The sequence below is a fragment of the Cydia strobilella genome, chromosome 8 (genome assembly GCF_947568885.1).
Source record: "Cydia strobilella chromosome 8, ilCydStro3.1, whole genome shotgun sequence".
Taxonomy (NCBI): domain Eukaryota; kingdom Metazoa; phylum Arthropoda; class Insecta; order Lepidoptera; family Tortricidae; genus Cydia; species Cydia strobilella.
In genome coordinates, this window is record NC_086048.1 from 11,615,463 (window position 1) to 11,843,836 (window position 228,374).

General features: G+C 36.8%; 7 protein-coding genes across 9 annotated transcripts; all 7 read left to right on the plus strand.

Annotated features, from left to right (window-relative positions):
- Positions 1-283: 283 nt before the first annotated feature.
- On the plus strand, positions 284-20,212 carry LOC134743666 (uncharacterized). Its single transcript, XM_063677258.1, has 9 exons — positions 284-439; positions 5,127-5,314; positions 7,495-7,658; positions 10,570-10,823; positions 11,192-11,288; positions 12,571-12,670; positions 13,395-13,502; positions 19,349-19,513; positions 20,095-20,212. The coding sequence occupies exons 1-9, from the start codon at positions 322-324 to the stop codon at positions 20,149-20,151; spliced, it is 1,251 nt and encodes a 416-aa protein (XP_063533328.1). The 5' UTR covers positions 284-321; the 3' UTR covers positions 20,152-20,212.
- A 51-nt stretch (positions 20,213-20,263) lies between these two features.
- On the plus strand, positions 20,264-22,100 carry LOC134743669 (uncharacterized). Its single transcript, XM_063677261.1, has 2 exons — positions 20,264-20,578; positions 21,664-22,100. The coding sequence occupies exons 1-2, from the start codon at positions 20,537-20,539 to the stop codon at positions 22,075-22,077; spliced, it is 456 nt and encodes a 151-aa protein (XP_063533331.1). The 5' UTR covers positions 20,264-20,536; the 3' UTR covers positions 22,078-22,100.
- A 4,625-nt stretch (positions 22,101-26,725) lies between these two features.
- LOC134743674 (odorant receptor 94a-like) lies at positions 26,726-46,343 on the plus strand. The gene is made up of 9 exons (XM_063677266.1): positions 26,726-27,054; positions 28,874-29,061; positions 34,502-34,665; positions 35,363-35,616; positions 36,837-36,933; positions 38,379-38,478; positions 40,078-40,185; positions 44,336-44,500; positions 46,225-46,343. Exons 1-9 carry the CDS (start codon positions 26,937-26,939, stop codon positions 46,279-46,281), a joined length of 1,251 nt encoding a protein of 416 aa, XP_063533336.1. The 5' UTR covers positions 26,726-26,936; the 3' UTR covers positions 46,282-46,343.
- A 305-nt stretch (positions 46,344-46,648) lies between these two features.
- LOC134743668 (uncharacterized) lies at positions 46,649-48,030 on the plus strand. Its single transcript, XM_063677260.1, has 2 exons — positions 46,649-46,873; positions 47,555-48,030. Exons 1-2 carry the CDS (start codon positions 46,754-46,756, stop codon positions 47,966-47,968), a joined length of 534 nt encoding a protein of 177 aa, XP_063533330.1. The 5' UTR covers positions 46,649-46,753; the 3' UTR covers positions 47,969-48,030.
- Positions 48,031-49,235: 1,205 nt separating this feature from the next.
- Positions 49,236-124,361, plus strand: LOC134743659 (A disintegrin and metalloproteinase with thrombospondin motifs 1-like). Of its 2 annotated transcripts, XM_063677243.1 has the most exons (17): positions 49,236-49,916; positions 49,990-50,102; positions 50,333-50,495; positions 54,636-54,801; positions 75,697-75,837; positions 90,228-90,347; positions 100,035-100,167; positions 106,353-106,525; positions 108,215-108,360; positions 110,213-110,331; positions 110,948-111,056; positions 114,744-115,105; positions 116,277-116,383; positions 118,965-119,087; positions 121,531-121,635; positions 123,376-123,508; positions 124,076-124,361. In XM_063677243.1, exons 1-17 carry the CDS (start codon positions 49,367-49,369, stop codon positions 124,352-124,354), a joined length of 3,042 nt encoding a protein of 1,013 aa, XP_063533313.1. In that variant the 5' UTR covers positions 49,236-49,366; the 3' UTR covers positions 124,355-124,361. The 2 variants fall into 2 exon arrangements, with proteins under 2 accessions (XP_063533313.1, XP_063533315.1); XM_063677245.1 differs by lacking the exon at positions 118,965-119,087.
- A 29,197-nt stretch (positions 124,362-153,558) lies between these two features.
- On the plus strand, positions 153,559-190,901 carry LOC134743635 (uncharacterized). Of its 2 annotated transcripts, XM_063677214.1 has the most exons (6): positions 153,559-153,591; positions 156,529-156,640; positions 182,258-182,487; positions 188,267-188,370; positions 188,717-188,829; positions 189,321-190,901. In XM_063677214.1, the coding sequence occupies exons 3-6, from the start codon at positions 182,260-182,262 to the stop codon at positions 190,202-190,204; spliced, it is 1,329 nt and encodes a 442-aa protein (XP_063533284.1). In that variant the 5' UTR covers positions 153,559-153,591; positions 156,529-156,640; positions 182,258-182,259; the 3' UTR covers positions 190,205-190,901. The 2 variants fall into 2 exon arrangements, with proteins under 2 accessions (XP_063533284.1, XP_063533285.1); XM_063677215.1 differs by lacking the exon at positions 153,559-153,591 and having other exon boundaries at positions 156,398-156,640; positions 189,330-190,882.
- Positions 190,902-216,528: 25,627 nt separating this feature from the next.
- Positions 216,529-220,261, plus strand: LOC134743341 (uncharacterized). Its single transcript, XM_063676734.1, has 3 exons — positions 216,529-216,721; positions 217,387-217,565; positions 219,149-220,261. Exons 1-3 carry the CDS (start codon positions 216,589-216,591, stop codon positions 219,407-219,409), a joined length of 573 nt encoding a protein of 190 aa, XP_063532804.1. The 5' UTR covers positions 216,529-216,588; the 3' UTR covers positions 219,410-220,261.
- Positions 220,262-228,374: the final 8,113 nt, after the last annotated feature.

The following is a 228,374-nucleotide window of genomic DNA, read 5'->3' on the forward strand; positions in this document are numbered from 1 at the left end:
ATAAGCGGACTGGGTTGCCGCAGGGCGTCTCGGGCCCGACCCTAAAATGGAAACGCGCCCGTAGGTTGATCTAGGTACAGTCGCCATCAGATATATCGGAGCGGCAAAGGCGCTCACAAATATCTGAACACGCCTCTATTGTCAGAGTAATAGAATGCGTGTTCAGATATTGTGAACACCTTGGCCGCTCCGATATATCTGATGGCGACTGTACATTTAATTAGGTACTAACAAACACGTATAATTTGACTACTTTGTTTGTTTGTTGTTTCTACTTTGTTGTTTCTACTCAGCACAGTATAGCTGGAGCCGGGTAACACAATGGTTCTCCTAACGTCTCTCTGGCGGGCAATAACCCATACTAAAGCCTTGGAGGACTCCAGTGGCGAAATAGAAACTACATTTTTTGAGACCGTATATCGCATCACTTATATAGCAGGTAGGTACAGTATAGCGGAAAATAATCTATTATATTTTTCAGATACATTTGCATATTTTTTGTTTTGGTGATTTCTCAAAAACGGCTGTAGCGATTTCGATGAAATTTACAATATAGGGAAGTATGAAAAGGACAATTCTATCTAACTAGGATAGATTTTACGGTACCGTAGTCAACTAGGAACCCTTATAGTTTTGCCATGTTCGTCTGTCCGTCCGTCCGCGGCTTTGCTGCGTCACAGTTAGTGCTAGAAAGCTGCATTTTGGTATCGATACATAAATCAAGCATGGAAACAGAACAGTAAAATAAAAAAAATGTTTAGGGTACCTCCCATACAAAATGTATTTTTTTTTTCGCTTTAACCCAATCGTGTGGGGTATCGTTGGGTAGGAGTTTTAAAACGAATAAGGGTCTACAACTTTTTTTTGATAAAGTAAATATTTTCGGAAATAATCGCTCCTAACAGAAAAAAACAATGTGTGTGTGAACCATGGGCCTCCAGTGCCCCAAGCTGAATTCGAACCAGCGTCCTCTGCTATCGCGGCAGGTGCCTGTGCCATTCGGCCACCGGGCCACGGCGGCATAGGTCGATTTTTTCCAAGTATATGCACTTCTTACTGAAGGCTTATGGCGCCCCCTAGCCATCCCTAAGGTAGAACAGTAGGTTCGACCGTCTAACTGAATCATACATGTGAGGCTCGGTGGCCGAATGGCACAGGCACCTGCCGCGATAGCCGAGGACGCTGGTTCGAGTCCAGCCTGGAGCTCTGGAGGCCTTCGTCACTTTTTCTTAGTGTACATTTATTTCAGATTATAAGTTATAAAATGTTAGAATGTTAATAAAAATATTTAATGCCCCCTGACAGAATGGTAACTACGGAACCCTACACTGGGCATGGCCCGACATGCTCTTGGCCGGTTTTTTAAATAATTATTTTGCCCGAGTTTTCGCGGTAGCCCGGTGGGTATTAAATTGTGAAGTAATGATACTAATGATTAGATTTATTTTCAAACCAGAGGCTAACGATAACGAGGGTGAAAAATGAATCCAACTAGGTTTTATTGTTGGTATTCGCTTTTGAGTGTTTTCAAATGAGAATAATGAGTCAACCCCTGTATTTATTAAATGAGAAATTGAATATTTACAACATACATTAATTGGTGTGTGTGAAGTCCCCAATCCGCATTGTGCTAACGTGGCTGCCTATGTTGCCACGTCCAGTAAGACGTAAGTACCTATATATTTATTTATGATCGTGATGATGATACAATCATTGTTTACATGATAGGTATAAAGTCTTATTACACTAATTTTCGAATGAATGCCTGCAAGAAAATAGGAATTATGATAGATTTTTTGCCGCTACTGTACCTACAATATTGCAGTTTGCAGCAGAAATACGAGTAGGTAGGTAAGCGGGTGAGGCTAAGGTGTTCAATATCACATGCTTTTTTGCTAGTACTCACAGCAACATAGTTATACGTTGTGTATAACTCATACTTTAGCTACTTCTGCTGCTGAATGTACTAATTAGAACACGCACACGCAACTTGTTCTAAAGAAGACTTAATCACATTATAATAAGGCTTACTAAGTTTACTCACGATATAACGGTTTTCTCGATGGTCCAATGAAAAATTCCCATAGCTTTATTTAAATGAAATTCCATTATGAATTTCCAGTATCGCATATTATAATAAAGGACTTTTTCCTATCTGTCGCATAGCTAGGAGGAAAATCTGTTTGTTCTTGAACAAGCTCAGCAAAGAACGAATTGTTGAGTCCGAGTCAATTATGTCGGCATCCTTTTGCAAACGGTTTCAATGGAATCCAATTACTAAGTATTCGTTTCGTTGGAATAAAAGGCTCGGACTCTAGGTACCTACTGGTTTCATTGCAAATAAGTATATATCATTTGTAGGTTTAGCAGCAAAAAGTGCAGTTGGAGCTACATAGTTCATCAGATTAAAGTAAGAACCTAATTGAACAAAAGTTCTGTTTTTAAATAGTTTGTCAAAGGACTGTCTCATTTCAAACAGAGACAGAGAGAATCATACTATCTTTGTAGTAAGAAGTATATAGGAGCAAATACTTAGGGTATCCATGCACACTAAAGGAGGCAACTAGCAACCTGAAGACTTTGCTAGGCTTCGTGAAAGAGATGGGGTGGTTAGAGTAGCGCTACCTCGTTTTACGCAAAATAGGCACATTGGATGTCGATTTGCGGAAAATGCCCAGCATAACTAACTAACTAACTATCTTTTTCTTACACTAGTACTAGCACCTAAAAGAAAAGGATGAGTATAGTTTTTTTTGTTCTTATTTATTGACAATTTGGTTTGACCAACTATAGAAAAATGTAAGGTAAGCAATTGACCGCAATCTTAAGTGTCTTAAGTGTCGATGCAGTCTAGGGTGGAACATGCTTACCTAAATCATCCATTAATTACATCACACGTTTAGGGGGGAGGGGGTCAAGAAAATGTGACATATTGTGACAAGGGGGAGGGGGGTACAGCTAAATAGCAAGTTTTTGGAACGATAAACTGTTTAATCTGTTTGTCTTATCTTATCTTATCTTATCTTTAATCCGTTCTTATTCGATGTTTATGACATTATTTTAATTTTCTTTCCTAATCTGTTTTGGGTTATAAAATTACTAATATTTCTTTTGTCAAAAATACCTGCGTAGACACACTGGCACCGTCCCACCTCCAACGAACTAATGTAAATGCGGGCGGAGCGGCGGAAAGCGCCGAGATTTTAAAACGTAATAAATATAAGAGCCTCGGTAGAGAGTACCATTTCGTTCCTTTTGGAGTTGAAACTCTAGGTCCATGGGGTCCCAGCGCGCACAAGTTGTTTGCAGAAATCGCGAAGCGTCTGGTTGACGTAACTGGACGGTGACCGAAGAGCTGGCGGCTTCCTCGCAAAAAAAAATACAAACAAAAATACAAAAAAATTATTTCGTTACCAGGCATAGATGAAATATGGGATAAAACAATTAGTTTCACTTACAAATATGACAATTTGGTTAGCAGTAGCCCTCACACTAGGTCAAGCCTGTGTCGTGAGGACTAGGAAATTTAGTAGATTTATCAATAAGATGATGCGAAAAAAATACAGATAAAATACGAGTTGCAAATATAAATCTAAATTAAACTACTTGTAAAAACTAATAAACAATACAATCTATATCTTATTATTTTAAACTTATGATAAGTATAAACTGTGCGAGCGTATGCGTGCGTGCGTGCGTGCGTGCGTGCGTGCGTGCGTGCGTGCGTGCGTGTGTGTGTGTGTGTGTGTGTGTGTGTGTGTGTGTGTGAAAGAGAGATGTGGTGTTTACTGCAAAGGTTTCAATACATCTTCTGTTGCCTGGTACGAGAGAGAGGTTAAACATCTACGAACAGTGGCCTGAAATTCTTTGACTGTCATATCTTGCATATTGAAAAGTTTTGATATGTGGTTATAAGTAAACGGATGAAGGAATTGTGGGAAGCGTCTTGCATATGGCGTTCTCGTCTTATTTTGAGGGACGCGGAAGATCCTTTTACTACGGAACGATGCGAATCCGGGAGAATTTATTGTGTTGCGATGCATTATCGTGGCTACCTTGAGAATAAATAATTGGCGGATTGAGAGAGTGTTAGTTTCGGACAGCAGTTGTCTTGTTGGGAATTGGAATGGCTTCTTGTACATTACTTTTAGTACTGACCTTTGTGCCCTTTCTACGTCAAGCATCGTTGTAATACCTGCCCCACCCCAGACCGATATACAGTATCCTAGGATAGACTGACACAGAGTCACATATACTAGTGTTAGGACCCGCTGATCAGCAGAGTTTCGGAGCAGGCGCATTACATACGTGAGCTTCCTTACACGATTAGAGAGAGTTGCTATATGGTGTTTGAAGGAGAAATGCTGATCAATATCCAGATATGCTGCTGATACAACGTATCAGCATTGCGATACAGCGAGGAAATGCGGCCAGCACCCTTTTAATTTCGTTTACGTAGTACCACTGTATATATCTTGTATGTAAATAAAGCGTATTAATTTAAAAAAAAAAGATTAAATATTAATAATACTCAATTCGATTTGCCGATTTCATTGAAAAAATGTGACGTCACACCAGGGGGGGAGGGGTTTGCCAAATGTGACCAAGTGTGACAAGGAGGGGGGGAGGGGTCCAAAAACCTCGAAATTCGTGTGACGTAATTAATGGATGAACCCAAAGATGATTATTCACTCTCTTTTTTAAATTTTAATGTGAATATTTAGTTACTGACGACATGATAATAAATTGAGATATAATGCTTATCACTTTTAAGAGACAAAAAATGTATATAATATATTTTTATTAAAACGTTCCAGAGATAAAAAATAATTGCGAATATTGAAAAGAGCGTGCTGGGGATACGAGATATAAATACAAAATGTAGAATAAAATAAACCTATTCTTATACAGTCAAGTGTAATTAAGCTTTTGATGATTCTGTGGATTGACCAATTTAGTGCATAAACTTTAAGAACCGGCGTCTTTAGCAATTCGGGCTAACCCCTTGAAGGACAGGAAGGGGTTTTCCTATCCTTCTTTCCCTTAACTATTATCCTGCGCAACTTTCTGCATTGTATTAGATTTGTATGTATTATAAGTATATAAGTGCCTGCCTACTTCATTAGGGTTGTCGAACTCGGACCATAGCTTCTTCTACAAGCTCTACAGCAACACCTTAAAGCTAATGATAGCAACGTTCATGATGGGAGAGGTGTGGTACATGCTCACATACGTGTCCTCGCTGGACATCGTCATCGAGCAGATGAATGTCATCATCATACAAGGGATGTCTGTGTTTCGGTATATGTACATGGTAAGTGTAGATAAATGCAGAGAACTTATAAGTTCAGTTATTCTAGTATTTTTTTAACATCGATTGGGCCATTCCATCTGATTTCAAATAATTTTTAAGAAAAAAAAACCGACTTCAATGGGGGATGCCGTTGAAAGGTTATTTATTGTTGATGGTGCACTCCAGACAATGAAATGAAAAAGACAGATCTTTTGCCTAACTAAAATGAGGTAAAACCACCCACGTTTCTAGTAGCATTTCATTTCTGTAAGGGTCATAGTTCTAACCTAACCTAACCTAACCCAATGTTCTGATAGCATTTCGTTTCTGTAAGGGTCACAGTTCTAACCTAACCTAACCCACTTTTCTGATAGCAGTTCGGTTCTGTGAGGATCGCAGTTCAAAAAAAAGTCCAGGTCCAAGTTTGGGTCTGGGTCCATAACGAAGAGAATAAATCGCCAAACGTGAACTATGTGTCGTTAAAGAGTTCCATTCTGATCATCATCAGCAGTTCCACTTCATCAAATGTCACTTTTTTTATGTAAAAGCTGGATTTGTTGATGAAAATACAAAAATCACTAAATGTATGCCTTTCTCATTTGAGGAGTTCCCTCGATTCCTCATGGATCCCATCATCAGAACTTGAGCTTGACAAAAATGTGTCTTGAAAACCTAACTTGCTTACCAATCATAACGAAGAGGACAAATCGCCAAACGTGAACTATGCGTCGTTAAAGAGTTCCATTCTGATATTTCTGATCATCATCGGCAGCTGCACTTCATCAAATGTCACTTTTTTAAATGGAAATGCTGGATTTGTTGATGAAAATACAAAAATCACTATATGTATGCCTTTCACATTTGAGGAGTTCCCTCGATTCCTCATGGATCCCATCATCAGAACTCGAGCTTGACAAAAATGTGTCTTGAAAACCTAACTTGCTTACCAATCATAACGAAGAGGACAAATCGCCAAACGTAAACTATGCGTCATTGAAGAGTTCCGTTCTGATCATCATCAGCAGTTCCACTTCATCAAATGTCACTTTTTTAAATGTAAATGCTTGATTTGTTGATGAAAATACTAAAATCATTATATATATGCCTTTAACATTTGAGGAGTTCCCTCGATTCCTCATGGATCCCATCATCAGACCAATCTGTATGTATATACTTACAATCAAAAAAAGAATCGGTCCAGAAATGACGGAGTTATGGAGTAACAAACATTAAAAAAAAAAAAAAAAAAAAAAAACAACAAAAAACACATACAACCGAATTGATAACCTCCTCCTTTTGAAATCTTGAAGTCGGTTAAAAAATGAGGTGCGCCGTGTGATTTGATTTGAAAACCATCACCATTTTTTTAATTTGTCAATAGTTAGTTTTGATGTACAAAATAAAATGCACATTTATTGCCCTATCAAACGAAACAGTTTCCATTTAAATACTTACTTACTTACTGCTGTGGCGCGACGACCCGAAGCCTTCGACACCAAAGACCGCCATGCCATACCCATTACATACCATACGCCATTTAAATACCTTTCCTAAATAAAAAGTTTTAGCCTATTAAGTGCAAGCATGAATTTGAAAAAAATCTTAAATTTGGATGGAATTTCGATGTTATAAGGTAAAAAAATATCGATGTGGCTTAGCACTTCTGGTGCACTTTTTAGGGTTCCGTACCCAAAGGGTAAAAACGGGACCCTATTACTAAAACTCCGCTGTCCGTCTGTCTGTCACCATGAACCGTGATAGCTAGACAGTTGAAATTTTCACAGATGATGTATTTATGTTGCCGCTACAACAACAAATACTAAAAAGTACGGAACCCTCGGTGGGCGAGTCCGACTCGCACTTGTCCGGTTTTTTTTAATTAAAATCGAAGCACACTTTTTAATTCCGATTTGTTGATTTCATATGGAATGGTCCGATTGTTAAAAGCTGGCGCGAGATTTGTATTACACTGGGAACAAAGACATTCGATGCCAACTTCATATAATTCCTTCTAGTATTCTGGTATACCACAACAATTAAATAGAAATGATTTATAATTAGCTTCCAACAATGCTTTTAATTAATAGTTGCAATGAGAATGATTATTAATTGCACAATTTATTCTGTTTTTTTTTTATAAAAGCAAATCTCACAGAGAATCAGTCGGTCAACTGCTATTTTCAAAATCTTTATTCATTCAGCAAATGCACGAACCCGTCTATAAGAAATTGGCAACATCCATGCAGATCTCAAACTTGGACATGTCGACACCCGCGAGGAAGGCGCTGGCGGAGTACTGGATAGAGAGGAGCGAAACATACTTGAAGTTTATGTTGGGATTGGGCGGCCTGACACTAGCTGCATGGTACGAGGAACACACAACAATAAATAATTGAACTGACGAATTGAAAACCTCTTCCTTTTCGAATTCGCAATGAAAATATACCCCCTATCTGTTCGTCTACTTTCCATGCAGTTACAGTTTTTTTTTCATTCAATTTCAATAGCATTAACAGGAATGAGTGTAGGTATGTTGTGTTGACGTACCTACCTTCCAGTAAGCATGGAAAAAGACAAAATGTGAAAAGGACCGATTCTAGTCAGTGTATTAGTAGGAGCCGTGAAATAAAGCTTAACACAGATTTTACAATACAAGAAAACTAGACTTATATTGACCGGGATATAGACCGTGATCTATCTTCAGTCACCTGTGAACATGATGCATGTAACTGCGTCGAAATATCGGGAGCTCACAAATAATACAAAAGGTAATCACGGTCTATATCCCGGTCAATATAAGTCTAGTGAAACTAACCGTGAATCATTCAAAACTCTAATACAAGAAAATTTCCTCCACGGCTATTTCTCAGACCTGTTTGGAAAGAATAGTTTACTCGACAAACTGAAAACGGTGACCTACCCCATTGGATTCGGAAAGATGTACGGAAAAATATTTTCGAAGCGTTTATTAGCACATAATAAAATTTCAAAAGTTATAAGTAAACAAAAAAGGCGGAAAAAAGAAGATATTTATTTTTTCTGCAATATCTCTAAAAGTATTATTTTTTAAGAAATCTAAATAAAATATTATTAAAGAACAGGAAATTTACAGTAAAAAAGAGCTACTTAGTAGGGTAAGTAAGTGAGTGAGTTGAGTATGCACATTTGTCTCAGGCGATGCCGCTTGGCACGATTATTCCTGAGGTCAAACAAAGCTGATTTGGCCCGGTAGCCACGAGAGCGTACCGTGTATACCCCCCAAAAAGGGGTTGTGAAAGGGTCGAGACGAGTCCCCACCAGGTCCAATCTATGCTATATTTCTTCCTGTTCTTAGCCACTAGGGCAATTTATATATCATTTTCGTATAAGTTAGGGAAGACGAATTCATTTTTGAAATACTTATTATACTTACTTTTCCATCTTCTTCTTCTTCCTACCCTTATCCCACGTTATGTGGGGTCGGCACAACATGTTTTTCTCTTCCATTCTCCTCTATCTTTCGTCACCTCAGCACTCACTCCTTTCTTATACTTACTTTACCTATATTATACTTACTTTTCCATACCAAAAAAAAAGATTTTTATACAAAAAATTAAAATGTTATGTAATTATTGCGACAATTTTGGCTGTTACAATCGCAGTGCAGCGATGTGCACTAAATAAAAAGTTGGACAATATAGCCCATTTATTCTTCATTCTGGAAAATATCACTTTTTAAGTAGGCATTCATACATTACTTCGTAAAAAAAAATATAATGGCGTGGCGTCGCGTGGCGATGACGATTTCCGTATAAATGGAACGCCAAAGGCCAAAGTAAAAAAATAAAAATGTTTACAAAACACTGAATTTGGCATTTTAAAAGTATAAATTTATATTTATATGCGTTTTTGCCCTTTTAAGGTACCAATTTGTCGTTTTGATTCTATTCATACAAACTTTCATCTCCCCATTTCACCCAATTAAGGGTTGATATTTTCAAATTTAATTTAACATTTTTAGTAGTTTAGGATGTGTTTGAGTTAGACATTTTATTTCATAATATCCCATATATTTTACAAAACTCTACCTTACTTCCGGACATCATACAATCTAAACCACTGAAGATTGAAGACTTTTTCAACATAAATTAAATAAGACAGGTTTAAGTTTATGATAAAATAACATACATACATATAATTACACCTCCTTACATTTCACCGATCTGATCAGAGAAAGTCCGCCGAGGTCTACCCCTTCCAACTCCCGCTTCTATTTCCCCTTATACACTCTCTTTGTTAGCCTGCTTTCACTCATTCTCTCCACGTGTCCCACACTCACAAACCATCTCAACATACCTTTCTCAATTTTTGTCACTACATATCTTCGTTCAGTCCACACTTTTCCCTTATCACACTGTTCCTAATTCTATCTTGCAATCTCACACCACACACACTTCTCAACGCTCTCATTTCCACTGCATTCACTTAGCTCTGATGCCTCTTCTGCCATACCCAACTTTCGCTACCATGCATAAGTATAGGCACCAACACCCCTTTATGCACAACCAACCGTGCTTTTTGCGACACCTTCTGGCTGCTCATAAAAGCGTTAAGTGTCCCATTCACGCGATTTCCAGCATTAACTCTCCTTTCAATGTTTTTATCATGCTTACCGTCCCTAGTGAACAAGGTAAAATAAAATTAAGGTAAAACCCTCAAGGGGGTGAAAGTTTGTATGAAAAAAGAAATCGTTACCGCCACGCTCTATAAATTATTTTTTTACTGGGAATTTCCTCTTCTTTATTAATATTTTATTTAGATTTCTTAAATATGAATACTTTTTGAGATATTGCCGAAAAAGAAATATCGTCTTTATTCCGCCTTTTTTTGTCTATAGCTTTTGATACTTTTTGTGTGCTAATAAACGCTTCAAATACGTTTTTCCATATATAATTCCAAATCCAGTGAGGTATCACATGTATTTTTAGGAGTATTTCATTGTTTTCAGTTTGTCAAGTAGGCTAGAAGGTGCCGGCGGTTATTTAAGTCCAGTCGCCAATTGTTTTGAAATGAATAATTTCTATTTGCATTGGAGTGTCGCCAAAGCAACGAAGGCCCTCGTTAATGAAGAATGATTAAAATGTTGTCACTTGCGTGGGTATTTGAAAGTAGGTACCTAATTTGAAATTACGATTTGTCATTGACCGAAGTTTTGCAAATTATTTAGCTTTAGTATAGTTTCTAAGACTCAACATTTTAAAATAACGCAGGTACCTAATTTTAGCCCTTCATGCCAGGTATGTTTACCCTTTGGTGGACGACATAGAATACAATCTAACCGTGGGACTGCAGTTAGGCGTGGACTTCAGCAGGCCCTCGCGGTACCCCATCGCGTACACCATCCACATCGTCGCCTTCCACTATATCAGCTTCTCCGTAATAGTCAACGACGTAATCATGCAAGCGCACCTCATACACCTCGTCTGCCAGTACACAGTTTTGGCTGACTGCTTCGAGAATATTCTGGTCGATTGCGAGAAGGACTTTAAAGGTAAATGAGCTGAGCTGTTTACAAAGGGTGAACGAGTAAACATGATGGGTTTGTACCATAGATACGATCCTGGAAGGTGTTTTAAGTGTCCGTGAATTACCATTGCTAATTGAGATTGGTCATCAACATGCTCTTGGATGGTGTAATTTCATTTGAAAAGCAAATATTTGTAAACTTAACAGTGTCTTAATAAGGAAGGGTGCCTATTAAAAGAATTAGCAACATGAGCTAATCGATTATGACTGTAATGTGAGTGAGTAACAGGTTGATCATCACGGACCTTTTTGATACACCAAATTGGAAGCTGTCACATGACTACTTTAATAAAGGAAAAAAGTATATTTGTGTATGCTAAATATATTTTTTAGGTTTAAGCAGAGACCAACTTGTTCGTGACAGCCGCTTCAGAGAAGTCTACATTTCCCAGCTGGGCCTCCTGGTTGAACAACATAAAAATATTTTGATGTAATTATTATACCTACTACTTCTAAGTGACGCGCCTACGGTTAGTTAATCGATTTATGTTTTATGTTTTCCTTATATTCGGAATTTAATGTTATCCATAGCAAACAGTAGATCCGCAACCGAAGCATTACTGCCGCAATTTCCATTGCAATACAGTCAGCAGTAATGTCGCGCTTCAAAACTGCAGCAGTAATGCTGCTGCAGTCTGAACCGTCACATTTATTAATATCGTGCCTTCTAAAGCAAAAGTTTAACGACTAGGGTACTTGATTGGCGATCGTAAGGATGACCGACAATGAGGTACCCTAGGTATTAAACTTTAAAGGTCTCTGCCCACTACACTGTATCGTACCATGGAACGTGTCAGGCAAAAAAATATTCTTTGTATTGAAAACTATGAGACTATGCCCACTAGCACGTTTCGTCACTGACCAACACCGTCGCGTGCCATGCACGCTATAACAACAAATACTAAAAAGTACGGAACCCTCGGTGGGCGTGTCCGACTGGCACTTATCCGGTTTTTATAGTAATAGTAGCAAACAATTGGACTCGTGTCGACGGGCTTCCGTCCGAAGCTCATTATCATCACTACTACGTACAGAGGAGACCTCCCACTAGGCTCCCAATACGACGCAACGATGCAGCATTTTTGACACGTAACCCGAAGGCCAAGTGAAATGAAAACGCTCCAGGCGAATCTGTTGGTCAACCGCCCGACGCAATGGGCAATAGTTATATGGCGGTTGACGCAGCTAGCGTAAGGGTAGAGCGGATTCTCTCCGAGTGTTTAATTTTTCGTAGTCTTCGTGTATTTAAATAGTCCCCGGGTGGATAAAACTTACATACCTCCATCCATAACACCCATTTTTATATGTACCTAATAGTCATTGTAGATATTTCGAATGCATATTTTTGTAATGCATATGCGTACACACACATATATACACATTCGTATGCACATTCGTATGCGTATGGCAGCTGCAGTTGCATTAGGTACCTACTGCTGCAGCATGGACGCGGGCGCTGTCACTGTCCACAGTGTCCACTTCGTTGATAAAATGGCAGCAATAGCATCCGCGTCCATGCCTATTACCTAATGTCGCAACAGTAAAGCAGCTGCAGTTGCCATCCCAACGTCGCCTTAAAAATATAATATATCTGTCTCGGTTCAGCAGCAATAACAGCATACTTACCCGATGATGAGAGCGAGCATCTTCAGCGCTTATATTTTATGGTTCAAAACGTTCCATACTAATTTAATATTCACTTATTACTTCAGGCACACTATGGAGCTCCGTAAGACCATAAGCCTGCCGATGTTGGGACAGATGGCGGCAAGCGGCATGCAAATTTGTTTCACGGGTTATCAAGTCGCGACGGTAAGAGTTTATAAATAAAGCTGTTCGTAAATTAAATGTCTGTGTTATTTTATAATATTTCACGTTACACCAAAGCTAAATCATGCTATGAACTTGTTTCCCTGAAACGTATGTAAAAATAGTATGTCGCAGTCTGCATCTTTGACGCGAGTTTTCGCATTTTCCGGTCAACGCTTGGATGCGACAAGGGCAACTGTAATGGGCCTGCCACAAAACAAAATAGTTATAACTAGTTAGTCGTTTTTAAACGGCTGGTGTAAGTTATGTAACAGATAGCATATATTAAAGAACAAGTGACGAGTTATTATTATTATTTATTTAGGTAAATACACACAATGTAAGGTTTGTCTGGGTACAGCATCCGCAGTAGATTTTATACAATAATAAAATATCTTTTAACAACAACATAAGAAAGTTTATAACATGCTCAATTTAATTAACTAATCTATTACTTAAATCCGACACCGTTGCACTGAGCGCAAATAACACTTAAATAATTATGGCAATGTATAATAGACGAAGTAGCAATTATACCTTATGACCATTATACCAAGAATAACATTGTTTATCCCGTTAATTAGGTATTACGGTAGTATGCCATTTATAACATTATTCAAGACAACGATATATCAATATACCTATATAATATATGAAAAGTAATTATAAAAAATGTAGTGCCCCCACATTATTATTATGATATTAGAAACTTAGATATTATTTTCAGACGTTGACCGTGAGTATGACCAAGTTCTTCATGAGTCTGCTGTTCCTCGGATACAACTTGTTCGAGCTGTTCGTCGTCTGTCGATGGTGCGATGAGATTAAATTTCAGGTTAGACACCTGTTATTAGTAGGTATATTTAGTTAACTAAATCGTAATGTTAATAATTGCAATAAGAGTACATTTATAAAATCATTAGTACCTCGTAGACCGAGCTTTGCTCGGAAAACATATAAAATCTCAAAAATGCGCGTTTTCCCAGAGATAAGACCTAGCTAGATCGATTTTCCGCCCCCGAATTTTTTTATATGGGGGTCCATATAGCAAATTTCATCGAAATCGTTAGAGCCGTTTCCGAGATCCCTGAAATATATATTATAAATATATATACAAGAATTGCTCGTTTAAAGGTATAAGATTATTCTACTATATTATTAAGAACATAAAAGTATGTATGCTGCCGTCGGATTTTAAAAGGCAGTCTTCTGTAAGCAAAATGTTCCAAGAAGACTGTCTTGCAGTATGCTTGAATATTTGATACCAAATTTCCAACGTAAAAATGACTAAACAGATTTAAGTTACATTTGGCGTACCTACAAATAGCAGATACGGGTTACGGGGCAAGCCTGAATAGGCCGAAGGCCGCAACCATCTTTAGCCATGAGTTCCGGTACTTACTCGTAGATAGTTTATTGGGATTTTCTTTATTAAATCATAAATAGGTATCAAACAAAACGCTATTTGTGCTAGTGGAAGACGGTTTTAAATATCCGACCTATGAAATACGATTGCAGCTTGCAGCTGACTATCTATACATATAATAAAGCGGAACAGGGTCGAAAGTCTGTACATGGAAGATATTCGAAAAAAAATTGTCTGGGGATACTTAGAATCGATAACAGAACACATTCCAACAGTTTTTAGAATTTTTGTCTGTTTATCTGTTTGTCTGTTTATCTGTTTGTCTGTTTATTTGACCGCGCTACAAATGAAAACGGCTGAACGGATTTTGATGCAAACTTTACTAATCTGTCGAAAAAATCCACGGCCAGGTTATAGGCTATAAAAATTTGAGAAATTTTACCCGTAAGGGGGTTAAAAAGGGGATGAAAGTTTGTATGGAGTTCAAGATTTATTTTAAGCTAGCAATTTGAAACTTCGTAAGAAGATATATTATTGAAATACAAGAAAACTAATTTCAGCGTTTTTGAAAATTCATCCCCTAAGGAGGTGAAATAGAGGTTGAAAGTTTGTATGGAGTTCAATTTTTTTTTAGTGCATTACTTGAAACTTTGTATAATGGGCATATTATTATAATACAGGAAAAGTAATTTTAGCGTTTTCAAGAATTCGTCCCCTAACAGGGTTAAAAGGGGGTTGAAAGTTTGAATCCATTACAAATGCTTTGAAACTTCTTAGAAAGGTATGATAGACGATTACAAAAAAACTAATTTTGGGGTTTTTGGAAATTTAACCCCTCAGGAGGTTGAAAAGGGGATGAAAGTTTGTCTTGGGGTGCAAATTTTATTTTAAGCCAGGAACTTAAAACTTTGCAAAACGTTAATTATATTAAAAAGCAAGAAAAAAATTTTCAGCGTTTTTAAAAATTCATCCCCTATGGTGGTGAAAAAGGGGTTAAAAACTTTATCTTGATAACTATATCATTTTAGCTACTAGGCCAAGTTAGGTATCGTTTTTGTATAAATCGGGTATGCCGAATTCATTTATGATATCAAAATGACACCATTCCCGAGTGAAAACACAAAAAATATGAAAAAAAAATTTTTTATTTCTCTTTACGCTTAAACCGCTAAACCGATTTAGATAAAATTTGGTATCTATACATATAATAAAGCGGAAGAGGGTCGAAAGTCTGTACATGGAAGATATTCGAAAAAAAATTGTCTGGGGATACTTAGAATCGATAACAGAACACATTCCAACAGTTTTTAGAATTTTTGTCTGTTTATCTGTTTGTCTGTTTATCTGTTTGTCTGTTTATTTGACCGCGCTACAAATGAAAACGGCTGAACGGATTTTGATGCAAACTTTACTAATCTGTCGAAAAAATCCACGGCCAGGTTATAGGCTATAAAAATTTGAGAAATTTTACCCGTAAGGGGGTTAAAAAGGGGATGAAAGTTTGTATGGAGTTCAAGATTTATTTTAAGCTAGCAATTTGAAACTTCGTAAGAAGATATATTATTGAAATACAAGAAAACTAATTTCAGCGTTTTTGAAAATTCATCCCCTAAGGAGGTGAAATAGAGGTTGAAAGTTTGTATGGAGTTCAATTTTTTTTAGTGCATTACTTGAAACTTTGTATAATGGGCATATTATTATAATACAGGAAAAGTAATTTTAGCGTTTTCAAGAATTCGTCCCCTAACAGGGTTAAAAGGGGGTTGAAAGTTTGAATCCATTACAAATGCTTTGAAACTTCTTAGAAAGGTATGATAGACGATTACAAAAAAACTAATTTTGGGGTTTTTGGAAATTTAACCCCTCAGGAGGTTGAAAAGGGGATGAAAGTTTGTCTTGGGGTGCAAATTTTATTTTAAGCCAGGAACTTAAAACTTTGCAAAACGTTAATTATATTAAAAAGCAAGAAAAAATTTTTCAGCGTTTTTAAAAATTCATCCCCTATGGTGGTGAAAAAGGGGTTAAAAACTTTATCTTGATAACTATATCATTTTAGCTACTAGGCCAAGTTAGGTATCGTTTTTGTATAAATCGGGTATGCCGAATTCATTTATGATATCAAAATGACACCATTCCCGAGTGAAAACACAAAAAATATGAAAAAAAAATTTTTTATTTCTCTTTACGCTTAAACCGCTAAACCGATTTAGATAAAATTTGGTATAGAGATAGTTTGAGTCCCGTGGAAGAACATAGGGTAGTTTTTATCCAAAAAATGGAGACTGCGTTTGCATGGAGAAGCGGCCGTGCCCTTTCTTCTTAATAATGGTCACGAAGGTGGGTACTTTTAAAAAAAACATTTTTCAGTAAATGTCAAACGATTTGGGACTTATACGCGTTACCATGCCTTCCCGAAAAAAATCTAATCTTTCGCGAAAGTCTCGCAATGCATTGCGGCCACAAGGGGCACGGTCTCAGGAGTCTGAGAAAAACCACGGTGAGAGACTCAGTGGCGCTCTAGCCAGGCAGGTCGCTTCGCTTTTGGCTGAAACGGCAAGCCAGCGCGAGTCTCGATTGTGATCCCAAATACATCGTACGCAATACATATGTAGGCGCAGATCCTGACGGAGTGTGGCGCCGGAGAAGCCGTGTTCATCCTGCGTATCCCCCTCATTCCGAGCAACTTCCCGTTCCGCTTCAAGCGCCTACAGGTCCCCGTGAGCGTCTGCTTCGCTATGACCATCAACAAGTCGTAGGGGCAGACGCTACGCAGTTGAATTTCCCACTCCGAAAACAAAAACAAAGGGGCAGACGCTGCCCGCCGCCGGCGTCATGCTTAGACTGATTTGACTGGAGGACCGATTTGGATGACATGATTTTGATGGGAACACCCAAATATTCCGAAATACGTTTTTCCGATTTTTATAACCACGACTTTCATAATCCCGATTTATAAGTCCGAAATATCAAAATTACGATTTTTAAAAACACGATGGAATAAAATCACGAATGTGCTATTTCCGAAAACTTTAAATCCGATTGTCACTTGACAGAAAGCTTAAAGTTCCGATTTTACACTTTTCCGAAAATATTTTTTTTCCGAATTCCTAAATTCCGAAAAATCATTGTCCGATCGGAAATAAAATAATTCGATATTCAGAAATTCGGTTTTTTACAAGATCGGAAAATGAAGTCCGTGATATTCAAATGAAGACTCACGTTTTAGTAATTATTACGGGTACCTGTTGTGCCGCGTCATGTTAAATTCGGCATAAAATATTTTTGGCATAAAAATTCGGCATAAATAAATAGACAGAACTGCGAACCCGAACTGTTGCTAGAAGTGGGTTAGGTTAGGTTAGAACTGCGACCCCCAAGAAAACGAACTGTTGCCAGAAGTGGGTTAGGTTAGGTTAGAATTGCGACCCCCAAGAAAACGAACTGTTGCCAGAAAAGTGGGTTAGGTTAGGTTAGAACTGCGACCCCCAAGAAAACGAACTGTTGCCAAAAAAGTGGAAATTTAAAAATTGGGATATTTAAAATAGGAATCACGTTAATTCGGAATAAGAGCAATTCCGAATTCGTGATTTTGAAAATCGTAAATGTTAAATTCGGTGTTTGCCACCATCGGAATTGTTATAGTCGGAATTATGTAGTTCGGAATTTACAAAATTCGGCTTTTTGGGTTTTCGGAAATATAAATCTTCGTGATTTTCATAATTCGTAATTATGACAGTCGGAATTTTGATTTGGGTCGAGCATTTAAAAATCGGAATGATAAAATTCGACATTCTAAAATTCAGAATAAAAATTTTCGGAAATATGTAGTGTACCCGATTTGGATAGGTACAGTAAAGGACTTAAAAATACAAAAATGGTACTGTATCGTTCGATATACACCTACTACTCTATGCCGTTTAAATCACGTCAAAAAATTGAATAAGAGCAAAAAAAAACATTTTGGAGTGTAATTTTATTTAGTGGTAGCAAAGAGGATATAATATTATAGAGCGGTACTGACATAGTAAATTTTTTAACCACAGTAAATTCACTGCCATCTATCGACACACTTTAAAACTAAAAATGAAGATTTATAAAAATACGATAAAATGTATTTAAATATGGATAAATGATTTTTTTTATTTGCATTAATTATTTTTATTATTTTGACCCATGTTCTTTCACTGATATGCGTTAAAATTGTTAAATAATAACAAACGAAACCGTTAACGCCCTCTATACGAGAGTAGGCAAAAGGTAGTAGCGACATCCGATCGAGAATCAAATTTTCGTGATTTTCGAGGCACGTTTTTTCCTTAGACTGTATCCATCTATTACGGAGTTATATCTATCTTTGGTGGTAGGTACATAATTGTAAAATATTTTATCTGGACTACACCTCTAGCGTATCCATCTGTCAACTTTACTTTAAGTTCCGTTTCCAGGGGACAGGGAGATAAATTAGGGGTGAATTAGCCGCTTACTGACACAGACCGAATTCCACGCAGGCGAAGCCGCGGGCACAGCTAGTATCTTAATATTTAAGGTGCGACAAACGCAGCATTGAACGCATGCGTCAATGGAATGGAATGTAGGAAAAATGACAATGCGCTTACCGCTTCGTTTAAACAATGTGCAAACAATGTAGTGTCATTAAATTATCTGATATAAAATGGGTGTGCGGCATTCGCATTTATTGCGTTTACCGTATAAACAACAACCGCGCGCTTAACCGACTCGATTACATTTTCATCACACTTGCTCGAAAAAGATCTTATTTTATGCAGTTGTACTGAAGGACAAAGGCCTATATTGTTCCCGCGGGAGTTATGGATTCTGAAAAAAGCTATAACTCACTCGTGAGTTATAACTTTTTTTAAATTATGTCACTAATTCATACCACCCAAGTAGATATAAATGAGTTTTACTTTATAAATACTGACGTTTATATTTTTTTTGTTTATCCTTTAAAATATTTAATTTAATTAATTTAATAGCCGTTTCAAATATTTTTACAGAATTTTCAATTGTGGCTGAATGCCGATGGGACTTCCGGTCTGTGTCCTCGATGCTTAAACTGCCAAAAAATTTCATAATGGCGGACGAATGTTTGAAATGTCACCGTATTTCAGAATGATTTAAAATTTAGTTTTTTCTTTGCAAGTGTGATGGAAAACATTGTGTGTAACTCCGGGGGTAAGAATATTGTTACTTGAGTCTTTAATTCACTCCAGCCTACGCATGTCGTGAATATATACTCTCGTACAATATGTCACTTATCCCACGTTGCACAATGTACTATTATTCTATGTCAGAGCGAGAACATCAGCAACGCGCTGTACTGCTCGGGCTGGGAGTGCGGCGTGGCCGCCATGGCAGGAGTGCGCGCGCGCCTCATGCTGGTGGTCACGCGGGCCTCTAAGCCGCTCGTGCTCACTGCGGGCGGCATCACAGACCTATCGCTCGAATCCTACTCTAACGTATGTGCCGCGTCAGTGTTTTATATATCAGAAACTCAGAACCAGAACCAACTCGCTCGGTCTGGAATGGATGGCCAGTAACTTACTCTATCGCTTGTGCCGCGTCAATCGGCATGCGCTATCTTTGTACGTCAATCGGGTCTCTCACTGCTCAGGATCGTGGTCTAGATGGAAACATAATAATAGGCTCCACCAATCGTATGTACCTAACCATTGCATCCTTGCTTTGGGTATGATAAGACTATTACTTATTCTGTACCTTGGGACACCTAGTCAAACCGAGGGCTGCGCGCTGTCTTAAAATCAGGAACAGAATTTTTTATGAACCGCTTATTTGTATACCTACTATACCTACTATTAGTATTCTTTAAAACCTAGTTTTATTCAATTCGGTAAATATGTTCAGCAAACGAGCCAGAATTTAAAAAAAAGTGTTGTTGGTAACATTTCGCAATTTGAATAAATTAAGACATTTGAATGTTTAAGTATCCCCATATAAGCCGGAAGCTTTATGTGATACAAATATAATTATGTAATATTGGAAAAAATTTAAAGTAACTTTGTTGTTTTAACATTTTCAGTTGGTGAAGACTTCATACAGTGCTCTTACAATTTTACTTCGCCTGCGTCACGATTAAACACCAGGACCAGATTTACAAAAATTTAAGCGTAGCTAAAGCTTGAACAGCGTTTAGCACACTCCCCTGTTCTAGATCATTCACAATTTACCCTTCATTCGCAAGAGACACCTACCTGCCATCAATTAATTCCACTCATTACATTATCTCAGAAAAGTGACATAAAGAACACAAAACTCGTAAAAATGGCACGAAACCTCCTATATTCTTATGTTAATTTGGACCAATTGTCAGACACTTATTTACATCTGCACAAAACAATTTGGAATAATGTTAGTGAACGTGGTCTCGTCCGAATACTAATTATAAATGCTGGAAGTGGACTCGGGCCTCAAAGTCGGAGGAACAGCTGAAGTGAACACATCGCGTCATTTTGTTCAACAAGATGAATGTCGTCGGATACTTAATTACGCTTGCTAATCTCCAGGTAAATATACAATGCATTAATTTTAGAGTGCCTAATAGGTACCTACGTAAATAAAATAAAATAAATGTTATCGAATTGCGTTGATGTTTTTATATAAATAATGAGCGTAGTTACTTGTAACTAGAGTTACTTATTTTTGAATTGCTTATGAAAAGGTTTTAGTGACATCAACTTAAACTTGAAAAAAAAAAAAAAAACAGCCAAGTGCGAGTCGGACTCACGCACGAAGGGTTCCGTACCATTACGGAAAAAAACAGCAAAAAAATCACGTTTGTTGTATGGGAGCCCCATTTAAATATTTATATTATTCTGTTTTTAGTATTTGTTGTTATAGTGGCAACAGAAATACATCATCTGTGAAAATTTCAACTGTCTAGCTATCACGGTGAGATACAGCCTGGTGACATCATACAGAGAGACAGAGACGGACAGACGGACGGATAGATGGTCAGCGGAGTCTTAGTAATAGGGTCCCGTTTTTACCCTTTGGGTACGAAACCCTAAAAAGGCCTGGATTGCATCGTGCTCTCACATCCAACCCAGATGTATAGTTACTGAGAGTAATGTCAAATCAAACCATGATCGGATTTTGAAGTTATGATGCTGCTGCTGCACGAACTAACTTCGAATTTCATTACAAGTAAAGAAGGCTCGAAAAGTATTTTCGTTTAAAAATAAAACAAGTAACTATTGTTTTACAAAGGGGCAAAGTTGTTATTTAAATCCTCGTGCTTATAGTGACACCCGAGCAAGTAAATTAAAAAGTAAAATCTTGAGCGTTGCGAGGTAAAGGGCACGATGGTTAAACAAACTTTGCTACCGAGTGAAACACAAAAAAATTCACACACCAACGCGAGGAAAATACAAACTGTTTAATACAAATTAAATCCAAATGAATGCTATTAAATCAGTCAAATTCATCCCTTAAAATTCAATGCCGCCAGCCAACATGGGGAAACAACTCAAATATTGCATCTAATTACCTTGCCACTCTTGTGGATAAAATACAAATTTCTCACCAGTTTTCGACGAATAAGGAGAGCCCTTACGAGCTGGTGTGGTGAAAATAATGTTTTGCTTTTCAGAGTTTCCAAGACTCTGGTGGGCCATTAAAGGACTTGTCCATACGAGTGAACGACGTGCAGACACTTGCAAACGAGCTGAGGAACCACCCCGAGTTCACCCTTGAGGGCTTCAGACAGACCGGCTACTGCCAAGTTGGCAACATCGGCAAGTACTTGTCTCAGAACCTGCGCAACTATCTCTTCCACGGCAACGCGAATCCTAAAGACGAGGGCGTCATTTTGACTCTTAACTATTCCAACCGAACTCCAGCGCCAAAAGGCTCCATCACTGACCAAGAAGACGGGACCTTGTCTTACTACGTACATAAAACTGGGGATCTTAGTAAAGACGAAAGGCAGAATCTCTACAGGTACTTGGACACTATCAAAGGATACAACCGCAACAAAAGAGCTGTGTCTGACATGGTGAATTGACACGTCACGTAGCGCTTGCATCTGTTTTAAGTTACTTCACACTTGTTTATAATAAGATCTTACAGAATTTATAAAGTAGATTAATAAAAGTAGTAAGCACAGTTACAGTTTTCTTCACTTGGACCATTATATTTTTTATTTTTTATTATAGGTTCAATGTACGTAGCTTTAGGTACCCCCAAATAACCGTAAATTTAAACGGCCGATGAAAATTTTAACAGCACCTTATGATTACTAACAAATTATACCTAACTAAAATTTGGCACAGTACAGCTATGCTATAGCTGTGCATTTCGTTACCAAATGATTGTCAATTTTAACATGATTAACTAATTTTGAGTACTATGAGAATAATTAATTTCACTAAGTATTGGATTCAAAATTTTCTCCATAAATTTTGCCGATTCACTGATGTAGATAATTAAGATAAAAATGAGAGCCCTAAATAAACCTTCAAGAGCAGATATCTCGAAAATTATACAAGGTTTCAAAAAACTTGACCAAATAAAACTTGTAACAAATTAAATCACTTTTCATTTTGTATAAGTACAAATTAAATCACTTTTCATTTTGTATAAGTACAAATTAAATCACTTTTCATTTTGTATAAGTGGTCATGTCGCTCAGACGCATAGTTTCCGAGATATAATCGAAAACCCGAAAAATTGAACCTTCAACCTCCCCCTTCAACCAGCACCAGGGTTACGGTCGGGGACTTTTGATATGTTCATCTCCTAACTAATCCAAACAAAGCTACGAAGTCAAAAATTGTGTTCCTAGCATTTCCCTCTATACCTTTTTATTGCTTGGCCTATCAGTTTTAACCTATAAAATTCACTCAGAATAAAAGTCCCTGCTATTCTTAGTTTGTTGCTGCTATTCTGTTACTTTAGCTCTTCCAGTATTCTCTATTTCGTTCACTCTCCGAGGATACGCATTATTACCTCCCTAACCAAATTATTATTAGTGAAACAAATTGTATTTGCAACTTCTGCCCCGCCCCTTTGTCTTTAATCTGAATGCCAGTCGCTTTCGTAAAAACTAGTGCCCACGCCAATTCCTGGGATTAGTTGCCAATTAAGCGGACCCCAGGCTCCCATGAGCCGTGGCAAAAATGCCGGGATAACGCGAGGAAGATGACGATGATTAAGTATCAATATTGCCCGTATGTAGGATGTAGGATGGATATGCATTAAAACCCGATAGTTATGCACCTTTGTGACGGACGACGGACGACAATGCATAATACATGTGACGCTTCAAACAGATTCCTTGCTACAGCGAAGCTCTGCAATTAGTATCCCGAATGCATCAACCAACGGGAAATGCAAGATAAACTGTACCCATTTTGCATTTCGTCATAAAGGTATTTGATTAAATACAGTGTTGCCAACCTAGAACTTTTTCATCTTCATATTCGAGATACTTCATCAGCACATGACATCATTAGAGTTCTACATAACAACACAATCCTTATATATAGCTTTACTTACCGTGTAACTAGTGAGGTTGATTAGTGTAAGTATTGCATTAAATAAAGAGAACTATAAAGCTCAATGCTAATTTCGACCATCTGGAACAAGCATTATAATTATTATAATATAGGCCAAATCTAGGATGTACATATAGGTATACCAAAAGTATCACTACTAAGTCAACTAACACGTCTGACACCACCAATTGTGGTTCTATTCTGTCGTAGGGAGGAATATCATGATTAGTCATAAGTCATAAAGCAATGACTAAAAAAATAGATTCAAATATTGTTAATTGTAAATTATGTGATAAGTTAAGGTTATAACCTTGCCTTATAAGGCAACACTGATAAAAGGTTCAATATTGTATGCAGAGCTCGGCTCTGACTCTACGTTATGATAACGTTATAATATAAGATAATATATTCCTTCCCACGCTTCTAAAAGCTTAATAAGAAAACAATATAATGTAATTATGGTTGACAAAATGGTTATTTAGGTACAGTCGCCATCAGATATATCGGAACGGCCGAGGTGCTCACAAATATCTGAACACGCCTCTATTGTCAGGGCGTTAGAATGCGTGTTCAGATATTTTTGAGCACCTCGGCCGCTCCGCTATATCTGATGGCGACTGTACCTACAGTGGTCACTGCCTGCACTTACTTATAAAATAATATGTAACAAAGATACCTACCTACATCGTGTTGATGCTGATCTGATGGTAGACTGAAAGTAGTCATAGAAACTGTAGAAGATCAACAACATCGGGTTTGGGGACATCTACGTACGAATTTCAGATGGCGAATCGAATATTTTTATTTGATAAATTTTAAATTTAGATGGCCCTTGCAGACTAACGGATGACTCACGTTAGACCGGCGCTTCGTTTTCTATGGAAAGCATCACGTGATCACCTGTCATGTCATAGAAAAGTAAGCGCCGGAAGCTCCGGCCCGGACACGGCCCGGTGCTTCCGGCGCCCTAAATACGAGTGCAAACAAGGTTCATAAGTATCATGAGAATAATATCAATTTATAAGATTATTAAGTAGTCGAATTTAAAATGTTCACCTTTCTGTACCAAACACTTAAGCACGTGCTTTCGTTGATGTTCCTTCATAATCTTGGTATGGAGCGAAACATGTCGAGCAAGTTTTGATTAAAAATACTTGAGTGACCCAATAAAATCCATACTTAATATTAGAAATGCGAAAGTGTGTTTGTCTGTCTGTCTGTTACCTCTTCACGCTTAAACCGCTGAACCGATTTAGTTGAAATTTGGTATAGAGATAGTTTGAGTCCCGGGGATGGACATAGGGTAGTTTTTATCCCAGAAGTCATCGTTTAAGGGGGTTGAAGTTTGTATGGGGAATCGATAAAAAGCAGATTGTATAAAAAATAAGCTACCCAAATTACTAACTCCACGCAGGCGAAGTCGCGGGCAAAAGCCAAAATGCGAAAGTTTGTCTGTCTGTCTGTCTGTTACCTCTTCACGCTTAAACCGCTAAACCGAATTAGTTGAACTTTGGTATAGAGATAGTTTAAGTCCCGGGGAAGGACATAGGGTAGTTTTTATCCCAGAAGTCATACTTTAAGGGGGTGAAAGGGGGGGGGGAGGTGGAAGTTTGTATGGGGAATCGATAAAAAGCAGATTGGATAAAAAATAAGCTACCCAAATTACTAATTCCACGCAGACGAAGTCGCGGGCAAAAGCTAGTAAAATATATTTCACAGACACATTTTAACTTTAACAACCATTCTGCCTACAAACGTCCTAATAAATTATGAAGCTAATACCATATTTATATGGTATTAGCTTCATAATTTATTTATACCTACATTTAAAACATACTCAATTTATAAATTTATAAATTTATTTATAAATTTGTGTAGTCAGAGTAATTTGTCTTCTATCGGGTAATTAACCGGTTTGTGGCCGCAGGGCAAAGTTCCCACATCAATTATAAGTTTCTGTTTGTCAAGTTTGATTTCATCAATTTCGCATTCAACTGTATAATTTCAATTTAAGTACAACGAATGAACACGTGATGAGTTAATCACATGCGAATGAATAGATTTTTATTGTTATCAAATTTTAAACCTACATGTTACATGTGATGTGAAGTAAGCAGAAAAATGCTTAAATATTTTTATTTTACTGTCAAAAAAGGGGAGTAAGTAATAAAAATTTCTTGGATCTATACACATAGAATGTGTGGGTGTGTGTTTGTATTTAATAATTTTAACGTCTCCGAAGATTTGTCTTAGATGCTCAAACGGGTTTTTAAATATGTTTTTTTTTTCTAGTTAAGTATACTTGAAAAGGAAACTTTTGCAACATTTAGTTCAGCTTTTATTCTGATGTACTTTAAATTGGTATCCTACCTACTATAGGATTTCGTTTTACTCAAACTTGGCACAGGGAAACGAATAAAACTTATCCGCTGTCTAGAATTATAGAGAAAACCAATGCCTCGCTTTAAATAACTTTTAACGAGGCAGGCGAATGCTGAAAAGTTTGTGGGTCGATGCATCGATGCAAGTACAGATACTTTCTGTTAAGGGCCCCACTGATTATCAGTCCGCCGGACGATATCAGCCTGTCAGTTAGAACAAAAAGTTAACAGTTCCGAGCAACTCACAGGCTAATATCTTTCGGCGGACTGATAATCAGAGAGCCCCTTTACATTCCTCCTGGAGCAGTAGGTACCCGTTCAGATTTTAAAACAGTCATACCAACATGATAGAATAAGTAGAACATGAAGGGCATCCCGCCATCAATAGGTACATTAGTGTGAGCGATAAATAAGATTGATTATCAGGTTTTTAGAATCAGAATATGGCTTTTATACCTACGGCTTCATACTTAGAGTACTTACATATTGAATCATTTAAGGCCAGGTTCTTGGAAATGTAAACATTTAGAAATACTTATAGTGACATCTGTTTGGTTAATCGTAGAACAGGGCTCGGCAAACTTTTGAGAAGAAGAGCCAATCGCAGTAGAAATCACCAGTATTTTGAATATCAAAGAGCCGCAAATGTTGTTTTCAGTGGTCTAAGAACTCAAAATGTGACTTTTTTGTCGCCTGAAGAGCCGCTAATAGCCTTAATCCAAATTCTGTGTAAAATAATAAATCAAGTAACGAGAGAGCATGTTACAAACGTTCGCAAAATGTTTTACGAAAATATAAACGGCAAAGAGTAAATAAGCGGACTGGGTTGCCGCAGGGCGTTGGGGGCAGACCGACCCTAAAATGGAAACGCGCCCGTATCTGATCTACATTTAATTACTAGCAAGCACGTGTAATTTGACTACATACAATTTTAAACGCAGCTGGTGTTCCTACTCAGCACAGTATAGCTGGAGCCGGGTAACACAATGGTTCTCCTAACGTCTCTCTGGCGGACAATAACCCATACTAAAGCCTTGGAGGACTCCAGTGGCGAAATAGAAACTACATTTTTTGAGTCCTTATATCGCATCACTTATATAGCAGGTACAGTAGCGGAAAATTATCTGTGATATTTTGCAGATACATTTCCATATTGTTTTTTGGTTAATTTCTCAAAAACAAAAACGGTTCTAGCTATTTCGATGAAATTTACGATATAGGGACGTATGAAAAGGACAATTCGATCAAACTAGGGTACATTTTTAGGGTACCGTAGTCAACTAGGAACCCTTATAGATTCGCCATGTCCGTCTGTCCGTACGTCCGCGGCTTTGCTCCGTGATCATTACTAGTTAGTGCTAGAAAACTGCAAAAAAACGGTAAAAGAAAAAGTAGAAAATTTTTTTTAGTCTCCCATACAAAATGATTTTATTTTTTATTTTATTTTTGTATCGGGGGTATCGTTGGATAGGTCTTTTAAAACGAATAGGGGCCTCCAAAAATGTGTCCCCCACCCCCTCTAACTTTTGAACCACGGGTCCAAAAAAATATGATTTTTTAAAAAACAAAAGCTTAACAAGTACTTTCAACCAAAACTACAGCGAAAATAATCGGTCCAGCCGTTTTTGAATAATTGCAAAAAGTCTTCTCTTCTTAGTAAAAAGACGTACATACGAGTTGGGCAAAAAATAACTTGAATTAGATGAATAATAGGTAACAGAAAGTTTATTCTTGTTCCCGTCAATTTAAATAATAATAATTCTTGCACAATAGGTTACAATCGGTTATAGCTTGTAAAATGAATTTCACGTAAAATTTTCTATGGTCGGATTGATTTTAAATTAGTTAAGTAAGCGTAAAAAGATTTTATGTTAAAAGATACGATTTTTTTTTGTGCTTTCGAATCGGTGATGATGATTTGATGATGAAGCTAGAAAGTAAACAGCGAAATTATTGTTGTAAATGTATTATCCTTTGCGTATTTAGTATTTTGTTTATTATTCCTATCAACCTTAAGCCTTGGTCTTACGTATGCTACAACAGGAAAAAAGAACCAGAGGGTCTACCGCGAACCACGTTCGACGTTCGTACGTAAGTGTGACAGTAGGGAGGCAACACTTCGAACGTGGTTCGCGACAGGCCCTCTGCGCTTATCGCTAGATTTGCAGAAAGTCGTAGCATGAATTGTATAGTATTATTTCGCGTGTCTCGACTTGTGACAGTCTTTTATTGGCAGTAACAATATGATCAAGTCGTGGGTGGCGAATTCTTTGTTTGCACTTGCTGAACACGTGCGGTAGGCGGTGTGTCAAACGATTTTAATATTGTTCCCACCAATGTTATATTTCCGTATATGCAAATGCAAATTTTAAATATCAAAATAATTTTTAAGAACACCATAAGTCTCGGTATTAGTAACTCGGACACTGAATCCACTAAAGATAATTATAAAACAGAAAAAAAAACGATATTCCTAGCTTCATACCGGGCGCATCGTAAGGTAGGCTGCGGGTGCCTACGGCGGGTGGCAGGGGTGGTTGCGTATTGAGTCGGTTTACGAACGTACTTTGTTTGATTTCGCGTTTGAGGCTTAGCCGGTGTGATGTGACGCTGACATACTCCACCGACTCGCTGCCGCTTAGGTTGAATCAACAGTGCTATTTTGTATTAACTTCGCCTCTCCCCTGTAGTCTCCCGTTCCTAGTCCTTGCTGCAGAATCTGCTGGCTGGAGTTCAGTATCAGTATTATTGTATCCAAAATATTGTTTATAAAGAAAAGTTTTAGGTGTACATGCCACTTTTATAGATAAATACTAAGTTCAATTCAAGTTCAATTACCCTTAACTATTATCCTGCGTAGGCTGCGCAACTTCCTGCATGGTATTAGATTTGTATATATATAATAAAGTGCCTACTTCATTAGGGTTGTCGAACTCGGACCATAGCTTCTTCTACAAGCTCTACAGCAACACCGTGAAGCTAATAATAGCAACGTTCATAATGGGGGAGGTGTTGTACATGATCACCATCGTGTCCTCGCTGGACATCGCCATCGAGCAGATGAATGCCATCCTCATACTGTTGATGGCTGTGTTTCGGTATAAGTACATGGTAAGTGTATATGAATTCAGAGAACTTACTACAGTTATTCTAGTATTTTAAAATATTTAATAAAGATCGATTGTTAAAAACTGGCGCGAGATTTGTACTGAACTAGGAATATTATCATAGACATTCGATGCCAACTTTAAGTATGTAAAAATCTTCTAATATTCTAGTATACAATCAAATTGTACGAATCGTCGACGATCCCAAACTCATAAGCGGTATTGAACCTTTAAGTCTAAGGAGAGACTTTGCCTCCTTGTGTGTGCTCTACCGCAACTTGTACAATGGGCTGTGCTCTGAAGAATTGTTTGACATGATGCCAACGGCCGCTTCCTATCACCGCACCGCTCGCTATCGGCAGGGTGTTCATCCTCACACCCTAGAACCTAAATGGTCGCGTACTGTGCGGTTTAAGAGGAATTTCCTCCCGCGTACGCTTCGGCTGTGGAATGAGCTCCCTGCCGAGGTTTTCCCGAGGGGCTATGGGGTTCTTCAAAAAAGGACTGTACAGGTTTCTAAAGGATCGGCAACGCGCATAATATCTCTGGTGTTGCAGGCGTCCATAGGCTACGGTGACTGCTTACCATCAAGCGGGCCGTATGCTTGTTTGCCACCGACGTGATATAAAAAAAATTGAAATGTTTTATAATTAGCTTCCAACAATGTAGTACAATCGGATTAAGTCTCACCTCGAAATCCTTCCAAAGTGATGAAATATGGTATGTATGTTAATTAAAGGTCTCTTTTTCATGTCCACTCTATTAGACATTTGGGGACCTCGAGGAATCGCAGCCATCTTGGAAAATGTGTACCATCCTGGAGAAATTTGCGTTTTACCCTAAATATACGTTCTCTATGAAAATATGGTGTAAGTATTAAATTCTACACAAAAAAGTCCTAGATAACTTTGCGGAAAAAATACATCTTGTTATAGAAAATAATAGCTGAATCCAGATTTAGCGCTTCTACCCTTTCAAGCGATATTCTCTTAATAGGAAACATGTAGGAATATGAATTCCACTTTTGTCTATACATTTGTACACGTTCTACTCCAATATCAACATTTTACTCGACTGCGACTTAAACAGAAAGTAGGGTTATGGGTTTAAATACTGAAAATCAGTACAACCTGTAGCTCAGGATACTGGACGGATTTTTTAAAACGACATATCGGTAGATTTCTCTTGCCCTTCACAACCTGTTAACACCTGTTTTATTAAAGAAATATCAATACAGCCGCCTTGAGAGGACGCCGAATAGTAAATCATATTTTTACTTCTAGCGCCTAAACTATTGAGTGGATTTCAATAAAATTGACATCAGTAGATCCGTAATTGGTACACGAGTGCTATGCAATACAAATTTACTATAATAAACGGAGGAAAAATGTGTAAAACTTAAAAATGGACTATAAAAACAAATTTTAGGTCTTAAATGGGGTTTAAACAATAGTGACAGTAATGAAACTTGACACCTACAATTTCATCATTTCATATCATAAAATTGGAGCTTTGGGGACCACGGGGATCAAACGACATCTTGAAAAGTATGTCTTTTTTGGTTTTTCTTTTTTTCTCGGAATATCTGGGTTTAATGTGAATACTGTGTATGGCGAAACGAAAGCTTATTAAATTCCACACTAAAAAGTTATACGACACCTCGTTGTTCGAAGCCTTTTTTTAGATGGCGTTTGATCCCCGTGGTCCCCGAAGCTCCAATTTTATGACACGCAAACAGGGATCCCTGAAATTGTAGGTGTCAAATTTCATTACTGTCACTATTGTTTAAACCCCATTTAAGACCTAAAATCTGTTTTTGCAAAGTCCTAAACATTTTTCCTCCATTTATTTTAGTAAATTTGTATTGCATAGTACTCGTGTACTAATTATGGATCTACTGATGTTTATTTTATTGAAATCCACTCAATAGTTAAGGCGCTAGAAGTAAAAATATGATTTACTATTCGGCGTCCTCTCAAGGCGGCTGTATTGATTTTTCTTTAATAAAACAGGTGTAAACAGGTTGTAAAGGTCAAGAGGAATCTACCGATATGTCATTTTTAAAAATCCGTCCTGTATACTGAGCTACAGAATGTTCTGATTGTCAGTATTTAAACCCATAACCCTACTTTCTGTTTAAGTCGTAGTCGAGTAAAATGTTGATATTGGTGTAGAACGTGTACAAATGTATAGACAAAAGTGAAATTCATATTCCTCCAAGTTTCATATTAAGAGAATATCCCCTGAAAGTGTATAAGCGCTAAATCTGGATTCAGCTATTATTTTCTATAACAAGATGTATTTTTTCCGCAAAGATATCTAGGACTTTTTCGTGTAGAATTTATTAAGCTTTAATGTTGCCTTACACCATATTTTCATAGAGAACGTATATTTAGAGTAAAACGCAAATTTCTCCAGGATGGTACACATTTTCCAAGATGGCTGCGATTCCTCGAGGTCCCCAAATGTCAAATAGTATGGACATGAAAAAGAGACCTTTAATTAACATACATACCAAATTTCATATCTTTAGAAGGATTTCGAGGTGAGACTTAATCCGGTTGTACTAATGCTGTTAAATTCAATTTGAGTACAATTAAGTAGTCAGCCTTGTTACGAAATTTCTAAGGGCACCAAATATAATGACCACCAAAAAATACTCTGGTACCCTAAATAAAGAAATCGCTTTCACCAAAAAAAAGTACTAAACACCAAAAAAATAAGGTCTAAAATTACAAAACTACCACCTGTTTAAATCACGACTGCACTTCAAATTGTATTCAAACACCAAAAATCATGAATGATCACCAAATATAATTAATGATCACCAAATCTTGAAGAGCAAATTAATGCGATATTTTCACTTAAATAAACCACTATGATTACCAAAAAATGTACACATATTACCAAATAAAGTAAAATGAAGCCAAAATTACTAGCCCCTCCCGCTCAATCCCCCGTACACGGTACACCGCACCGCACGCGCTGCGCTCGCCTGACCCAATCCTCAATTCAGTCACGCGCCACTCTTACAGAAAAGAAATGCTACTAGAGAAGTGGGTAAGGTTAGGTTAGAACTGCGATCGTCACAGAAACGAAATGCTACCAGATAAGTAGGTTAGGTTAGAACTGCGACCCTTACAGTAGCGAATTGCTACAAGAAAAGTGGGTTAGGTAAGGTTAGAACTGCGATCCTCACAGAACCGAACTGCTATCAGATAAGTGGGTTAGGTTAGGTTAGAACTGCGATCCTCACAGAATCGAACTGCTACCAGATAAGTGGGTTAGGTTAGAACTGCGACCGCACGCGCCGCGCTCGCCTGACCCAATCCTCAATTCAGTCACGCGCTACGCTTACATAAAAGAAATGCTACTAGAGAAGTGGATAAGGTTAGGTTAGAACTGCGATCGTCACAGAAACGAAATGCTACCAGATAAGTGGGTTAGGTTAGGTTAGAACTGCGACCCTTACAGAAACGAAATGCTACTATAAAAGTGGATTAGGTTAGGTTAGAACTGCGACCCTTACAGAAACGAAATGCTACAAAAAAGTGGGTTAGGTTAGGTTAGAACTGCGACCCTTACAGAAACGAAATGCTACTATAAAATTGAGTTATGTTAGAACTGCTTCCCTTACAGAAACGAAATGCTACAAAAAAGTGGGTTAGGTTAGAACTTAGAACTGCGACCCTTACAGAAACTAAGTGCAAAAAAAAAGTGGGTTAGGTTAGGTTAGAACTGCGACCCTTACAGAAACGAAATGCTACTAGAAAAAAGTGGATTAATTAATTTAATGGAATATCAAATATTTGCACATTTTTTAACCGACTTCAAGTAATTTGCTTTAATAGGATAGCAAAATTAAAAAATTTGGTTATAATTTCACATTAAAATGGAGGTTTAACTTTGGTAATCATTTACTATTTTTGGGTTTACAATGATTCGTGTGGAGTCATTTGCTTTAATAGGATAACAAGATTATAAAAAATGGTTATAATTTCACATTAAAATGGACTTCTAAGTTTGGTGATCGTTTACAATTTTTGGGTTAAAAATGATTATTTTGGTGTTATTTGTTTTAAAAGGATAAAAATATGGTACAAACTTGGGAATCATCTCTCATTAAATAGGAGTTCTTATTTTGGTGATCATTCATTATTTTTGGTGGTAAAAACGAATTTTTTGGTGTTAAATTTTACTAAATCTGGTGATCTGTTAAATACATGCCATTTCTAAGTTCAAGATCGTTTAATTTGCTTACTAACTGACCTATAAGAATTATTAAAGTTTTTAGTGTTCAAGAATTTTATATAGTTTAAGTTTTGTAAGGAATAAAACGTCTTTAAATGTTGCTTTTGGAAATATTTCATTAAATATAATGAAAGTACGTTTTTGCCAGTAATCAGCCCCCTGTGTACAGTCGCCATCAGATATATCGGAGCAGCCAAGGTGCTCACAAATATCTAAACACGCCTCTATTGTCAGTTGTTCAGATACCTCGGCCGCTCCGATATATCTAATGGCGACTGTACCAACAGACAGCCTTTAAGTACCCAGTGCACAGGCATCCCATTTTAATGGGTGATTAGTGGGTTCTGAGTTCCGCGATATCAATGTCCACTGGTCAGCCACAGGTTGACTACTGGATAGTCAATATACGCGATATAATCCGTTTTCATAGTTTTATTTCATGAGTAACTATCGCGGTAACCGAAGACAATATTATACTGGATAGTTACTTATTTCAATTAAATAAAGTCATAATAATGTAAATATTTAAAGAGGTGCTTGGCTTAACGACTCAGATTTAATTTAAAAAAAAAACTGATTCCTATGGTCAGCCTCCCCGGCTGACTTCTGGGTTTACGACCTTTTCAAAATTACTGCCATAAACCCAGTCGTCAGCCAAGGGAGGCTGACTATTGGATTTCGTACAAAAAAGTAGTTCCCAATAGTCAGCCGCCTTAAAAATGTTACTTTTATATACTTTTAGGATTTATTTTTTACTTTTTCAGATAGAATAAGTATTAATTATGTAATACAGTCCACATTATTTTAATAAGATATCATAATTCGGCTGTTAACGACTAATCAAAATACCATACGACACTTGAAAAAGAAATGGCGCGTATCACATGATCCTTCATGTCAGAAGAGAGCACTTCTTTGAAGTAGTGTTGTGGTTCATGCTAGACAATTTATTTTTAAAGTAAAATAATTTTCAATTTAATAGTTTATCACCTACTTTTAACATGAAAAGTAGAAAAGGTTTGATAATTACAGCCAAAAATACGCAAGAAAGGCTGACCACTGGTGCATGGCTGAGCACTGGTGCCTTTACCCTATTAATTGCACAATTAATTCTGTTTCTTTTAATATAAAAGCAAATCTCACAGTCGCAATCAGTTAGTCAACTGCTATTTTCAAAATCTTTATTCATTCAGCGAATGCACGAGCCCGTCTATAAGAAATTGGCAACATCCATGCAATTCTCAAACTTGGACACGTCGACACCCGCGAGGAAGGCGCTGGTGGAGTACTGGACGGAGAGGAGCGAAACATACTTGAAGCTTATGGTGGGATTGGGCAGTGTGACACTAGCAATATGGTACGAGGAACACACAACAATAAATAAATGAACTGACGAATTGAAAAGCTCTTCCTTTTGGGAGTCACAATGAAAATATACCCACCTATTGTCTGCCCGTCTACATCCATGCAGTTACATGTTGTGTTGACGCACCTACCTTCCAGTAAGAATAAAAAAAAGACAAATGTGAAAAAACCCGAAAAGGACCGATTCTAGTCAGTGTAGTCTTAGGAGCCGTGAAATATTAATAATATTTTACATATACTTTTAAGGGGAAAGACAAGAATATCTACTCCACGGCGGGCCCGTTTCTCATAAGCTTGTAACTTGCAATACAAGCGGATGTCACTTTTTGACAGCTTTTGTTAGAAAGGGACTTCCACTTGTATTACAAATTACAAGCTTTTGAGAAACGGGCCCATGTTTGGAAAGAATGTGCCAGTGGTATTTAATCCAGTCGCCAATTGTTTTGAAATGAATAATTTTCATTTGCATTGGAGTGTCGCCAAAGCTAAGAAGGCCTTGGTCAAATGAAGAATGATTAAAATATTGTCACTTGCGTGGGTATTTGAAAGTAGGTAATTTGAAATGACAATTTGTCATTGACCTCAGTTTTGCAAATTATTTAGCTACTATTTAGTTACTAAGAATCAACATTTAGTTACTAAGAATCAACATATTAAAATAACGCAGGTAATTTTACCTTTCATGCTAGGGATGTTTACCCTTTGGTGGACGACATAGATTACAATCTAAACGTGGGACTGTGGCTAGGCGTGGACTTCAGCAGGCCCTCGCGGTATCCCATCGCGTACACCTTGAACATCGTCGCCTTCCACTGTGCTGGCATGTTCATAATGGTCAACGATACCATCATGCAGACGCACCTCATACACCTCGTCTGCCAGTACACAGTTCTGGCTGACTGCTTCGAGAATATTATAGTCGATTGCGAGAAGGACTTTGAAGGTAAATGAGCTGTTTGTCAAGGAGGAATGAGTTACCATGACGGGTTTGTACAGTCGAGGTCAAAGATATAAGTTACAAAAATATATTTACATTTAAATAAATTTACACACAGCGTGACAAAACACGTTTACAATGCACATGACAGTTTTATCTTTTCACTTAATGCACCAAAGTTATGCTGGCAATCTTTCTTCCACAGAAAAATTAACATACATTGTGACAAATATATGTTTACATTGAACGTTACAGAAAATAATATTTCCAGTCAATGTGCCATAAATATGTTTACAATACTAGTGACACTTAAAACCTTATGTTCATGTGTACATTTTTTACTTACACCTATTGCTACATCAATATTTACCCGTCAATTCAAACCTATTCAAACTACCTTTCTTATTATAAATAATGAAATTAACGAAAAGAGTCAAATGCTCTATAGGTACGTCTCTTTCATTTTGGGCGTGACGTCAGTGATTGTCAATTGCTTGAATGTGATTATTACTTTCAATATTCTTGGATTTTACAAGGCCTGGCGTATTCCTGTGGAAAAAAGATTGCAAATATAACTTTGGTGCATTAATTGAAAAGACAAAACTGTCATGTGCGTGTGTGTGTAACACTTGTAAGTGTGTTTTGTTATGCTGTGTGTAAACTTACTTAAATGTAAAGATATTTTTGTAACACTCAATTGTAAAGATATCTTTGACCTCGACTGTACATACCTTAGATACGATCATGGAAGATGTTTTAAGTGTCTGTGAATTACCACTGCTAATTATTGAGATTGGTCATCAACATGATCGGATGGTGTAATTCATTTGAAAAGCAAATATTTGTAAATTTAACACTGTCTTAATAATGAAGGGTACCTATAAAAAGAATCAGCAGCATGAGTTTATCAAAATATTAACAGTGTATGACTGTAATGTGAGTGACGAGTAACAGTACCCGTACCATGAGTCACTGACAGTATCAAAACGTACGTAATTTACTTGCTATACCTACATTTCGCTCGCACCAATAAGCGAGTACGAGCGAGATGCATAGAAAGTACCTAAGTTACGTTCGCGCTATCGTTTATGTCAGTGGAAAACTGGTGGTAGCCACACAGGTTGATGATCACGCCCCTTTTTGATACGCCAAATTGAAAGCTGTAACATGACTACCTTTATAAAGGAAAAAATTTATATTTATGTATGCTAAATATATGTTTTTAGGTTTAAGCAGAGACCAACTTGTTCGTGACAGCCGCTTCAGAGAAGTCTACATTTTCCGTCTGGGCCTCCTGGTTGAACAACACAAAAATATTTTGATGTAACTATTATACCTACTACTTAATTAAGGTATACCCGGGTAAGATTGGATGGAGGGTAAGATCGTATGATCGCAATTGCTAGCAAAGTAGTAATTATTTTACATCACTAACTATACAATGTATGACGCCATTTCATGCCGCCTCTCTTGCCACATTGTAATAACAGCTCAGTCGTATCAGTCGTGTGCCACGGACGTTTGAAAAAAAAAGTGCGGAAAAGTTATTACTGAGAGCTCGTTCCCACTATGTCGGATGTCGGGACGACTTTTAATCGGGTGTCGGCGCCTCTGTTCACACTAGTCGGCTGTCGGGACGATTTTTAACCGGGTGTCGGTGCCTCTGTTCACACTAGTCGGCTGTCGGGACGATTTTTAATCGGGTGTCGGTGCCTCTGTTCACACTAGTCGGCTGCCGGCCACGACAGCAGCTGGTGCCATTTTAACGACAGTTCAAACGAGGCCCCACACGCGATGCGACGCGCGGGCGGCCGGTCCGACATCCGACATCATGTGAACAGCGCCGCCGACACGATTTTTTTCCGGACGGAGGGCTGACAAAACACACGATATTTTATGTCGGATCCGACACAAAATCGTTGTCGTTCGTGTGTGAATAGCTTCATATAAGAGCTCGTTCTCACTATGTCGGATGCCGGGACGATTTTTAATCGGGTGTCGGCGCCTCTGTTCACACTAGTCGGCTGTCGGGATGATTTTTAATCGAGTGTCGGTGGCTCTGTTCACACTAGTTGGCTGTCGGCCACGACCGCAGCTGGTGCCATTTTAACGAAAGTTCAAACGAGGCTTCTGTACACGATGGACGGGACGTCGACGAAGTTGTTGTGATGTATTATTATTTGCGGAGGAAAGGAAAGACAGCTAAAGATAGAAGATACTGGGTGCACTCATATATAGTCTTATCCCAAATAACACTCCTTGTACAGCCATTGTTACGAAGAAAACCACAACAACTCTGCTTACGCGCCAAAATGTGTATGCGGGAGTTATTTAAAAAAAACCGCGGGAGGCAAAGGGGGTGCGGTGCGGCGCGGGCGGGGTCGGTCCGACATCCGACATCATGTGAACAGCGCCGCCGACACGATTTTTTCCGGACGGAGGGCTGACAAAACACACGATATTTTACGTCGGATCCGACACAAAATCGTTGTCGTTCGTGTGTGAATAGCTTCATATAAAATGTTCTGCCGCTACGACACCCGATTAAAAATCGTCCCGACACCGACTAGTGGGAACGAGCTCTTAAATGTTCTGCCGCTACGACACCCGATTAAAAAACCTCCCGACATCCGACATAGTGGGAACGAGCTCTAACTTAACTTATTCTCCTTCCTTGAGTGCAAATTAGCAATTAGTAGAAAAAACAAATTTACAGTTCAAAACGTTCCATACTCGTATACTAATTTAATGTTCACTTATTACTTCAGGCACACTATGGAGCTCCGTAAGACCATAAGCCTGCCGATGTTGGGACAGATGGCAGCAAGCGCCATGCAAATTTGTTTCTCGGGTTATCAAGTCGCGACGGTAAGAGTTTATAAAGCTATTCGTAAATTAAATGCCTATGCCTAATAATACATCACGTTACACGTGATACTACGAGTATATTACACATTTAAGACCTGTTGTACGTACCTATGTTTAACAAATAAATAATTTGGAATTTGAATCATGCTATGAACTTGTTTCCCTAAAACATATGTAAAGAATAGTATGTCGCTGTCTCTGTTATGCAACTTTGAGACGAGTTTTCGCATTTTCCGGTCAACGCTTGGATGCGACACGGACAAATGTATGGACCTGTCACAAAACAAAATAGTTATAAGTAGTCGTTTTTAAAATGGCTGGTGTAAAATTATTTTGACTTTTCCTAACCTCTGAAATTGGATATCCAATAACAATAGAAGTCGTTTCGAATTCGGTTTCTCCAATTTTATTAGCCTTAAAAGCTCTTATATTCGGTCAATTCGGTGTCCGTATTCTTTGATATCGTCACAGCTGACCCAATATTTACGAAAAATACTCCTAGGCACGCATCAGCAGCCTTCCGGGGCAGTTTTCGCTACGCGGCCAGCCGCTGTTAGAACAATATCCCTCCTCCTATCAGGAACCTGCAAAGCGTTAACAGTTTTAAAATAACCTTAAAGAAGTTCATGCTCGAACACCAATTAAGTGAGGAATGCCTCAAACTAGAGACAAGCTGTATTTAAAATTGTATATACGAACTATAGTGTAGGAATAGAACTGGTGTAACTTTATTTGACGTTCAAAAGCGCATTTGTAAATTGTATATTGCATAAGTACTTACCATCTTTTTCTGTCCCTTCCGCAACCGCCATTCACACTCTTTTTATTGTTTTACGTAGTTCTTAATATAATTTTCAATATTTGATGTCGTAGCTTTAGTAATTGTAGATATTTTTGTATTATTTTCGCCTATAAAACGTTGCACCACGTGAATTACTTTCTATGTTTTGTTGTTTTTGCTTAGCGCGTTTTAATTGGTGCTGTGGTGTAACAGATGGCGTCAGCTGCTTGTCATTTATGTCAAAATTGGTCGCGTTCACGTTTTAGTTTGTACCGCCATCATTGTTTGTTTTCATTTTAAAAAAATTACTGCGATCTGTCATTTATTTCTTTGTAATCTGTTTGTTTTATTGCCATATTGTTTTAGTTTTTTATCGCTCTCTTATCTTTTTAGTTTTTATCCTATATACATAAAATGTAACTGTCATCTGTTATTTATTTCTTTCTAATTTGTTTGTTTTACTGCCATTGTTTATTATTCATTTATTCTTTTTTTTATGTTGTGGACTTTCCGTGCTTCACTCGTGGCCCCGACGGAAGACCAGCGTTGGCCTATCCAGGCTAACACCATGCTGAGTCGGGACCATTTCGTGGCTAATATCGGTCGTGTCATGTAATGTAATGTTATGTGTAAGTTTGCTTTTGGTTCTTCTTGTTCTGGTTCCACGAATAAACTATTTCTATTTCTAAAAAGGTGAGTTTCATAACAAATAACAATTTAATGTAGAACAACTACTTCAAATAACAAACCTTAAAGCTCTAACGACTGTGCTTATATACATATTATTATGATATTAAAAACTTAGATATCATTTTCAGACATTGACCGTTAGTCTCACCAAATTCTCCATGAGTCTGCTGTTCCTTGGATACAACTCGTTCGAACTGTTCGTCCTCTGTCGATGGTGCAATGAGATTAAAATTCAGGTCAGACACCTGTTATTAAGTTTAGTATACCTATTTATAAACTGAAATAGATGTCATATATTAAAGAAAAAGTGAGAGTGGTGAAGGCCGGATTCTATCCGGCGTCTTTAGCAATCCGGGCTAACGCCTTGAACCCCTAGGCCACCCCGTTAGCCCGGATTGCTAAAGACTCTTGAGGAAAGATACTCCCTGGCAGTGGTGAGTGTAGTATAACTCTTTTATTTACGTCTAAATTTAAAAGTGAAAATCTAAGCAGTATTTTAATGAATTCTAGCCACCTTCACCTATTAGTTATTCTGTGCCTTCACTATCGCCAAATATACGGACTTGACGATTTTAAACCTGTGATTGATATGATGCACTGATTGATACAATGTAAACGTACCGACCTATAAATTTCATCGAACGGTGAGTCACTTTTTGAATGAGTGTTATTTGAGACGGACATGATTGGCATATGGACTTGTAGCCAAGGATTGGCTCAAATTCCACGAATGCCTATTGATTAAAAGTCCCCGGCAAGCTCGGCCGAATTGCACCTTCCCATACAAACGTAGTTCGACTCTCATTTTAAAACTACGTATTGGATTGTGATTAAACTTTGCACATTAAACGACATAAGGTGTATCTAGGTCTGATTAATTTATATAGCTCCAGTTTATAAAACAAACGAAATAGAGCAAAAACAAGTTTTGTATGAAAGTCGTTTTAAAATGAGAGCGGAACTACGTTTGTATAGAGAACCGAGCTTGCCGGTGACCCTTAAGTGAGTCTTGTAATATTTATACATAATAATAACGTGATATTTGTAAAAACAAAAGATAGTAAGCGATGTTTGAGTCGGGCATGATGGGCGTATGAACTCGCCGCCCAGGAGTGGCTCAAACTGCACACATTTGTGACTTTAATATGACATTTATGACGAATAGAGAGGAATGATTGAGTAGGGTAGGATTGGCGTATGAACTCGTCGCCCAGGAGTGGCTCAATCATATCCATAATTGATTGTGTGGTTGTGAAGGAAGTAACTTCCACACTTAGGGAGGGTGTCTGGAATCGGGCATGATTGGTGTACAAACTCACCGCCCAGGAGTGGTTCCACACATCGCAGTCATTATAGTTAGGCAGTTGTGAGGAATAACTTTCTCACTTCATGGCTATAATTGGAATGATCTTTTGATTTAGGATTATGTGAACTTGTATACAACATTAAATTGAGACATGAATTACATTGTGATTTTTAGATAAATTACGAATTATCAAAATAAACTAATAATATTGTGATAAATCTAAAACGAAGAGACTCGTTCCTGAAGGATGGCCGACTATAACGTGACTATTAATATTGCACCGGTAACACTTTGCTAGCTAACGTCATAGTGAACAAATGGCTACGTCACAACCGGTCGGTCACGGTTGACAGTTGACGGAACGAGACGTCTTCGCATAAGGTTGGTGACGAGGATTGCTTGTCTTGTCTCCTTAAAAGAGCTCATAATATAACTAGTGGCTCTGTGAGCTGTAGACCTCGCGAGCATAGCTTAAGATGGATGTGTCTAGGATGGTTTTAATAAGAGGGTAGAATAGCTACAGACAATAGGTACTTTTTTTCATACAATTTCCATTTCGGGAGAAAACGGTTTCGACTAACTAAATCTTAACAAATCACTTTGATTTTGATGTTAATCGCTTCAGCATAATATTTTCTAGGTTTATAAATTTCGCTTTGAAAATTATTGTGGCTTTTTAGTAGGACCATTAATTGAACCCTATGAAACTATTGATACTGGATAGGAATGGAATCGATTGGCATAAAAAATAGCATGTGAAAAATAAGTTTTCTTTTCGTACAAATTGTTTGGAAAAAAAATTCTCGATTTGTGGCTTTCCTAGGCGGAAGCTTTTTATGGCCCCATACAAGCTTTTGATCGTGGAAAGGAATGGGATCGATTGGCATCAAAAAAACATGGGAAAATTCTGTATTAGGACTATTATTAGGGACACAGCCGCAGTGGTTGACCTGAAACGTGGCGTGGAAAAGTTATTGCGAAGACCGCATAGGGCATCTTAGGGACATCATAGCATTAAGCAGGCGCCCTGTATGTAAGACTTGAATGTTGGGCTTTGCCCTACCCTACAGTGAAAAGCTTGTAGGTAAGAGAAAAAGGGCGCCGCAGTCATTTGTCAAAAATGACCTTTTTCTTGCATCCTGTAGGTACCTATGTTTTTCCAAAATCTGTAAACCCCAATCTTCATTCATTTGAAATTGAGGGAAGGTTTTCTAAGACCGTTTTCACGTAGCAGCACGGGATCTGGTAGTTGCCCTCACTGACCCAAACCATCCTGTATGCCTGGCTGATTTTTGAATTTCTAAAAGTATTGAAATGCTTAGTAGTGGGGATATATTGAAGGTAGCCACACGAAATGAAGCGCTCGAAACTCTAAAAACCGCACAAATGCGGGTCGGACTCGCCCACTGAGGGTTCCGTACGTTTTAGTATTTGTTCCTATAGCGGCAACAGAAATACATCATTTGTGAAAACTTCAACTGTCTAGTTATCACGGTTCATTAGATACAGCCTGGTGACATGCAGACGGAGAGACGGACAGAGGAGTCTTAGTAAGTAATAGGGTCCTGTTTTTACCCTTTGGATAAGGAACCCTAAAAATCGGCCCGTTTCGACCTCACGATGTCACCACATATCGAGCAAATTAGGCACTACTTAGCCAGGTCACCTGTGCTAAAGTGACATCTTTGTTAGTTATTATTCTTGTTTAACATGGATGATCACTCACATGGACAGGCGTTGAGCAAAATATTCTCAATTTTTATTGAATTTTTCAATAGGTAATATTATTGAATAATTAATTGGCTCCATAAACCCAGTCAGACAAACGAATCTATACTACCTAAACCTCAAAGTTTATGGTGCAAAAAATTTACGTATTTTAAGAGAAAAACTGTAAATAAAATTATATGAAATTCGGAATAAGGAGAACCACTTAAATTTAAATAAATGTATGGCTCCGCGGTTAAGAACACTTTAGAAAATTAAAATAACCAAAAAGAACATATTTTTAGGTCTCGTTAAATAAAAGCTTGAAAAAATGAAACGAATACGCTTAGCCCGCGCTTGATCAATCAATAATACGATTATTTTAATTTTTTGAATATAGAAAAATATTAAATACATAAAAAAACAATACGAAATTTAAGTGAAAAAAAATAATACAAAAAGTTATGCAGCAGCATACAATTACCGGGGATCGAACCAGGGACCACCCGTTGCAAACAAAAAAAGCGACTGTTTGCAAAATGCGCCATACTAGTTCTTATCTAAGCTGACGAAATACGGCGGCTCATTCTCGAGTAAAAACTAAACATCTAAATACCGCCAAAACCAGCAATACAAAATTTCTGCATTTTTCGCCGTTTAATCTGTAAACATATCTTAAAAAGAAAATACTGTTATGATATCGATACGACTATTTGTTTGGGCGCGAGCTATCACGACTCCGCCATTTTGAAAAATTTCCAAAAACTGGGTTGACAAAAAAATTATATTTAATCATAGAATTTGGTCACAAAATTTCACGAGAATCGTTTGAGAATTGCGTCCTGTAGAGGAGAACATCCGGACATACAAAAGCAAAATGCCCGATTAAAACCGTAGACCTTCGCTACGCTTCGGTCAACTACCGAACAACGTTGCGCCTTATGAGCATTTGCACAAATCCTATTACCAAATCAAAATACGTCGTCGTTGGCAAAATCCTTCGTGAGCCTACAGAGGGGAAAGCCACATTTTAATTTAAAGAAAGCTTGGTGACATTTTGAATATTTATGTAAGTATTTGCTTTGAATAGTTGAATATTTTTGTTCAATAAACATTTAGATCCGTTACTTGTTTAAAACTATCTTTTACCTTTGAAATATCGTAACATTAGATAGTTTATGGGATTTTCCTTATTAAATGATAAATAAGTATTAAACAAAACACTATTTGTGCTAATGAAAGACGATTTTAAATGTCCGACCTATGAAATATTACTTCCGGCTGACTATATCTTAATAATATTAACCGATTAGATTATATAACCGCAGCCTACATTTTAAAATTTGAGTCTAATTTTTTTTATTCTTTGTCAGAGCGAGAACATCAGCTACGCGATGTACTGCTCGGGCTGGGAGTGCGGCGTGGCCACCATGGCAGGAGTGCGCGCGCGCCTCATGCTGGTGGTCACGCGGGCCTCCAAGCCGCTCGTGCTCACTGCGGGCGGCATCACAGACCTATCGCTCGAATCCTACTTTAACGTATGTGCCGCGTTAGTGTTTTTAAATTATTTTTTATCTAACAAAACGGCCAAGCCACATATTTTAACTAAGGTGTAGAGTTTGTGAACTTAGGGCCTTGTAGAGTTAGAAGCTTGCCTCTACAAAAGATCTGATAACTTTTTGACAGTGCGAGCCTTACGGTGTGACGGTCTTGGCAACATTTTACATGAAATGTTTTTGGTGGGTTTTCACTTCTTTTTGTAAGTTGCTTATGACAATCTTCCATCCCCTAATTTAAAGGGTTGGGGGTAATTTACTATTAAAATCCTGAAATTTCGTATCTGGGGGTAAACTTCAACTCCCTTTTCCCCCCCTAATGCCCTTTTACAGCCCCTTTTCACCCTTACAGTGAATTTACTTTTACCCTTACTTATCATTCCCCATAACAAAAATTCTCTACATACCAAATTTTAACTAAATCGGTACAGCGGTTATTGATTCTGGCGCCTTACTCGTATGCTTGTAATGCTTACTCGTACTCGTTTGTGTATTGCTCAAACTGCATGTGATTAAGGCTCGGCCAAACACAAGGCACGACGCAGCGCCGCGGTCGTGCGGCGCGACCGCTGCCCATGCTAACAGGTTAGCGACGTCAAACAGACTGCGTCCCGCCGGCATTGCGCCCCGCTTCTGTCGCGCCCCGTCGCGCGCGTCCACGCGACGCGGACGCGGCGGCCCGCAGCGGCACGCTGGGTCACATCAGTCGGACGTGAATGACTTCCGCGCGCGCATGCTGCTGTATCGGGCGCGAGTCACGCCCGCATCGCGCCGCGTCCGCGCCGCGTTCGCGCGCGCGATGAGGGCGTGTTGAGAGCGCGAGGCCGTTGAACTGTTTGAACAGGCATCACGCGGCGCTTTGGGGCTAACGCTATGATCAATTAGGATTATTTTTAATAATTGACGATGATCCTTATGTCATTATGCAGCCGTGCGATGGCCAAGTCATTATAGGTATTAAAAACCAGCCAAGTGCGAGTCGGACTCGCAGACGAAGGGTTCCGTACCATTACGCAAAAAAACCGGCCAAGTGCGAGCAATTTCAACTGAATTGGTCCAGTAGTTTCGGAGAAAATAGGCTGTGACAGACGGACAGACAGACGCACGAGTGATCCTATAAGAGTTCCGTTTTTTTCCTTTTGAGGTACGGAACCCTAAAAACGGCAAAAAATCACGTTTGTTGTATGGGAGGGAGGGGTTGTTATAGCGGCAACAGAAATACATCATCTGTGAAAATTTCAACTGTCTAGCTATCGCGGTTCATGAGATACAGCCTGGTGACAGACAGGCGGACAGCGGAGTCTTAGTAATAGGGTCCCGTTTTTACCCTTTGGGTAAGGAACCCGAAAAAATAAAGAAGAACACTCCCTGGCACTGACTAAAATTACCGACTTGGTTTCGCATTACATCTCAAAGTAGTAGAAGAATTGCGTATGCGTTGCAAGACTTGTATCTTTTTACATGTAATGTTTTTGATGGGATTCTTTATTCTAGAAAGTATCACATTAAAATAGGCAATCATACAGGTTTTTGCCATACCCCCCCCCCCCCACCCTTTTGTCCTAAGGAACAATTGTGCCAAGAAAAATGCATACTCTTTGCACTTACTTACCCCAGTACAAGCTGGAAGCTTTATATGATACAAATATAATTATGTAATATTGGAAAAATCTTAGTGCCTAACTGTATTATTTTTACATTTTCAGTTGGTGAAGACTTCATACAGTGCTCTTACAGTTTTACTTCGCCTGCGTCACGAGTAAACACCAGATTTACAAAAATTTAAGCGTAGCTAAAGCTTAAACAGCGTGTAGCACATTCCCCTGTTCTAGATAATGAGGGCTATCGTTTTTTTGCTCACTAGTTGGCGCCTCTGTTGATGGTGGTCCAAAAGACTAAAGAACAGCTGTCAGTCATTGAAGTGACAAGTGACATCTGACATTTCGAACTATGGAAAAGACCACCATCTACACTAGCGCCCCTAGCGGCGAATTCATACGCGTTAGCCCTCATTCACAATTTACTCTTCAGTCGAAAAAGACACCTACCTGCTATCAATTAATTCCACTCATTACAATATCTCAGAAAAATTGCAAAGAACAAAACTCGTTAAAACGGCACGAAACCTATATTATTATGTTAATTTGGATCAATTGTCAGACACTTATTTACATCTGCACAAAACAATTTGGAATAATGTTAGTGAACGTGGTCTCGTCCGAATACTAATTATAAATGATGGAAGTGGACTCGGGCCTCAAAGTCGGAGGGACAGCTCAAGTGAACACATCGCGCCATATTTGTTCAGACAAGATGAATGTCGTCGGATACTTGATTACGCTTGCTAATCTCCAGGTAAATATACATGCATTACTTTCAGAGTTCCTAATAGGTAGGTACCTATGTAAATAAAATAAATGTTATCGAATTGCGTTATATAATGAGCGTGGTTTAATGTTTGTAACTATAGTTACTTTTGCATTGCTTATGAAAAGGTTTTAGTTAACTTAAGCTTGAAATTAAAGAAAGGCCTTGATTCGACCCCTTCGAGGCCTTGACATCGTGCTCTCACATAACGTTTGTGCAACCCAGATGTACTGAGAGTAATGTCAAATCAAACCATGATCGGATTTTGAAGTTATGATGCCTGCTGCTACACGAATTAAACACACATTAGTATATGTTATTACTGTAAGTAAAGGGCACGATGGTTAAACAAACTTTGCTACCGAGTGAAACACAAAAATATTATTACACCAACGCGACCAAAAAAAAACAAAATGTAAAATATTAGAATATTACAAATCAAATCCAAATTAATGCTATTAAATTTTTATCAGTCAAAATTATCCCTTATTAAAATTCAATGCCACCAGCCAACATGAGGAAACCACTCAGCTAGATATTGCGTCTAATTACTTTGCCACTCTTGTGGATAAAATGCAACTCTCTCATCAGCTTTTGACGAATACTGATAAAGAGAGCCCTTACGAGCTGTCGTGGTACTTGTGGTGAAAATAATGTTTTCCTTTTCAGAGTTTCCAAGACTCTGGTGGGCCATTAAAGGACTTGTCCATACGAGTGAGCGAAGTGCAGACACTTGCAAACGAGCTGAGGAACTACCCCGAGTTCACCCTTGAGGGATTCAGAAAAACCGGCTACTGCCAAGTTGGCAACATCGGCAAGTACTTGTCTCAGAACCTGCGCAACTATCTCTTCCACGGCAACGCTAATCCTAAAGACGAGGGCGTCATTCTAACTCTTAACTATTCCAACCGAACTCCAGCGCCACAAGCCTCCATCACTGACAAAGAAGACGGGACCTTGTCTTACTACGTACATAAAACTGGGGATCTTAGTAAAGACGAAAGGCAGAATCTCTACAGGTACTTGGACACTATCAAAGGATACAACCGCAACAAAAGAGCTGTGTCTGACATGGTGAAATGAAACGTCACGTAGCACTTGCATCTGTTTTAAAACAATATTTACTTTACAATTGTTTGTACTAAGACCTTACAGTACTTTATAAAGTAGATGAATAAAAGTAGTAAGCACAGTTACAGTTTTCTTCACTTAGACCAATATAGGTTCAATGTACGTAGCTTTAAGTACCCCCCAAATAACCGTAAATTTTAAAACCCCGATGAAAATTTTAACAGCGCCTTATGATTACTAAATAATATTGATAATCATTGATATATCAGAATATCACAAATCCTTTAGAGATAACCGTATCCAAGTCGGTAGAAACTTTTGGAAACAAATGGGCTAAAATATAGTATAGTACATATATTGTATAAACATCACGCTAACCACAAAGCAAGCCTCACCCTCCTAATACTTGCGAGTGGTCTCTGTTCCATCTTCGGTAATGAAAATACATTATAATATTATTGTACATAGGTACTCTGATACGTATAGTGCTTCTAATTACTAAATATGCAACATACATGTACCTACTTACCTAAATAATTAGGTGCCTGTGCCTGATACTAGTAATCTTTTATCTGACATATTGTTTTCTAAATTAGGTATGCTTATTACATTTCAACCATATCAGTGAAACATTTGCATAGGTACCTGCTTTGTCAAGATCAATACATTCATCTACTACTTACCTACAACATATTATTTCATAATAAAATAACACGATTTTGTTGCTTCAAGAGAAAAGCAACATTGTCATTGTTGTTTTGGTTTTAATAAAATGTCGAGGTTCAGACAGAGGTAGGTACATTATACATATTTTAGGTATACGAATTTATGACTAAGTAAATACACGATGCAATATCCCGGGGAAATTTTGTTAGGCAGTAATAAATATAATAAAAAGAGCAATGAAGACAAGTTTGTAGCTATACAATTACTATTCAAAATATACTAAACTTCATTGTTCCCTTGCAAGCATAAAGTCCTACTTACATAATTATATTTGTTAGAGAACTTAAAATAATATCTGAATGCTAATAATAGGTAAGAATAAGAACGTGGAATATAAGTAAAAGTATAACTAGATAATAATATTACCTAGTTATACTTTTGTTGATACAACAATGCATATTATGCATTGTTGTATCAACGCCAGCCCTCATATTTCCGATACCATATGGCCACATTATGATAAAGGGCCGCAAGATAGCAGCGTACGCTAGGCAATTACAAAACAAAAACAGAAGCGCGCCCTTTGTTTACTATGACGCATACTGCGTGAACCCATGCAATCTATAAACCGCGGAGTCGTTTACCTTCCGCGCGCCGAGACGGCCGCCATGTGCGCGGACGCGTGAGTGCACAGCCCGAGTCGACGCGCGCGCAGATAGGCCGACCCCGCGGCGGCGCGCGGACATGGTGCGCTGGCTGAGGGCGGCGCTCGTGCTGCTCGTCGGCCTCTGCGATGGCGCCTGGCGCCCCCCGCCGCAACCTTTGCTCCTCACCACCCTTCACCGCACGCGACGAGAAACTCCCGACAACACGCGACACCTCCAGCTGCTCGGCTGGCATTTGGAGCTTCAGGAAAACACGGCGATACGATCTCCCTACTACAACGAGTGCCAGTTTTACACGGGACGAGTGCTGTACGAGGAAAAGTCATCAGCAACAGTGACTGAATGCGGGGATCAGCTTTACGGGCTGCTACAAGTAGATGGGGAGGAGTTTGTGCTGCAACCCACAGGAAAAGAGAACAGTGACGGTGCTCATGTGCTCAGGAGAAGAGACGTTTTACTCTCGGAGCAGCCGGCGGCGTATAACCTCACGGGCGATACTGTATCCGATCTTGAACTTGACCTATCTGATAAGGAGACGGCGACGCCAATGCCGCAAGTGCGTCTGCGGCACAACCATGATCGTGACGTCCAGGAATATCGCAATGTGATAGTATCCAGACCCGTGACAGGTGTGTGCTATGTTTACCGAGTACCTTAGCAAATTCCGTGGCGGCATTTTTGATGGTGTATTTATCTTTGCAGGCCCCCAGGAACTGTGGTTAGAAATGGCCATTGTGGCAGATCACACAATGATGAAGTTTCACGGTCAAGATGAAACACGAGTGAGGCACTATATTTTAGCATTAATGAATATTGTAAGTACCATCGCCCACACTGTTAACTGTCCGTCGGTGGACTTTATTACAAAAGGGATAAGGTCCACCGATGGACAGTTAAGTCAAAGTCAAACTCAATATATTCTTCATTCAAATAGGCCTAGCAACAAGCACTTTTAAAGAGTTGCTGTTTGTACTATCGTTCTATTAACGCCGGTATATTTAGTACATTAGTACATTAAATATTATTTATTAGTATAACGTTTTAGGTCAGTGCTATCTTCAACGATCCATCAGTGAGCTCGAACATGACACTGGTGATCAATCAGTTGTACTTGGAAAACGATCCTGTAGTGAAATACGGGAATGTTAAGAAGACGCTGGAAGCTGTAAACAAATGGAACTACAGACATTTAATGAAATTGCCACCAGGTGAGGCCGATAAATTAAAACAACAAACTTATAATTATAAATGAGAAAGTTTTTTTTTTTAATTTATCACAAAGTAACGCAAAATCATCTGAACAGTACTAGTAAAATACAGGCTATTTATAACAACGGATTTATATGTATGATATTTATTAATCCCACAACTGTTTAACGATAACAACGCGGACAAATTCATGGGTACATGCATAACCGTTCTAGTACCTAAGCATAGGTAACCATTATAACTACGACATCGAGACTATACTTCTTGTTGCAAAAAAAAGAAGTTTGTTATAAATTGTGTCTAGCGAGGTACTTTCTTAACCTCTTTATTTCTCTCAAAATCCTTCTTAGTTCAGCTTCACAAGAAATAATATAGGTATAAGTAACTACATATAAGCCGGCGAATAAATAAGGATATTTCTAATTGTCTAGGTACTCATTAGGGGCAATACGATGAAAATAGGTACACGGTCTAAAAATAAGATTTACCTACGTACGGTTCCTACTGTACTCTCATTAAAAATTATCTTAGGCTCTATTCTACACCTACTAGAATTGAACACAATTCAATTATTCCAAATTTGTACGCTTCTAGGTCTCTCAGTACCTAAGTCCCTTCAATTAAAATCAAGTCAATACGATCCTACCAAAAACATTTTCATGTAAAATGTTGCCAAGACAGAACCATAAGGCTCGCACTGTCAAAAAGTTATCAGATCTCTTGTAGAGCCAAGCTTCTAACTACAAGCCCTAACTTCACGAACTCTACGCCTTAGTCAAAATATGTGTCTTGGCCGTTTCGCTACCGTCACATGGCCGTAAGGTGAAAAATTTATTCACTATTCATTATTTTTTATTATACAATAGTTCTTGTAGTAACGAAGCGGCCAAGCCACACATTTTGACTAAGCTGTAGAGCTTGTGAAGTTAGGGGCTTGTAGAGTTAGCGCCACGTGCACCATCCCACTAACCCGCGGTTAACCGTGTAAACCGTAAACCTAGTGTCAAATTGTACTGGTAACCATGGTAACTCCAGAGTTAACCGGTTAACCCCGGGTTGGCTCTACAAGATATCTGATAACTTTTTGACAGTGCGAGCCTTATGGTTTCGTCTTGGCAACATTTTGCATGTTTTTTTTTGGTGGGATTTCACTTATTTTTGTAAGTTGCTTATGACAATCTTCCATCCCCTAATTCAAAGGGTGGATGATTTACTATTAAAAATCCTGAAATACCTATCTGGGGGCATCTTTTATACCTATACAATCTGCTTTTTACTGATTCCCCATACAAACTTCAACCCCCTATTCCCCCCTAACGCCCCTTTGCACCCCCTTTTCACACTTACGGGGTGAGTTTGGAGTTAAAAACTATTCTATATCCTTTCTTATAACAAAAACTATCTATATACCAAATTTCAACTAAATCGGTTCAGCGGTTATTGATTTCCCATACAAAATTCCACCCCCTTTCCACCCCCTTAGGGGCTAAAAATTTCAAGTTTTTGAATTTTTTGGTTGTTTGTGTAGGACTTAAGCATGTACCCTAAGAGTTTTGATGATCATCAGTGATCGAGTGAGTGAGTCAGTGACCTAATCGTTTTTTTTGATATAAATAAAATGTAAAGTATAAGAGCTATGGTAATGAAAAATTTATGCTTAATAAGTCCACTAGTGACATCATATCCCGAGAATTATAATCCAAACTCAAGTTATGAGGGTTCAAAAAAACGACGAAGCGCTCCGAGAAAAAGATAGGTAGTGCCCTTGCGCTTCGCTTTGCTAGTCTTGGCGGGGGCACTGCCGTGCCCCCAAATTTCTGTTGAATTTCTAATTACGCAAAAAGCATACTCGACTCACTGTAATGTTTATCAAATAAAATCCTCCTTAATGATAATAAGTAATATTTAATGCATTATTTATATTGAACGTTAATCTGAATATGCCACTAGGCCATCTCTCGCGATACAGATTGGACTCAACTAAGCCGAGAAAGAAACTGCAACGCTTGCCATGAAATATTTCATTAAAGCAAAACTAAGTAAATCAAGTAATACGAAAGTTGGACTTCGTCTCGGTTGAATATGCAACAGGCTGGTAGGTATTTATGAAGTCTAGACTCTATATAATAATAAGTTTATAATCACACAAAGATTTATAACTTGATCTGAGCTGAGTGAATAAATTGTGCCAGTGTAATGGTAGTCAAACCTTAGTTATATAGCATTAATAAAATTAATGATTACCTGTATTGATATTACATAAATATTGATAATTAAATTATTATCTGCTACTGATACAGGTTATTGCGCCCTCACTTATAAATCTGATCTTTTCAATTTCATTTATTATCATTGAAAACGCTTCCAACTAGCCAAAATACGATATAAGCTCTGCTTTCACGTTCCAAGCTATTACATATACATACATAATATCGATCGACATACACTGAGGCACTTTAAATTGATCTTTATTGCATAACGACACTAGGCGCTACAGCTGGCAGTAATATGAACAAAATTTTATACGAGTAGTAAAAATTCAGCGAATATTTTATTTTGTTTTCTGTACATATTCCGCCAGCTTGTTGTTCTGATATCATTACTACTGATCGGAATATGTTTTATAAGTTTATTATGCGTATCGGTACTACATTAAAAAAATCTCGTATCTTGCACACTGCTACTCAAAGTTGAAAGGCAGTAACTCTGTATGCATCCGATAAGTACATAAATACATATTTCTTTTGATTGAGAGAACAAGATACGAGTTTTTTCAAAGTAGTGCCGGTATGTAATAGAGTTAGACCAAGAAAAGTCTGCAAAAATTTTGATGGCACACGCAGTGCAAGTGTTATTTTAAACGTCAAACGTCTATGAAATTAGGACGTATAAATAACACTTGCACTGCGTGTGCTATCGAAATCGTTGCAGACTTATCTTGGTCTTACTCTATGTATTTTTTGTTGGATTTAGTTTTTGTTTACAATAATATTAAACATAGTTATTGTCAATTAGTGTTTGGGGTAATTCGGGAATAAAAAAAACACTTGAGAAGAAAAATCAGAATTTATAGCACAACTACTAGAAAGTCTATAAAGTTTCTAAGTAACCGTCAGCGTGAGACTTTCAAACCAGAGGTCGTGGGTTCAAATCCTGATTTGTAGATATATTATTAGTGTTTCTCGGTTTCCGGGCTTCGTAAAGGCTTTTAAGGTAGGTTTTTAGGCTAGTCAATCAGGTGAATGCATATACCCACTTGCCCTTAGGGTTGGCGAAGAGGTGCAACAAGAGGTAAGCTAACTCGAGAAATTGTGACGGATAACACCATGAGCCGGGTGACCTAGGGGTCAGCCGTGAATGCTAAAGAGTCTAAAGACGCAGGTTCGAATCGTTACTAAACTCGGGCACTGGAGACAGTGGAGACCTTAGACAGGTTTACTTTCGCGAATGACATTTACGTGTATTTTCGATTAAACTTTATTTACTTAGGTCAGGCAACGAATGCTTGGAAAACAATTTTTGACTTCGTAACTTTGTTTGAAATAGACTAGTTAGATGAACATATCAAAAGTCCCCGGCCGTAGCCCATGAGCCGGGGGTGGAGAGGAGGGTTTGAAGGTCCCATTTTTCGGTTTTTCTATTATATCTCGGAACCTATGCATCTTAGCGACATGGCCACTAATACAAAATGAACAAGTTTTTCGATATCTTTAATAGTTTTTGAGATATCCGCTCTTGAAAGTTTATATATGGCTCTCAATTTTATCTTGATATCTACATCAGTGAAGCTGTTAGGCCGTGTTTAGTATCGTTTTCGTATAAATCAAGGGTGCTGAATTCATTTATGGTATCACATTCACACCAAGCCAAGCAGCCTAACTGTGTTTTTACACAAATTCGGAGGATTAAATCTGATTAACGATTTATCAGGTTTCAGCGCACATTATTCCGCTTCCTCAGCCTCAAATCCACGATTTTCATGTACCTAGGTGCTTTAAAATGGTATATCGCGCTGTACAGCGCTACGTACGTACGCGTACATTTGCTTTCACAATTGCCGCAGCAATGTTTGGTATTATTTTGTGCATCTTAATATTCCTTTGTCTCTGCACCAGTACCGAATACTCACATGTTTTCAGACCGTGCGGGTTGGGATGCAGCGGCTTGGCTGACCCGTGCGCCACTCGGTGGGCCGTCGGGCTTCGCCCCCGTCTCCGGGGTCTGCTCGCGGGAGCGCTCCGCCGCCATTATCCGCGACGAGGGGCTCACGAGCGCCTTCGTCATCGCGCACGAGTTGGCTCATCTGTAAGTACCTCATACGTTTCACTAGCTCGTTGACAAACCATTTAGGGATTGGTTGACACTCGTTCCGCTCGGCGGGTAGTCGGGCTTTCCCTCCGTCTATGCGGTCTGTTCTGTCTGGCGACGGGGGCTAACGAGAAGAGGCTCGAACAGTGCCTTAATCTTCTCCTTTTTTCCGACGTTTCAACTAGGTTGCACTAGCTCTTCCGTGACCACAGCTAATGAAACCTAGTTGAAACGTCGGAAAAAAGGTAAAATAATGAAAATTATTATCTGTTAATTAGCTTATGTCAGTTTTTATTGTTTTGCTCATTTTGTTATTACTGTCCCTCTAAAAAACATAATATGTATTTTGCATTACTGTTAACGCTCAGTAGCCAACATAATTTTTGCATGTATTGACCTATCTCATTAAGTGAAATGTAATATTTCTTTTGAGACAAATAAAATATAATAGCGTTAGACCCGGTAATGACATTAAATTTGTGTACAAAACGCGAGAGTTTAAAGTGTTAAGATTGTTATTTTAGAATTGAGGTCAATATCATAATTGATGGATCGCTGCACACTGTAAGAAATGACATCATTTTCTTGACTTATTCTTGTTCTAATCATTGACCATGTAGTCCAGACACCAACCAAAAATAAACATTTGGAAAGATAATCTGTACCTATCAATAAATATAAATAGTTATAAAGACTACATGCCGATAGCGTGGCGTAGTGGCTCTGTGAGCTGTAGACCGCGAGTCCCCTCCGAGTGACTCCGCCATTTAAAAAAAAACGAAAACCTGAATCGCCCAAAAATTCTACATAGTTATCGAACCTACTCACAAAATTTCACGAGAATCGGTTGAGAAATGCGACCAGTAGACGAGAATAACAGAAACCTTTACTACGCTCAGTCAACAAGAGTTTAATGACATGCAACTATGAAATTATAACTTAAAAATTATGATCACCGGCTTTTGTCACCTGCCTACAGTACGAGGAGTAACATAACACCGGTCACTGTGAGGTATCCAAATTGTTTATATATTTTTCCAGTTGTAACTAAAAAAATTATAGGTACCAACATAACTAAGTGCCTCTTGTTATTTCTGATCATGTTTCCTGAATCACTCGATATATTAAGTAACATCTACATGATTCTTCATTATGAAAAATTCACTGAATCTTCAATGTAACAATATATCAAAACAACAACAACAACAACAACAACAACAACAACAACAACAAATTACTACCTATCTGAGTAAAAAATCTGCCCATTTGAATGGGCTCCCATCGTCCCTTTTAGGATGAGCCGCTGAATGCGACATCAGTGGCCAACTTTCTTGATATAAATTCAATTACAAAAGTAAGTCCTATTAAGAAGGCTTCATTGCTTTTTATTTCCATTATTAATCTCTTACAATGTAACTTTAGGCATAGTTAAAGATTTTGAATCAGAAAGGATTTGAGTTTGAAGAAATGTAAAAAATAGCAATGATTATACATTATCACACAGGCCTATTGTACTTACAATACTTAAAACTCTATCGTCATATATTTTTATTATAAATTGTCTCTAGTATCTTCCGGAAAGCGGGCCAACTATCAGCATCCTATTAAGAATTTACTAGGAGCCTACTCTTGGAGTAATATGATTATGAGCAACATTCATTTTATAAACATCTATTCTTGATTTGATATTGTATTACGCCCACGCAGCGCAGCGTGCATCAGACAAATGTGAACGCAACCATATTAAATGTATAAAACCGATATGCGTCACGACACAACAAAACACGTCAGACAAATGTGAACTGGGCTTTAATCGTCGGCTAAAAATTACCTCTTACCTCCTTTAAGGTTTGCAACTTTAGGTATTATCGGCAAAACTTTTATCTCCTATGTTTACCTTTCTGAGGGCCTACCGCGAACCACGTTCGGCGTGTTGCCTCTCTGTCGCTCTTGTAAATTCGTACGTAAGTGTGACAGGGAGGCATCACGTCGAACGTGATTCGCAGTAGGCCCTCTGAACTCCTAGTGTAAAACGAAACTTAACGCAAACGCGTACGTCACGTCACGCTATCGAATGAAATTTACACTAGTGGTACAGTGCATCTAGGTCAGCTAAATTGGTTTGAGTGCGATGTACAAAGAGTAATATAATGTCAATATCAAAACAAGGATTGATTTTTAAAATCTAAATGCCGCTCTATGTCACAACTACCTCTCATATTCCAAAGCAGCACGTGTGCTCTAAAATGAGACCACTACATGCCTTTGTAGGTGTATGTGACGCTTGAAATAACATTATAAGCTTATTCAATACTAAGTTCGGATACAATACAACATATCTTGCATTGGCATTTTATACTCGTAAGTGGCGTCTTGTATTATTAAAACTTAGGATGCCGTGCCGATAGACTTGAGTATTCACTTGTATCTAATGAATGTTCTCGCGAACAGAAGAATGTATTGGCGTTCGTCGAACAATTCGCCGAAACGGTACCCGCAGCTCCGCTTGCGTGGATTTTGACAATACCTTCCGTCGTCGTCTGTTCAGCCCCAACATCGTCCTAAATATGATTGCGGACAGGATTGACTGTCCGTACATTGTACACTGTTGCGGACTTCACGAGCCCAGTAACTGTGTACTATTGTAAATTTAGTTAAGATATTTATCGTCACTAACATAGTTTGTTAAGTTTTACTGTAAGTACTAACATTTTATGAGCCACGAGCTTGAAATAAACGTTAATTTAATTTAATACCTAATTCTCTTCCAAACTATACAGTAGCCTCTAGTCTTGTTTATTCCGTGGGTTCAAAGCTTAGCATAAATGTCAAAACATTTATTTGTATCATCGCAAAGGCCATGCCAGGATAAGCTAATCTGCACCCAGCGAGTTTTGCCCCAGGCTTGTAATTTTTTTTGATGATGTGGTTTTCTATTATTAACAATTATGAAAAATAGTTTTTTTTGTATAGCAATATATCCAATAATAAATGTAATATAATTGTCATTACTATACGCACAACATACGTGACGCACGTCAAAATCGGCTGGCTAGAAAAGAAATATCAAAGAAAGATCATATTTCGTTTTTTTTTACAAAAACCTATAAAGTTTTGGGGTCTGAAATTTTGCATACTTGTTACAAATAGAAAGCCACACCATCAAGAAAATACAAGCCAAAAGTCGCTGGGGGCAAATTCACTTAACTTATTCTTGCATGGCCTTTTATGATTAGTTGCACTAAGTACCATAAACGTATAGTATTTTAGGGTTCAGAGTGGTGTACCTAAACCAGGAAGTAAGAAGGGAATTAAAGATATAGCGCGAAACTTAAATACGACGGAAGATAAGGATATTGCAGGACTTTAAACGTTTTAACTGAATTACTCTGAAAATATACTTCTGATTAAAATTTTGCACGTGCAGTCGCTCGGCTTTTATCACTAACTATTTTATACCTTAATTTTACTGCCGTGTTATTAAAGGACATGGAACCCTCCATATCCTTTTATTGATACATACATACATGAAAATAAATTAAAAAGTGTTTTTTTAACCGAGTCAATTTTAACCTAGCAAGGTTTTGGCTGGAGTCTGCCTTGGCAAGTGTTCATGTCGGTGCGTACAATTTCGCGCTTGTCACGAACTTACTCGTTTCATAAACATGTTGTTTCAACATCTCATATAAACAGTTTAGTGACGTAGCAAAAGTTTAAAACAACCGCCTCGAAACAATAACAAAACGTTTCTTGGCAAATATTAGAGGAAGTGTAATTGCAGTGCAGGCCCTTTGTATCCTTAGTCGGTTGATATGTGAATTTAATTAGAATTCATTGTTTGGTTTCCATTAAGCTTTAAATGCGTCCCAGGGTCGTCTGTCGACGTCGGATGCTGCTGGCCCTTTATTGTCATCGCTCGCCGAGTATTTCCAGTCTAATTGTGATCTCGGACTATGCTATTAAATGCCCGCGATTCCGATTCATATCATTAGGAGTATTAGCGTAAATTTTGGAATTGGCCATATTAAGAACATAATGTACACTTTTTGGTAAAAGAAAACATCCTAATAAAAAAAATTGTACAGTCAAGTGTAAAAATATAGGTGCATACAACTTAACTAAACTAAACTAACTTAGCGGTTTCACTCACGTATTTTTAGTCACTTACGCGACATGTTTCGGAGAGCCTAATATGTCTCACGATAGTTTAAATTCGATTATTGTATACAACATACTCAAAAATATGTCCCATTGTTCTTAATTCGCCCACATAGGAACTATGGGACATAATATTTTTGAGTAAGATGTGTGCACCCATATTTTTACACGACTGTACTAACCCCTATGAGATCTGATGATGATGATGATATCCTTTCCCCTTCTGAGTTGGAAACTTGGAAGTCAGTCGTTTTCCTAAAAAATAGAGCCTGTGATGTTTTTTTTATTTACTTTGGGCTTCTTTGTGGTTGCATTTGATTTCGTGGTTTATAATCTATTTGCGCTAACAAAAGTGAAATAATAGAATGCAACCAGGAAAGCGATAAGATGAGGAGAAAATCCGGTAACATTATGATATTCCGCAACAAAGTAAAATTGTTTTATTGTATCTCAACGTCCTCCTTTTACTGGTTCACCTAAACACTGAGGACTCGTCAGTGCTGTTTAAGCAGTGACAATACGGTGCCAAGCCTTTGTGTGACCGCGGGCGTGACCACAATTCCGGGCCCGTTGGTTCCGTCTACTCGTCTGTCCTTGATCACGCTTAACGACCGTCTCTTGGCTTTGCGCTATGTAGAGGGGTAAGTAAGTGAAAAGCAAGTGACAAGAAAATAAATGAATGCCTATTTTAATGTGATGCTTTTCAGAATAAATGGGCTAAATTCTCAATTTTTTATAATGTTAAAATCGCCACACTGTGTTTGTAAAGGCCAAAATTGTCACAAAAAATACGTTAATATAATTTTTTGTGCGAAAACCAATTTTTTGTATGAAAAGGTAAAACGATTATTTCAAAAATGAATTTCTCGTCCCTAAATTATACTAAAATGATAGCTTAAGCTATAAAGTAGGTACATATATATACTGGGGTAAGTAAGTGCTGAAGCTTTAAGGTGGCCATATCAGTTAAAAATCAATACAAAAAACATTTAAATGTAAGCATAATATTGATGAAGATCATCGTCAATGTGTACAATTCATACCAATCAGGACAGGCGCGACCGCGGGAGGACTGAGGCGGCCTATTTGTTGTATACTTTTATAACTAAGGGAGTCGAATGCTTTGATGGTAACAGTTATAATGATAAGAAGTTATTTATATTGTAAAAAGTATTATTTATCTATTTATAGTGGTATAAAAGTGGACTAAAACAGTACACAAAACCGTCACATGGTCGCATCAGTTGGCAACGTTTACCTAAAAACTAGACATACATACGTAATTGAACATACATAGTTAACCCGAAGGAATTCTGGGTCACTGATTTAGAGTCTGTTCATCGATGTGAGCCAACAAAGAACCCTTTGCACTCTAATTAGCACTTGGCCAGTTCAGTCAGTAAACGGCGACGATCAGGCTCTGTACTCTCATAGCTCACAAAAAGCGAGTCGTGTTAATGAAAAAACCAGTGAAACGTGAACTGAAGATAATTTTTTTAGCCATTCCTGCACAGATTTACCCGTCACCATAATAAATGTTTGGTGACAAACGGGCAGTGGATTTGCCATATGTTGTCGCTCTTTAACAACTATGCTTAACTGGAAGGATATATTTTACTGGGTCGCCCTATATTAGACTCGCCTGAAACGAGTGGAATGATCAGTTTAGTTGAGAGTATAATAATTGGAAACAGGTATGAGTACTTATACTTACACCTACCTAAAGTTAGTCATTGTGACAAAGGTTTAATAAATTTCGTAAATTATTACCAAATTGCAAAAAGGACTAAAGACGTTGATAATACTTTCATTTGATAGCTTGAAAAAGAATATCGAGGAATCGTATAAAACTGGCCTTTTAATGGTTTTCTAATTTCAATGAATTGCGACATTGACATTTCGCCATTAACTTAGCGAGTTTAAAGCATAGTGTCACCAGTTATACGAACACACTGTGACACTGTCATAATAATAGTAGTTAATGCAAATTATGCATCCATGACAATGTATGATTAATACAAATAAATAATATATATATTGTAGTGTATATATTTAAAAGAATAAAAGAAAGAATATGAATATGCGGATATGATTTAACATACCGAACCTGCAATAATTTTCGTGCATATTTAAACATCATTTAACTTCAAATCTGTAAATACATCATAACAGTTAAGAAGTAGAATATATTATGCTTTAAATTTACACAAAGCCTTAAGTTTTTTAACATCCGGAGTACGAAACAAGTGTAAGTATGATTAATAAATATCATTAGGCAGTTGAATACTTCGAATAAAATCACACTACTGTGTTAAAACATCTAGTAATCATCAATAAGCATACTTTAACTTGTTTAGTGACAACATGTCGTACAAAAGTGTATTATATAATTTAAAATTTTGCCAACTAATGAAAATATTTATGAAGATTGCAAGAGCCAGGAATTTAAAGATAGGTAGGTGCAAAATAACGGTACAAATAAGTCTCGTTTACTTAGCTTAATTTTATGTTTAATGCTCTCGCGTAGTTACTTACGGTCAGCTTAAATATTATAGTAGCGGACGAAACAACGCGCCATAAATAAACATCTGCCATCCTGGAATATTTTTCGGTTTCAGTCTAATATTTCTATATTCTCTTTTTGTTAAGTTATTAGAGTAATGGTAGGCAGATTAAACCATATTTACATACAATATCGGGTAAATTACGCTAATATACATGCCACTACTTACCAGGTAATTTATGTTGCCATATTGGCAACCTATAAATTAATATCAACCTTGTAAGTGTTCTTTAGTACCGTTTAATTTAATAATAAATATGTGTTTACGACATTTATGTTAATTCCAGTTTATATTCGATATAAAACATTCGTATCTTACTAGAAAATATGAGTAGGAGCAAAAATATATCAAGAAAAAGTTATACTCGAATAGATGGCGCCACACCTTTGGCCTATTCTAGGGTAGATGGCGTTGGGTTGGCGAATCCGTTTGATGTTTAACAATTTTAACACATATATCAGTGAAAGAACATGGGTAAGTCATATGGCGTTCTAAAAAAATCATTTATGCATATTATATATATTTTTTATTTTATTTATCTACATTATCATTTTTAGTTTTAATCCTGTGTCGATAGATGGCAGTAAATTTACTGTGACTACAAAATTTACTATGACAATAACCCTCTGCTTTGCATACTACTTGCAAAAAGAAAAACAAGCAGCTCCGTCGGCAATGGCATCCCGTCCGTCCAGTTAGCTTATTTCTCAAAAAAGTGCTCACATAAACGAAAACGAACAGTCTTAACAAGCAGAGAAAGCTACTCTAAGAAAAATATGCCTATTATAAAAATATTCAATAGGTTGTCAGCACCTTTTTGGATAGGCAAAGCGAGCCTTTTCGGAAAAAGGAATAAGTATTCAGGTCCGTTGCTCAATGGATAGTTACCGCATCTCTTTGGTCTATTTTTGTACGATTAGTTCGGGCCGATTGATCTCGATATACAAGGTTACACGTATGTTATGTATCTACGTTTATATTCACCAATAGTGTATGTAATAGAATAGTACATTATTACAGAGGTCGTGAAGTAAGGGGTTGCCGGCCGAATACATTATAGACGTTATGAGGCCGACAATCCCTTTTCACGCCGATGTATGTAAGTCTCTTTTTCAAACATGCAAAAAATAAATAAATAAATTTCCACGAAGTCAAAATTTTATTTCTCGAGAAACTAAAAGTAAGCTAGACAAAAAATATAACTAACACCTATACTTATTTATATCACACGTATATTTTACGTACATACTTATGTACTATTTCAATTTATTACACGTACCTAATACCTCTAGGTATTTATGTATGTTTGATCTGACTGTCATTTTAGCCACATTACTAAGATTACATAGTTATTTATGTTGATATTATGCTCCATTTCATTTCATTTCACATACATCGTTGCCTTAAGCATGGAATATAATTCCCTCAGTGTTGACGATTTTATAGTTACATTCAGTTCTTTAAAATATGCTACAAAAACTTTCTGATAAACTGTGAGCATTTTTCTTAGTTTTCCAATTTACAAAATTGCCTTAAGCATATAATTCTCCTTTGGCGGCAGTAAATTATTTTACGTCCCCGGCAAGCTTAGTCGAATTTCATCTTCCCATACAAACGGAGTTTCATTCTCATTTTAAAACTACGTGTTGGATTGTAATGAAACTTTGTATGTCTAGGTCTGTAATTAGTTTATATAGCTCTAGTATATAAAACACACGAAATAGAGCAAAAACAAGTTTTGTATGAAAAATGTAAATTCGCTGTATTTTTATTATGGTGAAAGCTCAGCTACATAAACTAATTACAGTTTATTAATATACCACATTCTATTGTAAGTACAAAGTTTCAGAGCAATTTAGCTAGTCGTTTTAAAATGAGAGCATTACTACGTTTGTATGGAGAACCGAGCTTGCCGGGGACTCTTAAGTCAATTCTGCTTCCGCTCTCAATTTCGTGGGAGTACAAACTACAATTAATATTCAATTTTATATGTTCGTCGCAACTCATATAAAATAACACAATCAACAACGCACAATAAATCCAATAAAATAGAATTACAGAATGAAAAATGTTGAACTTTGCCTCCAAAACGATTAAAAAAATACTTACGCGTGTTTGAGTAGACATCTTTACCGCTAATATTTAAATGAAATATTTTAAATGTGTATTTTGTGTCGTTAAATTTGCAATTCACATTTATTAGAATTTGTTAATCACGTATTTATTATGTTCATGCCAATTTTATATAAATAAAACTGCAAAATATAGCAAACATCGTTTATTGATTTTTTTTAATAGGCGTAGTGGCAGAATGTCATAACGAACCAAAAAGCAATATTGCTTACAGTTATGAAATTTCATTAAATACCTCTCGTCTAGCTGCGCCCGAAGCGTGATACTTCCCAGCCTAATATGAAGAATATGATATCAATATTTCATTGCATGTTTGAGAAAATCAACTTTTAATATATTTATTGTACTATTCCATGGCTTTTAACCCTTAGTTTAAGATAAGATATTTCATTTCAGTTTGATACATAATAGGGAAGTTAGTAAGTTAAAGCTTCCTTATAGCGAGATATACTTAGTCGTATTACGAATAAGCACAAAAAGTGGGTTAAAGATTTTGGACGTTGACGATGTTTTTAAAGATAGTATCAACTAAAACACATATCTTATAAAACTATATTTTCTGCAGGCCTGTAATGTATTTAAAGCTAAGAACCCGTATTAATTAAAGTCTGCAAGTTAGAGGCATACTGTATACGTTTTATTTATACTATAAAACATGGATACTTACTTGAATGCAGTTACTAAGTAAGCCAAGTTTATTGAGCTGCATCTTATTTCTTATCTCGGCGTTCTAATTACCCGATGAACTTCTGTCGACCGACTACTTTGTTAAATAAGCCGGTGGCATTGGCACCATCACGTATTTATATGAAATCGGATATCAAACTACTAGTCTTTCGGGCGGTTTGCTGAAGCTCGGCAAGCATTGGAAATACTAGCCCGAGGCATTAGTGAATACAGAGACGAATAAATATAATAGACTCGATTTCTTCGGTAAGAAGTAGATAACTATTATGGTTGTTATTACGGTGCAGTAAAAGGTTTCGCTTATATCTATTTATTCAGTAACCGAGTAAAACGTTAATTAAGTAAAAAGTTATGTGAGTTAATTCGAACCTGTATGGTTGCAACCACTGAATTTACACTGTTAAGCTATTACGCTGTTAATGTTTTTTTTTAAGCTAAGATCTAAATTTCTATTCAAAATATATGGGTCTGAGATCTCGCTAAGTAGCGCATGTAAATGCCATGCACAACAGTCTTTATCTTTGCTCGTCTCAGTTGAAGCTTAGGGGTAAGTTGTGCGACGCATCTGTTTCACATCTGGGTTTAAAATAAGAAATGGACGGGTTGCTGACTTATGCACAGTTGCAGATGAGTGCGTATCAATGATACTTAATAATTTGAAATGGAAATGGAGAGGCAAATAGACGAACGAAGAACGAAATGGTCGCGTTTGAAATTGAAATTAAATTTGACAAAAGGGTCACGACATATATTCACTAATCCATTTATTTATTTATATAACAATAATAAATACATTGTGTTATCTATTGTTTTTCTTTTTTGCATTGTGTCTCTCACAATGCAAAAAAGGAGCGAAAATAACTCAGGCTTCACAAGGAATATTTACGTGCGAATACAGCAGTAGCCTACTAGTTAGCAACCTAGTGCAAGCATTTTCATAATTCAACACCATATTTTACTACAATGTTAGCTTAATTGTAAATTGTAACTACTTCGCTGTGATAATTGTGACTTTTTCTTAGTGACCCGGTTCTCAGCCCCGTTTAAGATTCCATTTCAAGAGGAAATCATCGTCACTATGTCCTTTATGTTACGTGTGTAACTACGACCCACACGTGATGGACACTGTGCTTGCTCCTCTTATTATACCTACAAAAGCCGGGCTGTATTCTTACTTAGCCTTATTATTGGATAATTCACCTATGTTAGCCACACTCAATTTATAGGGTTCCGTACCCAGAGGGACCCTACCCCTACCCTATTTTTTTTTTCATTTATTTATTAACACAAAGCATATACATTCTAAAAATTATGACAGCGAACAAAGCCCCCTAACTGCCGCTGTATTACTAAGACTCCTCTGTCCGTCTGTCCGTCTGTCTGTCCGTCTGTCTGTCTGTCACCAGGCTGTATTTCATGAACCGTGATAGGTAGACAGTTGAAATATTCACAGATGATGTATTTATGTTGCCACTATAACAACAAATACTAAAAAGTACAGAACTCGCACTTGTCCGTTTTATTTATTTATTGTCATAAGTATATGTTAAACAATATAATGCAGTTACGAATATATAAAGCCCAAACAAAAAATAAATATTTCCTAGTACGCCTAACCTGTTCTATAATAATTATAAGTACCTACCTAACGTATGTTGATAATTGTAAGATATTTAATCGAAGTTTAATTATATTCTTATAACAAACACGTTGTAAAACATACAACATCGAACATTTTAACAGACTTGTGTATACGTTAAGCACAATATTGTCTAAGGAATGCAAAAAGTTAGACATTAAATAGGTACTCGGCTTGGAGTATCATGTTAGTATCTGGGATTACATACATAGATTAGCGTAGGTGTTCATAATTAAACCTCTGATCTCCAAAGCAATCCTAGCTTAATTGCGAATATGATAACTTCACTGTGAGCCGGTTACTAAGCATCTCAGGGTGCGTAGACAAGATGCAAATCGTTCACGCTCCGTAGCGTAGAGTGGTTATCTCTCTCTATCACTCTTCCATATTAGTGCGACAGACAGTTGCGACAGAGGCAGTCGTTCGCTACCGAGCGTTAACGATTGGCATCTTCATCTTGTCTACGCATTCAGCCCTATAACAATTCCATGTAATGTGAAGATCTTAGATCATGAAATTACCCCATCACGACGCCTGAGCTTGTACTAAGAAAAATAGTAAATATTATTCTGTCGATTTTGGGATTTGAGGGATACTCATAACAGACATAACACATTATTATGTGTTGGATGATGTTGGTAGAGTATAATATGTTTTGAAAAGATGTGTCCCGCCGAGTTCTTTGCCGGTCCCTATTAGGATACCCTCCTACAATTTAGGAGGGAATTAAATCTTCTCGGGTCAGAGGTGTAGCCGTAGGTTCGGAGCCGGCGTACCTTTATCGTATCGTATGTATATACATCTTTACGTGAAAATTGTTGTATTGCATAACTTAGCCTTATGAACCGATTTTGCATGTACAACCAGTCTAAGTTTATAATTTATGATGGTTCATTATTTTTGTATGTGTGTATTTTTGCACATTGTAGTTTTTCTTCAGCCACCCGTTGACCACGAACGCTGTAAAGGATTCGAAACGTCGGTATGTATTATAAATTCAATATACGCGATATAATCCGTTGTCAAGTCAATTAAAGATAAGCAATCTCGGATATAAGTTCAGTAATAAGTAACTCATGTTACTTGCGGGCTTCAACTCCAACCAGATTCGCAAGTGTTTAGGCCGAGGTTCATACAGCATGAAGTCGCGCTTGACGATGAGTCGCGCACGAAAACACTAGTCATGCTAAGGAATCTGCAAATACTGACAAAAATACCGTATCATACCTATATTTCTAACGTTCTATCGAAATACCTCTGAACCTTTCTGGCCTACCGCCAACATAGAAAAATCTAAAATTGTTATCTTCGTATTCGAGCGATAGAAAGGCAGATAACGATTGTAGATTTTTCAATGTTCACGGTAGACCCCCTGATACATAATAAAAAATATCGCTATTGTACTGGTGATGTTATTTTTAAGAAAGAGGGAAAAAATGTTTAGGAAGTAGGGACACATTTAGGTATATGTATAGAAAAGAAAGTTTTTAACAAGTTTAAAAAAAAAACCAAAATAATGTCTACAATCAGAAAAAGCTAAGCCGAGTCCTAACGTTGAGTGCTAATCTAGAATATTGGATCACTATAGTGCAGGGACTTCGAGATTCGTACCAACTTAACAAACTAATCACTTATTAAATTATTTTAAAACGGGTCACTCATAATTTAATATGTTCGAGTCTCACGGGAGTTTTATAGTTAAAACTAATCACTTGCACTGTATACTGGTTCTTCGACACAATCGACCTCGCCCGTGTTCGGTAAGCAAGTAAAATGGCATCTTTGTGTTCAATACCGCGTTCAACTCGATATTTAAAAATAACATTACTTCCACACATGCCCGGACCTTTCGAGGTTCACATGGCGTGGCGTGTCCGCAAATGTATTTTTGTTGCGTTGCGGTCATCTGTCACTTTCGGCGGGGGATCCAATCAACCGTAGGTAATACACACGTCCGTTTTTTTCGGGCTCAATGTATCCTGTTTTTAGGTCCTATTCAGGAATTCCCACAAAAATATTCGACATTACGTAGTCGTATCTCGATCTCGATAGAAAGTGATAATTTGTCTGATGAGTTTCGGGCTCTGCCTGGATTTTCTCCACATGGATCTCAAATGAGTGTGCAAAATATATAATCCGTGGGCGGTTGATATTTTTTAGTTCACGTTATCTATTTGAATATATTTTAGTAGATACAGAAGATTTGAATGAACATCTACCCATCATTTTTACCTTGCTTACGAGGACGAGGAAGGAGGGATCCTAATATTTTAATATCTCAAGTCTTAAACGATGTCTCAAATAGAGAAATATTTTAACTTAAATGTGTGTTGTTTGATATTGTGTGCAATAGTGGTGGTTGCTAAATTGTGACTTAGGCTGCAGCGATTACTAATTACGACTATTACGAGTTACTATGCAGTGGATTTTATAAATGCTCTATCTTAATGTTTAACTTTAACTTTGGACCTACGTAATTACGTATGTACCCAGGAAATTGAGCAAACTCCCTATAAACAACGTACAATAGGCATCCGCTTGAGAAGTATTTAAAAGCTCTACAATCCAATTACCCTACTTTAAAATAACATTAAAGCTAGATTGGACTAGCTTTTTTATCGGTTCCAAAAAGAGGAGTGTCTGTGTGTGTATGTGGAGTATCTGTCTGTATATTATGTTGTTGGGATGTACCTACTTATTTTATTTTTTCTTTATTTATTAAGCTTGAGCGCGCGTCTACTGAGGATTCTTAATAAGATATACCTACATATAAATATGTATTTGTTTTTTAGTGATCCCCACTTGATAATATACTAAATATACCTATCTCACATAGGCAGACATTGGGCCATTTGCAAAGCAAGTGCCTACTTAATTTTGATTCAACATTTCTATGTTTATCGTATTATAATGACGATATTAGTATTATCTTTCGTATGTAACTCTCATAGGACTGGACCTAATATACTAAGATGTAATCACCGTTTTAATATTTAAGTAAGTAAGGTAGAGACACGACACATACGCTTATCTTCATTACCTAGCTGACAGTAGTGTCTGCAGCCACGCAGATTATCTCTGCGATATTTATACCTACATGCCATCTCCTAGCCGAGTGTACTCGCCCTACTTACAATGCAACGTTGTTACTCCTACGGCGGTGTGCAGGCGAGCTGTCGCCTAAGGTGGACCAGTGTACACTTTTACTTACACCGATCACACGATTATTATAATTAAGTAAAAAGACAAAGATAGATATAACTCCGTAATAGATGGATACAGTCTAAGGAAAAAACGTGCCTCGAAAATCAAGAAAATTTGATTTTCGATCAGATGGCGCCAATACCTTTGGCCTACTCTCGTATAGACGGCGTTGACGGTTTCGTTTGTCATTTAACAATTTTAACGGATATTAGTGAAAGAACATGGGTCAAAATAATATAAAAATAATATTGATTATTTTTATATTATTTTGACCCATGTTCTGCAAATATTGCAAATTAAAAAAAAAACATTTATCCATATATAAATACATTTTTTGGTATTTTTAGTTTTAATCGTGTGTCGATAGGTGGCAGTGAGTTTACTGTGGCTACAAAATATACTATGACAGTACCGCTCTATCCTATTATATCCTCTTTGCGTAAGAGCTCTCTTGCCATTTATATTTGGTTACGGGCGTTATTCAGATAAAAGTAGGTAGGTACTTATATCAATTTATATTAGTTTTTTTCGCAAAGTAGTTTTTTAAACTACGACATTGTTTTTTCTTTGGCCGTATATGATTGTAATTTAGTTTAAGGTACGATGGGACTGGTGTAATCCTTAGATTAATAGTCTCTAAATAAATATATGAATAAATAAATAAAGATATAGATTACGATGCTTTTATGTATGATTAAAAAAAAGTATCTTGTAAGCTAGTCGTAACCTACAAACGTTTTTCCCCCTATATTTACGAATTAACTGTAACAATAATCTCACCTATACCTGAGTATCTAAGGCTATAGCTAAGTATTTCAGGGTACTTGGACTCACTGGTTTTTGGGACGCATGCTGAATAACATCCTTACCTCTAACTCTATACGGCCATGCTAGCGCAGCCGGGAATGATTAAAATGATTTACTTCACGTATATGGTATGTTTACCTACCGCGGGACATAAAGGGTAAAACCTCTGCTAGTTTATAGGCGTTCTAAATTTAACAGCGTCGTTAAGTGATGAAGCGGGTCGGATGACTCAAAGAAAGATGTTTAACTGGACGATTTATTTTACAATTACCATATGTTGGTGTAGTGATGTGCCATTTGCGAGTAGCTCGTATACGGCGCGGAAATAGTTATTTGTTTTACAAACCATGTTTCAAAAGCCATTCGTTTTATATATAAAAAAAAACAAATCAAGTATAAAATGAATAATTTCAAGTATAAATATCCCGCTGGAAAATATTTCCGTAGCTAACTCAACTGTCACTGACTTTATTGTTGACAAGGTCCAGTTTTGCTTGGCAATAAGTTCGGTTCGGTAATTACTCATGTCAAACCCGGCCTCACGGCTCTCTTCACGAGTAATTAGCTTTAATTATGAGGACCGAGTAGTGATCCTAGGTAAACATGAAAGGATTTTTGTTTACTGATGCTTGATTTGAGTGATATAGTTTGTAATCCTGTTTCAAAGTACGAGTCTACGGGATGGAATCGCAGACATCAGAATTCGAACCCCCCCCCCCCCCCCATTTTGTTATTATGTAATAGATTACTATTTTAAAGCTTAAGAGCTTTCTTTTTTAATAATTATTAATTAAGGTGCATTGGGTTAACTTCTAAAAAGGGGTAATTTTGAAACTCCCATATCTTCATCTACTACACCAGAAGCTTTTCATACTCTGACAAAACATGCTACTGCAGCGCTTAACCACGCATCTGGCTTATCTACTGTTGCTATGATATGACAGTAGAATGCTTCTAGTTTAGTAGATATGTTAGAACTTATCCTATTTTCGAAGTTACCCCAATACCTACTCCTGAGCAACAATTAAATGGTTAAGCCATTATCACCACGCTTTTTGAAATGTCTATTTATTAAAAAAAAACTTCTGCTTGAGTACTTTGGGTTACGTAAATACTAACGTTGCTTTTATATTATATCCCTTTTATATTTATGTCCCTTTTGTCAATATTTAGTCATACATGCGAACATGTTTAATGCATGTTCTTTCGCAGAAGCACTTATAGTGGACTGCGTACGAGCCAAATTTCAAAGAAAAACCGCAAATCGATGTACAGTTTAGCCATTTGGCACACGCATACTAGAGCTCAAAACAAAATTTTTGATCCGCAGTTCTTAAAGAAAAATCCCTTAGGAGGGAAGTGCTGTCACATTTTTTTTGTATGGGACTTTTTTTTTCAGAAACCTATCGCGTGTGGTATAATATGAAAAGGCTTTTTATGCGATTTTAGAAATATACAACATCATTACATTTCAACCATTTTTTTTATTAAAACAAAAGTAATTTTAAAAACACCAAGTTTGGGTTCCTTCAGAATTCCAGATACGATATGGCTGAATTTTATTTTTTGTACAATATACCACAATTGATACGTAATATCTAACCCCAAGTAAAAAAAATGAAAATAATTTCATTTAGTATTTTTGTCTTTATTTACAATATTACAAAGTGGCACAGTTCTACTTCAGTACCTATTTTACGAGACTTATGGAACTGTACTATAGATACGGTACATATTAATCATAAAATGATACGTAATATCCATACTCTAACGGGGAATACCTCTTTAACCCTTTAACTGCGCCTTTCAGTTGGTATAGTTTGTATAGTTCCCTTAGGAGGGGAGCTCCTAAAGGATTTTTTAAGACCTGAGGGTCAAAAATTTTGTTTTGACCTCTAGTATGCGTGTGCCAAACGGCTAAACTGTTCATCGATTTGCTGTTTTGTTTTGCATACACCTTCCACTATTAATGTAAAGGTCGATATGCACACAGCATGCGTAATTAAGCACGGCTCCTGCTCGTTGCGTGGGTAACGAATGCGGACTCGTAACGAATGCGATCAATACGTACGTAATATGTATTACACAGAGAGGCAAAGACCTGGGGCCCGTTTATCAAAAGCTTGTAGCTTGTAATACAAGTGGAAGTCCCTTTCTAACAAAAGCTGTCAAAAAGAGACTTCCACTTGTATTACAAGCCTTTGATAAACGGGCCTCTGCATAGACAATCGCTGTGGTCTGGCCTGGCCTAAACACTATAGTTGCGAATGTTGCGATAGCACGTCATCAATTTGGATGCCAACCATTTAAATTGTGCTTTTGTGGTAAACGACTTAGTTGTTTCTATTTTAGATCGAAGTTCATAAACATATGCTAGCTAGGTTAAACGCCATGGACCCCCTGTGGAAGGTAGAGAATGCCAGGCTCAACGAGTGGCAATCCAATAAGGCGCCAACCGACTTCTTCGAACTAAGCCCCCGTACTAGACCTCCAGGTTTCACTATCCAACGACTTGTCTGGTGTCTGTTGAACCGCTTCAGATCTGACGTGGGTAACTCCGCATACCACAGGAATAAATGGGGATGGTGTGAATCGGCGGCATGCGGATGTGGAGAACCGGAACAAACTATCCGTCACATGGTACATGGTGCTAGAATGCCCCAACACCAAATTCGGTGGCAACATTGAAGAGCTCAAGACCTTGACTGGGAAAGCCGTGGATTATTTTAAGGATTCTAGTTTTAAATTTTAATTTTATAATGCAGTAACATGTAAAGATATGCCATACGATAAATAATAAATAAACATAGGTAGGTATGCTTTAATTTCAAGATTATTCTACTAAGTTACTAAGTGGACGAGTAGGTATGTACATATTATTATTTTATTTTGCCTTCACTGGTAGGCTGAATATAAAAAAAACTGATGATTATGAACGACACATGATAAAATAAACGTAGGTGGCCAATTTTATTTTTATTGTTGATAAATTATAAATCGTGTAATTGAAAGACAACTTGAAATCTTATTGTAAGCCCCTCAGAGGGTATCATGTGAGCTTTTTAACTTTAAGTATTAACATAATATTGTCTTCGGTTACCGCGATAGTTACTCATGATATAAAACTATGAAAACGGATTATACCTATCGCGTATATTAAATTTGTAATACATCCCGACGTTTCGAACCCACCAAAACATCCCGTTTGCCTTCCTATAGATTCGTCGCTACGGCTTCACAACAAACGCCAGGCCAGGGGGCTTACCACGACACGACAACCGAAATTCGTGTGTCTGGTAAATTGGTCCAATAATGCAAGAGCTATATAGGTATATAGTGGGATTAGACGACCATTCGAATTCCAATATTCGCCGTAGGCATTCAGAATGCAAGTTCAGTATTTTCTTATTCTAAGCCATGCGGAACGAGCAACTACCTAACTATTTATATAAGATGTTGTTTAGTGATGGTAACTTGATACTTTTGTCGCGTACTTCTGAATGGTCAGATGGTATTGAACCGCGCCGTTTCGTGTGGCCTGACCTGACCATAGACATTTATATTACTTCGTAAAGACCGGCCTTACGAGCACTACGAATGAGGACGATACATTGGAGTCAAAATCGCAGTTAGTTACACCAGCGCGCTCAGTCGTGTGGCTAATTGCGCAGTGGAAAGGCGTCACTTAATGCCATTCCCAATTTAAAAACATACCTGTGTCCTGTGTCGTGAAATTGTGTAAACACTATTACAGAAAAATCAAACACACTTATGAGATTTCATTTAGATTACGAGTACATTAATTTCTTGCTTAAAATAAATTGTAAGCGATCATTTTTGTTTCATTATGACTGTCGGTTGACCTTGCTCGGCGCACGTAAAAACAGACACACCTATTAAAGTAGACTGCACTCTCGCCTCCATTAAACGTGCCGAGCGAGATAGCTCGAGGGAGACCTCTGCTGTTACCATATTTATTAAAATAAATGTATTTTTTATTGGTTAGGTACGCTAGTTTATTAATTCACTTAAGAATAGTCCCTTTCTAAATGTTGACATTCAGTAATAATAAAGTTTCTTTGGTTATAAAGTATTTTGTATGTTATTAAAAAAGAATGTACCTATTTATCTAACACATTTTAATTTGTTTTAACTCCCAATTATTCCTACTTAATATTCTTAAGTGAAGTTAATAAACTAGCACGGCAAACTACTATTTTTATTAATATAATGACATTCATATTAATAAAAATAGTAGCATGGCTTGTTTAGCTATGACAATAATGACAACATTTATTCAATGATCACTTCATCGTCGCCCTGAAGAAAGAAAGGGACTAAGGTTTCCTTCGAGCAATTTTTCTAGACACGTTTTTAGGAGGGGAGAGTGCAGTCTCCTTTAATGTATGTCTGGCCAAGAGAATTGATTGTATCTTTGCTCTGACCATCGGCCACGTAGTTAACGCAGTTTACAACAGATGGCGCTGTGTTTTGCTTAACGAGAATATTCGGTCGGAATTGTATGCATAAGCTTATCCTTTGTTTAGATCAATGGTCCTGACTAATTGCGGACGCGATGAGAATTGATATCAGAGTACGAAGAGGCCGCCTTACCCGCAAACACGTACTAAATGGCGCACTAGGTACTAGCCTTTTATTGGGATGTTTTTAGAGAACACTCTCTTTTTCCTAATAGACAACCAAATTTAACAGCAAGTTTTCTATTAGAGAAGAAGTTGTGATTTTTTTCTCTTCTTTAGGACAGTTACGATTTATGAAAATGATAAAGAATTTTTTACACATATTTTATAACTTGTTAATATGTAAAAACACGTACCAAAATTTATTAGTAAACCTTCTTCCTTGAGGTAGCTATTGACGCTATTGTTATTGTTAAAATACTCCTAAAATAACTTATTTTAGATGCTCGAATCAACGTGCACTGGTTGTACACGTGAATATTCTAACATAAACAGCATGTGTTGATTTCCAAACTATGCGTCTATGCGTCGTTGCATTAACCACGACTCCATTAGGGAAACTACAAACTAATATTGGCTTTAGCAACACTAACAATAATATTTTAATTGCATTTTCTTAAGTCATGATTATGATCAAAATAGATAGAGATAGATACTATTTCAGTACGGTTCTTCAACAGTCGGATCGCTATCCTTTGGCAGTCATTTTCATTGTAATATGAACTGTACTTACCTACTTATCGCTCCAGCTCATTGCAGCATTTTTTTCTAGACAATGTCTAGGTGAATGCGAGGTTGGCTTTTTCTTAAGAATTTATTTTACCTAGACTTCTTTAGGTGGTTTTAATACCCTAAGGAGTCATGAAATAAAACTATGAAAACGGATTATATCGCGTATATTGAATTTATAATACCCGTGACCCGTTGACCACGAACGCTGTAAAGGGTTCGAAACGTCGGGATGTATTATAAATTCAATATACGCGATATAATCCGTTTTCATAGTTTTATTTCATGAGTAACTATCGCGGTAACCGAAGACAATATTACCCTAAGGAGTGTTTTTGGACACATCTTTCCGAGGAAAATGAGCGAAAGATCTCCAAATGGTCGAGGTGCCAAAAGAAATATGTAGACTCGATTAAATTATTATTTTTCATCTTCAGTATACAATTTTTCATGTACTTATCTAATTATTAATTTACGTATTTGTACCCAGGTTGGGTCTCACGCACGACGGCGAGAATCAGTGCGCAGCAGCGGCGCAGCGCGGCTCGGTGATGGCGCCTACCGTACTCGCGTCGCTTCACAACTTCTCCTGGTCTGCCTGCTCCAAGAAACAGCTACATGACAAGGCCAAGTCAGTACCTTCCTGAATTTCTATTCAAACCACAAGAACTAGTACCCGTGTACCACGAGTCACTCACAGTGTCAACACTGATTATAATTATACGCTAACGTCTACGTAATTTACTTTCTATACATCTCGCTCGCACTAATATGCCAGTACGAGCAAGATGCATAGCAAGTAAGTTACGTTCACGCTAGCGTTTATGTCAGTGCCAAACTGGTGGTAACTGTACAGTTCGTGGTGATACTCTGTGACTGAAACGGCGCCGACTACTCACGTCGCTTCACAACTTCTCCTGGTCCGCCTGATCCAAGAAACAACTACATGACAAGGCCCAGTCAGTACCTTCCTAAATTTCTATTAAAATACCAGAACCAGTTCGTGGTGACACTCCGTGTCTCAGTAAACTTTGTATAAAAAATCGCAGACTGTACTGTCTGTACTTTCGTCGCTTCACAGGTTCTCTAGCTTCTCCTGGTCTACTAGCTACAATGCAACATGACTCGGCCAAGTTAGCACTTTATGAATAGAACCACTTCTGGGGTGGCGCTCTATGGGTTGGTGAAGGTACTGACTATGCAAGCCACAGCTGTCTCTGAACAACTAAGAGAGTAAAGAGAGTTCGAATAAGATCGGACACCAGGTAAGATCGTATGATTCAAAATTTCGCCTGTTGCAGGACTTTTTTTAATGCTCGCAAGTTAATGTAATGCGCCATTTTGTCCCGCACCCCCCTTCAGTCCGCACTTGTTGCTCTGTCTGACAAGTCGCTTGATATGTGCCGTTAAGTGCAAACGTCTTAAAAATGTGATTTTATTTTTTGTCCGGAAATATCCCTAACTATTTTTTTAATAACTGATAATTTAAAGCGTTATTTGTTTCTTTTACGGATTGCATGTTATATTTATTAAATTTGTGACAAATCTGCTGTATATTTGGAATTTTGATACGATGCCTGTAAGCTAAGATTCGGTCTTACCCAAAGGGGTAAAAGATCGGATGCTAATCATGCGATCTTAAATTCTTAGGAATGCTCGCACTTTTTACTTGTCACCATGATTAATAATTTAGGTATTAAATGTGATTAATATTAGATATTAAATCACAATAAAATATTAATCACAATAAACCTCCCAAATCATCTTGTATTGATCGCTACACTTAACCAAGTAACGCTGTCACATAATTAGTCGATCTAAAAACAAATATGTTTCTATCTTTATCTATACATATAATAAAGCGGAAGAGGATCGAAAGTCTGTACATGGAAAATATTCGAAAAAAAAATTGGCTGGGGATACTTAGAATCGATAACAGAACACGTTCCAACAGTTTTTAGAATTTTTGTCTGTTTATCTGTTTATCTGTTTATCTGTTTGTCTGTTTATCTGTTTATTTGATCGCGCATCACGTGAAAACGGCTGAACGAATTTTGATGCAAACTTTACTAATCTGTCGAGAAAATCCACGGCCAGGTTATAGGCTATGAAAATTTGAGAAATTTCACCCCTAACGGGGTTAAAAAGGGGATGAAAGTTTGTATGGGGTTCAAGGCTTATTTTAAGCTAGCAATTTGAAACTTCGTAAAAAGATATATTATTAAAATACAAGAAAACTCGTTTCAGCGTTTTTGAAAATTCATCCCCTAAGGTGGTGTAAATAAGGTTGAAAGTTTGTATGGAGATCAATTTTTTTTACGAGTGCGTTACTTGAAACTTAGTATATGGGCATATTATTATAATACAGGAAAAGTGATTTCAGCGTTTTTAAAAGTTCATCCCCTAACGGGGTTAAAAGGGGGTTGGAATTTTGGATCCATTACAAATGCTTTGAAACTTCTTAGAAAGGCATAATAGACGATTACAAAAAAGTAACTTCAACGTTTTTGGAAATTTTACCCCTCAGGGGGTTGAAAAGGAGATGAAAGTTTGTCTTGGGGTGCAAATTTTATTTTAAGCTAGGAACTTGAAACTTTGCAAAAAGGTATTATATTAAAAAGCAAGAAAACTACTTTTAGCGCTTTTGAAAATTGATCCCTTAAGGTGGTAAAAAAGGTGTTGAAAGTTTGTATGGAGGTCAAACATTTTTTGAGTGCGGAACTTGAATCTTTATATTAAAGGCACAACGACGACTGGTCACCACAAAAGTACCCTACACTCGATTTAGTCGAAGGTGCAGGTCCTAAAATACAAAAGATTTCCTTTGGCAGGATTGGATGTAAGAAGTGGAGCCACCAACATTTGTGATGTAAATATGTAAAGGGGGAGTCTCAACTTTATCTTGATATCTATATCATTTAAGCTACTAGGCCAAGTTTGGTATCATTTTCGTATAAATCAGGGATGCCGAATTGCCGAATTCATTTATGATATCAAAATGACACCATTCCGAAGTAAAAACCCAAAAAATATGAAAAAAATACTTTTTTAAATTCCTATTTACGCTTAAACCGGTCAATCACGCTGAACCAATTTAATTTTGAATAAGGTCGAAAAAAACTGTTGATTTTGGAGTGTAGTTTTATTTAGCGGTAGCTAATTGTAAAATATTTTATCTGGACTACAGTCCTCTAGCGTATCCATCTGACAACAGAACAGAACTCATATAGTGTTAGTACAAAAGTTATAATATGCTACCTATATCTATGTATTAAATTTTTTATTTAGGTGAAGAATTCTCGAATTTAAAAGAGCTAATTAAATAAAAAAATTATTGTAGCAAAAATATTTTTAATATTTAGTTAGAAATGAAATGTTAATCGTTTTTAAATATATCTAGTTTTTTGAGAAAACAATTTAATTTTAAATTAATTTAATTAAAAATTTCATTAAAAAATTTTTTAAAGGGCCCCAGATATAGCTTTCCCCCGAATACACTAAGCTGCTTTGTACACTGTGTAGTAAAACAATAAATACCTAAAAAAAACTAATTAAAACTAATTATTTTAATGATGCGCTGGGCTCATGTAATTGGTTCCAACGCCTCATTAGGCCGGTCCGCACAGATCAAAATGTATGAGAAATCTACATTAATTCTCACATTAGAGATTTTTTGAGATGTGATTACCTATGTTACAAATAATATATTTTGAAAAAAATCTCCACAAAATATGTCAATTTGTTTTTATAAATCCAAATTATTACTAAAATAGAGAAATAAACCAAAACATCAATCCCCACACTAGAGATTTTCTAATATGCTGTTCTCAGGCATATACTCATTAAGTATTTATATTTTCTTCCAGCTTGGCACAGAAACCTGCCCCCAATAACTTTCTTTATTAAATTTTTTTTTTACATAAAAATAACAACTAATGTGTACATAAAAATTATATGTTAATTAAGCTCTTTATATTTACTATATTCTACAGAAAAATCTCTAACGTAAATGAATCCGTTTAATTACTATTAACCATTTTTGTTTCGATTTTTTTTTGTTGCTTATAGAAAATGGACACGACTTTTGTTTCACCTTCATAAATCTCTTACTCATATTAGTGTAATAACAAAAAAAATCTCACGTATATGTAATATTGTATGGAATACAACCATAATTATTACGACGTCCAAGCTATTTAAATTACCCACGCAGGCACTAACTGACGGGTACTGATTCACTGTAGAGAACGTTTGATCGACTTCCATATCTCCGTCTCACTTCAATGTTCGCGGTAGACGATCGGTCCGCTTGAACTGCCGAGAGTTCGCGATGCGGTCGACCGTTAATTCTCCCATGACTAACTTACCCAGTTTCATCGGTACGCGTAACGATTGTTTACGCATGTTTAATTTTGATTGCGCGCTTACTTAACACACCTCAGGCAAAGCTCCGATAAAACGCGCAATGCATACATTGCGGCATATATCTCACGTATGTCAGCTATGAGGCTATGACATAGCAATGACAGACAGTGGCAGTTAGTGCCAAATTAGAATACAGACTTTTTTACCAACCATAAAGTTTAGTGCAAAGAGAATTTTAAACTCCTTAGTGAAAACCTCACGGTTTGTGCGAAATTGAGCGTTAAGCTATGCTATGCTATGCTAATAAAGATGATGGTGTGATTTACGGAAATTAATAATATATATAATTTATTTTATTGTATAATACATTCCCGTTTCATTTACACCCAATATTATATCTTTTTCCGTAATCAAATGCGTTTATAATTACTGTAACCGTCTGTGTAGTGTACCATAATATACGCGATGGTTTGTCCTCCGGGCCCAAAATCGATGATCCCCTTTGATTATTTATTTTAAATGAACGTCAAAATCCAGACAGGAAATTTGATTTTGACATTTATGGCTACTGCCGTAGCAGTCGACAGCAATGTCGCGCTTCAATATTGCTGCAGTCGACTGCATTGCTGCAGAAATCGTGAAAAAGGTCATTCAATTCAATGGGTAGTAGGGTTATGAGATGAAATGACGCAATAATGAAACTTTAGTTAATTAACAATATTATATTAAATCATTATTACATACTATTTTACTCGCAAAAAGGTTTACTACCAACATACTTCTTGGTGCCCAAATGAAATAAATAGTACATTTCGATGCTAGTGCGGAAAGTATGTCATTACTTCACGAGTACCGAGATAGGTATCTTGGCAAGACTCGGGACGAGTGAAGAATGACATTTCCGCACGTGTATCGAACGACGTTTTTTAACACAGTTGCGAAAAAATAAAAAAAACAACAAGTGAGGAATAAAAACAACAAGTAAGGAATAAAAACTTGGAAACTTAAAACGCCGCTTAGTAAGAAAAAACGCCTCTTTTTTGACAGGCGTTTCGGCAGCTATTCCTTTAAAGTGATATTTTCCAGAATGAACAATAAATGGGCTACATTGTCCATTTTTTTATTTAGTGCAAATCGCCACACTGTAATTGTAACAGGGAAAATTGTCACAAAAAATTACATAACATTTAATTTTTTTGTAAACAACTCATTTTTTTTTGTATGGAAAGGTCTAATATTTTTTTCAAAAATGAATTCCTCGTTCCTAAATTATACGAAAATGATATATAAGTTGCCCTAGTTGCTAAGAACAGGAAGAAATATAGCATAGATTGGACTTGGGGAGCCGACCCTTTCACCCCCCTTTTGGGGGGCGTTACGATCTCGTGGCTACCGGGCTGAATCAGTTTTATTTGCCCTAAGGAACAATCAATCGTGCCAAGCGGCATCGCCTGAGACAAAAGTGCATACTCAATGCGCTTACTTACCACTATAATTTAATAATCAAATTAATGGGCCCTGGAGGAAAATTCTCTGAAAACCTTAAGTTAGCTCATTTTACTTAAAGGAGTCATTCTTTTATTTTTTTAAATAAACTAAATTGCATTCAAAGGTTTTTAATTTTTTTTCAGTTTTGCGTGTCTAAAAATATTCTTGAGTACTAAATATTCGATTTTATGGAAATATTGTACGACAGACGAGTGTAAGACCTAATGTTTCTTGAAGAAATGTTATCATTAACATTAACTGTATCGACTAGTAGAATAAAATAGGGAGTGTTTATTGTTTGGAATTTTTAGTCGGTTCGATTCCCAGGCGAGACAAGCGAATTTCAAAAAACCTTTGAATGCAGTTTTGTTTCTTTTTAAAAATAAAATGAGCTAACTTAAGGTTTTAAGGCACTTTCCCTTCAGGGCCCATAAAAAAATCCACACTGTATATTCAGAGCACGTCTTAATCTCAACTGTTAGACCTTAGACTAATATAACTTGATCCCAAGTTTCCTTACAATTATACGTAATCGAGGGCCAGGTTCATACTGGTTTCATGTCGCGATGCGCTCGCTGACAAATACCAAGCGGTAAGAATTGCTGACATTTGCGTCTTTTCACTCTCACAGCTCCCGCTACTAAAAGCATCGGATGACAGGATCGTTGAAAAGGGACAAACATATCGTTTGATGTTACGTTACTCTTCTCGTGAATTGTCAAAATTTAAAATTCGAAATTAGCATTATAATTTGTCCGGGCGGCTATTCGAAGTATAAGTGGACGGTCCTTACTAACCAGTAAGATTCAGATCAAGCATAATAGATAGTTGTAAGACTCCAAGGGTCTATTTATATCTGACACAGCATCCAGTATTCTAAACGTTTTGTGAATAGATATAAAAATTTGACAGCTATCGTTTTTCATATAAAGAGAGACACTTAATGCATTGAACTATTGAACCTTAACGCAATGCCATAAGCCATAAGGTATACTTTCCTAATATACCTTGAGGCTAATTCGAACTTTGTTATTAAAGATATCATTTTTTTAATTTGCGTGTGCGTTTCGCTCGTACTAGTTAAAATATGTTTTGGAGCGAGCGAGACGGTCGGGCGAATGATAACAAAATGATATATTATTGACATCTTAAATAAAGTTCGAATTGGCCTCTGTGAATGCCTGGAAATACCGCATACTTTTTAATTTTTTTATGCTGGAAATTGATTTAATTATCGAGAGAAAAATGAATACGTTATTCTTCCATAACTTGTGCAGTTACTGGCAAAAAACTAGAAATGTCCATTAATTGTGCAGAACATTATTTGCTGTTTGTTTCCAAAATCTTGCTGCTATTCTACAAATATAGTAGTGACTCGGGAGATTTTTAAACATGATCGATACAACTACTTCATAACCACCATAGTAAACTTTTCTCTCGGTGTGGGAGTTCCTCGGTCATGAAAAACTTACAAAATAATAATTTGTTTCAATAAATCTATAATTTACATTATTGTCGAGAGATATTCTGACCGTGTAGTCGTATAAGCTTCATAACCCATTCTACGAAAAATATCTTATGTGGGAATTATTGTTTAAGTAGTATAAAAGATTTAAAAAAAAGTTTTATTTCTCAAAAACGGGAACTGATATCAAGTTGTTACTTTACAGACGGGTATTCAATATGATATAGAATTCACCCATGTAGAAAAATTTGAGTGTGCATTTAATGTAACTTAAACTTTATATTGACTCCACTACATCAGTGGGGCCACTCTGACGACAAATGCGTTTAGGAGACCGTTGGTGCTACCCTGCAATCTATGCAATAGGGATGCCGCTCTTTTACGTATAATAGCGTATAGCGTATTTATGGTGTCAATGAATCCACTAGGGTTCATTGCCCCACATGAGTTCATTGACCCAACACCTAAAAGTTTGACAACCATAATTTCTTGAATGTTGAGTGCACGGTGTAAGATCGGACAGAAAAAAAATGCAAAAATAAAACAAAAATCATGTCGTATCTGATAGCCCGTACTACTAGGCTCATTCTTCTATCTATAAGTGTGTTAATCAGTGGGTAAGACCAGGTATTTTTCAAAAGTAAACTATAGTACCGGCAATAGGGCCGAGCTTATAGGCTCGACCGTTCTTACACCGTCAGGTAAAAAATACGCAAAAAAATAAGCCATTAAACGCTCACTATGACTGCATTTAAAACACGTCCGAAACCTATCCACAAGCTGAGAAAAAAAAATCCAACATCATCTATTCTCAACCCACCTAAAAACGCCCGAAACTTTTCCGAACTCACCTTACCTGCGGAACAAGACCGTCAGAAGTTTTGTCTTTTTTTATTAGCATATTCTGACTATCTGCTGCACGTTTCTTACGTGGACGTTCATCCAGCTCTTGCCTATATCGTCATCCGATACAGTGTAGGAGCTACCCACACTGCGTTTCGGCTGTTTTCATATGATGGAAACACCGCAAACAACAATTTATTGCCACGAAAAAAAAGGAGACTGGAAGGAAAGAAATACGAGGCCTGATAACAAACTGTAGGAGTTCGGGTGGCGCACTAAACTGGTAATCCTGAGGTCCCGTATTTCATTTTCGGACTAGGTCAATGCGTTTTTTTTAACCTTTTCGAGGCCGTGTCAAACTCAAAATAATAACTAAAGCATAGAAGCTGTGCAAAAATGCTTCGCAAATATGTATACCCGTCCTTTACTTCCTTACGAATTAGATAATGTGTCGAAAAGAGATGCATATATGCTTGTTATTCCTCATTTGTGTAGGGTGTCACAAGTTTGATAATTTGCTAGAGATGTAACTGTGTCGACTTTTTATATCGATAAATTATGCATAAGTTTATGTGCCGTGTAAAAAAAATATCACGAAATTGGCAAATTGATAATAGTCTGGCTAATGAAAGTTGAACCTGAAAAAACGCGGCAATTTCAAGAAATCTGTAGCAGGCGGCTCGTTGAATACAAGGATTGCATAACTTTTATACTTTTTATAATTTTCATATTCTAAAAATCATAAAAAGTATAAAAATTATGCCATTCTTGTAATCAAAGAGCCGCCTGATATGAGGATTAATGCATGTACCTAATATAGCTTGTATCTCATTTGCAGTCTACCACTCAGATCCGTCTAACTATACCGCTCGTTTTTTTTATCACTAGAAAAAAGGCGAGCTATCTTAACGTGTCGTTTTATCGAAAAATATTTTGAAAATAAGTCACAACAAATATAATATACGATCATTTGTTACATACTTTTGCTTTCATAAGTCAAATATTGCTATATTTATAAAAAAAACTTGTCAATAAAAAGACACGTGGAAATGGTTTACCTTTTCTTCCAATGCTAAAAGAGTAAGTACTTATAGTTTCTAGTCATGTACCAAATAGGAAATGAAAATAAACGTTCGTGTAATATATATATTTTTTTAATAATAGGGAATATTACGCGAAACTCGGCACTACCACAATCTAAGGGTCTATCGCGAAACTAGAAAATCGAACTTTCGTTATCTAACATCTCTGTCACTCTTGCGTATTCGAGCGATAAAGAGGCAGCTAGATAACGAAATTTCGGATTCGAGTTTTCCGGTAGGTCCCCTGAAAACTTGTCAAAAACCTGTTAAAGGTACAGTATGAATAAGTTACTCTACGGTGCACTAAAAAAGCTAGTGCTGCACTCTGGTGGCAGAACATTGCAGTAATATTCCCTATTCCTCGTCCTTTGGAAATCTGAAATAAAAAGTTGAGTTTTGTGAGATAGGTAAACCAACAATATTAATAAAAGGAACATTCATCAATGATCATTAATGTCTTTTTTATTAGGGATCCGTACCCAAAAGGATAAAAACGGGACCCTATTATTAATACTTCGCTGTCCGTCTGTCTGTCACCAGGCTGTATCTCATGAACCGTGATAGCTAGACAGTTGAAATTTTCACAGATGATGTATTTCTTTTGCCGCTATAACAACAAATACTAAAAAGTACGGAACCCTTGGTGCGCGCGACCGACCCGCACTTGACCGGTTTTTAGTTTTAGTTTTTAGTTTAGTTTTTAGTATTATACTATAGTCTGGCAATTAAGTAAGAACAAAGAAAACTATAGGTACAGTCGAAGGCAAAAATATCGATCCAGAGAAATGGCTCAAAAATATGTGAACGCAATTTTATTGTCTGAGCGTACACATAGTTTGGGACTTTGGGAATGTATATATATCTATGCCCTTGACTGTACTCATCAATTAAAATGAGACAGTCCTGGGCCAAAATATAAGAAAGCTGTAATGTAAATGTCGTTAGGTTATTGATCTGAGGTCGATACATCACTATGCCAAAAATATAACCTTTCATACTTAGCAAAGTTCGAAAATATATGCAAAAATCTATATAGACTTGAATGCAAGTAATAATTACATAAACAACATATCGATTTCAATGTTTAGGGTCAGGTCCTATAAATTAATTTCTTCAAAATTTAACAAAACTCACCGATTAAAGGTTATCGGCTCGTGCGTATTTTCTTTTCTTCCTGTATGCGATTTACAGCCCTCGATCACACAAGACATTATCACAAAGGGAACTTCAAACCATTACAAATAAAAACTCAGCACGTTTTCCAACAATCTTTCAGGAATAGCAACAATATAATTAAAATAAACCAAGATGTCCGCTGAAATTCCCGAAATATTTCAACTAAAATAATACGACTATGTCAAGTTGTTACAGTTGACACCTACCTGTGAAATAACGAACATATATTTTATTTGGCTGGATTATATTTGACATTTTCCTCAGTTCATCTTATGACAATACTGAAAAAAACGAAAGAACTTGCGGATTGTTGTCTCACTCACTCATAGACAATAAGTGATAGCGTGTTGTGAATATGATACCTTTTACCAAGCTTTTATTTTTGCCCGGCTTCTATGCTTTAGTTATTATTCTGAGGTGTCAAACACAAAAGCTGTCATCCAGACGCCACGTCACCGAAGTATCAAAATTGAAATTGAACTTTATGCATATGCATGTAGGTCTATGTTGATCTGTGGTCTATGACCGATTAATCGGTCTTTGGCGTTGAACATACGGTGCGTATATATCGGTCATTGTCGTGCAAAAAGTAAAACTTCATCTTTGTATTTGTTAACTGAAATAAATATCATATACGAAGGAAAAAATGACCAAAGCCTCCAGTGTCCAGAGCTGGAATCGAACCAGCGCAGCGTACCCCGTTTACCGGACAGGTGCCTGAACCGCTCGGCTATCCGGCCACGGTGGCATGGGTCGAAATTTCCAAGTATATGACAATTCCCGAAGGCTTGTATTTTTTGTATTTGTTTGTAAGCTCTTGGTAAAAAAAAATGTTTTCGTCAAAATTACCTTTGATTACCGCGATAGTTACTCATACTCGTAAAATAAAACTATTTTAACGGATTATACGCGATATACGTTAAAATAGTATTATTTCATGAGTATTGGTGCTGGGATATTGCGACTTTTATTCAATGTTCAAAATAGTTGTAGGTAGGAATCTAGGAATTTAAATTGTATATCACATAAAGTAAGCCAATCTTCGAAGTTCCTGCTCAGTTGCAATTCCAGCTGCTTTAAGTTAAAGCTTGATAAGTTTAGTTTTCGTTCTTAATTACTGTTTTTGTACTCGAGTACTTTCAATGCCTTGAAAGTTGTACCTATATTTATTTTATGGAGCTCCGAGGCTAACTCGTTGTTTATTCTTCCAAAAGTAATTAAATACCTAAGTTTCAATTTGAAACCCAGTAAAGTTTATAGGTACCACGTACCGACAAATAAAAAATCAGTAGTTTTCATTTATTTATGTTTTTAATTTCATTTCATTTATTTATTCTCTCATATAAGCTTACAGTAATACACCAAATCGCTTACACTGTAAACATTATGCATAATTAATTAACAAATATAAAATTCTGACACAAATAACACCATAGAATTACAAACTACATTTCTATGTAGTTGTAATTAGTGTTTTGTTGTTCTTCTGAGCAACAAAACACTAATTACCTATACAGTTAAACAAGCAAGTCAAACATAAAGAATAATATATATATATATATATATATATATACGGTCGAATTGTGATAACCTCCTCCTTTTGGGAAGTCGGTTAAAAATAATAAAACAGCGTAGTCAAAAAACAATAAAATTATTATTAATGTTTAAATTCAATAAAAAACCGCGTGGGTAGGTACAGTCGAAGGCAAAAATATCGACCCACACAAATGGCTCAAAAATATGTGAACACGACTTTATAAAGTTGTGTTCACATATTTTATATTGTCTAAGGTGTAAGAGCGTACACATATTTTTGAAACTTTGGGAATGTATATATATTTATGCCCTTGACTGTACCTAGTCTTCAAAAGAAAGAATTTTATATACCTGATACTATTTACAATACTTACTTAATGATAAAAACAAGCTCCGTACCGGCCGTATGCTATACTGGCACAGTGTCATGTGTAGGTAGGTACCTACTTGTAACTTTAAAGGTGTCACATGCGCATTGCCGAACCTTTATGAATATATATGAGGAATCGTTGTTATTGTTGCTTAAGGAACATGCTTCTTACTTCTATAATTTACATCAAATGTTTGTTTCCTACATATAACTATCACTACATATAACTACATATATCGCTGAAGGCGAACTTAAAAAAGCTATGGCTTTCAGACGGAACTTCGGAACTTCGGAACTAAAAGATGTGTGCGGTTAAGTAGTTGTTTATCATATGTATTATATCGTATAGAACGTATTATATGTATTATATATTATAACTATATATGACTGTTAATATATTTGTTTTATTTTACATAAATCCCATGCCCATGCTATATACTGTAGGTTATAGGTTTACCTGTCTTTTAGGAAACTAAATATTTTCTTTTATGCCGTTTAGTACAGCTTTGATGTCTACCGTTCTCCAACTCTCCCTCAATTGCTCAAAGGTTAACTGGAAGAGATCCCTTAAGGGATAAGTTCGCCTTTGTACATATGATGCGTTTTTCTCGTGTTTTATGTTTATTTTTGTACAATAAAGAGTTTTACTACTACTACTACTATAACTATTACTAAAATTACTACTATAATAATGCCAAGGAATTTGTAGCTTGTAGGAATGTAACGTGTCTATTTGAACAGAAAAACGTCCGTTGCATCACGTTGAATTTCTTTAATGAGCTTAACTGGAGTGAATGGGGCGTTGCGAGCACAACGAAGCCCATTTAAGTTAGTTGGCTTGCTACATTTATAAAGTTGTTCGTATGATCAATATTCTTGGTAATAGAATACAGCTCTCACTTTGTTAAGTATCGTTAAAGTACCTACCGCGTCTCTTGAGAATACACGAGCCGTAAGTTTTAACTGAGTAATTATGTGAAGTTTATATATGAAGGGTACACGAAAAGTACGAGTACATGTCTAGTCACTTTTTTCGGAAAATGAGATTTTTATCTCATAATGTAGAGCTCTTCATGAACTATTAGTTATATGTTTTGCTACTACTGTATGATATATGTAACACAACTTTATTTGTTAAAAAAAACCTTATGACGGAATTAACATACATTTTGACATTATTCCAAATTTTGAAATCGCGATTACTCAAAATGTTACTAAAGTGACTAGACATATTCTTTCTGTGTACCCTTCATATGTACTTAGATACATACATAGTAGATGTTTACCTATTATGCTCTAATGACAATAATAAGCAACAGGCGGTCTCTAGGCTAAAGAGTTATCTCTTTTAGATACCGTTAATTAATAATTAGAAATAAATAGATATTGCATCTAGTGCCGCTTTAAATGTTGTTTTTTTTCAGCATATCTACGTGAAAGTAACTTTGTTAATTAGTCCCCATCCATAACTTTGAGCTTCTTCTTCCTCGCGTTATCCCGGCATTTTGCCACGGCTCATGGGAGACTGGGGTCCGCTTGACAACTAATCCCAAAAATTGACTTAGGCTTTTTTACGAAAGCGACTGCCATCTAACCTTCCAACCCAGCGGGGAAACTAGGCCTTATTGGGATTAGTCCGGTTTTCTCACGATGTTTTCCTTTACCGAAAAGCTACTGGTAATACTGATATTTCGTAAATACCTAAGATCCGAAATACTCATTGGTACGAGCCGGGGTTTGAACCCGCGACCTCTAGCTCTGGATTGAAAGTCGCACGCTCTTAACGCTAGCGCTGGGCCATCAGCGCTTATTCATAACTTTGAGCTTGTTTATAAGTAAATAATAAATCCGTCAAGGGCCTCAAGGGCGTCAAGGGTCGAATAAGATAAAGGAACTATAAGTAACAATTTAAGTTAAATTGTTCCTCGGCAGTTATTTAGTTTCACAAATTCATTATTACGTCGCAGACGAAGGAGATAGTATCTACCGCAAGTAATGTAAGACTAAGTGTGTAAGTAGCATATCTCCCTTAAAGGGAATAAGAATTACGTAATATGTAACACGACGAAACGAGGAGTGGCGGAACAATTAGTGACAATTTGGAGTACCTACTACCTAGCTGCACTTTAATAAGGTCCTGACAAAGCGGACAACCTAACGCCGAGACGTACTGGAGACACGTCTATTTGACTAACAGTCAACTCTAATTTGAGAGGTTTTACGTATTAAGACGAAAGTGGAGGACACGCGCGAATGTATGGAGAGGCGGCCGTCCCTTTTCCTCTTAAGGAAGGTTCTAAAAGCCCTAACACAATTTTTTTGGTGGAACAAGTTCAGTGTAAAATATCACTCGTTGTGTCGTTTCTAAATTCATTTTTAATTCGAAATCAGAGAGAGTTAACAATTTTACATTTTATTTTAGATAAAAATAAATACCCTAGCTATTAATATAGCAAGTTTTCTTTATACATAAGTTACCTATAATTAATGTACCTATATACTAACTTGAGAATAATAAAAGCTTTCGTATCGCGATTTACAAATACCTAACAAAAATAAAAAAATATATAAAAATAAGTAAGGCAGTTCAAAATAACGATAAGGTGTATTCGGGTAATTTCGGAAATTGTTGTAAGGATTCACCGTGTGCATTCAGTTCTACGATTGCAGATTGTAAAAATACTTGAGTATTCCAGGAAATGGTGGTGCCTGCACACCCGCAGCCAGGACGACGGGGTGGAGCTGGGCGGCGCCCGGGAGCTACCCAAATACGCCTTCACAATGGACGAGCAGTGCCGAACCGAATTCGGTGACGGGTGAGTCTTAAGGCTCATTTAGACGGTGCGTTAACTCGCATGCGATTTTAGTTGGGTTAGGTTAACGCAATGTAATGAAACTCGCTTGCGAGTTGTCGCATCTAAATAAATGAGAGGACATTCAATTTGTCAGTGTTTATGAAAACATGTACCAAATACCGCAAAACTTGTGATAATATAATAATAAATCATTTATTTCGAGTAACTTTTACAGACTCATAGCTTGTGTTAGTAAGTACTTATAGCTCTGTTAATGCTTACATCTATCACTATATATACAGAATAATTATTATCATAAAATTAACATTACAACAAATAAATAAAAACAATATTGAAATAAACTTAGTTATGTTTCTAGAAGTACATACCCAAGTAGCTTATACATAATAAGTACTTCTAGAAACATGCATGTCCTCACAGTGCCTCATATATGGGCAGTCAAACCTCTCGGCTATCAACCGCAGGATGGGGTTGGGGCTGGCCCGCACCCGGCGCACCAGGGATGTGTGATACATGAACGCCGTTAAAAGAATATTAACATGTCTGAAACTGTTTTACGTTTACTTAGCTTCACACCGAATTATGTGTCGTACAAAATACCAATTTATGTGAATATTTATATTTTTTGAAAGCTGATTCTAAACCACTTCAGAGCTAACAAAAAACCACTGTCTGGATTAAAAGCATGTCTCAGATTTTTTTTAAACAGTAAGTTGTGAATAACAATAAAATAAGCCCTACCTATATAGAAAATATTCAAAGCTCAGGTACAAATACTTATTCATGCCCAACAAACAAATAAATTACCTTACCAGAATTTGAACTCAGGACATCCAACTTCGTTGAAAGGGGTCCCTAGCGACTAGGCGACGGATGCCGTTCGTGATAGACAGCCATGATTAACATTTTTGTCAATAATCGCCTAAGTTGTCGAGACAGTATCTATCGACTGTTTCACTGTAGATTCACTGTATCAAGGTTTAATTATGACTAATCCCCCAAATACAGTTTATTGTTATTCTAAGCAACTCAGTACTGACACAATAGTCCTATATCAATCTTTGGGTGGAACGAAAGAGAGTAATTAATAACCTATACAAGTTACAACCCGGCGCCCTCTGATTAATCAGGTCAGCGCACATACGTAAATTTGAGCAATTTAGGCGGCCAAAAGTCGAATTATTAAAAATCCACATGCTGTTACATAAGCCCTTAATTACATTATCTAGTAGACACAACCCCCACCCCTATTACCTCATTTCATAACTGTTCAGCGTTGGAGGTAATGGCGACCAAATGAAAGCAGGGAATACTGATATCTAGATTTAATGTTTACAGAAGGCTGGTTAGAAAAAGTGAGTTTATCTACATACATGTAGAAGCTTATATAGGTAAGTACAGCGCCACACTATGACACTACGGATTAGTTATGAACTAACATACATTGACATAGCTAACTAAGCTTATTGAGCACTTATACTAGTACACAATAGTTTCGGTAGATGTCACCTTTACATATTATTGGACTGTGGTGCCACCTACAGACGATTGAGAGACATAATCCATCTAGATTAGGTAAGTAGGTATTTAGGTATGCTAATACCTACTTATCTGTTACTTGTTAAGATAGGTCTTAACAATAACGTTAGTGCCGATCAACAGGTAATCGAAATTAGGTCTTCACTCAGCGTACGGATCAGTTCTCGGGGTTCAATTTACTTATGCTTAAACCGGGCAAAAAATCTGCATATTTTAGTGTAGTAAAAGTGATGGATTATGATAATTCAGGTAAGAATCTTTTAATCTAGTATATATTTAAGATAGTTTACGTTAGTAGTAGCACGACTTTAAAAAATATAAGACGCAAAAATGTTATTGGCCGCCTAGATGGCTCAAATCTACATATGTGCAGCCACGCTGACTCTTTAATGCCAGGGCATTATTTAAGAGCCAAAAGATGAATTAAAGCTCACAGAATGTGTGCTGTTATAGATACTGAGTTGTATACACTATTTGATTTAAAATTAATTGATTTCAATAGATTTTTTGGTAAATAAATAAGAGAACATTTATGTAATGATAATCGTGCAATAAATTTATTTGACGTAAATGTTTACATTCCGTTTAACCAGTTTTCAAATCAAATAAACATTACTTGTTCTCATATACATGTATGCTTTTGGAACCTAGTTGAACCATTAGCAACAGCTCCCGCTAGTCCGTAGATACAACATTGTGTATCTAAATTGTTGAACATTTATTTAAACACAATAAAACGAATTAAAAAACGGGCCAAGTGCGAGTCGGACTCGCGCACCGAGGGTTCCGTACTTTTTAGTTTTTTTTAATACTACGTCGGTGGCAAACAAGCATACGGCCCGCCTGATGTTAAGCAGTCTCCGTAGCCTATGTACGCCTGCAACTCCAGAGGAGTTACATGCGCGTTGCCGACCCTAACACTCCTCTCCCTCGAGCTCTGGCAACCTTACTCACCGGCAGGAACACAACACTATTAGTAGGGTCTAGTGTTATTTAGCTGCGGTTTTCTGTAAGGTGGAGGTACCTCCCCAGTTGGGCTCTGCTCTAGATCTGGAATGACATCCGCTATCCTGTGCCCTAACACACAAAGCGACAAAGGTTTTGTTGTTATAGCGGCAACAGAAATACATCATCTGTGAAAATTTCAACTGTCTAGCTATCACGGTTCATGAGATACAACCTGGTGACAGACAGACAGACGGACAGACGGACAGCGGAGTCTTAGTAATGGGGTTTTTACCCTTTGGATACGGAACCCTAACAATAGAACAACAAGTTACCTACCTATTAATTACCTATTCGTATTTTGTCTGGGATGAACGGTGAAGGATAGAAAATGAAAGCTATAATTATTCAACGGACAAGATCACACTGACAGTTAACGTTTACAATTAGCGAATTTTTCATATTTTAACAACGTAAAAATACTCAAGACTGCTGGGAAGATAATCCTCATAGAAAATTTACTGCGCTGCCAAACAACTGTGTAGCCAAATAAAACGAGGGCGAGCGTTACGCTCACAAAGGTTTTTTCACAATCCCCTTGTGAGGGGGGATTAGAACCTAAGTCGAGATCCATTTTGTCATTACAGTTGGACGCCCTCCACGTCTAGGATTTGAAACAGCGGGCGATTAATTGTCATTTAAATAATTAAGAATTTCTACTTTATATATGAACAGTGTTTGTTTATCCACATACCTAGAGAATCATTTCAGTAGTACTTAATCACCTTTAGTCTATCAGGAAGTATTATTATGATAATAAATATTATAAGGATATTTTATTAAGAAAGCTAAAATGATAAATTCAATATTTTTAATTTAAGAGCAGATTGGTTACTTTTTATCTACCAAAACCACTACTAGTGCTATATGTACTTAGTTACGCTTGTATATGTATATGCCAAATTAGGATTACAGTCGTAGGCGTAGAAGATTACGACTAGATACATTTATTTGTAAAGTGGAGTGCTGCTGTAAGCTTTTTACCCAAGAATCAGAGTAATTCTGAACGGATTTGCTAGGAATCAAGAGATTCGATAAAAAAGTTTAACTATTATATATTTTGCCAGTCTCTTTTTTAGTGAGGTAGGTATCTATAATGTATATGAAAAAAAAAACACAAAATGGTCAGAGCGGGCTAAAATTTGATATGTAGGCAGTAATGGGGCTCAAAATAGATCTAGCAATATTTTTTTTTAACAAAAATCCAAAACGGTGGGGATTGTGGACAAATCCAGTTTTTTAATAAATTTCTTCAGCCTCCTCGCTAAAATTACTTAGAAACTGGATTTTTTCATAACCTCTGCCATCTTGGATTTTTCTAAAAATATCGCTAGATCTTTTGGAGCCCCCTAAGTGCCTGCATGCCAAAGTTCAGCGCTCTCGAAACATTTTGAATGATTTTCCACAGATTTCCACTTGCTACGATCCTGGCATACCTCTTTCGCTTCCTTCACTTTCATAACATTCCTCATACACGCTCACCAGTTTAGGGTGCTCTTGACCTGGCCTTTCTTTAGGATTTCCCCGATCTGATCAGAGAAAGTCCGCCGAGGTCTACCCCTTCCAACTCCCACTTCTACTTCTTCCTTATACAATTTCTTTGTTAGCCTTATTTCCATACCAAAAACTTAAAAAATATATATATCGGCAAAAAATAATAGGTAAACTTTTTTACTTAATCTTTTGATAATGCAATAACTACAGAAGGGTGAGGCCAAATTCGGTCAAAATACTCGGGTTCCTGGGTTATTGCATTATTGAGTTAACGGCCCTAATAATATTTTAACTCAATCAGCTTGGACAATTACTTTAGTAAAACAATAATTAAACGACTCGTACTGACTATTATAAATGCTTCTGTATATATCAAAACATGTGTATCGTAAAGTTTAATTAAAATGTTGGTTTGGCAGAAGTATAGGTACTTAAAACAATTAGGCAGTTTGCAGCGGGGGCAGCATGGTTCCATTTTTATCGCCTGTCACTATGTCTGTCACTCGCACTTACGTATACTTGTTAGAACGTGATAGGCATGGTGACAGGTGATAAAAATTGGACCGTGCTACGGCCGCAGGATTATAGTCGTAGGCTTACGAGGTCATGACTCATGACTTCATATAATGTTTTAAACCAAGCTTGGACCGTCACTTAGCAATAAAGACAATTAAAGGCCCGTATAAAATACTCCTTCCTTTTATCACAGATAAAATGCGAGCGACAATTTATACAGCAGTTTAATTTTTATCGTGTGCATTTGACATAGTTTATATCCCTTTTTGTCTTCCTAATTTATGGCACAAGTTGCCCTGAAAAACACGCTCTCTTCACAATTTGCATTTTTGAGTCCAAATATTACGCTTAGGTACCTTTTTGGAAGGCTAATATCAAAGATAGATATAACTCCGTAATAGATGGATACAGTCTAAGGAAAAAACGTGCCTCGAAAAACAAGAAAATTTGATTCTCGTTCAGAGGGCGCTACTAGTTTTGGCCTACAGTCGTATAGATGGCGTTGACGGTTTCGTTTGTTATTTAAAAATTTTAACGCATATCAGTGAAAGAACATGGGTCAAAATCATAAAAATAATTAATGCAAATAAAAAAATTGAAATGAAAAAGTGGTTGTACAAAGGGGCAGAGCGAACTCTCACCCTTCCACAACGCTCGCTTTGTTACCGGGTCGTGAGCTCCTCATTCACTGTCCAAACCTTTAGCCCCGACTTGAAGAACGGTAGAATATAGGTAATTTTCAACTTTAACATTTGCTCCGTCGACATCCAGTTAAGATAATAAAAACAGTGCTACGCGTGCCAGAAATTATAAGCTTAAGCTTACATCAGTTATTTTTGACACAATTTCTATTTTAAAACCCGCGTAAAACTATAAAGAGAATTAGGTAATTTGATTGTGAAGTCACATGCTAGTGTTTCATATAAATTCCATAGTAGCAAAATCGTTTTGACAGTTCGAAAAAAGAAACTGATTTGACAAGTAGTCAAATACCCTATTGTTAAGAAGTTTTATGATATAAGTACAGTTTATTTTTTTGAATACTTAAGTCCCCGGCAAGCTCGGCCGAATTTCACATTCCCATGCAAACCGAGTTTCGTTCTCATTTTAAAACTACGTGTTGGATTGTAATGAAACTTTGCATACACAATGACATGAGGTATATCTATGCCTGTAATTAGTTTTAGCTCCAGCTTATAAAACAAACGAAATAGAGCAAAAACAAGTCAAAGTCAAAGTCAAAATATTCTTTATTCAAATAGGCCTAGCAACAAGCACCTTTAAATTGTCAAGTTTTACAAACAAGTTTTGTATGAAAAACAAATGCTGTATTTTTTAACTATAGTATCTGAAGCTACATACTTAAACTAATTACAGACCTAGATATACCTTATCCTATTGTAAGTACAATGTTGCAGAGCAATCTAGCTAGTCTTTTTAAAATGAGAGCGTAAACTACCTTTGTATGGAGGACCGAGCTTGCCGGGGACTCTTAATTACTTATTAATTAAATGAACTAGCTATGCTCATCTTTTTTTCAAGCGTTTCAAAATATTATTATTAGTTATATTTGAAAAGCAAAACATCGATCAATTTTTTCGAGTTTCGAGTGATTCAGTGGATTTAGGTCAAGTAGTAATTTGAGCCCCGTCGTAGCTATGGACAACTGAGACCAAAGAATGATTAAGGAACGGCGAGATTATTCAATCAAAATGGTTATATTATAATTCCTCCATGAGATCGGTACAAGATTTATTGCAGAAAATTTAACATTAACTTACAATAGGACTGAACCAATGAACAACTGCTAATAGATGCCTCAATCCAGTAATAAGGATAGTACGAGTATCCATACTTATATAATAAATACGAAAGTATGCCTGTCTGTCTGTCTATTTGTCTGTGTGTTACCTCTTCACGCTTAAACCTCTGCAACTTCTCCAACTTAGAGGTGGAAGTGAAATGAAGAAACATAAATCGGTCATAACTATACGGAACAACTATGGGGCCAACCCTGAAATCGTAAAAGAATTCTGCTATCTCATAAATTTAGAAATAGAGAGAGATAGAGATCTTTATTTGCATACCAGTATGTTTACATAATGGACCCTGGAATGGTATAGCAAAAACATGTTATTCACTATGATATATTATACTACTTATTTGTATTAAGTACTAATTTTCTAAATTACAATTCCAACCAAGTAACAAAAATTGTTTTAATGACAACATAGATAGACTCTTTTAATAACTATATCTATACACTTTTTTACCTATACTCTATTTGGACGAATCATATGTCAATGTTTTCTAGTTATGGAACAGCAGATCATTTGTGACGTATTCAACCAAAAGGTACCACATTGTCGGTTGTCAATAAGGTTGATTTCAAATTGAAGTTAAGAAGGTAATAGCGCCTAGTAGTAGTAGTAGTACCCTTTTGGTTAAAAATGGCACAATTTTTCTGGATTTTGGGGTTGGTCCCATAGTAAAAGTTGTTCAATATGATCTTATCATCCCCCAGAGCAAAGATATATGTAACTTGAATTTACTAAATTAATTTATGAGTAACTAATAGGTTACTAAACTACTGATACGCTAATATGTTAATTTTATTATGTTACCTTAATTATAATATGTAGACAAGAATTAATAGAATAGAACTGTACTATTGTGTGCCCTTACAGGGTGTCATGAACTGGCTATATGAAACGTAACACCTTATTATGTACATGACAATGCAATATTGAATAAATGACTAAATGACTAACTCCGTATAAGATAAGTCTGAAAAAAACGTACCTCGGAAAATCAAGAAAAATTAATGCTCGAATAGATGGCGCCATACCGTTGGCCTATAATCGTGTAGATGGCGACACTGTTTGATATTTAACAATTTTAACACATATCCGTGAAAGAACATGGGTCAAAGTCATATGGCGTTCTAAATGTAATAAAAATTAAAAATAATTTATCCATATAATAATATATGATAATTCAATGCTGTATTTTCAGATATAATCTTATAGTAATCTGTCATTATTTAGGTATATCTACTGAAACTTAAGAGTCACAAAAATCCACCGCCAAAAAAGCCGCCCCCATACAATAAATATAATTCTCTCTAAAGACAGGAATATTTCCAAGCATATGGAAATCCTCCTTAATAACACCCATACCCAAAACAACAGAGGGTAGGGCACATATTGACCAGTATAGACCCATCTCTAAACTGTGCGTACTAGGCAAGGTTTTTGAAAAAATCGTCACTACTGAATTATTTGCAGCATTGAAACACCACATATCTGAACATCAACACGGTTTCTTTAAATGTAGGAGTGTCGAATCCAACATGTTGACTTTTACAGACTTTATACTTCAAGCTATGGACAATAATCAACAAGTGGACGTCGTGTACACCGACTTTTCAAAAGCGTTCGATAAAATTAATCATGATTTGCTCATAAACAAGCTTTTGAACGCCGGTGTGCACGGCAGCCTTCTTAGATGGATCGATTCATATATACGTAACCGTAGTCAAGCTGTATGTGTTAAAGGGTACTGCTCTAATTATCTTAGCGTGCCTTCTGGTATTCCTCAGGGATCCCACTTGGGGCCCCTTTTATTCACAATATATATCAATGATATTGGTACAACACTTAATAACTCCAATCACTTGTTATATGCTGATGACACGAAACTTTTTAAAATAGTTACCTCAATCAAAGATTGTTGACTTGCAGGATGATCTTAGAACTTTGTCGTCATACTGTTTACAGAATCAATTATTTTTAAATGCTGATAAGTGCTCTGTCACCAGTTATACCCGTAAAATAAATCCAATAATATTCAACTATAACCTTTGTGATAATACACTTAAACGTGCTACTAATATTAGAGATCTAGGTATTATAATGGATGATAAGGTATCATTTAATGCACATATAGACAAAATAGTTCAAAGAGCATTTAGAAATTTAGGCCTCATCAATAGACTCAGTAAACCCTTTAAAACCAACAAAACAATTAAAATTCTCTACTTCTCGTTTGTAAGATCCATATTAGATTTCGGTAGTGTTGTATGGAGCCCTTACTTCCAGTGCCATAAATCTAGAATAGAGAAAGTCCAAAAAAAATTATTAAAATACTCAACTATCGCAATTTTCGTATTAACTCAAGTTACCAGGAATCTCTAAAGCACTACCGACTTCTATCTTTAGAGAACAGACGCAAATTGACTGATGCGACAATTTTATTTAAAATTATAAATAATCTCATCGACTCTCCTACTTTGTTATCTAAAATAAGGCTTTCGTGTAGTAATCGTCCAGCTCGCTCCTCACGTAAAAAATATCTATTTTCACCTCCCCACTTTAAGAAAAAATACACAAAAAATTGTTTTCTCTCCCGTGCGCCTGAAATGTATAATAATCAGTTTTTGCATATAAACCCTTTTAATGTATCCATTTTATCTTTTAAAAACGAAATATCTAATTGCTTATTAAAACATCCCCGTCAATAACTCTTAATAATTGGAACTTTGAATAATGTTAAACGTAAATGATATATGTATTATCGATTATAAGGATATAGATTTTAAGAACCTTCAGTTTGCTACTTTCCATTTAATAAGTATTTCCTATAAATTGTCATTTAATTAAACTGTTACTCGGATTCGTCGACAACTTAACTGACAGTGGAAGGTTTTCAAAATTCATTACATATACGTATGTATACAAAGTACTCAGTTATCAGTTTAAATGTTGTAAACCTGTCCGTTGGGTTGCACGATGAATCTCTCTACCACTCAGTATCAACTCTTATAATGTTTCTATAATATCACATGTAAAAAATTTCGGCACTGTTTGTCTTCTCTGTAGTCTATTTATTGTATCTTTCTATGTAATGACTGTTTGTTGCCATAATAAAATAAAATAAAAAAATAATAATAAGTAAGATACGCTCTCATTTTAAAACGATATACTGAAATAGCAAGAAACTTGACATGAACATTTAAGTAAAATACTTATATCTATGTCTGCTATTAAATGTATGTTATAAATTGTTATACAGTTAAAAATGAAGTTTTTTTATATAAAATGCATAAATAAAGTAACTGCAAATTGTCCGTAGGTTTTCGGTGTGCAAATCGGTGAAAGTGAGGTCTGCGTGTCGGCGGCTGTGGTGCGCGCACCGCGCTCAGCCCAACGTGTGTCGATCCAAGCGCGGCGCGCCTCTCGACGGCACGCCTTGCGGGCCCGGCCAGGTAACCAGCCATGTGTAACATAACATATCAGGGCCGTATCCATGCAAGATGACAATCATATATCGACAAACCCAAATCGAAAAGTAATAATATATTAGAATGCCATATGCAACGAAAAGCTAAGATTTCCATACATTACCTACCTACTTAAGTTCCGTTTGGGGTTATCTACAAACTATTGGTCACTTTGTTAGGCCCAATCCCATGATGTGTTCAAATGAGCATAAATGAACGTAAGGCGATTTGTTGATTGCTTTGCGGAGTCAAGTAATAATTAAGGATGGACAACACCCATTTCTGAAACTTGAAAGTCACAGTTCCATTGGGAAGCTCAAAGTTGCGCCCAACTTTTATTATTTTATATGAATGTATTAGGCTATTTAGGCTACACGTTTGTGCAACTAAAAAACATATTACGGTTCAGCAGCACTGCAATGCAACACGAAGCATACGATAGTTTAAAAAAAACTGTCAAATTGAACTAGCCAACTGATTGAACAAAGAGTGTATTGAATTATTAACTGGAGGCTGATATGCAAACTCGTCCGGTATAAAATGGCAATTGAAAAGCCCCGCATGCGTTTTATCGTGAAATATTTCAATTTAACTGTGCTAAAACCAATACAGCCTCGCTACAATGCCGGCTGTGAAACAAAAAGTTTTTTATAAGGTCAAGCAATAAGAAGGTATAGAGGGAAATGCTTGGAACACAATTTATGACTCCGTAACTTTGTTTGGACTAGTTAGGAGGTGAACATATTAAAAATCCCCGGCCGTAGCCTTTGAGCCGTAGGCGGAGAGGGGGGTAAGAAGGTCCCATTTTTTGGTTATTTACATATCTTGGAAACTGCGTCTTAGCGACATGACTACTTAGACAAACCGAAAGCTGATTAAATTTTCTACAAGTTGAACTTAGTCAAGTTTCTCGATATATTTATTGAATAGTTTTCGGGAAATCCTCTCTTGGAAGTTTATTTGCGGTTCTCAATTTTATCTTGAATTCTACTTCAGTGAAGCTACTAGGCCATGTTTGGTATCGTTTTCGTATAAATCGGGAGTGCCAAATTTATTTATGGTATCACATTGACACCATTCCGATGTAAAAACATATTAAACTTTAAACAAATACCTTTTCTTTTAAACTTCTTTGCACGCTACCGCTGAACTGATTTAATTGAAATTTGGTACATAGATATTTTGAGTCCCGAGACAGGACATATTAAGAGTTTTTACCTCAAAAATCATCCTTTAAAGCTGTGAAATGGGGTGCAGGGGGATTTCAGCTTCTTCGCCGAAACTGAATTCCTGAAATTAATACTGTTTAAGTTCAGGTTTGAAGTCATGATTGGTATCATTTTCAACTAAATCAATGATGAAGACTATCCCAAAATTCATCTAATTCGGTTCAGCGGTTATTGATTTTCCATACAAACTGCCACCGCACTTTTTACACCCTCAAAAGATAATTTTGGTTATTAAAACTATCCTATATCCAGTCCCGGGACTATTTCTATACCAAATTTCAATGAAATCGGTTCAGCGGTTTAAGCGTCAAGAGAGGTTAAAAAAAGTTTTTTTTTTATTATTTTGTTTTTACTTCGGAATGGTGTCAATGTGAAACCATAAATGAACTCAGCACCCCCGATTTATACGTAAACGATACCAAACACGGCCTAGCAGCTTCACTGGTGTAGATATCACGATAAAATTTAGAGCCCTAAATATACTTTCAAGAGTGGATATTTAAAAAACTATTCAAGATATCGAAAAACTTGACTAAATGAAACTTGTAACAAATTAAATTAACTTTAATTTTGTATAAGTGGCCATGGCGCTAAGATGCATAGTTTCCGAGATATAATCGAAAAACCAAATAATGGGACCTTTAAACCCCCTCTCCCCCCGGCTCAGGGGCTACGGCCGGGGACTTGATATATTCACTTCCAACTAGTCCAAACAAAGTTAGGGAGTCAAAAATTGTGTTTCACTTATTTCTCTGTACAACTTTTTTGAGCATTCATTTCCTGGCATATAATATCAATAACTGGCCAGAGGAGGCACTATATCGGGAGTCGTGGAAGACAAGGGGAGAGGCCTTTTCCCAGCAGACACCATTATAGGCTAGTAAAAAAATATATATATATACAGGATGGAACATTTCTAGCGACTGAGCTGAAAGGACAGTGTTATCTAAGCGATCTACAATCGAGTTATTACAATCGCAAAGCTGGATTAAAAAGTAAAACAAAATCATTAAAATTAAGCATGTTAATATTAGTGACAACCCTACGAAGTTATTTACATTTTTAATTGACACATGTCATGTCATTAATTTGAGTTTACATTTTACGTTCATGACGTCATCGGATCTACTTGCTAGGGTAGAAACAAACAGATTTTTGCACTAATGTTTAACAAACTGTATCTCACAAACGGTCAGAAATATTAACGTGATTAATAAGTTAAAAATAAAGTACGTAGCCTAAACAATTCCCCGTTTGCGTAAAGGTCGTTCGTTCTGTTCCACCCTGTATATTACGGATTATATATATAATCCGTAAATATTATTTATGTTTGACGGATCAACAACACATTTTAAACATGAGGCAATTTTGCTGCGTGCCATGCATTTTCCCTTAAAACACTTTGGAGTATTAGAAAACTTTATGAGCCCTTCTCTTTATGGCCAGCTCCTTTGTGCAGAGGGCGTACCAAGAAACGCTATTCTTGTTGTTTCAGCTTAGGGAGCATTCGACCTCTCTCCTTCGTTTAGTTTGAGCCAATAATGTTCCGAAGTTTAGAGTAACAACCGATGGATAAAAGGTTCACTTTCAACCCGTGAAGCAAACAACAACTTAGTTTGTATAAATTTTGAAACCGTGAAGTCCTCCAAGTTTGCCGTGGAGAGTAAATGTCCCCTCGTATTAAGTAATATCGAAAGTAACATGCGAGTGATTCAACCGTTGTTATAGTTAGATGTTTTGTTGTATCTTATTGCTATTTATAAATTTTTCATATCACTCTGACATCTTTAGTAACATTAAACTTTTAAAAGCGGTAATACAGTATGTTTTTAAAGTTAGATATATAAAATATTGTCTTCGGTTACCGCGATAGTTACTCATGTTTTTTGCACTTTGTAATTTTTCCTCAGTCACCCGTTGACCACGAACGCTGTAAAGAGTTCGAAACGTCGGGATGTATTATAAATTCAATATACGCGATATAATCCGTTTTCATAGTTTTATTTCATTAGATATATAAGTTAAAGTTACCCTCCGGTGCGAAAAGCTTCACGGAACTTGATTAGAAAATATTTCACAGTTTCGAGAAGACAATAGGTAATCCTGAATAAAGTAATATTTCCTTACATATCATAAAGCTTAAAAGAGGTGGAAAATAATAGGCGGTTTTATCCTATTGAGCGATGGCGGTAACGATCAGATTGAAAAAAAAAAACCGGCCAAGTGCGAGTCGGACTCGCGCACCCAGGGTTCCGTACTTTTTGGTACTTGTTGTTATAACGGCAACAGAAATACATCATCTGTGAAAATTTCAACTGTCTAGCTATCAAGGTTCATGAGATACAGCCTGGTGACAGACGGACAGCGGAGTCTTAGTAATAGGGTCCCGTTTTTACCCTTTGGGTACGGAACCCTAAAAAGGAAAAAGGTAGTTCTACAGTACAAGTATTTAATAAAAAACAGCTTGAAAAACGCCGACTTAGAGGATTAAATCTTCGACGTCAGTTGTTTAAAAAAACATCACGACCAAAATTATCTACAGCATTTTCGCTTATGTGTTAACATGTGTTATCAGCGACACCCAGTGCTAAAATTTGCATTCAGGTACGAGTAAAATATTCGTGAGCTTTTCACGTGTCAACGGTTTTATGCCGACACACGTGCGCTTGATACGATACGAGGAATGCTGGGCTGGGGCGCATACTCCGTGATCCGATCGCTGTTCGAGGGGCTAATACACGCTGAATAGCTACTGTAGCGTTAATTTTTGTACTTCCGTGGAAATAAGGTCGATGTATATTACACGTTTTATGAAGTTTTGTTTTGAAGAAAACAAGCGGGTAAAAATGCATTTTATCCACTAGTGGGGAAAGTAATTTGACCTTGGTGCGTGTTTAAGTAGCTTTTGACAGATAACAAAACGTAAAACACTCATAATAATGGTTCGTTCGATATTAATTATTATTAAATAAATGGTTTGGGAATTTAATAAAAAATACCAAATTTAGCTTTATTTAATGGTTTTAAGTCATAAACCTTAAAATTCATAAGAAACATTTGTTTTTTTTTTATAGTGGTGTTGAATATAATTCTGAACGCACAAGTTGAGTAGTACTCTTTCCTAAACATCCTGGAAGGCAAAATTTTATTTTATTTTTATTGATGATGATTATAATTAACCTGATGATGATTATAATGTGTACAAATAAAGATATATTTTTTATGAGCTGTTTTTTTGCATGTTGCACTTTCCTCGCTATAGGGAGGTGAAAAGTTTTGTATTTTGGGTGCAAATGTATTTTACTTCTCTTGTGTTGAAACACTCGCTACGCTCAGGATTCTCGCTTCGCTCGTGGTTCACTTATAGAATCCTTTCGCTTGCTCGTGTTTCAATTCCACACTCGCGGGTAAAATACAACTTTGCACCCTTGTATAACAAATAACTATTTCAATAGATTATTTTTCTAACAGGATTTTTAACAATTCGCACAATATATATATATTTCATGTTTACGATCACTTAAGTGACATTTGACAGAGCCTAATTAGGTGCGACGACGAGCGAAGCGAGGAGTGTGTTAGGTGAACTGCGACCAAAACAGTGCAACCAAACGAAAACCAACATATTTTATTGTACAATATTGATTTACATTACAGTACAATAAGAAGAATATAATAGCAAAATATGCAAATTGGTTAGATATGCTTTCGGGAAAGGAAGCTATTGAGAAAGAATAAAATGGTAAATTTTGCGAATCAAAAAATCGCTTCCAGTAAAATTCGATTTTCTGGAAATAATGGCCATTCTCATCGTATCGCTGTGACATCTTATAAGTATTGTTCAAATTGGGCCGTGTATCGCTGCAAAAAGTCGCAGTGTGTAAAAGGTCAAAAGTACGGCGCTGATTTAATTTGTTACATATCGCCGGGCGCACGCCTCGGGCGAATGTAGCGCCGTAAATATTGCCTATTTTCATGCAGATGCTCGGGAAAACTATTTTACCAGTGCAATTCGTTGATTGCAGTCAGAAACTGAGCGTCCTGCATAGAATATACTGCTGCGTAGAATATTTTGGCATTCTATTTTTGTTTAGTAACTTTAGTACATTGTATGACTTTTACTCGATTGTCAAATACCCTAGTAGATAACTATTACTTACCTCTACTCTTTTAAATGTCCAAGTCTATCTGTTATACATATGCACATTCATACATGTATGGATAAGTTTGATTCTTTGGGCCACTCTATAGACTTAAAATCTTGATAATTTTAAAATGTATTGTTGTCGTTAGATTTTTCAAATGTGTTAATAATTTAGGCGTAATATACTTGAGTGAATACATTCTGAAATACCTCCAGATATATTTGAGAGCAATAAAAATAGGTCAATTTGTCACCAATTTGTTGTGGTTTGTGTGTTGTTGTTTGCGACTTTTCATATTACTTTTGACTACCTTAATATGCTTAGCCGTCAGTTTATTCGATTAGTGGTAGGTACTTGTTCAATCTGTATTCATAAATTTGGTATGCTTAAAGTATTTCCTCACTAGCAAATTATTTTAAAAAAAAATTATTCGGCTGATAAAACATGAGCAAGCACTTTGCCGTCTGTTGGGAGCAGGACCTTCCGGTTGAAATTTACGACAAAGTTTTAGTGCGGGTGTAAATAAATGTCGTATTTATATACATGTCTTGCTCTAATGCGATAGCTTTTAGAAAAATAAAACCTGTAGTGATAAATAAACTTCACTTATCTATAGGACTGCAATTTATAGAGCTACCTACGCGGTCGATACATGTGATCAGGACCAGCATCAACACACGCTTATATTATAGATTTTTGGTGAACCCCCATTTACCTGTCACGAAATTACTACCTAACTACCTAATAAATATTATAGATTTTATAAGTCAAACATCAAAGAAATACATTTTTGCAGTGGTGCGTGAATCGAGTGTGTGAACCAATGCCTGGTCATGGGATCAGAAGTGAGGACAGAGTAGAAGAACCACCGGAACGGCCACACTGGGAGGAGTGGGGGGCATGGAATGCGTGCAACGCTGACTGCGGTTATGGACTGCGAACCAGGTCTCGGCGATGCTGGTACAAGGGGTAAGTCAGTATAAACCACATTTTAGACCGGTGAAGTCTTGAGGACAGAGTATCTACTCACCTGAGCCACCGGAGCGGCGGCATTCGGAAGAGTGGGGGCATGGAGCGCGTGCAACGCTAACTTCGGTTGTGGGCTGCGGCCCAGGTCGCGACGATGCTGATACAAGAGGTACGGTAATATTGAATACGTTAGTCTTGTTCAGCATTTTTTTACAATGTATAATAGAATGATATAAGGGGGTATTTATGATCTGTAGTGCAAAAATATAACATTGATAGCGCGCGCTGAAATGAGTGGGCCGAATGCCATTAGAGGAATTGCTTCTATGTTCTAACTACAACCTAAATATGTGCAACAAAATCAGTGCAGGGTAGTGCATAACTCTCTTTTTAAATTTTCGCAGGGATGCCTCGTAGTTTTTTTACTCTATTAGGAGAATCACAGATCTTCCATGCTTATGAAGCGACCTCCAAAACTTTTTAAACAAATTTATTTGTTTTGAATGTCAACATATTGAGGAGGTGACCGGTTTAAATTTTTAACTTCGACCAAATAAAGACTGCCCAAATAAGGAGGCAATCACTTAACCGTATTAAATAAAATAGGAGTTAATGGCGCCGTTAAAATAGTTCAATAAAACTTTTCTTTGTAAACTAGCAACTGTTTTGAGAATAAGTTGAAAAGCTACACTCAATGTGTTATGAGTTTTTCGATCTCAGTGAAAATTGTTTTATACCTAAGCCGTATTCAGGCGCGACAATTTAATGATAATATTTTATGAATTCAAGACGAATTTCAGGAACGTTATAAGTTCATACAAATTAAATTGAGTTATTGTGTCTTCCGCAAATGCTGTGGACCCTGGTTTAAATTCGACCTCGGTGATTGGATTACTATTTGTTTATTAGGTATATTGGATATCAACGTACCTATAGTATAAGGGACTGTATTTTCAAATGTGAATTTTACATTAAAAAGGTGTAGAAATACAACTCTAATTCCATTTTTTTTTATTTCGATGATCTTCGTGATTTCAGGGTGGTTGGTCCCTTACTCCCATAGAAAAATTGTTCCGTACCTATAACCTGTATGAACTTAAAAAAATATCCTATAAAAGTACAGTTCACGCGGAGACGTTTCGCTGACAAAAATCAATTTTCGATATGATCTATTATGAATAACGCATATCTAAGAATAAGACTGTTTTAGGTAGTCAGTAGAGACTCGGGCGAGACAACAAAGAGTATAGTTTAGTAACAGAAAATGCTTTCAAATAATGTTCAAATACTGTTGTTGTTAACTTTAAAAATGTGTATGCGAGTATATTTGTATTATCCAATTGTATATGCACAATGAATACCTTTGAGAAAATCGATTAGCAAATTACAAAATTGTTCGCTTTTAACGCAAAATTTTTCATGCATTAAATTCCGTAAAATTTTGAATCCATCTTTTTTATACCGTTTTTTTTATTTCTGATATTTACACGCACGGTTTACTTAATGGAATAGCAAAACCAGGCAGGAGAAAATTTATAGTGTGGTTAACTTTTCATAGCATTAATCGAAAATATCTTAAACGTCCTATATCCTCTTACCTATCCGCGTTTAAATTTAGTTTACATAGTTGTAAATATGTATTGGTGTTAAGAAACTGTGACAACACTGTGTAAACCAGCTCTGATTTAGGGAGGTGTCAGAGAGCGCGTGCGAGGGGGGCGCGTCTCAGGTGGCGACGTGCTGGGCCGGCAGCGTTTGCGCGGCTGTACGCGACGCGCGCTCCGACTGGTGCCGCCGCCGGCGCGGCTCGCTCATACCTCACATACACACCGACGGTATTACCTAATATGTTTAATTGTTTATTTCATTTATTTTTACTTCAATAAGCACTAACGGCTAAACCTTACGTGCTAATTGGCATTATAATTAATACGTAATGGCTAACATGCATTAATTGCTAAAAACAAAAAGATAGACATACAAATTCCAACTTAACTTAAGAAAATACGATTTCATTAATTTAAACCGGAACAAATGTCGTATACAAAACACACATTACATTTGCATTTGGCCTTTTAATCATTAATTACATTCTGAAGTTAATGATTAAAAGGCCAAAGGTTGGTAAGGCACAGCCGACTACGGACCTACTGACGCAAATAATTACCTAACTAGGTTGGCACATTTTGCAACCACATGTATTATAAATTATTCTTCAAAGAATATAGAAAATTCCTAAGTCCAGTGGACTTAATTATTCCATCAAAAACATTTTCATGTAAATGTCACCAAGACGAGACTATATGACGCACTCTGTCAAAAAATTATCAGATCTCATCTCTCTCTTGGCTCTACAGCCAAGCTTCTAACTACACGCCCTAACTTCACCAATTCTACACCTTAGTCAAAATAATTATGTGGTTTGGCTGGTCACTTCCGATCTAAGTGAGTCACTCCCAGCATAAAAAAGTCCACTGCCCTGTTATTTTGATTCAGAAACAACGAACAATATAGCTTTAATGAACATTTGAATATTGTGAAGCAAACAATGATAATGACGCTTAAAACACATTACTAGGCCCGATAACAACCAACCTTGCATGATTAATTGATTACCCCTTAATTAAATTGTAATTTTGTTAGGCGAAGGCTAAATATTCAGTAAACACTACTCATACATATCAAATATGCTGATCGTGTAGTTAAATGTATTCGCAAATATTAATATTAATACCGGACTTCTTGATTTTTCAGATAGATATATTAATTTTATGAGAGCTCGTGATTAATACTTATATCCATTAAGACACTAGATTCAATGAAAGTAAAATGTCATGTTTGATAAATTTTAGCATTTCATAGCGTTTAATGCCTTAATAAATATTAATGTCCTTTTCCTTTGAAGTCCAGAAATCTAGAATTGCATAGTACTATATATACTGACATATGGCAATACATTAATTAAACAATCACTAAAATACTTGATAAATACAATATTTCACATAGAAGTATAAAATAAATTACTAATTTTCTGAGTCTACGGTTAGGATACTCGTATTAACGCAACTTAATTATATTCGGGCTAAATTAACGTTTAACAAACCAAAGTAAATACTTCTAACTCGTGTTGTAACTACGCACACATGAACACGAGCCTTGGCAACTGTATGTGGGGTAAACGAGGGTACAAGGGTCTGTTTACACATTGGTCAGTGGTTAGTGTCTAGTGCGAGCTCATATAGGTATCTGCTACTTGCGATTAGTATTTACAAAATGTACGAACTCTCACTAAAAACTAATCATTCTGTAAGTAAACAAGCCCCAAAGTGAAGTCAACTGAACTCGTGTGACCAATTCTGCGTAGTTATTGGGAGATCCATTATTACGATCTTCTTGAAAAATTAAAATTAAAAAATTAAAAAAATCTTCTTTTAAGCAGCAGATAATATGCTTGTGACAGTAAACCCCGCTCTCCCAAAAACGCAAGGGTATAAACCAATATGTTTGTGTTTTTAAATCTAGTTCATCACACTTAAATCCATTAATTGTTTACTTTAGAGAATAATTTACATGAACATTTATGAATGAATGAATACGTTTATTACAGATACAACTGTCCATATACACAACACATACATATTAAATTTAAAAAATAAATAAAAACTTATGTCTTTTGTGTGTGCGTAGAGTCTCAACAATGTGAAATGTGGTGTGTGGACTACACGGGAGGAGAACCCTCCAGCTACGGCTCTCTGCCAGATGCCACACCTTGCAGCTACGACAGACCCTACGATCTTTGTTACCAGGTATATCATAATATACACTATGGCTAAAAAATAAGTGCCTTCCCGTTGTCAGGGCGCTTTTGGGATTATACTGAGCAACTTTTACTATGGAACCAACCCCGAAATCGCGAAAAAAATTTTGGCTGTTTCATACAATTTTGCTGGTCCATTTTTTTATGGGAGGGTAATTTTTTTTCGCGGTTTCGTGGTTGTACCCATAGTAAAAGTTGCTCAGTATAAACCCAAAATCTCCCTGGCAACGGGAATGCGTCAATAGAGTACTGTGAGGAAACTGAGAAGTACTAGAGAAAATTCTCTCTTGACACTCGAACATTGAAATCTTACGGAGATTGGTTTAAGTTTGCTAAAAGTATCAACGTCAAAAATGCTCTAAGTATGTCACCTAGGGTGATAATATAAAAGGACAGAGATCGCGTTTGACGTCGTACGAGTCGAAGCGAAGGCAAGACATGTAATCGATCTGAGGCTTCCTTTCCCATCTGAGCTGAGAGGTACTTATACATATTCTACCTGTCCAAGAAAGGTCATTGTCTGCCTTCATAATCGGCAGTTAATGCTATTTACTGGCTTGGGGTAATGTCTGAATACAAGCGATTTGACACGTTTTTTTTTTCAGGGGGCTTGTGTAAAAGGCCAGTGCAACCCGTCGGACTCGACTTGCAACTGGTGTCCTGATGGCTACTGTAGCAACAATACGCATCTTTACCACAAGCAATTGGGCAAAGGTAAATAAGTTATAATATTATTAATCTTAGTACCTACATTGTTAAGCAAAGGATGAACGTATGTGTATGCTTTCACCGGAGTTGAACACTAAGGAATCCGACGAAACAGAAATACGAACCAGGAACAATCCTTAATAATTTTTATTTCGAATACGAGGAAAGGTAACATAGTTTTTATTAAAAAAACTTTCTTGAACAATTAAGGTACTATAACACCTAGTTATTTATTGAATCGGGCGTTAACTATCAGAATGGTATTAATTAATACGACAAATCTATAATCTTATAAAAAAGAAGGATCAAACACTGATGGAAAGTAAATTACACTCCGAGGGTCGAAACGTATCATGTTCAACCAGCCTTTTGGAAAATAATGTGTCACTTTTAAAACATGAGAAATGAAAAATAAATTGTAATCCCATAGCGAGTTCCCTTCGGGGTTATTCCGAAAATAGAATTGGAAATTTAGAACCCAGAGCGCAAAAAATTTGCTTCGGCGATGTGAATTGGTATCACAACAATGGTTTCTATACAGACCCCTTATTTAGACAGTTAGAGATTTTATCATAGATATCCTCTTTTCTCATTTCCTCGGTTTAAATCAGTTTATATAATTTAATCCTAATTTAATCCAGTCGATAACGATTGGTTATTCGTCAACGGTACTAATTTATAAACGACTATATTAATATAACCTCTCGATTCACTATGTACAACAAGTGTAAGTACACGTTTAATTTGTTTATTTCCCTCAAATCACCTCACCTAAAAACTAACTGCTTCATTTGTCGAATTTAACAAATTTTGGCATGTAACATTAAACACGAAACTTTGTTTCCCTCCGAAGGGCCAATAATAGAGGTAATAAAAGGACTTCCACGATTTAATTTTCACAAAGACCGCTGATCTCGGCATACCTACCTTTACAGCCCAGAGTAATTACGTTCGGACTCGCGCCGTGTAGTCGGAGATCTGGAAAATGGCCAACGATTTCAAAAGCAACCAAACTAGGCAGTTTGCTTTATTATCCTTATTACTGGATCCAGGCATCTGGTAGCTGTTCATCGGAGGAGGTCAGAAAATGCAGGCCACTTGAAGAATGCAAGTTTTAGGTTCTTGGTCCGATATACTCGTAGTATTAATGGTAATGAACTAATTATTACTATGTATTAAAATCCAATACAACAGTGCGACGCGTTTCTGTTGGGAGAAAGGGCCAGATGACGTCTAGCTTTATTCATATTCGTCACCTGCTCCAACAATAATGTGCAATGTTGTTTATTCTATAGATAAAATATAGGACCATGCCCTGTATTAAATGAGAACATTTCGGCGACTTAGTGTACTTTTGCATTCCTTTTTCCCGACTGAAAAGTTTTGCTGGCCTGTCACTCTGATCTCCACTTATAAACATCTGCCAAACGCCCGGATCTAGTACAGCCAAGGGCATAAATTTATATACATTCCCAAAGTTTCAAAAATATGTGTACGCTCTTACACCTTAGACAATAAAGTCGTGTTTTTTGTATAGGGAAGGGACAATAGTCGCTGCCGCTTTATCATGTTTGTCGCGCAGTTAGGACAAGGCCTCATATCATCCGCGTGCCCATCTTGAGTTTACCGTAGCTATCCGCTTTTACACAAAATGTTCAAGGATTTATGTTCACCGAGCGCATCGCCCAATCAACCAGTTATCTTGACCTTTTATCTCGAATAGTTGTTACGGAGACTAAAGACATGTTATACTAGAAATTAGTAGAAAAGTCCAAATAGTCATTTCATGAATTAGGTAGCTGGGGCTATAGCGTTCGCTTTTATCTCGAGGCCACACCTATCCATCGTTCATAGTATTAAGTAGAAAAATTTAATTTCCTACCCGTTTTGTACTTTGTCACAGTTACAATAGTAAGACAATACACAATTTGAGGTATCGACTTTCATATTGATTGTCACTGTGACAAGGTACGTAATGAGTCGAAAATTAAATTATTTGACTGTACTTTTACTCACATGTAGCTTGCAGTGCACATTAATAAACTCGTATCTAGAATAATAAAGAATAAACTAAAGTTTGCGGCTATGAATTTCATAATTACAGCATTACTGCGATATGGTGTAATGATAAACTTTACATTTGTTTACGTGCCGTGTATTTGCCAAGCATGCGTAAATAAACACAACAAAGTCGGGTTAGTTACACCATTTACAGTAAATTTTTACATAATTAATAATAATAAGCCTAAATCAAACTTGAAAAATCTGTTTCATTTTTAACCGTACTCATCAGCATCATCATGATGTTGTTGTTTGACTCTTCTTATTTGTAGATTAAGAAAAGAAGTAAAAAAAATAAAAACAAACTATAGAATAATAAGTATACACGTACTTTATTTTCAAACCTAATATTTCTTAGCGCGTTTGTACCATAGTCCATAAGCCATTTGTAGCCCGTTGTCATGATATCGCTTCATAGACAAATGGTAAACATGGACGAACAATTATAGATATATCTATCCTGATAGATAGCTATAGGTAGTGTGGCTGCTCTATAAAATGAGGAATATCACATTGTATTGTAGCCTCTAGTGTTTTATTATAATTTTATCACTTCTCTCATCGTGCCCTAAAAGCGTTCATCCCTTTTGCACTTAAACCTACTTGAGAGAGAACGTAATATTCTATGTCAGCGATAAACATTAAGGTAATGGCCTGAACTAAAACCGTTTTTCCTCCGGCAATGTGGTTCTGTGCTGAATCGATTGCTCGTCTGCCGGGCCTTTACGGGGGCAATAGGGTCAAATTTTCCATAATTTATTTTGTTTTTCAATAAAGCATTGTTCAGGTAAGTATTTTTATAACATTTGCTCAGAAGTAGTTAAAAAATGCATCTGGGTCATTTCCCAACATTTCGTGCAAATATCTATTTGCTGTCTTAGGACTAACAATTTTTGAAGTTTTTTTATTAATCAGAATCGTTGGCTATTTTATAAAAAAAATTGAATCACGATGCGTTCTTTTTATTTCGAAATGTAAAAACAAAATTACCAGAAAAACAAAACGCATCCGACTTCGAGTTGCAACAGTATAAAAAATATTTAGCACTTGACTGACTATTTAGCTAAGTAGATCGTTATTATCACTGACAATCTGAGCACATTTAATCTATAACCGTGAACTTTGTTAACAGGAAAGGGCACGGCTGTTACTCCATACAAACGTAGTGCTCATTTTCTTCTCTGGATACTGACATTATCGAAAATATTTTTACGTAATTTGATGTATATTAACCAGAGCTATTAACGTTTGACTTTTTTTGATATTTTGATTATTGTAAAAATTAGGAGCGAAAAAAAAATTTCATACAATTTTTCTAATGCTCCTAAATTATAATAATTAAAATTTCGAAAAAAATCAAACGTAGGGATATAGGTGTGGTTCATATATCATATACAACAAATTGTGTCAAAATATTTTAAAATGAGGACTACGTTTGTAAGAAAAGGCGATTTCGCACGGGTCCTCCGTCACTTTCGTCTTAAATATATATATTTTTATATTAAGGAAATATTTCAATTTTTCCACTTTTCAAAAATTGTAGTACCGCTCGCAGACATTTGCTTGATAAAATTTAAATAGAAAATTGTCTGCTCGAGCCAAAATCGATATTTATGTCATTCTATTCAACAGGCTGGACACGGATAACCATGGTCCCGCACGAGGCGAACCAGCTCTCCATCCACATCGCGACACCGGTCCTTCTCTCCATAGCCATCAGAGAACGCAAGCGCGACAAACACATTCTAGAGCTGCGCAAGCATTCCAAGCGGGTCGAGCTCGAACAACAGCACAATTACCTCAAATACGATCCAAATGTGCCACAGAATTTGCAGATAATAGACCTGGATAGTAACGTGATAGATATAAAAGAGGAACGCTTCGTTTGGGAGGGACAGGTGGTCGCCGCGAGCAGTCTGTTGCGGTGGACGCAGACGGACGCTGATGTGCATATATCGGCTCAGTCGCCGCTGCAGACTGATCTCATGATTATGGTGAGTACCTAATATTATTTCCAACACCGTTTCTACACATTCTGAATTCTTAAAACGTTAGGAACAAGAAGTCGGGTCAAAAAGTAGTGTGAAAAATATACCCTAATTCCTGAAACTTTTAAAGGCTTTTCGATGTCAGTAGTCAGTACTTTCTACAGGACTGTGATCAAAATTGTGGCTTTTTGAGTTCAAGGCTTTTATTTGATAGCCCAGATACTATTACAAATATTTTATTTTGTGTAAAACCTTCTTACTAAATCACACCTTCAACAACAATACGAACCCCGACAGTTTTAGGTCTTTAATTCTTCCATCACTCACATATTCCATTTGTATATGAGTCCTTCAAGTAAACGGCAACAAAAGGGACTAAACTATGAAAAGTGTAACAAAGTGAAACATTTGATGATAAGGGACCAAGGCTTAATTATTCAGAAGCGGTTTCAACTCCGCTCCTGAGCTATTATTAGAATCACTTACCTCCGCTTATCGAACCCCAATAAACATAGTGACCTCGAGACCTATCACAACTGTGTGTTATCGCAGATCACACTTACCCTGGTTTTTCTCATAAAAGCACTGAAACTTCTTTATAAACGGGAATCCACGCTCTGGGGTTCATTGAGAACTCACTCCACGGACTTCATATTTCATTTACCTTTATCGTATATTATTCAAAAACGTTCAGTACCTATGTAAATATCAGTGGAATCCGTTCAATAAAGTGAACGGAGTAATTTGGTATTTCTGATTTGTGTTATTTTTAATTGGGGATTTTTGGTAACAGACCGATTTTCAGGATTTCGATGTGAAAAGAGTATCTATTTATTCAAAATAAAAGTGTATTTTAGGAAAATTGGACGACTCAAATAGCAGTAAAAATAGAGCTTAAATAAATGTAATGATCTCGTTTACCTCAGGAGAGGTTTATTTCGTATTAAATCAGAAATTTAGAGCGAGCACGACGGACTAATACTGATATCATAATAAAGATAGAAATCTTTAGATCAGTAGGTATTTGTAACTCAAATCTTTAAAAAATCTTTTAAATTTTTTATCGCTATTTAGTTGTGTCATAGTTATCATTTTGAGAGCTTGCATGAATCCTTCTAATCGTACTAAGAATATATATTTTTAATACTTAATATAAACTTCTTATTCTTCACCATAGGCAATACCCGAGCACGAATTAGAAACAGAAGAGCCAGTCAGCGTGGAGGTGTCTGTCAACTATAGCTCGCCCGCTGGCAATAGCAGGAGCCGACCCATGGAATACAGGTACAACCTCCAAGTCAATACTACATAAATTATATACAATTACACTTGAATAACGGACACAAAAAAATCATAACGAAATATTCACCCAATTATAGGCAAACACAACTTGCTAGCATTACGTGATTGTTCGTATGCTAAAATTTTAAGGGCCACCTGATGTACGTTCAAGGGTTAGCCAACAAATTGGGAGTTACCCTTTTATACAGGGTTAAAGTCTTAAACTGTACTGTATAAAACGTTAACTCCGAGTTAGTTGGCTAACTCTTGGACCCGCAAGTGGCCCTAAACTTTATTTTAAATATTTATGTCCTACTTATATTGAAACGGGTCCCTCATATATTTTTTCTACTCCAGCACTCTTATTTGTAGATTATATGACTGCCAGTGAGATCGAAATCAAATTCATAAGTGCGGCGCGGCGGGCCCCGGCGCAGTGTTCTTAGGATCCTAACAGCAGTGTTCTTAGGAATATTCATACAATATTATGCAACTGTTGTTTTTTTTTTCTTATTTTGACTTCTAGGCAAAGATCGACAAACAATTATTTACTTTGATTTTATTTATAATTTTAGGTGTATGCTGCTGTCTTAGAAAAATTTTTCTGTGCAACGGTACATAATTAGGTCCTAATTAGGTCTTAAAATTCTTGGGCCTGTCTTTACTAAGATATATAATGATAGAATGTAATTTCAAGATTATCATTCCTTTGGTGCCAGCGCATGTCCTAGTGACTAGTAAAGTAAAATGGGGTGAAAGAGATGACACGCAAATAGAAAAATATCGCAATTTTTGCGATAGGGAACTAAGTAAAATAGACTTTCCGTCAGATTGTAGTACTTGTGCCCATAGGTTGTGCTGTGATGTAGGTCACAAGTCGATTTTGAATAGCATATAATACGCCGACAAAGTGTGCATTTATAGAAACTTTAACTCTTAATCTATCTAAATAACTAAACTGTACAGGTAAACATTAAATAAGCATTTCATATGTTGCTCCAAACGTACACTGTTCTTATCTGAGATCTAATTTTTCCATACAAAACTTCAAAAACCAGAAACACGTAAACTTCAAACGCCAGTCACATTCAAACTGGTCGAAAATAAATGAATCATGGGTTGCCATTGCATAAGAAATAAAGTTGTTTATAAGAAAAAAAATACGACAAGTGGTAGAAATTGCTATATTTCTTAATTTAGACAAAAAACGTGAATTTGTTCATTCACTGGGGGGTGTTCATTCACTGGGGGGTGTTCATTCACTGGAGGGTTTACCCTACTATGACTTGACGAAAACTCAAAAAATAGACGTATTATTGCGTTGTTAGTCTTTCACTTTATTTACAAACCGTTTCGATGTTCTATAAAGACTAGCTGAATTTGACCTGGTAACAAATATAAACTTTACGTAATTGCATGAGATGGTTTATTACAGTTTCGTTGTCTAACAGAGACAAAACTAGTGAATTTACTGGCCTTGTTGGAAGTGTGTCGTTTCAGTTCGCAGAGACAATAACAAAGTGGGTGCTGAACAGCTATGTGAAAAGTGCCTCATGCATTTTAACCTAATTTTCATGACAACTTTATTTGCTTTATACGAACATGAATTACAAGTGAAGTGAGCTTTTAGTTTGTTGGAGAAATGAAATAGATCTTCATTATACACACATACGTGCATATGTCCATAGTACATTCATATTTTAACTTAAATCGAAAACAAGTACAATCATCAAGATACGAATGGAGAATATAACCTTGTTATTTAATTAGATCAAGTTAAAGTACGTATTTAGGTCCCATCGATTAACCACTTAACATTTAGCTTTAATGGCCAAGTAACATTCACAATTGTAAGTACAGAGCGTACAATCCTATCTAAACCAATATAGTTCTAACTTTCGAATACATATATTTGTTGCGGAGCTAGAGGTCTATTTATACTAGGAATAAATTGAAAGTAGCACTGTATTTGGATTTTGGAATGTTTTCCGAATAGAGGAGCCGCGCCTTACGGTTCCAGAGCGAGCTTAGGATAAAATTCATAAAGTTGGCCGAGCCGAGTCGAGCTCGGTCGTAAACCATCCTGCAAATTGAATGGCCATGTGATTTATTTGCTCGCTGTAAAACTTTGTAAAGGCCTAATGAATGATCAAAACCAACAACAAATAATTGTGGACTAAAGTAGATAACTGAAAGACTTATGAAGTATTGTACAAACCAATAATACGCATATAGAATTTAGCATTTCTTCTTAAGTAGTTGAAAATTATGATTGATTTAATAGACTTACAACTTACTTGCATTTTAAATAAATAAATATTAAGTATAGGACATTCTTATACAGACTGACTAAGTCCCACGGAAAGCCCAAGCAGGCTGTTAATTTAATGCTTCGCCCCATACTTAATGTACCTAATAGAGATGCCATCCATATCCATTAAATAATTATCTTAATAATATTAACTGGTGTTTATACCCAATCCTCTGAATAAGTCTAGGCCACAGGTCTCGAATGACGCTTACGCTTAAAGATAAGCTCAAGTCGGATAAATTTTGATGTAGGTACCTACATATTTCGTTGTAGCAAGTGGCCAGTGCGCGGCCCGTGCAGCGCGTCGTGCGGCGGCGGGCTACGCGTGGTGCGCCCACGATGCCTGCGCGGGCAACAGTGTGCCGCGCTACACTACGAGGCTTGCAATACTCACCGGTAAGTCTGGTCAGCCAGTTATAGTTGCAGGTAGCCAGTACGCAAGGGTATAGCGTGAGTAGCCGGGCTGGCCAACCGATTGTCGAACAGGAGTCGATTGAAAGACGCCAGACGAATGATCACGATCTTCTAAGAAACTCCGTTTCGTGTCCCTATTATGTAATAACAGCTCAACAAGGTACAAAACTTGGATACCGAGAATAGAAGATAAATTGTTAATCAGTGACCCTCAATATTGCTTTCGCCACTGTCGCTCGACTGGTGATTTTATTGTGTATGTATGTCAAACACCGGTGAACTACAGTCAGCCTGCGTTCCTTCTGTCTTTAACATTTACCTTTCCAGTCACAACCATGTCACAGTCATGGATGTTTGACGGTTGATGACGAAGTTGAGGGCAAAACTAGACAGTTTCATGCCACTAAAGATTTTATTTTCGAGACAGAGATAAGGACGTAATATTTAGTAAGTAAATTATTCAGCCTCTGTCTCATTCAAAATTGCCGAGTTAGCAAAACCGCTTTCAAACGCTTTGTGTGCACTGAAGCAGATTTAATAAAGTCAGTGAGGCAATTCTGACGTTAGCGCCTAGACGCTTGCTACGGTTCGTTAAAGTCCTGACCTGTTCTTATATTTACTTACCGAATCCCCGCCGCTCATAAACTACTATATAACCGTTCTATAAAAACTTCTTTATTATTATTTGTTCGGGCTACTACTTAGAATAAAGAGAAAACGGAAAAAAATGACAAAAACCGGGATCGAAAAGGTCGGAGTGCCTATGGTGTTTTTTGTAAACGGCCAGTAAAACTGATTTCGAAATACGTAACAACCATGCGTAACCAAAGATCACACTTATACTAGTTTGTCTGAGACAGCACTGAGTCAGGGTTAGTAACGACAGTCCTTTAACCCTCTCAAAGCTGGAGAGTCCGAGACGAGATGACATCGCTTTGTAGTTGTGCTATTTTAGCCCGGGGAGTTATTTACCTAGGTACCGGAATTAGATTACTGTTTGTTTAGGTTTGCACGGAACTTGCGTAAAACTTATCCGTATCGCGCCTATTCAACACTGATTTGCCTGTAAATTTTCTCAGTAATCCGTGTTTATAAAGGATAACAAAAGTACGCAAATCTCTTTTGTGCGCAGAGGTAAAAACCTTCCTTAGGGAAGTGGGGCGTCGCCTGCAAGAAAGGGGCCTTGACCCGCACTCCGGGTCTTTTCTGGTGCAAAGACTGTCCATCGCAATTCAACGCGGTAACGCAGCGAGTGTGATGGGCACAGTTGCGCCGGGGGTTGCGCGGGGAGGCCTCTTTCAGTAGTTTTAATATTGTGTGTTTAATTTTAGATTTATTTAGGGTTCTTAGATGTTATTTTATTTTATTCATAGATATACTCGTACATTTAAAATTCCGCGTTTTGAACACATATTAAATCACATTTAAAATCGGGTCTCTCGCGAATTTATTTTGTTACCTTTATTTATCGACGTTTCGACACAGGTTTCACTGGTCGTGGTTCCGGCTAACTGATGTCAGACAGTGGTGGCGGTCCGTTAGCCGCGACCACGACCAGTGAAACCTGTGTCGAAACGTCGGTAAAGAAAGGTAACAAATTAAACTCGCGATAGACCCGAATTTAAATGTGATATAAATAATATGTACTCGTATTTAGTTCATAAGTTATTTGTCTTTTTATGATTTTTCAACACACTTGCTCAAAACGTTTTTATTTCACCGATTTTTGGCTCATAATCCTAGACACGCGTGCTTTTTCATTATATTATCCCACTGAGTTAAGAAGGTAACTGATTGCTAATAATATGCATGGAAACCACAGAACTATATCAATGGAAACGGAGCCTTCTTTAATTAGTCGGACTGGCGGGCACCGGCGCCCCCCGACCGCCTGCAGCGGGCCGGCCCGCCCGCGGCCGGGGCGAGGGGCGGCCGGCAGTATGACAGATTTTAGGCTTTTACTGTTACAATTAAAATTAAATTAAGTAATATGAAAGTTTCTTTTTTTGTGTGTGTGTTGAAAAACGTCGTATGAAACGCGTGTGCATTGGTCATTATACACATCGGCTTTCTTATTGCACAATATCGCCTCGTGTGTAATAACCAACTTAGCACACTTGTATCACAATGTACTATTGTTACTCCTTATAAAAATAAATTTTGTCGAATTTAAGTACAATACAAATAAAATTTGCATAACGTACAGTAGGTATTCAAAATATAAGTTGTTTACTTACATAATACGAGTACTTCTTCCATAAAAGGCATATCAAAAATAACTGCGATGTCATTAGATACTAGTTTGGGTTCTAGTAGAAGCAAGTCAGTAAAAAAGTTTTTCATACGAATTGTTTTGTTTGACTTCGTTTACATACATGCTAATAATTAACCGTTAACCGTTAAAATAACCAATTTCATTTTGCAGATGCGAATTCCAGTGGAGGGCGGACGAGTGGGAGTCCTGCAGCGCCACTTGCGGAGACTCCGGACTGCAGGAGCGGCAGCTCTTCTGCGTGCCCGTTACTCTAAAGTACGTAAATTACCTACTTACATACTAACGCTAATAATAAGACTGGAGTATGGTGGTTCTGTCCTGCAGGCGCGGGAGCTTTTAAACTTACCATTTGCTCACAAATACTTAATAATATCTGACCGCTGTTTGGCACGATTACTGCAGCGCGACGAACGGTGACTCTTTTCGACGTTTGAACTGCAGGAGCGGCAGCTTTTCTACGTGCCTGTTACTCTCGAGGAATTAAGTGAGCATTATTGATTTTACGTGTAGATTATGTACCTACCGCTCTTCAATTACATGTCTTCTCACACGCATTAAATTTTTATAAATAGATTTTAAACTTTAAATCCCTCTCAGATCCTGGATTGTTAAATATTAGACAGACTATGGAATGACAGAAGTGTATAAAACCGACGCCTGCCTAAGTGCCTTCATTGCCATGCTACTAAACGGAATTTACTTACTCAAGTTTACTCGTCAGGCGTGACCAAGTCGCAACAGGCTGTGTTGAGAGCACGTTTTACTACCTTGGAAATACTACTCTTTTCCGTCGTCAAAATGAGTCATAAGGTCCAAAATTTATATGGACTCATTTTGAGTCGATATGTACGGACAATTTTACATTTTACATAGCCAACTGAATTCAAACAAACCAACTGAAAAACTACGAAACTCCGAAACCTATAGTGACTAGGTTTCCGTGTAAAAGCGTGGCGTGCATCTGAAGTAACTTATTTATAGTAAACACAGTAAAATAAGTATTCGACATCAGTTTTTAAACACTGGCAACATTTTACAATAGGTAAGCAAGAGTCATAGAACCATGGAGACTATATAAAGGAGCCAAATCTCTATGTATGAAAAGTGTTCATCAAAAAACAGTAATTAGGCGGCGCCACCATACACCGAAATACTACCAAAAACAACCTACGTAATTTGGTCGGGTTATTTGTTGCCTTATATGGTTCATGTTATACTCATGTCCCAGAGCCTAACTAGCGCCACCGGAGAGATTAGGAACTATTATTTAAAGCTGAAAGCGGTCACTTTTGCAACAATTCTGCCATAAGAGATTGGCATCCTTTCTATACCATCCATACATAGAACTGAATAAGTGTGACGTTTTATGAATTTTGGTCTGTTTTGAACATGGACATAGTACAAGTAGTTATAGATATGAAACCGAGCGACCACCTCTAAGAGAAAGACATATTCATGTATTGACAGTTTCATGTATTGGCAGCATAATCCTTTTTCTCTTTCACTCTTATAAATTTCGGTATTTCGCCATCGGCTACTTGCTATGATGCCATAACCCGACCATGAAAAAATGGCCGGTCGGTGATAAAGACAAAGCACGACACTATTTTCTCTTTCCTCTTATAGGAATCGCAATAATCTTTCTCTATCAAAGAGTGTCAGGCCCTTGGTTTTGAATCAAAGAAATGGCGCCATACATCATACTCCGCATACTCGTACTATCCATGACAGGACAAAAAAAAACATAGTTTTAATTAGTTAATTATATTGAAACCAATTGCAGTATCTTTCATTTATCAGGTCCAAAACATACATATAAGACGAATAGGACATTCACCTTTTAAGGCACTAACCGGTACAAATTTTACAACTATTAGTGAAATAAGTATCAAAAATGTCTCTAAATTTTCTCTGTAATGTCTCATATGATTCGTGGCGTTACCATATTGTGTTATTCGAAGGCAAAAGCACTAAAACTTGTCCACATTTTTGCAGCTCTACATACCAAAAAGATCTGATTAGAGCCATGGTGTCGCCGGCGCTGTGCTCAGAGCCCAGGCCGGAGCAGCAGCAACCTTGCAACCGCTTGCCTTGTCCCGTCTACTGGCAGGAGATGCCATGGACGCCGGTAATACTTTTTATTAACTTAGTTTCAAAGAATTACAGGCCAATCCGAGTTCTAGTTATTAGATCTCATTCCAATATGATACTCTGTCAGTGTCAAAAGTGACATTTATTCAACCAAAAAAAGTCACTTTTGACACTGACAGATCAATATCATATCCTATCAGTATCATGTTGGAACAGATCTAATAACTACAACTAGAATTGGCCTGTTAGAAATGCAATCGCTCAATTTAGGCGAAACACTAGAACTGGCTTCGAGGCGCAACAGGTAATTACTGTGTTATTTGTTTGTGTAGTTTATGATGTGTATTTGCCTGAACATGGGGTTTATGATAGAATAGTTATTGACAGGTGTGAATATCATTAATTAATCATACCAAATTGCATTGTCTTCGCAACGTCCGAATTATAGCAATGAGAGGTTTTTTCTGTCAGTCATTGATCGAAGAACTTGATTTCTAGGCCTACGGAGCTCAAGTCCTTTTAATAGTTAATTTCCTAGGTAAACTGGGCTTATTGCCTAGGTGGTTGTCATGGTCTACCAACATGAGAATACTTACTTCCCCAGTGTTCAACAACGTGCGGTCGCGGTATATCGCGGCGGCCGCTGGTGTGTCCCGCCGAGCACGAGTTCTTGTGCGGCGCACGGCCGCGCGAGCGCCGCCGCCGCTGCCGGCTGCGCCGCTGCCCCGTACCGCGCCCCGCGCCCTGCGCCGCCGACACCCTCAAGTACTGCGAGCTGTTCCCTACTGACCAGCTTCGTAGGAACTGCATTCTTCCTCAGTTCAGGAAGTATTGCTGCAACGCTTGCGCCGCTGCCGATCGCACAGTCCGGGACGTTGGTTAGGATAACTTTAATAATAGGTACATGGATTTTTAACTGCCTATAAATGTAACGATAAATACTGCGAAAATATCGACGCTGCTAGAGTCAGAACTATATTAACACTTTTTGCATTGGACAAAAATTGCATGTCCTTGCGAAAGGGTACCCAATACTCGTATGATATGAAAACCTATAGGTAATATTGATCTATCATATGTATAGGGACCCACAATACCTATAATAGAGCAGAAGCAGCTTAAACTGTTCACGAAGTATCAGTACAATTCAATCGATATTAAGATATTAACAGATTTGTTAACAATTATGTTTGCCTATCACCGAATGTAGACAACCGAAACTCATAGTGTTTAAGTTTTGATCGTCAGCAGGCTAGATTATTGTATTTTAATATTTTTTTACAGTAACACTAACAGTATTTGGTGTCACATACTTAAATAATTGGTTAATATTAATTAAGCAATTATATACCGAGGCGTAGATTCAGAAAAATATAATTTCTTCTATCAGAATCCACCACAATCAGGTTTAACAGGTATCTTTTCCCACTTGAAGACGAAACTCAAGTTTACCTTTATAATTATTGGATGGCATTTGTTGCACACAAATTTCATATCTATCTTAGATTATTATAAAATAACCTTGATTAAAAAAGCTGATATAAACTACTTATTTTCTGACTTTTGAACTTAGTCATGAAATTCATCTACATATTTCGAAAAGAAAATAAATTACTCGTACGTTTCTGGGAAACGATAACGGACGTTGTATCTATAAAATAATGTAGGATAGGTACTCAAACATGTTCACATATCTAGCAGTAGGTAAACATATTTATCTACTGCTTGAAATCACATGTACCTTCGTAAATAATGTATGTGTATTCAGTGTTGTATTGTGCTGTTTGTAAGTTCTTAAGAGTGTAAAATTTATTTTATACCTATAAGCGTAACGAAGTGCCATAACTTCCATAATAAACGTGCTATTTCTAATAATAGTTGGCTTTAATTATTTTTTTCTAACGCAGCTAGACAAAACCTATCCAACCTTTCTCCCATGACCTCCGTGAGATAATAAGCTGGAAATTCGTATAACCAAATTTCGTATATCGAGTATCACACAAACCTGTCCAAATTCTCTCACATAAAATTGAATTAAAATTGTGCCGAAAAATTATTTGTTCGTATTCACTTGCTCTGACGCGAAACCACAAATGTGTAAAAGCGCAGCGCACGGATAACGAAATAACATTGATAAATGATGCAGATTTAATACCTAGTACGTTTATTATTTACTATCTTTAAAGTATGTTTCAAGATTGGGTTGGAATTTTCTTAGTCTATTTATGCTAGTAGAAATAGATTGAAGGCTACATGCGCTAACTGCAGAAAATGTATTAATGCTACCCTTTTATCTTAAACAGCTACATCCTGTTGCAATCGGACCTCGAATTCACATCAGGTGTGGTATTCGAACTTATAAAAACATATATTGGTATTTGCTTGCTACAAGCTTTCTATTATCAAGTTCGTACACGCGAGATGCACGGCCAAGTAATGTCAAATAAAGATTAAATTGGTCCGTACCAAAAAGGTAAATGGATAGACTGTCCATCTGTCTGAATGTCACATCGATGACGACGATCGACGTGTTATCGATTTGATGAATTTGGAATATTTATAAAACAAGGCTATTATATGTATAGTAATTTTTATATCCCCTATGAAAAATGGTAATTACGAGGTCAAGTGGGATATCATATGAAAGAGCTCGAATTCTACATTCTAAAAAAATATGTTACTATTGTGGAAAAATAATTGTTTATGAAGAAATATAAAAAACAGTCCTCCGAAGTCTACCAAATAATAATTATGTTTTATTTTATTTTATTTAACATTGTCATAAACATTACAGAAAAAATATAATCACTAACTAGATATTTGAGTGTATTTATTATTCTTGAAATTTCTATTAGAGTGCTAAAACACACCTTCTTTCAAATAAAAAAAAATTTTGAACTCAATTCACATGATAAATAATTAACCCTGAAAACCCAACATACCTACATACATAGTTACCGTAAAACCCGTTTTTAGTGAAAACGCGTTTTTCCTACTTAAAACTAATTTTCCGTATAGCCTCAATCATAACACGGTTTCACTAGTTAAAACTAATTTTCCGTAAGGCCTCGGTGAAAACTGGTGGTTTTAACTGGGTTACATGTTTCTGACTAAACTAGTTACCGCAATCTGAATTGGTGAAAACTATATCGTTGATTTCCTTTTCTATCGTATATGCGTTACTCGAGCAAATCAGGCGGAAATAGGGTAACTTGGCATAATTTCGATGTGCTCAGCAGTAGTTCCCCTGAGAATGTGACGACATATTAGAAGGCGTCTCTCCACCGTCGACTGCTTAATGCTTAAAAATTACACAACCATGCAGATTAGTAAATAAATAAATAAATAAATATTATAAGACATTCTTACACAGATTGACTAAGTCCCACGATAACTGACGGTACGGACGGTAGTGTACAAAGGGTATAATTGAGAAACGTAAACAAACAAAAGTTTTGAAACAGATAAGGTGGCGGCAATCGAGCTCTACACATGGCACCAATATATTGAACTACTGAAGATGACGTGTATCGACTTCCACAGATCACGCCCTAATGCCGTGAACTGGTCACGGTGATGAGAATTGACGTTTACAGATTGAGCCCGAATGTCTAATTGACTATTGAGTAATGAAAAAGACGGTCATCCCTTAAATATATGTGTAACCGTAGAAACCCGATTTTAGTTAAAAAAGCTTTTTTCCCTAATTTTAAACTAGTTTTCGCAAGGTGTCTCGGTGAAAACTAGTTTTAACTGGGATTTTATTCAGTCAAAACTAGTTTTCACAAACTGAATTAGTGAAAAATATATCGTTGATTTCCTTACCTAGTGAAAACCAGTTTTAACTAATCGTTCAAAAAATTATTTCAGTGAAAACTAGTTTTGACTAATTGATACACATAACACAAAATAAGCTTTTTTCTAAATTATATAGAATAGAAGATATATAGGATAGAATAGGAATAAAAATAATGTGTTATAAAATACATAAAGTCGGTTATGGCGCACTCAGGTCGCTGCCGCGGCAAGCTCGCTTCACTCGTTCGGTTCGACGCGCTGTTTGGTCACGGTCTTTCGACTCTAGCAGAATACCGTGAAACTAGTTTTAACTTTAACACATTCAATGCCAGCGACCTGATTGGCACTTCTCTGTTCGTATGCGCATTTCTACTGGTTTTTCCGAGTTATCGACTACGCTCGTAGCGCGTCACTCGCGCTGGTACTGAATATGCTAGTTAAAAGTTAAAACGCGTTTCCCTATTCAACACTAGTTATTACCTTCTAAAATGTATTTGAACAAGGAGTTTCTGGAAGTTGTTTTTGACTAGTGAAAACGCGTTTTCACTTAAAACGGTAACATATGTAAGTAATAGTTTACAAACGCATAAAGAACATAATAACCATACTTTCATACATCACTTTACAACACCCATTCCTCATTGCACAATACAAATGGCAGACTTAATTTTCTATCAGTGGTTTGTTAGGTGAATGGTTATTGGGCAAACAAAAATAGATCTGGCTTTGTCTGGTCATATATATTGTTTTGCCCTCATCAGTCGCACGATATAATAATATATGTGTCAGAGAGGCTCCACGCGTAACGGATCAGCTTACTTAATTATCTACAGTGTGCCGGACAGCCTCGCCCACGCTCTCCCCTAATAAATCCTCAGACGCCGTCGCACGGACAAATATGTTTTTCCACAAAATCCATGGGTACCTAACGGGCGGGCAAGCAAAATCATGTATTATTAAAAATTCTTCGAAAATATTACCAGATTTTTACGAAATATTTTATTCAGGCCGCTGTATTTGAACTTTGGTTACGACCTTGGGAAAATCGATCCTGGGGTAGCACTCTCTTCATTAAATTTATATAGGGATTTGTATAACAAACCCATATATCTTAGCAATATGGTTATGTCGCATCCTAAAGAAGCTTTATTTCGGTCAGCTTCCTAATGCCAAAAAATGACAACACAAAAAAACAACTGAGCCATGTACGGATTAGCCGGAATTCTTTATGATGTTCGCTCAGCTAACCCGGCTCTATGAAGGTATATTTTTATAGGTCGTGCAAAGATTTAAAATAAAGCTATCACTCCTGTGTTGTTGTAATACCTAGCTTGTGTGTAGGTATTTACATGATTTTATTTGATGTACATTTACAAAGAAAACACTTAAACCTAATTGCCATGTATATATTCCCGTGTGATAGCAGTTGTGGTTATTGCTGAATCTTACTTTCCCATAAATAAACGCACTCACAGTTCGCCTGAGACAAAAGTGCATATTCACTGCACTCACATATATTATATAGCTTACGAATTCAAGTTAAAAAAATATATTTTAAAGGCTTTGTCTCGGAAACTATCAAATCTACAGAGACAATTCTAGTCTCGTATTGTAGCAAATATAGTCTTCTTCAAAAATGTCTTGAGAATGGACTATCAAAAAGTAGTCCTTTAGGGTTATAATTGCCGAAATCAAAAAAGGAACCGAAACTTTCGCGGTTTTTCCGATTTTTGACAAAGTTGCGTTCGGCGCTCGAGGTCTCAAACTGTCTCAAGTCTGCAAAAAATCAGAACTACCGGATTTGAAGCAGGGTACTACGTAGGCGAACAACACGCGAACGCGAATCAAAGCGATGCGGCGCGGGGTGAATCAATCCTTTGATACCTATAGAAGTGTCCTACGTGGGCGATCTCATTGCGAACGCGAACGCTGTGGGCTCGCCGCGCCGCGCCGCTTCACATCGCGTTTGCGAGTTGTTCGCTTACGTAAGACGCAGCGTGACTAAACGAACCCGATTATAAAAGGCGACAAAGTTACTGGATTAAATCTGGGACAAAAAAACATGTAATATTCCGTTGGGTTATTCGTAACTATACGTTTAATACCACACGCGAACGCGAAGCAAAGCGATGCGGCGCGGGGTGAATCAATCGTTTGATGGCTATAGAAGTGTCCTACATGGGCGATCTCATTGCGAACGCGAACGCCGTGGGCCCGCCGCGCCGCGCCGCTTCACTTCGCGTTTGCGAGTTGTTCGCGTAGCGTGACTAAACGAACCCGATTATTAAAGGCGACAAAGTTACTGGATTAAATCTGGGACAAAAAAAAACATGTAATTTTCCGTTGGGTTATTCGTAACTATACGTTTAATACCATACGTTTTCGTAACTCAGTAGAAGATTTTTCAGGACATACGGTGAAATTCGGCTTTTTATGTACACGACAGGTATCTATCCACTAAATTTTATCGAAATCTGATGAAAAAACTTAACCCTCGATTAGGGTTAAGCGAGGGCCTGACACTCTTTAATAGAGAAAGATAGTCTTATTGTGATTCCTATAAGAGGAAAGAGAAAATAGTGCCACGCTTTGTCCTTATCACCGACCGGGTGGCATCATAGGTAGGAGGCGAAGGCGAAATACCGAGATTTATAAGAGTGAAAGAGAAGAAATCCTATGCTGCCCAAATTTTATGTGAATATTCTTTCTCTTACCCCCGGTCGCTCGGTGGCGCGTCTATAACTACTTGTATAAACTATGTGTATGGGGTTAAGTTTTTTCGTTGACATGCTATGTTCAAAAGCTGAAAATCTATATACCTAACCCAAATATTATTTTACACGTTTATGTAAACGTTTCAAATGTTTGGAGAACGTTTATTCAGTGCGGCGGGTTGGTCGATTACTAAGGTCTGTTGCCATATATTATGTACGACGAGACTGGCTGCGATATACCAAATTACTCATGTACCAACTGATCGATTCGGCCCGCCCTGTAGGCCTTATTTTTAACATTAACGTCCTTAGTGCCCAACTACAAGTTGACCTATGGTAGTTAAGTACCTATATCGTTAACTACCCAAGACAAAATAAATCCCAGTTAATTCTACTCCATAATTTTTTTTTTTTTCAATTTGTTTATTCATAACAAGACATTTGTAGTAAACATATTGCCTAATTGACAACCGCTCATAGTTTCTCATGGATTTGAAAATCAATCTCCTATTTCGAAATCAGAAAAATAAAATGTATCTTATTGATGTAGAGAGCTCCAAAAGTCACTAAATAATTTTGAATGTAGAAATAACGTGGTTATTTATATGACGAAAGTTGACTTTATAATGTTATTCAATTATAATTAGTCAATGTAATTAATATAATATTAGAAGCAACTGTATCTCTAATTACTTCGGCATACCAAATTACGAGTACGATAATTATATCAAACATCAAACATTTATTCAGCAAATAGGCCACAGGGGCACTTTTACATATCAAATTTTTACAAGCAATAAAAATAATCAAAAATTACAAAATACAATGATGAATATGATTGAATAAGTAAGTAAGTAAAATTAATTAACATGTTACCAGGAAATGTAATTATGTATTTAAGGTCAATATTGAGAGTATTTTGACCTAGTTCCTTTGCTCCCCAATAAATAATCCAAAATCCGCAATTTTTTTTGGAGAAAATTGAAACGGAGTAAAAATTAAGTTTCGAAATCCTCAAAGTTGTGCCTAGATAGAAAGTCCATCTAAAGATTAAAGAAAGGCCGTCATGTGCCCCTCTTGTCTTAACTATTGTCAAATAGACAGATTTAAAACTTAATTGGGGCCTATCAAAAGCGACGTTTTTGGTTGAAGAAATGTCACTTTTGACACTGGCATAACAGATTTGAGCAATGAGCACCCCCTATGAAACCCTATGAATTTATAAGCATAGCGCTGTCGCTATGGGTAAAACATCCCTGTGGATAAAATCTAATCTAAGGCCGGACGTTAGCGGACGGCGGGGTGACGAGCGGTGCTCATTGGTCAAATCCGTTATACCAGTGTCAAAAGATACGACGAACAGATAAGATCCGTAACTAATCCAGATCTAATTCATAACCTCTTATTAAAATCAGAATATGCCTGTTAGTTTTATCCGCTGATGCAATACTAAAATAATCCTATCAGACCACAAATATTCTTGCTGCGTCAAACGCATGCATTAGGGCGTGCATTATTGCAAGGCATATAGCGTTTGTGGAAGATGCAAACTAAACATGAAAGGGCACTGTTGTAGATATACCTAGACACCTTTATTGACTGAACCACCGACCGTGCACAAGAGCCTGGAATAGTTGTTTGGCGTCCATTGTCTCTGCTCCGATACAGCTAGTTATCTCCTCGCATTGTGTATAAATCTCATTTTGTTTCCGTTCTTTCTAAGCCCAAGGGAAACTGGTATCTGGGATACGGGCTATCTTTTTATTAATAAAGCAGTAAATTTAAAATAAACTTTACTTATTTAATATAATTACCTATCTCAAAAGAAATAAACTGAGAATTTATTTAAAGAATAAAAAATGTAACTAATTATATTTAAAAAAAAACCGGCCAAGTGCGAGTCGGACTCACGCACCGAGGGTTCCGTACTTTTTAGTATTTGTTGTTATAGCGGCAACAGAAATACATCATCTGTAAAAGATTCAACTGTCTAGCTATCACGGTTCATGAGATACACCCTGGTGACAGACAGACGGCAAGACGGACAGACGAACAGCGGAGTCTTAGTAATAGGGTCCCGTTTTTACCCTTTGGGTACGGAACCCTAAAAATCAACGCATAGTCAGCACAGCGCGAGTTATGCGTTATGCGCCATTTTATTAGTGTATCCGCTTTGTAGCGAAAAGCGCCTAATACAAACAAAAAATGGCGTAGCAGTGCTACAAAGTAGTCGTAGCGCGTAGTCGCCCGCGCCGATACATCTACGGACAACTACGAGCGAAATGCACGATAACTGAATGCCATCAGTTAGATGTCATTCTGATGTCAGTGTACGTTCGAATTGGCCTGAGTTGGATTTGCATTTGACATCGCGATTTGTGACATTTTAGAGCCAATGTTCTATGGTTTTAAGTGAAGACAATAAAATTTTGCAGTAGATCTTTCACGCGTATTCGGATTTTGTTAATAGGTTATGAATTCGATCTGGATCAGTCATGGATCTGATCTGTCAGTGTCAAAAGTGACGTTTTTGGTTGAAGAAATGTCACTTTAGGCCTTTCGAATACGCCTGTTTGTTTCAATAACGCTATTACGCCATATTGGCAGTGTACGACGTCATAAAAATGTGTTACAATTTTTTCCTAACTTGATACTTGTAGAAAGGTAAACACCTCCATCTCCAATAATAGAGGTGTCTTAAGGTGTCAATTTGTGTCGCAGCTTCTCGGTGTACAGTCAGCATCAATAGTAGTGAATGAAACGCGCCAAAAGTATCTGACATCCCAGATAACTTTTCCAAAATATAGATAAATTTCTAAAATTCGCGTTCAAAAGTACCTATATATTTTACAGTCTCAATTGTTCTATATATAAAGACATAACTTTTTGTTAAGGGCCTCCGGCAAGCTCGGTTCTACATACAAACGTAGTTCCGCTCTCATTTTAAAACGATTATAGCTAGATTGCTCTGAAACTTTGTACATACAATAGGAAGTATATCTTGTCTGTTCTGTAGTTAGTTTATGTGGCTTCAGATACCATATATCGAGCAATATATAAAATGAACCATAGAGACTCACTTAGAGATAAATTAAAATTGACATAATGACAGTGCACTGTGAATATATTTATGAGAATATTCTGTATGTACCTATACATAAAAACATTGCCAGTTTTTAAGAAAAACTGTGACATACATAACATTAATACTAGAAATAAGCATAAGCCTGCAGTACCCTTCACTCGGCTCCATAAAATTAAAAAATTATTCATGGGTAACTGTAAGATTTTATAATAAACTTCCAAATATCATCACTGAATTATCTGTTAATAAATTTAAAAAATATCTATAAATATACTTATCTCTAAAGCCTATTATAGCACACAAGACTACATGAATGATGAAACACCGTGGGATTGCGATTGAAAATAATTAATTATTTATTATTGTGTTTTTTTTGTGTTAATAATGATGAAATTGATATTTCAATGAATACCTATATTAGGTAATCCGTATTTTTTGACATTTAGATTTTTATTCTAGAAAGTTTCTAGACTAGTATTTTTTATACAATTTTGGTGTTTGACGATCCTTTTGTGAATTATTATTATTAAGTTTGACATATCTATAATAGTTCAATGTTTTTAAGAATAATAATAACTGCATCAATAAATTGCTCTGATATTTAGATTAAGGTAATATTTAAAACTTGACAATTTAAAAATGCTTGTTGCTAGGCTATTTGAATAAAGAATATATTGACTATTGACTATTGACATAGTTAACAAAATACAGCAAATTTAAGTTTTTCATACAAAACTTGTTTTTGATCTATTTCCTTTGTTTTATAAACATATAAACTAATTACAGATCTAAATATACCTCATGTCATTGTATGTGCAAAGTTTCATTACAATCCAATACGTAGTTTTAAAATGAGAGCGGAACTACGTTTGTATGGGAAGGTGCGATTCGGCCGAGCTTGCCGGGGGCTCTTAAGCTGTTACAGTATGGTATGATCCGCTACTTTCGATGTTAACTGTACCTACCTACTGTCTGCCCGTGACGAGGGTCAGAGCTGTGTGAGCATTAGCTTTGCCAATCGATACAATGTATATATGTCATATTGGCGCTGGCTTCATCTTCACAACTTTAGCGATAACTTTAACTGCTTTGACGTAAGCGTTTACATATCGGAATCGTGAATGAATTCGGGAATATTGATGAGCTACGAAGAGGCATGTTAAATATATATGTTTTTACCGTATTTTTTCCTAAAATATAACATAAATTTCTAAATAAACTAATGTGCTAAGTAAACATCCAAAAAAATCTACAAATATTTTTTGTAGATTTTTTGGATGCTCCATACTTCATATAAAAACCGGCCAAGTGCGAGTCGGACTCGCGCACGAAGGGTTCCGTACCATTACGCAAAAAACGGCAAAAAGATCACGTTTGTTTTATGGGAGCTCCACTTAAATATTTATTTTATTCTGTTTTTAGTATTTGTTGTTATAGCGGCAACCGAAATACATCATCTGTAAAAATTTCAACTGTCTAGCTATCACGGTTCATGAGATACAGCCTGGTGACAGACGGACAGACAGACAGACGGTGGAGTCTAATAGGGTCCCGTTTTTACTCTTTGGGTACGGAACCCTAAAAATGAACTGTCATAGGGCATCAGTTCGAATCGAGAGGTATATATTTTTTTCATCACACCAGCTGGTAATAAAGGCCATCTTGATTGTTCAAAAACTAATGAGAAAGTTGCGTTTTATCCGCAAGAGTGGCAAAGTAAATGAATGCAAGTTTTGAGTGGCTATCATCATGGGTTATCATGTTATCAATATTAGCACGAACGGTGTAACAAGAAAGTAATCAGATGCAAATTTTGAGTTGTTTTCTTATGTTTGCCGGTAGAATTGACAAATGATGATTTTGAATGATAAATATTTAATCACATTCATTTTGAATCGATTTGCTTTGATTTTGTTTGATATTTTCAAAGAGAATATATAGCATAGAGGGTTACTATCATAGTAAATTTTGTAGTCACAGTAAATTTGCTGCAATGTATCGACACACGATTAAAACTAAAAATTAAAATGTATAAAAATACCAAAAATGTACATACATTTATGGATAAATGATTTTTTATCTGTATTTATTATTTTTATATAATTTTGACCCATGTTGTAAACTGGGGTAACTTAATTTGACTTGCGGAGAACATTCAACAAAACATTGACCATCGATTTTCAAACTATAAGGATTTTTTTTTATACTACGTCGGTGGCAAACAAGCATACGGCCCGCCTGATGTTAAGCAGTCTCCAAAGTCTGAGTCTGATGGTAAGCAGAGATTTGTTTTTTGATCGCTTTAATTATGTATTTTTGTTAAGGTTGCCATATCATAAAATTCTTAAGCTTGCTTAAGAAATGCTTAAGAAATAGGGAGTTGATTTTTGAACATCAACTCCCTATTTCTCAAAAATCGGTTATATCAAAGTTTCCCCTTTATTCAAAGTTTACGGCAATCCTGTTTAAATATACGAGTAGATATTGGATTGTGAGCTGTTTGACGCTAAACTTTTCTTTCAATTGGTTTAGATCATATTTAATTGTTTATTATAAAGAGAAAAATATAATCACATTTGGTGTCGCAAAAAGTCAAGTTACAATTTAGTTAAATACTAAACGCGACCCCCAGCAAGCTAGACTAGGATTGAATTCCAGTTCGTTGAATAACTGAATTTGCACCAACGATGAAGGCAATTCATTATGTCCGCTGACAGATGCACTGAACCTTCTCCTATAGGCCCTATCTATCTAACTGCAAAACCCGAGATACCGTGGGTAAAGAGAACAGATAACTACATATTATGTTCAGAGCCGTAACTTCATCCTCCAGTAGAGGATCTCTAATAGGTATTAGACGGGTCATATTCTAAACTGTGAACTTCTCAAATCTTATTAGTACGCCTACGCCTATAGTGTTTTTTTTTTTGTACTTTCATCAACAAATATTTTACATTAAAAAATGCTGACAAAGACCCAAACGGAATATCTCAACGACCGACGAAGAAATAATTTCAACGGCATTTAAAATTTCTGTTGTGTAAAGTTGTTTTTTAGGGTTCCGTACCCAAAGGGTAAAAACGGGACCATATTACTAAGACTCATCACACTCAGGTGATCCGTCTGCTCGTTTGCCTAATATTTCATTAAAAAAAGACTCCTCTGTCCATCTGTCTGTCACCAGGCTGTATCTCATTAACCGTGATAGCTAGACAGTTGAATTTTTCACAGATGATGTATTTCTGTTGCCGCTACAACAACAAATACTAAAAAGTACGGAACCCTCGGTGGGCGAGGCCGACTCGCACTTTTCCGGTTTTTTTTATATTAAAGATTATTTTTCTGCCGGGACGCGGCTTCCTTTTTGGTGGCTAGGGTTATTTTTACGTTACGCCTCATTGGCTCTTATGACCAGGAGTGATCGATCCGTGAATATTATGCTATAGCACAAAGTCAAATTTCTGAAATGCCACATATTCTCTGTGCTCCAAGAATAGAATGGTTTAGCCGTAGCTTTAGTCGGCGGAAACCATCCGGAAACCCTCAATAGATCAAGGATACGTCACCTGTCTCCGGTCATCTGTAGATTGCAAGTAAGTATTTGTAAAAAGTACAGTAGGCATACATTTTGAATTTTTGTTATTCTTCTAATTTTAATTCCTATAGGAACTTTGTTTATGAAAATAATTAAGTAGTTATCTATGGACAAAACATGGTAGGTAATAGTAATCGGTTCGGATCTTACTTTAATCGGTTCGATTGAATAAGTAAGAATAATTTAATGAGTCTTTTAAAAAAATCTTATTTCCAATTAAGTATTATGTAAAAAGTAAAGTAAAGTAAAGTAAATCTTTATTTCAGTACATATATGATGTTGATCAAACATTATAATCATAAAACATAAGCAGGTACTTGAATAGTGTAAATCAGGAGTAATTTATACATGGTTCCTACACTAGGCAGAGCCTGTCCTGTAGGGAGCCGGCACAGTTATGAGTATTCTAACGACATGTAGCGCGAAAGTTAACACAATCAGGCATATAAGTAGGTAGGTAGTAATTGTTAGAAAGAAAATTATTAAATTAATTTACAAATAAATTAATCTAACCTATCATGCTAAGCAGTTAAGTTAATATTTTATATACAGTTGTTTGAATTGAATTCACTAAAATGTGGCGAATGCAGGGAATGCAGGGGGTGTGGGAATGTGGGGAATGTTTACTTAATACGAAGGTTAAATTGAGAAAACTAACGTTGTTTAACTCTGTGTTTGTTTTTGTGGTTCTGAAATATCATCTCGCTGCAAAAAAAGGAACTCGGTCGTGAACATTTTTGTGCAGTGATTTTTTATGATTTTCGACGTGATTAAACCCAACAGCGGTGCGTCGATCAATTAACTTCAACTTTTGCCGATGCAGCCCCATCGTTAAACACTGTGTATCACTGGTTCAGTGAATTCGATCGTGGACGTAGCATGCTCACGGACGAGCTTAATAAAGAAGGTCGGCCGAAATGGTTGTATCCCGAAATACTTATCGATGTTGTGCGAAATGTAATCTAGGCATTAGTCTGACGAGCATCCATAAAATATTTCATGAACATTTAGGTGTAAAATAATTTGTTCGCGTTGGATCTCGCACAACCTAGCCTAACGAACAATAAAAAAGTACGCGTCGAGTGGTGCAAGAAAATATTTAAAAAATACAAATGTGGTGAGTCAAAAGCTGTTTATAATATCTACGAGTAAACAGGTGACGAATGTATTAAACAATAATCAACAGGTTTGGCTTATTTTAAAAATACTGTGGGTAATCTCAACCAAAGTAGCTCATGCAAAAAGCATGCATTTTGAGCACTTTGAAGCAAATAGTAGCCTGCTTTTTGATATAAATAGTATAGACAATCGTAAAACTGTTAATTCAGAGTGGTGCACGACCATTTGTTTGCCGGAAGTCTTTAAATATTACTGAAAAACAACCAGCAACGCAACATCATTCTTCACCATGACAATGCTGTCATATACTTTACGTGTTAACAAGTCGGTTTTCAGACACACAAAAATTGATTTAACGGGTTATCCACCGTACAGCCCTGATTTGGCCAACAATGATTTTTATTTATTTCCAATTGAATAATTATTTCCGATTGAATAAATGACATGGTCAACGATTTTCAACCCGAGAAGAAGCCGTCGCGTCCATGTGTTCAATCAGCTAGTTTTGGAGATATCTCTGTCAGAGTGGAAGAAGTACTATAAAAATTGGTTTCAAATGATGCAAATAAAAGTGTATCGCAAACAAAGACGAATATTTTGAGAAATAATAAAACCATAATTCTCTTATACCTAACTATTATTTGAAGAGTTTTGTCGATTATAACATCGCTGTTCTGCCAGGCATCTTAGAATCAGCTTCCAAATAAAAACAGAACCAAAGGAAGACAGTGTCTTAAAGCATCTATGATTGAGTAATCATGCATGCTCTATGAACCAACGAAAAGAAAATCAAGAACAAAATAAATCACCCGTAAATTCCTAGATAACAGGACAAGTCAAGCTTAAACAAACTTATAAAAGTTATAAACAACTGATCTTAACTCGGAAGCCGATAAATAATTTATTCCAAAGCAGCAACAATACAATGTATGGTTATTGGTTAAACGCTCGTTAAATAACGAATTTTAGGAGAAAACTCATCGCCAAGTTCGAAAGTCATTCCGAAAGAGCCTTTAACCACCTAAGTCCCAGAATTGTTAGTTTCGTTTATGAATTTGGAACCTTGACTTATTTAATCAAGCCTTTATAAGGGCCTATGGGGCTCAGAAGCGAACCGAAGAGTTGATTTTGATCGTGGCTTATTAGCCGTAACTTGGGACATCTATCACAATAATCAGCGGATTGGCAGGCGCCTCTTGGCAGGAATCGCAATTTAATTGACATTGTTATTTTATTGCGTCGCTCCGAGCGTACAGCGAGTTCGAGTTTGTACAGCGAATGCTCTGAATATTAAAATGTTGTCTACAGATATTGAACGTTGAACTTTGGCCGTTACTCTCAACTATTTTTGAGCCCTCAGCGTTTCGTAGGTACTTATATAACTATAAACCTTTAGGTACCTCTCTGTATTAAACACTGTTATCAAATGCGACATTATGTGATGTGTCTCAAAGAAAGTAAATTATACCAGAATGAACTATAATTCTATCTGTAGCTAGTTTTTTCATTTGAATTAGTGATTTTATCTTTTGAGCGTTCTAACTCATTAAGTACTAAAAAGTATATATATCTCTTAAAGAGTCAAGGAACATCTTATTACTACCTATAGCCCTCACCGAGCTCAGGTTACCTATGAAAGTATACACTGTTCATTACCATTCTATAGATTCTTCTTCTTCTTTTCCAGTTAATTATTTTACACTCACATTGTAAAAACAGTAAATATTACCGCAACAAATTCTTTAAAAACATCAAGGGAGTATCGTTTTGTATCCGAATAAAGGGCTACGGGGCAGAAAAGTAATAATTCAGTCGAACGGTTTTATCAAGTGCGCTGTATCTCGTGTGGGAAGAAGGTCAGCTGAAATGCCGCCGCTCAATCTCACACGGCGGCCGATTATATTTGACAATTTGATATAATTTTTGCATTTCGTAAGTGTCAGCGACAGCGACTGACGCTGATTGGTGCAGCGGCGCACGCATGGTCATATTAAAATAAGAATAAGAAACCATATCCTCATGGCACGGCATGGCCTCATGGCTACATACATTAGAGCATAAACCACGCATAAGCTCTTTCGAAGAGGCATTTTCCGTTGCGGGAGAGGAATCTGGCGTGAAATAATAGCCGACCGCCGAATAATAAATTGAACCTTAAAGTAGGACACGGATTAAGTAAGTATAGGTAATCTATTTACTTATTTAAATCTAATGTTACTATTCACAACATGACACAGCTCGTCATGACCATTTTACTATTTCTTTTAAATCTTAAATAACCTCCTTGAGGGTAAAACTATCCAACGTTGACTGTAGTACATACTAGAAAGTTTGATAATGTAACATCAACTTTTACACGTTTTGAAACATAAGTTTCTTCTTAATTTCGTAGTAAATACACACCGAAAACAAGTGTTTTACAATATAATTTAATTTCATTAATGCGCCAATACATCCGCGCCATTGCGCTGAAAGTTAGGAAAGTCAATAATTGCTCTGGTACGGTATTTGAAATTAAAAAACCAACTTGATTTGATATGGATTCGACATCTTGCACGACAAGTGCAACACACCAGCTTGTAAAAGATCACTTTATTCTTTCAAAACTAATGAGAGTTGCATTTTAGCCCCGAGAGTGGCAAAGTATTTTGATGTAAATTAGATTATTTCAAAAATGAATTCCTCGTCCCTAATTTGTACGAAAAGGATACCAAACTTGACCTAAAGGTTGCGCAAACTGGACCATAAAAAGCCATATAATTGTCAGTTATGGGCTAAATTTACCTCAATTTACGCTACCTACAAACGAGGTACCTAACTACTACCCGATTATTAATGTAACAACACGCCTATAAGGAATAAAGCCGCTTCACAATACCTACACTTCCTTTTCATTATTGTCGACATGTTAGCGTCGTTAGTATCGAAGCCAACTGAGATTGATAAACACATCGTTATTTTTATCTACATTGATGCAGGGTGACATTAATGTACCTATATTTTCTAAGTAACTAATAGATTATTTTCAAATTGATATACGCTATACAAAATCTGCGTTAGGTACCGCGATTATAACAACATTGCATAGGTTCCATGAATTATTCAAATGTTGCAAAATAATAATTAATTAATTATAATTCGTAGGATGCGCTTGGAGTAAATTAATTTTACATGTATTTAAAAATATGGTATAGTTAGTCATAAGACTCATATGAGTAAGTGTAGATATTTTATCATGAAGTCGCCCTGTATGCTTACAGCATAATTATATTACGTCACAAAAAATATCAGTTTATTGGGAAATGCAAAACAGGCCTAACGGTAGCAAATGCCATTCAGCCGTGCTAAGAATCTCGAATCTCGTCCTGTTTACACATTACCCCGATTTCGTCTACCCTAAGATATTGATTTCGATTTCAATTTACTGAAGCATTCCTATTTTTAGACGTTCCAATAACGTGGGCCGTGGAATTCGAGTTCCAACCATTCTGGGGCTCTTTTGACCACCTTTGTCGAGCACGATTTTCAATAAGCCAAGTTATTGGAGCTTAGACTGGAATTAATAGGTTAAGTGTCAATTTTTTGTGTGGGATCAATTGAATGCAATTTATAATGATAAAGCAGAAAAAAATGTAGTATCGCTCGCAGACATTTTTGCTTGATAAAATTAGTTTAGTACAGTCGAGTTCATAAATATGTATACATATCATCACCTTAATTCAATGCAATAAGGTGAAAAAATGTATACATATTTATGAACTCGACTGTACGTACGTATGTATGAGCTATATAACTACCTACATTGTTACTGGTGAATCCTCAATATAACTTGAGACTCCGGTGCCTGCTGAGGATAGAACATTCTTACGGATAGGATGTTGCTATGTGCCTCCCTAAGGTGTTTAAGCATAAAGGAATGGACAGATACGCACACTTCTATGCTTCAGGTAAGCCAGCGTAGCTCATTTGGCAGTAGCGGTTCGAGTATTGCAGGAGGTGGTGAATTTCTCCATTTTTCTTTTAATATAAAAAAATATTATATCATACGCAGACGTTTCTGCTTGATAAAATTAGTTTGAAAAAGCGTTTCCAAATAATTACCTCAGGGAGACCCGTTGTACAGACAGTAGGCGCGCGACATGTGGAAAGTGGTTTACACTAAAATGCAACGTTAATAGACCCTTCATAAGAGGGCTACCGGGTGCCGGCGCTCTAAATACAACACGAGCCCTCTGGGGTTAATTTTCGCAAGGTTTGTTATTACAATAAAACGAAATTAGTTACATTTATGTCATTCTCTAAAAAGGTTACTAGGACTTACGTTACGTAGCCTCGTTGTGTTGTATCCGAGCATCGTTAACAATGGCTTAAATGCCAATTGCTAAATAACATATAACATCGCATTTACTTATAGTAAAGAAGTCCGTAAGCGTATATAAATAGATGTAGTAAGTACTTATCATAAAGCCATAGCTTCTAGTTTTTTTTAAAGTACCTACTTTGATGTCTTTTGAAAATCGTATAGACTAATTTTTCCAATAACTAACTTTGTTCAGTTTGTTCTAGTTACCTTTATATCATAATAAATATCAATATTAAATTTCATTTTTATTTACTCAACACGTGCAGTCACGGCATTATTTCATGTCATGCTCTGATAACATCAGGCGCCTGTTGTCACCTTTGACACACATAAAAGCACTGTTGTTACCATCGCATGCCGACAAATTGCTTAAACCAAAGAGGATATAATAAAATAGAGCGGTACTGACATAGTAAAGTTTTGTAACCACAGTAAATTCACTGCCATCTATCGACATACTTTAAAACTAAAAATGAAGATTTATAAAAATACGTTAAAATGTATTTAAATATAAATAAATGATTTTTTTATTTGCATTAATTATTTTTCTATGATTTTGACCCATGTTCTTTCACTGATATGCGTTAAAATTATAAATAACAAACGAAACCGTCAACGCCTTCTATACGAGAGTAAGCCAAAACTAGTGGCGCCATCTGATCGAGAATCAAATTATTACGTATTTTCCTTAGACTGTATCCATCTATTACGGAGTTATATTGTTATATCTATCTTTGCTTAAACTAACTATTTTGCCTGTGATCCAAAAAAATCTTGGCCTCCGAAACGAGCGCACTACCTGCCACCTGCCTAAACTACCTAAAGCAAACCAAAAATGTTGCGTTCCCTGATTATGCCTGAATAAGCCAAGCAATCTTTATATTTATAAAATAAATCGGAAAATTATAATCGTATGCATTTAAATAATTAATAATTACAAGACCTCAATGTTTCAAATTTAACGTTTTGTACAAATCTCCGAAAACAAAAAACTGGTTTCGAATATCAAGTGCAGATGTCACTTTTTCTCAATTACATACCTTTTGAAGTTTAAGTTCAAGTTGAAATATACTTTATTCGTGTAGGCCTAGCAACAACAAGCACTTATGAATGGTAAGTATTGTATATTATATTATTTTAAGCTAATTATAAGAGCAGTTTATTAATGTTAATATTTTTCCATAATAATATTCAATTATTATACAGATCTAATTTAGATAATACTAAAAATTTCACAAAAAGATCGTCAAATATATATATTTTTAGTAAAAAATACTAGTCTAGAATGTTTCTAGAATAATATCTAAATGTCAAAAAATCACAACAAAAGAAGTACATACATTGGAATATCCATTTCCTCATCATGAATCAAATATACCTAATAAATAATTAAGTAGATAATATATATTATATTATCTTAAGCTAATTACAAGAGCAGTTTATTAATGTTAATATTTTTCCATAATAATATTCAATAAATAATTAATCATTTCAAATCACAATTAATCCCACGTTGTTTTATCATTCATGCAGTCTTGTATGGTGGAGCTTTAGAAATAAGTTTACGCTTGACATAATTCTTAAATTTATTAATTTATAATTCAGTAGTTCGTCCATTAATTTAATCGTTCATTTATTAATTGATGAATTCAGTAATATGGTTTGAAAGTTTATTATAAAATCTTACCCATGAACGATTTTTTAATTTTATAGAGCCGAGTGAAGGGAACTGCGAAGTGCGAGCTTATGTTTATTTCTAGTATTTGACAATATTTTTATGTACATATTTGATTGACAAATATTTGATTTTACTCCCAATGACAGGATCAATTGAGACCGTTAACAAACCATTTCACTTGACCGGGGTCTTACTTATATCGATTCCGTAGGTACCTAATGTTCGGAATATACTGCAAGGTCTGCGTGATCTGCGTCGTTCGCCGCGTGAAAGGTAGCTATGCCATTAATGTTTTATTCAAAGAACCAGGACACCGCCGCAATCTGTTTTACTTCTAAACGACTGCATACCGTTAGCGGGACACCGCGTAGTTTGAAAAGGCTCTTATTTGCTTCTACTGTCGAGCTACAAGTCACGAACATGAGGGTATTTGTGTACCAAGTACTTGCTATAGTAGAAATTCGACAAGCACTCATATGTGCCTTGTCAAAGATGCTATTTAAATATTGACCTTAAAGTTCAAATTTTGAATTTAAAGTTGACGCAAAAATAGATGCCCGATTCGGGTCTCCCACACAGATGAAAGGTTATGTGTATTTGGGAATATGGTCAAACAAATAAAATGACTAGCATTGTATTCTGGAAAGTTTGGGATTGGGTACCTACTCAAGGAGCATTCGATTAAAAGCGATACTCATAATTAATTTAATTGCATTTAGTTTTAGGTAGGAATGTATTTACATTTCGAAAGTACAAATATTCAACAATAACATTGACTGTTTTTTTTATTATCACAGCGACACGCTACACGCCATACGCGGCGTCATAATGCTTGTTTGCTTAGTATGGGAATATACTCAGACGCTGATGTAATAATCTATATAATTATATTATGCAGCTTCTACAGTTATTACACATTTTGTAAAATGACAGTGCTAAATTAACAAATTTCTAAAACAAAATGAATTACAGATGAAACAGTAAACTGACAAGCTTAGAAATTGGTGTCCATGAAACCCTATCCATGCAGGAAAAATAAGTGAATTACTTAATGAAATTTCCTGTTATGATTTTTTACAAAAAAATAAACAGTCACACCCTAAATGTTTATACTTCCTGTCTCCGTTCTGTCGGGGATGAAATAGATATGTAGAAACGTAACAAGATATAAACCCAATCATAGGTTAGTTGAGATTTATTAATGTGCCGGTGTGGATAAGGCGAGATTGATACTGATACATGCAACGAAGAAAAATATGTGAAGTATGTAATCAAAACTCCTGTTAAGGTTTTTTTAGGTACCTACAGCAGATTAAGCCTACGTTACGCTATCACTGGCCTTTGGATAGTTTTGACGCCCATCGGACCTCGCTTATTTGCGTAGGTAATGTTCACGCTGCGAGCTGCGTATAACATTTAGTCGGACACAGACGCCTATTTCTAGTTTCACATATTTAGCATTTCTGACTAAAACGTCAACGCTGCGTGCAATTCATTCACTTTAATTAAAAGCGAATTCATTCATTATTGATGGAATTCTGAAAACGAATATCTGATTTCCGTGAAATACTGGGCACAATTCGCAAATTGCTCACGCTAGTTCACTTTTCCGTGCTTCCACTAGGTAAGCTGGTTTGGAATATGCACATATTTTGCAAAAATATGTTTTACTTTGATTTGTGTAGTGTTCAAAACACATTTTAAACTGTACCTTTTCGTTATACACTATTTTGTAAAATTATATACGTTTGCTCTAATTTGTAATGCATATGTAGGCCTAAACCCTGACACGCAAATATGACACTAAAGAAGTATTTCCTTCTAAAACTAGCGACATTGCTATTAGGCTCACAATATTAAGCATATAACTAAGTAATAAACTTACAAATTTTTATTTCATTCAAACATTATCAAACACAAAGGTAATCCGCCACATGCTTCGTCAAAACACAAACGTAATCCGCACAAGCATCGTCATGACCTTATTCTACGCTTCTGCCCATCCCCACCCTGCACCAATTAAGCCTGGCCCAAAAGTTCCCATTATGCTTGCAGCATTCCCACGCTGTATGGCGATGGAAACGTGTTGGACGAGCCAAGATCCAGAGCGGGGATCATTACCCATCTCCCGTAAGCGGCTGCCCAACTCCCTAAAAAGCTCCAGAGCCACATTACCCCAGGGCCCAGCAGTCTCCACAGCGACTGGTACGAAATCGTACACCACCTCTAAGGTACTTGGCATGTTTGAGCCTTGCAGCCGTTCCGCCGCCGATCCTGCAGTGTTAAGAGTGTGCCTCAAATGAGTACACATGTTGCATCCCATAAGAGAAAACGCCCTGTCCGCCAGGGAACCAACGTTAACCCGTCCGGCCTCTTGCCATCCGTGCGTGATAAACCCGGTGGCTCCAGAACGCATGGAACATTAGCCGATACCATGGCCCGACGTATTATGTTATAAACTGTATAACGCTTGTTGCTTGAGGTGTGCTAAAAGAGTTAAATTGTGTTGTATGTCCCTTTGCCCATATGCACAATACATTTTTGAGGCAGAAAGCTGGTTATTTGTGTGAAATTGGATTGTTTTCGCAATTGACGTGCGTCGGCAGCCATTAGTAGCGCGCGGATTGAGCGCCCGGGCTGAATGGCAATTATTCAACAACGAATTTTAAAAACGTCACTTGTGTTCGGCAGTAAAATGACCGTTTTACCTCATCATCATCACTTAAGAGCTTTGCTCTTGTCGGTGGAGTAATTGCCAGTCCTTTCTTTCCTGAGCCAGTCTTTTGATTTGCTCGTACGATGCATTCTCTTTTACTTGGCTCAGGTATGTGATTCTAGGCTTTCCACTGCCTCTCGTCTTTTCAATTTTTCCTTCCAGGATGTTAAGGAAAAAGTTGTCGTTTCGTATTAGGTGTCCTAACATCTTGCCTCTATTCCTTATGGTATTTAATAAGCTTCGCCTTTCTCCTACCATATTCAAAACCTCTTCATTCGTCTTTCTTTCAGTCCAGCTAATCCTTTCCATCCTCCGCCAACACCACATTTCGAAAGCTTCCAACCTTTTTCTGTCTTTTTGTCTCAGTGTCCACGTCTCACTCGCATACAACGCAATGCTCCAGATAAACACTTTTATCAATCGTTTCTTGGCTTTTTTGGAAATGCGTGCCTTAAGTAGGTCTTTTTTGTTATTGAAGGCTCCTTTAGCCATAGCGATTCTCTACTTAATGTCTTCGGTGCATCTAGAGTCATTGGTTATCACGCTTCCTAAACGCGTTTTACCTCACGCTAGTCATAACTCTAAATTTAACGTTTATATACCTCGTCAAAATTATAATACATAATGACATGTAAAAATATTTTTTATCAATAAATGATCGTCTCGTATAATATCGTATAATAACAGATCCCATTCGTTAACAAAACTTATCTCAGAATTATTGCTAGTATATCATAAATCCTTTACATAAAATCTATATTATATATGATTTGGCAATATTTAAGAACACTTATTTGAGAACAAACAAAAATAAATAAAACATATACCGTCTCCGCTCTGTCGGGGGTGAATTAGGTAGGTATGTAGAACAGAGCATGAGCATATGTGTTGTATGCAGCAGACACATAACACTGAAGATGAACCCGTAAGTTTGTACGTTACTTAATTGCGATTTATTAATGTGCCGGTGTGGATAAGGAGAGATTGATACTGATACATTGCAACGAAGAAAAATCGCGCAAAGCGGTTCACAAAAGGAAGAAAGATGAGTCTGCGTTTTGGTCGCCATGCCGAATAAAGCCGTTTACGTATCGCCAACAATGAAGGCAAGACGATGTGGCGGTAAACCTACGTCTGCCCGACAGATTTTGTTAAATCTTCCTAACGAACGTTCTAACGTAAATATACCACATTGTAACGTTTTAAAAGCCTATCAACTTGCTCACTAGCGCCACTGGTAAATATTTGTGATTATTTAAAATTAACGATAGATATTCAAAAAAGGGGGTCGCTACGTATTGTATTTTGTATTTAGGTACCTTTTGAATACAATATAATAGTTTTTACGTTGCTGGATTCGTCAATCTATGCGTCCAAAGTTAAAACGGCCGTTTTTGTTTTGAGTTCATAGATCGACGAATCCAGCAACGTAAAGACTATTATAATGTATTCAAAGGGTACCTAATATAGTAGAGGTGAGGTAGAGCCAAGGCTGATTAGTATAGGCTGCATTGCGTAAAACTGCCAATTCTACTTTTCTATTTAATAGCTATCCAAAGGATATTTCATCCAAAAATAATAATTTCAATTACCATGATACGATCTCTGGGCAAAAATAAGCGGCGAGCATTATTTAAGTCAAGTTAAAGATTATAATCGGCATTCCGTGCCCCGAGCTATTTATCGAAACGCCCCAAGCAACAGGTTCCGTATTCACATCGTCTACTGAGATCTGACAAGCGTTCGCCTATGACAAACCAATATATGTAAGCGACGCTTAATAAGCGTATTCAGATTACAAAAAAATTAAACCTAATCATATCAGTTTTAGTATAAATACGTTAGCAAGTGCCTACAGCAGGGCCACATAACCTACTTTTTTAGCCGGAAGGGCTACTACCACCAACGTTTCGCAACCTAAGTGGGCCTAGAAGATTTGATGAAAAGAAACGCCAATATTCATCAATCAACCAAGTTACTTATCTTTTTTTAACGTAACTTTTGCATAAATAATATAATAATATGTTTAATTATACCTTATAACTATGAGTACACTACTACACTATAGGTATATATATATGTATATAATTGAATATATGAATAGGCAAGGATAAATACATATACATACAATTGCACGTGCGTTAAGGGTTACCTACCGACTAATTCCTACTATGCCTGTCTTAGCAGGTGGTTATAAAGCAAACGTTTGAAAGTTAACTTGCTTGGAGCCTGTCTGATCATCAGAGGGAGCGAATTCCAGAGACGGATTGCTTGTACGGTGAAGGAAGGAGAGAGAAAACCACTATGGTGAGGAAGAGCGGGAGGAACGTAGTTCACAACCCGGGCAAGGGGTTACAAAACTGAATCTACATTTTAGGTAGCTGGGAGCAGATGGAACAGTATTGAAAAAAGTAAACTAAGAATTCTGAGAGTCCTGTGCTGCCGAATAGGGAGCCATTTAAGCTGGCGACGTTAATGAGATATGTGCTCGTACTTGCGCAGACCGAAGATAAAAAGTATGCCATTGTTGAGCGATCGAGCCTATTAAGTGAACTCTGTGAAATGTTCGTTGTGCACACGTCAGCTTAATCAATGAGCGGTAGTATTAGTGCCTGCACAAGTAATTTTTTGGTGGATACTAGAAGAAAGTTTTTAAGGGATAGAGAGGGCGTAAAGTGCCAGTGACCTTTCGACTGACCTCCGAAAGTTGCCCGTCCCAAGATAGATGCCTGTCGATTATAAAACCGAGATCCTTAACCTGGCTCGAGACAGGTATGGTTGAACCATCAAACATTATCGGTGTTACAGAAGCGGTGTCCAGATTCAGAAGTTGACGCTGGCTCCCCACAATGATGGCCTGACACTTAAGATGGATTTACAGATAATGCCGAAGCGATTTGACCAATTAGCTATGAAGTTCAGGTCATTATTACAAATACAAATACAAATAGTTTATTATCATAAAAGTTGTTTACATGTATATCGATATATCCGTCAGACGTCAGATTATTGATGGCTGCTATGGCGCCTACAAGCGTCCAGCCCAGCTGATGTTGATTGTACAACGATGTTCTACTGGTTTGTCCTTTTTTAGTACAACAGCCGGGTTAGCACATGATTGGCGCGACAGTATCTCGCCGCGAGATAGACTACCCGTCCCTCTTTAATTATTGCAGTTAGAAAAAGACGGGCAGTCTATCTCGCGGCGAGATACTGTCGCGCCAATCATGTGCTTGGCCTACAGTTACAAAATCAACAGATAAAAAATTATGGACCAAAACACAGGGTTGAAATAAAAAAAAGACACCCAGACACTCAGAAAAAGACACAGCTAGGTAAAAAAAAAGGTACCAACAAAATATTAGGGACATAACGAACATATTTGGGTAAAAGTTACAAAAGATCGTATCTTTTTTGCCAGTTTGAATTGGCTTACAAATATTGTATCAAGTACCTATTCTCCTTTTTCTCAGCAGGGAACCCAGTTCGGTGTTAACTTTCCTTCCGCTTGGCAAAACATCACCGAAAGGATCATTATTCATTACCTTAGGATAACCGAGACTGCTGTCATATTAACAACGACAGTTTTCGCAAGTTATTTTGCCGGAAAATTCCTCTGCTCGGCTTGAAGTAGCCATGGAGCTCATACATTTTCGTCCGATTTGCGCGGCTTCAATGGTCGAAATTATTTCAAACAAGCAAATTTGCCAAATCTGTAATTATATTTTGAGTCTTCTGATCTAGACAACAGGGTCTGTACTTGCAGGGATTATGTTGAGAAAAAGGTTTATCTCAGATGATTTCAACGGAAAAGTCGGCCCACTTTCGGATCACGTCCCGAACTACACTATAAAGATGATATCACTCCCACGTTATTTTCTGCGCAACAGCCGCCTTCATTTTCTTTGCTCTCCTAATTATTCTTCCGCATTCCACACACGCGCTCAGTGCTTTATCATGGTTCGCTTATGAACGTCGCGCGTCCCTTGCGAATTAATAATGTAAAAAATACGTTTTTCAAAAATTTCTACCTAATTTTCATTTTAAAATAAGCATGAAGTACCTAGATGTGTGCCTCGTCTTCGGTCGAGTCGGACTCTTAAGCCGCTGTACACAGTGGCGATGCATCCATAAAACTCGCGTCGGACCGGCTTGCCTATTTGAAACAATACTTAATTCAACACCTTCTTGCTACCTTAATGCCATTAACCTAAAGTATAAAGATTTAGTATATTTTGTTACTCTCAGTCCATTAAGCACAACCGCTACGTACCGAATTCTTAAATCCCTTGAGGCAATAAACTCTTAGGTTTATGGCATTTGGTATTGACAGGGTGGATTTCAATGAGACAACCTTATTCTGCGATATTTGCCACGTACACTGGCAGCATCGAAATGTAGAAAATCTGACTAAACGAGAGTAGTAGATACCTATTTATTTTTGTTTCTTGTATTTCACTGAATAATTATACCGTGTGCGGCCCTACTAGGTGTTTATACGAGGTGTTATATGGGCAATTCGGAAATTTTCTCCGGATATTTTTGAAAAATTAAAAACTTACTTTTCTAACGTAAGCATATTTTAGTGCATATAGACTGGGGAATGCTCCCAGTACTGAGTTTGTATGGCGAGAACCGGGAATTCCCGGTTCCGGTACTGTATTTCTATAGAAAACCAATACCGGGAGCCTTCCCTAAATATAGACAAACTTACATTCAGTGTCAGCGCAAGCTATTACGCGCTACGAGCGTAGCCGATAACCGATAAACGTATAAAGCACCCACGGCCCACGAACAAAGAACCCTCCTAGCTGATTGCTGATCTCTCAGATTAAGCTAACTTAATATTTAATATCTAAGATACAATTTATACAGTCATCAATAATGTCACAGTTAGATCTATCTTAGCTCAGGCTAGGTTTCGCACTAATGCGCATTGCTACGAATAAAATATAATTACAATTTCCTCACCAACCACGTAAAGACATGAATTTAATCAAGAAATTTATTTATTTTCTTATTTGTCTATTTTTTGTAAAGCTGTAGCTATTAGTTACTTACCCCTCTCCGAAATAGCCCGGGTTAGGACTCGGGTGCTGCTCATTGAAGGATTAGATACCTACTTTATGAATTATTAATAACATACATTCTCTCTTTTCAACAAAACAATGGCTAAAAACTGCGAATAAATACAGACTGTGGTTCGCCTGTGGCAAGGAGTTTATTGATACAAGGACGTATATTTTCATTGCTCACCTTACCCAGGTGAGTCCACCACTCACACCGCCAGCGTAAAAAAGTGTAAACGTCTAGGACCGTAACAAACAACTAAACTTAATCGAAGGACACACTTATTCTGGTTAACAAGAACATTGAACACACAACACGCCCGCAGGAGGTAAGCGGTAGGAAAACCCGCGTTCAATTTCAATATTGGGCTTCTCGCAATTTTATTCCTCATTAAATTCTTCTATATATATGGTAGGTACACCAGGTACATTGAATATGAATTTCCACGTCCAACTAATAGATTATCTGTGACGTTCTCTGGCTAAACGACATTGTCGCTTATGGATTCCGAGATATCAATCACTAGATTCACTACATAGTATAAAACAAAGTCGCTTTCCGCTGTCTGTCTGTCCCTATGTATGCTTAGATCTTTAAAACTACGCAACCGATTTTGATGCGGTTTTCACCTATCAATAGAGTAATTCTTGAGGAAGGTTTTAGTGTATAATTTGTAAAGGTTTTGTGTAACCCGTGCGAAGCCCGGGGCGGGCTAGTGATTTTATAAACGAAGTCTAAATTGACGAAATTTTGTTTGGTTCAGAAACAGTCTCCAGATAAGTACTTAAAATAATCATGTGTATTGTACAAGTTACAAATTCCATCGGTAACTTGGAATAAAAACACGCTTAAAGTTTAATGACTAGGGTACCCCAGTCCCCAAGTAACACCCAAGCGCGATAAACTAAAACTTATATAGCGTTGATGTAAAATCTATAAATAAATAAATAAATCCATTTATTTAAAGTCAACATAGGAATAGCCTAATTCTGTATTACATTGTGTTTCGGCCTTTATAATACGCACGCTTAATAAAATCTGTATAGTATTGTTTTATTTTCTTAACGCTTAATAATAAATATAATTTCCTTTATTATACAGACGAGACGTTAATAGACTTCGACATTTCGGACAGCTTCAATATGATTAAAGGTAACTACGGCAGTATATTGCCATTTAGTTAAAAATGTATGAAGATTATTTGTACAAATTTCTAGAAATACTTGTTATTTCTACAGGAAATGGAAATGATTTGCGGTTCGATAATGAAGTGAATGATACTCGTAGAGTGGCCGCTATGCGAGTATGAATACTATTAATATTGTTGAATATGCCGTGTGCATGAATTCATCAAATTACCACTGCTAAATTGTACAGTCAAGTGTAAAAATATGGGTGCACAAATCATACTCAAAAATATGTCACATAGCTCTTATGGCAGCCAATTAAGAACTATGGAACATATTTTTGAGTAAGTTGTCTACACCCATATTTAAACACTTGATTGTACACGCCACTGCTGCATGGTGACGGGTCGACAGCGAAAGCTTATTTTCACTTGTTGGTCGTACGAGACAGAGCAAGTATTTTACAAGTTTTCTATACTTAATAGCTGCCAGATGAATGAACATTTTATTAGACTACAATCTTAAAAAGTCCTAAGAAAAAGAGAGGTTTAGGAAGCCAATAAAAATACAGCTCTTTAAGAGTTCACGGGTGGTTATGCGTGTCAAGAAATTGCGCGCAAATTAACGCGAAACCTCAGAATATCTTCAGGCACGCGTCTTTTGATGTGATCATTAACTCGAGTAACGTACCACAGGTAACTACTCGATGCCGTTTCGATCTCGAAAGGAATAGGGCGAGCGATTGGGCGGGCGGCCGGCGTCCGGGAGGCTGCGGCGCGGCCGCGACGCGCGCGGCGGCAGTAACTGCTCGCCCGCCGACCCGAGCGTACGTCGCGCGCTCCGCCCCGGTACGCGGTATTTCGCATGCAAACCTACCCCTCCGCCGTGACCCGCCCCGCCCTCGCCCCTCCCGGCCACAGCCTCCGCGACCTTCACGTGGATACATATTGCGCGGTGCATTACGTCCATCACCTACTAACCACTTGATAATCTAATAACAGTTCATTGGCAGGCGTAACTATATTCATGGACAAATTTAGAGGAACGCAAAAAAAGGTTTAATTACTGGATTACAGCACCTAAACTAATTTTAAAATTAGTACCTAATTAAACTTTTTTTTTCGTACTTCTAAATTTTTCCAAGAGTGTATATAGACTTTTTTAAGCTAGTACCTACGTCGTCGTAGGTTTAAGTAACTAAAGTTTCCAGAGCTCTGCTTCATTGTTTACCGGACACTTCTTGAAAGTCGGACGCGCTCTATTTCTAGATGGCTCATTTCTAGGAATACTTTGCGCAATATGTATCCCGTTCTGTTTTGAAATAAAGACTACTTTTCAATAAATGTTGCATGGTTGTACGTAGAACTTTGATCTGCTCCGTCGTTTCTCTTATTTTGATATCTACCTCTTTTACATAAGAATAATTAGTCTGTCCATCACTTAGGCACATTATCTCTTCGTAAGAAGTAGGTACTTAGCTGTTTTATAACTTCGCCGTTTAAATACTTCAAGTATTGGGATAACTATAATAGTATATTAGAGAATTAAAGAAATTCATTAGCTAATAGTCCAGACTTAGTTATTTACTAGCTGTTGCCCACGACTTCCTTCGCGTGGATTTATTTTCCGATAGGGGATGGGGATAATTAGAGGATGAATTTGCTAAAGCTCTAAAATTTTTTTTACTTTCTTATATTGTGTCTTCATGCCCACTTTTAACCCCCTTAGGGGAAGAATTTTTAAAAACTGAAGTTACTTTTCTTGCGTTGTAATACAGTGTCTTACTACGGAGTTTCAAGTCCGTACTCAGAAAAAAGTTCGTTCCCGGTACAAAATTGTAACCCTTTTTAACCACCTTAGGGGATGAATTTTCTAAAAGGCTGAAATCACATTTCTTTTATTTTAATAAAATATCTTTTTATGAAGTTTCAACTTCCTGGCTTAAAAACTTTCACCACTTACAAACTTTCATATTCACCCCCTTAGGATATGAATTTTTAAACAGGCTGAAACTAGGTTTCTTGTATTTTAATAAAATACATTTTTTCGAAGTTTAAAAATCCTACCTTAAAAAAACTTGAACCTTATACCACCTTTCATCCCCTTTTTAGCCCCCTTGGGGTGGAATTTCTCAAAATCGCTTCTTATCTCAGGTAACCATTATAAATGTAACCTGGTGTACAAATTTCCACTTTATAGCTTTTGTAGTTTCGGCTCTGCGTTGATAAAGAATCATTCAGTTAGTACACACGCATCTATTACTCTCCGCGGTACCACAGACCCCATTTTATAAAATTACAATTTTACAAGCTACACCGGCAACACTGTTCGAAAGGTATCTAGTAAATGGCCATGCGCGTGTCAATAACATATTTTTTAACCTACACCTGTAAACTTGTAGGTTTATAAAATAATAAGGTCAAGAGAACAGTAACAGTTTCATAAGAGTTGTAACTTGTTAATACAAGCGTAGGAATCGTTTTAACTTATACGTTACAAGCATTCATGAAACGGACAAGTGAACATTACATTCCAATCTAAACCTCCATCGATAGGTAGATTGGGAAGTAGGATTATTTAAATCAAAAGTAAACCACATTTATTTATCCATTTTTAATTAATATCTAACCAACCTGCTTTAAAAAGCTACAACTCGATCACAAAATAAATACTAATATTTCTAATTTTATTAAAGGGTTTTAAATAAGACATCCTCTTCATAATTTAATCAAAACCAAAAAGTTCATTGATTTCGAAGCGAATATTCTCCTTTCAATAAGTATTTGGTGGAAAATCAGAAGATATTTGCATTTTAAAATACTCTTTTCAGCGCCTCGCGTACAGCATCATAGATTTCAAAGCTTTCGGGAGGATAGGAATATAATTTTATTGACAATCTTTTTGTAATATTTCTTAAATGCTTAATTTGGATTTCTTTGAAATATATCACAGTCTTATACTTTTTTTCAATATCGTTAAGATTTTTTTGTTACTTCACGGAAAATTCTGTTAAAAGTTACAGTTCAAAAATAAAAGTTACCTTTGTTGTCGTACCGTTTTCTCACGACTTGCTTAATGCTCATTTTTTTGTAACAAGGTAACAATGTATTTAACAATTTTCTATCCAATTATGTTAATTTTATTATTTTATAAGTTTAAATGCTACCATGATTTAATTTAACTTAAAAAGTATCAGGTATGCATCATTAATACGTGCTACGCTACAATGGTCGCTGCTGCAAAGGCTGCGTTCAGCTTATGGTTGGGCCGTGTCGTACGGCTGCGATCGTGGCCCTAAATGGTCCCGCCGGAAGATCAGCGCTGACTTTCGGGTCAGCATTATGCTGAGGCGAGACCATTTTCGTGGTAAACTTTAACTCCTACCTATTTTATAAATTCCTATAGTTTTAGTTATACTTCTGTATGTAATTTTAGTTTTAAGTTTATCACGAATAAAACATTTGATTCTTGATTCTTGATTCTACGTATTTTGAGAGCAGAATTCAACCAGTCTTAAAATTCACATCGTATGTTGCTGTCTAGATATGCCTGCATTTGCAAGGAACCGAATTGTAGTTGTCATATTTATGTCATCCTCTTCCACTATGTAATTATAACTACGCTTGCCTGCTAATGAATCTAAATACTATTACGTGTTAGAGCACCCACTCCCATGCTCGTCGCATATGTTTATGACGTGTTTACTGAACCATAGTGGCCGTGGCGAGGCGAATCGCGATTACACACTAGTTTACAAACAGCTCTTCTGAATTAGCTCGTTTTTTCACGTAGAAAAGAAAAGACTGCGTAGAAGCAGTCCGGTGTGCCGTCCGTGTATAACGCGGACATGGATATTTAAAACAAGTGTGGAGACAATATTAAGCCTTTGGAATAAAAGAAACCAGTAAGTCTAATGTTATATATAAAAACTTCATCAGCTACTTTAAGTGTCTTTGTCGCCATGGTTGTACGCTAAATATGTAACTAATAAGCCATGCTTTAATGTACCGCTTCTAATTCGTAATTACACTAGATGTAGCGCGGGATACCTTGCAAGATTCCATTCATACCTCTGTATCTATATGTATTAGGTATTGGGTAGACAATAGACATACGACATACTCCAGCCGGGTACATATACGAATACATAATGTTCTAAAACAAACTGAACTTTATACTTGACTGCTTTTTAAAATAAATTATAATCCATTACGTACATTCAGAAACATATCGTGTCATTCAAATGCGGAAGATGTGATATATACTTAAAACCTTCAAGCAAAGAGCGTACTCCCATCTTAAACACCGGCAACGCACTTGTAACCCCTCTGGTGTTGCAGGTGTCCATGGTTAAAATTGCTTACCATCAGGCGATTCGTATACTCGCTTGCATCCTATATCATGAAAAAAAACTTCGTATCAACTGTAAACATGTTTCTGATCAGCACTGATTGAAACAATCAAGAAATCAATTGGCAGGAACGGCAGAAAACTTGAGGTTTTGACTTTGATCGTCGTATGTGTGCAAGCCAAAAATATTAATCACCAATTTCCCAGCAAACTAACATTACCTATACTTATATGGGCTTACCCACAAATCACGCGAGGTTCGATAGAGGGGAGGGGGTCTCGAAAAAATCACGACAGATCACGTTGGGGGGGGCGGGGTATAAATCCGGGGAGACCTCACGTGTATTTTTCTGAACGAAAGTAAGAAAAAATATTATATTTACCACCACATGAGAGATATATACGAAAATCAATATACGCGATATAATACGTTTTCATACTTTTATTTTTAATGAGTAACTATCGCGGTAACCGAAGACAATATTTCAATAGTTCAAAAAAAAAATACACGTGAGGTTATGTGGGGGAGGGGGGGTAGCCAAGAACCTCACCAAATATCACCAAGGGGGAGGGGGGGGGTCAAAAAGTAGCCGAAAAAACCTCGCGTGATTTGTGCACAAGTCCTGTATTGTGTTAAGGTACTTCTAAATATTACAGGTTTTTATAAAACGGTAGCAATAGCTTTTTGACAAGCACTATACTTACCAAATGCAAATAAAAAAACAAAACTATCACCTTCACTAATTTGTGTAGTTATGTTTTTGTGTAGTATATACATTATAATTGACAAATACATTAAAGTGGATTCCATTAAATTGGTATTGGTTAAATGGAGCGTCCGTATCATTTAAATTTATCGCTTAAGGTCAGTTTCCACATCAATCGCAATCACTGAAATCAATCCGCCGCGAGAGTAGGTACTGTAAACTTGCTCAAAATTGTCTGGTGATAGAGTCATATGTTTCGTCGTCTGCGTGGAGTGATGATGTTCATTGATAAAACAAAAACTATCCTATGGAGTTCCCCTGACCTCAAAGCCTCAAACTATCTCCACGCCAAATTTCATCTAAATCGGTTCAGCGGTTTAAGCGTGAAGAGGGACAGACATACAGACAGACAGAATTACTTTCGAATGCTATACTCGTACCTACTTTATTAAGAAAAATGTTCTTGATACATTTTTGGTCATGTGGTGGTAAGAGTACTTACTTATTACCTAATATTTTTAGACTAAATTTTTGTAACTTGGTAACTTTTGGTACGGATTTATGTAGTGCCTACTTAAATAAAGTTATTATTTATGATACTCAATCCTCACCGACTTGATGACTAATTAATTAATTAGCCTTTAAAAAAATGCCATCATTTGGTTGTCTTCATTAGCAGTTCCACTACACCATACGGTTGTGGATTGCCTTTCGATAGCAAATGTACGAATTAGTATAAAATTACCGAAATGAGGTAAGGGTGCGCCTGTATTACTTATTTAAGAAGATTCCTCGATTTTCCAGTATCATATCTAAACCCCGTTATCTAACGCTCAGTTTGGGGGCAAGCTAAAATAGTGATGTTGCTTCACATAATTAGTCGACTTATAAAGTTATTTGTCAAAATAAAATTCTTCTTTTGTGAATGCTCTAGAGATAACTCATTCGTTTCATCTATTTGATCGGATAGGAGGGCGACAATTATTCAATAGTACAGAGGCGACTTACTAGGTAGGCGCCTAATTTACTATAAGCAGTTTAACGTCGGGGGTAAATATTAATTATTTAGTACACGATTAAGTCCCGTTTTGGGCGTTTTGTTATTATTTATAATTTTGTGAAGAAATAAGTAGTATTTATTCTTTAAAATATAAACCCTTTCTTTAAAATCGATTCAGATTATCGAAACTGCCCCATCACTTGCCCCCTGCAAACGGGGTTTATCATATCATCATCAGAAGACACAAAAATCACAATTTTTTCATACAGGTCTTCGAGAAATCGCGAAACACGCATAAAAACCGGCCAAGTGCTAGTCGGACACGCGTTCCAAGGGTTCCGCGTACATTACACAATCTTTAACAATGTATTTTTTATGTGCCGTGCGCCGCGTCTGGCGTGTGAGAGAGACCACTATAGTGCATTTCCATAGTAAGCATCCGTACGTCGCGTACAGCGTCACACAGCATCATGCCGAACACGAACTACGGCGTTTGTGGCAGACCCGGGCCATATGTGTACCAAATTTCAACTTAATGGGTCCTGTAGTTTTGGAGAAAATGGGCTGTGACAGACGGACAGACAGACGCAGGAGTGATCCTATAAGGTTTCCGTTTTTTTCCTTTTGAGGTACGGAACCCTAAAAAAGATTCCAACGAATTGCGAACCCTATCCTTCGAATAAGGTTAAAAATTATTTGCTGTATCGGGCATGTAATAATTGTACTAATTGAAATAATAAACAAAAACAAACTACTACGCCAGCAAAGATACTTGTCGTACGAAATACGTTTCATAACACAACGTTGAAAAACGAAGTACCTAAGCTGGGCGCGTAGCCAACTTGCGAATCGTTAACGCTCCGTAGCATATCGTAGTCATGTCTCTCTATCACTCTTCCACACTAGTGCGACAGTGACAGTTGCGTATCGTTTGCTACAGAGCGTTAAGGATTGCACGTTTGCTACGCACCCTAATGTGACTTAGCTACCGAATCAAAAATATGCCTACAGCCGTGCAGACAAAGTTTGCACTATGTTATCCCACTAGCTATTCAATGCAGTGCAACTTGTTTGCGAGGCCTAGTGGGAGCCTTTCAGACTACTCGAGTGACACTGCAACGTTGTTGGGCATTGATCAAGTTTACTTGCTACTTATAGTCATATGTAGTACATCAGCTTCAAGAATGACACATCTTTAGGTAGGTAGTAGGTACACGTTTATGTGCGTTCTCCAGAATGTTGAGAATGAGATATTCAGACGTTTGCGTTTATATATTTAAAAATAGTTTCATGAAAATAAGTTAGTACATAAATATTCTTAATTGTGCACCATAAAGTTAAAAAAAATACACAGAAAGGGAAATACAAGAAATATGTATATTATTTATTATTTTCCTTAGATTTATAAATGAATAATCGATTATTGGTCGAACATTATTATAACGTTATATTTATCAATGTGACATTAAAATTTGCCTGTAACTTTTATTTTTATATGTTAACACCAATTATATGCTTTAATATAAAACCATTTATAAAATAAACTCCTATTATTTTGAATAGCTAGTAAAATTCTTTTTAAAATGTTATATTTCAATATTTTGTTTTCATTCATCACGCGCAAGTTGCTCTTAAGTATCTACTTTACTGGAATACAATAGAATGAAAAAGTAAATGGCCACAATATTCACAATATAATTTATCTTATGTACAAAGGAGCAAAAAAGATTTAAGTTATTAACTTAATTCAATCTATACTAATTATAAAGACCTACAACCATAGGTTTTACATGAATTCACTAAATGAACACTGAACTGCTGAAGCTCAGGTAGGTACAGTCAAGGGCATAATTAAATATAATATACATTCCCAAAGTTTCAATAATATGTGTACGCTCTTACACCTTAGATAATAAAGTCGTGTTCATATATTTTTGAGCCATTTATCTGGATCGATATTTTTGCCTTCGACTGTACTATCTGGAGTACGGGCTACGCAGCGTACTACGTAGGCGATGTATAATTTGTCATAGAGGAAGTGGCTGCTTGAATGCTGAGAAAGTTTGAAAAAAACACAAATAAAAATATACCTACATCATTTTCACCTTCCTAAAGGGGCCCACTGACTATCAGTCCGCCGGACGATATCGGCCTGTCCATTGTTTGAAACTGTCAAATTTTTGTTCTAACTGACAGGCCGATATCGTCCGGCGGACTGATAGTCAGTGGGCCCCTTAAGAACTTCCTGTTTTATAGTTAATTTTAAGTTTCATGTATGTATAGCAGAGCTAATAACATAGAATTCAACTTTATAAAAGGATACACAGACCCGTCAACCCGTCATCGATCAAAATTACATTTTAAGTAACATTACTGGATTAAATTAATGGAACATCAAATAGCATGCATTATTTCACACACAACAGAAGATGCTAAGGAACGCTTAGAAATTATTCATATTAAGCTACGTACCAAGAGTACCTAATCTACGAGTATATAACCGTGACTCGTGAATATGACGTGGCTAAATATACTCTACTTTACTGTAAGTTTGTTTAGCGTAAATAAACATTGGCGAAGATAGAGTGCTCATATTTTGTAAAGAAGCGGCTTAACTATTTCAGCTGCTGAGATAATCTCAATACCTAATGTTTGAGCGCGTCAAAAGAAGCCATATCTCAAGTCTGAAACTTCCGTTATTACACATTACACGACATAAACCGCTATCGCTAGAGGGAATGATTGCACGGAAATTGTTATCGGGTACACGGAACTCGAAATAAATTGTTATAATTTCCTGCTTAGGTACTTCGACTTGAGATATTTAACGGGCGACTTATTCTGATTAGCCGCGGTGCGGGAAGGCTTGGCGCTGTGGGACCTTTTAAACAATAGGTTGGTATATCTACAAGTTCGCTCAGTCGTTGTTAATAGGTGGATTAACTGATGACAGAATGATCTGTAGGCTAAGATTTGATTTATTAGCGCACCATCATTATCGTAGTAACTATAATAAAGATGAAACTTATCACAAAGATAAATATTTAAGTATGATATACACAACGTGAAGTTTTACGAGAATTCTAAATCTACATAAATATGACAAGTTCTTGAGATTTGACACGGTTCCTCCGGGTAACTATAGAAGTTCTCGACAGGACATTGACGGCCTTGGATTAAATAGAGGATCACGCCGATACATCATTCCTTGGATTCGATTTATATGTCTTGAAATGTACCTAGTTTGCACGTATACTGATACTTCAGTACCTACTTCAGTAAAATGCGTCCTGGTTAAAATTTGCAGTTTGAAATGGGTATGACTATTGATGCAATAAATATGAGAAAAATGCTACTCTATTCTTTGAATCGAAAAATGTATAGGTTCAATTACGAAATAGAAAGCTACCAAAACCATAGCAGAGGTTATAGAATGGAAGACGCCTTTTATTTGTATTTCTAGGAATGGTCCCCCAATTCGGAACGGCACTTCAATAGTCTATAGTCAGCACGCATTCTTCATTCTAGAAATCCTATTTTTCCGGCAAATGAAAATTAACGGGCAAATTAAAAGCGTCAGTGTTTTGTATATTGTGTATATGATTTAGGCAAAGTGTAAGTGCGTTGGTTATATTGAGTACTTAGGCATTAAACCTAAGGCACATACTGGAACCGAAGGAAGCAATAACACGGGGGATATTGCGAATATCACCGTAGAGTGCACGAACGGCGGCGGATTACCGCGGATCCCGCCGATGCATCATTTCTTTGGATTCGATTTGAAACGCGCCTCGTAGTCCTCAAGCGAAACTTTATACCGATTTTATTACCGTATTAACTTGATTGTAAAAGGCCTAGACTCATAAATGATACTTCACGTAAATACACTTTTGAATTCACCGAGAAACTAGCGGTAAATCTCATAATCATAATAATCATAATCATTTATTTGCACATAAAAAGGGTATCAAATGATATTCCTTACATAAGCTCCGAACTACTCATTGGTACGAGCCAGGATTTGAACCCGAGACCTTCAGATTCAAATCCGGACGTCACCACCACCGTAACCAAAGCCACGTACTCTACCTAAACTACCTTGCATGCGGTGTTTACCTGTAAGTAATTGTGACACCACTCCTTACATGTTTTAGCTTAGTACATTATTAATGTATCGATGTCAACAATTGTTGGTAAACCTTAAATAAATAAAAAATAAACGTTTAAAAAAACACCATAATTAAACTATCTCATACTGTCGCCTACAAGAAAACCGAAGTGGCCTTGAAACATATTGTATACTTAACCCACCAGTGCGATAATTTTACTTTGAAGCCGGATTCTTAACCATTTATCTTGATCATGAGTTAATCTTATCCAGAAGTAAACAGCGATCTTCCGAATGTCAACCCATCGAGCTGACGACCAACCACCGCTACTATTACCTTGTTTAGTCCGTTACCAGGTGGTGCAATACAAAGATGGACTGCTCTATATAAATCTACTAGAACACCAACAAGTGTTCTGGAAAGCTTTTCAGTGTCAGGTGTTCGACCATGCAGTAACTCAATTGGGCCACGGCGTAAATTTTTTCCGGGTTTCCATTCGCGTCGACGACTCCGCGTTACCGGATATTGTTGTCGCTGAAAGTATTTTGGTAAAAGCTTGTAATTAAAACATTTTCACCACTTTTAATCCAACTTTACTCGGTTATTTATTATGTGACACCTAGGAGGATATAACCAAACGGAGACGCCACGTCTGTAATTTTCTGTACAAAAAAGTCTGCCGATTTTTGCGGGAACCATGGGTCCAAAAAATTAGAAAAAAATCGTGAAAGTAAAGCTTATTAAAGACTTTCAAGGAAAACTATAGCAAACCTGATCGGTTAAGCCATTTTTGAGTTTTTGAAAAAAGTATATTTGGCCGGGCGGGTAACTACAGAAGTACGAAACCATACACTGAGCATGGCCCGACATGCTCTTGGCCGATATATTTTTATTTTTGATCAGCAGGTCTCAACTTGCGTATTCTATACTAAAAATTTCAGTTATGATGAACAACTACGAAAAAACGACTTTTCTTATATCGTCTATTTTTTATCTCTTTATTAACTTAAACACCCTGTAGCTCCTAAAGTATTGATCATAGAGTAAAAATAAATATAACCTAATTTGTAGAAAATTTTATGTAGAAACTTTGGTCAAAGTAAATTATAATAGCAAATAAGCAAAAATCTGAAAAAAGGTACCTTCAAACCCCTTCCCCCCCCCCTACACCCTCAGCGCAACCCCCACCCCCGAGGACTTTTAATATGTTCCTCTGGACACCACAAGGTATAACTATACCAATTTTCAAAACTACACGAATTATTTCCGCAAATTTGTTTAATTTTCTTGGCAGCGCTTTATTTCAGCTCAAATTATTAATTAAAGTTAGGGGGAAGGCCCGTAACCAAGGACGGCATATAGTGCCGGACACACGTACTATCTCGGCAACTAACAACGCGAGAAATTCAAGGATAAGTGACGCGCATTGCTTGTGACGCGCGCACGCGCGCAGCGACTGTGGGAGCGTTTTTTTTGTGTTTTTGTTGTAGGGAAGGCGCTGCGTCGCATAAGTTTCGGGTGAGTGTTTCGGCCTGTTTTTTGTATACAGCTGCATGTGTTTATTTTTAATAAACTCACTTATCATTTTAATTTCGTAGTCTATAAAAGTTTTTTGAAAAAAAATTGACAAAGTTGAGGTACACAATAAATAATTATAATGATTTCCTATCCCTCAGTACCGTCCGGTATAGTGTTAGTCCCATAATGCCGGACAGTGGATATGTTTTTTTTTTGTATTTTGTACCTACGATGTTTCAGATACATAGAAGAACAGGCAAGGAAAAATGGAAGAGAAGAAAAAATGTTCGGAAAAGGTGTAAAAGAAGTGAAGATTTGATAAATAAAGGAAAGCAAGCTAACAATTTCAAAATCTAAAAAACCAGGTGAAGAGCGAAGTTAGAAAAGGAGGAAAAACAGCAGCCATTTGTTGATGCATCCCGTAGTATGTTATAGACCATGACAAACTGAATACAGTGTTCCAGTTATGGGTGGGCGCAGGAAGCCTGTGCTTGACATTCCAGAATGTTCAGAAGATTATACATATTTGTGATCGGTGTCAAATGTTTTTAAGCCTTCCGGTTCTAGGGGTTCGAAATGTAGTCCGGCCGGTAGTAGGTACCTCTTGCAAACTATGAGTTTTTTTTACACTAGTTTACTTTTCGTTTTTGAATTAGTTTATGTAGAAGTTGCATTTGTGTTATTTTATTTTGATTATAAAGTTTGTTGACTAAAGTCATTCATAAATAAATATATGTAATATGTACTTTTTTTTTCTTCAAAAAGGCTTAGGTGTCCGCCACTCGGCGACTTCCCCCTAATAACCTTTAAATGAACTTTAATTGACCGTCTGCTTCAAAATTGTTACTTTCCTTTACTTTAACTCGACCAGGCTGCCATGAAATTAAAACGTTGTTACCGATCACTAGTAATTATAAAAGTTGGTCGTTGAGGTTTAGTGTCCAATTTTTCTTTTATGTTTCAAAGAAAATATATCAATTAATAATTTAATGATTACGATGTTCATTAAATAGTTTTTCCACAAACCCGAAATTTTTAAGTGTTACTTATCTGACTTCATAGCAATATTAAGATAATAAAGATGCACGCACGTTGAAAAGACGTTCGAATATAAAGGTCACTTGTATTTCATTTTGTCTCACTCAGTGAGCTCAGTGAGCAAAACGCGATTTTGCTCAATGTTTTTAAGCAGGAAAGTACCCTTGTTGGAGCTGCTGAGGTGAAAAAATAATTTACTCTTCATTTTTCAAAATGTATTTCTATAATTTCATTCGCATATTAACGTTTCTCAGTAACGTTACCCTTACCGGCTACAAACGGCCGTATTCCAATCTGTCAAAGTCAAAAGTGACATTACTTCAACCAAAAAACGTCACTTTTGACACTGACAGATATGTATCGAACCTCTGTGACTTCTTGTAAGCATTGTTCGAATCGGGCCGAAAGGCATTGACAACAAGTTTTATTGTCCGTTGGACAGTAAGCGCCAAGCTGCTACTTTACGTCGCCGGCACGAGCCCGGCCCGGCGCGGCTCGGCAACGGCTGCTAATGTCACAATTAAGAGCGCCCAAAGCTCACCCCATTAAATTGATATTTTATGTCCCCTGACACCATTTTTCTTTTCATTAATACAAAGCTCCTGTTTTGCCTCCCCGTGTTTTATTGCCTTTATCGCCACGGTTTTTATTCATTTTTCATACACTTTTTGCTGAGATTAATTTTTGTTGCTCAAATACTTGGGCTGAAGGCATTCCTGGGCGGATTAATCTTTGTTGTGCTCGTTCAGCTGTGTTGTTTACATTTACTTTTTTACTCAGGATTCTGAATTATTTGATTCTTCTAAAAAGTATAATAAAAGTAAATTGTAAAATCATAATTAACTTAGTAGTTGGATATACATAGTGGCATTTCGTTAGCTGTACTACTTTTATTCCTTTCGCTAAAGAAATATAGGATAAAGATTTTTTTGTATGTATTTATTTCTACAAACCTAGATATTTCTAGATATTTCTTCGGCACGGTATGCAACTAAACATATAAAAGGTACATGTTACAAGTATAATCAGTTGTTTCGCGTTTCTTCGCAATGATAATGATATTCATGCGATCTATGGATAGTACGTGTTTCTGAAACGCGACTCCTAAGCTGTTTGGCAGTGCAAATAAAATCACCCTCGTCTCGTATTTATACATATTTGTACCAAAACTGTGTGGTTTCATTCGACCAAAGATAGATATAACTCCGTAATAGATGGATACAGTCTAAGGAAAAAACGTGCCTCGAAAATCAAGAAAATTTGATTCTCGTTCAGAGGGCGCTACTAGTTTTGGCCTACAGTCGTATAGATGGCGTTGACGGTTTCGTTTGTTATTTAACGCATATCAGTGAAAGAACATGGGTCAAAAAGTCAAAATCATAAAAATAATTAATGCAAATAAAAAAAATCATTTATCTATATTTAAATACATTCTATCGTATTTTTATAAATCTTCATTTTTAGTTTTAAAGTGTGTCGACAGATGGCAGTGAATTTACTAGGGTTACAAAATTTACTATGACAGTACCGCTCTAGTATAAGTTACTCTATGATTCGACGAATGGTACAACATGTTCGTTACAGCATACGCGATTACCACACTAATGCGAACTAACACGTCTATGCGCGTTATATAGCGAATAGCGATGGCCGGGGTCTCGCACACCGGAGTGGCGTGCGAGTCTACCTGAGCGCAGCGTGGCGGCGGCGGCGCGGCGCGGCGAGTCGACCGCTCGGTTTTTAGGTTTTCGAAGATTATTATCTCCCTTTATATTCATTGGGAATCCCCAACATTACAGGTATTATTTTTGACGAACTTTCAAAATAATATAGGTAGACAGACAAAAAATTACATTGTATCGTACCAGTATCCTGGACTTCGAGAGTTTGCTGTTATTATTGATTGTAAAACAACGTTATTATTATAAAAACAGGCATCGCGTGAAATTATATTTTAATCATGGTATAATAATATTCGTTTGGTATATTATTATACCATGATTTTAATACTTATCTAAAAATTACAAATACAAACTAGACAGAATCTGAAAGACAGACGCCACGGCCACGAGCAAAATCGACTATAAACAAAGTTACGATAGGTACGTCTTTCTCTACAAAGGTAGCAAATCACTACAGCGAGACCTTTCGCTGAGATACTGCAATTTTCGTGCGTGAGAATCTGGTCACCGTAGCTGCGTAGAAGTAGAACACGCTCAGAGCATTTTTTTTTTCGAGGCAAGATTATAAACGTTCGACTCAGCTTCATTTTATTAGCAATAGGAACACATAGCTTGAATACACATGCGAGTTGTGAGTCTGCAATAAAGCTCAAGCTTCTCAGCGAAAGCTTTTATCGAAGTAAATCGATTTGCATGGGTAGATTCCAGCATGTACCGACATGGAATTGAAACTGGTTGGTTGATTTACTGTTAGTTATGTTATGGTACTAGTGTCTTGCTACTTATACACAAAACAAGTTGTATGCGTTAATATAGAAAGTATGCTACACTTTTAACGTGGCTACACACATATGTCCTTGTGTATATACTATATACCTGGTACCTACTTATATACAACACTTGGAACGTTCCTGAAATGTGGCTCTGCTTTTGCAAAGTCTATAAGTTCGAAAAAGCTTTCTCAAACTGAGTGCTACAAATGTTTAGGTTCTTTTTTGAGCAGGTACTAACCTACGTCAAAAAGGAGTAAGTAAATTACATTCGTCGTAGCTCTTTGATTGCCATAATTTAATTTGCCACAATTTGTAACGGTTACCCTTATCACATTATATTTCAAAGGCTGCGTACGACGCAAGATCAACATAATCCAAGAAATAAATGAGGGCCCACAGGTGAGACGGCTGAACCTTACCCCTCTGTCCCCCTTGTCTCCCCTGCTTTGAGTTACTCTGAAACTATATCCATATAGGTGACAGCTAGGGATGTGGCGTTCTTGGGTAACTCAAGGTAATTTAAATAAATAAATACATTATTATAGGCCAATTATACACAGTATACACAGATCGACCTAGGCCCACAATAAGCTCAGTAAAGCTTGTGTTGTGGGAACTAGACGACGATATATATAATAATATATAGTTAAATATAAATACTTATATACATAGAAAATATCCATAACTCACATACAAATATTTGTGATAAAGACACACTAATAGATATAATGCTAATAATCGAAACTAAAAATAATGATCAAACACAAATAACTATAAAAAAATAAAAACCAAAACTCCAATTTTGTTTCTATATGGGGCCAATTCCCGAAAATGCAACGACGGGGAATATTGTAGGGTAATAAATAAGAAACAATTCACTTCACTGAGCACAGAGACTGATAGGTAATGCGAGATTTTGCAGCGGATGTAGGGCAAGGCTGGTGATGGGGTATTTTGTTGCAAATGGGTGTATTATTGAAAGCGGGCGGAAAGTAGAGTGCTCATTTCGTAGAGGCGTATTTAGAAACGTAAAATGTGTAACTGATTTAATATAAATATATCATTGAGCTTGTTCGCTCATGAGGTAACGTATATTCAGATTTTAACATATTGCATACATTTCATTTGAATTTCAGTTGTCTCGCTTTAAGATGTAAAATTAAGTAGTAGCTTTCATATGCAACACTACGACCTTACTCTTTTCAACGTTGGATAGTCTATGGCACTTCCGACTCGAGCATAAGAATTTTATCGATACGGTTTAGTCAATTATAAAAAATTTGAAAATAGAACTTCATACATTTCGATAAAATATTTCTTGTTTAACGAGACTCGATTCAATGCAAATTAGCCTACTTAAACACGCTGCTGCGTCGCATCTGCTTTGTGATTGGTTGGCCAACAAAAACATTTTATTTTATGTTGTAGTAGAAACAATTGCTTCGTAAGTCAGAAACGCGCATGTGACACCCTTCATATAGCAACATCCATACCCTACAAAAACCGCTTAGCATTGCTTGTTAGTTTCCATATAGGCTACGGTAAAAATTATATCATTAAATAGGTACTATGCTATACTCATATTATATTATTGTCATTATGAAATTACACTAAATTATTATCATTATGTATGTCACATTAATAACTATTTTTTATAATAACAAATATTACAGTACAATAATTTAATTTTTATATTTATAAAATAAATATTTAAGTAGGACTCCCATACAACAAACGTGATTTTTTGCCGTTTTTTTTGTGTACTGGTACGGAACCCTTCGTTCGCGAGTCCGACTCGATCTTGTCCGGTTTTTTTTGTTCTAACTTCTAGGCAATGTTCTACAAACTAGTCGTTTATGTGACTGCTACGTAATGAAAGGCATCAAAATACGAGTGTGGGTTTAAGAAACGAAGTCAGTTTCTTAAAAGGACGACACGAGTGTTTTAAGAGGCCGGTGTCGATTTTAGTCGCAAAAATGTTAAATTGATAGATTTAGGCCGTAAATTTTACACCTTTTGTTACCTAATTGAAATAACAAGTACTGGTTTCTATTAGCACGTCTTCTTATCTTACCTTTTATCAGATCAATTTTTTGAAAACAGACTCACTAAATTAGTAATGTTTGCTTTTCTGATGGACGTTTAGGTAAACGCGCGTAAAGCACTGATTTTGTCGTTCTTATTTGTAAATTTCGTAAAGTTTGGACTGCTAAACATGATAATTTTGTATTACACATATCCTGTACCTGACGTTTATCAGACTACATTTTTATTATTATGACTTTGAAGTAGTGTAAATGAAAGTTAGACGAAATCTATTTTTTCCAGAAATTACTTCAAAACAAGCGACAATTTATCTGAAAATCGACTTGATTTCAGCGTAATTTTGATACTTAATAACTATAGCAAAAGTTTCGTGTAAAATGAGTTAATAATCTACAGCATTTGCTGAAACTATTCTTATACATCAATTTGTATAATTTACGACCATGATTTTTTTAAGATTTTTTAAAAACTGCCCCTTCTCTTTATGCATTACCGGTGACGCACGCTCGCGACCTCATTATTAAAAGGCAAGATGAGAAGACGTGCTAATAGAAATCAATACTTGTTATTTAGATATTACGTAACAAAACGTGTATAATTTCAACGACTAAATCTATCAATTTTACATTTTTGCTCCAAAATCGACTACGGCCTCTTACATACACTAGTTTATCCACGCACATATTATAAACCTTCTGATATATTCACTAACCTCATATTACATTGGGGCATCGTTGCTCTCTGGCGGAACGGAACTCGCGGATATGGAATGATGTATCCAAATTATCTATACTTATCGCTCATTTTACACGAAACTTTTGCTATAGTTATTTTAAAAATAACAAAACAAATTAATTTTATACTTAAATACAAACTAATTAAAAGATAAACTACGTCAAATGGCGGTAAATGAAACCTTATTTCACGCATGTCACGCAGCCGTAGTTTTTTTTTATTCAGAGACAAACTAGAGTCGGGGGCCGATTGCAATATCGTCGATACCAACTAATAAACTAGAGTTAGACCAAGAGGTCTGCAACGATTTTCATACCACACGCAGTGCAAGTGTCATTTACCTAATATACGTCATAACTTCATAGAAGTTTGACTTTTAAAATAACACTTGCACTGTGTGTGCTATTAAAATCGTTGCAGACTTCTCTTGGTTCAACTCTAACATGCGAGATTTGTCAAAATGGCATACAATACATTTCATTTCGAATAAAACGTCGTCTCGACTCTCTACTGATATTATAATCAAAGCAAATTGCTTTTTTTTAAAGATGTTAGAAATTTGAATGTCATTACCAATTCGATTTATTTAATTTATTTAATAATTCGATATAATAATGAAGCAATTACAACATTTTCACAGATAAGAAATTTGTTGTAACAAAACAGTTAATTTTAATATTGACCATTATTTACGTATTTCAAAGGCATCATAGAAGGTTTATGATATTATGTGTGTAGATAAAATACTCTGAAGCGAGGCGCGGCGGGCCCCGGCGCAGTGTTCTTAGAATCCTATAACAGAAGTTTTCTTGTTCAACTGTTGTTTTTTTATTCTGATTTCTAGGCAATTTTATTTATAATTTAAGGTGTTTGCTGCTGTCGTAGTAAAAATATTGTGTGCAACGGTATGTACCTGTTGTTCAAAATACTATTATATGACTGCCTCCATATAGGTAATGATTGCGCTCTACCTTCCTTATTTTAAAATAAAACAGATAAGGTGCACGTATCATTTAATACTAATTTGTTATCTATATTTGTACTAAATACAATATTTTGTTTAGTAGTAGTTTGTGATTTTAACACTGAATTAATATCATAACAAATTCCAAATGCATAAATACAATTTGGTTCTGCCCGCACACACATTTGCCTCGTTACGAACTGTATTCAATGTTTCTTCCCAAACAAAGAAAATTGTAGTTATAAAATGATAATCACTGGGGAAATAATTACAAATACCTATAAAATTCTGTAGATGTTAGGTGCTTAAAATGTGATAACTACATTACTTGCAGTGCACTTATAAAAATTATAAAGCACCTACTCCTACTGCTGTATGTACTTATGGTAAGCACCTATTTTCCAGTAATATAGGCATCCTCTGGGGATGCAACCTTGTGCCCACTGAAAACGAATCCATAAACGCTAAGAAACCATAACATGTAAGATATCGTTAAGAAATCGTTACCGCTAACGCTTCGTTAAAGTTAACGTTTGGATTTAAGTAAGCTTTCGTGTTGGTATTTTATGTGCAATACGTTGTAGCCAATGGGCTTTCAATACGCTTTCACGGCCCATAACGTCGGCTCAGGCGATATTATCCTCATATGAAGTACGGTAAGACCCCGGATCTTTTATCCACTAGACGAAGCATTTAAAACGACTGGCACTAAGCACGTAACGAATGGCACTTCCATACAAATACATTTAGTGTGCAACCATTTAGCAAAAGTACCAATAGCATATTATTTATTTTTCGCAGAATAGCTAGTTTTTCAGTTTAACTTTTCAACTGATAGTCTCTACAATTCTACAGAATCTTCGATCTGCGGGCTTCCCTATTATATATCCTAATTTTGTCCTTTTAATATCCTTAGTAAATTTTAACATGATGTACATCATGACTACATACATACATGCATCCTATAGGATACGTAAAATTATCTTCTCTTGATTTGTATTTCTCCTTTCTGTCGAACAGAATCCATCATCAGTTCTGCAGCTATATCACCCGTAAAAAATATACCTAACCAAAATTTTTATTTCAGTACAAATATAATAGTCAAACATTACCTACGTAATAGTGACAGTGCCCATCTCTTTCAATCGAGTGAAACAAAAGTCTTGTTTATTTCATCACGCGGTTGACAACATCCATCATACGCCTGTAGAAATATTTAAAAACGATGGCGTTTAGGGATAAAACAGTCAGGAATGTAATTGAATCGCGACGTATAAAAGGAAGTTCATAGATATTATACTTAATGATACAGAATCTATGGGAGGTCATCGCTGAACAAGACGAAAAGGGTTTTCTTTCAGACTTTTACAAACTAGCTTTAGCTTTCCGATTTCATTTTAGCCGACATTATATTTCCGAATATGGAGGATATACCTGGTAGTCAGGTTTTTGAGGCAACGAATTTTCTGAGTAAACGGGCAGCTTAATTCTAACATACGTCGGTTTTTTTCTTAAATTACAGTGCTTTTACGTAGTGCTTGCATTTTGCAATCAGGCTTCTCATTTGTTTTAACCAATTTTGAATATTTTAGACAGATAAGAGTACGCAATTGGAATAATGTTTGACATGACAAAAGCTTATGAAAAAGTCAAATTTAACATACTTCTAGACAAATTATTCGGTATCGGAGCGCGCGGTATAACCCACAAATGGTTCCAATCTTATTTAAATAATAGAAAGCAATGCGTTGATATTGAGTATACGAACGAAAGCTCGAGAGAAATTAACATCGTTAGATCTGATGTTCAACCCGTGTTAGACTCAATCCCTCAGGGAAGCGTTATTGGATGCGTGCTTTTTATTATTTATATAAATGACCTCCCAAGATCTTTCTCCGAAACTTGTGTCATGTTTGCAGACGATTTCTCCTTACTACTATCATGTAAAAATAATATAAACCTCAATGACAAATTACATCAAATTCTTACAAACATTGTGAGGTGGATAAACGACCACAATTTAGAAATAAATTTTACCAAGACAAAAATAATGCAATTTAGGCCCCGTCAAAAAATCGAATTAGACATGAATTTTTCCTTCGACGGCATGGAACTAGAATGCGTCCCCACGTTCCCACTTTTCGGCATCACTATCGACACCCATATAAATTGGAAAGATCACGTACAAAAAATAAAAACAAAATACAGCCAATTTAATTATGCACTAGGACAGTTAAAAAGGACCACCGACCTACAGACCACCTTATCGGTGTATTACGCTTTCGCGCACGCGTGGCTTAGCTATGCCGTGATCTTATGGGGCAACAGCACTGACGCACCAGATTTATTCATTTTACAAAAAAAACTATCCGTATACTTTGGAACACTAAACACCCAGAAAGCTGCAAACCATATTTTAAAAACCTTGGTATTCTAACCTTACCTTGTATCTATATTTTAGAATCATATAAATTTGTAAAAAATTACCCAGAAAAGTTTACTAAAATTGGAGATGTACCTCGTCGTTTTGAATCTCGTTCCAAAAGTAATTTAATACAAATATCATCTAATTTAGCGATACATAAAAATGGACCTTATCCCACGTCAATAAGGATTTAAAAAAAATTACCGAACCACATAAAAACTGAACCTATAACAAATTTATACGAATTTTGAAACAATTTCTTGTGGTAAAAGCCTACTATACCGTCGCGGAATATCTACAAAATGATGAGCCAAGATATTGAAACTGGTCATAGATGTTGTCAGATTGTCACCTCTCTTAATAACATTATATTCTTATATAAAATAATAATAAATCAATGGAAATTATATTTTAATGCCTAACAATTTCCTAAGAAATATTTAAATTAAATTAAATTGTATTGAATTAAATTATATTTTGTCATATTTTTAAATTAAGTTTAAAATGTATTTTCAAATGCCTAACTTATTACATTTGTACATTAAATGTTATTCTGTATAGGTACTAGTTCTTAGCTCTTAGCTCTTAAATGTATTGCAATACCCTCACAGGGTTGTGTTGAGACACGTAATGATTTATGCATAAAGGGGCCCACTGACTATCAGTCCGCCGGACGATACCGGCCTGTCAGTTGTTCGGAACTGACAAATTTTTATTCTAACTGACAGGCCGATATCGTCCGGCGGACTGATAGTCAGTGGACCCCTTAAGATCTTTTGTACACACACTAAGCAAGGAATAAGTGAAATGAAAATCAAATCCAAATAAACGTCATTAAATATTCATCATTTAAAACAACTCATAAGTTTCATCTGATTACTTTGCCCCACATGTGGATAAAATGCAACTTTCTCAGCAGATTTTGAACAATCAAGAGAGCCTTTACCAGCTGGTGTGGTGAAAAATTATAAATTGGGGATGAATAATTTTGCCTTTTGCCAATTGTAACCAAATAGAATTTCACAACTACCACGCGCCAACATTTTTTTTGTTTTTTTTTATTCTTCAGATATAAAACAGTGTCGGTATCTCCTTTGAATGTTCTGGGTTATTTGTAATTTTCTGTAAAATAAACGATGCCCTCAATATATGTCTCTGATAGGCTTTACCTATCCTATACGATTTCTTGAAACACCTATGGGTAGATATTTACTCCACGTTACTCAAAATTAAATAGTCCTGGCCTCGATTCCTTAATTGCGTTCCATTGTTAAATAAATAACCGTCATGGGTCGTATCCTACATCTACAAAAAAAACCGGCCAAGTGCGAGTCGGACTCGCGTTCCAAGGGTTCCGTACATTACACAATTTAAACAATGTATTATTTATGTGAATGTTTTTAAAAAACCCGTAGGAGTAGCATCAAAAAATAAGTAATTAAGTCCGACTCATGCTTGACTGCACATTTCTAATAGGTTTTCCGGTGATCTATAGGTAAAGATCTATTTTGTGTATTTTTTTCAAAATTTTTGACCCAGTAGTTTCGGAGATAAAGGGGGAATGGTCATTTTTGCCTATTTTCTTGAATAACTTCTAAACTGTTTATTTTAAAATTATAAAAAAAATATATTTGAGATTCTCACAATGAGCTCTTTCATTTGATATATATAACACGATATAGTTTGACAAACTTTATTTTTTAATTTTCTCATTTACCCCCCAAAAGTGGCCCCCCTGTTTAAAATTAATTTGTTTACATGTCCATCTTTGGGTCACAAACTTACATATGTGTACCAAATTTCACCTTAATTGGTCCAGTAGTTTCGCAGAAAATAGGCTGTGACAGACGGACAGACAGACAGACAGACAGACAGACGCACGAGTGATCCTATAAGGGTTCCGTTTTTTTCCTTTTGAGGTACGGAACCCTAAAAAAGAAGTGATTTGCACTTACAACAAAAGCGTGTCTGTAAACACACCAGCTACCTAATGGTTCGTATTTAATTGCGCCGATTAGATAAATAGGTCGTTGTAATACAACTCTAATCGACCGTGCCTACGAATATGAATTCAATGTGCCGCGTTTTGTTCAACCGTAGTTTACTTATACAAAACTAACAACCATGAAAGTTGGTGTCATTTCACATTGAAAAAGTTAAGTTTGTATATTTGGACGTTTGTTTCTCCTTCACGAAAACGGCTAAACGGATTTAAGTATTTGAAATTTGGCACACATATGCTTATATTCTAGAAAATACTTATACACACTTTAACGATATCTATGCGGACGAAGGAAAGGAGGAGGGGGTAGGAAATAAAAATATGCAGTTTTCTTTCTTTTTTCATCCCTCTGTAGGGCTCGAATAATAATCTTCCACTGACTCCGCTCCGCTCCTGGGCAGTCTGCGTAACCTCGTCCCACCCCATCACCAATACACCGAAACCACACCACCGACGACGCTGCTGTATGTGACCTGATTACACTACCTTACGAAGGTCGATGAGATCGTAAAGTTTGTACGAGTCAAGTCCGGGCTCGTCCCGAAGATTGCGAAGTTGGAATCTCGACACAATATTATGAATTTTAATTCTTTTGTGGTGAGCGTTCCAACTGAACATCTGGGGACCTTCACTAAGGAGGAGTTTTGGCCGAAGGGTGTCAAGTTCCGGCGGTTCCGCGGCCGGCTCCCTGACGCTGCGGGGTTGCGAACTGCGTCGCAGCCATAATTGTGAGTTTTTTTAGTTTTAGGATATATTTATAATAATATGTATGCTAGTTTTAAGGTCTAGCCATGGGCCAATAGTTGCCTAAAAATAAAGATTTTCATTTATTCAATACACCCAGCTCTTCCACGGAACGGCGCCAAGTAAATTTAGGACGACCATGTTTCTGTTTGCCGGGTATCTAACTGGTCTGGGCTACTTTGGATAGATGAGTGTCAGGTTTCCTGACTTCCTGAGGATATGCCCAATGATGGCCCAATCCAATGCCATTTCCGCGTCTGGATCCAGGGACCGGCCCGCTATCCCTTATCGGGGTTTTATAAGGGTATTGCATAAGGCTTAACTCACCATACCCTTTGCCAGACGAAACCCTTTGTTTTGGTTTTAAAAACCCTTATATAAAGCTACCACATTTGAGTAATCGGTAGCCCAAATACCCTTACAAAACCCTTATCATCCGCTCACCAACACCTTGCATATTGCTTATAAGGGTTAGCCTTATAAAGGGCTTCCCTTTTAGCATATAAGCGTGCTAATTTAAGTCGTCTACCTTGTTCATAAAGCACACATTACTTCGAATCCGAGCGATCGTCGGCGGCGACGGCGGCGTTCTTTGACTAGGCAAGTATTTTCTTTCCTTTTCATACACTACCGTAGATATATACTAATCCTGTTTCTTTCACGCAAAGGGAAACCTTTATAAAAAGCGCTTAAAGATAAGGGTAACCCTTATTAAGAGCTAGCCTTATTTATGGTTAGCTTTTCGGTAAGGGTTAGTCAAAGGTAAGGGTATGAATGGGCTTGCAGCTCAAAAGGGAACTATCGTGAGACATATTTCAATAATATGCATATAATATCGAATTTAGCTAAATTACTAGAAAGCACGCAATGAAATATATACATCGCTCTGAACCAAACATTAAAAAGAAGCCTATTTTTTATAAGATTTGTTTAGGTATAGCGGAAAGCCGCTCGACCCCAATTTTTTAAAGGAATACCGCAAATCGATGTACAGGTTAGCCGTTTGGCACACGCAAACTAGAGGTCAAAACAAAATTTTTGACCCGCAGTTCCTAAAAAAATTTCGCTGGGGGGGGTGGTATAATTTTTTTTTTTATAGAAATTTTTTTTTAATTTTTTTTAAACCTATCGAGTGTGGTATCATGCGAAAGGGCTTTTTGAGGCGATTCTAAAAATTGGGGTTCGATATCAAGATATTACGTATCATTTGTGGTATATTGCACAAAAAAAATCAGTAAAGTATATCGTAGCTGGAGGATACAACCTTGATATTTTGTGTCAATAACAAAACAAATTATACCAACTGATGAAAAGGCGCAGTTAAAGGATTAAAGAGGTATTTCCCGTTCGATAAATGGATATTACGTATCATTTTATGATTAATATGTACCGTATCTGCAGTATAGTTCCATAAGTCTCGTGAAATAGGTATTGAAGTAGAACTGTGTCACTTTGTAAAATTGAAAAATTAAAAAAAAATTGTTAATGATATTATTTTCAAAATTGCTTTCTTGGAGTTAGACATGAGGATATCACGTATCATTTGTGGTATATTGTACAAAAAAAAATCAGCCATATCGTGTCTGGAGGAGCCCAAACTTGGTATGTTTCGAAAATTCTTTTTGTTTTAATTTAAAAAAAATGCCCGAAATGTAATGATGTGATATATTTTTAGAATCGCCTTAAAAAGCCCTTTCGTATGATACCACATACAAAAAAATTAATGTTTTACCACTCCCCCCCCCCCCCCCTGCGAATTTTTTTAGGAACTGCGGGTAAAAAAAATTGTTTTGACCTCTAATATGTGTGTGCCAACGGCAAACCTGTACATCGATTTGAGGTATTTTTATACGAACGGGTTAGACTAGTAGGTACATATATGTACAATGAAACAAATGTCGGAGATGTTATAAATTTCTTAAATATGCTCAAGTAGATTCTTTCTCTAAACATCATTTCTCTAGGACATGCGGACTGCATTTGCGAGTCAAAGCGGCGTTGATTTAAAAGCTGCCTTTGTTGCGTTGCGAGATGAGTTTTGACAGTTAATGTGCGGCGCGGGTCGAGGGCGACACAAGCGGGTCAATGACGGGCCTTGGCCTACCTGTTGCTGGCTAATCCCGACCACATAATTTTAATTACTGGATTAAGATTTCTATTAACATTATGTAGGAAAAACTATAAGGTTACAGGCTAAAACTTGAATAACCTTTTCCAATTGTTCATGAAATGTATACTTATATAGTATAATGCACTCAATAAAAAGTAGTAGTAAATCACTTTAGGTTTCTGGTGTTTGGTCAACATAAAAACGAATTGAGTAAAATAAAGAAAAAATACAAGGAAACACGTTCCACGTGATTTTGTTTCCCTTGGGAGATATAAACAACCTCTCACAAAACCTCGTTTTATTTTCGAACAAATCTATTTTGTATCGGAAATTATACAAATAGTCAATACGAATTTAGAAAAAAAAACTTATTCTGCGTTCTTTTTTTTTGTATGCCCTAATGTTTTTAAAGAATTTCCTTTTTCCGAAGTTGTTTTTAGTAACTTCGACGGTACATGGAACATGCTTTAAATAAGAACCATAAAGGCTTGGCCAAACAGGTGATGCCTGTTCAAACAGGTCGCGCGCAGATCGCGCCGGCCTCGCGCTCTCAACACGCCCTCATCGCGCACGCGAACGCGGTGCGGACGCGGCGCGATACAGGCGTAACTAGCGCCCGTTACAGCATGCGCGCGCGGAGGGTTTCTCATTACTTCCTTCCGCCCGCCGGGGGCGCAAGCAAGCCGCAAGGGGCCGCGAGGCGCGGGGCGCGACAGAAGTGGGCGCGATGCCGGCGGGACGCAGCAGTCTGTTTGACGTCGCTAACCTGTTAGCATGGGCGGCGGTCGCGCCTTGTTTTTGGCCAAGCCTTAAACATTTCACTACCTAGGGCCCGTTTCTCAAAAACTTGTAGCTTGTAATACGTCGAAGTCCCTTTCTAACAATAGCTGTCAAAAGCTTTTGTTAGAAAGGGACTTCCACTTGTATTACAAGCTACAAGCTTTTGATAAACGGGCCCCTGCTTGTATTACAAGTTACAAGCTTTTGAGTAAGGGCCCCTGGACGAGTAAAGCAGAGATTGAAGGCATCATGATGTCTTTGCTCTTTTTTCTTCATCGAAATTAAAAACTTTCATTTTGCGAAACAAACAAATTTATACTTAAGTTCCTAAGTACCAACCTATCTGTTTAAATTCGAAGCGTAGTAAATACAAGTAATTTATAGAAGCAATTTACTGCAACTTAAAAAAAACTAAAAGTTTTCCACTAACGATGAGATTTAAAACGTCTTCAATGCTCGGAACTCGAAAAAAGTTCGTTCCATTAAGCGCTACAGCTTTTTCAGTTTCCACCTGGTCGGGTACTTGCGCACTGTTTTTCATTATTTACTTAACAGACATTATCAACGTAGGTATTACATATTAATATCTTAACAATTTTAACGACAGTTTACATTTATTGGTTTATTAAGCAAGGCAACAGAATGTTTTTTGTTTTAATACATAGCATTTACATTTCAATAACTACCTAGCACTCTAGAAATCACATCACTAGCTGGCAAGACGCTGAGGGTGTACCAGATACGGTCGCGCCATTACGTGCGCGTTTATGCCCGTGTGGGCATAGTTTTTAGGGTTCCGTACCCAAAGGGTAAAAACGGGACCCTAGTACTAAGACTCCACTGTGCGTCTGTCCGTCTGTCTGTCTATCTGTCTGTCCACCGGTCTGTCTGTCACTAGGCTATATCTCATGAACCGTGATAGCTAGACACGTGAAATTTTAACAGATGGTGTATTTCTGTTGCCGCTATAACAAATACTAAAAACAGAATAAAATAAATATTTAAGTGGGACACCCATACAACAAACGTGATTTTTTTACCGTTTTTTGCGTAATGGTACGGAACTTTTCGTGCGCGAGTCCGACTTGGCCGGTTTTTTAGTTGAACTGCGCAATGTAACATGCATAATCCTCATTGACGCGGTTTGAACGCTCGCTTGCACGTTATCACAGTATTATTGCGGATGTCGATATACGAGTATCGGTGATTGGTTATGTTGCCAGGTTTATACAGCTGCTCATTGTCCAACAATAGCAAGTTATTTATGTGCGGATAAATTATCCCGTCCGCAAACATTTTCAATAAAGCTATTATATAAACCAACATTATTTGAAAGGCACTACCAAATTCTCCGGTGAATTGTATTTTTATACGTTACGGGTAATAAATAATTTTCATGACCCTATAAAAACTATCTCGCTTGATGTTGTCTGAATAAAAATAGCCGGTTCTTGGTGTCCTTTTGAGCGAAACACTAATAAAAAGGCTACTGCGCCTTTTTACAATGTTCAGTAGAGTTTCGCAGTGATAACGTCGATCAATGGAGACGAAAATGTATCACCCCTTAATGGTTTGTTTTCTTTCCTTAATTTCTACTTCTAATTTAAGTATATATGTACAGTGAATTTTGACATTTAAATGTATTTATACATCATTAACCTAGCATGTTACAGGTATTACGAGTATATAAGTAATTATGTGCACGTTCTCCTATTCTCACCTTAATCAAGACTTACTTAAGCAATTGCGCTTTGCGAACTGATTGCGTTAGAGCGTTTTCACATTGTCCGATCCGACATCGGATGTATGATCCTACATCCGCGTATTCAGGCCACGGGGGCGCGCCCGGGCGCCGTCTTTAGCGGTCACGCACACTACAACAAGCATTATGCCTACACATACGCACACAAACAAATATTATCGGTCCGACAGCTGACGGGCAGCTCCTACATGGCTGAATTTATCGGAAGCGCCTTTCCGAATTCCGATACCGGATTCCGGATGCGCCTATGCCAAAAATAGCTGCAGGAGAGTGCCATTGGCATTAAGTCCGCCTTTTTTGCGTTATTTATCGTTTTTTAATAATAATGATTTATTAAATGCATAAATAAATACAGAGAAACACATATATTTTACATTTTACTTCCTTCCTACATCCGATATCGGATCGGACAATGTGAAAACGCTCTTATTCGGTAATGGGTACCAAATCTCGGGTTAGAATAGCTGAATCAAGTTCTGAACAAACATTGCTATCGACTGTCATAAATCACTCGAATAGTCGCTGGCTTCGAAACGTACCTGCTCGTCTGCTGCGAATTTATTACACTTTCTGACTGTACACTCGACAAAGATTTATTTGTCTGATAACCGTTATCTAAGCCTGCATTTATAATACACACTAGCGGTTTATGAATGCAGGTCTAGGACTTAAAGGAGTATATTTGGTGGAATGCCCCTATTAACGACAAGGACCAATAAAGTCAAGTAAAATACCTACTTCATTAAAAATGAAAGTGAATGTTTTTCTTTCTCCAGGCATGATACGGCGCGGCTCAATGGCCATCCTCGGCGGCGGGGAACCGCTGATAGTGGTGGAAGAGAGCGGCGCAGAAGAAGAGGCCTCCTACCGTAGCCCGGTGGCCACGCGCGGCCTGTCCATCGACCAGGAGTCTCCGCCCGACCCGTACCACTTGTCGCCGTGGCGCGACACTCGCAAGCACTCCCTGCCCACGCCTTCTTGTACTACTGGCCCTACTGCTAGTCAGGTCAGTTCGTAGTGAAAGAGTTTTAGAGCAGAAGAAGGCGCAGCTCGGTGTTCACGCGCGGGCTGATCATCGACCAGGAGTCCCCGCCGGACCCGTACCACCTGTCGCCTTGGCGCGACCCCGAAAGCACTACCTTCCCACGCCTTCTTGAACTTCGTTCCCTACCGCTAGTGAAGTTAGTTCGTAGTGGAAGAGTATTAGACCAAAAGAGCGGCGACTACCACAGTTGTGTGGCCAGGCTACGCGCGACCTGTCAATCGACCGAGTCCCCGCCCGACCTGTACCGTATCACTTGTCGCCGCGACACCCGCAAGCACTCTCTGCCCAAGTGCCCACGACTACTTGTACTTACCGGCCCTACCGCTAGTCAATTAACACGTTCGCGGACGCTCAGTCACACCAGTTGGACACCTAAATTTTGTATGGAGATTTTGGGACTGTTATAGCATTCCCGTCACTACAGACATATCAATTAGGTTGCTATATGACGCGTTATTCTATACAAGTCGAATGCTATGCGATTGCATCAATATGAAGTATATTTTTTATATGCTATGTGACAACAAATGCTATACAATTCGGATGCATAAGCATGCCTGTCACATGATGTAGTCAAGATGTAATTCTATGTGACACCGCATGTTACAGCATTTTTATTTGTGCTCAACGGCTGATACTTTTGACTTCTAGAGGCGAGATTATCTAAATCGAAATTTCAAACTTAATTTTTATTTCTGTTTCAAAGTGAATCAATTGCCGGGAACTCCGCGGTTTTACATACTTTAGACACACTGCTATCTTACAAGACCAAACTTTAGGCTAATATCTTTAGATACACTGCTATCATACAAGGCCAAATTCAAGCCTAAATCTCCTGAATACGTTTCAGCATATCACACCTGAAAGTTGACTAAATCGAAATTTCAAACTTAATTTTTATTTCTGTTTCAAAGTAAATCAATTGCCGGGAACTCCGCGGTTTTATATACTTTAGACACACTGCTATCATACAAGACCAAATTCAAGCCTAAATCTCCTGAAAACGTTTCAGCATATCACACCTGAAAGTTGTCTAAATCGAAATTTCAAACTTAATTTTTATTTCTGTTTCAAAGTGAATCAATTGCCGGGAACTCCGCGGTTTTATATACTTTAGACACACTGCTATCTTACAAGACCAAACTTTAGGCTAAATCTAATGAAAACCTTTCAGCATATCACACCTGAAAGTTAACTAAATCGAAATTTCAAACTGAATTTTTATTTCTGTTTCAAAGTTAATCAATTGCCGGGAACTCCGCGGTTTTACATACTTTAGACACACTGCTATCATTTAAGACCAAATTCAAGCCTAAATCTCCTGAAAACCTTTCAGCATATTATCACACCTGAATGTTGACTAAATCGAAATTTCAAACTAAATTTTTATTTCTGTTTCAAAGTGAATCAATTGCCGGGAACTCCGCGGTTTTATATACTTTAGATACACTTCTATCATACAAGGCCAAATTCAAGCCTAAATCTCCTGAATACGTTTCAGCATATCACACCTGAAAGTTGACTAAATCGAAATTTCAAACTTAATTTTTATTTCTGTTTCAAAGTGAATCAATTGCCGGGAACTTCCTCGCTCGATTTAGAACCGAGAACTCCTAAGTTCTGTAAACAATAGAGCAAGAGCTTTCGTTTGGAACCAAATATATGTCTGTGTGTTGTTCAATGACATCAGCATAGCATGTGTGAACTTAGCATATCATATAATTGATTGATTCTCAAAATAGTGGCATCGACAGGTTAAAGTGAAACCCTTTTTTTTATTTTTACTTTTTTCACATTTTAAGGATGGAAAAATATTATTAAAGTATCAGTTTTAGCATTTTTACTAAAGGCCACGAAAAAATCATACAAATGTAAAAGCTATAGCCTGTTAAAAATTTGAAGGTACAGGTGAGAGTGACATTAGACAGGTTAAAGAGAGTTGTATGGAAAATAAAATAAAAGTGTTATCAATTAAGTAAGTAAGTAAGTAAGTAAATATTCTTTATTGCACCAAAATTATACATTTTACATACATGTAAAACTACAAAGAAATATTTAAAGAAAAAATAGAACCAGGTAACAACAGGCGGTCTTATCGCTAAAAAGCGATCAATTAATCAATATATTTTTGAAATATTTTTACAACCAACGTTATGATCGTAGCTAAGCCGAATCTGAAAGTGCTCTGATTTTAATTAGTTTATACCAAAATATGTGCGGTCGAGTTATGGTAACAATACCAATTATGTTTAAGAAATTTGTTAATTTTTATTATGCTTATTTCTACGAACCATAACTAAATGGCACTAACTATATATTTCACAACCTCAGTATAATCATTCACAATCACCATGGACATAGAAAAATAAGTAAGCTTAGAGTCCTCACTCCATACATTAGTTTCCTTACTTAATAGTAATATTAAGTTGTTTGGTTTGGGAGGTATGATAAAAAGTTTTATTAATAAGTTCAAAACTCGCTTAAAACTTAATAGCAAAGTACTTATTATCAACTCTAAAACTTGTTACAAATATAATAAAACTATGAAAAAGGATTATATTGCGTATATTCGGTATATTGAATTTATAATACATCCCGACGTTTCGAACCCTTTACAGCGTTCGTGGTCAACGGGTGACTGAGGAAAAACTACAAAGTGCAAAAATACCCACATACTAAAAACAATGAACCATCATAAACTATAAACTTTAAGGCTGGTTGTACATGCAAAATCGGTTCATAAGGCTAGTTATAAAATACAACTATTTTCAAGTAAAGATATATATAGGTATACGCGATAAAAACTACGCCGAGTTTTGAATGATTCACGGTTAGTTTCACTAGACTTATATTGATCCCGGTCTATATCCCGGTCAATATAAGTCTAGGAAAACTACGCCGGCTCCAACCCTACACCTCGAACCCGAGAATATTTAATTCCCTCCTAAATTGTAGGAGGGTATCCCAATATGAGTATAATATGTTTTGAAAAGATGTGTCCCGCCAAGTTTGTTGCCGGTCCCATATTGGCATATTTCAAATGACTACAATTTAGGAGGGAATTAAATCTTCTCGGGTCCGAGGTGTAGGGTTGGAGCCGGCGTAGTTTTGAAATTTTGCCCTCTATTTAACATATCAAATTTAAGACATAACACACTCAAATCCAAACAAAATAAACAAAGAAAAGCACTCATATTCATCGTATTCAAAATTCAAATGACTTTTGCACGCTAGCGGATAAAATAGACTTTTGCACGCAGATTTCGCGCTATAAACTGAGGTTTTCCGAGCGAGTGAGGTGAAAAAAATTTTTCCCCTGGCAAGCGTCCCATTAACATTCATCCATTGTACATGGGGCTCTTTAACCTGTTTATGATCACTTTAACTTGTACATTGATTACAGGTTAAAGTTACACAGGTTAGAGTGAAAAGTGTTGTTTATTTATTTTATCTCTAAAACCGTTAATCATACGCATTGCTCATTTTTAGTATCAATCAGTATTACTTATTACAACATTAAAATGGTATAGCAAAAAAGGCTCCATACCAAAATGATAAAATAATTACGGCAAGTTAAAGTCAACATACCTGTTACAAACTCCGGATTCCTTCCTTCAATTAGTTTTATCCACAAAACTACGACACCTCAGGCACGAAAGTTTACTACGACGGGTAGTTCGATACTAGCGGCATGTTTTGCAGGGATTATGATCTTAATATGTTTTTCTATGTGTGAGTCAGATGCATAACCACGGATGTACAGGTTACAGTGAAAATATCGCTGGACAAACTTCGTGCCCAAATATTGTTGTATAAAAAATATATAAAAGACCAGTGCTATAAAAAAAACTAAAGGTATTATTCTTGTTGTTATATAGCATGATATTTTTGTGACATTAATTGGTGCTTATAAAATCTAAAGAACTAAAACTAGAACAGCGATGCGTTTGGACAAGACAGGTTACAGTGAAAACTGGTACTCTTTTTTTTTAAATATAAGTATTAAATTTAAATAAAAATAAAGACTTGGCCTCGATAAACATTGTTTTTGTTTATCTATACATATTTTTGTTTCATATGAAAAAGAGAAAATAAGCATACATTCCATTCAAAAACTCGATGACAGGTTAAGATGCCACTATTTTGAGAATCACTCAATTACAATAATAGATAAAAAAAAATAGTGAATGTTCTCAGAGATGCTTTTTTTGTGTCAAGAACTCTTTTTTACCATGTGTATAGGCTAGGATATTTTTTTTATCCCATTTGTAAAAAATGATATGCTAGTGTGTGAACTTAGCATATCATTTTGTGAAATTCCATAGTGTTGCTTTTTACGATTAAAACGCCAGAACTATTGCTAAAAAGTATCAGGAACTCTAGAACTATGGTGCATGCTAATAGAACTCCAATAAAAACGTGATCTGCTAGACTTTGTTATGCCAACTTCACAGACATGCGAGATTATTGCTCTAAAGACTCATTGCTTACTCCTACAAACACTTTTATACTTTCTTTCTTGTTCCCTCATTGCATATCATCATAAATATGTGTCCATCTCATACGTGCGCTATTCCAAATACCTTCGACGTTCATTCGACTTAACTTATGCGATTCCACAACATCATGCGTTTGAGACCGCATAATATATCTAAAGAATCAAAGGTTCTGCTCATGGCATGCCGTGGAGAGCCGAGTTGCAATGTTGAGCTCTCTTAGTATGAGGAAGTTTGTTCTTCTAGCTGTCCAAGGTATACACAGCATTTTACGCCAACCCGACTTCTCGAAAGCGACAATCTTTGCCACATTTCACTTTTTGAGTCCTTTGTGCGGCATCGCAACGTTAAGTCCTGGAATTGAAGTGTCTACCGCTTTTCCTGCCAGGCTGATTGATATATATTCTTTTTCGGATGCATCTGCACCAATCTCAAGACATGAAATATACACAAAAGTATGCCATAATACTTTTCATAAGGGGCTTACCTTGTGAGAGGTGGTCATCGAGAGCTAACAGACTATAATTTCACAATTATATCACCAAAACTATGACTACTAACGTAATTACTTGAATAATAGGTATACACATTCATGCCTCACTTTCTTATGTTAACCGTTATCAAAATTTGGTTGTAGTGCAATAACGAGCAAGTACACATGTTTGTTCATTAAAACACAATCAAAAACTTGAAGAAATTGTAAGAAAAACATTAATGACGATATTACAAAAATCCATAAAAATAGCGATCGCGCGCGAATTTCGCCCAAATTGCACGTGTCCACTCCCAGACGCACCTGCTGGGCTACTAAGAGAATCCCATACAAAGGCAAATGCTATAGCATCCTATGCGAATGCTATAGCATACGCGTCACGAAAAGGGGGGCACAATTGTACACGTCACAGCATAATTTTTAACTGCGATAAAACTATGTAATATGACAGTATGCCTTCTGTGACTCTGGTGACTGCTAGAGGAAATGTTGGTAAATAATATGATAGTGACAAAGCGGATTGGTAAGCATATCAACCCATAAATTTAAACCGAAAAACGGATTCAATAGCATCCGCGTCACCAGGAGTAGTACAAAAACGGATGCTATGCAATCCGCGTCCGCGAACGTGTTAAGAAAGCGACTGTCATTTGTCTTTTCAACTAACTCAACTAAAAAACAAAGCCATGCTTTAAAACATGCTAAAGTCGTACATATATTTAACGATTCTAAACCAAATTTTATACTACAGGTCCGCCGTCTATCAGAGCGAGGAGAAGGTGCCGCCCGCGAAGCGCGCGAAGCTGCCTTCCTAGCGACGCTGAGCCAGGTCCAGCCACAGCCTGGTGGTCGAAGGTAAGGAACAACTTGCCAATAGTTAGATTTAATTTTAAACTCAATAGTGGACGGATGACTTACTCAGCAGATCGGCACTTAAACTTGCACATAGTATGTAGTAATGAGTTAGGTACATGTAATAAAGTAGTCGACAAATCTGCAAATGCAGGATGCAGAAATAATAGCTGCATAACGTAACTAAAACACAAAAAAGTGTTTGTACCCAGTCATTTTCTGTCTGATTTTCTCTATTCTATTGCGTATATGTGTACGTTAATGATGAAGTTACTTTACTGTTCTCTAACAGTATCTTTGCGTTGCCTGTCAACAAGTCAGAATGATTAACTAAATAATGGTATTTCAGACATTCCGTTGTGACAATATCACGCGTGCCACAAGCGCTGTTCGGTCGAGGTCGCCGCGAGTCCATCGCCGCCTTCCCCGCGCTGGGCCGACGTCGGGACTCGGTTAAGAAATGTTAGTATCGCGAAATTTGACACTACTAAACTCTATTATGGTACAGTGGCAAAAATGAGTAAAAATTAAAAAGTGGCAACACTGTAGTGTCGTCCCGTTTTTCTTAGATTGATTTGAAAGGGACGACTCTACAGTGTTGCCACTTTTTAATTTCTACTCTTTTTTGCCAGACTGTAAATACCCGTCAACCAGGCGTCATAGGAGTACAACTTTCACTTGTACTTCAATGGGTACTTACATTCAAGCAGTGTCAATCGGTTCCGGTTAGCTCTTGTCAACCAGTGTGCCTCTATTTACTAGTTAAATAATAATATGAAATGTAACTTGATGGGTATTTAAGCCTTATATTACTTTGACTTTACGTTTACGGTGCCCTCTTACTCCACCACATACAGCTTTCCTGTAATTATTTTTCAATAATATATAGTATATTCGTACGTACTATTATTTTCAAATCACTGTTCAGAGGCTAATCACTAGGCCTGTTCCAGGTCCACCAGCAACCGAAACATTAGGCAGCACCCATAATTTACAACTCGACATCATGGATGACATCGTACAAGCTCGGAAAGTACGTATGCGGCTTTGGAATACATCTAGTGAACGCGTCTGTGAAGTGCAGCCACTGGATGAACGCTCGCCGATGAGCGGGTCCGTGCGATACACGAACCGTGGCCGACGGCACTCTGACTTCGTCGGGTCGCCATTGCCGCCTATTCCTGCTCGCCGTCGTGCCTCCGAGATGCCGCCACCACCCCCCATCCCGCCGCGAAGTGGCGCTGGCGTTGTCTGCACTGACACAGATCTCCATCACATGCTCAATGCGCTCACATCTTCTTCTACTGAAATAGACCTCTGCGGCAAGCCCGAACGAACACGACGATTAGCCGACACGCGCTCTAGTAGCTTCGACGCGTCCACTTTACGAGACAAACCCCCAGGATCAGGCACTACTTGGTTCACGCGACGCCATCAAACCTTGGCGACAAAGAAAAAAGTAAACGAACCACAGAAAAAATCTAAAGTCACTTTTGCACCAGACGCTAAACAAGCCCCGGGAGATATAGCGGTGGTCGTGTGGGATCAGCCGTCTGGTTCGATCGTAGATGCCAGCGCCCTTGGAAGTGCAATCGAAGTGTTTCTCAGGAAGGGTGGAGCAGGAGACCCTGGAGTTTCGGGCACTACGGCCACCACTTTGAAAGAGACAGGAAAAAGTACTGGCGCCCGGCCCAAAGTGCCGGATCCGCCAGAGGCATCTCGGTCGTCGGGCCGTCCTGGCGATGAGCGCTGGTGTCCCACCAGGCCCGAAGATGATGAAGGAGCGCAGGGATGTGATGCAACCCTATGCTCATCATTAAAAGACCTTTTCGTGTAGACGCACCCAGTGCGGATTACTCTTGTAAATTATTACCTAGCCATTACTGATTGATTTCTTAAAAGGAGAGTGAGATGTGCGAGAAGGTTCATGGTCCTAGGTCCGCCGCGACTCGTTCCACGTCCCTTTCTCGCGTTCGATGTACCTTTTGTACTTTATGAATCTTTCAATGTGATAGTCTGTGCGCTGAGCCTAGCGCCGGTCGTCCCCGCTGTTTCATTTCTAAGTGTGAATGCATACAATGCCTGTATTACCGTCAGAAAATCCTTACATGCTTCGCACAAAATCTGACCGTTTCATACCTGCGCCCGACGCCCCGCTTCGCGCGCAATTATTTTTAGAGTGAATTCTATTTTCATTGTAAATTTTTAATATTAGCAAGCAAAATATTGACTTATTGTTAGATAGATAAATATATTTGTGATGAGCGGGCGCGCGTTTTCCGCCGCCTCAGCGGTCTCCCGCCGCGCGCCCCACCCCGCTCCCCGCCCCGTGTCGTTCGACAATCTGTGTCTTGTAATCCACTGTAACATTAAACAATTCAACTTAATCATATAGCAGACAAAATTATGGAGTTTTCGGGAGAAATGTACGCTTAATAGAGGAAAGCGGCTGACTGTCGGTCGCTTCTTAATCAATAAAAGTTTTTATCGATGTTATAAGTTATTTTATTTTCCTTAAAAAATATTCGAAGCTAATAAGCGACGGTGTTCACTAAATTAAGGACTAAATTGGGGAAGTTACGGTCAGTTAATTTGATGTAGGCTCTTGGGCAAAGTTGAAGCCTCAGAACAACCTACTTCCCTTAGCGATGACGTCTGAGATCGCCCGTGGGACAAAGGCGAAGTTTGTAGACGCGCCAATCAATTTGTTAACTGTTATGCAGAAAAACTTTTCAAATTACAAGGACAGCTGCAGGTGTCACTTCTGCCCATAAAATATACAGCCTTTTACATGACACGGTTTTTTTTACCAACCCGGAAATCTATACGAATAGTAAGCTGTTATCGTGTACTAAACACTATAACAGCTTAACTCGTACTACGAGCAGGTACATACATAAATAATTTGCATGACACGATAATTAAGTAGGTACATGATATGGGTGTCAGTAAGCTTGTTATATACATAACCATACTTAGATTGACCTGAGAACATGATCAGATGAGACTGATGCCTAAGGTAGGGAAAATGATAAGCTGAAAGCTGGTAAGTAGCGACGGTATCTTGAGAACGTGGTGAGTGGCAAATATCGTGTTCCTTGCGTGAACTGCAAAAGGAGCAAGCATTTTCTAATTGACATTTTTTATTTCAAAGACATTACAACTGGTTATTATTCACGGACTTAATCGCGTGTAATAATGGTGTTCAAGGGGGAAGTAATAAATTACAGCCACCAAATTGCGTGCTCTTTTTGACATATTTCTTAAGCTTAATTGGCTTAATCGATATTTAAAAAAAATTGTATAATTATGTATCTACAAGTTACAAGGTATTAAATGTGACTGACAACCATTCTTAACTAAAAACCATTAAACGAAGATAACGCGTGCCCCTAAACATAACAAAGTGTACAAACATTATTGAGCGATAATGTCAGGCGTATCTCGCCCATAAAACTCATTTCAGTCCAACGTGACATTACAGTGTAGAGGGCGTTTAATGAGTTGGTATTAAAAATACTTGTGCTCTTCCAACGATCCTTACACTTGGCTGGCGTCGTAATAATAGTATCCGGCGGCCCTTCTGTTCTAAGACAGCTGCTCAATATGTATGTTTACGTATGCTCATAATTTACAAGTATATTATTCTTTATTTTTACTTTTACTCTAAGTGTTGTGTATATTTTCAACGCTAGCTTGCTACAAAAAGCTTTGACAAACGGACAGACAGAAACGTCTACCTAGTAATAATTCAATTTTTCCTTTCCCCCGAGCGAAGTGCCTGGGGCGATATCAATTCCATATTTCAAGCGTAATATTAGTTAGGCAAAGTGCAAACAGAAGCCTGATATTAGAGCGGGTTTCAGTTAGTTCAGTTTAAGGAGCAACTTTTGCAATATTGCTTCATTCATATTTTTAACTTCTTATTTTATCGATGTCGAGTTTTCTAAAGGTTTCGATATGATAAGGCATAAATTCACATGATATTATGATGAGTAGGTATGACTGGCGCTTGTCTCTTAGTCCGCTGTGTCAGAGAGTAGTGGTATGTATGTTTTATCATGTCATTGCATGCAAAACATATGATCAGTTGATCAGAGCTCCTGGTGATGGTGGTGGTGGTGGAGTCAGCAGCAGAAGTTTCTAAGCGGGCGAGGTGTTCAAAATGAACTGAACACATCTGTATTGTTTAGAGAAAAGAGCGTGTGAAGGTCATTTTGAACACCTCACCAACTTAGGTAACTATTTCTGCTGCTGACTGTACAATGTGTTAAAGACAAAGGGCCTGCTTTATGTTATGTCCTGTCAACAATTATGGTGAGTTCTAAGCGTCCATATATTACGTTACACCTAACGATGCTCATCCGGAGAACAGACTAACTAATAATGTAGTATTTGCGAAAGAAATTCCATAGTGTGCGAACTTTTAGGCTCCAGGGTGTGATGATGCCAGCTCTGCCGACGGCGAGCGGTGTGGTTGGAGAAAACAGCATTACGACAAATTATTCTTCTCAACACAAATCATTATAGTTACAAGCGGTAAGTAGAAAAAAATAAAGGAAATATGCTTTCGGTAATCCGGCAAGGTGCAATCACCTGGCGCACGCATATACGCACAGTCGTAACATTTGCCGGTTTATTGTCCAAACATTAAAACCGCTACAAACAACAGTTTAATTTAAGAATGTCGGTCGAGTTGAAGAAACTCGCAGTGTGTGCTATAAGACAAACGTGAACACTAAAGCGTCTTCCTATTCTCTGTTCTAGAACCCATAACTAGTAATAGGAATTCCTTAATGCATTTAACATTTCCAAAAAATATCGCCATACTGCATTTGACTACACTATAACAAATTACACTCGACATACAATCAGATAGCAAACACGATTGATTCACAGAGTTTGGATAAAAACACATATGATTGTTTACATGTCAATAAGCGTAAATGTAACTGTGATAAGCTAGTATACGTAGAAAAGTTTAAATACCTAGGATTAACAACAGGGGATTACTGCAATGTGCTGCCACCAGAGTGCAGGACTAGCCTTTTTAGTAAACCATACAGTAACTTATACTTACAGTAACTGTACCTTGTTGTATATACTAATATAGAGTAAGGCATTGTTACTAACAACATTTTTATGGGCCCCAGGCCTGAAATAAACGAATATTTAATTTAACAGGTTTTTGACAAGTATTCAGAGATAACAAAATATGACATTGATGCACCAAGGCGGTTTGTTTACAGAGAACCTACCGGGAGCGAATGCGAAATTTCGCTATCTGCCTCCTTATCGCTCGAATTTGCAAGAGTGACAGAGATGTTAGATAACGAAATTTCGATTTTCTTGTTTTGCGATAGACCCTTTGATTGGTGGTGGTGGTGGCGTCCCCTGCGCATAGTTTCGCGTAATATTCCCTATTGATAAGAACTTTAATGGAAAGACACATGTCAACAATATAGTATGTAATAGATTGAGGTCTGTACTGGCAAAGTTTTACCAGCTAAAGAGTAGGTACATTAAATAAAAATACATTACGAGTTGTATAGTACGCACTTACCGACTCTCTAATTAGTTATAGTCTTATTGTTTACTAGCTGTTGCCCGCGACTTCGTACGCGTGGATTTGTATGTTGGTGGTTATATATTCTACATGAGCATAGAACATTATGCAGCAAAAGATATCAGTAATTCAGTAGGGACGGTTAATCATTTGTTAATAATTATAAAACGCATGAAATTTGTCAGTCACAAACTACGAAGTTTCAAGCCCCCTCAACCCTCTTAGAAGATTTTCAAGTCAATTTCAGTTTATAATATATACCCCGTTTTTTTACTTGAGTCTTGAGCACTGGAAAAATGTATCCCGCCGGGTGCAGCATAAAAATTAGCTTTCAGGGAAAAGAGAATCTTCCCTTAACCTTGCGATGACTACAGGAAAGATGCGAACGTGGTAACCATACTATAAAATGTGTATGACCCAAATAGGTTAAGTTATTTGTATAATAAAAACTTCTTAACAAAAAAAATAAACCGCCGAAAAAACTGATAAGCAAAAAATTATAAACTTTTTTTATTTAACCTTATCTTAAACTCAGATAGTGTTGAGTCGGCGCCAAACAAGCAAATTCAAGCACGTGAATTAGCAATACGTTTTACATTATATCACAAAAGGGCGTTTGTTTGAGCAAAGGTTTAATTGGATTTTTACTCTCTTATAATTAATATCAGCACAAAGATAGATAGATAGAATACTCTTTATTGGCACACCTCAGTAAAAGATAGCGTAAAGAAAAACAATTGAACACACTGTTATCTTAAAATGTTGGTAGTTGAATATAGCCATTGGCACGGCATCGTGTGCCGAAGCTGGAAAACTATTTCGACTTCGACAGTCTATTAACTGCATCTGTAGCTCAATGGAGAATGCATGTAATTATTACTGCCATTAGTGTCAAATTGTATGTTGCCTTTTCTTTTTTTGTCTCTTGTTATTGTTTGTGTCACAAAAGCATGTAAGTTGTGGTTGAATAAAGTTTTATCTATCTATCTTTCATAGTTGTTCATGTAATTATTTTGGAGAATTAAATGTGCTGCATTATGCTATCTGCGATGGGAAACGGGCTGTGCCTGCGAGTTAATGCGTGTTGGCAGCACATACACCACGAGCACGCCACGAGCAATATTAATTAGCAACACATATGTAACAGACCATAGCAACATACACAACACAACATACTTTTCAGCGGGTCTATCCGCGAATCAATTTTATTTACCCTTGTTCTCGATATTTCGACGGAGGTTTTAACTGGTCTTGTTCGCGGATAACTGACGTCAAGAATGTTTTAATATGTGTTAAAAACGGGAAAGTTCAAAATGTTGTATAGACCTTGGGGAGATCTTGTCTCTTTTGAATATGGTTTACAATTGCCAGCTGCGTCGACGGTTATAATACACGATCAATTATGTAGTGTAAAAGTATCATTACAACTCTATGAAGGAAGTAAAATGTCTTAGACTACTAGACATTCAAACGCAGACATTTCAAATTACCGCCTCCGCTGAAAAGTGTTATTAACATAGCTTAACGTATCAACCTACGGGATTACCTGAATTTCAGATAAAGAACCTTTAATTTAAACTCGTTGTAATAAGGAGAATTAATTACGAAATGTGAACTATAGGACATACACAATTGTAGCTTTACCTAAATGTAATTAACCTGCTAATAACACTATGTAGGTACTCGTAGTTTTATATACGTGAATATATGTACGTGAGTTGTGTAATGTTGAACTAATTTCTTCTGAGTAATGTTAATTGAATACCTCCCTTGTGTGATTATTTGTGTTGTGATATGATGCCACCAATCTGAGTAATTAATTATTATTTCCATACATCTTATTGTGTGTCTTACGAATGATGGACAAAAAGACGATTAGCATTATTTTTTAACTTGTGTATTCTACAGTTTTCTTTACATATTTTTTTTTAAATTTGTAATATTTTCTGAAACTGACGATAGGACAGTAGGTAAATTATTTGCTTGTCAAGAGATAATATACGGTACGCTGACATCAGCTACCTATAATACTAAAAAATTCACGGATCCCAAGGGAAAATACCTGGAGAGCAGCGATCCTCGTAACAAGGTAAACTGAAACACTCGCGCATTTGAAAAGCGCCATTTGGTAAAATGGATTAAAGATCTTTATACAATTTGGCATTTTAACTTTTGTTAAGTCGGTCGTTTTTCGTTACAGCTTAGTTTTTATTCAGTTTTTAAAATTTAAAAGATTCCGACGAAATGAGAACCCCCTCCTTTTTTTGAAGTCGTTTTAAAACTTTTTACGGACGTGTAGAGATATTAATGACAGTGACCAACAATTAAGCAAGGATAGGTTCAACATCATGGATTCATTTAATTAGATAGAAGGTTGTTTACGCTCGTCTGGTTTAATCAACGAGCTTCCCTTAAGGGATCGTAGCTTCGTAGCGGCCTACGAACTTACTAGTCGTAGCCGTCGGCTACGGAATTCTGCCGACGGCGGAGCTGTACGGTCCGATTCGAAGCTTAAGATGCATCAAATATTAGGTCTAGAAACGATATACATTAGATATGTCAGTGTAAAAAGTGACGTTTCTTCAATCAAAAACGAAATTAAATTTCGAATCGGTAGGCGATTTCATTTTATACGATCTTGCTTGAAAATAATCTTAGTGCATCTCGCTTTCACGAATATATAAATGAGAGTGACGTGTAGTATGAATAAAGTGATCAAGATAATATTATAGAAATTGGAAATCGCATCTTGAGTTCAAAGTTAAAAGAGTGTTAAAAAATATGTTTTACATAAAAAAAATGACTAAGTTCTCCGAGTTACTCTGAATAAAAGACAGTGCCCAAAAGATCGGGAACTTTTAAAAACAAATATACAGTGCTGGACAAAAAGAATCATACACTTGCACGAAAATGAAAGTTTTTATGTGTAACTACTTTATTAATTCCGCTATATACCTTAGGAAAACTTGTAGTACATTTCATGGCTATTTCAAGATTCATCCAAATTATTTATTTACAAACGTAATTATCGATAGCACGTCATTTTGTTCTGGACAAATTAAATCATACACGATCGCAAATTAAACTTAGTCTAATATTTTGTGAGGCCTCCCTTTGCGCTCAACACTGCTGCTAATCAAGTTACACGCTTTGGAACAATTATACATTTTAGGTGTGCCGAGTCAATATTGCCCCAAGCTTCTTCCAGAGCTCTGAAGTAGGAATCCTTGTAAGTGACATTTGTTTTGTTAATTTTGCCATCCAAATATCACCACAAGTTCTCAATCGGGTTGATATCGGGCGATTGTGGAGGCCATTCAAGCTATTTGAACCTATTTGCCTTGAAGAATGCAGCAGATATCTTATATAGCTGTGTGCTGCGGGTCATTATCTTGCCGAAATAGATACCGGTCCTCCAAGCCAAATTTAAGTAGTGAAATATCTAAATTCTCTTGCAGGCTGTTAATATAACCTTCAGAAGCTTCTAAGTTGACATGTTAAAATTAAAAATATATATATATTTTAAAGAGGGCACTTTCATACATATACATGTAACTAAAAAAGTATAATCAGTATATAATAATTAATATATTATGACACCTGATTTGAAAGGTTTTTAAAAATAAGGATAAGGTTTCCAAAAAAGTTTTTGATCAAGAGAAAACTTTTTAAAATAATCGCTTCGAAAGTCGAAAATAATGTTTTATCGTATGAAGGTAGGGAACCCTCCATTATGCGTGGCCCGACACACACTTGGCTGGTTTAATTGAGTTGGAAAGAACTTCGCAAAAGTTAGGTTCTAAATCAGGCACTTTATTTATAATTGTGCTTGTTGAGGTTATTTTACCGCATAAACTGCCCCATAAAAATCCTTTTTCGCAGTTTTCAAATCCTGAAAATAAACACAGTATAATTAATTAATTGTTTAATGAAAGTCCGAATAGAAACAAAATATCAGATTACGGATTGTTTGCGGGCTCGCTTAGTCACCACCCGGTGTAATTTAATTAGGAAGAGAGTGTATTAACCAATTTAAAGGATTGAGCGGTATTCACTGGAGATTTTAGGTACCGTCATCATTTATTTTCCTGTTAATCTACCCAACTGTTAACGTTTAGGCATCCGTACCAAATAAGTAAAAAAAAATAGAGAGAGAGAAAGAGAGACTAAAGCAAAAGATTACGAGCTCCTATAAAAAGGCGCACGATAAAATATTAAAGGGTATAAAAGTCGACTTCTTATTTTACTAACTTGAACTTGACAGGTAAAATACAATTTCCAATTTTTAAACGGGTTTACTGCCATATTAAATAACGGGTCACTCACGTATTTTAAGTCGAAAAACGCTCGACATGTTTCACTCCGTACCGAGTAGTATCATCAGGAGCTTGCGTTGACGGTGACGGACCGGCGCAGACTGCGGGCCGCAGCCCTCCGCGCCCGATGACTCGGCGCGGGCGCCGGTGGCGGCAGGGGGGGGCGAGAAACTACCCTCGTTTACGGCATTATTATCAAATGATGGGTTGCACACAACACTCACTACGTCATTCGCTAATGGTTCGTCCACCGACGTAGTACCCAAAACAGTTATCCAGCTCGGAGGCACTGACCAACCACAATCACGGTTAAAATTCGGATGACAACTAATTTCGATAGCCTCCCGTACTTTTTGCTGAATCACAAACTTTCCCTTGGTGTTTACTGCCATTCAAAAAGTGTGCACGCGTTTTTCAAGCACTGATATAAAAAAAATTAAATCTCATAATTCATAATTTATTTATTGCATCCATGGTTTACATTAGGTGTACTACATACATAGTGGGTTTCACATGGAGCCTGGTAGGGCACAGCAATAGTCTTAAATCTAAGGTATGCTAGGTATTAGTATTAATGTAATCATTATATAAATCAACCCTTTTACTATAGTAGTGGCTCTTACGGAAAATTACGATGTTAGGAATACCAAATCAAGTTAAATTTTATCTCTAAAAGTGTAATAAACCGATGCAATATCTCCGAAACTACAGGCTTCGCTTTACACTGATTAGTGTATAAGATTTTATAAGAATTCAGTTTAAGTAATATCGAGGTTATTTGACCTCGGCCATCAACCAATAACAATGTTTGCCCGGGGGCTCGGGGTGGCTCTTGATTTTCTATATTGCGAGAAATGCCGAAGTAGATTGCCCTTTAGTATTTCTAATACATATTAGTTGTTGCGTGTTACTGAGTAGTTTAATTTATGGCAGGGATGAAAGTTTGTTTAGTATAAGGAAGATCCTCTTGACTAATTGTATTAATTGTATTGTTGAGTTAGCCGCGACCACGACCAGTGAAACCTGTGTCGAAACGTCGGTAAATAAAGGTAACAAAATAAATTTGCGATAGACCCGTTTGTAAATGTGATTTAATATGTGTTCAAACCGCGAAAGTTTAAAATGTTATAATTGTATTCATTTATTTAAACTTTATTGCGCAGTAAAAGTTGTACAAAAGGCGAACATAAGAAATATTTTTTCCTTGTTTTCCTTGATTTCCTTCTTCTAACTTGAATTTTGAATATTCTTGATTTTCTGTAACTCTATTTTCCTTGTATTTAATAAAAAACATTTGCAATGTATTTTTTTATGTTTTAAAAGTGTTGTTCTAGCTTCCGCACACGTGCGAAAAACAAATCGGGTCCCTCACCTCAAACCGTATCGTTGTGACAAGTCGGTGAGGCGCTATTACGCGGGATGGGCATGTTTTGGGTTTATTTATGTACTAGCTGTGCCCGCGGCTTCGCCTGCGTGGAATTCGGTCTGTGTCAGTAAGCGGCTAATTCACCCCTAATTTATCTCCCTGTCCCCGGGAGACGGAACTTAAAGTAAAGTTGACAAATGGATACGCTAGAGGACTGTAGTCCAGATAAAATATTTTACAATTAGGTACCTACCACCAAAGATAGATATAACTCCGTAATAGATGGATACAGTCTAAGGAAAAAACGTGCCTCGAAAATCACGAAAATTTGATTCTCGATCAGATGTCGCTACTACCTTTTGCCTACTCTCGTATAGAGGGCGTTAACGGTTTCGTTTGTTATTATTTAACAATTTTAACGCATATCAGTGAAAGAACATGGGTCAAAAAAATAAAAATAATTAATGCAAATAAAAAAGATCGTTTATCCATATTTAAATACATTTTATCGTATTTTAATAAATCTTCATTTTTAGTTTTAAAGTGTGTCGATAGATGGCAGTGTGGTTACAAAATTTACTATGACAGTACCGCTCTATAATATTACATCCTCTTTGCTACCACTAAATAAAATTACACTCCAAAAGGTTTTTGTTGCCCTTATTCAAATTTTTGACGTGATTTAAACGGCATAGAGTAGTAGGTGTATATCGAACGATACAGTACCATTTTTGTATTTTTACGTCCTTGACTGTACCTATCCAAATCGGGTACACTACATATTTCCGAAAAAATATTATTCCGAATTTTAGAATGTCGAATTTTATCATTCCGATTTTTAAATGCTCGACCCATCAAAATTCCGACTGTCATAATTACGAATGATGGAAATCACGAAGATTTATATTTCCGAAAACCCAAAAAGCCGAATTTTGTAAATTCCGAACTACATAATTTCGACTATAACAATTCCGATGGTGGCAAACACCGAATTTAACATTTACGATTTTCAAAATCACGAATTCGGAATTGCCCTTATCCGATTCCTATTTTAAATATCCCAATTTTTAAATTTCCACTTTTTTGGCAACAGTTCGTTTTCTTGGGGGTCGCAGTTCTAACCTAACCTAACCCACTTTTCTGGCAACAGTTCGTTTTCTTGGGGGTCGCAATTCTAACCTAACCTAACCCACTTCTAGCAACAGTTTGTTTTCTTGGGGGTCGCAGTTCTAACCTAACCTAACCCACTTCTAGCAACAGTTCCGGTTCGCAGTTCTGTCTAATTTATTTATGCCGAATTTTTATGCCAAAAATATTTTATGCCGAATGCCATGACGCGGCACGACAGGTACCCGTAATAATTACTAAAACGTGAGTCTTCATTTGAATATCACGGACTTCATTTTTCCAATCTTAAAAAACCGAATTTCTGAATACCGAATTATTTTATTTCCGATCGGACAATGATTTTTCGGAATTTAGGAATTCGGAAAAAAAATATTTTCGGAAAAGTGTAAAATCGGAACTTTAAGCTTTCTGTCAAGTGACAATCGGATTTAAAGTTTTCGGAAATAGCACATTCGTGATTTTATTCCATCGTGTTTTTAAAAATCGTAATTTTGATATTTCGGACTTATAAATAATCGGGATTATGAAAGTCGTGGTTATAAAAATCGAAAAAACGTATTTCGGAATTGTGGTTTTTCTTAGACTCCTGAGACCGTGCCCCTTGTGGCCGCAATGCATTGCGAGACTTTCGCGAAAGATTCGATTTTTTTCGGGAAGGCATGGTAACGCGTATAAGTCCCAAATCGTTTGACATTTACTGAAAAATTCGTGACCATTATTAAGAGGAAAGGGCACGGCCGCTTCTCCATGCAAACGCAGTCTCCATTTTTTGGATAAAAACTACCCTATGTTCTTCCACGGGACTCAAACTATCTCTATACCAAATTTTATCTAAATCGGTTTAGCGGTTTAAGCGTAAAGAGAAATTAAAAAAAGTTTTTTTCATTTTTTTTGTGTTTTCACTCGGGAATGGTGTCATTTTGATATCATAAATGAATTCGGCATACCCGATTTATACAAAAACGATACCTAACTTGGCCTAGTAGCTAAAATAATATAGTTATCAAGATAAAGTTTTTAACCCCTTTTTCCATGGGGGATGAATTTTTAAAAACGCTGAAAAAAAATTTCTTGCTTTTTAATATAATTAACGTTTTGCAAAGTTTTAAGTTCCTGACTTAAAATAAAATTTGCACCCCAAGACAAACTTTCATCCCCTTTTCAACCCCCTGAGGGGTTAAATTTCCAAAAACGTCAAAATTAGTTTTTTTGTAATCGTCTATCATACATTTCTAAGAAGTTTCAAAGCATTTGTAATGGATTCAAACTTTCAACCCCCTTTTAACCCTGTTAGGTGACGAATTCTTGAAAACGCTAAAATTACTTTTCCTGTATTATAATAATATGCCCATTATACAGTTTCAAGTAACGCACTCAAAAAAAAATTGAACTCCATACAAACTTTCAACCTCTATTTCACCTCCTTATGGGATGAATTTTCAAAAACGCTGAAATTAGTTTTCTTGTATTTCAATAATATATCTTCTTACGAAGTTTCAAATTGCTAGCTTAAAATAAATCTTGAACTCCATACAAACTTTCATCCCCCTTTTTAACCCCCTTAGGGGTAAAATTTCTCAAATTTTTATAGCCTATAACCTGGCCGTGGATTTTTTCGACAGATTAGTAAAGTTTGCATCAAAATCCGTTCAGCCGTTTTCATTTGTAGCGCGGTCAAATAAACAGACAAACAGATAAACAGACAAACAGATAAACAGACAAAAATTCTAAAAACTGTTGGAATGTGTTCTGTTATCGATTCTAAGTATCCCCAGCCAATTTTTTTTCGAATATCTTCCATGTACAGACTTTCGACCCTCTTCCGCTTTATTATAAGTATAGATGCCCAAAAACGATGTTTTTAGATATTAGTAGCACAACAAAACTTTTTTCATTTCTCATGCTCATCAGAGGGTCATTGTTGTTCTAAAAGGTGTGCAGAAAATGATACGTGTCTGCACTAGAGCATTTTACGTTCCAAGTACGTTTTTTTTTTACAATAAGCAATTGAAATTTGGATTTAAATGAATTCGTTATAAAATTTCCATTCTGATATTTAACTCCCCATTCCATAAAAAACAATACTTTTGCCTAAATTGTTGATTGAAAGTACAACCTCGGCAGAAATGAATGCCTTTCATCCCATGGTTAACAATCTACTACTGTAATATTGTAAATACAGAATTCCGATAAATATTATATTAAACAAGACTAAACGTAATATGTAAGTACTGAACCACTTAGTTCATGGAATGAAGGTAAATGCATTATTAGCATTTACTAAAATAACTAAAATATTATTACTGTTTTAATTTACGTACCCAACATTACCTAGCTACATGTCAGGTAATATCGGGGCAGATATGAACATTTCTTACGGTCGGGATAGTTTTGAACAGACTGCTAATCAAAACTGCCTTCTATTGTTTTTTTTTTATTGTTTTTTTTTTCTAATAAGCGTCGTTGTTTTCTAGATAGGTACATTCATCCTTCGTCACTAAACATAGAGTCTGTGCAGAAAGAGAAGACTCGTGTAATGTATCGGGCCCAATACATTTCACGACTCTTCTCTTTCCCAACAGACTCTAACAGATTGTTCTATCTAATAAATTAAGTTTCACTTACCGCTTCCTTCAAATATACAGCCTGAGAAACCTTACAAATCTGCACAAATACCGCTAACGGGTAGCATCGAAAACAAACTAAGTAACTTACTGGTTCGTTCTTGTTCTATCAAACGTCAAATCTGTCAGGTGACAGTTGTGTGGGTCATCGGGATTTGGATCATTATCGCATCAGAAATAAATTATTGAACGCATTTGTTCTAAGCTGCCTTCAGTGATAGCTGCCCCCCTCTCCCCTATTATGTTTTGTAATTTTATTTATTGTGGTAATGATCACTTTATGTGTGTTACTAGTAGCTTTTAATCAAGCATACCTGTTTGCGTAATCTTTAAATTAAAGCAATGCATCCAGTGAAAATGCATCAGTCTCTAAACCCCTTTTTTTAAAGATTAGAATTATTCTAATCTCAAATCAAAAGTAGTGGTAATTAACTTTTTCTTCCGAAAGGCTAGGCTTCCTATGATATCTAATATTGCGGTACAATAATAGGTATATAAACGACACTATAATTCAGTGCATAGTAACGGAAAAAAATTTGAGGATATAAAATTTCTAATCTAAAAAAATGGACTATAATCGTCCATCATAAGCAAGTTGTAAAGGTAACAGACCTATATTATAGTATCCGTACCACCCTAAAATATCTCTTGGGAAAAGCACTAAAAATAGCCCCGTTTTAATAACCCGATCTTGAAGAGAACCGACGAAAATTATGAGTTTACCTACAAATCATATTTAGGTTGACGATATAAGCATTTATCATGCGCATTTGTCATAAATATACCTAAGGTAAAGGGAGGCAGTTTCGCCAGTTTCTCAAAGCGAATCAAAGAAAATAAAGAAAATGTGCAGACAATGTAGCGAATTGGATTCCCCGGAGCGTAGGTAATGGCACGATTGTGAGGGACCAAATCTAGTTACCGAACGGTTGGCGATGTACGTGCGGCGCAGAAGATCCTTTCTGCGACTTGTGATAAGTAAATCTAAAAGGTAAATAGGAACTATGACATGATAGAAATATAATACAATTACAATCATTTTACTTTAAATCATCTCAATGTATTCTATTTGAACATGCGATCAATTTACCGGTTAATGAGTTAATCACCGAAAAACTGCTTGCCTTAATAAAGCCTAGTTACGAGTAATTGCCGTGCATGAATATGTTTCAATGGTGCGGTTTTAATATTACCTATATATAAGGTACGGAAGCCTCCATCGTGTGGGACCCGTCAACCCCTTGACCGGGTTTTAAAAACATCTAGGCAGTCGTAAAACCCTAGTTTACGTAAATATAATTTACTTGCAGTATATGAGTGAAAGGATAATTATGGTCCGTGCCGCGTAGAGCAAAACCGACAGTTTTATTTTCGTCTTTCTTTTCTCTACATAAAGATGTATAAACTCGTTATTATCTACATTTTATATCGTTGTTCGTTTGAGCAAAATCTCTCTTGGGGTCTTTTGCGATAGGCCGGAAGAATTGCGGGAACCGAATCAAACAAATAGGCTGCTTGGTGTGATCGTGTTACTATACCGGGTATAGTAACACAATGGTATGATACCCGTTCAGTTTCGGGTCTGAGAGAGTAGCGCCTATTTTCAATGTTATCTATTTCAGTTTATAACAAGTTAAATGTTTAAAAAAATTAATGTTACGGACTGGAGTGATGCAGAATGCTGCCAAGTTCCTTCCTCACTAATTATTTGGAGCGAAAGCCTTGTTGACGTGACGTTTAAGTATAGGTGGGGAGACGTAGACGCCCCGCGCCCGCACCTTTCATTGATATAATTGGCTTTATGGTACGAATGTAGAGTGGCTCCACATTATTGAATCATCGTCAAAATATATTTTCAGTTTTAGTGGATAACTATAGGAACTAGAGTCACTTGATCTTGCCCGGGTTCGAATTTGAAATCTATGTATTTTTGTAGGTAGATACTTACAGCACCAAATACTTGGTTTTGTTTGTTTGCTTAAGGCTCTAAGTGATAGTGCCGCCCATGAGAAACCAAGTATTCGGTCAAAAATCAACAACAAAGTCCGTATGATGGACTACCTACTAGTACACTCTGAGACGAATATCGTCTTATGGAAAAAAAATATTTTTCTGGATGAAATGGGTTTAGATTGTAAAGCTTTGATTAGAAAAATTAGGCAAGATACGAAATTACAATTAGAGTACACAATTGTATTTTTTTCGTAGGTTGTTACGTTTTTATAAGAATTTCCGCGAGGTAGTAAAAAAGCCGATTTTCATGATATATTTTTTTATGCTTCCAATATTATTTAAGTAAAGGTTACAGTTAATTTTGAAATAATGTTAAGTAATGCAGACGAATTATAAAAAAAAGATCCAATATAATTGATGTAAAGTTATTGTTTTCCCCTAAATTTAATTTTCCTATTGACTGCTATTTTATCGCACATAACTGTATGTATGTGGGAAAGCTTATGGCGCGTGTTTCAAAGCTAATGGGCGGATTTTGGTTAATATTAATCGATACGCTTTATGACGCGGATAAATAGGTTATAGTTAAACCGTGTTTGGAAAAGGGAGGGTTTTAGTACTTAGAAAAAAATCTAAGCCCAGTTAAAGGTTTTCAACCGTTTCCTTTTCTATTTTCGGACGACGCAGCTCTGAATTACCTAAAGGTGACAGTCCATTTCTGACTGCAGCTGCACTACTGTTACGAGTGTTGCGACGTTACCGGTGCAGCACTAGGTGCACAGCGTACTGCAGCGGCGAGCATTTGTTGATGGCTTGTCAATGTCAAGTTATATATAATGTCAGACGTATAAATAAAATTACTAATTGACTTTTGTACTTTTTACGAGAAGAAGCAAGTGACGATCATGCTACATGCTACACGAAAAAGAAGACCAGTTTGCCTTTCTAGTAAGTCACAGTCAGACGAAGGCAGCTATCTACGCAATATTAATAAAACATTAATTCAGGGAATACTGCGGATTAAACGAAAAGTCAACGTTGAATGAGACTTAATAATTAATAATAATAAATAAATAAATATTACAGGACATTCTTACACAGATTGACTAAGTCCCACAGTAAGCTCAAGAAGGCTTGTGTTGTAGGTACTCAGACAAAGATATATATATAGGTAATATACAAATACATATAGATAGAAAACACCCAAGACTCAGTAACAAATATCTGTGCTCATTACACAAATAAATGCCCTTACCGGGATTCAAACCCAGGACCATCGGCTTCACACGCAGGGTCACTACCCACTAAGCCAGACCAGTTGTCAAATAAATAATAATTGACGAAATACAACCTAATTACTCTACTTAACATTAACATTATGGGCCAGTGTTGTCTTAAATAAATAAATTGAATTGAATTCAATTAAGGTAAGTTCACATTGTAAAATTTTCTCAATTTCGCCATCCTCTTGACTAAAAATACGTGATCACGGCACACCACACAGCGATCTGACGCAAGCGGCGGGACTCGTGCAACTCGTGATGTGGTACTGAAGACTCGTGATACGGGGGGGGGGTGCGCACTTGATCCACCTCCATCGCGTCAGAAACGTGCGGACACAGACGGCTGGATTTATAGGTCTGTGATAAACGTCCCCTCAAAACCATGCCAGGTAGGCTCTTTTATCAGGTCTTTCATTGCAGAAATCAATATTTCTGCAAAGTAATTCGTGGGTTCCGGAGAATAGATGCCGATGCGACACTTAAGAATTTATTCAAATTCTCAAATGGTGGGCAGGCAGTCGTTCGATGTTAGCAAAATATTACAGATTTATCTTTCTAAGTATCCATATTATGCCAATTTTACTTAGGTACCCTGAAAAACTAGCCTTTGACTCAAGCATTCTACCCTGTCTCACGCATGGTAGTCAAACATGGTCAATCACAGGAGATATCATCAAACTAATTCATGTATGTCAACGGTCAATAGAGAGGTGTCCTTAACATAAAGTTATCAAACAGAGTTAGAAACAGAAATTGGAAGAAGAACAAAATTTACTGAAACAAAAATACAATTGGGCAGGGCACATAGCCAGCAGGATGTAAAATAACAGATGGACAAAAATAGCAACAAATTGGAATCCAAAGATTGGTAAGAGAAAAAAGGGCAAATCAAAAACAAGACGGGAAAAAGACCTAATAGAAACAATAGGGAAAGAAATGGCAATAGACAGACAAGAAGAATGTTGGACAAATTCTTAAATATAATAGAAAAAGGCGATTCGCAAGAGGCTAGGTCAAAAAGGTCAAAAATATACATACAATAAATAATTGTTAAATTAAATGTTAACAGTGCGTATATTAAAGGCTTTAATACTTACTTACTTAGTTACTGTAACTTAAGTAAGTAAGTAATGCAGTAAAGGCTTTAATAATAATAATAAATACAGTCGCCATCATATCGGAATCTCGGAGCGGCTGGCGAGGTGCTCAAAAATATCTGTCGGGCTGTCGGACTTTGGGTATCATTTCTGACTTTTGTATTGCTTTAATGCAATTGGTCCCATATAGACATTTGATCCTAAAAACAAACCCGATCGATTGATACCATTAATAAAAATTTGTCATCCCGAAACGCGGAACAGCAGTGCAGCTGCGGTCGGAAATACGTTAAAATCATCATATATTACGTGCAGTCGATCTCGTCATTCATTTTACTATGGAAATTGACAATAACACCGCGTGTTCAGGCCGCTGCAGTAGTGTCGGTGCAGTAGTGCAGCGGCAGTCAAAAATGGACTGTCACCTTAACTACAATATCTAGTTAAATTGTTGTTGGCAATTTCTGTTTTTTTAATGATTTTACATTTTTAATAAATAAATAGAACCACAATAATAAAAAAATAATAAAAAAATTCAAGACACGTGTCATGATTGTCATAGAAAGTTAAATTTTGAGGTCGCATTTTTGTTTTGTGTTTGGTAGATTAGGGTAGGTTATTTGTAAGTACATTATAATATGGTAAAATTTAACATTTAATTCTAATAGTCTCCATACCACAAGCTAATGAAAAAAGTTCTTAGGCATATAAAACATGATGCTTTACTACCCGTGCGAAGCCGGAGCGGGTCGCTAGTCTAGTCTAATTTCAGGCCAGGACACACGTGTCATGATTGTCATCAGGCGCGGATCCAGGTCTCAAAAAAGGTTGTGGTCACAGCCACCCGAAAACCGAAAATCGGCCAAGTGCGACTCTAAGTTCGCTCATAAAGCAATTATGAGTCATGAATGACTTTTGAATTTGATTACCTATTTCCTTTTTCCTGCGCATCAGGACTTTGGCTTTGAATTAATTCAGAGCTGATTTCGTCCAATTAAATAGTCAGTTTTGATTAAATTCCAAATCAATTTCAATCAATCTTTTTTTTTGTTTCCTATACTAGCCACAGCTAGTAAGCCAATAGGGACACTAAACTGGGCGGTGTCTTGACGGTGTCTCGGAAATTGTAGTGTGACCAGCAAGTGACATGCACCAGGCGAGACTTAATTTACAACTACTGAACCGATTTGATGAAATTTCGGCTACTTCAAATGATATCAAATTAAATTAAACGCTAGTATACATTTAACATTAAATAACTTTATTTACAGTTAGATGCTAAACCGAACCGCATTCTACTCTACTTTGAAATGAATCTTAAATGTAGGTATACGAATTTGGTAAGCAATTATGTTTGCTGTAAATTATTTCCCATTTTGAGTAATTTGAAAATAGGATGTTGAATTTTATCTTTAAAAAGTTATTACCATGTTTTGCACCAATCATAGAGGTATGATTGGCGGGTAGTCGGGTAGTCTATTTTTTTTCATAACAAAACTTCTAAGATCTTCATAAATATCCTTTGACATCCATCAAGTTATTATACGTACATGAACTAAAAATAGATAATTAGTTTAATTTTTTTTACTTAAATAGAAATTAAAGATAATGATCATGACTGATGATTAGTAATATAACTACTCCTTTTTAACCAATATAATTCAGACAAGTTGGTTTAAGTAGGAACTTTAAAAAAAAATATAGGATTTTTTTATGTAAATAGGTATAGTGCTACAACACTATACCTATTTACATTCCTATAAAATTTTATTATTAATTTGTTTTGTTATTGTAACGCGTCTTATAATAAACAGCAATTCTCTCAAATCTTAAATCTAGTAATTATTGCAGAAATAAATACTACGTGCAAAAATTAATCAGTGGTCTGCTTCATACATATTTATTTGCAATGATTCAGTTTTGCACCACTCTCTTTGTTTACAATATTTTTTTGCAAAAAAATATTTGAGCCAATCTGTTATATACAGGGAGTCATTCGTATCGAGGTTATGAAAAAGTAAGAATTTTACATTTTAGCCTTTTGCGTAAGTAAATAAATGAATAAATATTATAGGACATTCTTACACAGATTGACTAAGTCCCACGGTAAGCCCAAGGAGGCTAAGTAAAAAATCATAAATGATAGACAGCTAATTTGTGGACTACTTAGTTGTCAGAGCTTTTCATAATCTATAAGTTGCATTAAAAGCAATTAAGTCATGCTAGACTATAATCAATATATATCTATATTTATTTTAAGAACATGTTTAATTCAAAGTAAATTTGATGAATGGTCAAAAAAAAAAAATATCTATTTATTACATTTATTACTAAGGTACTACTTTTGACTCAGTTTTACACCTTTACCTACTTTCCAAAGTCAAATTTGAATAGGCTTAAGAACTTAAGATAAGAAATATTTTATGTTTATACCGTATTTTTATTAGTTAATTAGTACATTTCTAAATAAACGAATGTGCTATACTTCCAAAAAAGTGTACGAACATTTTACGTGACAGCTGTTCCATACAAAAATGAACTGTCATAGGCATCATCATTGGACGCGCGAGGTAACGAGGTATAACTGTGGGAGCACCCAAACGTAAGTTTGATTTTGCTATTTAAGTATACACTTAAATTACAAATTCAAGCTTACGTTTCTTTTTTGCGAAAACGTTGATTATTTGATCTATATCTAGGTTCGTATCTTTATAGTTCGTATCTTTATAGTAGGAGAGCTAGCCCGGATAACCTTTCCTCTGCCATTGAGGCCCGCAACCAAGATTTTACTCTGCGAAGAGTAGAAAAAGATCTCTCTGCGGTAGCAACGCTAACCGGGAGAGTTGCTAATATTTGTAAAAACATTTTGATGTTAGGGTACAAATCTTAGATAAATAAGTAAGCATAGAGTACTCCATATACCAGTTTCCTTACTTAATATATGTATAGTATGGTAAAGTTTGAAAATTACTAATAATACATACGTATTATGAATCATTTTTAAACTCCCTTGAACCTAATACTTAGTAAACGTAGTTACGTTTAGCTGACTTATTTCCCTATAGTATGAGGTATTCCATTACTACTCAATCGACCACTAAATATGTAGGTAAATTATTTTATATTTGACTAGGTACATAAAGAATCTACCCAATTAAATTTTTTAAATCTAAATGTTCAGTCGAGATAGCATGATATGCCCCATAAATATATACCTATTGCACAGCTGCGTGAGTAGTTGTAGGATTTAATTTTCAAGATATTTACTTAGTCGTTGACTAGAAGACGCCAAAAAACCCCCTCAAGAAAACAAATCACACACAACACGAAATATCATAGGTACAAATAATAAATCGATAAACAATGTAGGTAATGAATATTTTATTGGATAATTTGTAACTTTGTTTTATTATAAAAGTAATATACATAGAGTAGCTTACTTACACGTCGAGAAACAATCAGAGCGATAAATTGCTCTGATTGTTTAGGTAAACCCTGGCCGAAATGACCAAAAAACAAAGTTAAAATAAAGTTACAAATGATATATAGAGTAGGGCATTGCATTAGAGCGGTAAAATAGCAATAATTTCATTAAAATAACTTACCATTGTGTCGAAACAACAATCACACTATCACAGCTATTTTACCCTGACTGACATTAACAAAAAACTTTTCAAGAATGGCGGCTTGCCTCGGAACTTTTGGCATTTTGGCGGGAATCTACATGTGCATGCATACAACTCAATACACTCTTGCTTTTAAATTAGTAGATCTGTCTATTGTCTATGGTCTGCGCGAGTGCGCGCTTCCAACCAAGTAGTCATCTCTTTTTTTCTAATACATATTCATGCGCCAAAAAGAAACAGATAATATGTTGTAAAAATGTGACAAAAAGTATCACCATTTTTGTCTATGGCTCTTTGCTGCGTTCCGAATCACGCACGATTCATTGTTTTTATTTTTTATTTTATGAAGGCCTATCGATCTCAATATACCGTGAAAGTGTAAAAAAGGTTGTGGGCATGCCCATCTTGCCCACAACGGTGGATCCGCGCCTGATTGTCATATCTAAATTATGATTACTTTCTGAATTAGACAATGGTCAAAATATCGATTGAAACGAGATTCTACTGACCAATTCGTTATATGATACCTTAATCGTTTGGACAGTAACGTTTGTTGTCGTAATTAAGAGGGAAGTATACCACGTACTCGTCCATACAATTTTCCATTCTCCATGATTATTGACACAATGAAAAACTAGGTTTATAGGTGTACCTTTTTTCAAAATTTGCAATACAAAAAAATATACATATTTTTTTAAAGCGAATAAATACTTAGAATATATTATGCTGAAGCGATATCAAAATCAAAGTGATTTGTTAAGATTAAGTTGGTGGAAACCGTTTTCTCCCGAAATGGAAATTTCATAGAAAAAGTACCATTATTTCGTTAGGATCGTAAAGCTATTCTTCTCTTAAGTAGATGAATATTTCCATTTTACTAATTCTTGGGAAGAGTTCTAAATGCGTCAAATTTAATCAGAAATCGTAAAGTTTGTTCGTTAAGGTTAACTTAAAGCTAGTCCCGGCGACTTATAAATCTTATAATCGAATCTCACAAGTTATAAGAATTTGTTATCCGCATTTGGCAAGCGAGGACGTCGAATGACGAAACATAATTCAATTTCTTCTAAATTTTCGCTGACGACCGAGCTGAGATTACGACCGCTTAAACAATTTGAATTCGATTATTACAGTTTGTATCGGTTTTAATTGAAAACAAAGATTTACTTGCGAGGGGATTGTCGGGTTCTTTTGTTCGCATTGTCTAGCGGCCGTGGATTGTTCTGGGCGGTTTGCATCTGAAGCTACCCAACGAACCTAACCTACCTATTGATTAGTGTGACCAATAGCTACAAAACTACGATGTGACTTAATATAACTAAATATAGATACTTGTGACGAATTGAAACAAATAATTTTGCTTTTGACGGTATGATCGGTTAATAGAAAATTTTGGTGTGACGAGATAATGCCTGAATCGACTTCGATGCGGTTATTTTTAACGTGAAAGCGAGTTTTCTTGCAGTGGTTCTTATAGCTATGTTTCATAGAAATCGATCGAGCAATTTTAAGAGTATAAACTCTTTTCCAAAATGGATTTCGTGGGCAGCGTAGGGGGTTTTTTTATTTTATTTAATATTTATATTCTGTGTTACTAAATAATAATTACGAATACATAGGAATGCAAGCACACACTGCTCGCCCTTAGAGTTGGTCAAACGCGCCTAGCCTTTCAAAGATAGCATACACCAGAGAATTTTGCACGGGTGCCGCCGTGGCCGGGTGGTCTAGTGGTCAGGACCTTATAGCCGCGTAAGCTGAAGACGCGGGCTCGATTCCCGCCTCGGCCACGTGTGGACTTGGTCACTTTTTCTTTAGTGTGTTTATTTCAGTTTATAATTTGATATAAAATTAATACAGCGGTGTAATAAATCTTATAGACATCATAAACCCTACCAGCTTACTATCGATCAAAGATCTATATTTAGATATATATTTTATCTATATTTTATTTTATTTATATAACTCCGAATAAGATTAATAGTCTAAGGAAAAAACGTGCTTCGGAAATCAAGAAAATTTGATTCTCGCACAGATGGCGCTACCATCAATACCAACCTTTGGTCTATTTTCGGCTAGATTGCGTTGACGGTTTCGTTTGTTATTTAACATTTTAAAAATAATAATAACAAATAAAAAAATCATTTATCCAGATATATATACATTTTTTGATACTTTTATTTTTAGTTTTAATCGTGTTACATCGTGTGTCGATAAATGGCAGTAAACAAATTTACTGTGACTACAAAATTTACTATGACAGTACTCCTCTATCCTGTATATTCTCTTTGCTATCGATGATCTAACTCCAAATTCCACGCCTTTTTACAGACTAAGAGCGTGAAGTAAGTTATCACCTGACAAGCTTTTTCCTTCACTAAGGCGTTCTCAAATAAACACCCATCTTTATCTCCTTTATGAACACACGACCTTTGCCATCACCTTCCCGTATTTACTAACTTTACGGAATTAAGGTAAATTATTTGACCAGGGCTTGGCAGTGGCTGATCCTATTGGTGTGCAGTTTTAAGTAAAACAAGGAAATATTATTAGCACTTAGTTTATTGATCAGTCGTAGATTGACTGGATTAGGTAAATAACGCGAAATTACTTTAATTTGAGTTTGATACAAAAACATGGATGCTTAGTTGTTCAGCTTTGAAAAGGGAAAAGAGTGATTTGCCAGCATGCAAAACTTAAGTACCACATTATGAGCATATGTATCAATATTATAATAATACCATATGTAAAAATAATTAAGAAAAGTGACGTGTAAACATTTACCGAATACGCCGTACTTTTAATGGAAAGTGTACAAACACAAGCAATGAATAATCTGAGGGCACGGCAGTGCCGCCGCCAAGACGATCAAAGCGAAGCGCAAGGGCATTACCTACCTTTTCTCGAAGCGCTTCGTCGTTTATTTGAACCCTCATAACTTGGGTTTGGATTATACCAGATAAACAAAATTCTCGGGATATGATGTAATTAGTGGACTTATTAAGCATAAAAATTTTCAATTACATAGTTCTTATACTTTAGATTTTATTATTCATATCTAAAAAACCCCGATTCCGTCACTCACTCATCAAAACCTTTAGGGTACTTCCTGAAATCCTAGGAAGCTGAAATTTGGTATGTAAGATCGTCTTAGTACACAAATAACAGAAAAATTCAAAAACTTGAAATTTTTTGCCCCTAAGGGGGTGAAAAGGGGGGTGGAGTTTTGTATAGGGAATTAATAACCGCTGAACCGATTTAGTTGAAATTTGGTATGTAGACAGTTTTGTCATGAGGAGGGATATAAAATAGTATTCAACCCCAAAATCACCCCGTAAGGGGGTGGAAAAGAGCGTTAGGGGGAAAAAGGGGGTTGAAGTTTGTATGGGGAATCAGTAAAAAGCAGATAGTGTAAAAGATGCCTCCAGATACGTATTTCACGATTTTAATAGTGAATTACCCCCAACCCTTTAAATTAGGGGATGGAAGATTGTCATAAGCAACTTACAAAAAGAAATGAAATCCCATCAAAAAAAAATATGTAAAATGTTGCCAAGACGAAACCATAAGGCTCGCACTGTCAGAAAGTTATCAGATCTCTTGTAGAGCCAAGCTTCTAACTCTGTAGAGCCCTAACTTCACTAACTCTTCACACCTTAGTCAAATTATGTGGCTTGGCCGATTCGTTACTACAAGAACTAATGTATAATAAAATATAATGAATAGTGAATAAATTTTTCACCTTACGTCCATGTGACGGTAGCGAAAAGCTTATGATAACCTAACTTAACCTAACCTGATATTTAGGTTACCTTCACGCTAAATAACGAGTCGGTACAACCTCTATCCATAAATTGTTAATTCTAATGAAAAAATATGAAATTACAGCAGGGAGCGAAATTTAATTTTCTTTCGTGCCATGGGAAATACACTGGGTTTTTAATGTTATACCTGAAGAAAAATTAAAACCAGCTTCTGCACTTTTAGGATGACAAAAAAGGTTTTAGATAAAATAGAGATTGCCGATGCCGGTTATGTGCGAGTACCGAGTACTTAATGAGTCCCGGGCAAGCTCGGCCGAATTGCACCTTCCCATACAAACGTAGTTCCGCTCTCATTTTAAAACTACGTGTTGGATTGTAATGAAACTTTGCACATACAATATCATGAGGTATATCTAGGTCTGAAATTAGTTTATATAGCTCCAGTTTATAAAACAAACTAAATAGAGCAGAAACAGTTTTTGTATGAAAAACTTAAATTCGCCGTATTTTTTTCACTATGGTATCTGAAGCTATAAACTAATTACAGACATAGATATACCTTATCCTATTGTAAGTACAAAGTTTCAGAGCAATCTAGCTAGTCGTTTTAAAATGAGAGCGGAACTACGTTTGTATGCAGAACCGAGCTTGCCGGAGACCCTTATGTTATAGATTACAGAGGCCTTGACACTTCGCATCCTATTATGACATTTGTTATGACGAACATAACAATATTTTCATGCACATCTACTGTACTATATATACCGTAAAGGTAAATTCCAATGAATCTAAATTTGTTTAGAATTCATGTTCTTTCTACCTTCGAGCTCTCTACGATCACACTATATTAATGACTCCATAATATTATGTTTCAGTACCTTCAGACATACTGCTCTAATTTTTTAATGTGGAAATAATATCTTTTTAAACAACCTACGAAATATAAAAAATAATAAAGAAAAAAGCACCAAGCGCAAAAAAATGCGATCACGATCTGATGAGCTAGCCTTGAATCGAACCCGTGCAATATTTAGACAACTTACCGCCCATCGAGACGAATTTTACCTGCATGCTATCAGCTTTGAACTATTGGGTTGGGCAATAGTACTATTAGTTATTCTGTGGTTGGGTTACCAAAAATTTAAGCCTGATTGGACGTCAGCCAAATTCTCTACATTGTTTCGCAAAATAAGATCTAAAAAATAAATTAAAAACTAGGTATGTATAAAATAAAAGTTGTCATCGATATAGGTAATTAGTTTAATGATATAAAACTATTATTAGAACTATTACGAATGTCACGGTACTTGTAAAGTTAAACAAAAGCTTACATGAAAAAAACTTGTTAACTGCTATTTAAAGAGCGCACAGCCTTTAAAGTACTCATCTTAAGCCATATTAAGACGTTGAAACTTTAATTTCCCAAAGAATGCCGAAAGTTTAGATTGTTTCCCTTGATCAAAGTGTTTCGGCAAACCTTGTAAGGGTGGCAGGGGGAATGGGCGGGGCCAGCCGGGATCAGCAACAGGTTCAGCCAGATCGATATGTGCGGGATGCTGGCGCATGCGCACAACACACTGCATACACAATGCGCTCTCTGGTGTTGCTCTGGCTGTCATTACTAACTCCAGGTATGTCAAAACAAATATTTCACACGATATCCTATCCGAATTACACGATTAGCCCGCGTAACAAGCCATTAACTTTGATTATTAGGAAAGTTATAGTGTTCCCTTTTATCACGGATAAAAACAACCTTAAAAACGAACTGTCGAAATGACTTGTCTATGGGTTTAATGTTGATTTTCTCAAACGATGAATCACAAATGTATCCGCAGTACCGCATGTTTTAAAACAGGAATACAAAATTAACAATAGGTACATATACTCGTAGCAACTGTTATTGGGGTGATCATTTCTAATGAAAGGGAATGTAAAACAGATACATATATATACGAATGTAAAAGTTAGTTAATGCAAAAATAATTTGGTCTCATTTATGACTTAAATAAAGTCAAGCTGTCTTGTACCATCGAGACTAACGTCTCTGTATCACACTGAATTCTATAAATTATAGGTACTTATTTTTCAGTAGTAGTGTTACATTTTTTTTAACGAACAGTCTGTCTTGTCCAGTTACCTATATATATCAGTATTCAGTAGCAAGGCAGTTGAATACCTGCACATTCCTTTCCTTCGAGTAGGTATCAGTTATACTTACAGGGAACCATTATCATCAAATCAACCAGGCTACGATTGGGATAAAAAATATCTAAAATGATAAATGACTTTCCAGAAGGTGAATGCGACCTCCTCCGTGACAGCGTCCACGTGACGTCAGCCGCCGCGAGGCCCAACAACGACCTGTGGTGCTACAAGTGCCTGGCAGAGGTGCCGGAGGACAAGTGCGCTGACCTGCGCCACAACAACTCGGCGCTCATCAGCAAGTGCCACAACGACCGGCCCATGTGCATGGTAAATGACCATTCCTGTTTGCTTGCATTTAATTTTTTTTTAATTTTTATATTATTTCCACTTAGAATCACGAGCTCTTTCGATCCTAATACAAAAAAAGTGTCCCCAAAATTTTATACATTTTTTGATCGTCCGTTTGGTTAGTCATAGAAGGTTAGATTGAACACGTAATCAAATGGACCAAAAAATAGTTATTTGTTATATAAGGGTGCAAAGTTGTATTTTACCCGCGAGTGTTTCAACACACGAGAAGTCAGAAAATCGAAATCGAATATCAGATCTAATGATGCTACATAATCATGATTGGCTAACTTACCCGAGGAAAAACACACACGACAGCGTGCAGCGCGGCGCTCACCGGCAAGTGCCACAACCACTGCCTGCCTGAATTCCTAAAAAAGACAAAAGCACGTGAGAAACTGGGGAAGTCTATTGCGAACTTTGAAAATCTAGATAATAATGTAACTCCATAACAACTTCTTTGAATTTTTCCTTGATTGGTTGGCTATTGAAGTATTGTCAAAAACGAATTAGTCAAGTAACTACATCTTGTTCTAGTTCCTCCTCTGTATTTAAAAGTCATCAGGTACTTTCCGCAAAAGTTATGTTGACAAACGGCGGTAAATAAAGGTAACAAAATAAATTCGCGATAGACCCGTTTCTAAATGTGATTTAATATATGTTGACAAAATTCTACATTTTGCTGCTGCCAAGTCATGTGGCGAAAGAAACATTCAAAGCAACGTCATAAAGCACAAATATTCAACTATTTCCAAACAACTAGCACGTGTACACGTACACATTTCAGTTCCACGTAAACACTATTAAGTGTAACCATTCACAGTTTGTCGTAGTACCTAGGTACAATACCTCATTCGTCACAAGTATTTGTACGCTAAACGGACTTCTTCGAATCTCAACCTGTCAGAATTAAATTAATATGAAGTTGACAGTGAAAAAGGTTCTAGGTAGTCCATAACTAATAAAGGACAGTCGACCGTTTAATTAAACCAACTGCGAATATTTTTCACTCAGCGTCACTTTCACTTTATCGTCGTTAATTGGATAGATGCCGTGAAAATCAAGTTTTGAAGAAAGTCTGTCTCCATCTATATTGATCTTGCTTAAGAGTCCGCAGCTAGCCCGGCCGAATTTCACCTTGCCATACAAACGGAGTTCTGGTCTCATTATAAAACTACGTATTGGATTGTAATGAAACTTTGCACATACAAATATTGTAAGTACAAAGTTTCAGAGCAATCTAGATGGTCTAAATTTAAAAGTGGAAAAATTACTGCCTTGGGTGAGACTTGAACTCACGGCCTCTGGATCGATACTCCAGCGCTCTGCCAAGGCAGTAATTTTTCCACTTTTAAATTTATTCTAAGCTTAATAGCATCGATCGCAGACGTTTGTGCTTGTTAAAAATTAATCTAGATGGTCGTTTTAAAATGAGAGCGTAACTACGTTTGTATGGAGAACCGAGCTTGCTGTGGACACTTAATTCGCGTAATAGGCACACAAAATTGCAAACTGTGCTAATGTGTTCATTCTATAAATTAGTTATATTTTTTTGCCGGCAGGTCAAGCGCTTCTCCTACACAACATCTAATGAAAACTCCACGACAGACCTCAAGATGTGGGCGCTCGAGCGGAACTGCACCAAGCACTGCGAACCGGGCTGCATCATCATCGGAGAACGAACGAAACTATACGCCTGCACGTCATGCTGCTCTACTTCTCTATGCAACTACGGCTCCAGTGCCAGCAGAGGAACTCTCCAGCTAAAGCTGCTATCCGTAATACTGCTTGTTATCGCGGTGATCACCAGACTAACATTATGATCAATCCATATCTAAACAATTGTTGATATCGTCTGGCAAGCCAACCGAGTCAGTAGGGAATTATGGGAACAAAAATGTAAGTGTGGTAGGTACCTAGTTTAGTGAGGCATCATATTTATAAAACATCTAAACATTGGAGATTGAAGCCAAAATGTCCACAATCACGTAACAACTAATACACACAACACAGTATTCATAAAACGCCACAATTCACAGTATAGGCCTCCTCTCATAGAGGAGATTGAGCCATTGTTCACGGTTGGACGATAGTCCCCAAGTTGGTCTGATCCAGGCCGGGAATTTCATTAACACGCTATACAACACAAACTTAGTCCGATAATTTGCACTTTAGAAATGAAGGTGAACGGCGATGTGAAAGAAAACTTTATATTACACATTACCTATTCTATTTATTTCTCAAGCACACAGAAATGTTCATGGTACTTAAACACCTACTATATTAAATATTCTAGTTAGTCCCAAAATCAACATGCTTTCTCTAGTCTTTTCACAAACTTAGTATCATAAATAATAAAAGTAGTTGTCAAGCACACATGACACTTGACAGCAAATAGCATCTAGAAATATATTGGAAAATAGAACAACAGCGATTTTTTTCTTTTCTTTTTTGACATTCCATATTTCATGTCATCTTTCTCAAAATAAGTCCAGCTTTTCCTGGTTTACCACTCCTTTTACAGCCTTCCACATTAAGAGTGTCTAAGCTATTATTATTGCATCGACTTGATTTACTTGAATTGATATTTTAAACATCATATTTTCATAGAAATTTGACATTAATGATGACATCCGCCACTTTGTTATTGCAAATGGCATGCAGAGTTAGCTTGATCCGACTAAGACCCGACAAAAAAGTCGGTTATTATACTGAATTATTATTTTTATATGATGACCACTTTCACAGAAAATAGTATTGTTAACCTAGGGTTGAAAAGCACTCATTAAAAGTACCTAGAGGTAATTTAATTTTTACCTCAGCAGCTCGTACAAGCCTACTTTCGTCACTCCCTGGAGTGAGGAAAGTGCGACTTTCCTCACTCCAGGGAGTGAAACAATGTAGCTTTTTAATTTAGTGAAGGCCATGAACTTCATACTTTTATTACATTTTTTTATGGTACGGTACGGTACGGTACGGTCCGGTCCGGTCCGGTCCGGTCTCGTCTCGTATCGTATCGTATCTTATCGTATCGTACATATTATAATACTTTTTTTCTTGTTTATTCTGTGTAATTCGAAATACATTTTAACCTTTAATATGTTCTCACTACTGAGGTGAAAAATTATGTGTGCAACACGAGAGCAAAGTTATTTTACATCTCGTGTTTTTGAGTCCCTCGCTACGCTCAAGATTCCACCTTAGAATCACTCGCTTCGCTCGTGATTCAATTATACAATCTTTCGCTTTCTCGGCACTCAAAATAAACACTCGCAAGAAAAACCAACTTTCCTCTCTTGTTGCACAAATAACTATTAATTGTTTGTCGTAAAAAAGTGAAAAAAAAAACGTAATTGGAAAGTAAAACACCCTAAAGCAGAAACGTATCACTTTCTACACACTTCATAGATAAACACTGATCCACTTTCAGAGCATGAGAAATGAAAAATAAATACTTAATACATTATTTATTTAGTCTTTAAACTTTATTGCACAGTAAAAGTTGTACAAAAGGCGAACTTAATGCCAGAAGGACAAGAATTTTGACAATAAAATATTATCTTATTTTATCTAAGGCATTCTCTACCAGTTAACCTTTGTGCCAAACAGAGATCAAAATAGAATTAGGTGGGGTAAATGTACCGCATTGTTGCTTTTTCCAGGCTCTATATCACAATTTTTTTGTTAGCTCCACATACAAGTATTAGGTACTGACACGATTGGCTGGCCAGCAGATTATAGTTAAGTTTATTAATCTTGAAAATCGTTAATTCGCTTGTACATAGTGCTACGAATTTAAAAGGAACCAATATTAGGAGTACCTAGTTAACCTAATCAATTTCTAAATATGGTAACTTTTCATGTATAATACGAGTAAGTACGTAGGCTACCTTCTTGATTATTTTTCTACCAGTTTTTTCTGGGATGTTGATTTCACTATCACTACCAGGTTTTCCTAATAGGTATGTACTACCTAGTTAGAAACACAAGGAATAAAGGGCTTATTACACTTTGCTAAATTTAGGATTCTAAATGATTTAGAATCCTAAATTAGTAAAGTGTAATCGCGTTTAGCAAGTAAGGATATCCTAATTAGGAGCAAGGGTGGTTTCTGACAAGCTGAATGATTTAGCATCCTAGTTAGAATAGGTGTAATAATATAATGAAGGGTTTATTACACTTTGCTAAATTTAGGATTCTAAATGATTTAGAATCCTAAATTAGAATTTAGAACAGTGTAATCAGGAGCGTCCTTCCTATCCTAAGCAGTCTAATTAGGATGACTAAATTTAGCAACGTGTAATAAGCCCGCACTAACAGCTAACTTATTTATCTTATTATTATTATTTCCCCGGTTTCGCATAGTTATTATGGGTCTCGAGGTAATGGTATTATAACTGCAGATAGGTTATACTTAGGCGTTCCAAAATTGATGCGCTAAAATAGTACAGTTGCCCTTTAGTTGCGCCTAGGCTAGCGAGAAAATTTAACGTACACGTGCTAATGATCTGCAGCAAGCAAACCGAAAGAGAAAGAGACAATGCTTAATTCAACAACGATTGTAACAAAGATGAATGGCATGCGAAAAATCAACAAAAACAGATTCATTCGTAGGTAGGTAGGTAATGAAGTAAATATGGAAATATTTTTTGTGCTATGTACGAGTATAACCTATCTTCATATAGTTACATAGTACTTATCATTGACCAGCTCAATTTAATACATACTATGTAGTTCGCCTCAGTCGCACGCTCCGATGTAGCCTCGGCCCACTCCGCGATTAATGTGGATCGATTGATTACACATAGAACGGAATAATAAATTATAGAAGGATCTCCTTTAGTGTTAATGACGACTTCTGCACTTTACACGCATTATAAGAAAATAACAACACGCGAGCACGGCAGCGCTCTCGCCATCTAGAGGCACGGCAGTGCCCCCGCCAAGTCAAGCAAAACAAAGAGGTACGGCCGTACCAGCCTTTTCTCGAAGCCATTCAGGCCATTTTAACGTCCTGTAATTTTGTGGTGGGTAAAGCTAGAACTCTTAATTTTCAGTGAAGTATAGAGCATAACATGATTTAGATATATTCTCGATAACATTTAATGTGAACTTGTAGTTTAAGAATTATTGCTAGTCAAAACTTCTTAGTTTTATCACGGACACACTCACGACTCGCGATCATCATAATTCTAATGTACATCTAGCAGACCCACAAGTTGTTGAAACGTAAATTTTAGTTTTTAGCTTATTAAGCCAAAACAACCCTAAAAATACTGCAATATCAGTCACGTTTTAAATATTTAATAACTGCATAAGTAAGTTTATAATCCTATAGAACTACATATATGCGATATCAAAGCTACGCTTGCAGTTCCTATAATTAGTAGGTAAAGTAAAGGTACACTCTACGATGTACGATGCGAGTATAAATGAAGATGTGTATAGTTATGATATGTGTATAGGTATACATTATATGAGTATGGTATGGGGTATGGGTATGAGTACCCGAAAAGAAGGACTGTCTGCTACAAAAAGAGATGAGATCCCATCAAAAACATTACATGTCACATGACTAACATGTAACAAGATGCAAGTCTCGCAACGCAGTTCTACTACAAAAAAGTTTTGAGATGTAATGTGAAACGAAGTCGTTTATTTTAGACAGTGCCAGGGGGTGTTGAAACCGTAACAATATTAGATACCTTTATTTTTAGGGTTCCGTACCCAAAGGGTAAAAACGGGACCCTATTACTAAGACTCCGCTGTCCGTCTGTCCGTCTGTCTGTCTGTCACCAGGCTGTATCTCATGAACCGTGATAGCTAGACAGTTGACATTTTCACACGTGATGTATTTTAGTTGCCGCTATAACAACAAATACTAAAAAGGTACGGAACCCTCGGTGCGCGAGTCCGACTCGCACTTGGCCAGTTTTTTTAATACATATAATGACTTGGCAATCGCACACAATGCTTTATTTGTACTCGTATGTGTATGGGTTAGCGCTATGTTCAATTAGGATTATATTAAATAGTCGACGCGATCAAAGGATGATGACAGATATGCAAAACTGCATACTGACTGTTTAAACAATTAATATTTGATTATTAAGAAAATTTCTGTTTTTGTGTTCAAGTGTGTTGAAAAACGTCGTATGAAACGCGTGTGCATTGGTCATTATATACACACATCGGCTTTCTTATTGCGCGCTCGCTTACAGTTCGCGCGCACAATATCGCCTCGTATATACTAACCAACTTAGCACACTTGTATCACAATGTACTATTTGTAGTAGAAGAAGTGCGTTGCGAGACTTACTTCTTTTTACATGTAATGTGTTTGATGGGATTGTTTTTTCAGATAATATTTACGTTACTGCTAGATGTACAATAAATGCGCCTACCCGAAATATTTTAAATATTACTAAGTATCTAATCTAAGTATAAGAACATCCCTATTTAGAACCATTATACTTAGACACAATACTTAGACTATTCAAGTTAGGCATTTATCAAAATGTTAATGGCAATGGCCAACAAGCTTAATTACAGTCAGCTGAAGAGATAACTGACTCCCCCACAGAAACTTGTTTGCAGGGGGGTTAACTATCTCTGGAGCTGACTGTACATAGGTATGTAATGAAGTTGTTATTGCCAGTTCATCTATGTAGCAATAAATCAACTAAATATGTAGTTAGAAGAAATTAAATTACTACTTACAGCAATTTGTAGCATTATTTACTCAGCATACCTACATCCCGAATTTAGGAAAATCTTACAGCGTTTTCACATTGTCCGATCCGATATCGGATGTAGGATCCGACATCCGCGTAGTCGTTCCGCGGGAGCACGCCAGGGCGCCGTCTTTAGCGGTCACGCACACTATAACAAGCATAAAGCCGGGATTCCACCAGTGTGCGGCACAAGCATATTCAGTACAAAAATGCTTGTATAAGTTGTAAAACACTCTCGCGTTTTGTACACATAATAAAGAGGCCGGTGTCGATTTTAGTCGCAAAAATGTAAAATTGATAGATTTAGTCGGTGAAATTGTACACCTTTTGTTACCTAATTGAAATAACAAGTACTGGTTTCTATTAGCACGTCTTCTTATCTTACCTTTTATCAGATCAATTTTTTTGAAAACAGACTCATTAGTAATGTTTTTTTTTCTGGTGGACGTTTAGGTAAACGCTCGTAAAGCACGGATTTTGTCGCTCTTATTTGTAAATTTTGTAAAGTTTGGACGACTAAACATGGTAATTTTGTATTACACATATCCCACTCCACCTTTTACAGACTACATTTTTTAGGGTTCCGTATCTCAAAAGGAAAAAACGAAACCCTTATAGGATCACTCGTGCGTCTGTCTGTCTGTCCGTCTGTCACAACCTATTTTCTCCGAAACTACTGTACCAATTAAGTTGAAATTTGGTATACATATGTACGTTTGTGACCCAAAGACGGACATGTAACGCAAACAAATTAATTTTAAACATGGGGGCCACTTTTGGGGGTAAATGAAAAAATTAAAAAACAATGTTATATATCAAATGAAAGAGCTCATTGTGAGAATCTTAAACATATTTTTTTTTTAATTTTAGGATAAACAATTTAGAAGTTATTCAAGAAAATAGGCAAAAAATGACCATTCCCCCCTTTATCTCCGAAACTACTGGGTCTAAAAGTGGCGACGTTTACCCACATTTAAAAAAAAGATGAGTGCTGTTTTCGGGGTCCTGCCGACTTTTGACCATAATGTGCAAGTTTGGAAAAATTATAAAAGTCGCGTGTGTCAGTGGTTCATCGCTAATAATATTACAGAGGTTACGGATGCACAGGGACAGAAACGACGAGCGATTTTGTTAAGCGCACTCAATGACAGCTTATACGAGTTGGCAGCGCATTTGGCGTTGCCCAAAGATGTCCAAGAAGTGCCGTACGAAGACATTTTAAAATTACTGGACGACCATTTCACTCCCAAGTTAACCGGGTACCAAGACAGATGCGATATTAAATACCGTAAGTAGGTATATCCTCAATGGTTGGCCAAATAAAATTACCGATGTGCGTCTGAAGCCTTACCATTTATGTAGAACTCAGTTAGCTGTAGAAAATAGTATTATTATGCGGGGTCACAAAGCGGTAGTTCCACTGTCGCTACGCGATAAAGTTCTGGCAGAACTACATACGTCACATCTGGGAATAGTTAAAACCAAAGCAGAGGCTCGTGCTCGATTCTGGTTTCCTGGGATTGACAGGGCTTTGGAGTTGTTTTTGGGTTCGTGTGAGGTGTGTCAGCAGTTGCGGCCGTCCCCGCCCCGCGCGCCACCTGTACCGTGGCCCCAGACTGCGCGTTGTTTTGAAAGGTTACACATTGATTTCCTAGGCCCGCTATATGGACATACGTATTTACTAATCGTAGATACTTATAGTAAATGGCTCGAGGTATATCCCATGGTTAGCATGACATCCACGGCCGTAGTAGACAAGTTATGCGACTTTATTTGCAGATTCGGGTTACCAAAACAATAGTAAGTGATAATGGTACTGCGTTTTCCTTTTGCAGGAATTTACTAGATTTTGTGACCTTAACGACATAAAACATGTTACGTCACCGGCCTACCATCCCCCCAGTAACGGCCAGGCTGAGATTTTTGTTAAGATCACAAAAAAGGGTGATTTTAGATCACAATTTTTACCCATTAACATAGTCAAGCATGTTAATGGGTAAAAATGATAGACAGAGGCGGTTACTCTTATTAAGATATTTAATGGATTATCGCAATTCAATACATTCAACCACAGGCTGCGCTCCGTCACAGTATTCGGTCACAAAATAAGATGTAGGCTTGATGTGTCGAATCCATCCTCGGAGTTATCGCCCTTATCATCTGCCGAGTCCGTGGTTAATAAACCTGTAAAAATTCAACAGTGTTTATCATGTAAAGAGAACGTGTCATGTAATTTTAAAAAAGGCGAGTTAATACTTTACAAAAAGTATGTAAACAAGCCACAATTTAACTGGTGCAAAGGGACAATCGAAAAAAGGATTGGTAAAGTTTTACAGTACCTTCTCGGGGGAGCCTCACCCCTAGAGAACGCGTCCCCAGGTGGCGGATCGGGGAACGCTCGGCAGATATGTCGGGTAGGAGGGAAATAAAATACCTCCCGCGGACCAACAGGTCGGAGAAGGACACTCCGCATCAAACCCCTGTCGAGAGCTGCTTCAACATATATGGAGTAAAGGTCGCGACAGCGCTGGAGGCTCGGCCAAGCCTACAGAAGGGATGGCGGCGGAAGAACTCGAAAGAGTCAACGGCGGCGCCCACGCCTTGTGAAGGTGACGGTCTTGGCGTCAGGTGGTAACCGGCCGTAAAAATTATAACCAAACCAAATCTTCTTGTGCAATATGAAAGTAAAAGTAAATGGGAAAGCGATAAAGGTTAGGGCGTCCCCCGTAAGCGACGTAAATGTGATGAATGCGACTGAGAAACGATGTCATTATACTAGGGCGTCCCCCGTAAGCGACGGTACTGACAAGGCTAAACACCCGCTGAACAAAACTAGATGCATACGTATCAGACTAGGCACATGGAATATTGGCTCCATGACCGGGCGCAGTACAGAATTGAGTCAAATACTAACTGATAGAGACATTAATATATGTTGCATTCAAGAGACAAAGTGGAAAGGGTCTAAGTCTCGAGACATTGGCCACGGGTACCAACTTATTTATCACGGAGTGGACACGAAACGGAATGGAGTCGCTGTGGCACTGGATGCAAACTTGAAACAGAGAATAGTCAACATAGAGTTGAAAAGTGACCGTCTTATTGCTGTGAAGCTAGCGATGAACAACCAACCGGCTTTGAATATAATTTCGGCATATGCCCCACAAGCCGGATGCACAGCTGGAGAGAAAGAACACTTCTGGGAGGATTTTGATGAGCTTTTGCTTAATATACCTCCTGAGGAGTTTATACACATCGGGGGTGACCTGAACGGCCATGTGGGTGTTAAAAGTGAGGCTCATAGAGATATACACGGAGGGTTCGGATACGGTACACAGAACCAGGCAGGGATCGACATTTTAAGTTTCGCTAGTAAATACAATTTTAAAATCATTAATACATTGTTTAAGAAAAAGGAGGAACACCTAATAACGTACAAATCTGGAAACTCATCAACCCAAATAGATTTCATAGTTGCATCCCAATCACTGGGTAAAAGGTACAGGGATTGTAAAGTTATACCCGGAGAGGCACTAACCGCACAACACAGGCTATTAGTAGCAGTACTGGACCTGCCAAGACCCATATGGACTCCGATCGATAAAACGGAGCGCATAAAATGGAGAGAGATGCACAGTCACAAAGGTCGTCAATTCATCGAGAACGTCAAAACCTACCTAGAACAGGACATCACCATAGATAAGCCACCTGATCAGATGTGGGCAGACTTTGAATTATTTTGTCAAGACAACGCTAAAGAGACTTTAGGCGTATTCAAAGGGTACAGGAATATCGCTAAAGATATAACATGGTGGAATAGTGATGTAAAAGAAGTTTTGAGAGCCAAAAGAGAAGCATTCAAAGTCTGGCAAAGGACTGGTCTCGAGGAGGACCGTGAGAACTACAAGTCCCTGAAAGCTATCACTAAATCAGCAGTAGCACAATCAAGAGCGGTATCAAGACAAAATTTCTATGGAAGGCTGGAGAATGCTCCCGATGAAAACGCTATATACAAAATAGCTAAAGAGCGACATAGATCCACATTAGACACCAA

Coding starts and splice junctions, on each gene's coding strand:
- LOC134743666 (XM_063677258.1), top strand. CDS start 322: ATGGTTCTCCTAACGTCTCTCTGGCGGGCAATAACCCATACTAAAGCC. Junction 11,289..12,570: donor CAACATAAAAATATTTTGAT/GTAATTATTATA, acceptor TTATTACTTCAG/GCACACTATGGAGCTCCGTA. Junction 19,514..20,094: donor CGCTCGAATCCTACTCTAAC/GTATGTGCCGCG, acceptor TAACATTTTCAG/TTGGTGAAGACTTCATACAG.
- LOC134743669 (XM_063677261.1), top strand. CDS start 20,537: ATGAATGTCGTCGGATACTTAATTACGCTTGCTAATCTCCAG. Junction 20,579..21,663: donor TTACGCTTGCTAATCTCCAG/GTAAATATACAA, acceptor TTTGCTTTTCAG/AGTTTCCAAGACTCTGGTGG.
- LOC134743674 (XM_063677266.1), top strand. CDS start 26,937: ATGGTTCTCCTAACGTCTCTCTGGCGGACAATAACCCATACTAAAGCC. Junction 35,617..36,836: donor TTGCGAGAAGGACTTTGAAG/GTAAATGAGCTG, acceptor ATATGTTTTTAG/GTTTAAGCAGAGACCAACTT. Junction 38,479..40,077: donor CGGGTTATCAAGTCGCGACG/GTAAGAGTTTAT, acceptor TATCATTTTCAG/ACATTGACCGTTAGTCTCAC.
- LOC134743668 (XM_063677260.1), top strand. CDS start 46,754: ATGATGGAAGTGGACTCGGGCCTCAAAGTCGGAGGGACAGCTCAAGTG. Junction 46,874..47,554: donor TTACGCTTGCTAATCTCCAG/GTAAATATACAT, acceptor TTTCCTTTTCAG/AGTTTCCAAGACTCTGGTGG.
- LOC134743659 (XM_063677243.1), top strand. CDS start 49,367: ATGGTGCGCTGGCTGAGGGCGGCGCTCGTGCTGCTCGTCGGCCTCTGC. Junction 100,168..106,352: donor CGCCTTGCGGGCCCGGCCAG/GTAACCAGCCAT, acceptor ACATTTTTGCAG/TGGTGCGTGAATCGAGTGTG. Junction 106,526..108,214: donor CGGCGATGCTGGTACAAGGG/GTAAGTCAGTAT, acceptor GCTCTGATTTAG/GGAGGTGTCAGAGAGCGCGT.
- LOC134743635 (XM_063677214.1), top strand. CDS start 182,260: ATGATACGGCGCGGCTCAATGGCCATCCTCGGCGGCGGGGAACCGCTG. Junction 188,371..188,716: donor CCACAGCCTGGTGGTCGAAG/GTAAGGAACAAC, acceptor ATGGTATTTCAG/ACATTCCGTTGTGACAATAT. Junction 188,830..189,320: donor TCGGGACTCGGTTAAGAAAT/GTTAGTATCGCG, acceptor GGCCTGTTCCAG/GTCCACCAGCAACCGAAACA.
- LOC134743341 (XM_063676734.1), top strand. CDS start 216,589: ATGGGCGGGGCCAGCCGGGATCAGCAACAGGTTCAGCCAGATCGATAT. Junction 216,722..217,386: donor GCTGTCATTACTAACTCCAG/GTATGTCAAAAC, acceptor ATGACTTTCCAG/AAGGTGAATGCGACCTCCTC. Junction 217,566..219,148: donor ACGACCGGCCCATGTGCATG/GTAAATGACCAT, acceptor TTTTGCCGGCAG/GTCAAGCGCTTCTCCTACAC.